At 42.7% G+C, this 288,358-nt stretch overlaps 5 protein-coding genes and 1 long non-coding RNA gene across 15 annotated transcripts; 2 read left to right on the top strand and 4 right to left on the bottom strand.

Moving 5' to 3' along the window:
• Nucleotides 1-25,179: 25,179 nt before the first annotated feature.
• Nucleotides 25,180-46,699, bottom strand: MRPL23 (mitochondrial ribosomal protein L23). Its single transcript, XM_033928921.1, has 5 exons — nucleotides 46,571-46,699; nucleotides 44,731-44,853; nucleotides 40,154-40,236; nucleotides 34,934-35,007; nucleotides 25,180-27,166 (listed from the first exon to the last, which is right to left on the bottom strand). Exons 1-5 carry the CDS (start codon nucleotides 46,585-46,587, stop codon nucleotides 27,002-27,004), a joined length of 462 nt encoding a protein of 153 aa, XP_033784812.1. The 5' UTR covers nucleotides 46,588-46,699; the 3' UTR covers nucleotides 25,180-27,001.
• A 9,825-nt stretch (nucleotides 46,700-56,524) lies between these two features.
• TNNT3 (troponin T3, fast skeletal type) lies at nucleotides 56,525-87,766 on the bottom strand. 4 transcript variants are annotated; one of them, XM_033928722.1, is made up of 14 exons: nucleotides 83,264-83,298; nucleotides 81,150-81,163; nucleotides 78,494-78,514; nucleotides 75,582-75,596; nucleotides 72,766-72,780; nucleotides 68,233-68,251; nucleotides 65,518-65,575; nucleotides 64,151-64,267; nucleotides 63,853-63,930; nucleotides 63,188-63,301; nucleotides 61,794-61,903; nucleotides 60,492-60,582; nucleotides 58,094-58,134; nucleotides 56,525-57,093 (listed from the first exon to the last, which is right to left on the bottom strand). In XM_033928722.1, exons 1-14 carry the CDS (start codon nucleotides 83,281-83,283, stop codon nucleotides 57,039-57,041), a joined length of 768 nt encoding a protein of 255 aa, XP_033784613.1. In that variant the 5' UTR covers nucleotides 83,284-83,298; the 3' UTR covers nucleotides 56,525-57,038. The 4 variants fall into 4 exon arrangements, with proteins under 4 accessions (XP_033784613.1, XP_033784617.1, XP_033784615.1 ...); XM_033928726.1 differs by lacking the exons at nucleotides 72,766-72,780; nucleotides 78,494-78,514 and adding an exon at nucleotides 87,717-87,766; XM_033928724.1 differs by lacking the exon at nucleotides 72,766-72,780.
• LOC117352310 (mucin-2-like) lies at nucleotides 86,278-112,105 on the top strand. Of its 2 annotated transcripts, none has more exons than XM_033928716.1 (2): nucleotides 86,278-86,412; nucleotides 103,967-112,105. In XM_033928716.1, the coding sequence occupies exon 2, from the start codon at nucleotides 103,976-103,978 to the stop codon at nucleotides 105,755-105,757; it is 1,782 nt and encodes a 593-aa protein (XP_033784607.1). In that variant the 5' UTR covers nucleotides 86,278-86,412; nucleotides 103,967-103,975; the 3' UTR covers nucleotides 105,758-112,105. The 2 variants fall into 2 exon arrangements, with proteins under 2 accessions (XP_033784607.1, XP_033784606.1); XM_033928715.1 differs by lacking the exon at nucleotides 86,278-86,412 and adding an exon at nucleotides 91,269-91,427 and having other exon boundaries at nucleotides 103,967-112,104.
• Nucleotides 98,395-218,438, bottom strand: LSP1 (lymphocyte specific protein 1). Of its 5 annotated transcripts, none has more exons than XM_033928717.1 (13): nucleotides 218,289-218,438; nucleotides 156,664-156,819; nucleotides 143,078-143,405; nucleotides 133,151-133,302; nucleotides 132,122-132,341; nucleotides 127,786-127,926; nucleotides 126,897-126,940; nucleotides 123,655-123,736; nucleotides 119,305-119,445; nucleotides 118,063-118,161; nucleotides 117,621-117,698; nucleotides 115,909-116,018; nucleotides 98,395-102,706 (listed from the first exon to the last, which is right to left on the bottom strand). In XM_033928717.1, exons 1-12 carry the CDS (start codon nucleotides 218,357-218,359, stop codon nucleotides 115,932-115,934), a joined length of 1,599 nt encoding a protein of 532 aa, XP_033784608.1. In that variant the 5' UTR covers nucleotides 218,360-218,438; the 3' UTR covers nucleotides 98,395-102,706; nucleotides 115,909-115,931. The 5 variants fall into 5 exon arrangements, with proteins under 5 accessions (XP_033784608.1, XP_033784609.1, XP_033784611.1 ...); XM_033928718.1 differs by lacking the exon at nucleotides 218,289-218,438 and adding an exon at nucleotides 181,034-181,234; XM_033928720.1 differs by lacking the exons at nucleotides 156,664-156,819; nucleotides 218,289-218,438 and adding an exon at nucleotides 191,005-191,241.
• On the top strand, nucleotides 180,210-228,427 carry LOC117352314. The gene is made up of 5 exons (XR_004537647.1): nucleotides 180,210-180,866; nucleotides 185,311-185,458; nucleotides 225,703-225,768; nucleotides 226,179-226,213; nucleotides 228,042-228,427. It is a non-coding gene; the product is annotated as an uncharacterized LOC117352314 (long non-coding RNA).
• A 2,756-nt stretch (nucleotides 228,428-231,183) lies between these two features.
• TNNI2 (troponin I2, fast skeletal type) lies at nucleotides 231,184-264,223 on the bottom strand. 2 transcript variants are annotated; one of them, XM_033928875.1, is made up of 8 exons: nucleotides 264,204-264,223; nucleotides 251,463-251,495; nucleotides 247,316-247,322; nucleotides 243,117-243,155; nucleotides 242,331-242,459; nucleotides 238,730-238,819; nucleotides 236,024-236,200; nucleotides 231,184-231,587 (listed from the first exon to the last, which is right to left on the bottom strand). In XM_033928875.1, exons 2-8 carry the CDS (start codon nucleotides 251,471-251,473, stop codon nucleotides 231,492-231,494), a joined length of 549 nt encoding a protein of 182 aa, XP_033784766.1. In that variant the 5' UTR covers nucleotides 251,474-251,495; nucleotides 264,204-264,223; the 3' UTR covers nucleotides 231,184-231,491. The 2 variants fall into 2 exon arrangements, with proteins under 2 accessions (XP_033784766.1, XP_033784765.1); XM_033928874.1 differs by lacking the exon at nucleotides 264,204-264,223 and adding an exon at nucleotides 262,938-263,030.
• Nucleotides 264,224-288,358: the final 24,135 nt, after the last annotated feature.

The following is a 288,358-nucleotide window of genomic DNA, read 5'->3' as shown; positions in this document are numbered from 1 at the left end:
GTGGAAGTTGCAACCCAGTTCTGAGACGGTATGAAGAAGATCCGAGTATTCTGGAGAAAACTGTCACCAGCGTTGAGACATGGGTGCATCGCTGCGACCCGGAGAGCAAAAAAGACAAAGCATGATGACGTAAAGGAAGCAGTGCTCACCTGGCTTTGGGAGCAGCTGAGAAACGTCTTCTCTCCGGGAATGCAGAAGCTAGTTGAATGATACAGCAAATGTGTCATCTTGCATGGGGATTATGCAGATAAGTGATATGTTCAGTTGCTCACAGTTACTTCTATTAAAGCCGTTAAATGTATTTTGCCTTTACGTTTTTGATTTACCATCGTATGTATGTGATTTAGCACTGGCATGTGCTCGAAGTCATCTATGATGCATAACAGCTGTTGTAGACCATTTACTTAGAAATCTGTCATCAGGTGGATTGTAAAGCATTGTTTGCTAATAGTATATCCAGCACTGCTCAGGCCTAGTGTTCACCCATGTTAACTTTGGGCTTCATCCAAAAAATCAGATCTTGTTATGCCACTGTGATGAGAAGTCTGTTCTCTTCCCGGACACACATACAACATAGTACCCAGTGGGCTTTTAACAAGGTACAGGCATCCCCACAAGTCTTAAATAAATGCATATTGAGCACTGCAAATTAAAAAGAAATAAAAATGCAGTCACTCACAAGAAGTGTCTGTGATTCAAGAATAACCCCCAGGCCTCAGGTTCTTCATTGAATACTCAAGCTTAAACATAAGAACATAAGCAGTGCCTCTTCTGGGTCAGACCAGAGGTCCATCATGCCCAGCAGTCCGCTCACACGGCGGCCCATCAGGTCCAGGACCTGCATATTAATCCTCTATCTATACCCTTCAATCCCCTTTTCCTTCAGGAAAACATCTAATCCTTTCTTGAAACCCAATACCGTACTCTGTCCTACCACGCCCTCTGGAAGCACATTCCAGGTGTCCACCACCTTCTGGGTGAAGAAGAACTTCCTAGCATTGGTTCTGAATCTGTCCCCTTTTAATTTATCCGAATGCCTTCTCGTTCTTGTAGTCTTCGAAGGTTTGAAGAATCGCTTTACATAGCAATGTACAATTAAAATGAGGGGAAAACAAATAATTCTCTAAATTATAAAAAGGGACAAAGACTGAAATCTACAAACTGGTACATTAGGAAAAAAGATGAACTGAGAGAAGGCCACCCCTATCAAAACATCTGCACACTACTATCTTGGGATGGGACAAGCAAGCAGGCCAACTTGACTGATTTTCTGAAAGGGGATCAATCAGACAGAAAACCAGTCAGTGTAAGAACTCCAAGGCTATTTCTGCAGCAGCAAAAAAATGTGCACTTCAGCACATCTCCTTCTGTCAGCCTAGTAGAACAGGATACATGACAAAGTGGTTGCATGGGTCAATTTGGTCTTCCTGCCAACTCTGAAGAGGACTTTCGTGAACACTTGAAAGCAGAATTAAAGACTTTCCTCTTCAAGGACGTATATACATAACTTCTGTCTCTTATTCTCTCCCCTAGCTGCAGTTTACGAAACCACAGAACAATCCTTAAGTGGCTTACCTTCCCTCTTTCTTTTCAGGAATATTGCAATTCTACCCCCTACCCTCACTGTTCATGTCTGTCTCTCACACTAAAGCCCCTGACCCTTTCCTTTTTTAAAATTAAAAATCACCTAGAAGATTATTACCCATAGTGCGGTATAGTAAATTTATAATAAACTTGGAAGATGTCCTCAGATTCAATTCCCTCTCTCCTGGGATGGTGCATTGAAAGACAGAATAGGTGGGGAACAAGTGAGATTTGAGGAGGTAATAGAATAGAATAAGTGAGATTGAATAGAATGCCAAAATTTGTCTATATTATCTTGTTTTGTCCTCCCCAATTTGTTAATTGTTATTTTAAAAACAATTGAAATATACGATATTGCGTAGATAACAAATCCCAATAAAACTTGAAACTTAGATTGATGTGGGATGAATGAGTGAGATTCTAGATTACTAGCAAATCTCCCTCAACAAACATCTCAGAAAACAACAGGTCCAAAACGAGAATTTTTGTATGATTTATTACAGATATAAATGCCAATATTCAAATTTAGGGAGCCTTAAGTGCAGGGCTCTTTTAAAATACATGTAGCATATGCACACCCTTAAAACACCTCTCCTGAAGATGGCTAAGAAATGTATTTCCTCAGCACTTCTATGTGCAAATATTGTCAATTCTACACTTGGTACGTATGTATGATGTTTGGCCCAGATGCACTAAAGTCAGTGACTGCTTGAGCGACGATCACATTTGCAGAGGAGGACATTTCCGGGGACACCTGGTTACCCCATCCCTGTAAGCTTTGTCCTCATCTGCACAATCCTCAACCACTTTAAAATCAAAAGTGTTCGAGGCTTATGCCGAAGAGGACAGAGTTTCCAGGGTTGGAAAAGGGACAGAACTTGCAGGGACGGGACGGAGATGGCGATAGGTCCCATGGTGATGGAGACAAATTTATACCTGTGTCATTTTCTAGGAAAATGACCATCCCTCTTTTTCATGTTCGCATCGTTTTATATATTCTGGTCTTAATTATTTGTGAACCGAGTTGAGCACTGTTGGGAGATGACCCAGTATATAAACTGAAGACAAGACTATACAATCCCCTAGGTCTGTACTCTTAACTCTTTTCCACTGGTTAGGCCAAGCCAGCTGGGGAAACTTCTTCTTTGTATGATGTCTAGCTACCCATGATACGAGACAACTCTTAGCCCCTTGGAACCCCAAAAGGCTGTTGGTGAGCTACAAAGCAGGTAAAGATGGCAATTAACGAAAAGTGAATTCAAGTCATTGGTAGTAGAAGTGTAAAGAGTCCAAAGGAGAGCAACGAAACTGGTAAGAGGGCTGGAACACTGCCCATACGCCGAGAGGTTGGATAGGCTGGGGCTCTTCTCTCTGGAAAAAAGGAGGCTCAGGGGTGATATGATAGAGACCTTCAAGATCATGAGGGGCATAGAGAGGGTGGATAGGGACAGATTCTTCAGGCTGAAGGGGACAACAGGTACGAGGGGGCATTCGGAGAAACTGAAGGTAGATAGGTTCAAAACAAATGCAAGGAAGTTTTTTTTCACCCAAAGGGTCGTGGACACTTGGAATGCGCTACCGGAGGAAGTGATCAGGCAGAGTACGGTACAAGGATTCAAACAGAGACTGGATGGATTCCTGAGGGATAAAGGGATCGTGGGATACTGAGAAAGCTAACCAGAAAATAAGTATAGAAACCCAACCAGGTCGTGCATGTGCAAGACCGGAGGGCTAGGACTTCGATGGGAAGATAGGACTCAATAGGAAACCAAGGGGCATGGGGGCCCCTTCTGGTGATTTAGACAGGTCATGACCTGTTTGGGCCGCCGCGGGAGCGGACTGCTGGGCAGTCCCGGCGGAGGCACTGCTTATGTTCTTAATAGCAAAATAATAATCCATTTCATTTTTAATGAGTTCTGTAACATAAAAGTTAACAAACAAATTGTAGGTGTAACTTTTTATCATAGCAACCATTTATTTTTATTGAGTCAGATGGATTATTATTTCCTGAAAAGCCTCAGACTTCAAGATGTATTACTATCCTGTGTACATACAAAGAGGCTGGAGGCCTTAAAATGGATTATTAATCTCTAAACTAGTGAAGGGACCCCTGAGATCAACTATTTTCCCAATTTAATAAATTGTTCGGGCAATGGATAAGAAATAGAAGACTTTAGTCCAGCTGCTGCTAGTCCCAGTTTCCAAAGCACACATCTTCAGTCATATAAAAAAAATCCAAATTTCATTAAGAACAATAAAGCATGAATCACTTACGGATGAAACCTGGAAAGGGTCCTTCAGTGGAGAGTTGAGGATGCTGATTCCTGGCTCGCTGCCATACCAATATTGCATTGCAACATATGGCCTCCTGGGGTCTTCTCCATCTTTCTCATTCCTCGACCCAATAAACAGACCTCCCATGCAGAGAAAAACAGAAGATGCCGAATAAATGGGAAAGAGGAAGAAGAAGAAACTAGGGATTGGGGGAGGGGCAAGACCTAGGATCATGTTTGTAATATTTCCTTTTAATCACGAAGCTGTGTCCTAGGGTTGACCTCTGCTGAATTCCTTGGCAGATGCAGTAATTTCAGCTCTCCTTTCTCCCATATTTATACCTTTATTTCCTTTTCCACGCATATTTATCCTTACATACTGTACTTACTCATTCACAAATTCTCGGGACTGATTTGACTGCCATGACATGTGTTCAAAATAGTTGGTGATTATATATCATTCTATCTCTGTCAATGGATACAGTGAATATTTTTCTAAGTCTCTGCTTTTCAATCAAGTGCTCCTTACCAACCAACAAACAGTCAGACTTAACAGTACCTATCTGACTAGCAGCACCTTCTGTTCCACAAACTGTTACTGACTAGAGCTGGCACGACCCAGTAAGCGTGGCAGGGAAGCACTGACCTTTAGAGGGCATCAAAAGCTGCCACATAGTAACAGATTAAATGATATCAGATGGTCCATCCAGTCTACTGAACAAAGGCAAAGCTATATCCACCACTCTGTGCAGGTTATAGTTATTCATGCACTGGTTGGTAATTTTCCATCGTGCCAACCACATAAACTATAGGTAGTTAAATATTATGCAGCCTTCAGACAATATTCTATAACCAAAAGTATTGCTAATCGTATTTAACCTGCAAATCTCAACATTGATATGTTTTCCCCTCCCCTCACGTGTAGCATATGGTAATATAGTGATATATAATACACACATTTGACCTTCATCTGGCTTTGGCTATTTGCAGGGCCCAGGGGCCCAGGTTCTATAAACAGACCTGAAATATTTTTTTCATGGAGAGGATAGTGGATGCCTGGAATAGACTCCCAAAGGAGCCAGTAGAAACAAAGATGGTGACGTAATTCAAAAATGTGTGGGATGAACACAGAGGATCCCTATCTAGAAAAAAGATGAAATGAAATCAAACTTAAATGATCTCTTGGCTGTTCATGGGTTATGATGGACAGAAGTAGGGCTTAGATAGCTACTCTAACAGTTGGGAAGTAAGGCCAGTGCTGGGCAGACTTCAATGGTAGGTACCCTGAAAATGATAAAGAAAGGTCAGAATCAAGTGCGAGTGTTCTTCAAGTGTATCAGTGTTCTTCAATCGGTGGTCCGCAGACTGGTGCCAGTCCGCAAAAATTTCCTGATGGTCCATGAAGAATTTTAATCAAATCATATAAATTAGTAAGGTGCATGGTAGATATGGGTGCCACCTCCACTACAACAAAATCATGTGTGCATGTCTGGCTTCCTACTTTATTCCTACCTAACATTGTGTTCTTTTGTTTCGTAAAATTTGACACCCTACAAAATGGAAATAAAGAAAGGCAAACAGTAAAACCTTTTAACCTTTTTTTATAGAGGCAAAGACAATAATCAAGAGAAAAGTAGTGATACTGCTGAAAATGTGCCAAGTACTAGTACTTCAAATTTAGAACAAACGAAGAAAAAGAAATATGTTGATACTTCGGAATGTGCAATACCAATCGAAAAATCAAAAGGAAACTTTGTTAGGCATTATGATAAGGAGTATTTAAAGCTTGGTTTCATATTAACACCTGGCAGTGAACTATCACCATGGCCTTTGTGTGTAGTGTGTTCTGAAATTCTGTCAAATGACACCATGAAACCTTCCAAACTTGCTCATCATTTGCATTCGAAGCAAAGAGATTTTATTGATAAGCCACTGGACGTTTTTGAAAGATTACGTCATCAAATGAAAATGGTCACTGATTCAAGCATCTTATTTAGTTGCTCTCCAAATAGCTAAAATGAAAAAGTCATTTACGATTGGTGAGGAGTTAGTAAAGCCTTGTCTCTTAGATGTCGTACAAGAGATTTTCAGACCTCAAGCCACTAAAAAGCTAGAGGCTAGACCCATGTTGGTCACCATAATTCAGAGGAGAATTGTTGATATGGCCACGGATATCGAAATGCAAATTGTAGAGGGGATAAAGAAATTGAGATATTTGATGAGTCTACTGACGTGAGTAACCATGCTATCCTACTGTGCTTTGTGAGGTATAGTGAAGAGGAAGAATTTTGGGAAGAACTTCTTTATTGCCTTGACTTACCTGGACGGACCACTAGTTCTGAGATATTTAATGCTCTTGATAAGTATTTTCAAGTGCAAAGCTTTGACTGGATGAAATGCGTTGGAGTGTATACAGACGGTGCTATGAGTATGATTGGACTTCATTCAGGAGTAATTGCGAAAAAAAAGGAAGTCGCGCACCCAGAAATCTTGTCAAACCACTGCATTAATCCACTGGGAGCATCTAGTTACAACATAGTAACATAGTAGAATAAGAACATAAGATTTGCCGCTGCTGGGTCAGATCTGCCCAGCAGTCCGCTCACGTGGTGGCCCTTAGGTCAAAGACCAGTGCCCTATTTGAGTCTAGCCTTACTTGTGTAAAGCAGGAACTTTATTTAACCTTTTCTTGAATCCCTGAAGGGTGTTTCCCCCATATAACAGCCTCTGGAAGAGCGTTCCAGTTTTCTACCACTCTCTGGGTGAAGAAGAACTTCCTTATGTATGTACGGAATCTATCCCCTTTCAATTTTAGAGAGCGCCCTCTCGTTCTCCCTACTTTGGAGAGGGTGAACAACCTGTCCTTATCTATTAAGTCTATTCCCTTCAGTACCTTGAATGTTTCGATCATGTCCCCTCTCAATCTCCTCTGCTCAAGGGAGAAGAGGCCCAGTTTCTCTAATCTTTCGCTATACGGCAACTCCTCCAGCCCCTTAACCATCTTAGTCGCTCTTCTCTGGACCCTTTCGAGTAGTACCGTGTCCTTCTTCATGTACGGCGATCAGTGCTGTACGCAGTACTTCAGGTGAGGGCGCACCATGGCCCGATACAGCGGCATAATAATATTCTTCAATCGGTTCGTGATCCCCTTCTTTATCATTCCTAGCATTCTGTTCACCTTTTTCACCGCCGCTGCACATTGCGTGGGCGGCTTCATCGACTTATCAATCAGAACTCCCAAGTCTCTTTCCTGGGAGGTCTCTCCAAGTACCGCTCTGGACATCCTTGTATTCATGCTTGAGATTTTTGTTACCGACATGCATCACTTTACTTGGTTGGGCTAAGAACTTTTCATCGCCCCTCGTAGCCAACTTTCCCTGATTACCCATCAGAGTGACCTCTACCCTTTTGAATTCAAGGTTAAGACTGCCAACTGGATCCAGGTTTGCAGGACAGAGTTGATCTAGTCCTGGGATTACCACATTGCATGCAAAGACTTGTAGTTCTGATTTCCCCATTGCATTCCCTAAGAAAAAGCAAGACTACAAGTCCGAGCATGTACTAGGGTAAATCCAGGACTGGATCAACCCTGTCCTGTGAATATGGATCCGGTTGTCAGCCTTATTCAAAGTATTATTCAGTCCTTGAGTAATTATTCCATTATTTCCCACATGACCAAGATCTAGCTGTACATATAAAAAAGGGATGACATAAAGCTTGTTTATATATTTATCACATCCAGTTATGCAAACTGTCTTTCCAGTGTGCTCAGATGGACACACATGCTTAAAGCCAATAGCCAGCACAGACCAACTTTCTTACAAACTGTTTAAAAACAAGTCCTAGTATATAAACTTGGTGAAAACAGCTGGATACTTAAACCTTTTTTTTTTTTTTAACAGCATGAAAGCCTAGAGCTACAGCCTCAGCACCCTAAAATTGTGGGTTCAAATCCCATGCTGCTCCTTGTGACCCTGGGCAAGTCATTCAATCTTCTGTTTCCCAACTGGGCTTTCTGTGTCTTGTTCTGAAACCACCTTACCTGAATATCTGGTATCTCTACAGATGCATGACTTGATGCCTTACTTTGGGTTCGCTTTATAGGTCATGTTCCAGAGTGATCTTGAAGTCATCTTGGGAGTTATGGAATCCATTAACCAGGTTTAGAACATAAGATTTGCCGCTGCTGGGTCAGACCAGTGGTCCATTGTGCCCAGCAGTCCGCTCACGCGGCGGCCCTTAGGTCAAAGACCAGTGCCCTATTTGAGTCTATCCTTACTTGCATATGTCCTGTTCTAGTAGGAACTTATCCAACTTTGTCTTGAATCCATGCAGGGTGCTTTCCCCTATAACAGCCTCTGGAAGAGCATTCCAGGTTTCTACCACTCTCTGAGTGAAGCAGAACTTCCCTACGCTTGTACGGAATCTTTTCCCTTCTAACTTTAGAGAGTGCCCTCTTGTTCTCTTCAACTTGGAGAGAGTGAATAATCTCTCTCTACTAAGTCAATTCCCTTCAATATGTTGAATGTTTCGATCATGTCCCCTCTTAGTTTTCTCTTTGCAAGGGAGAAGAGGCCCAGTTTCTCTTATCTCTCACTGTACGACAACTCCTCCAGTCCCTTAACCATTTTTGTCGCTCTTCTCTGGACCCTTTTGAGTAGTACTATGTCCTTTCTCATGTATGGCGAACAGTATTGGATGCAGTATTCCAGGTGGGGGCATACCATGGCCCGGTATAACGGCATGATAACCTTTTCAGATCTGTTTGTGATCCCCTTCTTAATCATTCCTAGCATTCTGTTTGCCCTTTTCGCTGCCGCCACATATTGCATGGACGGTTTCAGTGACTTGTCTACAAGTACTCCCAAGTCTCTTTACTGGGGGGCTCTCTCCGAGTACAGCATATGATTTTTGTTACCGACATGCATCACCTTGCACTTATCCACGTTGAACCTCATTTGCCATTTCGTGGCACATTCCTCGAGCGTATTTATGTCTCTTTGTTGGTCTTCGCAATCCTTCTGTGTCCTCCATACTCTGAATAACTTTGTATCGTCCGCAAATTTAATCACCTCACTTTCTAGGTCGTTTATAAATATGTTGAATAGCACGGGCCCTAGCACCGAACCCTGCAGCACTCCACTTGTGACGCTTTTCCAGTACAAGTATTGTCCATTACTTACTCCAAATAAATAGAATTTTGACCTTTTTATCCAAATATGATCGTAACAAGCTTTTCAGTACCATAGCTCAGCCTTATTCCAGGTCCTCATGAAACAATAGTCCTACACTGGCTTTTTGGAACTTCTTTCTCTGAAGTGTATAATGAGAGCACAACCTGTAGTTTTCTGAGTCACCATTCTTAGCTATATATGAGATGGTGAAATAGTCAATTTAATTACAGTATAATTAGATAATGAGAGTTCATTGTTCTCAGTGTTTAAGTTCTTGTTGCCAACTATTCACTCACCTCTTATCAGTACAACTCAGTCCCTAAGTCTAACTCATAAACACAGGATTTAGAATATTATTTAGGATATTAAGGCAGTGAAAGAGTCACTAGTTACACTTTCAAAAGAAGGCCTTTTATTCCAGATGTAAATACCAAATACTGTTGTATTCTAAATTATAAGGACACTAGTGGGTATTATTCTAAGTGTGAAAGTAATTTTAGGGTGATTACGCGGCTAATGTGAAATTTACTGTTGAATACACCCACCCTATTGTCTCGTGCATTAAAAAGGCAGCCGCATCCATAAAATCCCACGTTAGCTGCCTAATGCAGAAATGAGCGGGATCTGGGCATGACATAAGTGGGTGGAGGTGGAGGTGTGGCTGGCTGGCTGTGACAGCTAGAGCACAGGTCACTACCACTTCATAGCTGTCCTGACTGCCCATGGTGCCGCCACGGTCACTGCCACCTCAAGAGTCAACTATGAGTGAAACCGTGCTATCAGCAGTCCATTTGCACTACTGCTGATAAGTGAAGGACCATAGTGACTCAGCTCCCAACATTTCTGATCTCCTCCCTGACTGCAGATTCCCTACCCAAACCCTTCTCTGACATCCACTAGAATGCTTTCCTGACATGAAAACTTCTACCTCATGGCCTCCCTGACATTAAATGCCCACCTGATTTAACTTCTCTAACATAAAGATTCCTGGTCGAATCCAGTCCTGAGCTCTTCTCCAACATCCAGACTCCTACCCAAACCTAATCCTGATATTGAAACCCTATTTGAACTTGTCTCTGACATCCAGACTACCACTTGAATCCTTCCCTGATCTCAAACTCCAGTCCCTGATAACACAATCTTGCCCCTCTATAACCCTACCCTCTGCAACCCCCCTGACTCCCATCTAATGCTCTCCCTGACATTTCCTTATAAGGAACAATGCCCCCTAGTGGTAGTACTGCATGACTGCTACTAGGGATTATTGGCATCATTTTGCTTGACGGTACTGACCTGGGTGGCAGTGGAGGGTGACCGTTGCTGCCCAGGACTCCCAAACTGCAAGTGAGGCCTACTGTATACATCAAAGAGGGTGGAACAGGGGTAGGGCTATGGAGGGGCATGATTGATGTTGGGGGTCTTATAGTCCAGGAAAGCTTCAGGTGATGGTCCTGATGTCAAGAAGAGGGATTGGGTGTTTTGATTTGATTTTAATACTTAATATACCACTAAAAACAGCTCATTATAGCAAGTTACAAACTTAACATCTCATTGTGCAGCAACAACAATTATTATTATATTAATTATACCATAACATCCATAGGGCCCACCTCAAATATAATAATCATCTAATTGCAACCCTCATGATCAAATCCATTCTTTAACTATGTGAAGACCTCATAGAAACATAGAAACATAAAAATAGACAGCAGATAAGGGCCACGGCCCATCTAGTCTGCCCACCCCAATGACCCTCCCCTACCTTTCTCTGTGAATAGATCCCACTTGTCTATCCCATTTGGCCTTAAAATCAGGCACTCTGTTATCCATGTTATACTGTTCATTCCACAATACAAATAACTTTCTATCGATTTGAATTCAATCGGGAGCTTATTCCACAAGTTAGGTCCAGCTTAACAAAATGCTCTTTTCTGTGTTCTAGTCAATCTCATTTTATCCATTGATGGTAATTGAAGCAAGTTCTTCTGAGATGAACACAGAACACACATGTTGGAGCATACTTACTCAATTTATCTGACAAATATTCTGGGACATTCCACTTCAAAGCTTTAAACATCAAACATCAAATTTTAAAAGTAATTCATCCTGTAATCACAGCTGCTCATGTAAACCGCTTTGAATTGACTTCATAGTCATTTGTTAGCGGTATAGAAGCTTTAAATAAACAATAGGCAACCAAAACCAATGCAAATTAACTAATATAGGTGTAACATGATCTGATTTCTTTTTTTTTTTAACCAGTGGTATTTTGCACTACGAGTGGTCACTGAAAGGTTCTCAGCCCAACCAAGAAGAAAATGATGTGAAGCCATGAAATTTACACCTTTTTTTTGACACTTTTCGTTTCATTTCATATCATTGAAACAAAAAATGATATTACATTAGGGATTTCTATTCCGCCATTACCTTGTGGTTCAAGGCGGATTACAAAAGAGTTAAAGAGGGTGTTTTACAAAAAGATTTCTGGTCCTTTTTGGGGGGGAAAAAGAGTAGAGCAGGTTGATTTGGGGATTCGGGGGGTTAGAGGGATGAAAGGAGGAAGCTTGAGAGGTTAGGACTTTTTCAGGGAATGTCAAGAAAAGTGTGGAATAACTTGTAAGTTTCATGGCTTCACATCATTCTCTTCTTGGTTGGGCTGAGAGCTTTTCAGCGACTACTCGTAGTGCAATCTTGTTAAACAATTCTTACTTAATCCATTGTACAAGGAATTGCAATAATTCAATTGACTAGTTATTAAAGCATGCACAACCTTTACCAAATTAGATTAATTCAAAAATGGTCTTTAATAAACTGCAAATGAAAAAAACAAACACACCTTGACCACCATACCTATTTGAGATTTAAAAACCAAAGAACTCACAATGAATCCCCAAGCCTTAATTTTTTTTCTATCGGTATCAAATTCATGTCATTAATCTTAGGCATAGACTGTAATGGTCTATTCTGATTTTTTGACATTCAACGCTAAATCATGCTCTCCAAACCACTCATACAATTTCTCTCATTTTTCATTAACCTCTTTCAACACCATATCTTGATTTTCTTTCACAAAAAACAACAACTGGATATCATCTGTAAATAAATGGAGCTCGATATTCCAACTTACCAAAAGTATAGCTACTGGAGCCAACTACAAATTGAACAGTAGGGAGATAATAATGAACCTTGAGGGACCCATCTCTCTAAACTTCTCTCACTGGACAATTGTCCAGCCCATTTCCAAGTTTATTTAATCTTTGATATACCGTTTATCAAAAACATACCTAAACGGTTTACAATTATCAAATATTATTAAAATAAAAGTTAAAAATAAAAGTAGAGGGGGCGACAAGACATGTTGACTTACTGGTACTAACGGGAAAAAATTGGAAATGGTGAGAAATTAAATACAATGAGAAAATAAAATCATAAGAGAGAGGGAAGAGAATCAAACCAGGCTAAAACAGTGGACCTCAATCCCACTGTTAAATCTAATTGAACCCATAATACATCATAACCTTGGTCAGCTTTTACTAGGATACTATCTACATTATCAAACAATGATTCTGTACTATGGTGCTGTCGGTATCCAGATTGTCTACCATGCAACAACCCATTTCTGTCTACATATTCAGATAACTGATTCAGTACCACTGTTTCCATAATTTTTGCCAACACAGATAAATTTGAGACCGGTCTTGGAGTTTGAATGTCGGTGAAGGGTTCAGGCGGGGATTCCAATGTCAGGAAAGGGTTTGGGTAAGAATCTTCATGTCAGGAAGGGAATCGGGTAAGAATCTTCATGTTGGGAAAAGGTTCCGGTGAAGTCTTCATTTCAAGGAGAGGATCAGGAAGGGGCCCTGGATGTAGGAGAGTAGAGTGGAAGGGAGCGCAATGTCAAGGGGTGCAAGATTGCGATCAGGGAGTATGACTGTGGAGATCCAATCGGGGGAGTAATGCATATGGAAAGGAGGGCATGCCACTATGTCACTTCTTTATTTATTAACTTTCATTACATTACAGATTTCTATTCCGCTTGTTCTAAGCGGATTACATTGGAAGATAACTGGGCATTTCCAGGAAGTTACATTACATTGGGAGATAGCTGGACATTTCAGTGGCCCACACCATGTTGCATGCAGTGCCTGTGCTGTAACTCTCTGCCTTGTGTGGTTAATGCAGGACAGATACTGGGCACACATTCATTTTTGCATTAAACATGCAGTAATAGCAAAACAATGCAGCTTAGTAAAAGGCTCAAAAAAAAAGAAGAATGCCTGAAAACGGGAAGAAACATATCTACATAAAGGAAAAGTCATAAATTGTCAACCCTCAATGCGTTTCTAAAACTTGACTAACTGTTTACATTATTAGATTAATTGTAGTTAAAAATATATTTCCAATGAATCACAACAAAGTTGTGGCTTGGCACGACAAAGTCTTGTGTTACTTGGTCTGCACGCAAAGCATCTGAAGTGAATCAGAGTATTATGTATTGCAGAGCACTAGTGGCAGAAAACTGGCTTTTATGTAGACTGTGATACCTTTCATTGGCCAAACAGATGACTTGTCCAGAGAAGTGGATCGTGTCTAGGGAGAAATTGAGTCAATTCCAGTTTTATGCGTTCAAATTCCTTAACAGGAACCATGAGCTCAATGGCTCAGCCTCTCCTACAGCAGGATTGCCACTCCTCAGGCGCCTCTCACCCTCGCTACGCCACTGCTTATATAATATTGATGGGTTCAAAGCCAGCACATAACCAGTTATGTGCCAAGTCATATCAGTTATGCTATACAATGGCAATATACAGTACTCCCTCGAAATTCGGGGGGGTTCCGTTCTAGGAACCCCTGTGAATTTTGAAAAACCGCAAATGCAGTTTTTCGCCTGTCAAAAGGCAGGGGAGGCAAAAGAGGGCAGCTGGAGAGGCAGGAGGGGGCAGCCGGAGCACCGGTGGGTGAAGAAAATCACTCGTGGTCTGCTCCGACCGCCTCTTCCTGTAATAAAGTCGGGCTACACCAATCAGGAGCCTCTTACTACTGGAAGAGGCGGTCGGAGCAGACCGTGAATGAGTGAGTTTGCAAACCGCAAATTCATGGGGGAACACTGTAACTGGTTATGTGCCGGTAAATAACCAGTTATCTTTGTGACCTTAGAAACAAATGACTGCATATTATTCTACTGCTGTCATAGTGACTGGTTTCCTTTGCCAGTTTTGCATTTGGGAAAGACAAAAAACACTGGTGGATTAAGGGGGCATCATCTTTCCTCCAATCCTTCCAGTAGTACTCTGCTCAATAGCAGCTGCTTACCAAATCTTAAACTTACTTGGAGCCCGCAGGTTAAAACCACGGGCTTGCACTGCGGGGAAAGGTGGGAGAGTTGAGGCAGGCATGCGATCGGAACAGAGGGAGAGTCAGGGCTGCAAGAGTTCGGGGCAGGCAAGAAATCAGGGCAGCGGGAGAGTCGGAGCTGCAGGAGGTCGGGGCAGGCTGAAGATCAGGACAGCGGGAGATTGGGGCAGGTTGGAGAGTCTGAAAGCAGGAAGCAGGACTGAAAGCAGGTGTTCGGGGCAGAGAGCAGAAAAACAGGGCAGAGAGTAGGCGGCAGAAGGCAGGGCAGTCGGAAAGGGCTTGAGCGACTGGTCCAGTTGCTTGTTTGTGACCAGCCAGCCCAGTCGGTGTTGCAGGGTTTTGGTTAGTGAATCGCGTCCCTGCCTACTTTGCATGCCGTTCCCCTCATTTGCATGCGCGGATTGGAGGATGGTTGGCAGAGGATAAGTGAATCGGGCCGGAATAAAATTGGATCACAAAGGGGTCGCAAACTGAGCGGTACACGATCGGTTTGCTTAGTGAATCTAGCCCAAAGACATTTGCTCCCCTTATGAGACTTGCCACGCTCTCGTCCCACCCAAAACATGCCCAGACTAGACCATCTTGACATTTACATGCACTTGGGTTTGATACGTGTTTATCTCAGCTTTGTAAAATGGGGACTTACATGTACACGTTCATGCAATATAAATGTTTAATGTCAGCTTATACACATATTAAATATGAAATAATTGTGCCGTCAATATAGTCACCAACTCGTGTATCCTAATTACATTTGACTTACCCATCTTATCTGTCTATGGTGTTATTTTAGCAGCTCTATTCATGTTTTGGATGTCTGAATTAGAGAGTTGCGCGGGGACAGAAATCCCACCCATCCCCGCCCATCCCCATCAGGATCCTCTCCATCCCCGCCAGGATCCTCTCCGTCCCCACCTGCCCCGTCAGGATCCTCTTCGTCCCCACCCATCCCCGCAAGGAATTACCTCCATCGCAGCCCATTCCCATAAAAAGCAGCAATTACTTGTGACAGGATCATCAATTCCACAGTTTCTTTTGTGTTTCTGCTGCTGTTTTCCTTGTGGAATCTCTTTAGTGGAACCCTTTTTTTGTTTTCTGTTCAGGTAATTAACTTATAAACCCCCTCTTTTACTAAGGCTGATGTGTCCATTATATTATATGGACGAACCTGCTTCCAAAGCCTTCCATCCCCGTGGGAGTCTTGTTGGCTAGAGGGGGGTCCCCGTGGGAGTCCCGTGGGTTAGGGGGCATTCCCGTGGGACCCACGGGATTCCCGCGATCCCCGTTCCCGTGCAGACCTCTAGTCTGAATACCGACATTTAGATATCCTTATTGCATGGATATCGAAATACTGATTTTATAAAGCCATAATATAGATGTCTAACATTGTAATACATCTATATGGCGAGGGGGCATGTTTTAGGTAGGACTACAGAAGGACCAAAAGATGGTCAATCCGCTCTGATTGCAGAAGGGGAAAGGATGTCCATGTTGAAAAACATGGATGCCTGTATTTAGACCTGGGATTTGGTGCATGCAGGTTACAGAAAGGTGCTCTGACTGAGCAGTTCTCCAATGAATGGAAATAAAGGAAATTCACAGAAAGTATTTTTCTGTCTCTGGAGTGCTCACAATTAAAGAAAGAAACAAAAATGACAAACTGCCGTGGGACTTGAACCAGCAACCTCTCGTTCTCTACTCTGGCTTCTTTAACCATTAGGCTATACTTCCACATATCTGCTCATTTTATAATATGGATGGTCCTCTACTGCCACAAAGCCATCTATATCCCTTGTTTTGTTCCATTCATAATTTGGATGTTTCAGTTTGAAAAATGGATGTTCATGCTGAACGTTTCCAGAACAGACCAAGCCACAGAAGTTGATCCAACACCTTTAATAAACAACAGTTGCAGAAGGAGAAAAAAACATAAAGCCCGACTTAGCTAAATTTTGACCTGATGGCCTGCTTCAGGGGCTTTAAAACTAAATTGGTGTCAGGAAAGACAAACACCAAATATGGTCCAAATCCTTTAGTCTGTAAAACTAATCACAAGCAGCATACACTTCCTTGTGATTAGTTTTACAGACTAAAGAATTGGACAGACTGTTGGGTAAGGTTTGCCTCTTTGCGAACGATATCTAAATCTACAATAGCGCAGACACACTGTAAAGTGTGGAGAACATGATGAGCGATCTAGTGAAGTTCAAAAAACGAATAGTGACAACTAAGACTTAGGACTCCTTTAACTAAGCTGTGCTGGCTGTTTTACCGCACGCTACACGCTAAGAGCTGGCGTTAGAATTTTTGGTGTAGCGCAGCTTAGTAAAAAGAGCCCGTAATGCTAAAAAATGCAAAGTCATACATTTGGAATCCAAAAAGCTAAGGGACCACTACAGCAATGTTTCTCAACTTCTTCAAGCCTCCTAAGCCTAACAAATATCAACTGAGTACCCCCGCCCAAACTCCACCCCAGACCCGCCCAAGCTCCACCCCAGACCTGCCCAAGCTCCACCCCAGACCCGCCCCAGCTCCACCCCAGACCTGCCCAAGTTCCACCCCAGATCTGCCCCTGACCCCCATCCATAATAATATTACTAATTGTAATGCAATCTTCCGTTCATTTTTCATATACACACAATACATAATGGTAACCACAAAATTTTTAAAAAACACACTGTACGCAGAGAAAATGTTAATTATCATTTATATTTATAACCATTATATCTCTCTAATCTAGTGTTATTTTACACACCTAGTCGCTCGTTGAGATCTTTAAATGACAATAGAGTAGCTGTTCCCCATATCTCAAAAGCTCACCTTGCCTCAACCAGAAATGGTGCATTTTTCTACTTGGTTCCAATATTTACCAGTAGAGTTAAGGAAGGAAGAATTGTTTCAAAATTTTAAGAGACATCTAAAAGCACGTTTTTTTCAAATGGCTCTCCCGCATTGAATAATGGAATGGGGACCGCAATCTGCATTAATTTGTACTGGTTCGTGTTGATTTGGGTTTATTTATTTCATATAACAGTTTTAGTGGCCATGTTTTAGAAATGTTCATTTCTTTGATGCTCTGCCAGTGGCGGATCGGTGAAGTGGGCTGTGCCGGGAGCGGACTTCTGGGCATGATGGACCACTGGTCTGACCCAGCAGTGGCAATTCTTATGTTCTTATGTAAAAATAATTTTATGATTACAATATATCAGATTTGAAATGTGTATCTTGCCAGAGCTGGTGTTAGACAGTGAGCGTGAGCTAGGAGCTAACAGAGAAAGGAAAATTCTTTATTTATTTTGTTTACATTACAGCACCGGCGTGGGGTTGGAGAGGGCAAAGGGGGGGTGGTGGAATGGGTGAAAAGGCTACAAAATAAACCGGCAAGGACATTTGGAAAAAAATGCCCGATTGGGTGGGAAAAGCGAATTGAATGGAAAAATCAATTCTCTAGGCCAAATCGAATCAAAGCGAAAAAAGTTTTCCATGAATCAGGCAGCACTAGTACTTAGAACTCTTGACTACTATAATTTAATATATTTGGGATGTCCTCAGTATTTACTTAAACAATCACAAACTGCACAAACAGATTTTAAGCATGTTTTAAACTTCTTTTTTAATTAGAGAATTGTACATTCCCAATGTTATATTGGTTTGTTCTTATTGTAAACCACTTTGAACTTGTTGGCTGTAGCGGTCTATAAATAAAGAATTATTATTATTATTATCAAACCATATCTAACCTGCCATTTATTTCTAAAATCATGGAGAAATTCATTGCAAATCAGCTTGGAAAAGATTAATGTGCAGCAGCCCAGGCAAACTGGATTCCATTCCCATTACTGTACGGAATACACATTGGGTGCTGCAGCAGCAGTTCTCTCCTCTTCCCTGTGCAGCATTTCTACCCTCCCTTCCCTGTGCAGCAGCATTTCTCTCCTCCCTTGCCTGTGCAGCAGCAGCAGCATTTTTCTCCCCCTTGCCTGTGCATTTCTCCCCCTTCCCTGTGCAGCAGCAGCATGTCTCCCCCCTTGCCTTTGCAGAATTTCTCCCCCCTAGCCTATGCATTATTTCTACCCTCCCCTCTTCCCTGTGCAGCAGCAACACTTCTACACCCCCCCCTTCCCTGTGCAGCAGCATTTCTCTTCCCTGCCAGCATGTCTGGCCAGTTCCCCTGTTCAAAGCTGCGGCTGCATTGGAAGCCTTCTTTCTGACGTTGTAACTTCAGAGGGAACGCTTCTGAAGCAACCGCGGATCGCGCGAGGAGCTGACGCCCGCGGCTTTGAGCAGGGGAGCCGGCCAGCTGTACAATGCCGAAGTGACCACTCGCGGACTCTCCTGTTTACTGCCGCTGCTGCTGGTTAAGGAAAGCAGCAGCAGCAGAATAGGGAGGGTGGCCGGCTATGCACCCCCTTGGGGCATGCACCCGGGGCGGACCACTCCCCCCGCCCCCCCTTGGTACGCCACTGGGGACCGGATATTTCTTATGAATGAAACTAAACAGATTAGGGCTGTCAGCTTGGAGAAGCGATGACTAAAGGAGGATATAACACAGAGTATGGGGACAGACTTAAAAGTTCTCAGTAATATTTTCATTTTTTAACTCTTAACTTTTAGCTTTACAGTGATATGTAGATCTGGTCTTCCTTTTTAAAAAATTTTTGAAATATTTGTCTTCTGTTACCAATTTATGATGTTCCTGTGCCTCCATCTACTATTTTAGGCTTAATTGTCTCATCAATCAAGATCCACATACCTCTTCCCATAGCTCTTTCAGATTATTGATTAACGTCCTTTAGAGCATAACATTTATGTATTTTTCCCTCATGCTTCTTTATCAGTATATTTTTAACTTACCTTTACAGCTTGTTTGCGGTTTTAACTGATTCTTTCTTCATTTGGGTAGGTTCCATAATACCATTATTATACATATATATCTCACACATTTTTTTCATTTACATTTTTGTCTAATTTCCCTTTTTCTATTGGTTTCACTCATTGGTGGTATTCCTTTATGACAGATCATTCCATATTCACCTTCTTTCTAGCAGTCCTTTTTTCTGGTTTGCTCTAATACTATCATTTGTTTAATTACTGTTTATACACACTTGCATGATACACTGGTCACTTTCACTTCTTTTTGTTTTGGATGTCCTTTATTATTATTTTTACTTTTAATTTTGTTCTCTACTTTATTTTTGGCCTTCCACTCGTATAAAATGTTGTCCTTTATGGTTTTAAGGTTTCTACTTCATGATTTTAATTTTGATTTGTACACTTCTTTTTATATATGCTTATGTATTCACAAGTATTGATATAATCTTATTTTGTATGCTTTACTTTATCAGAACCCCTGATGAAGGCGTGTTTTCCAAAACACAGACTGTGTCGAGTCCATTGGTTTGTTTGCCTTTAGGTGATATTTTTAACCACATTTTATCCATTGTCATAATAAACTTTGCCTGAATCATTGTACACCCGTCTGCAGTTTTCCTTGTTTTGGTTTCTGCTTTCATCTTCTCATTCAATTCCTTCCATACATTGTCTGCCTTCTCTCTACATCTACCATTTGCTCTGTTACTGTGCCTCTCACCCCCCCCCCCCCCAATTGGTCTGGCACTCATCTTCTTCCCTCTGCTCCCCCCATAGTCTGGCATCTCTGACTTCTTCCCTTCCAGCGTCTTCTCCCCACTCTCTGTTCCCATTTTCTTTCAGTGTCTGTTCCTTTCCTTTCCACCACCACCCTTCCCTCTCACCACTCCCCTTCAGCGTCTCTTCCTTTCCACCATCCTTCAGCACCCCTCGCGCAGTCTGAGCATCTCCCTCCCTCCCCCTTACCTTCGTGGCACATTAGTGTAATTTGTGCAGGCCGCCAGAGCTTGCCTGAAGTCGCGTGCATCTGCAGGCAGAAGCTTATCCTCCGACGCAACTTCAGGTAGGCTCCAGCGGCTTGCACAAATTACACTAACGCGCCACGAAGGTAAGGGGGAGGAAGATAGATGCGGCCGGTAGGTAGGAAGGAAGGAGGTGACTGCGCACATTCCCTCCCTTAACTGTGGAGACAAGGCCATTTACCACTCCACGGGACGGTGGATGGCCTTGTCCCCGTACCCGCAGTGAGCACTTTTTTGCCCCCACTGTTTCAGCAGGTTACCCGTGGCTAGCCGCAGGTAACAGCCATCATGTCATTCTCTAGTGGTAAATTAAATGGAAGTGATAGATACAAAAACTGTATCTTCATTCAAGAAAGCATAGGACTAATACAAGTTTCAAGTTTATTAAATTTTTGATTAAACACAAATCATAATTTCTAAGCGTTTTACAAAATTGTTTTTAAAAAATGGGGAGACAAAAGTAACATATCCACTTAACAACACATGACTGACAGGAACAACTGGGAAAAGTTGGAAGAACTACAATTTAAAAGTAAAGAATACAAAAAAGAGAACACAACAGGAGGAGAAGGCAGTTAAAAGTATCGAGCTAATCTGACTATGTTTTAAATCAAGTTAGGAGTCATATGCATCTTGGAAGAGGTACATCTTTAAATTTTCCTTAAATTTGGTTAAGTTTTTTTCCACCATGGAGTTCCATAACGTAGGAGCAGTACCGGTAACTGCGAAAGAGGTAGCCCGATGTAAGCCAATAATTTTCAATACATAGGATCTCTAGGGGAGAGGAAGAGTAGACGGCATGGATGGGCAGACTGGACAGTCCATATGGTCTTCATCTGCTTTCATTTTTCTATTTCTATAAATTTATAATATCATATAGGGGGTGAATAGATAAAAAGGGAATGATTCTTTACTCCTTCAAACTGTACTGGGACTAGGAAACCCAGCATGAAATTTAACAAGTAGCAGATTTAACACAAACTGGAGCAAGTATTTATTCACTAAACAAACAATCAAACTGTGGAAATTGTTGTCATAGGATGTGGTCAAGGCAACTAGCGTAGTTGGGTTTAAAAGGGGTTTGGAGAATTTCCTAGAGGAAAAGTCCATAAACAATCATTAGTCAACTAGACTTGGGAAAGCTACCGCTCATCCTTGGGAGTCAGCTACAAGGAATGGATCTACTCTTAGGAATTTGTTAAATACAAGCTCCTAGTGACCTGGATTTGTGGGTTTGGTGGACCTTTGTTCTGACCCAGCATGGCATACCTTATTTATTTGTTACATTTTCTGCACTGTTCTCCCAAGGGAGCACAGAACGGTTTACATGAATTTATTCAGGTACAGTACTCCCCCGAAATTTGCGGGGGTTCCGCTCCAGGAGCACCCACGAATTTCAAAAAAACTGCGAATACTGGACACAATTTAGGAGCAGATCGGAGGCGGGAGAGGGCTGCAGGGGCGGCAGCGGGTGCCTATGTAAGTCATTCGTGGTATTTTCTGACCGCACTTTTGACTCTCCCCACATCTCTCCCCGCACGCCACTCACAAGTAAACGACTCCCCGATTGGTCACTGTCTCTCCCAGGCTCTTCTGTGCTAGATCTGGAAGTGCTGTTTTCCTTTCCATCTAGTCAGCCGCGGGCTCCTGACGCCTCACGTGTCCCACATAGGTTAGCAAAGAACCGCATTTAGACTTTAATGGAAACAGAACTTAGGAGGGGCCTGATCCCATGCAACGTCAGGTTTAATATTCTCTATGGAGCTTGCGAATTAGGGGCGGCAGCGGGTGCCTATGTAAGTCATTCCCGGTATTTTCTGACTGCCGGTGAATCCGTGACTCATGGACCGCGAATTCACGGGGGGAGTACTGTACTCATTTTTCCCTGTCTGTCCCAGTGGGCTCACAATCTATCTAATGTACCTGGGGCAATGGAGGGATTAAGTGACTTGCCCAGGGTCACAAGGAGCAGCATGGGTTTGAACCCACCACCTCTGGGTGCTGGGGCTGTAGCTTTAGCCACTGCGCCACTCTAGAAATCAAAATGTAGTAAAAGTGAGTCAACTAAAGGACAATGAAGCCATTGTGGCATCACTGATGAGATTGGCTCTTTGGCATTGGTGGAATGAGGAATTATGACATCACAATACCAGCTATGGTTATCAGAGGCTGAAACTTTTCACACTATTTATTTAATTTTCTATTCCATTTTTGAAAGGGCTCTACATTCACATCCATCTAAAGATCTCCTTTCTTTAAGGAAAGGAGCACTTTAGCCCCATTCTTTTTTTGTTGCGAGTGTCTCTGATGGCATGAGGTTGTTGGCAACCAGTGTTTCTGCTCACAAATTTCAACCTTATGCTAATTCATCCACCTCTGAGTGTTTCCATGTGTTTATTGTGTGCTATGTACTTTCCTGTGGAATTTGAATAAGAAAACCCGAGTGTAATGTGTAACCTTGAAATAGCTTTCCCGGCACATGGTTTGCATAAAGTGATTCTTCACAGGAAAGAAAATCAGTAACAGTGGGTCAATTTAAAATGAGGCCCCACACAGTAACCTGGTAAAGGTGAGGCCTTGGTTATGGCCCTGTGCCGACTCCCTCTCCCCCCTTCGTAGTTCCTGCAAAATGCAAGAGAGACACGAAGCTCAGAAGGGGTCCAATCAGGAGCAGCCCTCTGGCCACATGCCTTACATATTGTCTTTAAGTCACACTGTGCTTCTATTGAACACAATACTTTTAGGTATTTTTAAAAAAATCAAGGCTTTGAACCAGCAAGCTCAGCACATCCGACCAAATAGCTGGGGAACAGCTGCACACAAGCAATGACTTTGGGGATCTCAGTTTTACATATCAACTTTAACACTGCAGACGTGTTCTTTCAGTCTTGTTTTCCTCCAGTTACACTGAGCAGATATGCTGGCAAATGCATTCTTGGGGTGGTTAAGAGAGTCCCTAGAGCTGTGTGGGGTAGGAGCAGGAGAGCAGTGGCATGTTCGAAATGAGTTACAGAGATGTAATTTCGCTTCCTCCAGAACAATTCATCATTTTCAGCCAAAGGCTCACAGAAGCCAGTGCCAATCCTCACTGTCTGGCAGCCCTAGCAGCTTCATGGGCTCCCTCATTAGCACTAGCTGCAAACACTCTCCGTCCGAAGCCCTTGCTCCCTGCTCTAAACCACAGAAACATAGAAATAGACGGCAGATAAGGGCCACGGCCCATCTAGTCTGCCCACCACAATGACCCTCCCCTACCTATCTCTGTGAATAGATCCCACGTGTCTATCCCATTTGGCCTTAAAATCAGGCACGCTGCTGGCCTCGATGACCTGAAGTGGAAGACTATTCCAGTGATCAACCACCCTTTCAGTGAAGGGGTGGTTGATCGCTGGAATAGTCTTCCACCAAATTCAAAGAAAACAGATTTGCTCCGTGGGATTCTGCACCACAGCTAAGTCTGCACAATAAGTTGTCATTCTAGTCTCTGCTTCTCATAGGTCCCCTTACGCATGCACACTGCGCATCACGCACGCTGTCATGGGTTACCATCAAGATCTATGATCTAGTGCCCAGAACTAGTCAGCCACTCTCAGTGTTGGGCATTATGCAGAAAAGTTGATCTCCTATTAGCTGTTTATCCAGCTGTAATTCAATAGTACTAATAGATATAACACTTATGTCCCTTATTCCCTCTCCCTTTGGAAGCTGTCATACAAGTGCCAAAACTAGTAGCCAGACGTTTCTACTCAATTGTGACGGTCTGCATGATGCATAAGTGCTAGTACTGTGAAACACATTGGAGTCACTTTCAATTGAAAGAAACTAAGCTCGCTGCAATTTATCGCACTAGGTTTGCATCGATTGTCAATGCAATCACAAGCGAAAAGCAGGCGTGGGAGACGTGAGACTGTTAAAAGTGCAGAATCCAAGATGTGGTGGAAGCCTGCTGCTTCCAAGGCACAGATGGCACCAGCAGTGGTGCACTACAAGAACATAAGATTTGCCGCTGCTGGGTCAGACCAGTGGTCTATCATGCCCAGCAGTCCACGCGCACGGCGGCCCTTAGGTCAAAGACCAGCACCCTATTTGAGTCTGGCCTTACCTGCGTATGTTCTGTTCCAGCACAAACTTATCCAACCTTTTCCTGCATCCCTGGAAGGTGTTTTCCCCTATAACAGCCTCTGGAAGAGCGTTCCAGATTTCTACCACACTCTGGGTGAAGAACTTTCTTACATTTGTATGGAATCTATCCCCTTTTAACTTTAGAGAGTGTCCTCTCATTCTCTCCACCTTAGAGAGGGTGAACAACCTGTCTTTATCTACTAAGTCTATTCCCTTCATTATCTTGAATGTTTCGATCATGTCCCCTCTCAGTCTCCTCTTTTCAAGGGAGAAGAGGCCCAGTTTCTCTAGCCTCTCACTGTACGGCAACTCCTCCAGCCCCTTAATCATTTTTGTCGCTCTTCTCTGGACCCTTTTGAGTAGTACTACGTCCTTTTTCATGTACGGCGACCAGTGTTGGACGCAGTATTCCAGATGGGGGCGCACCATGGCCCGGTACAGTGGCATGATAATCTTCTCTGATCTGTTTGTGATCCCCTTCCTAATCATTCCTAGCATTCTGTTCGCCCTTTTCGCCGCCGCACATTGCGCGGACGGCTTCATTGACTTGTCTACAAGTACTCCCAAGTCTCTTTCCTGGAGGGTCTTTCCAAGTACCGCATCGGACATCCTGTATTCATGTATTCATGAGCAACTTGCTTTCAGAAGAAAAACTGAGGGGGGCAGGCGCAAGCCTACTGGGAAGGTGGTAGAGTTCAAAGAGGAGTGATATCACTCTGCAAGCAACTTGCAGGTACAGATGTATTGCCCTAGTGTTCAAGACTACTTCACACATTGCAATAGAATATAAATTTTGAATTTAATGGCTCCAAGAAAACAAACAAAAAACAATTCCACCTTCAGTAACCTCTCCAGACCAGAAAGCATTTTACTTCCAGGGCACCAGGATCAAATCCAGCTTAGATAAATCTAAAACAGGGCTGAAGTATAATGACTGGAAACTGGGAGCGCCTGATCTATGGTGGGGAATTGTGTGTGAGGGTAGATTGCACAGGTGGTTTCTGTGCTCTACTTTTTTTGTAGCTCAGCACCTAGCAGAATGACTATACGAAAGAAATTTGCACACAATAGGTCTCCACTATGTGACCATCTCTGGGAAAAGGTGACTAAAGCAGCAGATCCAAAAATGTTAGGAATGGCTGATTTTGCAGGTCATGGATCCATAAGCAGTCTGAAAAAGTTACATGTTTCAACTTCTGTAACTTTCTTTTTCACATAAAAGGATGGGGGTTTGGACCATTGCATTACCAATTGTTTCTTCTAATAGAATTTTTTAAAACCTCATTTTTTGTTTCTGGACACTTTCATCGCCTTTTCCCAGAGATGGTTATAGACATGTACATTTAAACGATGCTTATTCAATGTGGTAAATCCTGAAAACCCCAAAATTTAGGTGTGCCTCTAGGAAAGGGCTGAGATATATCAATTTGGGGTTTTATTACTGTCAATCTAGCATCTTTTTCAATTTCCAGATTTACTAGGGTGGGATGAGGGGGAAGGGAATGCATTTCCCAGCACACTCAGAGGTAATATTTCAAAGCAATCAGGACCCCTGAAAGAATGACCTTCAAAGAAGCACTAATTACACACAGGCACAAACTCTCTGTTCTCCAAAACAGGACCCTGGCAACTCCTGGAGATGCTGCAGAGAAAGGAGTGATCTTCCTTTATATAGTTACAGCTAGAAAATTTGAAAGTCGGCATTCAGATTATTTGAAATATAAAAACCAGATGCACTAGCATGTTCTAACTTTTCACTAATATGTGTGATTGTGAAGTAAGGACAAACATCCAGTCCTGGTTTACCCCACTCCATGCAATGATGCAAAGGTCCAGTTGACCCAAGGAAAGCAGGGCAGGATAAGCCTGACACGGAATCAAGATGTTTCTTCATGTTTTACTAATCCCAGTTCCTTTGCTATCCAGATGCTGGGCAGTGGCTCAATCAGTACATTAAGCATACACAAAAAGGGGCCCTGTAACAGGGACAAACACAGTCCACCACCGCTCTCACACTAGCAGCCCACTACGAAACTAAAAGCCCTGAAGCAAATCCCAACTGCTACATTTTCCACCTCGCTGTGCTGTACGTCTGCAAAAGACCTCCCGAGTTTGTGCCTCATGCTCTCTTGCTGGCCCCTTCAAATTCAGCTTGCTTTTAAATCTTAACCCCTGGCTCTCCTGATCACAGCCTGGTTGCTTTTAACCATCTCTATAATAACACAATTCCCAAAGCCTGTATGCTGTCTTAGCTAGGAGAGTCAGCCATGTGTCTAGCAGTGCTATAGAAATAATTTCAACAGTAGCAGAACAACACAGATACATGGTCCCGTCCTCATATGCTACACCAAACATCACCTTATGAAGCATCCAATGCAATCCCTAAAGCATATGGCACATTGAGGCTTTGGAGCAGTGATGCAGATGTTTTAAACTTTCAGACCATCACAGAGGAAGTTAAAAAAAAAAAAAAGAGGATTGGGATGAAGTGATTGACTCAGTCATTCTGTCCATTAGTGATCTCACATTTAATTATGTGGATTAACAGCTTTGAAGCACTGCCTGGCCCATCATAGGAAGCCATAGTAAGATCCATAGTGCATCACAGCCCAAACCAGTTCGAGACCCCTGCTCGCCAGGGGTCCTCCTTCTGCCTCTGTCTCTCATCTTCCATGAACTTGTTCTGGATATCCTCAAATGAGCCGGGTTCCAAGGTCTTTCCTTTCTCCAGGAACAAATCCGGGAACTGGAAGGTTTGCCCATGAGCCTAGGCAGAGAAGAACAATGCAAAATTAATATGCTAATCTTTGGATAGGTTTTGGGGGTGGAAGTGCCTACGCTACAAGGAGCGCAGTTTGAAGGCGCTCATAGCTCCTGTAGTACCTGCCTCTCACAGTAGGGCTATTGCTGGACCTGGGAATGAAATACTAATGTTATAGTTCGAATGCCATCTTCCAACAACATATCTCCCATGGAAAGGAGAGACTTTGATGTAGAAAGCCTCATGTTTGAAATTTTGTCTTGTACTGAAGAACTACTGTACAACATGTTGAAATTGATGGGCTGGGATGGTTCTCGCTTTAGTTTCTATGCTGATACCTTATGTTGGCTGTACTGTGTTTGAAAAATTATAAATAAATAAAAAAAGAAAGGAGAGACTTTGTAAAGGAAGAATAGCCCATTAAATCAGTGCAGATCTACTTGATATGACTGCCGTCACTGGCAATTTGCAATGATATTGCCAATCCTTCTGCTCCATTCTGGTCGCTCTTATATGAAATAGATTTCAAGCAGAAAGAGAAATTCAAAACAGCCTTAAAAATCTACCCCTTCAATCATGCATTCTATTGTTACTCAATCAGAACATGCTGCTGGCCTGATAGGAAAGGTTTCTGCTATTCCAGGGGTGGAAACCACTGTCCTTGTGGGCCACAACCCAGTCAGGATTTCAAGATTTGCATAACAAATATGCATGAGATCTAACTGAATACAATGGAAGCCTTACATGCAAATCATCATCATGCATATTCATGACTTTTCCATTCATATGTACTTTCTAATATTTTGCAGGTTATCTCATTTAGTTGACTCTAACAGTATAACAACCATAAGATCGGTCTTATCTTCACTTTTCCCCCTTTTCTCACCAAAGTACTGGCCCCTGCTTAATCTGTGGCTTAACCATCATGTGATCCCAACTCAGGATCTCCTGCACTTATCCCCAGCTTCTTTTTAGTTCTCTTGCCTTTCACACAAGGAACCTCTTAAGCTATAAGGGTAATAGAAGTGCACCTGATTGATAGAACTCGGTTACAGTTCTCTTCTCAGACCTCCATGGTAGCACTCTCTTGCATGTACATGGAGTGCAAAAAGCAAAGAGACTGCAAACATCTGAGCAGAACAATAATAACAGCCGTTAATGGCCTTATGGCCAACCCAGTCTGGCCCAACTGGCCTCTGCCCAAAACCTCTCTCAATTTTGTACCATCCATAAGCCCTGCCCTCTACATATGGTCTCTAGGTCCTCCACAGGTTTTGTTCTAACTCCACTGCCCTTTTGGTATTGTACAGTTTCTTCACTAACATACCAGGCTACACAGGCAAGTTCTGAACAGGGCATTTCATTAAAAAGAGGAACACAACATTTATCATCACCTACTGAAATCGGAATATTTTCAGAATGGCGACGCTGTTGACTAAGCCGGATCTGCTCTCCTAAAAAGTCAGATTTATCTCTTGAAGGAGAGATGAGTTAAGGGCCGTGGCAACATGTTCAAATCAGGGGCCTCTAGAAAAGGAGGAGGAGGGATCCATCCCAGATAATACAGCAGCAGCTGTAAGTTGGCCCCTTCCTTCCTGCTTGGTTGGTTGGAACTGATGCCATTGGTTAGGGGATTCTACTGTCTTGTGTCCAGCATTATTAATGCTCCACTTGCCCTTCCCCTTTACCTCTTTAAGAGAAAGTTCCATGGGCACCAACAGCCAACATTCTCGGGACAGCAGGAGAAACAGCTCTGGCAACAGAAGAGCTGCTTCGGAATGCAGCAATCCCATTGGCTCCTGCGCCAGGATGAATTTATAATCAGATCCGCATGAGCTGGAACCCAAGCCTATTTTCTCCCCGGTGGCAAACATTTGTAAATATTTTCTTGAATAACTTCTATTTTCTATAAGCAATAACAGATTTGAGTTTGCAAGAGGGCACTGTGAGAGAGACACGTCTCGGTGACTGGGAGCACCTGACCCCTGACCGTAGGCATTGCATCACAGCAGCTAGCCTCCAAGGCACAGTTGCTTACATAGGTGCATGCAGAGCAGTAAACAAGGCAGGGTTAGACTTAGTTCTGTATCCTCAGCAGGGTCACTGGATTCCTCGCTTCTTAGAGGAAAGCTACACCGAGGAATGCATTTCATCAATTCAGGCAGAGATGGAAGCTCATTTTGCCAAAGGAAAGGCTGCCCCCTAGTGGCTATTATATATTGTTAGACAACAGTGAAAGCCTGATCAAGTCAACACGTATACAGATACAAGTCTCACAAACACACAGATGCAGGCACACCCGAATGTTCTAGAATATTGTTCCACAGAAACTTTTTGTTTTGGCCAGATCACATTTATGTGGAGTGACAGAGAGTACAATACTCTCATTTTTGTTTAAATGATAAACAAACATAAAATTTTATTTATACACCACTATACACCTGGTAGTTCTATGCGGTTAATTATGTAAAGGCTGAACATAACCAGCATATAGTACAGGAACAGTGACCTAAAGGCTAAGCAGAGACGGCGAGATAGATGGCGACATGAATCAATGCTCCTTCAAAAACTTATTGAACAGATGGGTTTTCAAGTTACGCCTGAAGTGCAAGTACGATGAGGAGGACAATATAATGAGAAGCAGCTCCTGGTTTAAATGGGCTGCCTGAAAGGCTAACAGTTTTGTAACATATGTTTTTTGAGATTTTCCTCGCAGGGGTGAAAATGAAAAGGTGACGTTGTTGCACAAAGAGCGGATGGGAGTTGCAAATTCAAACACTTCCATCATGTCGAAGGCCGTGGAGGACCTTGTACATGAAGCAGGCAAATTTGAATAGTAGGTGGGCCTTGATGGGGAGCCAGTGAAATTGTTTATAATAGGGCTTAACGTGGTCTAATTTCTCCAGTCCAAAGATGATCCATATAGCTGAGTGTCGAATCATTCAAGTCTTTTGTAATGCTTGTGAGGGCACGAGAGGTAAACAATGTTACAGTAGTCTAGGATGCTAAGGATCAGTGATTGAGAGGATCCAGAAGGGGAGAACATCAAAATAAGCCCAAATAGAACTTAGTCTCCAGAATGTGGCAAAGCTTTTATGTACGTGTAACAGAATCTACTTGGGCTTTCATGGTAAGCTTCTGATCTATGGACATCCAGTGCACAAAAAGGCCCAGAGGTCAAGTGTCAAATTTTATTGAATATATAAAAAGCAGTATATGAAGTTCAACTAGACATGGAGCAATATTTTGGCAAAACAATGCCTGTTCAGGAGTCTGTATATTTGACAGATGTTTGTCTCAAACTTATACAGCCTCTAAACCTTTTAAGTCCTATGTGAAAAAAGAAACACCCCCTGCCCCCCAAATGGGAACACCCCAAAATCCTGAAAAGAAAATTAAATCTACTCAGGTCAAAATAAAAAATACGTATTCTAATACTGGGCAAATTAATTTCACATAACTTTTATCAATAATAAACCAACCTATATAACTACTAAAAAATAGGTAGGAAGTTAAAATCCAGAACCTCCAGGGTAGCTTTTCAAGAAGTGCTCCCTGCTCCACACGTAAGTCCCAAAAGACAGGCAGAGCTCCGAAATCTCAATGCGTGGATGAGGTGCTGGTGAAAGAAGGAGGGTTTTAGATTTGTTAGGAACTGGGCGACATACTGGGGAAGGGGGAGGCTATATCGCAAAAATTGGCTCCACCTTAACCAGGGTAGAACCAGGCTGCTGACATCAACATTTAAAATGAAGATAGAGCAGCTTTTCAACTAGAAACTAGGGAGAAGACAAACAGTCACTCAAATGAGCATGGTTTGGGACAAGGTATCTTTAAAAGATATCATCATAAAAGAGAAGACAAAAGCACCCCGATAGTGATATTGCAATACAGGTCACAGTAGACCAGGTTTTCTTAAATAAAGAGCAGGCTGATTTTAAAGATTGCAAATTACTTATGCCAACTGCTGAGCAAATAGTAAATAGATATGACAAACACTGTTTGAAATGTCTGTATGCAAATGCAAGAAGCCTAATAAACAAGATGGGAAAGTTAGAATATATTGCACTAAATGAAAAGCTAGATATAGGCATCTCTGAAACCTGGTGGAAGGAAGATAACCAATGGGACCGTGTCATACCAGGGTACAAATTATATTGTAGTGATAGGGTGGATCAAATCAGTGGGGGCATAGCATTATTTATATAAAAATTATTTTAGCCCGGTTCACAAAAAAAAAAAAAAATAAACATATATAACTGTCAGATAACAATGGAACATAAAACATAATTCACATTCATGAAAGTTTTTCCATTAAATCATATTAAGAAAAAGCCTCTACAAATAAAGTTGTCTTCAAAACCTTCTTGAATTTCAGTAAGTCAGATAGCAATCACTCCTGCCACTGAGATAATATAAGTTCTGATTTTCTCATAACATACAGTCACCAGCACTTCACTAACTAACCGTAACATCCCTTCTGACCTCAAAGATCTTGATGGCTAGTACACTTTTAACACCTGTGTCAAGTACCCTGGGAATCTCAAAATGAACTACCTCCGCGTAAACAAAAACTTTAGGACAATCTATCGGTTTCACAACGTTCGCTTACGCAGACGATGTTCAATTGGTTCATCCGATTGATTGAAATAATGCAAACAAATAATTTGCATTAATCAAAAACTAGAAAAACTTACGGCCTCTTTTACAAAGCCGCGCGGCAACAGCCCCGAAGTCCCTTAAATCTCTATGGGCTTCGGGGCCGTTAGCGCAGCTCAGCCGCTAGCATGCCTTTGTAAAAGAGGCCGTTAATGTTTGGCTTGACTCACAAATGCTCTCTTTGAATGTCGATAAGTCCAAACTAGTAGGAAAGAGAATTAGGATAAGTTATTTTCAAAATAGCATTAGGCTAAAAATAGGTTTTAAAATGAATTTATAAATTAATTGTATTAAATTATCATTGAGAAATCGGATTAGTATTAGATATGAATTATATTATTTACATTGTTAGACCTATTTATCTATTTATTAATTTATAATGAAGGTTGGTTTGAGTAGTATAATTTATCTTTCTCACTAGATTTGTAGTTCCGTTGTGTTAAGTACACTGTTCTCTAGAGAGATCGAATACATATGAACGATCTTGAGGTTTAAAATAGGTTCAAAGCGGTAGATAAAAAATGAAAAAAAAAAATGATAGAATGGTTCCATAATAGATAATGATAGTATTCCGTTTGAACAAATAGATAAATAAATAAATAGAGAATAGATACGAGATCTCACTCCTATCAGTATTCCAGTTCCGGTTTATCAAATGTAGATAAAACCAGGCCTGACGTCAGACGCCATCTAAATACAACATATTGTGGAGAGGAGCGGAGTCTTGAACACATGACAGTAAGTTGATTATGGGGAAATCTTTTTAAGTAAGACTGTTAGTTAACGACTTGGTTAGGAAAACTAGTACTATGAGCTAATTGTCTAGTAGTAGATATCCTCATAAACTAAGACTATGCGTTTGTATTTTCTAGATTTAAATGTGGGGAGCCTCAACCCTTAGGAAAGTGACTTGAACCATGAGCTCCCTTAATACTGGCTGCTACGTTAAAACTAAGTATTATTTAGTTTACTATAATAAATAGAAACCACAATTAAAAGTAAAGAAGTAAAAATACATTAACTAATAAAATTAAGTGAGTTAATGATGATCCTATGACGATCAGGTTGTGCGATTTGCTTCACCGGAACCAGTGGGGTGGTTTAGCCCTATGAGGATCAAAATAAATTCAAATGATGACTTGTTTAGATCTTTACTGGTCAATAAGAGTTTAAGACACTGGAAGTTTTGAAGCAGAATTGAGTACATATATGATTCCAGTTATCGGATAGCTGTCTATATAATAACTAAGTTTCAACTATGACAGCATTTAAAGGCAACTAACTCATTGAGTAATGCCCTAACTGGGACTTTTCAACAGAATATATATATATTTTCAACAGAATATATATATATATTCTAAGTTTGGACAGTTACTAACAACGACTAACAGTTATATCTGCTAATGGCAATCGTACAACAGCTAATTTTGACTAATGTCTGCTAACGTCAGCTGTGTCACAGGATTGAGGAGGTTTTTATGTCAATGAGGTCACCTACACCTCTCTAATTTTGAGAAGGACTGTTCCCGAAAGAGGGTCTGAGGCTTTTCCTCCTATTACACACTGTGCATCAGTTGCTGGTTTGATTCAATTACATTTATCACGGCTTTCTAGATTTTTAAATAGTGGGGTTCCCCAGGGGGGGGGGTCTGTCCTGGGACCGCTACTTTTTAACATATTTATCAATGATCTAGAGATGGGAATAACTAGCGAGATAATTAAATTTGCCAATGACACAAAGTTATTAAATCTAAGAGGATTGTGAAAAATTGCAAAAAGGCCTTGTGAGACCGGAAGACTGGGCATCAAAATGGCAGATGATGTTTAATGTGAGCAAGTGCAAAGTGATGCATGTGGGAAAGAGGAACCCGAACTATAGCTACGTGATGCTGGGTTCTATGTTAGGAAAAGGATCCAGGAAAAGGATTGTTGAGAATATGTTGAAACCCTCAGCTCAATGTGCGGAGGCAGCTAAGAAAGCAAATAGAATGTTAGGAATTATCAGGAAAGGAACGGAAAACAAAGATGAAACTGTTATAATGCTCTTGTATCGCTCTATGGTATGGCCACTTGAATACTCTGTGCAGTTCTGGTCGCCGTATCTCAAAAAAGATATAGCGGAATTAGAAAAGGTACAGAGAAGGGCAACGAAAATGATAAAAGGCTTGGGATGACTTCTCTATGAGGAGAGGCTAAAGCAGCTAGGGCTCTTCAGCTTAGAAAAGAGATGGCTCAGGAGTGATATGATAAAGAGGTCTATAAAATACTGAGTGGAGTGGAAAGGGTAGATGTGAATCGCTTTTTCACGCTTTCCAAAAATACTAGGACTAGGTGGCATGCGATGAAGCTATTAAGTAGCAGATTTAAAACAAACCGGAGAAAATATTTCTTCACACAATATGTAATTAAACTCTGGAATTCATTGTCGGCGAATGTAGTGAAATCAGTTAGCTTAGCGGGGTTTAAAGAAAGGCTTGGCTAATTTTCTAAAAGGGAAATCCATAGGCCATTATTGAGATGGCTTGTGGAAATCCACTGCTTATTTCTAGGATAAGCAGCATAAAATCTGTTTTACTAGTTGGGACCTAGCTAGATACATGGGACCTGGGCTGGCCACTATTGGAAACAGGACACTGGGCTTGACAGACCTTTGGTCTGTCCCGGTATGGCTATTCTTATGTTCAAACTGTATCAGTCAGCTAAGCTTCCAGTTAGGGTGGTTGAAAGAAATCATCATTACTCCTGGAAAACTTTCTTTCAAAAACATAACACATATATAAAGAAATAATTTTTAAAAAATCTTTTAAAATCAAGAATGAAGAGCAAACACTCATCTGGGAAAAAAAAAAGTTATTGTTGATTTAAGGATGGAGAAACGCCCCCCCCCCCCCCCCCCCCAATATTAGCACTTGCCTGTTATCTACCCTCTTAACCTCAAACAAATGTTTCTCCTCCAACCCAGCACTGTGTTTCACCCTAAAGGCTTCATCAGGGGGTGGGAGGGTGAGGATCACAGAAGTCCATTAGTCATTGTTTTGCTCTGTTCACCTCGTCACTTGCATTTATTCAAAGCACACTCTCAGTTTATAGCCACAGCTGTGGTATGTAACTCACCAGTTGCACATAAGCCACTTTGTAATCAGGAACTTTTATCCGCTGATTCTTGTAGTCCCTCTTGTTGTTCTTACCTGTGCAGAGAAACATAAGATTAAACCTTCCTTTCTAGCTCTTTATTTGGACGACACACAATAAGACACGCTCCTAAACTTCTCATTAACTTGTAGTGAATTAAACTTGTGCTACACCAACGCCAGATAGAAATAAACAGCAGAATGAGGCCATAGAAGAAAAGGAAAGGCCTGCTCATCATTCTTGATCCAAGCATGACACCCACGCTGTGCTCTCTTGTAAGTTTTGATTCTCCTTTCAAAGTACATGGGAGCTGTTCTAATGAAGCTATTTCTGGCATACTATTCTTCCAAAAATAAAGTGGCAATGAGGTTTTCCAGAAAAGGGAAATAGTTAATCGCCTAGAAGGAATCAAATGAAGCTTCAGCTGCCTGTTGTCTCCGACAACCTGGATTTAGCAAAGGGAAGTCCTGTTTTACCATCTTTTAGAAATTTTTGAAGGTGTAAATAAGGGTGAATCAGTTTATAATAGTGGTTCCCAACTGTCCTGGAGGACCACCAGCCAGTCAGGTTTTCAGGACAGCCCAAATGAATATGCATGGAGCAGATTTCCATGCCTGTCTCCTCCATTATATGCAAATCTCTCTCGTGCATATTCATTAGGGCTATCCCAAAAACCTAACTGGCTGGTGGTCCTCCAGGACAGGGTTGGGAACCACTGGTTTATACAATGTATCAGGATTTTCAGAAGGCATTAGACAAGACCCTCATGAAAAATTCCTGGGGACAGAAGGCAAAAAAAGTGGAATGCCTTCTGAAAATCTGTACTGGGACTGATACGAGTTAACATTTATATAAATAAAATCTGAAAAAAGAAGCACTGGAGAGAGGTAATCAAATTTTCAGATGATGCAGAATTATGAAAAGTTGTTAAAACATGAGCAGATTATGAGAAGTTGCCAGGAGTCCTTGTGAGACTTAGAAATGGCAATCTAAATGGCAGATGAAACATGATGTGGATCGGTGTAACGTAATGCACATGGGGAAAGAATTCCAACTATAGCTGCACAATTTGGGGTTCCGTATTAGGAGTTACGGAACAGAAAAAGGATCTTTGGGTCCTTGTGGAAACCACTTTGAAATCGTTAGCTCAATGTATAGCAGTGAACAAAAACCAAAAAGTATTATTAGGAATTAATCAGAAAGAAACTGAAGATAAATTGATGCACCTTCTTTTCCAGTTTGCCTGTCCTGACTAGATGGTAAGCTCTTTTGAGCAGGGACTGTTTCTTGTGTGCATACATATGTCTAGTAGTGCTATAGAAATAGTAAAATCAATGTCACCAAGTCTATGTATAAGGCCAGGGTGCATCCATACCTTCAATACTATGGTCATCAGATGGGTATAACAGAACTAAAAAGAGATACAACATGAACGAAATGGCTCCCTATTAGGAAAAGCTAAACAGGTTAGATCTCATCAGCTTTAAGAAGAGACAGTTAAGAAACAATATGATGGAGGTCTAGAAAAACTTGAGTGTGGTGAAACAAGTCCATATAGAAATAATATGATGACTCAGATGTAGCAGATTTAAAACACCGTAGATAGGCTCTACAAGTTTTCGCTGGAGAACGTAATCAAAGCTAATAGCTGAATTTAGATCTAGACAAGTTGCCACAAAATATTATTACTCAGATTGACATGGATTGTATTTCATAGCCTCCAACCTTGCGTTTCCCGTTAGTCAAATATCCACGTTTAGTTTTGTTATCTGCATTGTAATTTTTTAACCCCCAAATCTTTTTATTGTAACTCGCTTAGAAATCCTGATAAGAAATTTTATCAAATTTTAATAAAACTTGATGTCTCTGCTTCATATTTCTGCGAGTAAAAGATAAGGAAAAGATTTTCCTATTAGGATTAACTGTTTACCTAAATACACAGTCAGCCAGTACAAATATTTTCAACGTATGCATGCGCATTCCCTTGGGAAACTGTCAATAGTACACCAGTGCCCAGAGGTGTTTGCAGCTGTTTATTTTAATCATTTATTTCTAGAGCATAAATGTTAACAACATAAAGGCAGCGATGAATCACTAAAATATATGCTAGCTACTGTTAATGATGAGCGTTCCTGCCACCCATTAGGTATTCTGTTATTTTATCGTCCCCCGATTCCTTGGAATAAATCTTCTGAACTAGTATTCGAGACCATAACAAGAGCTTTCCTAAAATTCCAGAGACTATTGATTACTGGTGACCTTAATCTTCATTTAGATGATAACGCTAATGAGAATGTTATCGAACTCAGCAGATTTCTCATCTTTCTGGGTTTTCCTCCTCTTAAGTCCGCTCCAACTCATGAAAAAGGACACTCTCTCGATATGATTCGCTTTCTTGATCTTACCGATCATAAAACTTTAGTTGAGGATGTTCGTTGGGAACAAGTTCCATGGTCTGGTCATTTTCTGGGTGCCTCATGCCTACCTGTTTTTATGTCCCATCTAGGGGCTCAATCTTGTACTCCAAAACTTATTACCTTCCAGAAGAAAATCATGAGTGAATAATTTTGGACTCAATTTCTCTTCCTCAGGCCCGATGCCTCAGAAGTCAACTCAGAAGTCCCCTGTCTTGGAATTCTGTAAGATCTGACATTACCAGATCTACTCAAAAATTTAAATTGTCCTTTCCTACATTGAACACTCTATGATAGCTCTTACAACCAATATCCAATACTACCTAGATCACCATAAATCTGTCCTCCTGATCTCACTTGATCTATCTGCAGCATTTGATACTATTGACCATCATTTAATCATCAAGAGACTGTCCTCCATTGGCATTTCTGACCAACTGCTAACTAAACATGTTTAAATCATATTTTCAAGATAGGTCAGCCAAAGTTATTTTCAACAATTCATCATCAAACAACTATACAAATTCTTATGGTATACCTCAAGGCTCAATCTTGTCCCCTCTTTTATTTAATATTTTTTGTCGCCACTACTCACTCTAAGTCAATCCATTGGATTTTCCTCTTTTGCCTATGCAGATGACATCCAGCTTTTGTATCCATTAAATATAGCCGATTCAAATGAGATAATAAATATAAATAATAAGTTAAAACAAATAAGTCAATGGCTTAAAGATAACATGTTGGCCCTGAATGCAACCAAATCTTCAATAATGTTTTTCCATGGAAAAAGGATCTTACATTTTCATCACAAATACTCTTAGATAATTTCCCACTACAAAAAGTAACAACAACGAAAATATTAGAAGTATTATTAGACCAATAACTTTCTTTTCATGACCAGATTAGTTCAGTAGTTCAAAACTGTTTCTGTAAGTTACGTCTTATTAGATCTTTGTCCAGAGTTTTAAAACCAGAAGCTCTTAACATTCTCATTCATTCTTTGGTCATTTCTAGGCTAGATTACTGCAACACATTGTATCATGGCATAACCCAGAAAGAAATAAGAAGGCTACAAATCATACAAAATACAGCAATAAAAATTATTACTAACTCCCAAAAATATGATCATGTCACACCTCTTCTACAAAAAGCACACTGGTTACCAATTTCATACAGAATGATCTATAAAATGCACTGATAACCTTCAAAATCCAACAAACCAACACACCAATAGTTCTAGATTGTTTTTTGATACCATATTCTCCAGCCAGGACACTTAGATCAACGGAACAGCATTTGCTGACTATCCCTTCTCTAAAAATAATAGGTACCAGAAAAACTACAAATTTTTCAGTCATAGCACCCCAGCTTTGGAACAATTTACAAATCATTAGAAAAATGTAAAAGCACATTAAAATGGCACCTGTACAAAGACGCATTTGAGTCATAGATAGGATAATTCATCTATCAGTAATCCCTAATTTTAACCAGACCTTATGTATAGGTCACAATCTCCCCTATCCTTTTTTTTAGGCTTAGCCATATTTTTTAAACATTCTTCATCACCCTCCTGATGTTGTGTTTTCCCTAAATGTACTCTTACTTTCTTCAAAGATTGTAGTTCACCCCTCTTCCCTTTTGTATCGCTAATTACTTGTGTACATACATTGTATGTTTATTTGTAGAAATAGTTTTATTTTCGTCTCCTAATTTTAAATTGTCATACGCATTGAAGTATTTGATACTGTGTGTACGACAAACATTTAATAGACTTGAAACTTGAAACCTACATTGGCAAACTAGGGAAGTCTCTACTTTTCAAAATGACTGAGCTGTGGAATAATTTTCCTATTCAACTGTGCGATCTGGGCTCTTTCCAACCCTGGGCAAGTCCCTTAATCCCCCCATTGCCCCAGGTACATTAGATAGATTGTGAGCCCATCAGAACAGACCGGGAAAATGCTTGAGTACCTAAATAAATTCATGTAAAGTGTTCTGACCTCCCTTGGGAGAACGGTATAGAAAATTGAATATATAAAAGTATGTCTGTTTCTTCCATTTCGAAAACATCTGAAAACGTGGCTATTTTCAAAGCTGTAAATCCCGCTCCTCTCTATACTATTCAAAATCCATATTGCATCTAATTTCTTGTAAACCGTGCCGAGCTCTACTGTTATAGAGAAGATGCGGTATAGAAGCCTAAGGTTTAGTTTAGTTTATTCATCACAACCACTTCTACTAAGAGGCTGTTGGATGCATCTACCACTCTTTCCATAAAGAAACATTTCCTTAGACTATTCATGAGTCTAACCCTATTGGCCCTCATTCTGTGAACCCCTCATTTCAGAGAATCTTTTCCACTGAAAGAGGTCCACCTTGGAGGGATTTAAATGTCTCTATCATCTCTCCCCTATTTAATTTTGGTTTCTAGAATGAACACTCAAACACCTGTGCTTAGTAGCAGAAGAATTCTGGGAGTGAGTTAAAGTGAAGACCGAAGTGTGTTATTAGAGCTTTTGGGAAGGGTGGGGGGGTACAGAAAGAGCAGCTGCAAATCTGGACTCAGGAGAATCAAGAGACATGTGTGGGGGAAGCTCAGCAGTGAAATAACTTGATACTGCAGGTTATGACTGAGATGCTTCAGCAGAGTGGGGAGAACCTACTCAACACCTAAGCTCCATGTATTGCTAGCTACTCCTCTTAAAAACAGATCATTGAATCCAGCTACAGAAAAAGTAGCAGACACCTCAGAGGATCAGAAAAAGCCCATGCAGGAGCTGGGACTCACCGTACTGTATCCGCGTTCTCACTGCTGCCACAGGGACATTGTAGATCTTCTGCAGGTAATTCTGCACGTCAAACTTTGTCATTCTGGTGAGAAAAATTATAGCATTTTTAAAAAAAAATCAGCTTATGAGCAGTTCAGAGACCTACTAAAGTGTACAGGAATTCATTCTCTCCCTCCCCCCGTCAAGGTAAAGGTTTCCACAGTTGGGCAATGAGGGTTCTCACAGGGTGATATCTCCAACGGGTTAATTTTGCACATTCCAACGACAATGTGGAATGATTAGACCACAATGCTGTTAGCCTGCAAACAGTTTCTCTATCCACTACCACCAAATCATGTTTAAAGTATTACTAGGCATACACACAGCACTATACAGGTACACGCAAGACTGAAAGCTCCACAGAGCGGGAAATCTAGCTTCACAAAAAAATTTACATACGAGGACTGACAATTAATTTCATGAACTCATCCTAGAAAAAGTGCTGCATACCTCATTGTTGAATATCACTATGACCAATTTCAAAGTACTCCCCCCTTGGGAAGCTATGCATTTATGCCAGCGCCTAGTCCACCCTTCAAAGCTATTTTGGAACTCTTTTCCTGGATTGTCCATCAGAGCTGTCATTGTCCTGAATGTCATCAAAATGTCTTCCTTTCCATATTTCCTTCATCTTTGGGTAAAGAAAATAAAGTCAGCTGAGTAGGGAGCGTGTTCTAGCACAGTTATTTGTTTACTGGCTAAAAACTCCATCACAGAGTTAGCTGGTGCACTGTCGTGATGCAAAAGCCACGAAGGACCATTTTTTGCACACCTTTCTCATGTCAAGATTATCAGTTAAGATTTTCTTAACTGTTTCTCTATCGATGTTTACTTGACCCGCTATGCTTCTCACAGTCAGCCGTCGATTTTGACGCAAAATGCAATGAATTTTCAATGTTTTCGTCAGTTCTGCAGGTTACTTGCTGTCCTGACCTTTATCAGTAAGCTTTCTCTCCCCTCAGAAAAACTTATTTAATCCATTAGTCGACTGCCATTTTCTTCATGGCATTATCCCCATAAACTTAAACTAACACATCCCTGATCTCACTTCCACTTTTGACAAGTTTAATAAGAAATTTAGCATTTGTTCTTTGCTCTAATTCAGGGGTGTCAAAGTCCCTCCTCGAGGGCCGCAATCCAGTCAGGTTTTCAGGATTTCCCCAATGAATATGCACGAGATCTATTTGCATGCACTGCTTTTCGTTGTATGCTAATAGATCTCATGCATATTCATTGGGGGAAATCCTGAAAACCCGACTGGACTGCGGCCCTCGAGGAGGGACTTTGGCACCCCTGCTCTAATTCAAGCCCTGACATTCTCGCACGACATCGTCACACATCAACACGAACACAGCTGTGAGACACTGATATACCAAGGTTATGAAACCTTACCGAGCTGTTTGGGCAGTGCTGCCGACGCAAGCGCTCAGTGGCAAGTTCATGAACTTAATTGTCCGACCTCATCCAACTAAAAAGGTTACATCTCAAAAATTACAAAAGTATAAGCAGAGAGGAAATTGCATACAGATTCAACTAGTCAGAAAAATTAGCAAGACCAAGCTTTGCATCAAGATCTATAAAACTGTTTGTAATAAATCTGATTAAAAGACATGACTGTGTTTGGTAGAATAAACTACACCAGGGGTTGTGGCAGAGCCAAGAAAATGGATGTATAACTGGAGGGAGTAGTACACATTCGGATATTGTAGAAACGATTCCCTCAGGGAGTTCTAACTTCAATGCTAGAGGGGCAACTGGCCCAGCAAGCCAGCAGTTGACTGGGGAAGGGGCAATGAGTTTCCATGAGAGTACAATTAAATGAGAACCCAGCAGACGAGAGAGGAGAGTTTTTTTCATTCTCTAGCTGGCTGTACCTGATAGATCCTGAAGGCAGCTGCTGGTGGTCTGATTCATGGAGAGAGGAGAGTTTCTAACAGTGTGCTGAATGTCGCAGCAGGTAAATTCCTACAAATCTTATATGAAAACATGATCTTTAGTAGAAGTAGCTAGAGAATAACATTAGGGGGGCCCCATTTTGAGGGACGATGCCAGAAGAGAAGGAGTGATTGGGCACTTTGGTCTGAGGGGTAGCGAGCTTTTGCAGATCTTGTTTGAGGGGGGCTCTACTTTGGATGGGTTCTTGTTTAGGGGACTGTTCTTAGGGAGGGACTAGGTTCTTGAAAGTCATGGCCACTCCATGTTCCTGGCCGCTAGAACAGCACAGCTTCAAGGTGCCTTGTAAGCAGCTTTATTCTTTTACTGTCATACCACAAGCTGGTGATTCCCATGGTAAATCAAGGTTTGGCAAAAACTCAACTTTTACTACATCTTCCCTCAAATTTTTGGAAACATTTTGGATAGCTACACACACACTTTTACAAAACTATAAAGCAGTTTTTAGCGTTAGCCGTGGCGGAAACGGCTCTGATGGTCATAGAATTCTTATGAGTGTTGGAGCTGTTACCGCTGTGGCTGGCACTGAATAAAGCAGGGGATAATTAATTAATTTTAGGGACAAACTCATTTTTTGTCAGTAAATTTTTCTATATTGCTTAGGTTGACTTTGTACTTAAAGAGATGCTGCATTTATTTGATATGTATTTAAAAAAATCTTTATTTATAATCCACCTTATAACATGTACAGTATATGTTCAAAGCCGCACTAGTGTTTTTAGCACTGGCTGTGGAGGTAACAGCTAGGATGCTAATAGGAAAGCGGCTGGTGCGGCTTTGTAAAGGAATACCTAAGTCCAGTACTGGGCAGACTTGCATGGTCTGTGTCGCGTATATGGACGTTCAGTTGAGGATGGGCTGGGATGGTTTAGATGAGCTGGAATGAGCTTTGACGGTTTCTGGCCCTGAAATATCTAAGGAAAAGAACAATTTAAATTAAATCATTAAATTATAGAGAGTGTAAGTTTGGGCAGACTAGATGGACCATTCAGGTCTTTATCTGCCATCATTTACTATGTTACTATTTTTTTTTTTTCCAATTACATTATGAAGAGGGTTCACTGAGAAGTCAGTAGTTAAAATAGTATTTCTGGGTAAATATTTGCTATTTCAATGTCTAAGCACTTTACAGCTGTTTCCTAAACTCAAACATCATGATCAGGATTCCTAAAGCTGGTATTGATCAGAAATGATGAAGTGTTGTGTTGTCTCCAAGGCCAAAAGCATCCCGTTCTGTCAAGTCATGAATTCCTCAAGCATCTCCTTCCAGCTCGTAATCCTGTCCATGCACTCCACAAATGATCTAATAATTCACACTGAAACTTGTACTTATTGAGGAAAATAAAACCAAATTGTGCATGACCAGTACTAAATCCCCAAATCATTGAGAAAGCAGGGCTAAGCAGATCTCAGCTGTCTGTATGATCAATGATTTGGGTAGAAGGTACGGCTGCCAGTGCAATAGAAATGATAAGTCATTATAGTAGTCCAGCATTCTGCGTTTTGGGGAATCCGATGGTAGATGGAGGCAAAAGTGATCCTCTGGTTGTAGGTTTTTCTGTTTGCGTTCTTTTCCAGCTTTAGGGAATGTGCTGAACTTGTCTGTGAAATTTGTTTGCTTTGGTTTTTTAAATATATACAATAATGGAAATATTTTCAAGAGTTTAGAGTAATTAGAATACTGGGTATTAAATGGGCAGTCACTGGTTCCGGTATGCTTCACCCACGTGACCACCACCTTTCATATACACCCTTCCAGAATAGTACCTGCAAGCACTTAGACACATAAAGCAAATGCATGCACCCTGGTACAAACCCCCTTGTCTAGATCCCAGCTTTCTAAAATTAATTCAATATAGTACTTCTTCACCGAAAGGGTGGTCGATCATTGGAACGAGCTGCCTCAGCAGGTGATTGAGGCCAGCAGCGTGTCAGATTTTAAGAGAAAATGGGATATTCACGTGGGATCTATAGGGGAGTAGAAGTCAGGGAGTGGGTCATTGGTATGGGCAGACTCGATGGGCTGTGGCCTTTTTCTGCCGTCAATTTCTATGTTTCTATGTTTCTATGTTTCTATTCATCCAAGCAAGCTTTCCTTCAGTTGTCTAGTCATGAAAACCATATACAAGGAGTTTGCAAGAATGCATTCATTATATCCAACATTTATTGTGCTAGCTTCAGCAAGTCACTGAACCTTTTAGTGCTCTGAATAGAATATAAGGATGCCCATAGCTATGAACCACCTCATACAGAGAATTTGTATAGTTTATGATTTAAACTTTAGTGTGATTATCCCTGCAGTTAGGGCTGTTTCTTTCTACAGCATAACAACTGAGTGGATGGAACTTAGAGCTCTCTGCTACAGAGTGCAGCTGCTGCCATACAAGCACAACAGGGCTCTGGACCCATCTACTTCAAATCAGGGGCCTTTGTTATTTGATAAAAGGGAAACAAACTATTCACAGAATTGACCAGTGTTACCATCAGGCCAGTAGCTCAATAGGCACAAAAATATGGGAGGCTACACCACGCCCCTAGACTTTCTGAAGAAGAATACAAACCAGCATATTGCACTAGCACTTACTTCATTGGGATACGGAATTGAACTATATCCTCAGGCTGTGGCACTCCTGGTCTCACCAGTGTCAAGAAGAAGTCTGTTCTGAAGATACGAAGTTGGGGGTTTCCCAGCTGATACAGTGGATACCTGCCAAAGAGAGACAGTGCTAAAGGCAAGAAGCAAGCTAAAACAGAAAATCATTTGTTTCAGAATATATTCTGAATGAGGTTATTTGAAAAGCTAATCTCTTCTTCACCCAGATTGGTAGACCAATTTAAACAGAAATGACAAATTCACATGAAGGTCTCAGAATCTTATCAGCAGCAGTGAATATTTTTAGCCTACGGCACTCATTTTGAAAGCAGAAGGACATCTCAAATTGGCCCAAAAAATCCATCTTAACAAAAATGTCCAAATAGTGATTTTTGAAAGGCAGAATTTGGACATCCTACACTGCAGTTTGTCCAAATAGAAAGGGTGCGTGTTGTGGGCGGAACTAGGGAGAGCTCAAATTTTGGATGTCCAACATCGAACAGGAAGAAACGTCCAATTCAAATAAGAAGGGCGCCCTACATTAGACCTCTGTCAATTACGTCCAGAGTTCCCTGATTGGGTAGCTGACCAATGGAGGGATTAAAAATGACCTCCTTAACTCCTAAGTGGTTACTGCCTTCTCCCCCATCCCTGAAAATGGCACCAGAAAGGAAAACTAGGATCCCTGACAGCATCAGATATTATGGGCATTAAGAACACAGCAGCAAATAGTTCTGAACTGTAGCCTAATGGTCAGTGCAGTGGACTGTAAATCAGGGGACCTAGGTTCAAATTGCACTTCAACTCTTTTTCTTACTTTAAATTTTAAGCTCTCCAGAAACAGAGATATACCCACTGTACCTAAATATTAAAACATCAGCAAGCCTGAGGGCTATTGAGGTAGTGCACATTCAGGAACAGTAGGTATTTCCTTGTCTATGGAGAGTTCACCGTTTAAAATAACAATTGCAGTGGAAAATGAACTAGGGTGTAGAGAATGGCATGGGGACAAATTTTTCCTCATTCCCGTGGGAGCTCATTGTCTCGTCCAGTTCTTTTCCTGTCTCTGCCCCATTCCTGCAAGCTTTGTCCTCATCTGCACAAGCCGCAAACCCTTCAAAATCATAACTGTTCGAGGCTTATGCAGTTAGGGCCGAACTTACAGGGACAAAACTCGTGGGGACGGGAGGGGGAAAAATTTGTCCCTGTGTCATTCTCTACTAGAATATATGGATTAAAGTTCACTGCACTGACCACTGGGCTGGCCCTCTGTAGGGATGTCTGTGTAGCCATTTTTGTACAAAAGTTGCCAGAGAGACATCCTTGATCCTGGTTTTTTTTGACATTCATAATCTGGACATTTTATTTTGAAATATGGTTGCTCATTTTAGATTAATGTAGTTAACCTAGCGGGGTTAGTGCGTCAGACATTTCATCACACGCCAACGCCTGCTCAATGCAGGCGTTAGCGGCCAGCGCGGCAGGCGGTATTACGCGCGTTAAACCCCTACCGCAGCTTGATAAAAGGACCCCTTAATGTCTTATTTTTTACAAAATGACTCTTTCTAGTTTATAAATCTTTCCTTTTGGCTAAGCCTTTTTTTTTTTTTTTTTCCCTTGAAAATTTATTGAAAGTTTTACAAAATACAAATGCAAAAGGGAAAATGGTACACAAGAAAAGTACAATAGTCAACAATGCTAAGCCTTAATAAGAATATTGTTATTTAGAGACTGTTTAATTTCACTTGGGTGATTATTGTTCGAGATCCTAATTGATTTCTCTTTTTGCGACTTTTTCCCCCCTCCCCCCCCCATTGGCAGGATGACTTACATCATATTTTTCGCCATGTCTCCGCTCCCTCCTTCCCCTTTCTCGCCTCCGAATCCAAAAGCGCCCTCCCGTTTGCTCCAACCCCCCTGTCCAGGCTCCCTTCCCCTCCCCGCTCTCTGCCTTCCGCCTTCCGCCTCTCCCGCGAGCACTTCCGGGAGCCGAGCGGGGCGCTGGGCGCTGGGAAACCTCCACTGGGATGGCGCGGGCTCCCCCTGCAGCCGGGGCGGACTCATTGACGCCGCGGCCAGCTGAATTGAGAGGGCTCGCAGACCCTGTAAGGGTGGCTTGGCTTTGTCGTTGGTTGAACAAGAAAGAGAGCCAGAACTTCACCTCTTGGACTGACGTTTCTAGACAAATGACCCCTCTGAGCTGGCCAGGAAGGTCAATCTAACCATTAAGCAACATGACAGAGCCCCCTAGGGAAGAGAAGGGTGGGAAGAAGCAGCTACAGTCAACACAACAGAATAGATGCTAAATACTTGGTATATATCATATCATATCCCATCATACATTATTACAGGATTGTTCCCAGTAGGGTAGTGTTGGCATGACCATGATTTATCAAAATAGAGTTACAGCTTATTATTTCTATTCCTATTCTGCCTTATGCCAAGGCCAATTACAATAAACATACACAATTAAAAATGAACACTTACACACAGAAACTTACAAAAGAGCAACATATCTGCTCTGAAAGTAAATAACTCAAAAGTTGCTTTCTTCAAGCAAAACAAAGGCGGAGGAGCTGTACTAGATTTCTTCACAACTCTAAAAAATAATCAACTATTTACAGGTTTCAGTCAGTGGTTTCGCACAACCTTGTCATGTCCATAACACCACAGAATCCCTTTCAACTTATTCCACATTCAGTTATTCCAATCCAGGTTTAGATTTGCACTTTCCTCCCAAGAGTCTCCCTCTGTCTAAGGGTTCTCACAGCAGAAAGGAACTACCAAGAAGTCAAGAACTTCCTCTTGTCTAATCCAAGTCCTGAGTGTGACAAGAGTCTCCTTCAACTTACAGGACTTTGGCAAGAGTAAAAGGGAGCACCAAAGACCCCAAACTTCCTCTTACATGTCTTTTATAACCTTCCCCCCTCCCCTCAGGAGAAAGGGCCTCCTGCTCCTCCCCTTCTGTTTGTGGTATCCACAGACTGCAAACTCAGTAACCTATTGAAAAATCCCAACTCTCAACTCTAGTCAGGGCATTTTTCAGGGGGGTCATACTAGAGTTACTATATTTAATGCATGGCCCCACCCTATTCTGTCCCAGCCCCGTACCATTCCACCTCCAACATGCCCCATTCCCACCCCCAAAAAACCTTGTCTCTTTTTTCCTGACCTCCAGGCCACGTACTGGAAAGCCTCCAGCATGCGCAGATGAATGGGATGTCTTTTGCGCATGCTTGTTGAAAGCCCTCCAGATGTGGAGCTTAGGGCTTCCCAAAACCTGGACAAACTGCTGGGTTTTGGAAAGTCCATTTGGGAACCTAGACAGTCCTCTAAAAAGACATGTCCAGGTTTTCCCAAATGTCTGGTAAACCTGGGTCACACTCTCCCCCTAAAAACCATTTTTCCTCTGTCCTCAGAAGGCACTGTGATACACCTTCCACCCCACATCCCTTGTAGGTGACTTACCTTGTACACACCCATTGGTTCTGCTTCACCCCAACACATTTTTAACATCAGACCATTTTATCCACATCAATTTATCCCAATATATCATCAAATGTATACCCTGGTCACAATTTTCATGTTTCTCAAAGACTAGGATTACCATATTTTGGGCTGCATAACCCTGGATGCATGACCCCACCCTGTTCTGCATCCAGCCCCGCCCCTCTCCACCCTAGCCCCGCCCATATCTACCTCAGCCCCGCCCACACCGGCCCTTATTAGATAGTGCTGCAGCCGTAGGTGCCAGCTCTGTGGGCGCTGTAGGTGCTTAACTGCCCCCAATATTGAGCAAACTTCTTCGCTAGGTCCAGTGAGGAACAATTTGTTTTGAATTTAGCACTCCCAATCATTTTCAAAAGTTGGTTCCTATGGCTATGGCAATCTAATGTTCAGTGGCACTAGCCTTGTTAGGTGCCACTGAATATTGGCTGTTGGACCAGCCAGCTCAATTCAACTGCCTCTTCTGCCAGTTACAATGTTTTGAATATTGGGCTCAGAGTTTTAATACTTCCCTCCCAGGGCCGAAGCCAGCCCTTCAATTTTGGGGGAAGCCCAGGGGTGCGGTGCGGGGACAATGCATTCCTCTTCTCTGCACCCCTAACCCCCGTAGAATCATGCATTTTTTTTTTTTTTTTTTTTGCCTCTCTCACCTCCTATGATCCGGTATATTTTTCCCTTACCTCCTACCTACAGTCTGGCATCTCTTTCACTTTCCCCCACCCCACATGCAGTGAAGTTGTGCAGAGACATTAGTTAAGAGACGGTGATGTCCTGTATGACCAAGTTCAAATGCAGTGAAAACACAGGAATATTCAAAGTCTCCATCCCTCTCTGGATTAGTTAACGAATGGATCCAGTCAGGGCAGGATTAACCAACAGGCCAAGTAGGCACGTGCCTAGGGCCCGAAATGGTCAGGGAGCCCGATGAAGGAAGGCATCAACATTGTTTTTTCCAAACTGCAATGGGCCCCTCCAGCATCGATCGACAATGCGGCCCACCCCATCGATGGAAAGTAAGACAAGCAAACACCGCGGGTAAGAAAGGCAATGGGAACTGTAATTGTGCAAGCGGTGCTACTTACCCAAAGCTTCCCTCTGCCTGGGCGTATGGTTGGGTGGGGGGGGGGGGCAGGGGGCCCAGTGTACTTGTGTGCATAGGGGCCCTTGACGAATTAATCCTGCCCTGGATCCAGCCACCTTTTATCCCCACTGAATGCCATGCTGATTGCCTCAAGACAAAGCAGTGGACAATTAGAACAAGTGTCTGCACGCAGTGGGATAAAATTCAGGACTGAATCAGTTTGGTCGACCTGGGATGGAGCAGCAAATCCATGGTCATTTCAGACTCGCTAGACCAGCCCTCAGGATGGCTACTGAAACAGCTTGTGCGGTGCAGAAGCTGTGGAGTCTTCCCTAAAGACTGGTAAGCAACCCCCAGGGCTACCATGTTTCCCAGTTCCAGGCTGGAGCCTTTTTGGCCAGTCCTGGTTTGGAACTTCCATCCTAAAGCACTATGGCACTAGGATGGATAAGGATAAGGCTGTCAGAATCCCAGAACTGACCTATGATCTCCCTTCTGGATCTGGGCAATTAGTCAGTTGTGGCACATTGCCTCCAAAATGCAAGTCTCTAAGATCTTAGAAGCAAGGAGTTACCGGTAATATACTGAATATTTGTCATCCTTCTACTCTCCTTTGTTTGTTTTAATAAATAAGCAAGAGGTAAAAATAAATTCCAGAATGTTCAAGGTAGAAGACCTCCAGCTAGCTGGCCAGTCTGAGGAGGGACAGAGAAGGTAGGGTGCAGTAAAGGTTGCTGTAAATTTATACCAATGATTAAGTGATTATATCTGTTTTCTGAGGAATGACCACAGGAGGGCAGCACTGAGCTATTAAATATACAGTACTTATTTCTATGGTAATTGGCGCCATCGTGTGGCGATAGCTGGAATAGCAGCTTTAAATCTAAGGTTGAAATTCAGCACAAAATTTCTGTAGATGCATTTTGTTTTTATTTATATATTTATTTGGTTGCTTAGCCCATCCTCTCAAAAGAGCCCAGAATGGGTTACAGATCAGCATACATAGTATAATTAAATAACTGCACAGCACAGACAGATACTCTTACAAAGAGTGATGTTAATTTTCCTGGGAACAGTATTTCAGACGCATTCAGGTAACAATTTAGAAGTCAGAGTCTATAATTGCAGTCCAGTTCATATGAGGAACGGGATGTTACCAGAGCTGTGCCTCGAGGTTCTGTTCCTTGGCCTGTTCGTTTTTTTTCTTGGGGGGTGGATTTAAACAGACAGGCGGTCCCTGCTCAGAAGCACTGACAATCTAATTTAGACTGGAAGAAGAAGTATAATGGGGAGAACGTGTGATCCAATCTCCCATCAGTTCACTGCTGGACTAGACGAAAGCTTTGTTACTTTGTACCAAGGAGTATTGGGTTCAACTCCCCTGAATGGCTGTTTGAATTGTAAATCCAAATCAAGGAAGGAGAAGTATAAGGATGAGAAAAAGTGAATCAGCTTTCATCAGTTCACTGGTGGGCTAGAGAGAAGGCTTGTTACCTTGCACCAAAGAGTCCTGGGTTCAACTCCCATCCCTAAATGTATGTTTTTTAAATCAAGGAAGGAGAAGTATAAAAGGGAGAAAACGTGATCTAACCTTCATCAGTCCAGTGGTGGGCTAGAGGAATGCTTTGTTACCTAGTACCAAAGAGTATTGGGTTCAACTCCCCTTATTGGCCTTTTGAATTTTAATTCCAAATCAAGGAAGAAGTATAAAGGGGAGAAAAGGTGACCCAACCTTCATCAGTCCAATGGTGGACTAGGGGAAAGCTTTGTTACCTTTCACCAAAGAATCCTAGGCTCAATTCCAGCTAGTTGGAGGTCTTTTAAGAACATAAGAAGTTGCCTCTACTGGGTCAGACCAGAGGTCCATCCCGCCCAGCGGTCTGCTCCCACGGCGGCCCATCAGGTCCGCGACCTGTGAAGTGGTTACTGACCATTTCTATAACCTACCTCAAGTTATCTTAAACATTCTGGAATTTATTTTTACCTCTCGCTTATCTATTAAAACATACAAAGATCTTAGAGACTTGCATTTTGGAGGCAATGTGCCACAAGTGCCAAATTGCCCAGATCCAGAAGTGACAGCCTTATCCTTGATGCCTTTGATTTTCAGCACAAAGTTCAGTGGGTAAAACCAGGGACTCCGAATCCCATAGTGCTTTAGGATGGAAGTTCCAAACCAGGACTGGCCAAAAAGGCTCCAGCCTGGAACTGGGAAACTTGGTAGCCCTGGGGTCGCTTACCAACCTTTAGGGAAGACTCCACAGCTTCTGCACAGCACAAGCTATTTCAGTAGCCATCCTGAGGGCTGGTCTAGCGAGTCTCAAATGACCATGGATTTGCTGCTCCATCCCAGGTCGACCAAACTGATTCAGTCCTGAATTTTATCCCACTGTGTGCAGAGACTTGTTCTAAAAGTCTCCATTCCTCTCTGGATTAGTTAACGAATGGATCCAGTCCATCTTTTATCCCCACTGAATGCCAGGCTGATTGCCTCAACACAAAGCAGTGAATAATTAGAACAAGTGTCTGCACGAAATGGGATAAAATTCAGGATTGAATCAGTTTGGTCGACCTGGGATGGAGCAGCAAATCCATGGTCATTTGAGACTCGCTAGACCAGCCCTTGTAGTCCCTGGTTTTACCCACTGAACTTTGTGCTGAAAAATCAAAGGCATTAAGGATAAGGTTGTCAGAAACCCAGAACTGACCTATGATCTCCCTTCTGGATCTGGGCAATTTGGCACTTGTGGCACATTGCCTTCAAAATGCACGTCTCTAAGATCTTAGAAGCAAGGAGTTAATATACTGAATATTTGTCATCCTTCTACTGCCCTTTGTATGTTTTAATAGATAAGCGAGAGGTAAAAATAAATTCCAGAATGTTTAAGGTAGAAGACCTCCAGCTAGCTGGCCAGTCTGAGGAGGGACAGAGAAGGTGGGGTGCAGTAAACGTTGCTGTAAATTATACCAATGATTAAGCGATTAAACCTGTTTTCTGAGGAATGGCCACAGGAGGGCAGCACTGAGCTATTAAATATACTGTAGTTCTTTCTATGGTAATTGGCGCCCTCGTGTGGCACTAGCCGGAATAGCACCTAAGATTGAAATTCAGTACAAAATTTCTGTAGATGCATTTTGATTTTATTTATATATTTATTTGGTTGCTTAGCCCATCCTCCCAAAAGAGCCCAGAATGGGTTACAAATCAGCATACATAGTATAATTAAATAACTGCATAGCACAGACTGATACTCTTACAAAGAATGATTTTAATTTTCTTGGGAACAGTATTTCAGATGCATTCAGGTAACAATTTAGAAGTCAGAGTCTATAATTGCAGTCCAGTTCATGTGACAATAAAAGTGTTTACTGCTTTTCTGAAGTCTGATAATTTTTAAAGAGTTACCCGGCGTATGCAGTGCCAAGACAAGAAATACAGAAATCAAGGAGAGCCTGGGGAAGCCCAATACAGCGATATGCAACCACCAACTCCTATGATGGGAGGTTGTTGTGTGCTTTTTTTAAAAAAAAGCAGCTCAGAGAAGCATTTATCTGGGAGATTTTACATATAGAGATCCTTGCATGGAGGCAAGGGAGTGCAGTAGGTGAATCCCAGAGGTCTCTCCGAGCCACATCTTTCTCCAATACTAGAATAAATCTAGATTTTAGCAAAGTTTTTGACAGTGTTCAACACAGACGTCTAATAAATAAACTGAGTGTCCTTGGGATGGGTCCCAAAGTGACGGGCTGGGTTAGGAACTGGTTGACTGGAAGGCGACAGAGGGTAGTGATCAATGGAGATCGCTCTGAGGAACGGGATGTTACCAGAGCTGTGCCTCGAGGTTCTGTTCCCGGGCCTGTTCTTTTTAACATTTTTATAAATGATATTGCTGAAAGATTGTCAGGTAATATTTGCCTCTTTGCGGATGATACCAAATTGTGCAACAGACCTGGCGAAGCTTGAAGAATGGTCTGAAATTTGGCAGCTAAAATTTAACGCTAAGAAATGCAAGATCATGCATTTGGGCTGCAAAAACCAGAGGGAACGGTACAGTTTAGGGCAGGGGTAGGGAACTCCGGTCCTCGAGAGCCGTATTCCAGTCAGATTTTCAGGATTTCCCCAATGAATATGCATTGAAAGCAGTGCATGCAAATAGATCTCATGCATATTCATTGGGGAAATCCTGAAAACCCGACTGGAATACGGCTCTCAAGGACCGGAGTTCCCTACCCCTGGTTTAGGGGGTGAAGAATTTATGTGCACGACGGAAGAGGGGGACTTGGTTGTGATTGTATGTGATGATCTTAAGGTGGCCAGGTTGAAAAGGTGACAGCATAAACCCAAGGGAACGGTACAGTTTAGGGCAGGGGTATCAAAGTCCCTCCTTGAGGGCTGCAATCCAGTCGGGTTTTCAGGATTTCCCCATTGAATATGCATGAGACCTATTTGCAGGCACTGCTTTCATTGTATGCTAATAGATCTCCTGCATATTCATTGGGGAAATCCTGAAAACCCGACTGGACTGCGGCCCTCGAGGAGGGACTTTGACACCCCTGGTTTAGGGGGTAAAGAACTTATGTGCACGACAGAAGAGCGGGACTTGGGTATGATTGTACTGACCATACCTTCCATCAAAGAATTTTACTACACTAGAAAAACTAATTTTTTCCATTGTAACTCCAACTTTATAAAACGCCATGCCACCTCAACTCTGCCTCGAAAATTCACTTGACAAATTTAAGACTAAACTAAAAACGTTCTTATTCCAAGACGCATGCCATAGCGTCTAAATATTTCCTTTCCAACAGCCCGCAAAATAAACACGAACTGCTTTTAAGAAGCGATCCCCATTCCTGGTGTTTTATCCCCCCCCCCTTCCCTTTAATTAATTTGTTTTGAATGATGTAATTATTAACTTTCCCCTCCCCTTTTACCCTGAAGCTCATGTTGGTCTATTTAATGTTCAAATTTCCCCCTCCTACTCCTCTATAAAATTTTATTTTAACCTTTGGGCTTTTTTTGCATTGTAAACCGGCCAGGTGCACATTGATAGTCAGTATATTAAAATTAATTAAACTTGATTGTATGTGATGATCTTAAGATGGTTGAAAAGGTGACAGCAAAAGCAAGAAGGATGCTAGGTTGCTTAGGGAGAGGTACGGCCAGTAGGGAAAAGGAGGTATTGATGCCCCTGTGTATTACTTTGGTGAGACCTCATTTAGAATATTGTGTAAAATTCTGGAGGCCGCACCTTCCAAAAGATATAAAAAGGATGGAGTCAGTCTAGAGGGCGCTGCACCCCTCCTCCACTCCCTCACTTCCCTCTGCTCCCCCCTGCCGCGCGCATGCCCCTTCCCTTGCCCTGTACCTTTTTAATTTCGACACGAGCAGCCACCAACTTGCTGCAGGTTTCGGCTTCAGCGCTCTCTCTGATGTCACTTCCAGGAGCCGTGCCTAGGATGCAACGTCAGAGACAGCACTGAAGCCGAAACTGGCAGCAAGTCGGTGGCTGCTCATGTCGAAATTAAAAAGGTACAGGGCAAGGGAAGGGGTGCATATACGTCAGGGGTGATGTGAGAAGGGGGACGGAGAGGAGAAGAGGTGCCAGTGCCCTGAGGAAGATGGCACCTGGGGCGGACTGCCCCCCCTCCTTGCCATGCCACTGCAATGGCGTGCTATAAGTTCAGATATTTGTCAGCAAATGATAAAGCACTACCAGCAATATTTGGGTTAGTTTCAAATGATTTCATTGTACAGGGTTCTTAATGCATTATCTCTTGAATTACTCCACCTTGATTCTCATTCTTCAATACCAGAACAAATGCGAGGCAGAAGATCTTCAAGTTCAAGGAGAGACTGGCATAGGTTGGCATCTTCCATACAGTGGAGTAGCAAGGGTGAGCGGCGCACAGGGTGAAAGCACCACGCACCCCCCCCCCCTTCTGCGTGCGCGCCCCTTCCCCGTGCCTTCTTAACTTCGGCATGAACAGCCACCTGAGCTTACTGCTCGCATCGGCTTCGGCGCTCTCTCTGATGTCACTCCCTAGGCATGGGTCCCGGAAGTGACAGCGGAGAGAGCGCCGAAGCCGACGCGGGCAGCAAGTTGGTGGGTGCTCGCGCCAAAATTAAAAAGGTATGGGAGAAGGGAAGGGGCATGCGCACGGCAGGGGAAGGAGTAGGAAGGGGGCGGAGATTTGAAGGATTGCCAGCGCCCCAAGGAGGATGGCACCTGGGGCAGACCACCCTGTCACACCCCTTTACTATGCTACTGCTTCCATAGCCTGGGTGTATCTTTTAAACTAAACTAAAACTTAAGTTTATAGACCGTATCTTCTCTATACTGATAGAGCTCGACTCAGTTTACAGTAATAATTTTTTAAAAAAGGAAAGGGCTTTACAATTTAGAAATAACCCAGTTTTCAGATGTTTGCAAAATTTTTGAAGAGAGCCCAGATCTCGCAACTGTAAAGGAATATTATTCCATAAATCAGTTATTTTGAAAAACAAAGATTTCCCCAGTTTACCAATAGAGGTGATGCCTTTCAGTGAAGGGAAGGAAAGCTTAAGTTTTTGTATGGTTCTGGTTATACCAGGTCTATTTGAATTCCGAGGCAAAGGGATCAGTAGAGGATAGATGCCAAACAAGATCTTCAATGTTATACAGGCACATTTAAAGTATGCCCTAGAGATTATTGGAAGCCAGTGAAATTTGGTCAAGAGCGGAGATACATGCTCAAATTTGCTTTTACCAAAAATCAACCTAGCAACAGTATTTTGGATCAACTGGAGTCTTTGGAGACTTTGTGGTCACACTTAGATAGAGGGAATTGTAGTAATCTAATTGCGAAAGAATAATTGACTGTGTAAGACCAGCAAAACTTTTCTCAGCATGTGAAGATGCCACTATTTCCTGGAGACACTGTGCAACTCGTACCCCTAGCACTAGTTCTGGGCTCATAGAGGACTCTGCATTTTTGGTCGCAAGTTTTCTGCGATTGAAGAGGAAATAATGAAAAACAAACATTGATGAGAGCTTAATAACCAGGACTTGATATTTATAATAATGTTGTATTTTTGCTGTATTAAGTGTTTTGTTTTGGGCTTTTTCTTTTTGCAGTTATTAATATTTGTTTATATTCACAGATTTGAATACAATGTATCGAAAACAACCAAAATGTAGTCATGAGGCAAAGGTATAAGATGCACTAGGTAGTGTAATACACTTTATTTACAAAAAAATCAAGGAATCATACGCTGCAATCCACAGGGAAGCAGATTACTTTGCTCTTTATTAAGACATTCAAGGCTCAGCAGGCAGGCAGATGCAGTGTAGATGCACCGGTAAGGATTGCTTTGGTTCTGTAGGTGTGTCCTTGATTTGAATGGTGATACTGGTGCCTGCTGGTGCCCAGAGAAATGCTCTAATCCAGGGGTGTCCAACCTTGGCCCTTGACAGGTCAGGTTTTCAGGATTTTCTAAATGAATGTGCATGAGATCGATTTGAAAGCAGTGCATGCAGATTCATTCGGGAAATCCTGACAACCCGACTGGGTTGCGGCCCTCGAGGACCGACGTTGGACAACCCTGCATCATCTGAGCTGATTTGAGCTTGGAGAGGAATACACGACTGCAGAGATGCGGAGAATGGGGAAGGATTTCCTGGACATGCCATCAGGGATCCTGCCCGCCACTGTGCTTGGGTGTTTGGCTTTACTTCCAGCGCCCACCAACCTTGCCCTTGCCACCTGAAGCTCCTTTCTTGCTGCTACAATAGGGGAAAAAAAAATACAGGGTCAGTGTCCCATATAGTAATGAACCTTAGGGCAGGTTATGTTTGAGACAATGTCCTGAGAAAAACATCAAGAGGGTGTGGTCATCTATGTAAGAGGACAGGGGATTCTCACATTTTATTTTCTCTTGTTTTCTTTCCCTTGAGGATTTATACCATTTGTCTGTCTTGTCTCTTTAGATTGTATGCTCTTTCGAGCGGGGACTGTCTCCTTTGTGACTTTGTACAGTGCTGTGTACGTCTTGTAGCGCTATAGAAATAATTACTAGTCGTAGTAGTGGTAGGTAACTAAGATCCCTTCTTGATGGATGACATCTTCAGACAAAACTTAACCCTTTTAATATCTTTTGATCCATAGAGATTGTACGCACATGACTTCTAGATGCTTGAATGCAGAGTGTATATTTAGTATTATGATACCCATAGGAAGGATGGGGAGCAGGATTCTCCTCCTCCCTCACTCCAGAAATCAGAGAGGGATGGAGGGTTTGGGGCCTTCATAAATTTGATGGCCTCAGCGGGTGCCTATGTGGTTTAAGCCTGTCTGGTTCTTGCTTCGGCAGCCAGCATTGTGGGCAAATCATGGGCTACCTTCCTTCAGTTCTTTAAACCAGTGTTTCTCAACTTGCCAGTCAGGTTTTCTGGATATCCTCAATGAATATGCATAAACTAGATTTACATGCGCTGCCTCCATTATATGCAAATTTCTTTCATGCATATTCAGACAAGGGCTGAAATAAGCCTTTAAAGCTGACTTAGCTGATGAAAATGATTTTGCCTCTCTTGCGGACCACTCTTTCCCTCTCAAGCACTGATCAGAAACACAAGCCCTGCTTCAAATTACAGGAGTGGGTGGGAGTGAAGGTGGTTTAATTTTTGTAGGAGGAGAAGGAGAATAAAGCAAAGCGTCACACTACTTGCAGCTGGCAGTGAAAGATAAAAGGGAAAACAGTGAATTGGGCTGGAGGATACTTACTGCTTCTGAAGCTGATCAATTCGGCCTCGGAGTGTGGTGATCTGTAAATGACACACATAACCATTTTGAATGAGTTGTCCTTCAGGACCAGGGTTACCATAAGGCTCCAGGAAAAGCAGGATGGAAGTAAAACCTGGATGTCTCAAGCCGACCTCCTTTTTCTGGAGTCATATGGTAACCCTATTCAGGGAGCTAGGTTTCTGGGCCCTCTCTTCCCACCCAAGACATGAAAGAACATTACCTGCAAGTGATCTAATTATAATAAGTACTTGATATCAACTTTCTTGTACATAAGAGGAATTTTGTTTCAAGGACCGGGGGGGGGGGGGTGTGGGGAATCAAGGGTGTAGCCTGGACCCCAGGCTACACCCTTGATCCCATCTCTCCCTCTCCCACCAGGCCAGGTGATCCAATCCAATCTGCTACCTCATAGATCCCCACCAGCTATCTCACAGATGTGCTGTTACTGGGTGGGCCTGGGCCCACCTGTGGCTATACCACTGGGGGAAATTAAGACATTTTATTTTACTGTTAACCATAGTTATTAGTAACTAGGAGGTATGTTTACTCAAACGGTAGTACAGGTTTTAGCACGCTCTACCATGCACTGGCAGCTAATGTATGTTAAGACAGCCAGTGCACCAGAAGTCTGGCATTAACTGTTTAGTGCAGGATGGGTGAAAACTGGGCCTGGTCTACACATTGCAGTCAGTGAGCATTGGGTACCACGTGCTAACCGGCAAGTGACCAGTTAATGCTGCTTTGCTTAAGATGGCTTCAGTAGGTGGCATTAGGGGTATCCATGTTCATTACACTTGAATGTCAGGTGCGATAAGAAACAAAGAATGCTGGCCACACTTCCAATAGTTACCTTAGAGCCATTACACATAATATAGATTAATTTATAGCTGTTAACCAGCATTAAGTGCAAAAAATTCATGCTCTTTAGTAAAAGTAGCCATAGGAAATCAATGCCACAATAGCAAATTAATATCTCTTAACCAGTGGCATAGCTAGATCTTGGGTCTTGAGCAGGGTTGCCAGAGGTTTGGGAGAACCTGGACATGTCGTCTTTTTAGAGGACTGTCTGGGGTCCTGACAGACTTTCTAAAACCCAGCAGTTTGCCCCGACGCCTCCGGCCGGATCTGGAGGGCATCTGAGCATGGGCGGATGACATCACCAACATCCGTGCATGTTCCAGGCCCTCCAGACGCGGCTGGAGCTTGTCGGGGAAGAAGCGAGGAGGTTTGTGTGGGTGGGGCTGGAGGCTGAATTAGGAGAGGCTGGGCAGAACAGGGTGTGGCCATGTGTCCAGATTTTTGCGGCCTGAAAAATGGTAACCCTAGCCTTGAGAGGGCTGGAGCACAAAGTGGAGGGGGGACAAAATTTTGTCCTGTCCTCCGGCTTTTTGCTCTATCCCCACCCCTCTACATCCCCCACATACCTGAGCTAGTGAGGGTCCTCAAGCCCCGCCAGCAAAAGCACTCCTCCACCCCCAGCCTACGCTTTCCCTGAGGGGCCACTACCACTGCACTGGGCCTCCCCCCCCCCTCGCTCAGCGAGAGGGGCAGTGGTGTAGTAAGAGTGAGCAGTGCCTGGGGCAGTGGTGTCCCTCCCCTGCCCTCTTCCCTGCCACCCACCACGCGCACGCCCCCTTCCCTTTTTCTGGACCTTTTTGACTTCTCCGGCGTAAGCAGCATGCCTATGCTGGCTCACCCTTTAACGTCATTTCCTAGGTGGGGGTCCCAGATGCTGACGTGGCAGCAACCTTGTGCCGGGGAAGTAAAAAAGGTATAGAGGAAGGCAAGGGGTGCACGTGCGTGGCATGGAGAAGAGCGGAGGAGGGGTGCCGTGCCCTTAGTAAGATGGCACCCGGGGCGGTCCGCCCCCTTTACCTTAACCCCACCACTGGGGAGACACTCAATAAAAATGCAAGCTGAGGGTGGAACTTTGCTGCAAATTTGGAGAGGTCCAAGCCTTCATTGGAGGGCGCCATGCCCCTAAGGCCCCACCCACCCCATAGCTATGCCACTGCTCTTAAAAGTAGCGCATGTTGACAACTATTCATGTACCATGCATGTGCACTAGTTTTAGCGCACTGAGGACACCATCTTCTTGAGTTGTCCGACAATTACACTGGGGAGTTTTGATTCGTACTTAAACATTTTAAGCAACGACCCAGTGTGTTTTCATCAGTTGACCATTTCCAACTGTGTTCTGCCTTTTGGTTTGACTAGCCATCGATTGACCCCTGAAGCAGGCGGATGCGCCAAAACACGGCCCATGTCAGGTCTAATTAAAGCAAGTTTGCCGGCCCAGAACTTGAAGGCCCTTTGTGTGGCTTGTTCTTAGATTCCCTCTCGATCGTTCCACTCTCGAAGCCTCTTGTCAGCCTACCTCATATTTCTGTCTCCTCAGCTTCTCTCCGAATTCATACTTCTCAGCTTCCAGCTCATAAAGCCAGTTCCACAGTTCCTTAGCCTTGTCCCTAGAAAGACAGAGTAAGGGAAAGGAAACATTGCTCACCTTGAGATAGCAATTTTATAAATCAGTTTTGTATGTAAAAAGCTGATTTATGCACATAAAGTGACCTTACGTCCCGTTTTTAATTACCTTGTCCCGTTGTCCCGAAGCATAGCTTCGGGATGCCGAAATGTCCCGTTTTTGGATCTCAGGATTTCTCCCTGTTTGTCCCTGCTTCCCCAACGCAGCACCCACAAGCCTTCCCCCCCACCCCACCCCGAAGTCAATTCTGACGTCGGAGAGGAAGTTCTGGGCCAGCCAATCGCTGCCTGGCTGGCCCAGAACTTCCTCTCCGATGTCAAAATTTAAGACTCAACTAAAAAAACATTTTTATTCCAAGACGCATACCATAGCGTCTAAATATTTTCTTTTCCAGCAGTATATTGCACGAACCACTTTTAAGAAGCGACCCCCCCTTTCCTGGTGTTTTAATTCCACCCCTTTCCCCTTAATTAATTTGTTTTAATGATGTAATTATTAACTTTCCTCCCTCTTTTCCCTCAAACTCATGTTCGTATTCCTAATCTGTCTATTTAATGTTCACATTTTCTTCTCCTACCCCCCTTTTAAAATTTATTTTAACATTTTTTTTTAGCTTTGTAAACCGGCCAGGTGCACGTCGATGGTCGGTATATCAAAATTTAATTAAACTTGAAACTTGGACGGATGGGGCTGGAGTGACCAGGACTTACAAGTTCAATTATAAAAATTTCTGGAGTGGGGGAGGGGAGGGAAACAAAGTTGAAGATTCGTCTAGGGCAGGGGTAGGCAATTCCGGTCCTCGAGAGCCGGAGCCAGGTCAGGTTTTCAGGATATCCACAATAAACATGCATGAGATAAATTTGCATCTCAAGGAGGCAGTGCATGCAAATCCATCTCATACATATTTATTGTGGATATCTTGAAAACCTGACCTGGCTCCAGCTCTCAAGGACCAGAATTGCCAACCCCTGGTCTAGGGGTGTTTAATTCATTGCATTAACCTTGCTTATACTCTTTGAAGGTATCTGTTTTCCTTTTCTGTGTGCATATCCACTGCTTTACTTCTAGAGTATCTGTACTGGTATATAGCCCAGAGCTGAAGGAAAGTATGTCAGTATAGCAGACCTGAACTACTGGGCACAAAAGGCCAGGGTCTCAGGGACCCAGGAAAGCAAAAAGGTTAGTTCACAATACCTTAGTTTATCTTCACTCATATGGTCAATGTTGAGGGGTTTGCGCCTGTCTGCTAGGATCTTCTTCTTCTGTTCTCGGGCAGTCTGCTTCTTGCCTCTCTTCTGGTCAGCCTGAAATAAGGAAGTGTTATGAAAGGATTGAACCTGAAGGAGCAATATGAGAATCCCCACCATACCACTTGATGTATCCTACCACATCGGGAAGAGTCAATAGTTAAGAGTGAAAAGTCTAGATTACAAACGCCAACATTTAAATCCTGCAGATATTCCAAATGACTTGAAATCATTTGCCCCCAATACAAACTTAGTATAGCTATTGTATCTAAAATCTAACTTAACTTGAGATCAGGTTTGGAAAGGCAAGTCATTGATTGCAACCCTAATTGTTCTGCCCAATTACCCTGACTACTTCAATACCACAGCATTTACTTAAGCTTTGGCATTTCCCTCATTCCTCTCTGCTTGACCCCTTCTTTCTTAGATTTTGCTTAGCTGTTTTTGCTTCCAGTATCTCCTTTATGAGGTTGCTCCAAAAATACCAGATCCTCGAAATGTTAAATCTCAAGTAATTCAAATTTTGAACAAAACAGGATCTATCAAAGAGAAAATTTTGGGCACATTCGCCTCATAAGTGGTTTTCCATGTTCATTATTATAAAAAATGGCTTGCTTCATCACTTGTCATGAATAGCGTTGCATTCATATGAGAGTTGATGGAGTTGGGACCATGTCATGCATCTCTCTGAGATGGTTGAACATATAAGGTTTTATAGCAATTGACTGCTGTTGTAAAGTAATGATAGAAGTGTGCTCTGATGGAAAGGCTAAAGCGACTTGGAGATAGTTGAACGACTTTACTGCATCCTGACTTTCGCTTTTGCAAGAAAGCGCAAGGGATTGCTAAGTTCAAAACTGCACATGACAAACTGAAATATTACCTTTACGCTGTTGTTTCTGACATTTCAAACTGTGCTGAGAATTTTCGTGGACATTATTTTAAAACTATGCAACATATAACTTCACACACATTGGATTGGATTGGTCTATAAACTATGACATCATTAATGACATCACACAATATAAATCAACCAGTTAGCATTCTGGCCAGTGTAATATATGTACGCCATTCTGAATGCGACTTCTTCCAGGACTCAAGAGACGCAGCAGAAGAGCCAGTTAAAAAATTCCAGCTGTAATAGCTCAGAGATAAAATTACTTGTCACAATGCTTTCTACACATCCTTATGAAGCTATTTTTTAAAAAACAGACTGATTTGGTTAAGTCTCCTGATTTCATGCATGGTATTAAGGGATTTTGCAGTATTACAACAGGCATTACAAATCATATTACAAGGTGTGTTGAATCAGGTTTGTTCTTGTCATAAATATGTTGTCACCTTGGCTAGATAGCTGCTGTATGAGGCTCCCATGGAAGACAAGGCCTTCTTCTTCTTCAAGTCATCCTCAGCCCTTCTCTGGGCATCTAGCTCCTCTCGCCTTACTTTCTCCTCCTATGGATAAACAGATCAGAAAATCTAGGTGAGGTTTTTTTTTTATATTATGGAGAATACCGTGAATTAGAAAATGATGAGAGATAAAGATCAAAATAGTCCATCTAGTCTACCAAACTGAGATTCGCCCACTTTAGCTAACTGCACATGTGAGCGCAATCTTATAACTTTTTTTTCCATGTCTAAAGACTGTAGTTATGTGTAGGGTTGCCAGACGTCCAGATGGCTTTTCAAACCCTGGCACTTTGTCCGGGTTTCGAAAAGCTTCCAGCTCAGGACCGCATCAGATTCAAGCACGAGAACAAGTTGAGTGGGGCGGGGCTGGGTAGAACTGGGCGGGCCTGGGGGAGGGGCCATGGCTCCAGATTTTACAGGAATAAAATTTGGTAACCCTAGTTATGTGATGGACCTTTGGTCCGATCCAGTAAGGCGATTCTTATGTCATGTTCTTTTGTTAATGACACGGGATGGTTTCCTGCGGCTATCTGCGGGAATGGGAATGGTGATTAATTTTGTCAACATGTCATTCTCTACAAGTCAGATGGACTTACAGCCAATCTTGTCTGACGTTCCTTCTCCTTCTCAGCTCGGATTCTCTGCTGGTCAGCTCTTTCAGCTCTGCGCTTCTCCTGTAAAAAGCAGAGAGAAAAACAGATGCGTCAAGAATCATCTGACCACCTGGTGCTTTTCCAAGAGCCTCCACCACAAATAAGGTCTTAACCTGACAAGAGACCCGCATTATTAAAACAGTCGGCATCGTCAAGGCATTAGGTTACACCATCTAGCAATTTTGCAAATTAACCAGTAAAATACTATAATTAATGACTTAACGACATCCACAAAACTTACTATCCTGTCCTTGAGACCAACCAGTTCTTCTTCCTCCTTCTTCCTAGCTTCAAAATGAGCATCTATGAGGGACTGAAGTTCAAACAGATCCTTGTTCTGCCTTTTCTTCTGGATGTCCTGCAGTGAAAAGAAGTGGAAAGTAAGCCATCGCTTGTAGGGGAAAGTCAAAGTAAACACAATTGTACCACTCTCAAAAGGAGATGAAACTGAATTACTACATGTTTAGGAAGCTATGTTAATGGAGTGACAGTAAGGTATTAAATTATACCAACACTGGTGTGAGCTCTACATTGTGGACCAAGTTACATAGAAACATGATGGCAGATAAAGGCCAAATGGCCCATCCCCAGCATCTACTATGTTCTCCTCTCCCTAATAGATCTTCTGCCTTTCTTCCAAAGGATAAAAACAAAAGACGGTGGATGATGATGTTCTATAAAGATGAAAAAAAAAAATCACAAATAAATACAGATATAATAGTCCACAAGTGTAGGGTCTGGATTACACATGTGGACTATTATATTTGTATTTATTTGTGGGTTTTTGGAAGAAGAAATCAATCAATCATCTTTTTAGACATCATCATCCACCGTCTTTTGTTTTTATCGTTTGGATTGTTTTCACTGTTCAACATTGGGTTTCCCATTTTTTGTTTCTTGCTATTTTCCTCCAAAGTATACATAATGAGATCTTTAAGTCTGTCCCAGTACACCTTATTACAAGGTCCACTGACCATTTTAGTAAGGGAAAGGGACTTCGCGACCTTAGTATTACAGGGTTCTAAGCGACAATTTTCAGTATTTTTAACTCCGATGACTTCCGGGTTCTATCTGACATGTAGATGTTACAACACTCACGAGGATTTATTGCAACTTAACTGTTCCTTCATTTCATAAGAAATTACATGGTTCTAGGTACAGAAATTAGTCTATGCATGGGATGACAAGGTTCTAATTGCGAGAATGACTTTCGGTACAGTTAGAACCATGTAATTCTAAGGTCACGACTTGTATACTGCCTTTTTGCAAACATACAACCACACTCATAGTGGTACAGTATATGCAATGGAGGATTGAGTGACTTGCCCAGGGTCACAAGGAGCAGCCCTGGGATTTGATCTAACAACCCCTGGCGGCAGGGGTAGCAGCTCTACCACTAGGCCACTCCTCTTTTGGAAGATATGGTCTCCAGAATTGTACACAATATTCTAAATGAGGTCTCAACAGAGTCTTATATGGGGGCATCAACGCCTTCTTTTTCCTATTGACCATTCCTCTCCCTATGCATCCTTCTAGCTTTCACATTCGTCTTTTTGACCTGTTTAACCATCTTGAGATCATCATATACTATCACATCCAGTTACTTACATCAAAGTCTACTTTCTCAGAACTCTCTGGGAGTTTGGGACCAGGGGGAAGAGCAGGTCTAAGAAAACAAAGAGAACCAATCTGTTAACAGTTACTACTAATAATTGGTTATATAGCATTACTAGATATACACAACACTGTACACGTTATATGCAGGTATTTTCTCTGTATCCAGTAGGCTTACAATGTAACCTCCCCTTTTCCAAAGGCATGGTAGTGGCTGCCGTGCAGCAAATGCTCCAATGCCCAATGAATCCCTATGGGCATCAGAGCGATATGGTAGCCCGCCACAATCATCATCTTTGTAAATGGGGCCTAAGTTTTTTGTACCTGGGACAATGGAGGGTTAAGTGACCTGCCCAGGGGTCACAAGGAGCAGTGGGATTTCAACCCAGATCCCTGGGATCTCAGTCCGCTGAACTAACCATTAGGCTGCTCCTCCACAAAGCAGAAAATTCCTAAATTGTTTCAAAAGCAGCCTTAGTCTTGTTTGCTTAAACCTTGGTGGTCTTGCCAAAAATGCCACTGGGCCATCCATATTGTGTCCTTTCTATAAGGATAAGGCATCACCATTCTGACTACATTATTGAGCTCCATAGATTTCATTGGCATCACCTTCTCAGATGTCAGAAATTTCTATGACTACTGGAAGTCATTAAAAAAAAAAAAAAAAAAGATTCATTTGTGAATTGGCAAACTTGCTAGCGAGAGCCATACATATTATCATGACTTCACTATTTTTTTACACAACCCCTGTTATGGTAAAGGTTTGTGATGCAACAGCCAGTAATAGAAATGCTCCTTTAGGAATCGAACTGCCTATATTTGTGCAAAGCTCCAGGGACATAGCGATTGACAAAGCTATAGACATTTTGAACCATATTCAGCCTTGAGGATCAGTGTACAGGCAGTCCCCAGGTTAAGAACAAGTTACGTTTTTAAAGCTGTTCTCAAGTCGGATTTGCGTGCTACTCAGAACTTGTAGATTTTAAGATTCTTGCTGCTTCCCTCTGCTCCCAGCTGACAAAAGAGCCAACTGTCCCTACCACTGTTCCCTCTAAGGTACAGCATGCACAACCACATACTGTTCTCAATGTGGCCATGCATCGTTCCTGAATCTGCTGCAGAAGAAGTGTAGGAGGAGTCTATGCCACTGGCAATACTGCTCAGAGAAATCAAATGAAGCCACGAACCACGTTCTTAAGTACGAGTTGTACTTAAGTTGGGCGTCTGTAACTCGGGGACTGCCTGTATTTTTTATAAACACTAGTAACCCTGCCTATCTAAAAATGCAAATTCCAATGCCGGTATTTGGATAGTGGCTAGAGCTGAGAAACTGGATTCAGTGGTAACAAGTATTACTGAATGTCAGTGGATAGGTTCAGCTAAATCATATGTCTGGATCACTTTGACTGTTATCTCGCTCTCCTAAATCCATCTCAGGAAAGGCTCTTAAAACAGCGGGGCAAAAAAAAAAAAAAAAAACTTACTGGAGATACCCATGTAAGTTTTTACCCATGTACCGGCCACATGTGGCCCTGGGGTACTATTTTGAGGCCCTTGGTATGTTTAGCATAATCATAAAATTAAAATAAAACAGTTTCTTGATCATATGTCTCTTTAGTTATAAATGACAATATTATTATTAAGACTTAGCCAAAAGGAAAGATTTATAAACTATAAAGAGTTTTACCTCATGCAAAATTGGCATTTCTTTAAGAAGACATTAACTGCGAGTCAGAGACCACTGCCCTAAGCTGAGCGGAAGTCCCCCACTTACAGTCCTATTATTTCACCATCACATTTTCAATAGTGAGACAGGCAAGCTCTGCAGGACTTCAGGAACTTAGTTTAGATAGTTTTTCACTTTCCGCATGTTGCACTGCTTTCAGCTGTGTATAGCTGAAATGATCAGAAGCAATTAAGGAAAGATTTATAAACTATAAAGTTTTACCTCATGCAAAATTGTGATTTAGATTCTAAAGTATCAAGTGCAAGAGACAAGATTTTGGTGTAGTTCTCTAGGGGAGAATCAATATCTGACTTGTGCCTGGAAAACTTGTGCATTCGCAACTGCCTTCAGCTCTCACCTCCTCCAGCACTGGGACACAACCGCCATCTTACATCAAGCAGTCACCGCCAGGAGAGGTGCCGAATTTCACAAGAGTTCACGAGATTATGTGCCCACGCACAAGCCGCACTGCCTCCAATGGTTACCTTACATTCTGGAACGTTGCCCGCCTCACGGCTGTAACCTCATGCAAGCGCTTTCCTGCGTCTGTACTCAATTGTTCTCTCCACTCTACCTCACAATCGCGTGGAGATGCAGGAAAGCGCTTGCTTGAGGTTACAGCCGTGAGGCAGGCAATGTTCCAGAACAATGGCAACATACCGAGGGCCTCAAAATAGTAACTTTCGGGCCGCGAGTTTGAGACCACTGGCTTAGAGAGAACAGTGCCCCTAGTAGAAGTAATTTCAGGCTTTCCTGATAGGAATTCCCTTTCCCTTTTATACCTATAGAGGAGCTCATTAATTTTCTATGTCTGGTAGTAATAAGGCTCATTGCTGCAAACAAAGTAGAAAATATTCCTTTCATGCAACTCACAGCTTCTCTAGCCTATGCCCCTTTTAAGTTGAGATACTAAGGAAAGCAACTATAATCCTTTAACAGGATATAAAGTATTAATTTAAAAATTGAATGCTCTCAATACTTACTTTGGTCTTGGCTTTTCTTCTGTTGTTGGACAGCAGAAACACAGAAAACAAGAGGACAGCAACAGGAAGAAATTAATAAAGCAAGACGTGATTTATATAAACAAGAATCTAAAAAGGAAGGAAATCAAGTTCAACGATCTGGAATAACAGATTAAGAACATGGCGGAATAATTAATAAAAAAAAGTGATATATTGTGGCTTAATACTGTAAAGAGAAAGAAACATATCAATGTAGAAGCAAGAGTTTTCGTCTAGTAATTGATTATATCGTTATGTCTTGAGTTTTTGCTTCAGATTGAAGAGTCATAAAACAGAACTGCTAGAGAAAAGAAATATGTCTTAAATTTCTGTTCATAACAGCAGCTTAACCAGAACCTCTAGAGAGCACCTTGTGTTGGAAGTTCTCTTGACCATCCCATCCTCGTCATCCCCACATCCATGCTCCTGCCCTGAAAGAACGCTACCCTTCAGCTGTAGATGGGAATTCAGCCTCTATGATCAATCACTGTTTCCCTTCTCTGTAACCTTTTCTTCCTCCTATAGGCCCTATACTTGTGAATCAGGGTCCAGGATGAAGAGGATAATTTTATAACAGGGTGCCTACATAAACCATTGTTTAAGGTACCTATATGCAGTTTAAGCCATTTCTCGCCTATTTTTCCAGCAACCAGTAAAAGCTTAAGTAAAGTTACCACGTCCTCATGTGGCCATATAATCACAGCAAATTATCCCCCTCCCCCCTTTAGAAAGACCCGCTAGTGGCTGCCACAAGGCAAAAGCCTCGAAGCCCTTTAAATCTCTATGGGCTTCGGCGCAGTGACTGCAGCAGTAGCGGCAAGTGTAGCTTTGTGAAAAGGATGGCATGTTTGATTTCATGGCAAAATCAGTAAATTGGTGATGATTAATCCCCACAAATCTAGCTCTTTACCCGCCAAAAAATGTTAATTACTCAGGTATTTCTTTCCTGTAAAGAAAGAAAATTGGTCCACAAAAACAGAATTCACATGACAATGTTTGGCCATAAGGTTTGTCCTCTGTCTTGAAATCCATGAAACACTGTACATTCCAAATGATCCATTATGTTTACAGGTTAGGGATGCTGTTAACAGAACAACCACCACACCACATCAGAATAACCTGGGAGGAAACATTTGCAAAGAAGGACATAGTCAATTTCCATGCAGTTTTTCAGGAGCAAAACCAGGGAAAATAGAAGGTTTTTGGCTTCCTTGAGTTGTCTTGAAGAGGTAGCTAAATATAGGTAGCTAAACAAACAGAATAGGGGTTAAGGGAAAGAAATTTAGTTAGTTGTTTGTGTGATAAACATGAAAGACATTGTTTGCTAGACTTTACGGAGGTGTTTGTTGAAGAAATGCTGGTCTTAGAACTGGAATTATGAGCTGACTTGCCTATGGAAGGTTATAGTCTTCTTTCACTATTTGGTCCATGACTTCCCTTAGTCCTTCAAAAAGGCAAATCTATTTTAATATATTTCATTAAGGCATGCGGCCCGCCAGGTACTATTTTGAGGCCCTCCGGATGTTACCATTGTTCTGGAACGTTGCCTGCCTCACGGCTGTAACCTCACGCAAGCGCTTTCCTGCATCTGTACGTGATTGTGAGGTGGAGTGGAGAGGACAATCGCGTACAGACGCAGGAAAGCGCTTGCGTGAGGTAACAGCCGAGAGGCAAGCAACGTTCCAGAACAATGGTAACATCCGGAGGGCCTCAAAATAGTATCTGGCGGTCCGCATGTGGCCCTTGGGCCGTGAGTTTGAGACCACTGGCTTAGAGAGAACAGTGCTCCTAGTAGAACTAATCTCAGGCTATTTTAATATATTTAATTAAGGGGAAAGGGTTTGGGGGACCTGAGACCCCAATAAAACCAGGCCATCACTTTTAGTAACAAACCCCAGAATATTCAGGTTCAACCTTTTAAGAGGATGATGGGATTGCAAGGAGCACGTTGAAGTTCTTGTTGCTCGTGGTGGTGAACAACTAGAGATACGGGGGGAGGGAAGGGAAGGGGGTGCGTGTGTGGCAGAGGGGATCGGGGAAGGAGCGGAGAAGGGGCGCCACTGCCGCAGGTGCCTCTTACCCTCATTATGCCACTGTTGGTACCTTTGTATTTTTCCCAAAAGCTACTACTGCCTAGTCCATGTATCACTCCATATCTCCACCTGTTCCTCTCTTCCTTCCCTGCTGTTACACCTTCCCCCACCCCCCTGAGAAACCTCCTTCTCACATCAAACCTGCTAGAGCTGATACTGGCCCTGGAAGCCAAGGCAACAGCAAACAGTGAGAGCGAGATGGTAGGCAGCATTTGCTTCTAGTCCTTCCCTCTTCCTGGCTTCTGACATGAACAGTTTTCGTTTCAGCTTTTATTTATTTGTCACTGCCACTGGAATCAAGATAAGCCCCAATCTAGTTTTCAGTAAGTCCATGACTGAGGAGACCAGGTTTCCAGGAGGAGGAAGGAGAGGCAGTAGCATAGGGAGTGGCAGTGGCGTAGTAAGGGTAGGAGGCAACCGAGGCACTGCGCCCCCTCCGCATCCTGCTCTCCATGCCCCTTCTCCTTCCGTGCCCCCACGCCACACTCACGTTCTGTACCTCTAAATCTTTGCCAGTAAGAGTGGTTTCTCTAGCATGCTCCTTGCACCAGCATTGAATTTCCGTCTGATGTCACTTCCTGGCCCGTGACCTGGAAGTGATTCAAGGGGGAACCGGGCTGGAGTGAGCAATAGGAGAAGTTGCTTGTGCTAGTGGAGATTTACAGAGTTATGGGGTGAGAGAAGGGATGGTGGAAGTGTGGTGTGGTGTGGCAGGGGGGAGGTGCTGGTGCCCCTAATGATATGGCACCTGGAGTGGTCTGCCCCCCTCCCCAATTAAATTCTTTTATTAAAATGTACTGGTCCACTGAGATCTCCTGACCTCCTTGACTGTGTTATCTGTGCTCATGAATTCTAGACTTTAGGACCCACCTCACTCATTCCCCCTTTTACGATACTGCGATAGTGGTTACAAGCACGGGGAGCCAAGTTGAATGCTCCACACTGCTCCCGATGCTCATAGGAACTCTATTACAGTTTAGGAAAAGGGGAGAGTCAGTTCTTGTCCCTCAAATCAGCAGAACAGAAAGCCACAATCAGCACATATACAAGCAACCAACAAGACTTCATTCCTTCAAAGAACCTTGAAATGAAGAGAGCAAGAACAAAGCAGCCTCTTACCTTCCTCCTCATGCTCTGCAACAACTTCTTCTTCCTCCTCTGTGGGCATGGGCAAAACACAAAACACATGCCAAAGTGAAAGCAAAGCAGGAAAGCAGATGAGCTTGGGCACAAGAGAAATAGCAGAAGACAATGCAAGCATATCCGACCCGAAGAATTAGATAGAGTTGGCAGCTTCTTCCTTTCTCCCTGTCTTTTTTTTTTAGAATAGAAAATACAGTATGTTGACCTAGGCCACAAGAGCCTCTGATTAATCAGTCTTCATCAGTGACCACCAAAATATTACCAATGTTTCAGCTGTCATTTTTCAGACACAGAAAATCGATGCACACTAGGTCTAGTGGTCCCCTTGCTAGTAATGTGTATTTGAGGTGTAGCTCAAGTAGACAATGTCTTTCTCATAATATACTTCCCACACGTCTTAACATACTGTTCAACATCAGCAGACAATCTGGGCCAGAAGAACCTGGCCTTGATCAGCTCAATGGTGGATCACACCCATATGGCCAGTCTCATCATTTAAACTTTTCAATACAGAACCACATTTTTTTTTGTGGCAGCTGGTGGCATCTTGCGTGGTTTAATCTAATCTAATCTAATCCTTAGGTTTGTATACCGCATCATCTCCAAGTTCGTAGAGCTCGACGCGGTTTACAGTAGGAGAAATAGGAAGGAACTACAACAGAGGGTTAGAGGTAGAAGTGTGAAGAAAATTTAGAGGACTTGGGATGCCAAGATATAAGAGTTTCCTTGATTCCTAAGTTTAATATAACAAATCATCTGACATAACTGGATGGTCCCATTCACAAAGTAGAAGAGGTACTCCTGGGTGATTTGGACATTATAGACTAAATAGGATTATGGTACTTCTTTGCTTTCCACACTGATTCTAGACCTGGATCATTTCTCTGGGCATTCTGCAGGTCAGATATTTAAAGAAGGTAAACCATCTTCACACTATCCCCTCCCCCCTCCCCCCCCCACACACACACACACTTTTATGAAGCTGCTTTAGGAGTTTTTAATCGCAGGCCATGACAATAAAAGCTCCAACACTCATAGAATTCCTATGAGTGTCGGAGCTTTTACCGCAGCAGCTGGCGAAATAAAACACTAATGCAGCTTGATAAAAGAGAGCCTGTGTTTTAGTTTGAGGTCGCTGGATTGAGCTGGATCCATTTGGGCGGCGGCTATTAGGATCATGCCTCTCTTGCTCATGCAGGAAGAGTATAGTGGGGTTTCTGCGCAATGTAGAAGGAAGATGGAAAGAGAATGAATTGAGTTAGCAAATCATGGCACATACCTTCCTCGTGGACTTCTTCAGGTAGTCATGGTACAGATAAGAAGATAAGGAAAAGAAAAAGAATAACAAAATCTTTAAAGCTTTTTGAAACCTGAGAAGCAATTCAAGAAGTCTTTCGATGGAAAAGAACCATAAGAGTTAACTTTTAGATTGTTTAGCCAAACCTCTATTTGATGATTCCTAAAACAAAGTTTCAAGCACAGAAATGATAAGTTATAGGAGAAACAAGAGTACTGGAGGATTTATCACTGGCGGAATAAAAAATGTCATACAGATTAAAGACAAAGATATTGTATAAACAGACATATCAACCGCAATGGCTCATCAAGCATAGTTGTGGATTCTCAACGCTAAAGTATGGTGGGTATGTGATGGAACCCACTCTGGAGGAAGGCTTGATCATTCTGCTTCCAATGCATCATGGTACCTCAAGAGCTGATTGTAAATGGAAAAAGCATGACTACAAATCCCAGAATGCATTGTGATAGAAGTTCAAAATCTAGGTGTGGCCTAAAGTTGATCCCTAGCAAGAGCATATAATGTCCTTTTAAGGGAATGGTTAGCTCATATTTCAGAGTTTTGCATTTTGTTCATGCTTTCAATTTCCTTCTGGATTTGTGGAATTGAGTTTGATAGATCTCTTCAGAATTAAAACAGGTCTTGAAACTGTATTGGGATAAGCAAGCAGAGGAGCTATAAATGTTTTTGACTGCAATAATCATGGAACTGTTCCTTTAAGATGAAGAATCTGTGCCTCCTGTGGCCAGAGTTCTTCTCCAGTAGTGATCAGTCTCCCTCCGGCCGGTAAAACCTTTACAAAATATTCCTCTGCTACAGTATCACAACTCGGTACTATGGATATGTCAGAAAGTTCATTAGGAGAGAGGGGATGGGACTTGATATACCACCTTTCTGTGGTTTTCTGTACAGTCAAAATGATGTACATATTATATGCAGGCACTTATTTTGTATCTGAAGTAACAGAGTGCTAAGCAACTTGCCCAGAGTCACAAGGAACTGTGATGGGACTCAAACCCAGTCCCCCCCCCCCCCCCCAGATCTCAAGGCACTGCACTAGCATAAGAGTTGTCATACTGGATCAGACCGAAGGTCCATCAAGCCCAGTATCCTGTTTCCAACAGTGGCCAAACCAGGTCCCAAGTACCTGACAGAAACCCAAAGAGCAACAACATTCCAGAGTTCATATTGTGATGTCATAATACCTAAGAGCCAAACTCATCAATGATGTCACAATGGCTTGATTGTCCTATGTTTGGCTCAAGTAAGAACATAAGAATTGCCCTACTGGGACAGGCTGAGGGTCCATCAAGCCCAGTATCCTGTTTCCAACAGTGGCCAACCCAGGTCCCAAGGAACCACCGGGCTACTTCTCCACTCGATCGAAGGTGCTGCTTTTGCCGAGATTAGTTCTAAGGAGGTCAATGTAGTGCTGACTGTTTCCATTCAAAGTGGTTTCCATTTTTACCCGGGGCAATAGAGGACTAAGTGACTTGCCCAGGGTCACAAGGAGCAGTGTTGGGATTTGATCCCACACCCTCAGGGTGCTGAGGCAGCAGCTCTACCACTGGGCCACTCTTCCAATCTAATCTTTAATTTCTGGGTCACTCTATTTATTTCAATTTAGAGGGCCAAGAAACATGTATGTTCTGGCCAGATTTTATGCATCTTCATCCCAGTGAGCTCTCTGTAGAATTTATCTCCCCAGATATTCATCTCACCGCAGTCAGCAGTTTCAAGGTCCTGGACTGCCACAGAGTGAATCTGATCTACCTCTCCTGCCTGTTGAAAGGCCAGATGTGTCTATCTAATTTTAATTCTGGAGCTCCTTTCCAATTTTTATGTAGTAGTTATTGTGAACTGTCCTGACCTGCCTTTTCAGATAAAGTGGTATATCAAATTTGAATAAACATGAACATAAACATCTACTCTACAATCCTCTTTTACTAAACCACAGTAGAGATGTCCCGGAGCACTAAAGAGTCCAACATTCTATGAGCATCGGAGCATCATAGGAGCATTTAGCGCTCCGGACCTCAGTCGAAACCTCTACTGTAGCTTAGTAAAAAGAGAGGGGGTGGGGGGAGAATAAATGTCCATGTGGCATGTGTGTGAAGTTGTTAGCTCTTTTATGTCTATTTGTTATGTCTCATGGCAAACATGTAATGATTAACTTGAACAAATAAATACAAAATAAGAATTAAAGATTTTAGAATACATTGATTTCAACTCAGAACAATTCAGCTGTCTTAGTAGCTCATCCACCATGATTGTTCTATATGCTTATATGCGGCGAAGCTAGACCCCTCCATCTCTATTCTGTTGACAACCATATATGACTTTAAATCTTTGCGAAAAGAAATCAAAACTCTGTTATTCAAAGAAACCATCCTGTCCGCTTATCCCCCCCTCCTCCGTAACATCCCCCTCCCTGCGCACTCCACCATATAACCATCCCTAATCTCTGCCCTGTCTACAAGTTTCCTCAAATGTCCCCCTTCCTTAAATTTACGCTCTTAGCCTCCACTATGTATCTAACCCTATCTCTTATCTTAGCTTCTCTATGTATCTTTCCCTAAAATTTGTAACTTCCTGGAAATGTCCAGCCATCTTCAATTGTAATCCGCTTAGAACTACAAGGTACAGGCGGAATAGAAGTCTCCAATGTAATGTAATATTTGTTCATGTTTACATCTTTTCTGTTCAACTCTATGATGAACAGCAAACACAGCAATTTCCAAATCCAAACGAATAATTATGTATAGCAAATGACAGACTCTGAAAGTCATGACACCTACCTTCTTCTTGAACTTCTGTTGATTGAAAGCATCATGGAAGAAGGCGATGGGGAAGAGAAGATACAAATGAGACGAAAGGAAATTCAGATCATGTTTTGAATCATGCATGGAGATGAGGGGAAGGCAAAGGAAAGAGGGTAAACTTTGGGCCCCTTTTATCAAGCTGGGCTAGAAGTTTTTAGCTCGTAGAATTCCTAGGAGCGTAGGAATCCATACCTCACTGACCCATGCTATAATCCTCTAGTGCAGCTTGATAATAAGGGGGGGGGGTATTAATGAATCAAATATAAAACCCCATATGATCCAAGCAATTTCTGACTTCAGGAGTCAGTAGGGAGGGACATAACATGCAGATTAAGAAAGACCAACAGAGGGAAGAAATCTTATTTTCAAATCCACGCATGAGAAGACACATGGGAGAAGAAGGGACAACCTACTGTTGTTATTACACAGGATAAAAGAGGGAATGTCTGTTATTACTGCTGTTATTCAGGGGAGAAAGAGGTTATCTTTCCTTAAAAATCATTATTAATAACATTATTATTACACAGGAAGAAATAAGGGATCATTTGTTATTATCACCCCAAAGGAGAGAAGAATAATTATCTGTTATACTTTATTATGTAGGGAGACAAAAGGAAACATTTCATGTTATGACCACACAGGAAAAAGAACCTTCTGTTATTCTTATCTTAAAATGAGAAAAGGGATGCTGTCTTCTTGTTATTATCACACAGATACACAGAACACACAAGGAAAGAGAAGGATTTTCTGTCATTACAGAGGAAAAAGGGAAGAATTCCTCTGTTATCCCACAGAGAGAAGTCCGAGTGAAAGGGAAGAACTCCTCTTTCATTATATATATGACACGGGGAAAAGAGGCTTATTCAAGGGGAACCATAAAGCATGGGACAGGGACGGAACTGGAAGGACACAGTGTCATCACCCTTAACATCCTCTTTGTGCGTTTGAGAAGTAGCACATCACAGGACTTGGAAAAAGAAGCATTTTGTTTCATTTCCTGTCATATCTCAGACCAGGGATTCTAACAGGAAGTCCACCTGTTTGACCTTTTACATTTTAAACAAGCAAATTATTCAAATGCTGTTAGGAATTTTACACTACGATAGTATTTATCTATGGTGATAAGAACTTTTTCAGTTCTTATTTTTCTCATTTTTGTCCATTTGGGGCAAAATCATTTTTGGAAAGGTGGAATACTAATATTTAACTGCCTCCTGAGGTGGTTGCCAACTCAATGCCACCTAATTCCCAGTTGCAGATAAATAATGCTACCAGTTCACCCAGGTCAGCCTTGACTAGGGTTATCAGACGTCTGGGAAAACCCAGACATGTCTTTTTAGAGACCTGTCTGGATGCCCGGAAGGACTTTCCAAAACCCAGTAGTTTCTCCGGGTTTTGGAAAGCCCCGACCTCTGGAGGATCCTCCGAGCATGTGGGGATGATGTCACATGCCCTCCAGATGCAGCCTGGATGGAGAAGAAAGATGAGGCTTTGGGAAGGCGAGGCCAGGGGCATAACGGGGCATGGCTGGAGGCATAACATGGTGGGGCTTGGGGGCTGAGCCATGTGTCCGGGTTTCTACCACAGAAAATGTGGCAACCCTAGCCTTGATAAGCTTTTTCCTTCCTGTTTCCTTAAGCCACACCTAATAGAATTAGTATGTGCTAAATTCTAAGAAGCCCATAGGTATATAATGGGCTTTTGTAGCACTTAGCGCATGCTAATGTCCATTAGTGCATGTTAAACTTTAGCAAAAGGGCCCCCTAGTGACATACGGTAAATTTTACAACCAATCCATGAGGGCCAAGAGTCTGCAGAGAAGGAGATGACCCACTTCTAGCTCCTCTTGCAACTTCTACAATGGGTCCTTTTGCTCGAGGGCTCTGTCTAATGTTCATTTTGCTTGGAGGCCCTTCAACTGAACTTCATTCACTGATGAGATTTTTCCTTACTATCACTATGGGTCCTTTCTACTAAAATGTATTGTTTTGGGCTTAACGGCCTATAACCAGGGCCGGTGTTAGACATGCTGGAGCCCAGGGCAGAAATTAAGGAGGGGGCCCCCCAATTCCTCTCCTTCCTGCCCCCTTCCTCAATTTTTCCACTCACCAAATGCCCTCCCATCTAGCATCTCCCAGGGACCAGGAAAGTCCTGTGTTAGGATGCGCTAAGCCCATTTTTTAAAAATCACAGCTTAGTAAAAGCCCATAAGTGCATTTACAATCCGTAGTAGAAGGGTCCCTAAAAGTATGCATCCAAAATGGATGAATGAAATCAGGTGAGCAAGTCCTGGCTTTTCAATGTTAAGCCCACTGTTTCCTGTACCGCAGGCTTGCACAACTCCGGTCCTCGAGGGCCGAATCCAGTCGGGTTTTCCCCAATGAATATACATCGAAAGCAGTGCATGCAAATAGATCTCATGCATATTCATTGGGGAAATCCAGAAAACCTGGCCTGGCGAGGGCCGAAGTTGTGCAGGATGCCAACAACCTCCATTCCTTCAGCAGAGCAATATAACAGGATCTTCTAGCTGGAACCTCTTTGTGGCAGGGCCTCTATGACCTAGCCTTCCATTTCATTGGCCAGTTATGGATGAATGACAGAAGGGCAGAACAATAGGAGGGAGCGAGGGATAGCAGGGAGTGGTAAGGATACACACAGGAAAAAAAAATGGTTCATTTTTGAGTCTTTCTCAGACCTTTTCCCCAATTTTAGGACATTTTGGAGGTTTGTTTCACACATATGTTTTAATGAATGTTAGAATTTATTAATGTACAATAGTCAATTTTATGTACATTAACGTATAGGTTAATGTGCGTTCAATTGACTTCGTGTGCACTGGGGTTCTGAAGGCATGCTAACGAACGCACAGCCCTAAGGTTCTTTACCTTCTTCTTCTTCGTATTCTTCTACAGTTCAAGATGAGCAGAAAGGAATATAAAAATAAGAGGCAGGCAAAATAAGCAACAGCGCAAAGACAGCAAGACAGGGAACAAGACTGTTTCACCTTAGCAAGACCCTCCAGGACCACTGTATCCATTAAGCAATGCAGAGAAAGCATTCAGAGCCAGCAACCTTGAAGTTCATAGAACCGCAACCCTAATTTTCTCTTCACATAGAAAACTACATCAAAGAACATCTTTGTAACCAAAAAAACATACAATCAGTTTAAATAATCACATCCAGAAACTATACTTAGGGCTCCTTTCACTAAGCTGCGATAGCGGTTTTAGCTAGACGCTAACGCCAGCATTGAGCTGGCATTAGTTTTCCTGCGTAGCGTGGGGGTTTGCGCTAAAAACGCTAGCGCACCTTGGTAAAAGGAGCCCTTAGTAAGTACAAACCAAATAACTTGGCTTCTCTGGGTTGTAACTGGTTGCACTAACCACTTACACAATATTTATTCTGCCAAACCACAACTGCAGGTCATTATAGTAGTGGCGTAAATAGAAAAAAAAATACTGCAGAGGCGAAGAACTTGATGACAAGTCTTTATTGGAATAAATCACTGTTGTATAGAAGTGGTGCAGAGCGGCTACTCGATGAGACACAGCTTGGTTAGATATTCCAGGACTTCTACCTGTTTCGGATTTTACACGTTATTGTGGTTTGCCCATATGAGTATTGGTCCCCTGAGGAAGATGTGTTTGTCGAAACACGGACCGTGTTGGGTCCCGGTCATTTCATCATATAGTTGGCACCACATCTATACAACGGTGATTTATTCCAATAAAGAGTTGTCATCAAGTATATCGCCTCTGCAGTATTTTTGTTTTTCTGGAGTTGGTGCTCTAGTGGTGGCATAAATGTCACCCAATAGCACCTGCAGTGTGGAGGAACCCAGAGAAGGCTGGAGACCAATTATAGCCACTTTCATCTTTTCTGAAATGGGCATCTCTGATCTAGGAGTCCTTTCTGACATCTTGCCAGGCGACCCTTAATTTGACCTTCTTCCACTGCATCACAGCTAATGTGACCCAGTCAGATCTGAAAGGTAGCTGAGCGTTTGTGCTGAACAGGGCAATGTTTGCATTTTCATTGGAATTTGCAAAGTCTCAACCTGAATTTCATGGAAGAAGGCGATGGGAAAGAGAAGAAACAAATGAGAAACAAGAGGAAATTCAAATCTTTTTTTGAATCATGCATGGAGATGAGGGGAAGGCAAAGGAAAACTTTGGGCCCCTTTTATCAAGCTGGGCTAGAAGTTTTGAACGCAAGCCGACGTGTTAAATGCTCCAAAGCTCATAGTATGCCTAAGAAAGTAGGAACACATACCTCGAACCACGTACACGTACCACGTTGCTAAAAACCTCTAGCGCAGCTTGATAAAAAGCAGCGGGGGGGGGGGGTTAATGAGTAACACTACAGAATCAAATATAAAACCCCCTATAATCCAAGCAACTTCTGACTTCAGGAGTCAGAAAAGTAGGGAGGGTCATAACATGGGTAAGACACACAGGGTATCTGAGATCATGTTCTGAACAGGGCAATTTCTGAGTTTTCACTGGAATTTGCAAGGAATTTCAGAAATAACAACATCAGGGGGCCAGTTTTAACAGACACTAGGGTATGCGTTTCTATTTGCCATGTGAACTTAAGGAAAATCACACCGTACAGAGCAGGTTCTATTGCTTTATTGTCTCTGTTTTCCAGGGACTGTTTCCTGCTCTGTTCCTGTGAACGGATCTCCCTCCTTTACAAAAATGTATTTTAACATCAGTGTAGTGAACTATGCAGCCCTGTGGCTTCCTAGCTTGTGTATGCTTTTCAGAACTATTGCATTTTAGAATAGATCAAAATGTTTGTCTCAGTCTACTTCAGGAAAATAAAATAGCATATCAGACAAGCTAATGTCATTCTCTTCTGCTGGATCTGGCCATATGGCAGAAGAAAGCAGCCATCAGATCAGAAGAGAAACAAACTTTTATTTTCCTTGCAGTCTAAGAATGTGCACATGGCAGAATTTGTACTTGAGTGGCGTAGCGAGGGGGGAGGTGTCCGAGGGAGGGGGGGGGGGCGCTCCTCCCCTGTCTTCTTCTCCATCTCCCCCCAATCCTATCCACTCCTTCCTTTCCCCCTCCTGCCATACTCACGCCCCTTTCCTTCCCCGATACCTCTTTAATGTTCCCGGCACGCCAGCGAGGGCTCTTCCTCTGACATGGGTCCAGGAAGTGATGTCAGAGAAAGAGCCCAGTATGGCAATTCTTATGTCTGGAGGGCCTCTGTGAACACCAATGTGATGACAGCACACATGCGCATGATGTCATCATGTTGACATCCACGCAGAGCTCAGGCTCTTGGCTGAATGACACAATTCTGAGTGTATGTGAATTTCACTAGAATTTTCAGTGCATTTAATGTTGGATTCAAATTCTCCTTGGAGATCTTTTTTCACTTATATATAAGGCAATTTACATGCACATGTGTAGGGTTACCAAACGTCCGAATTTCCCTTTTGAGGACATGTCCGGGGGTCTGGACGGCTTTTCAAAAGGTGATTCTTTGACAGAACACAGTAAGAATGCAGAAATTTTCTAGACTTACCCTCTATTTGCTCACTGTAAAACATACAAGAGAGAAAATTTAGTTGATTGCTTCATAATTTTAACATGAGAGAAAATTTGAAAAGCATTGGGAATGGATGGGAAAATCTTTTCTTTCATTTTTCATTCCTTTTTCTAATAAGTTTTAGGCGTGAACCAGGCTGACGTTTTGTGTGTATGACGGTATAGTAAGTTACAATAAAATATACTACCATTTCATTTTATTTATGTATTTATTACATTTCTAACCCACTTATCACCTAAGCCAGGGGTAGGCAATTCCAGTCCTCGAGAGCCGGAGCCAGGTCAGGTTTTCAGGATATCCACAATGAATAAGTATGAGATGGATTTGCATGCACTGCCTCCTTGAGATGCAAATCTATCTCATGCATATTTATTGTGGATATCCTGAAAACCTGACCTGGCTCCGGCTCTCGAGGACCGGAATTGCCTACCACTGATCTAAGCAAACATACGAGGGGCCGCCGAAAAGTTCTCAGCCCAGCCGACAAAGTTTGGGCAGGCTCCATCGAGGGCTATACGCACAGAGGGACATAATAAAAAAACAAACGTCTAAGTCCGTTTTGGGCCTAGGGCGCTAGTCGCCCAAAGTTGGCAGCGTCCAAAGTCCATTCTCAAAAACTACGTTCAAAATCTTTTCTTTTTTTTCTTCAAAAATCGTCTACTTCTAGGTCCAGCTGTTTGATCGTCCACACCGCTAGTACGTCTATCTTTATACTACATTCTCGTCCAAAAAATTGTCCAAGTGCCAAACGTCTAGAACCAGACTTTTTGGATGTGATGGCAACAGAGCAGTGGGGCACCTTACAGGGCACTGCTGTGCACTTCACAAAAAGGGTGACACATAAACATCTCACCACAACTCCCTCCAAATACCCCCAAAACCTACTATGCCTACCTGTCTACAACTCCACTAGCTCTTTTGGCTGCAGGTGCCACCTATATGGTAGTAGAGTAGGGTTTTGGGGGGGTTTATGGACTTATATTTTCCATCATGAATGCAGTGGTTAGAGTGGCTTATGGGCCTGGGTCTTCCTCTCTATGGTTCACTAACCCACCCCCTAGACTACTTAAGCCACCTCTGTGCAGGTCTACTAGGTTTTACTATGCCAGGTGCTGATGTTCTGGAGGCAGGTATATATGTTTTTATTCTGATTTTTATGGCGGTGTTGGGGGTGGGGGCGGGGGTCAGTGATCACTGGGAGTTGTGTCTGCAGTGGTTACCTGCTCACTTTGGATACCTTCTGGGCACTTAGACCTGGTTTTAGATCGCCTAAGTCACAACGTATAAGTTCCATCCAGGTAGCCTCGTAAAACTTTCGAATATCAAGTTTCAAGTTTATTAGCTTTTATATACCGCCTATCAAGGTTATCTAAGCGGTTCTACAATCAGGTACTCAAGCATTTTCCATATTCTCAAGAATATCCCTGCAGTATGACTAAATCTAGGTCGGCCCACATTCCAAAAACACCCCTTTCAGCTCTGTGCACACAGCAGGATTCAGAGGCCTAAAAAGTCTCTGGATACATCTAAAAACCTGTTTCGATTACCTGTCTTTTAGGTCGTCCAAGTTCCGGTTTGGGTGGGTTTTTAGATGTATTTCTGTTTCCATTATGAGCCCCTTAGCTGAGTGGTTTTCCACTTTTTTCGTTCTATCGGAAAATACGGCATGAAAAAAGTGGAAAGTCACTGGACTAAGTGTACAGCCCTCAATGGAGACTGCCCCAACTTTGTTGGTTGGGCTGAGAACTATTCAGCGGCAACTCATGCATAGAATAGTCCACTTCTGTCATTTTAGCGATACTAATGCCTAACTAAAACAGTACAGAAAATTGAATAAATAAATATTAAGGACGCCTATTACAAAGCTGCAGCAGCGATTCTCCCCCCCCCCCCCCCTTCCCGGCAAATGCACCAAAGCCCATTCAATTCCTATGGGATTCAGTACATTTGATGCCGGAGAATCGATACCACAGCTTTGTAGAAGGAGGTCCTAAAAAGCACATAGCTGACATTAACAGGTGCTGACCCATAAACACGCATTACAATCCCAGCTTCCTTTTTTAAACGGGAAAGGACTGAACTGTACTTACACCTCCTCTGTGTCAGACATTTTGGTTGTGGGTGGCTGAAGGATGGAAGAGAGAGAAAAGAGAAAATGTGATCTAGTTAAAAGCGCACGTAATAAACCATTATTTAGCAGAAAAGAATGAGAGGCATTACAATGACTTAGACAATCAAAACAAAGTCTGGTTTTCTTAGTACTCTCAAAGAATCTACCACATCAAATCTAAGCAGGAAAAGGAAACAGTAGCTCTGGCTCAGATTCTATAAACCACTGTTTCCTAGTCCTGTCCTGGAGGACCACCAGCCAGTTGGGTTTTTGGGATAACCCTAATGAATATGCATGATTTGCTTTTTGACCGCCGCCGCACATTGGGCGGAAGGTTTCATTATGTTAAGATGCCTAAATTGGCTAGGCCTGCCGATCTAGGTGCCTTACTTCAGGTGCCGTACTTCATGAGCCGTTTATAGAATCTGGACCAAAATGCTCATTGAGGGCCGGATTCTCTAACTGGTGCTTTTGCCAGCGGCTGCCTTAAGGGCAGCCACCAATCACTTGTCAATCACGCGATGGCTAAGATTACGGAATTGCACCTCTGGCAAAGGTAGGCGCCAGAAATGCAGGCTAGGGCTTTCCAGGCCGCCATTTCCAGTGCCTGCCTTTAATAGGAATCGTGTGGAAAGTTCTGTTGGTCATGTAAAGACAGGATTGGAACATTACAACATATGTTGCTTGAATGTCCTTATGTTGGAATAAGGTCAACAATTTCAGATTTGCTTCCAATATCAGAGCCATTAACTTATTCAATAATTATTCTGTGGGGTTTGGGTTTACAGTCTTCATTAAGCTCCTCTGAGTCAAAATGGTCGAATAACTTAATGATTACCATTAAAACAATTTTAATTAATTGGACGGATCTAATACATGGTGGAATACTTTATGTTCATATAGTAAATATGAAAAAATTGATGCGATTAAGCGTGGTAGTTTGGGACAATAGGTGCCTTGAAAACAGTGAAAACCATCATTTAAACATGTCTGTGCATCTGGACGGCTTTTCAAAACCCAGCGCTTTGTCCGGGATTTGAAAAGCTTCCAGGTTGGGACCACATCGGGAGGGCATCTGCACATGTGGTGATGCATGTGACATCATTACATCACACCTGCACATGTGCAGATGCCTCCCCGATGTGGCTCCAAGAAAAAGAACAGGTTGATGGGGCGGGACTGCGGCCAAGGCTGGGGTGTGACTTAGGCAGGGCTGGGTGGAACTGGGAGCGTAGCCATGTGTCTGGATTTTCCTGAAGGAAAATATGGTAAGCCTACACATGTAAAGAGAAAATTAAAATAAAACAAGTGTGAGCGAATCTTTAAAATATACTATACTAGAATCACAACCACTGGTATTGAGCGGCTAAAAATGCTGTTGCATTCTCTGTTCTTTCTTCTTCCCTGCCTCAATAAACAGCAGGTTGTACTTTTATGCATGAGATGATAAATGATAGCACAGGTAGATTGTTTCAGTACTGTAACCTAGATTGAGGCCTAGAAAGTAGCAAAAGCCAAGGGACCAGAAGAGGGGTTGCATCACACCTGCCGCCGCCCCCCCCCCCCCCCCCCGATGTGGCTCCGAATACGAGAACAGGTTGAGGGGGCGGGGCTGCGGGCAAGGCTGGGGTGTGACTTAGATGGAACTGAGTGGGCCTAGGGGTGGGGCCATGCGTCCGGATTTTACAATAGTAAAATCTGGTAACCCTACATAAATAGGACATGATAAAACGCAGCCCTATTTTTAGGTTGTTCATCAAAGTCAGTTGAGTGCTGAATATCACATGGTCCTGGCTGTGTTATAGCCAGTTGCAATTTTCCCAGATATTCTATGCCAGTGCCTGGACATGGTCTGGCACAGGGGTGGGAAATGAAGGCCGCGAACCAGTCGGGTTTTCAGGATTTCCCCAATGAATATGCGTAACATCTATTTGCATACAATGAAGGCAGTTCATGCAAATTGATCGCATGCATATTCATTGGGGAAATTCTGAAAATCCGACTGGACTGCAGCCCTTTGTGGGAGTGTGTGGTGCAGTGGTTAGAGCTACAGCCTTGGCACCCTGAGGTTGGGGGTTCACATCCCGCACTGTTCCTTGCGACTCTGGGCAAGACACTTAATCCCCAGATATATTAGATAGAGTGGGAACCTACCAAGACAGTTAGGGGAAAACGCTTGAGTATCTGAATAATTTGCAATCCACAAAGAATTGTAGGATATGTGGAATATAAATTATTTAAAGAAATGGCCTATTTAATGTAATAAAAATACAAAGTCATTTTAAAGTGTTTAAATTAATTACACACACATATGCATTGGATATCTTGGATTATTTAAATACAAACTCATTTCACTTTGTTTAAACCATGAGTCTTAAATCCAATACTATTCACTCGCTACCCCTCCCTCCTTAGGAAAAAGGTCATTTTGGTCAAAATGTCATCTCTTTCCCCTTGCTTCCCTCCTAAAAAATGTCCTTTCCTTCAATGCACTCCAATAAGAGAGCTTTTAAATGTAAGAGTAATACCACCCCCCCCCCCCGTGACCCACCCCACCACTACCACCAGTAAGCTAGCAAACAGTTCTGCACAAAGAATCCAAACCATAATTACAATATGTCATAGGTATGATTGCAAAGTCTGAGGCACCTTTACGAGCTTATAGTTCCATGTGACAAACACTTCAGACAACTTTCAGTATCTAAGGAAAACCGCCCAGCTTCTTTTTGTTTTAGGTCACCGTCTAAGGAAAACCATCTTACTTCTTTTTCTCTGACTCATGTGTGCCCTAACAGCTGGGAATGTGCCCCTTCAGGCAGCCAGAAGATTGGGTTCCTCCCCGTCCCCTTCACCCTATGAAACTCAGGAGCTCGGTGAAAATAACCCTCATAGCTCTCATTCCCTTTCCTTATCTGGACACCGTCTATCATACTGGGGAGGGGTAAGGAAGGAGAGGGGAGAGGGAAGGATGTGGAGCAGGAGGAGTGGAAGATGGCAGAGTTAGAGGAAGGGATTGATCCTGACAGATGGGGCCTGACACAGACAGCGACAGAAAGCTCTTCTTTGAAGACCGTAAAATCTGGTCAGAGCAGTCAATCCGAATATCTAATTGCAACTTAACCTTCTCAGGTGACAAGACTTTAAAGCAGAGTTATCAAAATGGGTTATCGTTAAGATATGTCATTTTACTGTTAACTCCAGTTATTAGCAACTAGGTCTCTTGACTTTGGGACCTGTGCTAAAACTATACAACTTACTAGTAAAATACCACAACTTAATGACAGCCTATGTGGATAGTTACACCCTTTTGTGGGTTAGCTGCATGTGATTTTATTCCAGAAAATCCAAATCATTTACAGCATATGGATTAATCATGATTGTAGGCACCTATGTACAGTCCTCTCATATTAATAGCAGTGGCAGATTTACTCCGTCTTGGACATTCTTGTATAAATTCTCTTTTCTGATTATAGTATAGAAAAACTCTATTGGATGCATTTTATCGACGGTTTTCCCCACAATTAAAAAAAAAACCAACCAATTTTTAATATATATTAGAACTTTTTAATGTGCATAAATGGATGGTATAGACATTCATTTGTAGAATAACGCATATTAAATCTAATTTGTATATTCTTAACTTGAAAACCAATTTAACGAACAACATGCATATTAAGGAATGCACAATCCCAGTAGATGACAACAATCTCAGGGACCAGTCTACACACAGCTCCCGCACCCACAGAAACCTTCAGAAATTGTTCTTAGCGCTCAAGAAGACCTTTGTCCAGTCCTTAGCCAATGTTCCTCAGAGTTGAAAAAGATGTCCCATCTTGGATGCTAATTACTCTTTTTCAAATCATCGTTTACAAGTCCAAACCTGACTCCTCTCCATTGAACCTAGCTGAACTAGTCAACCTGCGTCTTCATATATGTACTCCAATTGTTCTTATAGTGATAAACACTACAAGAAGTGTGTATTACAAATGTAGATCGGATTGCTAAGATGTATTACACCCCCCCCCCTTTCTATTAACCCATGGTAGATGTTTCTACTGCGGTCCAGAGCGCTAAATGCGCTGACGCTGTTCCGACGCTCATAGAATCCTCCAGCGCTCCAGGCCAGCGTAGAAACCTCTACAGCATCTTATTACATTCTCTCTGGTACTGGTTTTTCTGCCCAGTTCTTGTCCAATGAAACTTCCATAAAAATACAGAGGTTTATTTTTTCAGGGAAATTAAACAGAAGACTGGACAATCAAAACTAAGCGGTTCTCTACTATTTTCGTGTCTCTTCATAAGGGAAAGATAAAGAGAGGGAGAGATAAGAGCTTTCTCAGTACTTGCCCCTTCCGTGCCAGAGTTTCAAGAGTAGGCCCAGTTTCTCCCCTGTAGACCCAGGATCTTAATTCCCTTTTCCACCTCTTTCTTACCTGAGAATCAAAGGCAGAGAGAAGTAGTGAGCTCCCTGGATGACTGGGACAGGCTGTAGGGTCTGCAAAGTTCTCAAGGTGATTAAGAGCTCATGTTATAGTGACATTTGATCTTCCAAAGAAACCCATTGGCCAACAGGTCTACAGTTTGGACAGGGAGAATAAGGAGAAAGGGAGGGGAGGAGAGTGGGTGAAAAGAACATGCCAAGAATAGGAGCAGCTGAAGGAGATGCACACAGATTATTTGGAAATGAGGACGCATATGGTCGGAGAAAGACCAGCAGACTCAAGTTAATCTATTTATAGCCCAACCAAGCAAGCAACAGTTTAAAGAATGGAAATAGAAGAATTTCAGGTTTTGGTGAATATATATTCACAATTTATATGGGAGCAAAAACATTTTCTCTATACTGTTCTCCCAGGGGAGCTCAGAATGGCCTACATGAATTTATTCAGGTACTCAATCATTTTTCCTTGTCTATCCCAGTGGGCTCACAATCTATCAAATGTACCTACCTCAGGGGGGGGGATTATGTGATTGGCCCATGATCACAAGGAGCAGCATGGGTTTGAACCCACATCCTCAGGGTACTGAGGCTACAGCTCTAACCACTGCACCACACTCTCAGACATTATTTATCTGCTGACATTCAGGGTTGCTCACATACCTGGAGAATTGTTTCCAAAGTTTAAACAGACTTCTTTCTTGATTCCACCTAGTAATAGCAAAGAATTCTGAGCAAAGTGTTCTCTTTTCTCTATTCCAATAAACTAACCAGTGTGCCATCCCCTTACATTCCTCTCCTTAATGCTTACTGTTCTCCCAAGAAGCTATTGCCCGGGCACTACATACAACACACCATCATTTCCACTGAGTACGGCTGCGTCTGGAAATCTACAGCTCTGCCAGAGCCTGCTTGATAGTCCAAAAGACCTCAACAGATACTGCCGAGAACGTTTCAAGAGTCCCCACTTGAGAGAGAAGTGGAACAAGGCCGAAAGAGATTGTCAAAGCCCCTCCAGGGAAAGGCGTTTCTTGAGCACAAGGCTATCACTATAACCTTACACGGCAGCTCTCAAAAGTGTGTATGATTTTGCAAATAGAGTAGTCTTTTTTTTTTTTTTTAAGTTCAATATTCTTTATTAAGTTTTATAACTGACAACCATCCTATTGACCAAGTACAAGTATAGGACGTAATGCAGATACGTATGGTCAATATAGAACAAGTAATGCATGAAAGTTAGAAGAAATCCTGTAACAATGAACCTAGTCAGACATGAGTAGTAAAATATAACATTATTACAAGCGCCACGATGACCTAAGCCACATTTACATGGAAGGTATGATGGGATACAAATAAAGCTATTATTATTATATTACTGCAAGACACATGGGGCTCCTTTTACTAAGATGCGCTAGCGTTTTTAGCGTGAAAAATACTAGCGCAAGCTCTATGGAGGAATTTTTACGTTCAGCTGCTATTCTTTCATAGCATGCAATCAGACCACCTGCGTTCCGCCATTCATTATAAGTAGAGAAATAATTCCAGTTTGCCAGTATTATACGAATTGCAATTGACACGAGTAATTGTACCAATTTTAGCATATCTAGTGGTAAACATAGATGAGATTCGGTTATGCTAGTTATGAGTAGCAGACAAGATAGTGGTGTGGAGATACCCATTAGGGACATTATATGGGACCATATTTGAGTCTGATGTCTGCATTCATTTTGCTGGGCTGTGATTTCAATGCATTGAGTAATTATTGCCCCCCCCCCCCTTTTTTTATCAAGCTGCGTTAGGGTTTTTTTTTAATCACCGGCTGCTGTGGTAAAAGATCCGATGCTCATAGGAATTCTACGAGTGTCGGAGTTTTTACCGCAGCTAGAATAAATTGAATATTGGCAGTAGACATATTTAAGTAACGAGACACATTATGGTACAGCACGCAATTTAAAGTGTCAACACAATACAACACACGTTATCAATAAGATGTGTATAATAACATTGCATTATATCATATGCAAACCCGAACTTTGCTTCCCCACCGGTCAGAGTCTGTAAATTTAAAAGTCATCACCAACATCTTTTCTCACATCAAGCAGCTGTGTGGGGTAAAGACCTAGAACAATTACTCGCGCCTACTACCTATATGGAATTCAGAAAACGTTAAAAACGCATCTGTTCCTGAAATACTTAGGAAACCAACCTATACAATCCTAGCCCTTAACAAATGATCTCCAGAACTGTCAATCACCAAGTCTATACTCTGTTGATTCCACTCTATCTGTAACATCTTTAATCATTGTAAACCGCATAGAACTTCACGGTCCTGTGGTATATAAAAAAAAATTATTATTATTATTATTATTATACCTATTGATATTGTCACTTTATACTGTTACTCATACAAATATTTGAACAAAAAATGTAACAGACAGTATTCCCTGAGGTTGTGGGTTCAAATCCCATGCTGCTCCTGGTGACCCTGTGCAAGTCACTTAATCCCCCCAAGTACATTAGAGCCTACCTGGACAGACAGGGAAAAATGAGCTTCCCTGGGAGAACAGTATACAAAATTTAATATATAAATACATAAACACGTGAGACAGGTAAGACAGAGTTAACTGTGCAAAATATTTTATGCAGATACACAAGAGCACACCTGTGTAAAAATACATTTTGAAAATTGATTAAGCCTCCCCTCCTTGATGTCAGTAAATTGCTCTGCTTTTCAGCACACATATTTGACAGCACAAAAAGGAAGATTTAACTGTCAGATCTCTCAACATACTTTCACACACATACTGAGCACTTGGTTACACGCAAGTGCCATTTGCGAGGGTTTTCTGCCTACAGCCCACCATTCAAATAGAAACTCTGTGAAGAGGATCCCATGGATCGCAAGCTTCCTGGGGATTAGGAAAACGTCCTCCAAATGTACAAACTCTTCTTCTTACAAAAGCAGTCTTCATCTGTAGACAATGTACATTTTTCCTTCTGAAATATGTTTGCACTCCAATGTCTTAATAGGAAATTGAAACATTTCAGCCTTCTTTTTTACCCTACCCGACCCCCTCATTCCTCAACCCCTTTCCAGTATTGACAGCTGAAAAATCTTGAATAAATGCATTTCCTCCCTTTGGAGTCATGTGTATGAAAGAGGGAGATATACGAGTGGAACCCATCTTGTAAAGAAGAAAGCAATTTGGTCAGCACCCCAGTACCGCTGGATCCATGGCAAGCTGGGATACCTTGTACTGGACCAGTATAAAGACTGGCTACAGATGATATGGTACCTGAAGCCTTTCTTTGGAATCCACACCAAAAATGCAATTTTCAGAGAAAATATAAGACTTAGTGAAAGTGATGATGTTGCCTGAATTTGCCAGTAGGGGGCACACAATGTCTAAGAGAAGCCCTTTCTGTGGTGCTTTTTCTGCTTCCCCTTGGGTGCAGGCTGACAGCCCCAGAAGCCCCCCTTCCCCCTCCCCAGTAAACCTGCCAAAGTGCAGAGAGAGAGAGAAAGATTAGGAGGTCAGAAACGGCAGGGCTGGGATTTCTTTTTGGCGCGCCTCTCGCATCAATCTCCTTCCATCTGCTGGACAGCTAGAGCACTCCGGGTCAAGGATGTCCGGGCAGAGTTTTAAGCACACAGACCTAGGAGCGACAGGGTGCAGCCACTGAACAAGCATCAGCTCTCACGCAGGTACCGTACAAGCACACAAAATGCTTTTTTTCTCTCGCTCTCTTGCTGGTCTTGCAGGGGGGGGGGGGATGCAACATTGCAGGAGGGAAATGCAACATTGACAGTAACATGAAAGAAGGCTTCTTTCCATCTCTGCTTTCTCAGCAGGGGGGGTAGGGGGGGATCTGAGTCACACCCCCACACAGAGAGAAATGCCTGTGCAGACCAAATGTCTGTTTTGCATTACTGTATTCTGTGTGTTCCATTACTGCCTGGGTACTTGTCCCAGACACCATGCATTGGATTCTAACAAGTCAGAAATGCACCCAAATGATCTGACTATCTGAAAAGTGCCTTTGCTGGGCTCCTTTTTCATAGCTGCTGTTTATAGCGTCCTGTAGAGCTGACACGGTATATTTTGGGGGCATGGTAAGATACTGGAATAGGGACTGGGGGATGGTTGGAGAAGGAAAAGGTTCTTTGCAGACTCGAAGCAGAAGGTTAATGCTCTTCTGTCATCTGAGCAGTGGATTTAAAAACAGGCTCAGATCTAGTATCAGGTTATTTAATTGGCTCCGCCTGTGTCAATAAGGAAATATTGAGCCACCAGGTTTCAGGCAGCCCAGGGGGGAAAAGCCCTATTTAAATACCTAAACGCAAAGGAATGCACTAAGTTTGAATTGGTTACCCACAACACGACCACTCAGACTAATTTATTTGAGTGGATTGACTGGTGTTGGTTAACAGTATACCATCTCCTTTGTATATTGAACTGATATTATCCTCTCAAAAATATTTATTTATTATCCTTCCATCATCATATTTCAAGGTACCTATATGGCAGCATAATAGGGTTTGAGTGAGCTCATTTGTTCTACCATAAATTTAGTGGTTAGAGTAGCTTATAGGCCTGGGTCCTCCACTCTGTAGTTCTCTAACCCAGTGGTTCCCAACCCTGTCCTGGAGGACCACTAGGCCAATCGGGTTTTCAGGCTAGCCCTAATGAATATGCATGGAGCAGATTTGCAAGCCTGTCACTTCCATTATATGCAAATCTCTCTCATACATATTCATTAGGGCTAGCCTGAAAACCCGATTGGCCTGGTGGTCCTCCAGGACAGGGTTGGGAACCACTGCTCTAACCCACCCACCAGGCTACTTAAGACACCTGTGTGCTGCTCTTCTAGGCTTCCCCATGCCAGATGCTGTTTTAGAGACAGGTTGGTTCCACGGGTTCCTAAGAAATAGATCATACAGGGTATTCAAGAACGACTCTTTCTCATATAGCTGGGACAACTCCTGCGGTGTTCCGGGCTCCCCCCTCTCCCCCACCCTGTTTAACATCTACCTCGCCTCCCTGGGAAACCTCCTGCAAAGCCTCAAGCTCAAATTCTTCATCTACGCAGATGACATTACAATAGTCATCCCACTAACCAGTTTCACACCAGAATTGCTCACCTCTCTTTCAAGCTCACTTACTCAGATAGAACTCTGGATGCTATCCTACAGACTAAAATTAAACCCTGACAAAACCAAATTCTTCCTAGCTACCCCCAACGACAAAATCAAAGACACCACAATTCAAGTGAAAGGAACGTTTTTTCCCCTCGAACAAACCTTAAAAATATTGGGAGTCACCCTAGACAAACATCTATCCCTAGAAAAACATACTGACATTACAGTCAGGAAAAGCATCTCGGTGCTCTGGAAACTCCGCACCATAAAAAAATACTTCGACGACACCTCATTCCGCCTGTTAGTACAATCCTCCATTCTCAGCATCCTAGACTACTGCAATATTATTTACTTGGGCTCCACGAAGAAAACCATCAGGAGACTGAAACTGATCCAGAATACCGCCGTCCGCCTTATATTTGGCTTGAACAAACGGGAACACATCACCCCTTTCTACCACAAACTACATTGGCTACCATTTAAATCTATAATCCTATTCAAGTTTGCGTGCTTCTGCTACAAAACTGTATTTGGTTTATCTCCGAGCTACCTCAACCCACACTTCAACCTGAATTGCAACAATAAGAACTCCGGCAGAATCCATCTATTCGCCTTCCTCTCCCTTAAACTATGTCACCTCAAAAGGTTCTTTGACAAAACCTTCGCCTTCCAGGTGGCCAAACAGAACCCTTGGCTAGCCCAAATTGTGCTCAAGGCCCCCACCTACCTCGACTTCAGAAAACTACTCAAAACTCATTTATTCCATGGGGTTCTGATAAAACAGATATATTTAAAGCAAGAATGTAGCACAGACAAGTGAACTGAAAGATTGTCTTTTTTGGATCTCCTGGAACAATAGAGCTATTGAAGACAGAGCAGATTAGCTAGTATCAGGACCTCTAACAAGGACTTTCACCAAACAAAAAAAATTTTAATGTTCTAAGGATGATTCTTCTCATACATCTGCAGGCGTGGTGTTCCAAAGCGTGGGGGCTGTGACGGAAAAAATTGTTGATTGATTCATGATGAACTGACTTATTGATGGAATGTGTAAGAGGTGTTGGGCATTAGATCTCAGGGTTCTAGCAGGGGTATAAGGGATCCAAAGACTCTTTAAGAATTCAGGGAGATTGGTATCGCATGGTTTAAATGTGAAAAGCAGAATTTTATGTGTAATTCTGTGTGTTGAATTCTAAAGTGAATCATCATACTTCTGCTGTGAATCCATTGTTCAGAATGTTTTCCTGGTTAGTCTTTTTGGCCTACACTACGTAGGAGCCCTTGCGTCTGCTCAACTGTTTACTGCCGATTCCAGTTGTTATCCATCAGGTTATTTTGTATTAACTCACACTAGGACCCCTGAGGAAGGAATGTTTCTTCGAAACACGGACCGTGTCGGGTCCGGGTTCATCAATCCTTTTGGATACAAAGCGCTCCTTTTACTAAGGTGTGCTTGCGTTTTTAGCGTACGCAGGATTTTAGCGTGCGCTATGTAGCTAGAACTAATGCCAGCTCAATGCTGGCGTTAAGGTCTAGTGTGTGACAATTCAGCGTGCGCTATTCCTCGCGTTAAAGCCCTAACGCAGCTGTTTAAAAGGATCCCAAACTGTTTTATGATTATATTTTTATACATATTGTTTATGACTTTTCATTAAAGACTTGGTATCTTGTAGACCATCACTGCAGTTTTGTTGGATTCTTTGTTTGTTGTAGTCTTGGAATGTTCCATATGAATGAATAGTTAGTTAGTTAGTTATACTCTTTTTAACTGGGTGCTTCTTTGCTACCTGGGCAGACCCTGTTCTATAATGGCATTGGGTGCCCAAATTCTGTTATAGAATACTGGTGTAACCCAGTATCGATGTGCCTAATTACAGCAGCCATAGACCAGCGTAATTCCATTCATGTAAATGTGACAGGGACGAGTGTAGCTTGCAATATTCTGTAATTATTGGATAAGGGACAGCCCTGCACATTGCCTACCCTTGCTCCGCCCCGGTCGACACCCTCTTGCATTTCCGTGCTATGCCACTTATGCATACCCTTTCAGCACTTCCACACATAGGTGCTAGGATTCTGTAATTTTGTGTGCAGAAATGTGAGCACCCAGGTGTAGAATTGCTCTTCACGTGATCTGTATTTCAAATGTACGATAGAATGACACGAGGTTAAATTGCAATGATGTTGTAGTGGAGTTGGAGTAAAATCAGAAGTGGCTAATCAAACGAGAGAGCTCAATGACCAATCAGAACTGGGTGTGTATTTCCACTTTAAGGGCTGACTAATGCCTTGGATGTACAGTAAAACCTTGGATTGCAAGTAACTTGGTTTGCAAGTGTTTTGCAAGACAAGCAAAACATTTCATTAAATTTTAACTTGATATACAAGCAAGGTCTGGCAATACAAATACATACAGTATACACACATCACATCATCACAACTGAGCCGATGGTTTTTCTTTCTCTGATGCTGTGAGAGTGTAGCGACTGTTCTAAATGAACAGTCTTGCAATACGAGTACATACAGTATACATGCGTCACATCATCACAACTGAGCCGATGGTTCTTCTCTCTCTCACACTGCGGGAGCGTAGTGACTGTTCTAAACAAGCAAAGTCTTGTAATACAAGTACATATAATATTTTGTTTGAAAGTTTTTGGGTTGTGAAACGAATCGTCTGAGTTTCCATTATTTCCTACGGGGAAATTTGCTTTGATATACAAGTGCTTTGATATAAGCATGCTTCTGGAATGAATTCCGCACGCAAACCAAGGTTTTACTGTACTTGCTTTTCTTATTAGCTGTGGCTGATGCTAGTCAGGAACTGCTGCTGGACTCACTGGAGGCTTAGGTACCATCTCTGTGGGTTCTTGAGCACCTTGAGCAAACTAAGGAGGGGTAACTTCAGATGAGTTTAGCACCCTCAATCATTCTGAAGTTGGTTCCTATGACTGGAGGAATAAGGGAAGTGAGGAGAGGCAGAAAATGGCACCAATGCTGGAAGCGGAGGAAGTGGTTTATATATAAGGAGAGGAACTCTAGAATCAAAATATGTGGAATAATGTGGAATAATTTAAGTCCATTTAAGGTACAATACCATCCTCCTTCTGATATATAGCCATTCTTGTGGTATGAGTTCCGATATCTGCCCTGCTCATACTGCTTCCAACTTGGGAATGCTAAAGCAGTGGCATAGCCCCAGGTGGGCCCAGGCCCACCCTACATTCTCACTCCCTTGTTATGGCTGGTGGGGATCTTCAAAGCCCAAAAGCTGCAAGAGTCCTCCAGAAGCAAGAACTCTTCCCTCTTTCACTTGCTCCAGCCTGCAGCACTGTCCAAATGCTGGGAAAATTGATGGGGGTGTATCTTTAAAATTTAAAAATTCTATGTATTTTTAGAGTCCAATTTACTCTCTATACCGTCAATACGGGAATTGTTTTACGATACTACTCGCAAATCCATCTTTTCAGTTACCGAATTCCCTTCCACTAGACATTCGATTAGAGAATTCACTCGGAAAATTTAAAATCAAACTTAAAACTTTCCTCTTTAAAGTTGCTTTTACTCTTTAGCATCAGCCTCCGCCTCTTAATTCCCTGATTCCCTGGTAGCTTTGAACCATCTAATACTTCTTTTGAAGTGATTTTTTACCATTCCCCACTTACCGTCCTTTTTTATTCATTTTACTTCGATGTATTTTAAACAACCTCTCCCTCCCTACTTTCCTTCCATTTCATGTATGTGAATCTGAATTTGTCCAGTATTTTTAACATTTGATAAATTATTGTTTTTATTTCCCTATTTTAATTGTTTCCTATAATCTTTTATAATATACACCGTCTAGACATGTGTTTTGATAGACGGTATATCAAAAATAAAGAAACTTGAAACTTGTTTTGATTCAAGAGCTCAAATCACAGTTGGTAGCACCATCAATTTTTTCCTCCAGTTTAAAAAAAATCATGGTATTTGTCATTTTTTCTTTACTGTGACTGTGATATCGGGAGTGGTGCCCTCCACCTGCCTATCAGTTTGTATTTTAAAGTCTCACAAGATCTTGACCTGCTCATTTTCTTTAACCTTTTCAATAAGAGTTGTCTTATAAAGTAAATCCATACTTTTTGCAGAGAATCCAGAGAATTAATTTAGCCACTTATATAGTCAGGTCAGGATATTATGTTACAGGCACTGATTAGATGGTCTGCAGCAAGGCTGCTCAATTTTGGACCTCGAGGACCACACAGGCAGGCCAGGTTTTCAGGATAGCCACAATAAAAATACATAAGAAAGTTTTGTATATCAAGGAGGCCGGTGCATACAAATATCTGTTCTATACACAGTCTATCCTGAAAACCTGGCCTGTCTGTGGACCTGAGTAGCCCTGGTCTACAGTTTCATCTCTGGCTTTGCATAATCAGCATTTGCTGTCATTTGCAATGCTTTCAATCTTAGCTTTCGTAACATTTTGTTTTAATGTGTGTTCGTGCTCCAGTTTTCAGCCATTGTCATGAAAGGTTTTTGTCACATTTTCTGATTTATATCTCGGCCATGCAGTGGCTTACCTTTCCAGTTGTTAAATCTGCATTATGGGCCTCTATTAAAAAGCCATGGTAGCAAGTCCCAGTGCAGCAAGTGCGATGCAGCCCGTAGGAATTGAATGAGCTGCTTCGCCTTCGCCCTGTGGGAATCGCTACCACAGCTTTGTAAAAGGAGCCTTATAGTCCTTGCTTTTTATATATTTGAATTTTTATAGCAGTGTCTCGCAAACTTTGTGAGCCGGCAGCACACTAGATTGGGGGCTGTGGCTTGAGGGCATCTGGAAGGGCGTAGATGTCGATGCAATGGCGTCATGCACATGCGTGCCATCATCAGGTCGGTATGCGCAGAGGCCCTCCAGACAGGGCCCTGAGACGCCAGTGAGAGATGCCAGGGAAGGCATGTCCTGTAGGCAGTCAGCCAGTGCTGGCACCTCTCCTCCTCTGTGGCTTCTGGTGGCACACCTGGAATCTCGCAAGGTACAGTAGTGTGCCACAGCACACAGTTTGTAATACAGTGCTTCCCCCGGTCATTCGCGGTCAGCGATTCACGGTCCCAGTCATTTGCGGTATTTTCCGACCATGCTTTATTGTGTGGCTGTAAGATCCATCTGTCCAAGGAGAACTACCGTTACACAGATAGGGGCAGCTGGCATCGTTCCTTTCTCCATGCCTGCTACACCCTTCAGCTGCTTTCTCTCTTTCCATACTCCCCTGGAGCTGCAAAAGGTTGCAACTGTTCCTGCTTCATACAGCTTCCAATGCAGAGCATGGAGGAGGAGGAGGAGGAGGGTGGCTGCATCCTTCGCCTTTGTTGCACTGGGTCTGCTGTTGCCCTTCAATCCCTCACAATTGGTTAGCCACTCCTATCTAGGCACCTAACTATAGATGTCTTTTATAGAATCTGGAAAACAGTACTATACTATGTTACTATACTATACTACATACAGTACTATGGGCATACGAAACATGCACATCAAAGAAACCCTCAGAACAGCTGGCAATGAAACATCTTTATATTCTTTATTATAAACGCATACAAAAAAATACAAAACAGTGTGGCAGCTGTGAAAGGGAGAAACCAAAAAGCTTCCTGAAGGGATCAGAAAAGCTTAAATCTGCAAAAGAATCTAATCTGTGCTATGGCGAGAGTGCTTCAGAGAAAGAATTCTCTATGAAGGGAAATGATGTCGTCAACAGGAAATTGCATAGCTTCATCACACTGCCTTTGCAAACTGGGCCCTGGTGCAGAGGAGAGCCTAATGTGATTCATTTCAGAGTATGAGCAAGCAAATTGTGGTTTTCTGATGTCATAAAGTACATAGCTAATTGCTTACATCATACATACATCTATTGGATGCCATATTGATCTTTTCTGTTCAGCAAAAATAGTTTCTGTCTACCTGAACATATTCTGCAAGGGCAAACAGCTTTTACAAATGAGGTGCCTTATGAACGCTCATGGTCTGTTAATGTTGGCAAAAAGGTCAGAGATCCAAAATGACCTTGGGTTTAAATTATTTTTTATGTTTTAGTTTCAACAGCAAAGTGTCTTAATTAACATTCAGCCCAGTATTTCAATAAAACTAATTTGGCATTAACTTGAAATTTGGCTTTTTCAGCACCAGTAAAGACAACTCTTTCTTAATCCATTTAAGGAAAAAGTAAGAAATATGACAGGAATCTTCAAATCACAATGGTTTCCATTGAAGCCCAGCAAGCATTCCTTTACCAACATGGTCCCATCCAATGGTATTTACTTAGATCAATGGTCTAAAAGCTGCAGAGCAATTCTGGTCTACATAAACTGAAATCAACAGAAGGAAGGAATGGCTAGTCTGACATCCTGCTCTGGTTTATATGGGCTTGATTTATTTGCTCCAATTATCAGTATATCTTATTCTGGGTTTAGTAGTACTTTTGTTCCTACTTAGACACATGACTACACACTTTAAAACACATTTGAAATTCAAAACTTGAGTGTGACGATCACCCAAAAGAAAAGTACCACATTACTACTTACAAGCAGATGGAAACCAGGGAAAGAAACATTGAGGAAAGGGACTGAAATTCCAATGGATTCCATTAGCAGGGCTCTCAATTGCACAAGTGAATGGCAAGGAAATACCCAGTATTCAGCAAGGCCTCCGCCTAGTAAACCTAAAGACATAGCAACTAGTCACAGCAGTCAAAGATCTCCACAATTCCCAAATGTAAACCAATAATGAATGAATAAATTTAGCACCTGAACCCCAGCCTACTCATTAATTTGAAATAATCACCTGCTGTACTGATTGTGGGGCGAGTAGAAGATAAACTGAAAGTAGACGCTAGTTCTCGGAAGCTCATGCCTCAATAAATCGGTCAATCAGGTGGCACCTGCCTCTGTTAATTTTGAATTTCTACTGATAGCAGCTTTAGCAAGCTCCAACAGCCCTATCTTCCTCATTTCTCAAGCCTCTTATTTGTAGATGTATGCCTAAGTGTTCATTCTTTAATTTATTTCCTATGTTGTGGAAAACAACAACAACAAAAAAAAACCAACTACAACAGAATTCCGTTCCCCTCAAGACTGAGTGTTCAGCCTATTGTCCAGGGAAATCTTAAATCTGCTTGCTGGTCCACCTGGACAATGGAAATGGGAAGGCCACCAGAGCTTGACCAACTTTTGACCTACATGATAAGAGCAACTGGGGAGCTTATATGGGCCAGGGTCAATTCCTCTAAGAGTCCTATGGTCTGTGGAGGCAAGAGAACCTAAACGGGCCATCTTTATTCATTTCAAATGGGTTCTAGTTACAGCCTTGAAAGAACAGGATCTTGAAGGGTATTTCTGTGCTCACATGGCAGAATGCCAGTATTCCAAATCTAGTACATGAGACTCCACAGAAACCCTAAGGCAGGGGTGTCAAAGTCCCTCCTCGAGGGCCGCAATCCAGTCGGGTTTTCAGGATTTCCCCAATAAATATGCATGAGATCTATTAGCATACAATGAAAGCAATGCATGCAAATAGATCTCATGCATATTCATTGGGGAAATCCTGAAAACCCAACTGGATTGCGGCCCTCCAGGAGGGACTTTGACACCCCTGCCCTAAGGAGCTAAATTATAATTTGGGAGTGTACTCTAAGTGGTATTTTAATCATTAAGCCACATGTGCAAGTTAATGGCCTCTGTATCAACTAGCATGTGTCACTGGGTGAGCACAGGGTAGGTCTCCACAAAGCATGGGTCAGGGGCAAAAGTACATACATAGATTATGAAATCCTATAATTTACTTGCAAAATGGAGGTGCAGACATTTTCACCAGCTCTAGGAGTTGATGTATATTTCTGGGCCTGCAACGTAGGCATGTGTTAAGCAAATTATGCAAGTATTTTATAAAAAAAAAAGAACAGGTGCCTAGTAACCTCTTATAAAATTAAAAGCTCAATTTAAGGCACCTAATTTAAGCTTATTCTATAATAAAAAGGAGGTGCCTACTTATCTTTACAAAGTACTAGCGCAAATGGCCGATAACGTCCCTTAATTTAAGGTGCAATGACTTACGTCAACCCTAGAACTGGTGTATATGCCCACACCTACATTTTGCAAATGCATGCATATATTATCATTTTTCCTAATTAATATGTGCACTTGCTCACACTGCCCATGCTCTGTTCAAAGTTCACTTGAGGCCAACCAAATTTTGGTTTCCGCGACAAAATTGGCCCAAATGATTTCTCCCGTTTTTCCGTTCAGCAAAGATTCTGATCCCTTTCTTTTCCCAATTGGGTCTCCCTTTTCTTGTCCTATCTTTCCTATCAATAATGTAGTTCCACCTTAATTCCTTTTGTTCCTGTTTTGTTCTGTAATTTGGGGGGTGGGGGGTTGTTACTGATTTGCAGGTTTTATTTTATGTTTTCAGCCTTGTTACTCACATTATGTTAGACCCTTTTTAATGTTTTGTAAACCACTAAGAAATTTTGATTTGGTGGTTTAACAAATTTTTAATACACTTGAACTTGAAACTTTGGCCATGGTTTGGGGTCATTGTTAGATATGACCCCTAACAATGAAAAGAGGATCCCAGTGTCAGTGGCTCAGCCTGAAACAAGTCACTGAGTTACCAACAAAGTGCTTATCCTCAGTGGTCAGTATTAATGGTAACACAGCTGCAACCCATAATCTTTGTTCCCCCACCCCCCCTCCCCAGTCCATTCAGTCCTGCCTCTGAAATTCCCAGAGCAACTACTCCAAAATCAAAGTCAGATGCTGCTAGGGGGTCCAGACCTTTAATCCCAAATGCTCCAGTCAACAGACCAGTTCCAATCTCAAAATGGCTACTGCCAACCTCCCATGGAAGTCTCATGAGGATGCCGCAGGAAACTGCTGCACTCATTTTGAATGTGAAGCTGGCATGGACAGGAGCGACCTGGGATCATTCCTACCCCAAAGAGGCCGCTAGACCACCAGAGAGGGCCTTTGGATGGTGCTAGGGTAGAGTTTGTGGTCAGGAGACGGGCGACCCAGAGGGTTGGCCGTAGGGGCGTTCGGTGAAAACGAACAGCAAATTTCAGCCGCAAATTTGCTTTTCGCCAAAACCTCGGATTTTGTGCGCTCTAAGCTCTACCCATATGCAACCGCACTGTAAAATGATGTATTTTATGAGGTTATTGATGCGCTTGGGACTATTTATGCGCATTCTTGAAGCTGATTATAAAATTATCTCTCTCCCACGCCAATGTTCGCTCCCATTAACTTTCTAGGCCTGGTTATCTTTCCATGCTTTTAATATAGTTGTTCTTATTTTTTTCCTGTAATTTGAAAACAAATAAAAGGAGAACTGGGAGGTAGGAGTACAGAAATATTTCTTAATCCTTAGAGAAACCGATGGGATTTTAAAACATTGCAAAGATTAACAGGAAATAATATGGAAATAAGACAGACGATCTCCATTAATAGGGCTCCTAGGCCATGACCAGCGAATAAGAATTACATTATCTCTGATTTATACCTATTATAAGAACAGCTAATGGAAAAGAAAATGTTCTTCTGTTTGCAAAGTCATAATAATTCAAATGAAGCAAAACTCCCATTCAGGAAGGCTGAAAGTCGTCTTATTTTGCTGATCACACTTTTTTTTTTTTCCAAGAGATGAAAGCCTTGCGATGGCACAAAACTGCTTTATCTATAGGAGATAAGACTGCAGGCAGCTTTGTAAAAGTCTCAGACAGCTTGCTATGAAGGATCCTTCTAGGGTAATGGTGTGCAAAGCTCCAGAGGGGAGGAGGCTCTTCCTGGTTTCCTCCAGCTGGGGCCACAACCAGCTGCAAAACACACAATCAAGATATTGTAAATGCTGATGACAAGGACATGAAAAGCATTAAAAGAGCACTTGATTCAGCATCACCTTGCAGTTCCATGAGGGCAGCTAATTTACCCCCCACCCCCCCTTCCTTTTACAAAACCACGATAGCGGTTTTGCTGCTCCCGACGCTCATAGGAATTCTGTGAATGTTGGGAGAAGCGCAGGGCATTCAGCGCACCAGCCTACGTTAAAAATTGTTATTGCAGTTTGGTAAAAGGGGGGCGGGGAGTGAGGTTAATGATTACAGATACGTCACTTACTTTATTTTTTGAATTTTACATACTGCTACAGTGGCCATAGTCATTCAGAGTGATTTACAAATTCAAGAGTATTAAAAAAAATAATAAAATGAACATACCATAATAAAACCAAACTAAAAATAATCAATACAATAAAGAGATTTCAGACAAAAAAAGTGTCCATTTTATTACCACGTTAGGTCCATAAATCAATCTATACCCCAGCGTTCATGGAAAAGGTTATATTTCCACTAATATACTGAATCTGTTCCCCCTCTGAATCGAAAGACTACCCCACTAAATGGAAACCATGACCTAGAACAGGGGTGTCAAAGTCCCTCCTCGAGGGCCGCAATCCAGTCAGGTTTTCAGGATTTCCCCTCTAAATATGCATAAGATCTATTTGCATGCACTGCTTTCATTGTATGCTAATAGATCTCATGCATATTCAGTGGGGAAATCCTGAAAACCCGACTGGATTGCAGCCCTCGAGGAGGGACTTTGACAGCCCTGACCTAGAAGAACCTTTCACTGAATAAGCAGATTTTTCAAACTTCTTTCACCAAAGACACTTTCAAACCCACACTGCTCCTTGTGACCCTGGGCAAATCACTTAATCCCCCTATTACTCCAGGTACATTAGAGAGATTATGAGCCCACTGGGACTCAGGCAAGGAAAAGTGCTTGAGTACCTGAATAAACTCATCTAAACTGTTTAGAGCTTTCCTGGGAGAACGGTATAGAAAACTGAATAAATAAATAAAGGGTTTATGCAGGTGCCACATACTAAACCATTCAATTCCATCACTACTGTTTTTGCTCAGAGTAACTGGACATGGAATTTTCTTTCTGCAAAAGAAACACATAATAACTGAGAGAAGGACTGCCAAGATATGATTTTATAGCCTAGCGTTTTAAAGTCTATCGAAACCTGGTTCTTCAGGACTGTTATAATCTCTCTCTCTGTTTGTATTTTCCAGGACGTTAAAATGCTGATAACAGTAACACCTCTACAGTCAGGATTGCTTCACCCACAGGCTCCGCCCCCTCTGCTCCCAAAACCTGGGAAAGAAAATCTTCGACTTCAGAGACTTCAGAAAAAATCTGCCAAGAAACCAGTGCTAGCAGCCCCTCAGCCAAATACATACCGCTCAACTCTCTCTCCAGTCAATGAAGCAAGTCCTGACCTAGAATACAATGGATATACCCCTCCACCCAAGACTCCAGAAACACCAAAGTACCTCACCATCTCACTTCCACCTCGATACACTAAGCCTGTGATCCACCATGTCGCCTCACCATATTCCAAGCAAAAATCGTTCACCTTTACTATAAGTGAGCAAAGGAGCCTCTCTGAATATATCAAGCTGACACCATCATCACCCATTTCAGTTGTCTCAAAGCAGCGCATTCCACACGTTCAACTCCAGCAGCCTCCACAGGGGCCAAGGGCAGAGTCAGTTGTACCAAACCAGGCTCCGAAGCCCACTACAGGGCACTCGTCATCAGCTATCCATCATATCTCAGCACCTAAAACTCCATCCAGTACTACAGCTGATCTAAGTACCTCTGACTTTGAGGCTCCAGTACAGGTAACCCATGTAACTGAAGTGCACACACAGGTCTCTAGTGTACAGACTTTAAGGGCAAGGACCCCCACCTTGGAGCGAGATGAGAAAAATATGACCCCTAACGATGAAAAGAGGATCCCAGTGTCAATGGCCCAGCCTGAAACAAGTCACTCAGAGTTACCAACAAAGTGCTTATCTTCAGTGGTCAATACTAATGATAACACAGCTGCAACTCATGAGCAGGTAAACACCACTACAATCTTTGTTTTTCCCCCCAGTCCATCCAGTCCTGCTTCTGAAATTCCCAGAGCAGCTACTCCAAAATCAAAGTCAGATGATGCTAGGGGGTCCAGACCGTTAACCCCAAGCACACCAGTTCCCAGACTTTTAACCCCAAATGCTTCAGTCCACAGACCTGTAAGTCCTGGTACCACTTTCAGCAGGCCTGCAATCACAAATGACAAAATTTCAGAATCACTCACTGAAATTACAAGGTCACCGACCCCAAAGCAGGATATCTCTGCTGTGGTTTGTATGGATGAGATGTGTGGAACACCAACCAAAACTGATAAATCTGTCAATTCAAAAATTATACATGTTCCAGTTCATGACACTTCACCACAGTCAACAGCTAATGATGATAAATCCAACATTAGCATTTTACCCAAGGCTGAACCCTTGATGAAGTCCACTGAGATCAAACCTTCAAGGACCAACTTAAGTGGTTGGTCTCGCCTCAAAAAACACTTGGTAGTAGATCCAGAGGAGCCTGAGTTTCCAGCTCCAGAATCTGACACACCCAAGCCCAAAGAAGAAGAGAAAAAAATTGAAATGGTTCATGAAGATTCTACCATAGATGACAAAACAGCAAAACCCAAGGAATCTCGGGCAACCAAAATGTGGAATGCTGTCCTATTCCAGATGATGAAGGAAAGCCTCAAGCAAGCAAAAGAGAGAGAAGAAACCACGAAAAGTGGAGAGATGCAAATAATAAAAGACGAAAGGATCTTTCCATTTCGATGCCGTCTTCCCCTCCTTCTCTTTGCACCTCGCTTTGATGCCCGCAAACTAAAAGAGGCTGCTTCTAGACCTCTGAAGAAGATCACAGCCTTGTTTGACTTAGGTCGGCTTCACCACAAGGCCACACATGAGGAGCTAAAGGATTTCAACAGGTCTGCCTCGGGTTGGCAGAATAAGTGATGAGGGGCATATGGAGACCCTGAGTCTTTCATCCTAATCTGTGCTTTCCTGTGGGATGCTCCAGTCAAGAAAATGACTCATAAGTGTATTAAAGGGTGGTTTTCATGCACAGGTTGCTTGGTGAAAGCTACTTACATCAGAGTAACAAAAATCAATAAAACGAGAAATGTAGAGTTTTAGAGCAGGAAATCTTTTCTTGAGCTTGTGGGGGCTTTAGTGTATATCTGTATATCCTTGTACACTGTCCACATACACACTGTATATGTATGTACTATAAGCAAATATATGCATTATATAGATATATTATACATACATGCTCAACAAATATACCTGTCTACAGTTATAGATAACAACTGAAGAATAATAGTTATTCTTAACTCTTTTAGGGTTGGTCTCAAGACTAGGGCTGACCCCATGGCTCAGTGGTACTGCAGAGAGATCTAGGCTTCATTCTCAGCTTAGGATTTCTGCTCTCTTGGTCAGCTGCAGAAGCGACACTCACATCCTTTGGCGGACAGAGGAATTCATTGTCACTATACAATGGTGACACCTACTGGCTGAATTTAGGGCTTATGTTCTTATGTCAATCTGTCTTAACATTTCAAAAGCAGGAAATGGGAAGGAGCCCTGGATGAGAGATATAGAACAGGGAGGAAAATCCTGAGGTAATTGTAAATGAAGGCTTACATTGCTAGATCCCAGCCCCAGTTCTACTGGACCTGGAACTCTCAAAGAAGGAACAGAAAATTGCTGGGCCAAACACGCCTATTCTTGAGCCAGCAGGGGTTTCTGACTATGACCATTTGGGCACGAAGAGAGTCTGAAATTCATCACTAAGGGGTTATGGACACCAATATTTATTGCCACAGCTGCCCCTGGAAGAGATGGGACAGTGAAAGAAAGAAACTCATCTGTCACAGGCCATTTTGATCCAAGGTCAGGTGTAAGCCAATCAAGATTCCTTTATTATCTTTGCTGGCTCTGTTCCAGTAATTTCATAAAGCATATTGAATTCCGAAAGTTTTTATCGGATCCCAAAGAAGCTAGAAAAAAAACTAAAAAAAAAAAAAACCCCCGAGAAATCCTTTTTACTGTGGAATTCAGACCCAGATTCTAAAAATGGTGCCATTAGGAATGTGCCAGTACATGCTCTACTGGCTCCCAAGTTGTTTTAATTGGCTATTAACTAAGTAGTAATTGATGGCGCTCTTAAAAACTAATTAAAAAAATAAAAATAAAAAGTAGGCGCCACAAGGTGTCTACAAAACATGGCGTCGGAATTGCATCTATGCAGACACCTAGAAGTGCCGAATGTCAATGTGGCTGTGGGCGGGGTTGATGTTTAGGGCCACTGAGCTTGAGTCTACATCGAAGGTAAGCACTAGAAATGTAGGCCTTTAAAACCCGGGCCTACATTTCTGGCGCTTACCTTCGAAGCAGGCCACAATTCTATACGCTGTGCCGTAATCTGAGTGATACACAACCGGCGCCGTTTCTTCAGACGCCTGTCAATTACAGCTCCACTTTTAGAATCTGGGCTTCAGTGGCCTCCAGGAAGAGAAGCAATAATCGCTGAGGTCCAAGGTCCTGAATAACTGCAGCCTGAGCCATGTGATGCTCTTATTTGATGTGCTTCTTCTTTTAATAATTAGATTTAGCATTTAATTCTAATCTTTACAAGAACAGAGCCCGCCTGGACTTTCATTAGATGCCTGAGGAGTTTCAAAAGCTAGAATAAAAAATGAGATTGAGGGCGAGATGGCAAGGGATCATTTTTGGCCTTTATAAATATGCTTTCCAGAGTCCTTGTTGGTGAGGTAGGAAGATACTTTCCAGGTATCAGAGTGAGGATAATGTCTTCCCTCCCAGGCAGAGCAGAACATTCACCATTTTGAAGATGATTTATTTGTAAATTGTATATTTGAAGAACTAAGGCTGGTACTGGGCAGACGTGCACGGTCTGGGTCTTGTACATGGCAATAATTCAGTTTAAGAAGGGCTGGGGAGGGCTTCAACAGGAACTCCAGAAATTTGGAGCATAAGGACAGTGCTGGGCAGACTTACGGTCTGTATCCCGCAAATGACGAGATGGTTTGGATAGGTTGGAGTAAGCTTCAAAGGCAACTCCAGTAGATGGAATTAAGAATAGTACTGGGCAGACTTCTATAGTCTATGGCCCAGAAATATAAAAGAAAAAGACAATTTTAAACATAAATTTATAACACGTGCTTTTGAAATGTTAAGACAGATTGACATAAGAACATAAGCACTGCCATACTGGGACAGACCGAAGGTCCATCAAGCCCAGTATTCTTTTCCCAACAGTGGCCAATCCAGGTGAAGTACCTGGAAAAATCCCAAAGAGTAAAACACATTTTATGTTACTCATCCTAGAAATAAGCAGTGGAATTTCCCAAGTCCATCATAATAATGGGTTATGAACTTTTAGGAAATAAGCAAACCTTTTTTAAACCCTGCTAACTGCTTTACCAGTCGGAACTTATACGTTTTGACTTTTGTATTTTTCTAGATAATTACCTTTTCTTGCTGCTAATGATAGTAGTTCAGCTTGTCGGCGTTTTGGTTTCCTGAAGCAGTAAACGAAATGTGTCCACATCGGAACCAAAGAACCATGTTATGGCTAAGTGCTGTTTAATATATCAAGCTTTATTGAAATGATTTGACGTTCACCAGTTTTTCATAATTTAAATTGAGAAAGCTAAAAAGTGTGGAGGAGATCAGCAATGATTGGATGGTGAGGTGGTTGGGTTTTTTTTACCCCGTTGATTGCCCCTCCATGTCTCTGAGCTTATCCTACCATATGTAAAACTTTATCACAAACAAGTTATTTTAGAGGGATGCGTTATTTTTTTTTTTTTTTTTTTGCATCTGCGCCATATTTATGGAATTCTATTCCTACTGAATTACCCATTGAACCTTCTTACACTGAATTTAGAAGTCTTTTGAAAACCTATCTCTTCAGTTTAGCATATCCTTAGAATGACTGTTATTATTCATCATCGTAAGACCGTTTGGATTGGATCCAAGGGAGGGATTTCAGAGTGCAGCTTTTAGATTTTAATTTTTAGGAGGTCACACTTCTTTTCGTCTCTCGCTTTTTTGCTTGTTTCACCTTTTCTTTTGATAATGGAGTTCCTTTCTTTTGTGTTTAAATTTGTAAACCGCTCTGCTGTTATTGCAGAGGGCAGTCTTTAAGTACTAAAAAACATTTAGGCACCAATTTGGAAATTACACAGGTGCCATTATGCTCATCCAAGCACAGCTCCCAAATATTATGTTATCTTTAAGAATTTGTTCAACTCACTTATTCTCTGTTGACAGCATTCTAAAACTGCAGGATGTGTTCAGCCAATCATGAACCGCTGACTGACACACCTCTGTTGGGGTAATTCTATATATGAATTCCACATAAATGGCGCCAGAAGTACATGTCACCATAACCCCCTTCTAATGTATGGTGAGCCCTCCCAAACTCCCCCCAAAACCTCTGTGCATGGGATCAGGCATAATCTTTAACAGTGCGCATGACTTTTAGGAATGTCCACGCTCCTCTCCTGGTCATGATGACCCCTTTTGAGATTTGCACACTAGAACCAAATTGTGCATGTAACTTTTAATTAGCGCCAATTAGCATTATGAGGTGTAAATTGCCAATTACTGGCACCCGATTGGTCTCGGTAAACAAGTTGTACACGCACATCGGTTGTGCGCACAACATATGGCGCTATATATAGAATTTGGGCCTCATTGGGAATATAATTGTGGCCCCCCTAAATTAAAGTTATAGAACTTCCCTTCACCTGCCTAAATATAGACACACTGATGTGCCTGTAATTCTCCAAGCACGGAAACAGCATTTTGAATGCTCTTCTGTGAAAATCTTTTTTCCTGCATCATTCATTTAAATGAAAACTATAAAATGCTCCAATAATATGAACTCTGCAGTTATTTTGTAATAAGATGAACTGGGTCAATATATCTTCCCACAAGAAATGGTCCAAGGTGTATTTCTACCGTGACAGTCTCATTTGCAGTCCTCTCTGCAAAGCTGACGCTGTTATTTTGCCCCGTCTTAATTACAATGAATGCTCTCGTACAAAAGAATTATAAAAGCATGTAACTCTGAGAAATAAATAGGCAGCCTAGTCCCAGAATTCAAGGTCATTTGGCTTTCAGGCCTCCTAGGATGGCAATGGGAACCGAGGACCATAACGGGATTCTTTTCTCTTAACTGGAATACAGCCCTTCCTTTCAGTACTACCCAAATCTCCTTGGTGAACTAACAACCAAGTCTCCTTGTGCCCACTGCTCAAAAGGTGAGGAGCCCATATCTTCACCCAACTTTAGGGATTAAAAAAAAAAGTATTGAACGGATGCTATTTGCTTTCCTGCCATTGAAAAGTTATCACCTTTAGCCCACGTAGGTCCATGAAAACTAGAAAAAAATTGAGACATATGAATAACATATCAACAGTTTTTCAACACCTCCTCACATAAGACTATTTGTATGTATCGAGCATTCCTTAACCTCATAAAGTCATCAATAGCCTTCAAGCTATACTAGAAGCAGAGTAGTTACATGACAAATCAAAAGAAGTAATCCTATCTATTCAAACCTTGTCTAAACAACATACTGTATATGAGGTTGAAGATAATTATTTGGATTAAGCAAGCTGGAACTAAAATACAGAATATGACTTCAAGATGTTTCCATATAGCTGACAATGAGGGGCATTTTCTATAGGATGTCTACGTCTGACTTTAGATGTTTCCCACAAGATATCCAAAGGGGGAGGTGGAGAAACAGCCATTTCCTTTTTTGTTTAAAAATCACCTACTTAGATATCTTGGCCTCCAGGACATCCAATCTTAGGACGGCCAACTTTGTTCACCATTTTCGACCACAAAACCATCCAAATCCAGACCGTTTGGACATGGGAGGGGCCAGCAATGGCATGCCATGTAACCAGTCCAATAGAGCTGTGAATTTCACATAAAGGGTGCCAGAAGTACATGTCACCATAGCCCCCTTCTAATGTATGGTGAGCCCTCCAAAACTCCCCCAAAACCTATTATTCCCACTTGACTACTACCCCAATAGCCTTTGTATCTGTAGATACCACCTATATGGCTATATAGTAGGGTTTTGGTGAGTTTTGGTGGCCTCACACTTTCCATCATAAATATAGTGGTTAGAATGGCTTATGGGCCTGGGTCCTTCTCTAGCCCACTCACCAAGCTACTTAAGACACCTGTGTGCTGCTCCACTAGGCTTTCCCATTCCAGATGCTGCTATTCTGGAGACAGGTGTGTGCTGTTTCATTCAGCATTTTGGGTGGGTGGAAGGAGGTCAGTGACCACTGGGGGTCATTATTTAATCCCTCCAGTGGTCACCTGGTCAGTTTGAGTACCTTTTTGGCATTTAAATGCCAAAACAGGTCTAGTTCATAATATCTCGGTTTCATCCAGGATGTCTTGTGAAAAGTTAAATTATACCGCAAGATGGCCAAGTCTAAGCCCACCCATAACACACCTCCAACACGTCCCCTTTAGTTTGGGATGAACAGCAGCTATAACGCCTTGCAAGACGTCCAGAAAAATGGTTTTGAAAATTGGCACTTGGACATTTTGATGAAAAAAAACATCCACGTGCCGATTTATGCCTTTTTTGGAAATCTTAAGTGTTCAAAATGGTGAATGAAAATGTCAGCCTAGTTAGTTAATTGCTTCTGATTTAATAGCCATGCTCTTGATCTGACGAATAGGCATATCTGCTTTGTGCACCCTCTCTGCCTGTCTCTGGGAGAAAAGTGTGCTTTTGTAGTGTACTTAACCCTGAACTTGAAATGCTTTTCAAACAGATTAGAAATGGAATGTGTGTGCGACTGTTTTATCAAAGGCATAGGAATCAAGAAGGATCACTCAGGAGCGATGATGTAAAGAAGCCCAGTCTCAGTTCAAAGGGAAAGCCTGGTACCAACATGTGACCAGGAGGAAGGGTGAAGGAAAGTGTGTAGATGTCAAAGATTAAGAGAAATGTTGGAAGAAGGATATTGATGTAGTGGCGAGAATAGATGGTGGGAACAAAACTGTAGCATAATATGAACATGAGCAGTATCATGTGATTCCTTGCACAGCCAGCACTTCAGAATAGAGAATGGCATTCTCCAAGTATGGTGTATGGCCTGCGTAAGATGGAAGACAGAATGAGAAGAGGGGAGAAAGACCTATGGGGTTTTCTGTAAATTAAGGTTTATAAATCTAGAAGAAAAATAACAAAATAAACGTTTTTATGAAAAATGAGTTCACATCTCTCTTGGCTCCTCTTTCTCCTTTTACCCCCCCCCCCCTCTCAAAAAATGAAAACACAAGGCATCGTCATTCATTTCCTTTAGTGCTTGAATCATCCAAGCTCTTTTTTGGTCAAGGGAGGTTGAATCGTGAAAATATTCCAAGCAGGAAGTGCCATAGAAATAGACAGACATTCAAGACAGAGATGGAGCGATAATAGTTGTCTCAAACTGAAAATATTGAAAGTGCACAGCACATAGCAGCACCACTGAGAGTTCAATAAGAGACTGTAATTTAGCCCCAAAACACAAGTGCCTTTCAGTCATGTCCGGCAGCCCTGAGATCCAAATAAATGTACATCGGCTTAGGGTTAATGCAACCCTGGCGACAATTCAGCTACACCCATGTAACTCCTGTTAAAATCTCAAATGATTTAACCCTTATATATCTCCATTTTCTTCATTAAACTGTGAAGCAATCAGGCCTAATTTGGGGGGGGGGGGGGGGAATGGCCTGGAACACATCTTTTCAGACTCCAGAGAAGCAGAGGTAGCCTGCAGGGAAGAGGGTGAGCATGGACCAGAGAAGGCCTGGTTAGCCTTAGACCTGCTATTTGACTAGAATGAACTGGATAATTTTAGCCAACCAAAGCTGCATATCAGCACTGGCTGACCAGGGGTTAACCTTACACCTGGAAATACTTCTGTAACTGCCTCTTTTTTTGGACAGCTAAGTTTCAATCAGGCTACAATTAACTCAGATGAAACATAGCCAGTCAGTAGGGAAGGGAACTGATACGACAAGTTTTGTCTGGTTAATTCTTGAAGTTATTCAGATAAGATCCTTGAATATCAACTGTGTATAGAAATGAAATACAGTAACAGAAGAAGTGAGCTCAAAGATGAGATGTCTTCCTTTACAGGGAACTTTGACACTGGAATGATGCCTTTTGGTTGACTGGGACAGAATTTGCTTGTCTTCTAACTCCCCAAAAATGATCTGCTTCTTCCATGCAGCCAGTTCTGTTAGAGCTTTATTCTGGATGCGGGAAGGGATTTCTAAGACAAGTATTTGGAAAAGAAAAATTGGGGGAATGGCTCCCACAGAGAGACTCACCTGGATTTAGTTCACACATTTTAGGCAAAGAACATTCAGGCGTCCTTTTATTACGCTGATGTAAAAAGTGGATTTAGCATGCCCTTAAGAACATAAGAAGTTGCCTCCACTGAGGTAGACCAGAGGTCCATCTCGCCCAGCGGTCAGCTCCCGCGGCGGCCCATCAGGCCCATTGTCTGAGCAGTGGTCCTTGACTATTTCTATAACCTATCTCTACTCCTATCCCTATAACCTACCTCTACTCCTATCTGTACCCCTCAATCCCTTTGTCCTCTAGGAACCTATCCAAACCTTCTTTGAAGCCCTGTAACGTGCTCCTGCCTTCCACAGCCTCCGGAAGCGCGTTCCATGTATCCACCACCCTTTGGGTGAAAAAGTACTTCCTAGCATTTGTTTTAAACCTATCCTCTTTCAATTTCTCCGAGTGCCCCCTTGTACTTGTGGTTCCCCATAATTTGAAAAATCTGTCCCTGTCTACTTTTTCTATGTCCTTCAGGATCTTGAAGGTTTCTATCATGTCTCCTCTAAGTCTCCGCTTCTCCAGGGAGAACAGCCCCAGCTTTTTCAGTCTGTCAGTATATGAGAGGTTTTCCATACCCTTAATTAGCTTAGTTGCTCTTCTCTGGACTCCCTCAAGTACCGCCATGTCCTTCTTGAGGTACGGCGACCAGTACTGGACACAGTATTCCAGATGCGGGCGCACCATTGCATTCCTTCGTCCTGGTCGTGATACCCTTCTTAATGATACCCAACATTTTGTTTGCTTTCCTTGAGGCTGAGGTCATTTTTACTGCAGCAGGAAAATGGCCAATTTTCCATTATTTGAGTTAATGACCGTTCAGAAACTTATTATATGGCTCCAGAAGAAAGAGGTCTGATTGAGACATCCAGGTTTTACTTTCATTGAAAGCAATGGATGTAAAACCTGGATGTCTCAATCCATCCTTTTTTTTCCTTTTTCTGGAGCCTTATGGTAACCCATTCACTAAAAATCTTTCCAGTCTTCTTATCCCCCCCTCCGCTGCTTCCTCCCCCTCCATGCAAATTTCCAGCTGACCTCCTACCCCTCTTCTAATTTTCTCTCAATGACTATCATGTAACCAGCCACTGAACTGCAACTTCCCTACATATAATCCTCAAATCTCCACCCTTCCTTCAACTTCTCCTCAAAGCCTCTACTATGTATCCAACTCCTAAATTGTAACTTGCTGGAAATGTCCAGCTATCTTCTAATGTCATCCGCTTAGAACTGCGAGGTACAGGCGGAATAGAAGTCACTAATGTAATGTAACATATGGAGAGGCAATGACCTGAAAGCACTCATATAAGTAGAAAACATGGAGCAGACCAATAGTACCGAAAAGGTTGCACTTTATTAATCAAAACCTGACATGGCCACGTTTCGCCTTCAGACTGTATCAGGGGCAGATACTAGTAGGGAATTAGTACATATTCCTCCCTACAAGCAGAGACTATGTCTGAATTCAAGAAAGCCTGGAATAGGTATGGGAGATGACTTAGAGAGAGGAAGAGATAATGGTTACTGCGGATGGACAGACTGGATGGGCCATTTGGCCTATATCTGCCACCAAGTCTTTCATATACACAAGTCAGGCTGCATTCAGATAGTCAGACAGCCTGACCCGTGTGTCTAAAAGACTTTGCTTGTAAGGGGAAACGTGTACTAATCCCCCTGCTAGCATCTGCGTGAAGGCGAAACGTGGTCACGTCGGGTTTTGTTTGTTTAATAAAGCGTAGCCTCCTTGGTACTACTGATCTGCTGTGTTTTCAACCATTCATTAGCATTGACATTAGCGCCTAGAACTATTGGCAGGGTGGTATACAAGAAATAAAATTTTTATTATTATTATTATTATTATTAAAAGAGAGCGGCCGAGTGCTTATTTTGTAGGCAGTAAGGGCTCGCAGGCTAAACCGGTAGCATGCAGTTATGTGTCTGCGCTAACTGATCAGGGCAGAAACCCCTACTCTCTGCCTTCCAAGGCATACCCCCTCCAGGAAAAGTATTTTGTCGATCTTACCATAGGATGCCTGAGTGAGTCCCACAGTAGGCCCTTTTAAACTACGGTAAGCATGTGCTAGCACTTACTGCAGCTTAGTATATGGGCCCCCTAAGTAATTAAAAGGGAAATTATCCACCTACAGCAGAGATGGAGGGAAGGAATGGTATTACAGTCGTCCCTCCATATCCACAGGGGATTGATTCCAGGATGGACACCAAAATCCGCGAATGCTCAAATTCTATTAATTACCTCCCTCTCCCCCATCCCCCCATGGTCTGGTATCTCGCAGCTCACTCTCTCTCAGGCCCTCCAAACCAGGTGTACCTTTGCAGCCAGACTTCGGCCCTGCAGCAATAGTAGCAGCCTTACTCAAAGGTTGCCTGCAATCTCACCGGGCCTTTCCCTCTGATACGGCCTGCCCCTTCTGATGTAACTTTCTGGGCGGGCCGTGTCATGGCAAGTTACAATTCAGGTACAGTAGGTATTTCCCTGACCCCATAGAGTTTACAATCAAAGTTATACCTAGGCAAAGAAAGGTTAAGTGATTTGCCCATTCCCACAAGAACCATCATGAGAAATGCTAGATTGGAATCAAAGCTTCTCCAGTTCTCAGCCCAGAACATGATCAAACTCAATACAAAGCAAAGGAGAGTAATTCAATTGGAGATAGGGACAACACCAAGCCTCTTCCATACTTACCTTAGTGCCTAAGCAGGCTCCAGTTAGTGAGCGGTATCTTCCACAAACACCTTCTCATATTTGCCATGTCCAGTCAACACAAACTTGAACTTCTTCCCAGAAGCAGCATTCTGATAGGTGAGGGGGGGGATAGGAAAGAAGACAAGACGGGAGCAAAGGATTAGTTGGTCTCTATCAGCTCTATGTGGACCTTCCAGAACAGAGTTTTCAGTACACGCCAAAGTCTATTAACTCTAAACACTATTCCTTGCTGTGGGAGCAGAGTCAATATGGTGGACATGGCCATAGGAGCTGACGAGAAAATTAACATCTATAGTTCACTTCAGAAGTTACTCAGAATCCTGCTAAGGGGCTGTTACTCTCTACTTAAAGCTGTTGTGTTCTATCAACAAATAACTACAGCTTTACTTGAAAGAAAGTGCAGTACACAGTAGCTTTCACCCTTCTTCAGGTAAACATTGTCCTTTTAAGTTATGATTTCTTAATATTTCAGAAACTGGTTTCCTGTAGTTCCTTGGCTTATCTGGAAGTAGGTAAGATGGAGGACAACCACAAATAACAAAATACAGATGTTGCCACAGGATTCTTGACCTGCGACAGCTTTTTGGGGACCAATAAGAGACTTAGATGAGGAAGGTGACCTAAATAGGTTACATCACCACAGAGCTCCCATTCATCAAATGACTAGGGTGTGGTGCATCCTCAAAAACTCCTATTATTTTTAAATTGTAAATGTAGGGGTTTTTTTTGGAGGGTACAAAACAATTAGAACCAGATATTCGAGGGATTAATGCTTCCAATTTTGAGAGTTAAGCTCATTAATGGATCATTTTGAGAACCGACTAGGGTTATGTATTATTTATTTCAAAAAGTTCTATTTCATTTAAAACCTAAGCTCTTAAAGTTAGGAAAGATTTCAGGCAGAGAACAAAATTTAGAGTTGCAATTCTATAAACTGGCACTTCATTTTAGGTACTAATTGTATAATGGCTTAAGCTGTTAAATACTAGTGCTGCCATTTTTACTGTGGAGAAAGAATGGGTAGGAATGAATGGAAATTGTTCCTGTCCCAACGCGTCACTAGACCACCAGGAAATCATGGTAAGTCTGGGGGGGTTTCACTCTCACTCGGGAGAGAATGCTAGCTCCGGTCCAGTGGGGATGGGGATGTGGGCATACATTGACTGCAACAGGAGAGGGCAGCCGGAGCGCCGGCGAGTGAAGGAAATCACTCGCTGTATGCTCCGACCGCCTCTTCCTGTACTAAAGTCGGGCCTCACCAATCAGGAGCTGGCGGTCGGAGCATACAGCAAGTGATTTCCTTCACTCGCTGGCGCTCCGGCTGCCCTCTCCTGCCCAGTCATTCGCAGTCTGAAAATACCACGAATGACCGGGACCGCCGACCACGAATATGCGGGGGGAGCACTGTATTCACATTCCCAATTTCGTATCGGCAATTTCGACGTGCCTTAAAGACGTATCTTTGTAGGAAATCTTTTGGAAGTTAGAAATTAGACGTTTCTTCACTTGTATTAGTATTAAATCTTTGTGAACTGCATAGAACTTAATGGTATTTACGGTATACAAGTGAGTTTTATGTTATGTTATGCCACACTTCCAGGCACGGACACCTCATCTTCCTTCCAGCTCACTAAGCAATAGATAGAAAACCTCAGCATAAAGGAAAGAAAGTCAGATGGCAAATTTGATACCTTGCCAGAGGCAGAGTGCGGACTGCCCTTCTGTTCCCACAAAGTTCTTTTACTCAGGATGTCTCCAGGTGTAACATCCTGGACACAGATAAAAAGAAAGATGTATTCAGAATCTCTAACAGCCCGGCTCACATTTGCAACGCGCCTCAGTTCATTTTTAGATTGCAAAGCGATTTAGCCTATTAGAGCAGGCGATCTCAGCAAGGACACAGAGGAAATATCAACGTCTTACTCTTGCAAATTTACACAGACACAGAAGGGCATACTGTATATCTGATAAAGAGGAAACTGAAGACAGGTAAAAAGATGACAGTTCTGGCAGACTCAGAGTTTAAAACAGTGATCTTTGAAGTGACTGTGTGTGAAAGGAAGATGACAAAACAATAAAAGTAGAAAGACGCTTAAAAAAAAATTGGATAGTAGTGGAGGACTGGGTACTCACTGTTGGCTTTGAAGGGGTCTGCTTTGCAATTTCCTCAGGTGTACCTTTGGCCCACTGGTTAATAAGGTCTGAAACACCAATGTTCAAACCCTCGGTATCCTATAATATAAAAACAAGGAACTATCACTTCGTAAAAAACAATCTCAGCTGTAAAGAGATCATATAGTGTGAAGTCTTTGTGTGTGAGAATCTTAGGGTTACTAGATGTGCGGATTTCTCCAGACATGCCGTCCTTTTGAGAACATGTTCGGGAGTCCAGATGGCTTTTCAAAACCTGACACTTTGTCTGTGTTTTGAAAAGCCTCCTCAAATCGTGGACAGGGAAGAAGTGCGCGCATGCGTGGATGTCACGAGATGCCGTCCCGCGCACACACAGGCAGCGGGGGTTGGACTGGGGCGGAATTAGGGTGGGGGTGGGTAGAACTGGACGGGCCTGTGGGCGTGTCTAGGGATCCGGATTTTCCGGTTGGAAAATCTGGCAACCCTAGAGAATCTATCACAACATAATCAGGGCAAGCCCCATTATTAGGGGGGACTAGGTGTATGGCTGGTGCAGCAGAATTGGGAGGGGGGGGCGGGGGAGTGGCAACAGTAGAGTATCTCTAGTGAGGCTTAGCTGAGAGCAGCAGCATTTTAAAGCAGCCTTCACAGAGCATCCACCTGCACTCAAGCCGTGCCACGTCCTTCCTCCTGGGACCCAGCAGGCCTGCGCTGGAAGGCTCCCTGACCACACACCTTACTTTGCAGTACTGCATCCTGCAGGGCATCCTGGGCAGAGCAGAAGTAGGATGGCATCAACAGCCACAAACGTGAAGGAGGTGATAGACATGAGGAGGGGCAGAGAAAGAAAAGAATGATGCCGGATATGCAAAAGCGTTCACATTATATTGTACCTTACAACAGAGTACTTTACTGTTTGTATGAATTCTTTTTGTATGTGAACCGCCTAGAACTATATGGTGTGGCGGTAAATAAAAATAAAATGATTATTTACTTTGTTGTATACTGTGATTTTCAAATGCTGTTCCAAAATAAAATTCAAATAAAGGAGTAAAGCTGGGGCACGGAAGGAAGGAGAGATGCTGGACAAGGGGTGGTGGTGGTAGGAAAGGGAGATACTGGACTATGGGAGGAAGGTTCTTCAGCCACCCCTACCTAGGGTGTCAGATACCCTTCAGCTGGTCCTGGATGTAATCTTGGTGTATGAGGGTGTGCGTAAGAGGAAATAAACAGTAGCTTTACCTTGCAGGGTGTAGCTTTAGTACCGGAAAGAGCAGTGGCATCGCCCGTCTCAAACAGGGTCTTCTTATTGGCCACAGCGTCGGCAGCACTGGGGAGTTCAATAGAAGGCTGTCTCTGAAGTTTGCTTGTTTTACTAGCGCTCTGCAATAGGGCAACGTGCAAAGAGGCTGTTAGTAATCCGAAAGGCACATCTCCACTACCCAAAGAATCTACAGGAAATGCCCGAGCAGCTCAATGAGTCCACTGGAAGAGTAGCCCAGGAGGACAGAAGTCACAATGCAAGCACATCCTATTCTCCCACTAATCTTCCTTGTGACCCAGGCACGACACTTTAACTTTAATTTCCTGTGGTACAAACTTAGGTCCCTATTCATTAAACTATGTGGCAATAATGCATGTGATTTACCAATAGAAATTATGAAAGGTTGGTCGATATTGAGACCTCCTTGTAATCTTCCCAACTATTCTTATTTGTATATAGTGTCTTTTAGGTGGTCCATTCTAAGGGATCCCTTAGAATGGACCACCTAAGCTAAGCTAAGTATTAGCTTTATATTTATAAAAAGTTTTATCTATGCACTGATGCACTTTTTGAAAATCATCAATATAAAAAAAAATTTAAAAAAAACTAGTTGGATTGACCCGGTGAGGAATTAATGTATAAATCCAACCACTATGATATGTATTTGAGTGGCTGGTGGCATTTCTGAGGGTCTGTTAAAAGACACTATATACAAATAAGAATAGTTGGGAAGATTACAAGGAGGTCTCAATATCGACCAACCTTTCATATTTTCTGTTGCTACGCATTCCCCATCTAAATAGACTTTCTTGACTAAATAACGCACATCAATTCATTATACAATATGTGATTTACCAATAACATAACCTAATGCAAGGCTTTCGACCACAGTGCAAGTTAAAACAACAATCAGCAGCAAAGAAGATCACTATTCTGTGAAATCATTACATTACATTACATTACATTAGTGATTTCTATTCCGCTTGTGCCTTGCGGTTCTAAGCGGATTACAAGTTAGAAGACTGGACATCAATAGCGAAGTTTGTGCTAAATTTGCAAAGCTGTGCTATTTATTGAAAGTTAACTTCCCTCCCCCCAGAACTTTCCAATCCCTTCTACTACCCCAAAACAAAGACAAAAACCCCCACAAAAAAAGTCAAAAAATGACAAACTGCAAAAATGTGGGGTAGAATTCTTATTTTTGATTAATAACAATTAAAGAACATAAGAATAGCCTTACTGGGTCAAGCCCAGTAGCACGTTCTCACGGTGGCCAATCCAGGTCCCTAGTACCTGGCCAGAACCCAAGGAGTAGCAACATTCCAGAATCCCAAAGAGTAACAAAAGATTCCAGAACCCCAGAATCACAACCTCTTGTTCATTATTATAAAAGAAGGAGGTAAAACTGAACCTTCTCATGGTTTTTAGATGCACATTTGTCAGTTTAACAGCGGTGAGACCTCAGATATTCCTAACCCAGCTCATTCTAGAGCAGTAAAATCTGGTCTACTCAGTGGGTTTCTTTATAACCACTGGTCAGTCACCACCTCCAATCCAATATAAACTTCTTTCATATTAAAATAATAAATATCATAAATATTTCATAAATACTGTAAAGGTGGAACTTAACTTCAGATAACAACGAGGCTTCCGCTCAATCACGATCCCAACGGGACCCGTTTCTCCCTTGGCTTCTTGTTTTTCAGGTGATTGTATGTTAAATGTGGTTGGAACACGGCTACATATAATTGGTTCACGTGTTCTCCTGAGGAAGCCAAGGGCGAAACGGGTGATTTTTGATTAAAAACAATTCTACCCCCCATTTTTGCAGTTTGTCTTCGACTACCCTGCCACCCCAAACCCACCACTTGCCCTCGGATCCTTTTAAAATCTGCACGTTCATCCTCCAAATTCACACCCTTCCCTACAGTTCCTCTGGCATATATCTCCGTAGTGGGGAGCAGGAGTGATCCCCTTATTTAGCACCTGACCGTATCAGTAGAACTGTTATACTGCTGCCAGGGGCTGGAAGGGTGCCATTTTGAAAATGGCAGCTGCCACAGTAGGAGCGACCAGGGATCGCTAATGCCTCCTGTGCTAAAAAGGTACACATCGTGGTCAGTATCCTGTATTAGCTGCATAGGTATTACATTACATTGTTGTCTTCTATCCCGCCAATACCTTTCCGTTCTAGGCGGTTTCCAACAAGAGTTGGCCTAGGCATTTCCAGGGAGAATACGTGCGTAATAGATGTAGTATGCGTCGGGATCTGTGGAGGGTCGAACAGGTTTAGTTTGATCATTTAACAAATTTCTTGAATAGAAAATTTTTAAGTTCTTTCCTGAATGTTTTGTAGTCATAGTCAGCAAATTGGAGAGGTGGCGGTCTAGGTGGGACAAAGTACCGGGTTTTGAAAAACTGTCTAGACCCCCCAGACACGTCCTCAAAAAGGAAATTCATACGTCTGGTAACACTAAAACAAATCCACTTTCGGACTTTGTGCGTCACTATACACCGCTAGCCGCCAGGGACCTAGGCACCATCCTGGAGGCCACTTAGCAGTGGCTATTTATTTTTTGTAAGTTATTAAGTTAGGCAGCGATAGGGTGGCTACTTCTGCCTAACATCTGGTAGCTTTTGTAGAATCTGGCCCTTAGTACTGAATATTTGCGCTTAGCGCTATTTAACCAGCCAGGAGCTATCCTGGCTTGATAAATAGTGCTGAAAATCAGGTGAAATGTCCTCTGTATTCATCAAACAAGTTTTGGAAATGAATAACAGCTCTAAATGTTCATCCAACAATCAATCATGAATAAAAATTGGCTTAATCATCATAGAATGAGCATTTATTAAAAAACCCTTTACTTCTAAGTTTGGAACAATACGAGTCCCACAAGCAAACTTCCTGTAAGGTCTGAGGACAAGTTGAGAGTCCATAAGTCCCTCTCTGGTGTAAAGGCACATATTTACCTTGCAGAAACAAAAAACAATATGGAGAAATAATGTTTCTGAGATGGACTTTATTAATATTAAAACTTGGCAAACCACATAAAAACCTCTAAGACGCAGTCCGCTGAAAAGCTTTGGACCCTGGACCCAACACAGTCCGTGTTTCGACAGAATGTCTTCTTCAGGGGTTCCTATGAAGTCCTATGGTAAAGATCGGTGGATAGAAATGCCAGTCGGAAATAAACTTGGATTTTTGAGCCCCTGTCCTGCACACAGCTTTTACGGATCAGTTTATTTCCGACTGGCATTTCTATCCACGGATTTTTACCACAGGACTTCATAGGGACCCCTGAAGAAGACATTCTGTCGAAACACGGACTGTGTTGAGTCCAAAGCTTTTCAGCGGACTGCGTCCCAGAGGTTTTTATGTGGTTTGCCAAGTTTTAATGTTAATAAAATCCATCTCAGGAACATCATTTCTCCACATTGTTTTTTGTTTCTTCTTGGATTTGTCTGTGGAGATCACTGGATCAATTCTCTTGTTTTCGTCTGGACATATTTATCTTGACCCAGAATACATGGAATCATCTGATCCCCTTAATTTCCTTGTTGAACCACAAATGAAATTCCTTTACCAAGAAAAAGCTCCTCAAAAGCTTCCTAGTAGTTTCCTGAGGGGCTCACTAAAGAGTGCTGGCCTTCAGCTCGCACCGTCCATGAACTGCCAGCCTTAAGCCATGGTCGGCATCTGCACTCAGTTAAATAATACTGAGGGTGATGTCATTAAAAGGGGCCTTGCTGCAGGGAATTCTGGGAGAAGGAATTCACTAAAGCACCTGTATCAACCACTGTGAGGAAGATGAAATAAGTCCCTCTTATGCCCTCAATGGAAGCAAAGGGACATGTGTGGCTGTGTGTAATAGAATGCCTTTTACTTCTGCTTGTTTGCTTACCCCCCCTTCCCCCCTTTACAAAACTGGAGCGTGGTTTTTTTGCACTGTCTGCGGCGATAACAGCTCCGACGCTCATAGGAATTGTATGAGCATTGTAGCTGTTACCACCATGGCCAGCGCTAAAAACCGCACTACGGATTGGAGAACGGTTTTGTAATGAGGAAAATAGTTAATAAAGGCTCGTGGCTGAGCAGCTCCAGTAGAGGCCACTTTCGTTAAGCTGTATGCCCACAAAAAGGCAAAGAAAAGTTCCAGATTAAAAAAAAAAAGGATGTCTGAAATTAGTTAACACAATAGCCAAGAAACCTCTATGCAGTGGAATTGGACAGGAAGGATGATTTCACAAGAGTCTGAATAATTTTTTTTTTAAAAAAGACACTGCAACTATGAAAATGAGAAAAAGACAGAAAGAGAGAGACACCTCACCTCTACTGCATGTGTGTACTGCTCCAGTCTATCGTCAATCTTAGAAATGGGCAGGGCAGGTTCACTCTTCTTAATACTATTACTGGAAAACAAAATGAAGATAGGAGAAGTAAGAAAGAAAGAGTCAAGCGGCAAGATGAAGAGAGAGGAAGAGAATAGAGAAAGACAAGGAGAGACATGGGAGAAAGGAAACCCAAGTAATGGCAGGTGAGGGGACAAATGGGAAGGCTGGAAGTAACACAGAAAAACTGATGAGACTATGAGGGCAAGACAAAAAAGGGAAAGAAGCATATGAAGAAAATTAGAACAGCGAAGCCGGGTTCAAATCCCACTTCTGATATTGAGCAGGTCACTTAACTCTCCACGGCTTGAATAACTTACATTCATAAGGCAGAGCGTAAGTGCATTAACATGTAGCTACAAGGGGGGTCGACATAGCTGGAACATGGAGTGGCATGGGGGGGATCTACAATTTATTTATTAAATAATTTCAAACATTGCTATTACACCAAGTAAAGAATATGGAACAATCAAGAAAAGAAAAGATTTGTACATCAAATCTTAAGCACGTCAATCAAGCCCACATTATATGAGAGAAAAGTGTTCTAATTTTAAAAAGGAAAAAAACATTAGAAGAAAAATGGAATAAAATCCTAAAATTCAGTAGACACTATAATAAATTTATGACCTTAAGTCAAAATCTAAACTTTTTAAAAATTATTTCTCATTCGTATAGTTGTACCTCGGGTTTCTGTTTCCCCCAAAGTATTACATGTGGGAAACAGAAACCCAAGGTTCAACTATACGATGGGAGGGATGTTATTAAATGAGAGTACCCAAGAAAGGGACTTGGGGGTAATGATGGACATGACAATGAAGCCGACGGCACAGTGCGCAGCGGCCGCTAAGAAGGCAAACAGAATGCTAGGCATAATCAAGAAGGGTATTACAACCAGAACGAAATAAGTTATCCTGCCATTGTATCGGGCGATGGTGCATCCACATTTGGAGTTCTGCGTCCAATATTGGTCGCCGTACCTTAAGAAGGACATGGTGTTACTTGAGAGCGATGCGTCTGATAAAGGGGATGGAAAACCTTTCATTCGCTGAGAGATTGGAGAAACTGGGTCTCTTTTCCCTGGAGAAGAGGAGACTTAGAGAGGATATGATAGAGACTTACAAGATCATGAAGGGCATAGAGAGAGTAGAGAGGGACAGATTCTTCAAACTTTCGAATAATAAAAGAACAAGAGGGCAATCAGAAAAATTGAAAGGGGACAGATTCAAAACGAATGCTAGGAAGTTCTTCTTTACCCAACGTGTGGTGGACACCTGGAATGTGCTTCCAGAGAGCGTAATAGGGCAGAGTACGGTACTGGGGTTCAAGAAAGGATTGGATAATTTCTTGCTGGAAAAGGGATAGAGGGGTATAGATAGAGGATTACTGCACAGGTCCTGGACCTGTTGGGCCGCCGCATGAGCAGACTGCTGGGCCCGATGGATCTCAGGTCTGACCCAGCAGAGGCATTGCTTATGTTCTTATGTTCGCTTGAAGAAATGATTCCAGTTGTGTTGGGTTCCAAAAAACACATAATTCTATTCTGTAGATGCAGCAGGCACTTAAACAAGGATATTTTACGTCTGCCATTGATCTTGCCTTACGTTAGTCACACCAATGCTGGCTAATGCTAGTATTCTATAATGGCATTTTGGCACATAGATGTTCTGACAGAATTGGCGCTCAGGCCCCGATTCTATAAATGGTGCCTATAACGTAGGCACCGAGTATTGTGTAGCTTAAGTGCGATTCTATAAAAGTTAGGTGGGTTTCGATATCAATAAAACGCCCCCATTGCAAATGCAAACATTGTCTCACTTCTGGCTCACCACACAATTGTTTCCCACGTACTCACCTTTATAGGACCCCCAGGGACCCCTGAAGAAGACTTTTTGTCGAAACGCGGACTGTGTTGGGTCCTATATCCCTAGCGGACTAGGTCCTTTAAGGCTCTTATGTGGATGATTTCAGTGTACCTTTGGAACTTTGACACTTTCAAATAAAGTCCATTTAGGAACATTGTCACTCCACAGAGTTTTTTTGGGGTTTTTTTTTTGTTTTCTTTTGCTATCAATAGGCATCCTAACCTTAAGCGCGCCCTATTTATGCCAGGGTTTTCTTGACCTAAATGAGTGCATCTAAGTCCATAACAGGCACCTACATGAAAAACACACTCACAATCTGCTCCCTAATCATGCCTACTTTCTGGTAGGCGCCATGGACTAGGCACTTAACAAGTTAGGCACCTACGGGGAAATTCTAAAGCCGGCGCCTAAACTTAGGCAACCTACTGGCACCTAAGCCAACTGAAGAATGCTGTTAGAAACAGCAAAAAATGGTCAATGTAGAACGCCTACCGGCACCAGAATCATGCCTACATAAGCGCTATAGGCTGCCAAATGTCAAAGTAGGCATGGCTACTGCCAGAAGTGGGGTTAGGTGGTTTAAAGCGTCTACGTTGGTACGATTCATATGAAGATAGGCACCAGAAATGTAGTCCTGGAACACCCAGGCCTACACTACCAGCACCTATCTTTCACTTAGGCATGATTCTGAAACCAGCGGTAATACGTAATCGACACACAATCAGTGGTTGCTTTTAAGGTGGCCGCCCATATCGGCGCAGGTTACAGAATCTGGCCCCTACTGTACAATCCAATTATGTGCAATTTATGTCAATTATAAGATGCTAATTAATTATTGGTGGCGATTAAGCCTGTTAATGAATTAAGGTAGGCGCCTAGACTGGCTAGGTGTATCAATCTAAGTTAGGCGCCTAGACTGGCTAGGTGTATCAATCTAAGTGCCTATCTTCAGGCATCATTTATAGAATCAGGGTTTCAGTGCGTGATACTGGCACATCTAACAGGGGGCCCCCTGGTATACAATTGGCCCATTAGATTGTAAGCTACCAACTGCACCTACAGTAAATGTATCTCACCTTGAGCTACTACTGGAAAAAGCCTGAGCTAAATCCAAGTCAGGAAGTGAGAAAAAAGGCAAGTAAAAAAGATAGAGAAGGATAATATATTAACATGTGATGTGACAGATAAATTAAACCCCCAAACTTATTTCAGCAGCGAACCTTAAACTTGAACATCAGCGGTAAACTATTCAAGGAATAAGGCAACTTCTTGCCCACTGCCACCCTTAACTAACAATGTCATATTTCAATGGTATTTACCTTTTCTTAATAGAGCGGTTCAAGGATTCCGTCCTATCTGTGATCTATGAGAAGAAAGAGCCAGAAAGTCAATCATATCCAACTCAATGACAAGAACCTCCTCAGAGGTTCCCGATTTGAAACTTTACCATCGACCCAAGCAAGAATCAGTGCTTCTAGTAGTCAGACAAAATTGTTCTCTTTTTCTGCGGACTGATGCTAATGAGCTCTCTCCCAAACCTGCCATCTCACCTAGTCCTGGTCTAAATTTCTAGCACCTGGCTTTACCAGAGTTGCGATTCTCTAACTGGCACCATCGCATGATTGACACGCGATTGGTGGCCTCCAACAATGCTGCTGGTTAGAGAATCTGAGCCTGGTGTCTAGTTCAATTAGACTTGTTCAGATATTAGTATGAGCTAAAGTCTAACCTTCCCTCCTGTCAGGAATTTACTGCATGCAGAGCACACAAAGATACCTTGTTTGTTAAAGGTTTGAGCATGGACTAGACTTAGTACACCTTATTAATAAATATGCTTCATTGCATAAAATGGGACCTGTGAGAAATAAAGGTGCATTAAGGAATTTGAATACACAGACGCACCCTTCTTCTTTTAAAATGGGAAAAAAGGAAGCCTAGAGATACAACCCAAAGCAGAAACATGAACAGCCAATTATGAGGGATCTAACTATCCTTCAGGTTAGACTTGAGGGCCGCAATCCAGTCGGGTTTTCAGGATTTCCCCAATGAATATGCATGAGATCTATGTGCATGCACTGCTTTCAATGCATATTCATTGGGGAAATCCAGAAATCCCAACTGGATTGCAGCCCTCAAGGAGGGACTTTGAGATCCCTGGGTTAGACAGTGACCCTCCCTCTCCCACTTGAACCTGGCATGAACACTAACCTTAATGGTTGGACTCACTGGAGACAGTCCACAATATGGCTCTTCTCCATCTGAGCCGGAGGAGCTCAAAGATTTCTGCCGTTTCTCTGCCGTATCCAGTCTTCTTCTCTCAATGTCCTCTTTCATTCTTCTCTTCTCTTCCTGCACGCAGAAATTACATAAGAAGCATTTATTAGTCTAATGTTCTGGTGTAAAGTTCAGAGATCCAGACATGGATCTAGATTTTGCAACATCTTTTCATAGAGCAAAACGGAGAACTCGTGATAGATCTAAATATTTCAAAGTCCTCATAAAGCAAGGCAAAGCAACGTTTCTTAACCTCTTATTATTAGATGATCTGCCTTGAACTGAAAGGTAAAGTGGACTAAAAATGCATACGGTAATGTTAATGTTCTTCAGGAGACATAACTAGCCAGCTGGATTTTCTGGATTATCAGTTACAGTATATTAGAGACCAGTTGTATGCAAATCTAGCTCATGTAGCTTCATTATGGCAATCCTGAAAACCAAATGTTGAGGATTGCCTTCAGGAGAAGGTTAAGAAACACTGAGGTACAGGGCTTTCTGTCTGTCTTTCTCAGAGAAGCCAAAGATGGACGATCCAAAAGAGTGAGACTGAAGGCTTCATTTAGAATATTGTGTTCAATTCTGGAGATCACACCTTCAAAAAGATATGAACAGGATGGAGTCGGTCCAGAGGAAGACTACTAAAATGGGCAGTGCTCTTCGTCATAAGGCGTTTAGGGACAGACTTAAAGATCTCAATATGTATACTTTGAAAGAAAGGTGGGAAAGAGGATATATGATATAAACGTTTAAATATCTATGTGGCACAAATACGCATGAGGCAAATCTCTTTCATCTGAAAGGAAACTCCAGAAGGAGAGGGCATAGGATGAAGCTAAGAGATGATAAGCTCAGGAGTAATCTAAGGAAATACTTTTTTACAGAAAGTGTGGTAGTTATGTGGAATGGTCTCCCGGTAGAGGTTGTGGAGAAAAATACTGCGCCTGACTTCAAGAAAGAGTGGGACACACATGTGGGATCTCTTAGGGAGAGGAAGAAATAGTGGATGTTACGGATGGGCAAACCGGATGAGCCATTTGACCTTTATTTGCCCTCATGTTTCTATGAGAGATTTTTTAGATGAGGACTGATATTCAGCTGCCAGTAGGCAGCCCAGGCAACTTCTGTGGTTGACGCTGGTTTCAGTTGGTGTAACTCCTCGCGCCCAAAGTTGAGCGCAGATCCTGGTACTATGCACTTTTCTATAATGAACACTAATCCCAAGACACCATTATAGAATACTGTTCAGTGCCAACTTTTTGGGGGCGCTAAATTTTGAGCATCTTTTAGGCTGCAAAAGCCCGAGGGAACGATACAGTTTGGGGTGAAGAACTTTCGTGCAAAAAAGAGGGGTGAAGAACTTTGGGGGGTGATCGTACGTGATGATCTTAAGGTGGTCAAACAGGTAGATAATTCAACGGCAAAAGCAAGACAGATGCTTGGATGTACAAGTTTCAAGTTTAATAACAATTTGTATACTGCCTATCAGTCTTCTAAGCAATTTGTACATAATAAACTAGAGTAACATACATTAAAACATACAGGACCTAATGGAGCAATAGGATTAAGGTAAAAAAATTACATTATATAATAAGAAAGAGAGCCATATAGGGGAAATACAAAAGGAAGGGAGATCCCATCTGATAACCAAAGCAAAAATGAAGATGCTTCATAAGGTAAGTGCATTAGAGGTTGAATGCATCTATATAAAGAAGCGTTTTTAGTTTTCCTTTGAAACGATCTAGCATGGGTTCATCCCGTAGTTCCAGGGGTAATGAGTTGACGAAGAAGTCTGTTGTTCGTGTAGTGCTAATAATATGGAGAGATGGAACCATTCAAAGATTCTGCGATTGTGGTCTCGGTGTTCTAGTTGGGGTGTAGGGAATTAGAAAATTATTTAAGAATTCTGGCTGGTTGTTACGGAGTGTTTTGAATGTTAAAAGTATGATTTTATAGGTTATTCTGTGTGGAATAGGGAGCCAATGATCTTTTATCCAATAGAACTGATGCACTTAAGCTCCGCGTTAACCGATGATTTAGCTTTTCCACATATCTTCCATTCCAGGACTAGTAGGACCCATGAGGAACACTTTCTTGTCGAAACACGGACCGTGTTGGGTCCAATGTTCCCAGTGGACTAGGTCCTAAAGGTTTTGTATGGGGATTGCTATATTGATTTTCTAATAAAGTCCATATCAGGAACATTGTCTCTCCACAGTGTTTCTTTGGTTTCTGTTGGACTTTTTTTTCTCCGTGGAGTCTCCAGGGTCTCCTTCTTTTCCTGTCGCATCCGAGTTACAGTAAAAGGAGAATGGTTAGTACGGTGATCTAAAAGCTAAGGAAATCAAATTCAATTCCCACTGCAACGCCTTGTGACCCTGGATAAATGGAATCCTTTTACTCAGCTGAGGCAAAAAGTGGCCTTAATGCATCCTTACCCGAGCCTTTCCTGCACGCTAAGGCCATTCCTGCAAACGCCAGTGTTAAACTTTTTGTACTAATGGCCATGAGGTAATGTTCAGAATAAAAGGGATTCAACAGATTAAAATTCAAAATGTAACATTAAACTGTTGTAAAAAAAAGAAGAAAGCTAACAGTGTGAGAATCCGAAAAAAGGGAAAAAAAACCAACAAAAAACCACTGCAAAACTCATAAAAGAGATAGAGAAAAAAAAGCTTCAGACCAATTCGTCAGCAACTAACATAAGTTTTATAAATACTGCTATATAAAATTACTGGCATAAAAAACTCCAACCTCAGCATGCACAACACAGACCATCTTGCAGTGAATAAAGTCAATGCACACACTGTAGCAAACATGCATGTATCTGGAACAACACAGCTCTTAAGATCTCCATTGCTGCTTCATAGAGAATGACACGGGGACAAATTTTTTCCCATCCCTACAGGAACTCAATTTCACCGTCCCGTCCCCGTGAGTTTTGTTGCAGTTCCCGTCTCTGTTCCATTCCTGTAAGTTCTTCCTTAACCGCACGAGTCTCAAATACTTATATTTTTAAAGGGTTTGAGGCTTGTGCAGATGAGGGCAGAGCTTGCAGAAACAGGGTAGGGACAGGCAAAGAACTAGACGGGACAGGAAAATGAGTTCCCACGGAAATGGTGAAAAATTTGTCCCGGTGTCATTCTGTACTGCTTCAAACCACTGAAGTCCATCTTCAGATGACAAACGCTGTTCAGTCCACTACAAAGACCCAACAAGAATTCTTGTTTCGCCTATCATGGTGGCTGCCTCAGGGGACTATTTACATAACCCGTGCAGTAATGTTGCCATTAATGTCCAAAGGGCCACAAGGTGTCCAGAGAAGCAACAGACCCACGAAAGCAAAACCAAAAAGATAAAAGTGGGATGGGACAATGGACCTTCCAATCCAATAACAAGGGTCAGACCACAGACCAACTGTACTGAGCTCCTCCTTCTTCTGCGCTGTGATTTGAAAGTGTGAATTGGTGCAAAGAGCTGATCAGAGCTCCAGTAGCAGGAACGCAGTGCAGGAGAAGGAGGAGCCCAGTGCCCCTGATAATAAGCAGAATATCAATTTTTTAATAAAACTTGATGCCTGAGCACATCCCACGGTACGTCATTTTAAGTTAAGGTAGGTGTACATTAGTGCCTAGCACAGCTTACTAAAAGGGTCCTTAGATTGTAAGCCCACTAAGAACAGAGAAAATACCTGTACATAATATGCAAACTGCAATGGTGGTACCAGGGCAGGATTAATTCGTCGAGGGCCCCTAGGCACACAAGTACATTGGGCCCCCTGCCCCGCCCCACCCCACCATGCACCCAGACAGAAACAGGAAGCTGCGTCAGAGGGAAGCTTTGGGCAAGTAGCACCGCTTGCACAATTACAGTTCCCGTTACCTTTCTTACCCACGTTGCTTGCTTGTCTTACTTTCCGTCGATGGAGGGGGCTGCGTTGCCGATCGGGGTGGGGCCTGCGTTGCCGATCGATGCTAGAGGGGTCCATCGCCGTTTGGAAAAAACAGTGTTGATGCTCTCCTTCATCGGGCCCCCCTGACCATTTCAGGCCCTAGGCATGTGCCTACTTGGCCTATTGGTTAATCCTGCCCTGGGTGGTACCACAGAAACCAGTATTTGGTTGGAATTGTACCTTCTAGCCTGGACTAACTTATTGGGTGAAAGCTTGCTGATTCTGACCCTGACCCCAGAGTCCTCTAAAAATACTTTAAATAAGCTGCCCTGAAGCTCACCAGACAAATAAGGGTTACATAAAAAAGTAACCTCTGACCTCCAGTTCATTTTGCTCTCGGTGCCACTCCTCTTCCGCACACAATCGCCGCTGCTCCTCCAGTTCAGCTTCAGCCTCCAATTGCTTTTGCCTCATCCTCTCAGACTCTTTGCTGTCCTTCAGCTCTTGGTTCAAGTGGCTCTTCTCCAGCTTGGCTTCAGCCTCCCTCATGCCATCATCCTGGTCCTGGTCCTCTTCCTCATAGAAGCGCTTAGGAGATCTAAGAAAAGGAATTGGCAAGGGAATCAAACTGGTACGCTACGCACTGACTGGTTTTATGGATTTACAAAATATACACATGAACCAAGGATTCTATATAGGCTGGCCAAAATTGAGCTTGCAGCTTTGGGTACACAAGGCAGATGTGCGCAAATTATTGAGTTAAGGAGTTATTTGACATCGATTTGCATTTGCACATGGATCTGCCATAGTCGCTATTCTACAACACCCGCACCTAAATTTTACAGCATGCAACACAAAAGAGGGCATGGTCATGGAAAAGATATGGGCGGGGCAAGAGCATTCCCAGAAACTAAGCATGATGTTACGGAATGCTTGAATTTGCATGGCCAACTGCTATCAGTTCAGCGCAAGGATTTACACCGGGTTTTTGCAGGCGCAAGTCCTCATGCCCAAAGTTGGACTTGGGAATCCGTCCTAAGCACTGTTCTATACCGATCATTTAGTACTAAAGCCTATATTCTATAAATGGCGCCGGTTTCTTAGACGCCAGTAGGCCTAAGCTAAGTAAAAAGATGCAGTTTAAATGATGTTTTAAACTGATTTTCAAGGCGCCTCCAAATCATTCTTAAAGTATCTTCTTTAAAATAGACCATCTTGAACAAATCTATCCCTGTCAGAATAAAGCAAACCCATATTTTTATAATTTGGATAAACATTGACCAACCAGACTCAATTAATTATTACCCAAGGCAGATTTGAACTCAGAACATTAGAAGTACTCAGAAAATACCAATCCTGTATGTCACCTGTGGACCTCACACCAATAATTTAGACAGTGGACATTACCTTAGTATACCTTTGCTCTGAACCTGGTACTCTGATGCCACTTCCTTTTGGAAAGCATCTCTATAGCTCTCCTCATTCACCATTCCCTTTTGAGCCCAGCTGCTAGAAGTGCAGGAATCCTCTGTTTCATTCTCCAGATCCCTTGGTTTGAACTGAATAAAGTGAAGAAACAGAAACAAGCAAACATGTTAAAAAGAAAGGCACAGTAAGAAATTGTTTTGAGAATCCACATGTAGAGGGGTGCCATGCCCTTGACCCAAATACACACTGCACAGAACAGGTGTCACTCAAACATGGGGAAATTATAGAGTAACAAGTTTCATTAAAAATTTGAGAAGATCGCTTATCAAGATTTCTAAGCGAGTTTGAAAAAAAACCAAAAACAACAACATACAATTTTAAAATACAGATGACAAAACTAAACGGAGACTTTTGACGGAAGGTATAAGGGAAGGAAATGCAATTGTAAAAGTAAAGGAGAACAATTAAGGTACGGACGAGAGGACCAGGGAAAAAGATGTTTCTTTCATAGATAATGGGCAGAGTCTAGAGATGAAAGTCGTCACAGTGTGAATGCTTCTTAAAACAGGAAATGATGGCAGATGAAGACTTGAACAGTCCATCCAGTCTGGCCAAGTTACACACATTAGTAATTCATGATTAAATTGTCTTTCTTTGGCATTTCTGAGACATAGATTGTAGAAAACTGCCCAGCACTGTCCTTAGATTCCAGCTACTGGAAGCCCATTCCAGCCAGTGGCTTAAAGCCCGCCCGTCCGCCCCTCCCCCCCAAAAAAAAAAACTTGTGTGCCATTTCCCTTCCCCCTTCCCCTTTTAACTTCCCCGGCATGAGCAGCACCTCCAATTTGCTGTTCATGCAGGCCTCAGCTCTCCCTCTGAAATCACTTCCTGATCACAGAAGGAAGTGACATCACAGGGAGAGCCGTGGCTGATGCTAGCAGAAGGTTGGAGCTGCTGCTCGAACCAGCAAAGAGCTAGATGTATGTGGGAGAGTGAAGGCATGAAAATGGAGGGAGAGGGGTGGAAAGGAGTGTGGGGTGGAGAAATGGAGAGGTGTCAGCACCCCTACCAAGACAGTGCCCAGGGTGGTCTGCCCCCACCTTTGCGGGACTCAGATTGTACAAGTTTGTCTGGCCCCGTCTTCATGTTCCAGCTACAAATTAACTACATACAGATTTCGAGAGGACATGGATAGGGAATAAAGAGGGAGTAGCATGGGCAGATTAATAATACAGACATGGATTCTCCATGTTACATAGAGAATCCACATCTGTACTGAAAAATATGTTGGAATTTTCAGTTTGCCCTGAGGCTTCACTAATCATAAGGACATAAGAATTGCCACTGCTGGGTCAGACCAGTGGTCCATCCTGCCTAGCAATCCACTCACATGGCGGCCCTTAGGTCAAAGACCTAAATGAGTCCAGCCTCACCTATGTACATTCCAGTTTAGCAGGAACCTGTCCAACTTTGTCTTGAATCCCTGGAGGGTGTTTTCCCCTATAACAGACTGCGGAAGAGCGTTCCAGTTTTCTACCACTCTTTGGGTGAAGAAGAACTTCCTTAAGTTTTTTACGGAATCTATCCCCTTTCAACTTTAGAGTGCGCCCTTTCGTTCTCCCTACCTTGGAGAGGGTGAACAATCTGTATCTCTAGAGATAATCTTGTGCTCTGATGATAAATCCCACCAATGGACCAGAAGATTACAGAATCAGAATTCAGGGAATAAAGAATGAAATCCCTATTTCTGTTATACACTTCCCCCTCCTTATTCACCGTTTCAACGTTCGCGGTTTCGATTATTCGCAATTTTTTTTCACCAGCCCCCCCCCTGAGAATTGCTCATTAGCAGCCCGCATTAAAAAAAAAAAAAATGGCCCTGGGACTTGGATCAGGGTGAGGAGGGAGGCGATCGGAGGAGGAGGAGGCAATCGGAGGCGGAGAGGGGCAATCAGAGGCAGAGGAGGCGAGCAGCCGCCCCAGGAGCATGGACCTTACCTTGTGGTCTAGTGGTGAAATGGGGCAGGAGCAATCTTCCTACACTCCTGCCCCGTGCTGCGAGTTCCTGTGGTCTCACGAGACTACAACAGGGAGTTCCTGCAATGTACATGTTTTTGTTTGATATACTGTCATTTTATATACTTTCAATAAATAAATAAAGACAAAAAAACCCAAAAAACAACAACCCTTCTCTCAGTATAAAATTATTTGAGTCTAATACACAGGGGCCCAAGAATCCATGCCAGGCTTTCCTCGAGACTGTTTCAAGTCAAAGATGTTAGCTATCAAAACGCAGTGCCAGAGAAGGGAGAAGAGGAAACATGACTGTAACCAAACCACAGGGGAAAAATATTTACCCTTTGTATGCAATCAAAAGCAATCGTCTGACACATTATTTACAACCAAGCTTAGCAAAAAGCCATCTCTGTGCTTTGTGGAATGAAAAGAGAAACCTCAGAGAAATTGGACTTGGCATGCCGTCAGGCCCAGTTATAACGCTTTCCACAGTGGAATCTGGCATTTTCACATTTCATTTTCATCCGATGCATACAAATACATAGAACTCGTAAACAGAAGGGACACGAAATGGATAACATATAAAGAGGCCGACGCAATCAAAACTGGTTTATAATTTAACTAGCAAAAGGGAGTTATGCTACTTTAACACATGAGAAGAGCGTGCAAAGAATAGTAAACCAGAGGGACTGCTGAGTAGGAGGACCAGGGCCATTAAGCCCAGGAACCAGGAAGAAAGCGAGAACTAAAGACTAATTGAAGGGAAGGCCGGCTTAAAATAATAGGTGGGGTTTTTTTTTTAGAGCAGTTTTACATTTCTCAAAAGAAGTCTCACTCCAGAAGTAAAAAGTCACGGGCTTGATATACTGTCTTTCTGTGGTGCAACCAGAGTGGTTCACTTTCTCTGTCCCTGGTGAGCTCTCATTCCGTTTTGTACCTGTTTCCCGCTCATTTCGCTAACTGTTAAGCAGGTACATTAGATAGTTTGTGAGGACACTCAAAGAAATTGAAAGGGGAAAGGTTTAGAACAAACGCCAGGAAGTTCTTTTTCACTCAGAGGGTGGTGGATACATGGAACGCGCTACCGGAGGATGTGATAAGCAGAAGCACGCTACAGGGCTTCAAAGAGGGTCTGGACAGGTACCTGGAGGACAAAGGGATTGAGGGGTACAGATAGGAGTAGAGGTAGGTTATAGGGAGAGGATTAGAGGCAGTTACAAAATTAGTCATGGACACTGTTCAGGCAATTAGGCCTGCCGTATATACAGTAAATAAATAGATTTCCATGCCAGAGGAAGAGTCCAACTCTGGAAAGATCACTTAGTGGAATTCAAATGGATATGCAAATAGGAGGAAACTCACAGGTTTTGTATGCAATAATCTTAGGGAATAGACGGAGACAAAAAGAATAAGTAAATTACAGAGAAAAGCAGGGCCTGGTGAGCTCGATGAAAATTTTTTTTTAAACAATGCAAGAGATAGAAGGAAGGAGCCAATGTTCTTCTACAAGAACAGGGTAACACAATCAAATTTCTTTGCGCCTTGAAGCATTTTACAGAACTATTCTGCAATTAGTTACACTCTTCTAACCTGATACTGAAGCAGAAGAGACTTTCAGTAATCCAGTCATGATATTACTATGGTGTGAATAAGTAAGTGATATGACTGAATATCAAGGAGCGACGAGCAGCCCAGAAGTGCTACGACGTAAAAGGCATCTTCCTAACGAGACCTGAGATGCGAAAGGCAAAGGACAATCAAAGCCAGGTGGGTTTATTACACGCACTTCCTGTGAACAGATTCATCCAGTGGGTAGCATCAGCATGCAGGGGTCCTTCATCAGTCCCTATCACAGGAATGTATCGCACTCGTATGAAGGCTCGCTCATATTCTTTGAGCCCCTTCTCTCAGCGCCACTGCACCAACCTGCGAGGCTGCAAGGGATCGAACAGGCAGAAGAAGGTCCCTAATTATAGATCCCCAGCTCAAGACAGGGCATGTTACCCCATGAAAAAAATGACAAAGCTAGGGCGGTTTTAATTGGTTTTTGATTGACACAGTCAATTACTGTAGCGATTAAACCAATTAAAACGATTAAGTAGGGTGCCCACAGCGCCATTTATAGAATTTGCTCCAGAGTGCTCATTTCAGTACTAATGAGCTCCATGTAATGCATTTGCATAGGGTTCTCGGTGGCTGCTCCCGGCATCAGTAACGGCCACAGAGAACCTTTTTGAACACTGGTGGCCGAGCTTCCTGGCAAATTAAGACTGGCTTTAACCAGCCCTACGTGCACGGAAAGCTTTGAGCATCGGGGGCCTTAGTCTCTTCATTTAGAATGAAAGAATTAATTCAAATTCACGGGGACAGGGGTCTCTAAACCGGATGAAATACATACCATAGTTACCCTGGACCTGACATTTGAACACTGGAACACCACTTCCTACATCGTTAACAGAAGAGCTGAATTAATGAAAACGGTTGCTCTGCCTAGGTCTCCCCATGGCCTATTCAGCTCTCCATATGAAATTTCACAGAACAATTTACAAGAAGAGATGCAGTATTAAGGCAATTTATTTTGGTAGACAGGAGCCAAGAATTAAATGGAAAATATTACAAAGAATGTGCACGCAGGGTTGGCTCTCCATTGCAGACCTGAAGTTGTATTACATCGCTACACAATTATCGACAGTGACTTTTTGGCGGAATTCTGATCTATGAGATAATTGTTTTCTGCTGGGAGACAGACTCGCTGCTCCGAAGGAGCTCGCCTAGTTATGTTTTAAATCTCCACATGAAGAAGAGTTATTGCTGAGCATTTGTCCGACTATCAGTATCCAGCAGGAAGGTCAGAGGAGAGCAGGCTTCAATTCTAGCCTCAGTTTACAGACTGCAGTTTGAAGACTATGACTTTCCCAGTGCTGAAAAACATAAGGGCTGCGGGGAATGAAAAGGCAAACAGGAAAGAGATTGGGACTTGTATACTGCCTTTTTGCAGTTATACAACCACACTTAAAGCGGTTTACATTCAGGTATATCAAACATTTTCCCTATCTGTCCGGTGGGCTCACAATCTAATGTACCTGGGGCAGTAGAAGATTAGGTGACTTGCCCAGGGTCACAGGGAGCAGTGCGGGATTTGAATCTACAACTTCAGGGTGCTGAGGGTGTAGCTCTAACCACTATGCAAATGTGAGGAACTGAGCAATTGTTCCGCATGGACCAATGTAAAAGCTTTGAGCAGTTTAAAAAAGGAAACCTAGCTCTCAGAGCTATGGAGGTTTTCAGTATTTGCAGGCTTTTGGGTTACAGAGAGAATTGTATGGCGAGAGACAAAGAAGAGTGGCCAAATCCAGCATGGGGAAACAGAGGCCAGCGCTGGATGGACTTGGACGGTCTGTGCCCTCAACTTGGCGAGAGACAGGTGAAGGTTAGACAACTCCAGTGTGCTGATCACTTTGTCACATGCTACAAAAGGAGGAGGACTGAGCTGCCTAGGCGGGAGGGGAAGGCATCTTGACTGATACGTGGTGTACTGCCGACAGCATTCAACTAATCATCCCCCGCATTTAAACATGGGTAGGGTTACCCGACGTCCGGATTTCCCCAGCCATGTCCTCAACCCGGCACTTTGAGTTTTGAAAAGCTTTGAAGAAATCAGTGTCGGGCAGGAGGGCATCTGCGCATGGGCGGATGCCACGTGATGACATCACGCCCACGCACGTGTGATATCATCGTGTAACATCTGTGTATGCATGGATTTCCTCCTGCCCAATAAGAGCAGGCAGTGGGGGGGAGGGGGAGGGGCAGGGACATTACAGGTTGGGGATGGATGGAACTGGGGGACGGGTCTAGGTGTCTGGATTTTCCAATTGGAAAATCTGGCAACCTTAAACATGGGTGACCTGGACCTATAAGGAGTGGTGGGCGGGGCTCTGATCACCTTGTTAGGTAGACTAGATGGACCACGGTCTTTTTCTGTCGGCATTTACTACTGTGTTACTGTGACTAGGGTTGGCTTGTGTTGTCCCCGTCACTGATGGAACTCTGACTACCTAGATGGTAGAGATGTGATTTTCAGACTATGCCCAATACATTGAACACCAGTCAATTGGGCTTATTGCCAATCTGAAAACAAAATCGTGACAGAAATTGGACATATACAGTAAGTGAAAATGACTTGATCACTGGTTTATCGTTTGCTGAAGGAACTACAATAAGCCAAAAAGCTCAGACTGATTTGGTAGAAATATATTCACCATATCTATTACCATAGTGATGGGCTATGGCAGGCTTTCCATGTGAGTTCTCAGACTTGGACTCTCCGCCTTCAACTTTGTATCTATTTTTGTCCTCCATAATGACCTCTACCATGACGTATATACTCTTGTGCCAATCTACTCCATTCCCATTAACAAATCACAAGCCCTACTCAAAGGGAAAGAATAATCAGAAACATCCCCTAAACTTCTTCACTTCAATTTAGTTTCTCTTGTCACTTGAAAAATGCTTCCTAGCCATCTTCCATCTTCAAAGATTCCAAGGGTGGTCTTTTCCAAACAGCTAGTTTTACGGTCCTAGACATTCAACCAGCTGGCTTCTCCCTCTAGCCAGGAGCTGTCTCTCACCAAAACTGACCAGGATTCCTACCAATCATACTCCTCTGTCTTGCCATACCGTGAAAGAGTAGAGAAACTGGGCCTTTTCTCCCTCGAACAGAGGAGATTGAGAGGGTACGTGATTGAAACATTCAAGGTAGAGAGAACGAGAGGGCACTCTCTAAAATTGAAAGGGGATAGATTCCGTACGAACGTATGGAAGTTCTTCTTCACCCAGAGAGTGGTAAAAGACTGGAACGATCTTCCGGAGTCTGTCATAGGGGAAAACACGCTCCAGGGATTCAAGACAAAGTTAGACAAGTTCCTGCTGAACCGGAACATACGCAGGTAGGGCTAGTCTCAGTTAGAGTGCTAGTCTTTAACCAGAAGGCCGCCGCGTGAGTGGACTGCTGGGCATGCTGGACCACTGGTCTGACCCAGCAGCGGCAATCCTTATGATCTGGGAGTCCCTCTCTAATCAAATGAAATCGCTCGAGACCTGCAATATATGACTTGGTATGTCTGCATCTTTTAAGGAGAACTTCATGCTTTCTCTCAAATATGTCTGAAGATTCATTCCTTATCTATACTTCTACAGTCAGGTTAGGTTAGGGTTATTATAGGGTTTTGGCAAATAAGTTGCCTTCATCAGGGGGTCACTCTATCAAATAACAGATGGACTTTACTTGAATGTATTCTTCCTTCTTTTGATTAGTATTTCAAGTATTTCATTAAACAACCATTCATGTATATCATTTGATACTGCATGTCCGTTATAAGCTAGAAAAATCGATAAACGAGACAATACGGACCATTGATCATACAAGCTAACAGATACAACTCTCCTGAAGAAGCTCTGTACAGAGTGAAACGGGGACACTCCGATGAGCACTTGAGCACTTTAAAGCTTTCTTCCAATCCAACTAGGAGATCATATCATCAGCCGCCCATAAAATTGGTCGGGAAAACAAAGCTAAGTACAAGAGTTAAATTGAAAGTGTGTTTTTCTCTAATAATGTCTGTTAAGAAAATATATTGATTTCTTTGATTGCAAACAAATCTGAATGAAATTAAACATTAATTAAAAACATCTGGCATTTATGAACAGATAAATATATAAAATAATATAAAACAATAATAAGAAAAAAGGAATTTAAAGGGACCAATGATAGCTTGCATCAAAGCTACAGTTGACAAGATTAGTTCTGATATACCAGAATGGTTGTTTAATGAAATACTAATGTAATGTAATGTAATGTAATTTATTTCTTATAATCATAAGAAGGAGGAATACATTCAAGTAAAGTCCATCTATTATTTGATAGTCGGTGACTTTTGTTGCGAAGGGTATTTCATCAGGGGGATGACAAATCACTGAGGTGAAGAATGTGGAACATAAAGAATAAATTTATAAAACAAGCATAATGCTGATAACATTTTAAGACGCTGCCAATGCGGTAAGCTTATACTCTTTTTGTCCCCTTCTTTCATTTTTTTTTACTTTTAATATTATTCTTTAATTTTTTTTGCTTGTTTTAGCTAAACGGTTTTATAGGGCTCCTTTTACAAAGCCGCACCAGGGCCTTAGCGCGCGGAATATCGCACACTAAATTTCCACGCGCGCTAGCCGCTACTGCCTCCTTTTGAGCAGGCGGTAGATTTTCGGCTATAGCGCGTTCAAATCCAGTACGTGCGCTAAAACTGATAATGCACCTTCGGAAAAGGAGCCCATAGTCCGGTATTTGACTTCTTTTAGCGAAAGCACGCATATCACTTTCTGCTGGCGCGAGTGCGCAGGTCGGTGTTTCAAAATGGATGTTTTTTTAAATGTTATCAATGCTAGATGTCACGCTACCCGGTGTTGATGGTGCTCGGCTCACTTATTTACCCCCCCCCCCTCTTTTAAGAACCTGCACTAGCAGTTTCTAGCGTGGGGAGGCACGCTGAATGGCCCACACTGCTCCCAACGCTCATAGAGTCCCTTTGAGCATCGGGAGCAGCGCGGCTCCCAGCGGCTTCTACGTGGTTTTGTAGAAGAGGGGGCTTCACTGCCCGCATCCTTTCAGTACTGTACACATTTCTTCGGCTCCCCCTGCCATATCTAGGGCCTCTTCTGTCCATGATTAACACAATTACATGCCATAATTGATGTTTTTTATTATTCATATATGTATTTATATTATATCAGGCAGCACTATGGGGTAAAGATCTAGAACAATTACTTTCGCCCACTACTTATGAGGAATTCAGAAAGCGCCTAAAAACATTCCTGATCCTGAAATATCTAGACAGCTGACCCGTACTTCTCTTTCTCCTCAATACGGCTCTCTTGACCTATTAACCACTTTCTTGCACCTCTTTAAGTTCAATCAACTTGTAACATCTTTTAATCTTTTGTAAACCGCATAGAACTTCACGGTACTGCAGTATATAAACTGTTATTATTATTATTATTATAAGTTATCTGTTTGATTTTAAGTTCAGTATTATGCTTGTTTTATAAATTTATTCTTTATCTTCCACATTCTTCACCTCAGTGATTTGTCATCCCCCCTGACGAAGGTGACTTTTTGCTGAAACGTGGATCCTAGTCGGGATTGCTATGCACTAACATTGGGACTGTATGTACTTGCTTTTTATACCGTTTATAACATTTCCTTAGACTTTTGTGGAATTGTGATTTTTATGCAATAAATGTTAAGTGTAGGCTGGAATTTACACATCTCGCTTGCCTCTTTTGTTGCTCCAAATCAACCGTATAGCCATATTTTGTACTGTAGCTTTCTTAGTAATTGTTTGGAACAACCTAAATCAGGGGTGTCAAAGTCTCTCCTCGAGGGCCGCAATGTTACCTAGTTACTAATAACTGGGGTTAACAATGAAATAACCCATCTTAATAGTAGCCAATATTGAAAACCACCACCCACCCCTTCCAATCCAGGTAGGAGTCATTCCTATCCAGTAAAGTAGGGTTACCAGATTTATCCAGACCCCCTAGATCGCTCCCGCCTCGCCCCCCCCCCCCCACTTCCTGCTCTTGTCGGGCTGGACATCCTGAAGGAAGGCTTTTCAAAACCAAGACAAAGTGCCGGGTTTTGAAAGCCGTTCAGACCTCCAAACATGTCCTCAAAAGGAGAACATGTCCGGAGAAATCCAGACTGGTAACCGTACAGATAAGTACCACTTAATACTGAGGCTTTCTAGATATGTCCTCATTTGTCCCCTGGATCTCTTCCAAGACAAGTATGGACGGTCATCAGAGTAAATCATTACCTTCTCTTCCAAGACTTACATTTTCTTCTCTATCGTTCCACTCTTCATAACTCTTGGTGTCCTTGATTTCCAGTGTCTCTTCTCTCAGGTTCCCGTCTTCACCTCGTCTTTTCCTTTCCATTTCATCATCATCTTCGGTCACGTGATAATCTTCCTCCAGAGTCTCACCTTCACCCTCTCTGGCTCCAGAGGGGGGCACTGCTTCCTGGCCCCTACGCCATGCACGCTCTTGCTCAGATGAGCCCTCTGCTGCCCCTCTCAGCTTCCGCTGCTCCAGTTTAAGGGACCAGTCACTAAAGCCTTCGTCCTCCTCCATTTCCAAGGGGCCTGATGGTTTAAAGTCAAGCCTGAAAAAGAGCATATAGATTATCCTTGTTAGAAAATTAGGCATGATAACAAACACGAAACAATGGAAAGAACTCGTCAAATCCCTAAAGTAAGCCACAAAGTTGCATCCATTTCTTACTAATCTAATCTAATCTAAACCTTAAGTTTATATACCGCATCATCTCCACGAATATGGAGCTCGACACGGTTTACAAGAACTTAAATAATAGGTAGAGAAGGGTAAAGGTTTACATGAAACTTATGTGTAGAAGGGAGGAGGAAAAGGGGAGAGGACAGAGTTACAATTTGGTAAAAAGCCAAGTTTTCAGTTGTTTGCGGAATAATTGGAGGGAGCCCAGGTTCCGCAACGGGATGGTGAGGTCGTTCCAAAGTCCTGTGATTTTGAAAAGAAGGGATTTTCCCAGTTTGCCTGCATAGTGAATGCCGTGTAGAGAGGGGAAGGCTAGTTTATACCTTTGGGCGGTTCTGGAAGAGTCGGTACTGGAGAAGTTAAAAGATAGTGGGATAAGGGGAGGAAGGATGCCGTGAATGATCTTATATCGTAGGTTGTGAACTCAGAAGCTGCCAAGTGGGGCAAGGTCAGTTTTGGAAAGCAGCCCAAAATGCTGAGGACCCGTCTTTCCCACAGGCACTGCCAATCTGATGACACACCTCAAATAAATTTGACTATATGAATTACTATTCATAACCCCCCACTGCTTTGCCATCCTAATGGGAAGACAATATATAAAAGGCAAGCATAATGATACAAGTTTCTACCAATTAAAAAATTGCATCAGTAAAGCAGTTAATCAGGAAATATAGAACTCATACTGCACACCTGGACAGACAGACAGACAATGACATATACAAATTCAACAGAGGAAGCACTTTAACTGACCTGCTGACCCCAGAGAGTAGGTTGGTTTAGGCAGAACGCCTCAGGAGGTAAAGATTTGGTTGAACAAAAATCAGGTCATCAGCTCTGCTTGAACAGAACTAAGGTCTAGATTTTTAAAATTAATTTAATTGACAGATTTATATCCCATCTTTTCCATCCAGAGTGTACCGTGCAAGGTGACTTACATATTTTTTAAGTATCAAAATATATAAACATCATAAAAACAAGACAACAAACATTACAATATACTTTGGTCTTGTCACAGGAAGTGACAACAGAAGGAGAGCCCCATGCTGGCACGGGCAGCAAGTTAGAGATGCTTCTGGCGCCGGGGAGCTTAACAGGTGGAAGGGAAGGGGAGTGTGTGAGGCAGGAGGGGGCAGGGAAGGAGCGGGGAGCCACTGGTCAGCATAACTGAGTTTAAGAAAGGTTAGACAAGTCTGTTATTGAGATAGACTTGGGGGAAACCACTGCTTGCCCTGGGATCGGTAGCATGGAATGTTGCTAGTCTGTGGGTTTCTGCCAGGTTCTTGTGACCTGGATTGGCCACTGTTGGAAATAGGATGCTGGGCCGGATGGACCATTGGTCTGACCCAGTATGGCTATTATGTTCTTATGGAGCCAAGTATAGGACAATCGAGCCATTGTGACATCACTGATGAGGATGGCTCTTAGGCATTGGTGGAATGAGGCATTATGATGTCACAATCTCAGCTCTGGAATGTTGATACTCTTTGGGTTTCTGCCTGGATTGGCCACTGTTGGAAGCAGGATTCTGAGCTAGTAGGACGACTGGTCTCGCCCAGTATGGCTATTATGTTCTTATGGAGCCAAGTATAGGACAATCGAGCCATTGTGACATCACTGCTGAGGTTGGCTCTTAGGCATTGGTGGAATGAGGCATTATGATGTCACAATCTCAGCTCTGGAATGTTGCTACTCTTTGGGTTTCTGCCTGGATTGGCCACTGTTGGAAGCAGGATTCCGAGCTAGTAGGACGACTGGTCTCGCCCAGTATGGCTATTCTTATACTCTTGTGAAACCAGTATGGGTGGGTCAGATATAAATATGCAATTTAGATTAGCTACTTATGATTATAAAATTTACAAAATGCTGCTTCTCAATCTTACTCAACCTTCTCTCCTGCACAAAGATTTTCCAAAACATTCATAGATTTTCAGGTTTTTAAAAATTTTTTAAATAAAGGACAGAAAAATCTAGGACCCTACCCCCTCGCCTGTGGTTACAAATTACAAACCAAGCCCTAATATTAGTTCCAGTCTGGAATCAAGAGCATCAGCATTAACTTTGGTTTGCACTCTCATATCAAAATGATCCATTTTGAGTGTGCTCTGAAAATGTCAATTTTCATTCCCATCCCTCAGCCACTAGAGATTCAGGCCCGGATTCTGTAAATGGCGCTGTCGGCAGCGGCCGCCTTAAAAATAGCCGCCGATCGCAAGTCAATCACACGACAGCACCACTTATAGAATCACGCCTTCGGGAAAGGTAGACGCTGGAAATGTAGAGGGTTTTCAAGGCCTATATGTCCAGCGCCTACCTTTCAGCACCTGTACGGGGGATTTACAATGCCTAACGCCACTTTCAGGCATCAGCCATGCCCACAGTGGCATTATGCATTGTAAAACACCTCCACAGGCGCAATGAAGGCACCAGTTTTTTTTACACACCAGTAGGCCCCTTTTAAATGGCATTTTGCACTTAACCTAGGCACCAGTAGGATACCATTTATAGAATATGGGCCTCAATGTCTGCTTATCACAGTGCAAACCCCCAAATCAGTGGTGTAGTAAGGGAGGGTGAGGGAGAAGTCCACCCCAGGCACCGGCATCCCTCCTCTCTGTGTGCTACACTCCTCCCCCTGCCGCGTGTGCACGCCCCTTGCCTTCCCCATACCTTTTTTTACTTCTCCAGCACAAGCAACATTGCTGCCCGCGTCAGCATTGGTGTTCTCTCCGATGTCACTTCCGGGTACCGCGCCTAGGAAGGGATGTCAAAGGGCGAGCCGACACCGACACAGGCATGCTGCTCGCGTCAGAGAAGTTAAAAAGCTATGGGGAATGAGAAGGGGTGCACGACAGCGGGGGGCAGGGAAGAGGGCGGGGGAGGGGGCGCCCGTGCCCCAGGCGCCTCTCACCCTTGATACGCCACTGCCCGAAACATTTCCTAGTTCTATGGATGATATTAGCCTTTTTTTCCTCTTTGAAAGAGTTATTATATTTCAGTTTGGCTAGATTAGCAAAAACAAAGGGAAAAGTTGAGGATCTTTGGACATCTGCACTAAGAAGGATTCAGCTCATGACCCGAATTGTGCGTTTAGAGTCATGCGCCTTCAACTGGCTCATCAAACTTTTAATGAATCATCTCTACTAGCTCCTGGCAGAGCAATCAGGAAACATTAGCTGTGCAGAAAGAGCAGATCTGGAAGGAGAGGGATTAGAAGTCACTCAGCCTTCTGCTTGGGAACTTGGCTGAGGATTTGGAGACGTGGCTGGTCATGCTGACCCTGTCAGGCATCCGATGCTAATAACATGAAGAAGGATGAGACAATCTCATGGCTCCTCAGGGACCTAATAGAATGCATTATTCCACACCTATTGGAAACGTTTTCTTTACAACTGTTTGATTTGTATGGGGGTTTTTCTCATTTTTAAATTACTATTCATATTACAAACTTATTGAATTGTTGTCACTGAAAAACGAATGCTTCCACTCATAACAGGGGTTCTCAACCAAGCATTTGATACATACCCAAAAAGTCAGATTTTCAGAATATTAACACTGAATACGCATGAAAAATATTGGCACAGACTAACTCTTTACTATGCAAATTTACAGTATCTCATGCATATTCATTGGGGAAATCCTGAAAACCCGACTGGATTGCAACCCTCGTTGCCCACCCCTTACCCTAGCTCCAGACCTGAAGGATCGGCCAAGCTGCCCTAACTTTTCGCCTCTTTTTCAAAACTTTTAGTTGCTAAAGAATGAAATGTAGCTCATCTGTTTACTATGAACTTGTCAACCTAACCTTTCCTGCAACGCCCATCATGGACTGTGGCAGTGCTAGCCCAATAAACCTTATTTTAGAATACAACGGACCCAGGCCATTTGACTCACATCAACCCTAAGAGGTTGATCCAACATTGATGGGCTTTCAGTCCTACCTTGTCAAGAGAAAATGACATTACAAGTCTGTAAGTCAGGGGACAGCTGAAGAAGCACCGCTGCTGATGAAAGAGGACTTCAGTGAGATGGTGCAAGCCCCCCGGCTACTATTCTCAATTAAGGATATTGATTTCTACTTTCTTGATCCAGTCCTGATTTTCATAAATGCCTTTCCATTGCATTTTAAACATAGAAATATAAGAACATAAGAATTGCCGCTGCTGGGTCAAACCAGTGGTCCATCGTGCCCAGCAGTCCACTCACGCAGTGGCACTTAGGTTAAAGACCAGTGCCCTAACTGAGACTAGCCTTACCTGCGTACGTTCTGGTTCAGCAGGAACTTGTCTTTGTCTTGAATCCCTAGAGGGTGTTTTTCCCTATAACAGCCTCCGGAAGAACGTTCCAATTTTCTACCACTCTCTGGGTGAAGAAGAACTTCCCTTACGTTTGTACGGAATCTTTCCCCTTTAACTTTAGTGAATGCCCTCTCATTCTCTGTACCTTGGAGAAGGTGAACAACCAGTCTTTATCTACTAAGTCTATTCCCTTCATTATCTAGAATGTTTCGATCATGTCCCCTCTCAGTCTCCTCTTTTCAAGGGAGAAGAGGCCCAGTTTCTCCAATCTCTCACTGTACGGCAACTCCTCCATCCCCTTAACCATTTTAGTCGCTCTTCTCTGGACCCTTTCAAGTAGTACAATGTCCTTCTTCATGTACATTATGGCAGATAAAGGCCAAATGGTCCATCTAGTCTGCTCATCCACAGTAACCATTCTCTCTTTCTCTCTCCGAGAGATCCCACGATAGAAATAGAGAGGAAAGAGTCCCATTATTACAAAGCATTGGAACGGGATTTTGTGACAGATAAACTCCTAACTTTTAAAGCCGTCATCTGATGCAGGTGAACCTGATTAGATGAGCCAGTTCTGGCTTCGTCCTACTGAATTTATGAACTTTCAATTCAAATTTCTTTAGTAAAGGTGGAACTAAAAATCCATAAATACAGTGGAGCAAAATCAGAACAGAATTAGCTGCCAAACTGACATGAAGTAGGTGGTAAATCTGATCTGTAATTGTGGTAGACCTGAGGGAAACCCACTGCTTACGCCTGGGGAAAGTAGCAAATTGAATCTAATTTTTGGAATCCTTCCAGGTACTTGTGATCTGGATCGTCTACTAGTGGAAAATAGGATACTGGACTTGATAGATCTTTGGGCTCACCCCATAGGCAATTCATATGTTCTTAAGTTACAAGAAGACCTTACGAATTTTCTACTGTAACCATCCAAAATATTTGCCTTGGGTAATGCAACTCAGTGAAGAAACAGAAAAAAAGGGAAAAATGGCCCTCATTAGAGCATTATTCTTTATTGAATCACAGCTCTTTTTTTTATTTAAATTTTTATCAGGTTTACATATAAAAAGCAGACGCTTATGTGTTTTTCCATCTAAACACGTGACTTGTTGCAGCGTTATTAGAAACTGAATCTATTTTTGATAGTGGATAAGCATCTGCTTTTTATATGTAAACCTGATAAAAATTTAAATAAAAAAGAGCTGTGATTCAATAAAGAATAATATTATTTTTCATCACAGAATACTAGTGATTTTCTCCCTATCAGTAGAGCATTAAAATATCAAGAAATCTGGAACCAAAATCTCATGCTTATCACATAGTCATAAGATAGGAAGGAGGGAAGAGAGATAGAGCTATAGGACTAAAACACCTGTAAATAATAAAAACAGCATAACTCATGTATAGCTACTCACGTATAAGCTGTGTTATTCACAGGTTATCAAACACCACGGCAACAATGACTCTGACCTTACACCTACCCTAATCGTAATTCACATAGATTTTTTTAAATCCCATCGGATCCCTCCACTAAAGTGGGTCGCGGCCAAATGGGTCTCCACGCACTTCCAGGTGCCTTCCGGCCGGGACACTGGATTTAGTGTGCCGCCGGCCAGAAAGTTTGCGAGACACTGGTCTATTGGCTTGGGTCGTACGTAAGAAGGTTAACTCTGCAGAAAGGCTGGACTCGAAGAGCTGGAAACTCAACAGGTGAATTTGTGTAGTCTGTAAATTGGTAATCTTATGGATGGCCCATATTAACTGTTTATGTACTCTGCTGTTTTCAAGACAGTTATGCTGTGTAAATAATAAAAGCTGCCAGCTAAGAAGGCATTATTTCATTGCTGCTAAAGAGAACTGTATGTTTTATGCATTACAGTACGTATTATGAAAGGATGCAAGATTTTTACTTTTCAAGCCAACACTGTGTAAATCAAAACAATTTTCTGGCTCAGTCTTCTCTACCAATTAAAAAAAATTCTTAAACAGAAGAGCTGGCAGCTCCCTCGCTGCTAAATAGCTGAGTCCCATGGTGGTACAGGGGTTTACTGTAGCATGACTATGTGCACATAGCCCAGATCTGTCAACAAGTCCGTGCATACAAGCAGAAGTGTCCCGATGTCACAGAGCACCAGGAGGAAGTAAATACGGCCCCTCAAAATACATTTCATTCATTCAGGAGTCGTGAGAGCAAAAGCATAGGTAGGACTTTGTCACCCTCTCTCCTACCTTCTTTGTGAACTCATAAGAACATAAGAGTTGCTATATTGGAACAGACCAAAGATTCATCACGCCCAGTATTCTGACGTTATACCCAGAAATTCAATGATGAGCCCTCTCTGGAATTCAACATAGAATTTCCAGTTTTACAGAGCTGGCTTGATGGACCTTTGGTCTGGTCCAGTATGACAACTCATATGATCTTATGTTAGATGTGATCCTTCTGTCTGAATGGAGTAGAACGGGTACAAGTGGATCAATTTTTTTCACTCTGTCAAAAACTACAAAGACTAGGGGGACGCTCAATGAAGTTACAGGGAAATATTTTTAAAACCACTAGGAGGAAATTTTTTTTCACTCAGAGAAAAGTTAAGCCGGAGGTTGTGGTAAGAGCAGATAGCATAGCTGGTTTTAAGAAATGTTTGGACAAGTTCCTGGGAGGAAAAGCCCATAGTCTATAATTGAGAAAAACATGGGGCAAGCCACTGCTTGCCCTGGATTGGTAGCATGGAGCATTGCTACTCCTTGGGTTTTGGCCAGGTAGGGATCTGGATTGGCAACCTTGAGAATGGGCATACGGAGCTTGAAACGGAATACCGTACTAGAGAGAAATAGAAAAGAAGAAAGAAATTGCAATCAAAAAATTATGGAGAAAATCTAGGATAGTAAATCATTGTTAATGAAAGAACAGTACAACTGAAATTTAAAATTGAACATAAGTTAGCACTTATCTACTACTTTATAAATGTTGGTACATGGTAAACATAAAGATAAGGGCAGAGACTTGTGGTTATACAGAGAAAAGGACAAGAGCAAAAAGCTGCAATAGAGGATGGGGATTTGGATTTAGGTACAGTAGGAATTTCCCTGTCCCTGAAGGTTTACCATCTAAATCTTCATTGAGATTTGAACCCTGACTTCCTTGGTTGTTAGCCTGCTGTCCACCCAATCGTATTGGGATGAGGGAAGAGATTACTTTTAACACTGTTCCTCAAAGTATAATACATATATTTCCTTCAGAAATGATAAGGGATTAAGTTCCAAATTCAAACTCCAAATCAAAGGCAGAAAGGTGGATGGAGGGGAATCTAGATTAAAAATTGAATTTGATTAGGAAAAAGAGGGAGGTGGACAAAAACTTACAGCCCCTTTTATCAAGCTGAGCTAGAGGTTTTATTTTTTACCGCAGGCCAATACAGTAAATGCTCCTATGAGTACGGTTACCAGACATCTGAAAAAACCCAGCCACCCCAACCCCGCTCCATTCTAGACCTCCAGACACGACTGGAGCTCATCCGGAAGAAGAGAGGAGGCTTTGTGAGGGCGGGGATGGAGGCAGAACTTGGCAGGGCTGGGACAGAACAGGGCGGGGTCATATGTCTGGGGTTTCCCGGAGAAAAATATGGTAACCCTACCTCTGAGTGTCTTGAGCATTTACCTCGCCATCCCATGCTAAAAACCTCTAGCACAGCTATATAAAAGGAGGTGAGGGGGTGGGAATGAAGTGGAGGAGTGAAGAAATAGAGAAAAATGCTTAGGGAAAGAACCAAAAACGACATGAGAGGATGATGATGATCCTCTGGGCACATAAGAAAAAGAACCTTGGGATGGAAAAGAGAATATGCCAAGAAACACAGTAGGAGATGGAGATGATTTAAAGGGTCACGGGAGATAGGGAGGTACTGTTTGTGAGAAACAGAAGGGCAAGGGCTAAGCAGAGAGGAAACTGAGGGGGAGACAGAGAAAAGGCTAGATGGGTTAGGTGGAAGTGGCAGAGAGAAGGGGAGAAGATCCAGAACGAAGGATGCAGCGTCATGATTAGTTAGACCACCATCTGCACCTCTCTTTAAACATCCCAGAGTTGTCCAACTATGTCATATATGATATTCAGTCAAATTTATTTTTTAGGTATACAGCCACATTGCAAACGACTGTTTATCCAGGTCTTGCATAAACAGATCTGGACTGGCTGCACTCCATAGAGCAGGACACCGGGATACCCAAAGTCTATTGCTGAAAACATTTCTGCAAATGTCCGTTACCTGCCAAATGCTCAGTATGCAAGCTGCACGCACGCATTTCTGCAGCAGCTCAGCCTCTGCTCAACTGACCACAAGTCGAAGACGGCTTTTAGCAAACAGATGCTGTGTTTAGATTTAAATATTAATGAGTCAATGTTCGGAAAGGAAGGAAGAGGCAGAAGTCTTAGGACACATAAACTATGAATTAACTCCACAACAGAGAAAAAGTTCAGGTAAATATCAATGGCTGCTTTATGTCAAGTGGGAAATGTCAGAGAGGATTGAACTTAAAAAAAAAAAAAGATCTATAAATTAAACAACTCCATGCAATTCAAATAAGAACATAAGAACAGCCTTACTGGGTCAGCCCAATGGTCCATCAAGCCCAGTAGCCCGTTCTCACGGTGGCCAATCCAGGTCACTAGTGCCTGGCCAAAACCCAAGGAGTAGCAATATTCCATGCTACCGATCCAGGGCAAGCAGTGGCTTCCCCCATGTCTTTCTCAATAACAGATTATGGACTTTTCCTCCCAGGAATTTGTCCAAACCTTTCTTAAAACCAGCTACGCTATCCGCTCTTATTATAACCTCTGGCAATGTGTTCCAGAGCTTAACTATTCCTCCTATTGGTTTTAAAAGTATTTCCCTGTAACTTCATTGAGTGTCCCCCTAGTCTTTGTAATTTTTGACAGAGTGAAAAATCGATCCACTTGTACCCGTTCTATTCCACTCAGGATTTTGTAGACTTCAATTCTATCTCTCCTCAGCCGTCTCTTTTCCAAGCTGAAGAGCCCTAACCATCATATGAGAGGAGTTCCAGGCATCCACCACCCTCTCCATAAAGAAGAATTTCCTAACATTATTCTTGAGTCTACCACCCCTCAACCTCAAATTATGTCCTTTGGTTTTACCATTTTCCTTTCTCTGGAAAAGATTTTGTTCTACGTTAATACCTTTCAAGTATTTGAATGTCTGAATCATATCTCCCCTGTCCCTCCTTTCCTCTAGGGTATACATAGTCAGGACTTCCAGTCTCTCCTCATACGTCTTTTGCCGCAAACCTCCTACCATTTTCGTCGCCTTTCTCTGGACCGCTTCAAGTCTTCTTATGTCCTTTGCCAGATACGGTCTCCAAAACTGAATGCAATACTCCAAGTGGGGCCTCACCAATGACCTGTACAGGGGCATCGACACCTTTTCTCTTCTACTGGTTACACCTCTCTCTATACAGTCTAGCATCCTTCTGGCAACAGCCACACCTTGTCACACTGTTTCTTTGCCTTTAGTTCTTCAGACACTATCACCCCAAGATCCCTCTCCCCATCTGTGCGTATCAACCTCTCACCTCCCAACACAAACGGCTCCTTCCGATTTCTAATCTCCAAATGCATTACTCTGCACTTCTTTGCATTGAATTTTAGTTGCCAGATATTAGACCGTTCCTCTAACTTCTATAAAGACAAGATGTGATGGTAGTAAAGATAGCAACGTAAATAATATTAGCAACTCACTTCTTGGCAATGTAACAGGAAGTGAAACTAAACATAAACCTATACAAAAAATGAGTTTACCACTGAAAGATAGCTGGAAAGCAATGACCACAAACGCTCACAGTCCAAGCAACAAAGTTCATGATCTGCAAGCCCTGATGTTAGAGGCAGACCTGGATATTGTTGCTATCACAGAGATTGCCGACCTCTGTGGTAAAGTAAGGTGCAGTAAAAGCTTACCTTTTGTGCACCTTGGTAACTTCCCCCTCAACCACAGTCAAACCTTGGATAGCGAGTAACGTGGTTTACGAGTCTTTTGCAAGACGAGCAAAACATTTTCTCAAATTTTAACTCGATAAACAAGCGTTGTCTTGCAGTACGAGCACTTATACGTGCATCACATCAAATACGCACAATATATGCGCGTCGGGTCACGGATGAACATAATACATGCACCCGCAGTTCAAGCATGCACAACATATGCATATCTCACGCTGAGCGCAGGTGAACATAATAAAAGCATCACGCCCAATTCATCCATAGTGATGTGACTGTTCGAAACGAGTGAGATCTTGCAATACAAGTACGTGCAGTACTGTATTCTCCAGTAAAGTTTTTGGGATGTGAAACGAATCGTCCGAGTTTCCATTATTTCCTATGGAGAAATTTGCTTTGATATACAAGCGCTTTGGATTACGAGCATGCTTCTGGAACAAATTATGCTCGCCCTCCCTTCAGGTAAAACAAGGTGTGCATTGATGAGCAAATCAGATAATGTGGCTGTCAGGATCTATTGCTTTGAATTGACTGCTGAGGTCCTTTGCCACCCACCGGAAGCTGCAGCCCTAAGCATCTTCCTAGTCTGCCTCATGGTTAGGCCAGCCCTATCAAACCCAATGGCAGAGAAATCACTGCAGCACAACTTTGAAGCCAGAACAGAGAAGACAGTAGGGAGAGAACTGCAGGGAAAGAAAAGGATCTCTTCCTCCACCCATTATAGGCCTTTCCAGGTTCACTGCTGTCTGTAGTGTTTCTCCCCCTTTCTTGCAATAACCCGCTATACTGATATAAATAGGTGAACGTGGAAAGCTACAGGAGCCTTAGGGTACCAGACAAGGAAACCTAGAAAAGAGAGAAGAGTTGAAAAAGTGCTGATGAGGCAAAGACAGAAAGAAAAGATGCTGGGAGGGGCGATGGATTGCTATTATAGAGAGGGAGAAATGAATAGAAGAGACACCAAGAGAATGGATAGGAAGCCCAAGCAGGTTAGGAGAAGATAGACAAAGTGAAAGAGGAAAGAACTGAAAACAATATGGTTAGAAAAAGATAGATAAGGACAGCAAACAAAGGCTGGAGCAGAACAAAATATTTAACTATTCAACTTAAGCCATTCAAAACTAAGATAGGACAAAAAGACTAAACTAAAACTAAACTAAAGTTTTAACTTTGTATAAGGTTTACAGCAATTAATTAAACAGGGAATGATTTACAAATGATAAATAGAAGATAATAGCAAGACCTGAAACTTTCCAAAGACACTATTAAACTTCAATCAAGGCACTGCCCAGCCAAAAGGCAAACCAGATGACCTCATGCATCCAGAAAGAGAAAAAGGTTGAACTGAAATCCTGATTTGGGATTGGACATTTCTCATGGGTTTCTGCCTACCAGACTTCAAGTCCCCATAGTCCATAAACAGTGAAATTCACCTATGCTTTCTCTCTTGGGATCATTGCTGGACATTCAACATACCGTGTGCTCTGCCATGTGCTCTTGAAGAACTGTTCTACCAGCAAGGCCCGCATCATACTGAGTTAGGTTTAATCCAGCTTAATCATTCCGTTTCTATAACAATATTTTATCTTGTGGCACATTTCCCTTGTTCAAAGATCCCTAAATTGTAACTAAAATTTATTGCATTGCCTACCTAACCTTATAAATAAATTCTGCTCTGGAAAAATACAATTTGTCTGTCTTTAAATGCTTTCAGAATCTGTTCTTAAATATGTTTGTTTATTATTTGATATACCGCTTAAGCATATTATAGATCTAAGCGGTTAAAATAAAATACAGGTACTTAAAACTTCCCTATCTGTCCCAAAGGTTCACAATCTAGCAAAGTACCCGAACAAACAATTAAGATAAAGAAAAAATATATTACACAAAGCTAAGGACCCTTTCACAAAGGTGCGCTAGCGGTTTTAGCACGCGCTAAGCGTACCGCCTCCTTTTAAGCAGGTGGTAATTTTTCGGCTAGATCGCACTAAAAACGCTAGCACACCTCTGTAAAAGGAGCCCTAAGTTTTAAACACATAGTGCATTCCCCAAATTAACATTTATATTTAATATGAAATATATTAGCCTTCTCTTTAAGTACAATATATTTTATTGGTGGAGAATTCTTGCAACACCATGGGGGCGAGACATTAGCATTGTCCAGTTAAGTGCCATTGGATATCATGTGAGGAGTAATTCAGCAGGAGTTAACCGGGCAGGAGCTTTTCCCACCCAGTTAACCCCCGTCTTTTCAGCGAAAGGTTCCACTCACTGATCCTCCCTAATCACCATCCCTCCCAAACTTGGCAGCCACCCTGAAGTCTGTATTTCAACTCCTACAAATTAAAGTTCACTATTTGCTCGATAAAGTCGCGTGGGCTGCTGTGTTAGTCCAGTTGAACATGCAGAAATATAGTTGAAGAAGCAAAACAGAATTTTAAGACGCCGCCCTATTGAGCTAAGAATACATTTTGTGGAGTCAACATCCCGCTTCTCAGGTCAAGAAATGTATAAAGTTGGTTCAATTAAAGGGTATCACCTATCATTTATTTCATGTTGATTGGCCTTTATTTCCACACTGTTTTCTAAATAAAACTGAACCAGTACCTTGGGGATGGAGCGGTGATAGTGATGGGAGGAAGCATTGCTTCCCCAGGAATTTGGTTAATTGCAACACTGGTCCCAACTTCCCAATACTCTACCACTCTAATTGTACTGGTCAGGAATGTGTTGGAGGTGCTGCCTTTTTGACAATGGAGTGGGGAACGAGAATTATACAAAGTGGCCGTGGCTGCTTATGAGATATATATTGGAGCACTCCTTACTGCTTGTCCTCTCCTGAAGGGATGTCAGCCTCTTCGGACAGATTGGTACCAGACACTTCACCTTCACCCTGGGACTGAAGCTGTTTCTCACGTTCCCTACGACGGCGCTCACGTGCTGCTTCTTCCTCATCCTCAATGCTCCATTGGGTTGTCAATCTGCCAGTCAACATGGAAACTGTGTTAATAACGGAAATCTGTTGCCATAGCAATATCCTCCATTAACTGGAGTTCAAAACCCCATTAAGAGAGAGTGCTCCATTGATAACATCTTAATCAGTCAAGTTGCAAGATCCAAGTTACCATTTCTATAGCGCTAATAGACATATGCAGCACTATACACTGAACCCGTGTGGGACAGTCCCGAGTTTACAATCTGACCAAGACGGACAAACAGGATAAACAAGGGATTCAAACAGACACAGGCACTGAAGAGTGAATAGGAGTTAGGAGTTAAGAGTAGGGTTACCATATGGCTCCAGAAAAAGGAAAACGGATTGAGACATCTGGGTTTTACTTCTACTGAAAGCAATGGAACGAAGGAGGACAGATAAGAGACATCTGGGCTCTACTTTAAAACCTGGATGTCTCAATCCGTCCTCCTTTTTCGGAAGCCATTTGGTAACCCTCAAAAAATAGGCTCTCGGCCTAGATTTAAATATGGTCATAATGTGGAGTTCTGTGTTTGACGTTTAAAACCCAGCAGGGCAGAGAAAGCTCCCTATGCAGAAAACTTTAGTCCAGGAGTTCTCAAGCCAGTCTTTAGGACACACCCAGCCAGCCAGTCAGGTTTTCAGGCTACCTACAATGAATATGCATGAGATCGATTTGCATACAATGGAGGTAATGCATTAAAATTTATCACATGCATATTCATTGTAGGTAACCTGAAAACCTGACCGACTAGTTTGAGACCCCCTTTTTGGAGGAGAGTGTGGGGTAGTGGTTAGAGCTACAGTCTTACCACCCTGAGGTTATGGGTTCAAACCCCACACTGCTCCTTGCGACCCTGGGCAAGTCACTTAATCCTCCACTTCCCCAGATAGATTATGAGCCCACCAAGACAGATAAGGAAAATGCTTGAAGTACCTGTATGTAAACCACTTTGAGAGTAGCAGTATGCAATCCCTTTCCCTTAAATGTATTCCAGTAATTTGGTTGCCACTTACATCTACAGAATTCAGATTTCCCATTTTATGTTTTGTTTGATATTTGTTCGGAAATATTGCAGTTTTTGGAAAGTGGCCACTCCCATTTACACCAGAAAAACGAATCAACCAGTTGAGGGCTGTGACTTCTCCAAACCCCCAGTAGGCCTCCCATTCATACAGCGAAAGCACGAATACTGCAAGAACTCGGCAACGGGGATTTTTAACAGCAGATGGAGGGATAACAGCACAGTACCATGCAAACTACTGTATTATAAAAACAAGGAAAAATACAAGGCTATTAAGTCAAAAAGGCCTCGTAATCTATTTTATTTTTTTATTGATTCAATTTTCTCTGCCGTTCTCCCAGGGGAGCTCAGAACGGTTTACATGAATTTATTCAGATACTCAAGCATTTTTCCCTGTCTGTCCCAGTGGACTCACACTCTATCTAATGTCCCTGGGGCAATGGAGGGGGGATTAAGGGACTTGCCAGGATCGCAAGGAGCAGCGTGGGTTTGAACCCACAACCTCAGGGTGCTGAGGCTGTAGCTTTAACCACTACGCAAGACCAAGATGCAAACTGATATTCTGAATAATCTCACAGTACTGAAACCATCTGCAAATCTGCTTGACTGCCCCATAAACCTAGGGTTAGAAGAGAAAAGTTCCTACAGTTATATTTTCCTCTGTATTTTAAGAAGATTGTGGTGTTATTCTTTAATCAACGTTTTATTAAAGACCTAGTTCAGGAATGTGGAGGAGGTCCCCAGAGTGATCCATCAATTGACTGTCGTGACTTCTAGCTTTACCCTCTTTTTCCTCCCCTACAGCAAAAGCAAGCAGCTTCTCCACTGCCTCCTACATAATTGCTGAAAAGAAGCTCTGCCACCAGAATTTCTTCGGCTCCTTGGGGCTGATAGTGGGGAAGACAAGACTGTTGCATTCCTGAAGGGCTGATAACAGGATGCTCAATTTCTTCCCTCGAGCCTCCTCCCTCCCCTTCCCCTTTCAGATTATGTGTTATCAGGTTAAGAGTGGTTGGAATTGTCTTCATCTAGGAATATTAGGTTCAAAGCTAGTCGATCTCAGTGGTAGGCAAACTCAGTCAAAAGAGCCAAAGATCAGCAGGACAACGATTAAGATTTTTTAAGAGCCAAATTTCTTTTCAAGAAGCATGTTTTTAGGAGTTGGTTTAAACTAGCTACTAACATTAAATAAAACCAGATATCATAATAATAATCTTATTTATTGACAAAAAAAATGTTTCTACCTTATCGTTTCTGCTTTAATCATCTTATCTTCACTCACTTCTTTCTAGCCAGCATCTGTCCTCTCTCTGTCTTCCATGCAGCATCAGCCCCTTCCATGTCTGCCCTCTCTCTCTGCCCCTGCCATCCACTGTCCGCCCTCTCCGCGTTCCATATGGCATCTTCCTTCTTTCTATGCTCCTTCCATAAACTGTCTATCTCGTGCCCCTTCTCTCACTTGTACACGATTCATTTCAGCTCTGCCACCTCTCCATTTTTCTCTGTCACTACCCCCTCCCCTATGCTCTGGCATCTCTCTCTTCTCTTTTTCTTCCCACCCCACGGTCTGGCATCTGTCTCTTTCCCTTCCCTGAGTCCCTGGCATCTCTCTCCTTTCTTTTCATCTCTCCCTCTCCCTCCACATCCATGCTCTGACATCTCCTCCTTCCTTTTCTCTAGGTCTGGCATACCTTCCTCCTTCCCTCCATGTCTTGGCTTATCTCCCTCCCTCTCTTCCCCCATGCCCCGACATCCCTTCCTCCCTCCCTTTCTTCCCTCCATGACCTGGCATCTCTTCCTCCCTCCCTTCCCTCCAAGCCCTGGCATCTCCTTTCATTCCTTCCTTTCCCTCCAGTTGGGAACAGCAATTCTCTCCCCCTCTGCTCCCTTTCCTTCTTCGGTCACCACGTCCTCAGTTGGCAGTTCAGCCCTTAAGCGGATACTCCAAGGCCTGGCATCAAGAACTTCTTCAGGCAGCAGCAGAATTCACAATTTGCTGCTGTTGCCGGCTTCGGGCCTTCTTCTCTGTTGGGTTCTGCCTTCATGGAAACAGGAGAGAGGAAGCCTGAAGAAGTTAAAGATGCCAGGCCTTGGAGCACCTAGGGCAGACCGCTTCTCTCCCTGTAGCCGGGGCCCCTCTGAAAAGAAACATTTAGCTCTCCCTCCCATGCGAACCCCGCTGACCCACTGCAAGACGAACAACAAACCTCCGTCCAGCACTTGTCGGCAAAAGGGAAGTTGTCCAAGTGCCAATAATCGAACCGGGTTTTAGACGTATTTAAAAACGACTTAGGCCTTCATAGTGCTGCTGAACAACCAGAGCTAAAAGGGGCGTGTTAGGAGGAGTGTCGAGGGCGGGGTTTGGGCGGGACATGGGCCGTCCTAGACTTAGTCGTACTGCATGTATAACCGAAAGTTTTACAACACTGCCGAGATGGAACTTGGACGTTGTGACTTAGGCCATCTAAAACCAGGTCTAAGTTCACAAAAGGTATCCAAAGTGACCAGATAACCACTGCAGACACAAAGTACAGACCCCCACACACTGACCCAGTGATCACCGACCCCCCCCCACCATAAAAATCATAACAACAACTTTACATATCTGCCTCCAGAACATCAGCACCTGACAGCCTGGCATAGGAAAGCCTAATAGAGCTGCACAGAGGTGGCTTACATGGTCTTGGGGGTGGGTTAGTGAACCATGTAGAGGAAGACCAAGGCCCATAAGCCATTCTAATCACTGCATTAATGGTGAAAAATGTGCCCCCCCCCCAATAAAAACCCTAACCCTTTTGTACTGCCATATAAGTGGCTACTGAAGCCATAAGGGCTATTGGGGTGGTAGACAGATGGCTCTAATAGATTCTGGGGGTGTTTGGGGGGCTCACCATGAGATGTGTATATGGGACCCTTTTTGTGAAGTTTACAGCAGTGCCATATAAGGTACCCCGCTACTCTGGTGCCACATCTGGGTGGCCAGTCCCTTACTTTTCTGGCCCCTCCCACGCCCAAAAGGTCTTTCTAAGCGTTTTTGAGTTGGATGAATTTTTGGTCAAAAATGGGGTATAAAGATGAATGACTTAACGATCTGGACAATCAGACTGCTGGACATACAGTTAGACGATTTTCAGGGGAAAAAAAATATGCTGGACGTATTTTTCGAAAATGGACCTTTTCCCATGTCCGACTTTGGGCGACTTAGGACCAAACGGACTTAGACGTTTCTTTTGATTATGCCCCTCTAAGTTTACAAAAACAATAGGAAACCAGTAACAAATACCCTGAACAGTCGTGCATGATTACAAGACATTGTTGCAATGAAAGTCAAGATGTCATAAGTTGTGTCACAGTAATCAGTTTTGCAAAACATTCCGGAAATCATACTGCAACAACAAAGGCTTCAATCTCTTCAACAAATTCACTTAAAAAAAGCAGACTGTACTTGTCCACAAAATATCATCAAAATATTGACACCTCTGCACCTAGCACTCCATATTTCGTATGCGAGGTTAATAAAGAGTGACCCCTGTTGAGCTCACTAGCACTGGCGTAGCGAGGGTAGGAGGTGTCCAGGGTGATTGCACCTTCTGTCCTGCTGCTCGTGCTGGTGTTGGTTTTCCCTCTGATGTCACTTCCTGGCCCTGTGACCTGGAAGTGATTTCAAAGGGAGCCAGGCTACCGTGAGCAGTAGAGAGTAATTGCTCATGCTGGCAAAGATTATAAAGAGGCACGGGGGCGGGGAAGACAGGGCGCTAGCGTGGCTTTGGAGGTGGAGAGATGCCGGTGCCCCTACCAAGACGGCTCCCTCACCCCACCCCTTACTACAACATTGCTCACTAGCTGAGTGTAGGATAGTGTTCTTGATTTTCTTTACATCCTCCCTTTGGTGCTATAATGCTGTATGTGACTGCATACATTGAAACCCCAAGAGAACTTCCAAGTTGCACAGCAACAGAGACGTCAAGGGAGGACCATCACAAAAAAGTGAGATTACTTCAATGTGTCTGGGGTTACGGTTACCATATGGCTCCAGAAAAAGGAGGACAGATTGAGACATCTGGGTTTTACAGTATATCTCGTTATAATGGATTTCAAGGGACCTGGAAAAACAGTCCATTATATCCAGAGTTGAATTTTTTTATAAAACTTTATTTAGGTCAACTCGAAACAACGTTCAATGAATGAACAACAGTCTCTGCACAAGCATATCAGCAACACCAATAACAAAACTCAGCAAAACATTGATACAGCACGAAATGATTGCAAAATCGGAACAGTAAAAGATATTCTACAGCATTCTGTGGTACTGTACTGGAAAGAAAAATACTCTGTCATTTTCTTCTGGGCTGCATTTTGATACTATATCACCGGCACGCCACGCGCCTTGTAGGCGGAGCCTGCATGTCCGTTACAGCCGAAGAAAACTACAGCTAAAAGCGGCTCTGGGGACCAAATTGGTTGTCCGTTATATCTGAAAGTCCGTTATATGCGAGTCTGCTATATGCAATGATTTTCGGTATGCTTATAAAGGCGCACGGCCGGGACCAGCAGACCTCGTCCGCTATAGGCGAGGTTCCGTTTTATAAGCGAGTCTGTTATAACAAGATTATACTGTACTTCCATTGAAAATAATAGAAGTAAAACCCAGATGTCTTAATCCGTCCTCCTTTTCCTGGAGCCATATGGTAACCCTATCTGGGATATAAATCTAGAAAAATTTAAATGTCACAATACTTTGCAAGTGCAAAACACAGCATACTATATCAGCATTTTTGTAATCTATCTGTTGTATTTTTGGGAAGTCTTATATAAACTGCATGGCAATAATCAAGATGGCTTTAGCACTTCTGCCTGCTTTACAATCCTAAAAGCCTGTGACTGGAAATGGGGGTGTAACTGGTAAACCAAAGGCAACTTCTAGGTATGGGGAAAAGCGATGAGGCAGGGGGAGAAAAAGTACACAGGAAGGTGGGCTCAGATTTCTTCCTATCAATTAGGCTACTTGTTTTTTTTCTTTTTGTGGGCATCAACGTTTTGAAAGCACTGAGGCTCGAATGAATGAGAGCCTTCAAATGAGTATGACACACTCCTGATGAGTAAGACTTGGCATTTCTGCTACAAGCAGTTCAATGTCTTCATGGAGTACAGCATGTAACAAATAAGCTTGGGAAATAGAGTTGCCAACTGGATCCATAATCACTTGGCAAGGTTGATCCACTCCTGGGTTTACTCCATTGCATGGGGGGATATGACTAAAGTCTAAAAATCCTGAGTGATGTAGAACACTAAGATACCCTCAGTGAAGTTACATGGAAATACTTTTAAAACGAATAGGGGAAAATGTTTTGTCTTTTTACTCATCAAATAGTTAAGCTCTGGATTGGAATTCACTGCCAGAGGATGTAATAATAATAATAATAATAATAATAATAATAATAACTTTATTTTTTTATACCGCAATACCACAAAACAGTTCAGAGCGGTTTACAGGATAAGAGACTGTACATTTACAGCGAAGTTACAGCTTAGTTATAGCAAAGTTACATCGAGGTTACAGCATATCGAAAAACAGTTCAGAGCGATTTAAACAATGTAGGTGCGGAGAATTGGTTAACAATTATATGGCATAAACCAGTGACAATTACAAAAAGATCCAATAATTGTTGCATGGGGAGAGGGGAAGGGTAGGGAGGGAGGCAAGGGATTATTAGTAGTGACAGCAGTTAGCATCGCTGGATTTAAAAAAAGGGTTGGACAAGTTTCTGGAGGAAAAAGCCATATTGAGATACTTGGGGGTGGGGTGGGGTAAGGTACTTATGACCTGGATTGGCCACTCTTGTAGGGTTATCATAAGGCTCCAGAAAAGGAAGACAGATTGAGACATCCGGGTTTTATTTCCATTACCTTCAGTGGAAGTAAAACCCAGATGTCTCAATTTGTCCTCCTTTTTCTGGAGCCATATGGTAACCCTACACGGTTGGAAAAAGGATACTGGGCTAAATGGACCATTGGTCTGACCCAGTATGGACTTGGAATTCTGTTTTTCTATTGAATTCCCTAAGAAAAACAAGACTACCAGTCCCTGCATGCGATGGGGTAAACCCAGGTCTGGATCAACTGTGTTGAGTGAACATAAGAACATAAGCATCGCCTCTGCCATGTCAGACCATAGGTCCATCATGCCCAGCAGTCCGCTCCCACGGCGGCCCCCCAGGTCAATGACCTGTAAGTGATCTATTACTCTAAAGCATTTTGTACTGTATAGTAACCCTCTAATTGTACCCCTGAATCCCCTTTTTTTCAGGAACTCGTCCAATCCCATTTTGAAACCCAAAATCGTACTCTGCTCTACCACCTCCTCTGGAAGCGCATTCCAGGTGTCCACCATCCTCCGAGTGAAGAAGAACTTCTTAGCATTTGTTCTGAACCTATCTCCCTTTAATTTTTTTGAGTGCCCTCTAGTTTTTATGAATCCTTATGCAGCTGGCATCATTCCTGAAACGCAGCAACTGAGGTTCCAGGTGCTGAATTGGGGATATAACCTTCCGTGGTCATCACTGCCCCTATCTACAGTACGTCATTCCCCACCCCTAAGTACCATGGAAATACAAAGCATAAAGCCACAGAGAATCAAAGGCCTAATGTCAGCCATCTCTTCCTGTTGAAGTCACAGTCCTGCATACGCTCTGGTTTCCATGGAAACCCTTGTCTTACTATGACTGGCAGAGTGTCAGGCTACCAAACTGTAGGGGTACTTTATTGTTGATATTAATCATGATGGTATTTCTTGGCGTCAACAATCAATGCCCTGTCGGTAAGGGAGCTTATAATATTTCCAGTCCACAGAACTTAACCTCATCTCTGCCAGATTCCTATGGCTAAAATGTTCCTGCAAGAGCCACCCAAATGTGTCAGCCATTTTGGTTAGGTTTTGAGAGTTTTTGCACCTTAATATCTGCAATCGCCTCATTTTGGGGTTTGAGGAAATATTAGGAAAACTGGGCATCTTTTAGCAACAACAACAAAAAAATCCACCAAAGGATAACTTGCCCTAGATACAAGTTCCCCGATAATCTTACCCCTAGTCCAGCCACACAGGCTTCTTCTAGCAGGGTCACAGCATAAACTGTCTCAGCTCTTTAGGACAGAAGATGGGGGGGGGGGGGAGGCGGGTTATCAGTATTTATCATGAAAATGCTGGAAAACAGATGTGAAGAATAATAAATGCTAATATATACCAGTGTCATGGCCAGGCTAAACAAGTTGTGAATTCCGCCATGTGTTCAGAAACTCCCAAAAACTATTTATCACTCTCTGGAAAAAAACTAAAGGGTCCTGACACACAAGTAAATACAGCTGTGCTCGCTACCTAAAAGCTTATGGGCGAACAGATGACTGATAAATTGTGTACTATTACACAGAACCCTTTTTTTAATCTACTCGTAAAAAAACAAGCCACAGATTATCTTTCACAACTTTAAAACCTGTCAAATTCATTAAACACTTCAATGCAATTAGTTAAACTGTGATGTAACACGACTCTCGTATTTCCTGTATGACGTGCAGGCTTTGTCTACAGGGCATCAGTGACAGATGCGTGTGGTGCATTTTCTCAAGAGCCTGTTTGTATAGAGCAGATTGCTTTTCCAGGGTCACTAAGCGCTGACAGTGTTTCATGGGCTCTTTGTCCTTCAGAAGGAGTCTTCGGTTTCCAGCCCCTTTGCTGCGTTTCTCCTCCACTCTTTGTAACTAAATTCCCTTCCCTATGATCTCACTGTCTCACTATTCCGTTACCGAAGCTCTCAAAAGGCCAAAGAATGTGAGGAGAAGACGATAACTAGACAGTTCAGGAACTGCAGCTACAGCGAGAGGGTGTAGAAGGGAATGTCGTTACGGGAAATGTCCAAACTGATTTTCCTCCAAGACAAAATTTCAGCCCTGGCATTTGTAACACACTGGCCCAAATCCAGGCTGTATTCTGGCCAGGAGCCAATTCAACAGGCCCATTCAGACTAGAACTGGGCCAGTCCTTCTGGCATTTACCAGTTGCCAATTTGGGACTCCAGGCTGCAAGCCACCTGTCTCTCTTGTCCACAATGTTTTGTCTTTCTGTACCACTGCATAAAACCTAGGCTGGGAGAGGTATGATCTGGGAACGGTTAGAAACATGGGCGGAGAAATGGCAGATGAAGTTCAACGTGGAGAAATGCAAGGTAATGCATTTAGGCAATAAGAATAAGGAATACGAGTATACAATGTCAGGTGCAACTCTGGGGAAGAGTGAACAAGAAAAGGACCTGGGTGTACTGATAGATAGGACCCTGAAGCCGTCGGCACAATGCGCGGCAGCGGCAAAGAAGGCAAATAGAATGTTGGGCATGATAAAGAAAGGAATCTCGAGTAGATCGGAGAAAGTTATAATGCCGCTTTATAGGGCAATGGTCAGACCACACTTGGAATACTGCGTCCAACATTGGTCTCCCTACCTAAAGAAGGATATAAAACTGCTGGAGAGGGTGCAGAGACGAGCAACAAAACTGGTGAAGGGTATGGAGAAACTGGTATATGAGGATCGACTTAAAACACTGGGATTGTTCTCCCTTGAGAAAAGGAGACTGCGTGGGGATATGATCGAGACCTTCAAAATACTGAAAGGAATCGACAAAATAGAGCAGAGAAGATTATTTACACTGTCCAATTTGACACGGACTAGAGGACATGGAATGAAGCTGAGGGGAGACAGGTTCAGGACTAATATCAGGAAGTTCTGCTTCACTCAGAGAGTGGTTGACACCTGGAATGCCCTCCCAGAGGAGATTATTGCGGAATCGACCGTCCTAGGCTTCAAGAGCAAACTAGATGCATATCTCCTTAAGAGAGGCATATAAAGATATGGTGGACTATAAATTACGCCAGGTGTACACCTGGCGGGGTCTCCGCGTGTGCGGATCGCCGGACTTGATGGACCGAAGGTCTGATCCGGTGATGGCAGTTCTTATGTTCTTATGTTCTTATGTAACAGATATAAGCAGTATTCCAGTATTAGGCCCACTGTATGAAAAAGACCGTCAAGGACTGACAAAGATATCCTTTGTATACAAAAAACAGTTCCAACCTGGCAGCCCTGGAATCACAGAAACATGGGGGGGGAGGTAAAATTCAGCCCATGATGGTACCATTCCCAGCCATAGGCTTAACTAACCCTAGATATTCAATCCAGGGTACTGCGCAGTTCCCATGGGCATGTGCGCTGACCTGGAAGTTAACCAGGCACCAGCCAATATTCAGGCTGGTGCCCCATTAACTCGGCGCTTAAAAGGGCTCCTTTTACAAAGCCATACTAGCGATTTTGGCATGGCAAATGCGATGAAGCCCAAAGGAATTCAATAGCACATCTTTGTAAAAGGAGCCCAGAATTAGAATACCCTTTTTGCTAAGTGGTGAAGCCTGCCCAATCTCTGGACCCCAGATTGCAGCTAGGTTAGGGAATGGACATTTGGCAGAGGTATTCAGAAGTATCCGGTAAAGTGACACGTAATATTGGCGGCCAGCCAGCTCAGAGGGCATTAATTGTGCAGGTTTCTCATGCCTGGATAAACCCTTTTGAATATCGATTCCACAGAAAAAAATATATATATATGGTCTATCCAGTCTGCCCATCCAAACCATCTACTATCCTCTCTTTCTCTCTCCATGCGATCCTATGAAGAAAGATTTGTCCCCTTTTTTAATGTTTTTTGCCAAAGTTTCTTCCACTCGAAGTCGAAGTTTGGGACACCTATGTGGGATCACTGCGAGAGTCATACCAATGAATAGGGTCGCTAGGATATAGACTTAATAGAGCAGGTCAGTAGAGTTAAGGGGGCCAGTAGACTTAAAAGGGGGTCAATGGTATGGGCAGACTTGATGGGCTGTAGCCCTTATCTGCCGTCATCTTTCTATGTTTCTATGTTTCTATGTATTTGTCCCCTGCTCTCTTCAATTCAGATAGTCATGAAACTTTGTCTCCACCTCCTCCACTAGAAGTTAAAAAAAAAAGCAGTTAAAAGCATCTTTTAAAAGAAAGCATTTCAACTTGCTTTTGAATTTGTCTATAAGACGCTCTGCCCTTATATATATTGGGAGAGAATTCCACAATTGTGGAGCAACGACAGAGAAAATATATTGCCTCCGGATTTTAATAACTTTCAGAGAAGGGATGACCAACAAGTGTTGGTTATTAGATCTAAGTAATCGAGCGAGAGTATACGGTATTTTTATTATTTTGTTTTTGTAATTCTTTATTGATTTTCAAGCTGAAGCAATGCAATACAAATAAAAGAACAATAATTATTACATACATTGCACTATTATGAACAAGTAACATATATATCCTTCAAAATTTTCATTTTTCCTACTATTATTAGTAACGTATCAGAATGTATGGCATAGTATATAATGAAAAAATTAAGTTACCCAAGTGTAACCATCAATATTTATTTCCCTCCCTCCAACCCCCTCCCCCCCCTGGATGTGTAAAGGTAAATGAACAGAATAAAGAAAAGATAAATAAAAATTATTATTATGATTTCACAAATTTAGTCAACGGGCTCCATACTTTTAGATGTATTACTAAATCCCCTACATTCTGCGTTAATTCTTTTGTATCTGTACGTAGCACACACATTTACCCACCAAAAAATGTATACGGTATTAAGACTCCCGAGTCTATCCCCTTTTCCCTTCAGCCCATGCCTCCTCCTTCAATAGCTTTTTTTCAATTTAAAGAGACTCACCTCCTGGACATTTATGCCATGAGGTTATTTAAACATATATCATAGCTTTCCTTCCTTGTCTTTCTTTAAAGTATATATTGAGATCTTTAAGCCTCTCCTCGCACTCTATGATGAAGACCACTGCCCATTTTAGTAGCCATCCCCTGGACTGACTCCATCCTCTTTATATCTTTTTTTTTTTTTTTTTTAATTCTTGACCACCACACCTTCAAAGTACTCTAAAGCCCTCTCGATGCTCATAGGCACTGCGGTTTAGTAAAAGGAGGCCATAGTGCAAAATATAGACAATAGATATAAATTCTGTCCGTCTGTCTTTCTCTCTCCATGCCCCCTTTCTTTCTTTCTTTCTGTCTCCCTGCCTGCCCCCTTTCTTTTTTTGTCTTTCTTTCTCCCTGCCCTCCCCCAAGCTACCACCGCCATCGGGGAACAGACCCTCAAGCCACCACCACTGAGTTCTGAGCTCTCCCTGCTTTCTGACGCCGTAGAGAGCATGCAGAATCGCCAGGCCGACCAGCCTTCCCCACCCGACGTCAGAGAGGAAGTTCTGGGCCAGCCAGGCAGCAATTGGCTGGCCAGGAACTTCCTCTCTGACATCAGAATTGACGTCGGGTGGGAAAGGCTGGTCGGCCCGGAGCTTCTGCGTCCTCTTTACGGTGTGGAAGTAGGTAGAATGCGAAGGCAACAGGATGGGCTCTGCGATCGACTCGCATTGCCTTCGCAATCTACTGGTCGATCGTCCAACCCCCCAAAATCTCCCCCCCCCAATGGCAGCACAAATGCTATTAAGTAAATTGGGGGGTGTCCCCCCACAAACCCTCGGAGCTCTTTAAAATAAACTGTTACGGCGGCACGCTGCAGTCTTATGCTCAATTGTCTGGTTGCCTTTGTCCGGCGCACTGATGACTGTGAACTGGAAAAAGTTACCTCAGTGATGGCTGCATCTAATTTTCCAGCCTGCCTGTCATTTCTTTTCATTACTCCACTTTTCATTCTCAGTTTTAGCATGATCCAAAATCAGAGAAATGAAGGACCGAAAGACTGTAATCATATAGGGCTAGATTCACTAATCTGCCGATTGTGCCCCATCAGCGGCAGGCCGACTGTTCCACAATGGGTCAGTATTTAAATGGGGGCAATCAGAGAAACGCCCCCTCCGACCACACGGAGCGCTAATGAGCAATCCTGAAGCATGTGCAGATCATCTTCTTTGCCTGTTTCAAGTTTCAAGTTTAATAAGAATTTAATTGATCGCTTAATCAGAATTCGAAGCGATGTACGTATCAATAAAATTACAAGATTTAGGGAACAACAAAATAAATGACAAAAATTAAGTCTTGCAAAACATATTATAAACTAACATTACAAACATATTAAAACACAAGGAAAGATAGGGAAAGGAAATGCAAGTTATTTAATAGTAAATAAGACATTCAAAGGAGAAAACAAAAGGAGCCCGTAGTTTTAACCCACTTTAATCCCACGGGTTAAAACCACAGGCTTGCACTGCGGGGAAGGGCAGGAGAGTTGGGGCAGAAGGCCGGGCAGTCGGAAAGGACCTGAGCGACTGGTTCTCAGCAATCGCTTACTCATTTTTTTTAGGGAATCGCTGCCTGCCTACATTAGAATGCCGTTCCCCCTTATTTGCATGTGCGGATCGGAGGATGATCGGGACAGAGGTTAGTGAATCGGGTCGCTAAGTGGTCGGGACTGTGACTGTCCATTGCTTGGGAGGTACTTGCTTAGTGGAGAGTCCTGTCTGATTGCCAGAGCTCCTGAGTGGGAAACCGACAGAGGCTGCCAGCAGTTCTTTTCTGTGCCGATTGTTCTACTGACAAAGAATGATTGAGACCCAGCCTGAGGGGCGGGGCAAGCCCAGAGCTCCTATGAATGCAACTGATTACCCTCCAGAAAGCTGTTATTTTGTGTTAAGTCCATGGTGCCATGTTCTTTGTGCATGAAGTGTTAACAGATTACTTGATAGGCAGCTTCATTAGCTGCCTTTCTGAATACTAACAGTCCCTTTCTTTTGTGCTAGGCGCTGTTTCAACCCTTGGCCAAGTCCCTTCTTGTATTGCTCTCAGGGGGGCCAGAATCGGAGCGCCTGACTGGCCCTTTGCAGGGATGGTAGGCTTGCATCCAAAGGTGGCTGAAAGTTATCGAAAATGGAGGCGCTCATGTGGAGGTATACAATTAGTCTTCAAGGCGTTGGAACATGATGGCAAGCCTAGCATGGAAAATTGCAATGACTGTTTTGTCGATGCTAACAATATAAACAAACTCAGTTTCTTGTGTAATTCCTAAGAATTTATTAAAAGTGCATAGTGACTTTTGGGACTCCCTGTATTTGATTAAGACCGATGAGGAGACTGACTGCAATTATCTCAGAATTAAAAATCAATATTGTTTTGAATGCAGCTACTGAAGTCTTTATGATATCTATGTGAAAAATTATTTTGTTTGAAGAAGATTTTTCAAGTGATAAAACCATTCATGAATTATGATAAGACGTAAAGTGTTTTTTGATTATCCCCTCCCCCCTTTAGAAACCCATAGTGCTGTTTTTGCACCAGCTGCAACGGCAACAGCTCCGACACTCATAAGAATTCTACGAGCATCGGCGCTGTTACCGCCATAGCCAGCGCTAAAAACCACATTACGGTTTTGTTCTGGGTATACTCTAGAATGGTTCATAGTCACCTCTAGATGTTGACATCTTGAAAAACTGTACGCAACACTTCAGTCCTAGGTTTGTCGAGAGCCACTGCTCAAGAACCTACAGTCCAGAACTTACTCCTTATCTACTTAAGAGAGGAATCGCGGATGAAAAAAGGTCGAGAGCCACTGCTCAAGAACCTACAGTCCAGAACTTACTCCCTATCTACTTACGAGAGGAATCGCGGCTGAAGAAAGGTTGAGAGCCACTGCTCAAGAACCTACAGTCCAGAACTTACTCCCTATCTACTTACGAGAGGAATCGCGGCTGAAGAAAGGTCGAGAGCCACTGCTCAAGAACCTACAGTCCAGAACTTACTCCCTATCTACTTACGAGAGGAATCGCGGCTGAAGAAAGGTTGAGAGCCACTGCTCAAGAACCTACAGTCCAGAACTTACTCCCTATCTACTTACGAGAGGAATCGCGGCTGAAGAAAGGTCGAGAGCCACTGCTCAAGAACCTACAGTCCAGAATTTACTCCCTATCTACTTACAAGAGGAATCCTCATTAGAAAGATTTAAAAGTTCACTGAAGAGCTTTCTCTTCAGAGACGCTTTTGGAGACTAATAAGTCAGTTGATCAGCAATTGTAATCAGCCCTCTCTTTTTTATTATTTCTCTCTATTTTTCCTCCTTCCTGACATGTTTTCTATCCTAATAAGAATTGTAGTCCCTCGCTCTCTCCTTTAATTATTGGTTAGTTGGGGGTTTTTTTGTTCCGTTTTGTACATGTGATTTTATTTCTCGATAATATTGTATCCCCTATTTTTTTAACTTGTAAATCGCTTAGAATTATTGATGAGCCGTTCAATCAAATTTGAATTAAACTTGAAACTTGAAAGAGGGTGTCCAAAGAGTGTAAGCAGCCATGTGAAATCCTTATTCTGTTTTGCAGCAAGTCTGCTTTGAATCTGCAACCAAATCTACAAAATGTACTAAATTTGCTTGAAGAAAATTTTCCTAGGACAGGAATCACAAAAAGTGGCTTGTGCTAATTTTATCGTGGGGATTACCCATGCGCTAAGGCCACTTTTTAGCACGCAACTCTAAACTAGCCACGATTTGGCTTTCCCTATTAATGGTCACGCGCTATTTTCAAAATTAGGGTGTGGTCATTACCGCATGAGCCCTTGTTGGCGGTAAGGACTCCCGTACTTATCCTGCACTATAGTCTGTCAGCATGTGCCAATATTCAACCAATTAGAAAGAGGGCGCACCTACTGTCTTTTCTCCAAACGCGCCCCAACTCTAAAAAATAAAATGTATTTATTTTAGCGCATGGGTTTTACGCACCAAGGGCTCCTTTAACTAAGGTGCGCTAGCGTTTTTAGCATGCGCTGCCAATTAGCGTATGCTAACCCCTGCGCTACGCATAAAAACTAACGCCAGCATTAGCGTCTAGTGCACGCTGCAATTTAGTGCGTGATTAGCGCGCGCTAAAACCGCTAGTGCAGTTTAGTAAAAGGAGCCCCGAGTCTGCAGTTAGCACATGGATCCTGAGCACTGCCTGCTAGTGTTGTTTTTCAGCAGTTAATGCTTACTACCACTTATCCGTGTTGCCCTGGAAATAAGACACTGTCTTATATTAATTTGGGGCCCAAAAAACGCAGGTAGGACTTCTTTTTTTCATGTACAATGATCATCATCTCTCCCTTCCTCTCCTCCACCCCAATTCTTCCTCTTTCCTTTCTCTCCCCCACATATGCAGCATCTTTCCTCCCCCTCACCCATCCCCTTGTGCCTTCCCTCTGCAGCATCTTTCTGTCCTTCCCCTGCCTCCCATCCCTTGTGCACCAAAACCCTTGCACAGCTTCTATCCCTCCTTTCCTCCCATCCCCCGTGCAGCATCTTTCTATCCCTCCCTCCCATCCTCCCTGCTACGCAGCCGAACCCCCGCTGACCCTTCCATCTCTCCCTCCCATCCGAACCCCACCAACCGCAAAACCGATATACCTTCTTCCAAATGAAAGCGTCGGCAGCAATCTAAACAGGCTGCTTCGTGGCCTTCTCCCGCCAGGGCATTCCATGTGCCACGTTGCTGATGACATCATCAGTGATGCGGCAGAGGAATGCCCTGGCTGGAAAAGGCCACGAAGCAGCCTGTTTAGATTGCTGCTGATGCTGTCATTTGGAAGAAGGTATGTCGGTCATGCAGTCGGTGGGGTTCGGATGGGAGGGAGAGATGGAAGTGTCAGCAGGAGTTCAGCTGTGCGGCAGTGGGGGGTGGGGTGGGAGGAAGTGCTGCTGCCAGTGAATCCAGTATTTCAACTAGGGCTTATTTTCATGGAAAAACAGTAGTAAAATGGAAAGGGATTTGAATTTGTATACCACCTTTTTGTAATTTTACAACCACACTCAAAGCAGTTTACATACAGGTACTTCAAGCATTCTCCCTAGACTTTACCCCTCTCCCTTTTACTTAGCTGCGATAGAGGTTTCCAACGCAGCCCGGAGCGCTAAATGCTCTGATGCTGCTTCAGCGCTCATAGAATTCCTTTGAGCGTAAGAGCACTTAGTGCCCTGGGCCACGTTTGAAACCTCTGCCGCGGCTTAGTAAAAGAGGGCCTATGGGCTAGATTCACTAAAACCGATTGTTTACCGATCGGTTTGCAACCCGATTTCCCTCCGACCCGATTCACTAACCTGTGTCCCGATCATCCTCCAATCCACGCATCAGATCTCCCGCCTGCCCCGAACTCCTGCAGCCCCGACTCACCTGCATGCCCCGAACTCTCCCGCCCTTCCCCGCAGTGCAAGCCCATGGTTTTAACTCATGGGCTTAAAGCAGGTTAAACCACGGGCTCGCCAAAAAGTTAAACAGTTTAAAAAAAAAAAAACACATTCTCTGCCGGGCTCGGAGGGCCAGCGCATGCGCAGACCATCTACAGATGGTCTGCGCATGTATTGGGATCGCTATAGAGCGATCCGAGCAGGCGGATGGGGACGTGATTCTGATCCCCCCCCCCCCCCCCCCCTATTTGCATGAGGACGATTCGTGAATCAGCTCCCTGGACAAGGATCTGATCGGATCCCTCACGGATCGGATCCGATCTGTGCCCTTAATGAATCTAGTCCTTAGTTTGGAAAACTGAGTCAAAACAGCTGCAATTTTTTCTATCCTAGCACCCCAGCTTTGGAACAAGCTACCAATTTATCTACGTGCTGAAACTTCTTTAGAAAAATGTAAAAACACACTAAAAAGCCACCTATACAAAGATGCATATGAGTCATAGAGTGGATAACTTTTTCTATCAACAATCTTAGGATCAAACAATTAAATTTAACCAGATCTGAATATAGGTCACAATCTCTCCTATTCACTTTTAGACCTAGTTTTATTTAAAATATTTTTTTAATTACCCTCCTGATGTTGTTTCCCCTTAAATGTTTTTCTATTCCTTAAATAATTGTAGTTCACCCCCTCTTTCCTTATGTATCACTATCTAGTATGTATATCAATTGTATGTTTATTGGTATAAATTGTTTTATCTTGTCCCCTAAAATTATTATTGTTATATGCATTGAAAATATTTGATATTGCGTTTACATCAAAATTTTAATAAACTTGAAACTTGAACAGTCTCTTCAGAGGTAACTCTAGACAAGTCATTTAACACTTCATTGGCCCAAACAGGAAAAGTCCTATCCCCTTTTACTCTTTACACACCTTGGGCTCTGAAAGGCCAATCCTTTCCTCACAGGGTTTGCAAGAAATCTGTAGTCATGGTGTGAAAAGTATTCCTGGGAGGGATAACAGTCTCTCCTATAACCTTCCTCAAGCAAAGAATCCATAATCCTAAATAAACACCAACAGTTCACCCTAATCATCTTGAGTCCAAGGACACAAGTCCAGATAACAAGATTGTTAGTTTTTTTGAGTCAACAAATTTTGGCCAACTCAGAACATGAAAGTTCATTAAACAAAATCTAACCTCAACTGTAATATTAAGTTATTCCCGTCACATTGAGGGGGCAATACTTCCAAACTAGAATGCGTGGATACTATCCTCAAAATCTCACAATCCCTCAAAGCATGTGATCTTCTCCTTACAATATTGTACAGAGAATTTATAGTCCCGATAGCTCTGACCCTTCTCTTATGGCCCACAGTCTGAAAGGCCTACAAAACCTTTTAGGCCCCGATTCTATGAATGGCATTTAAATTGTTAGGTGCCTAAGAAAATTGGGCCTACCGCATGTCAATCAAATGTAGGCGCCATTTGGAGAGTCGTATTGGCAGGCGCCAATGTATTAAGCCAGAGTTTTCCTGGCCTAAAATACTGGCACCTATTGCTTTCTAGGACCAAACTCCACCCCTTAACATGTCCACTCTTTACGTAAGCGCAGTAGGTGCCTTGCTGATTTCGGCATAAAACAATCGGTTTTTAGTTGTTTTTTAATTGGCTTTTAATGGCATTTTCAATCATCACATCAATTAAGCCAATGAACAAAATTTTTACGTTCCATGCTGAAATTACTAGACACTGTCGATCTAGGCACCATTTATACAATTAAGTCCTTAAAGGCTAAAAGCAGAGATAACATAACATGTCACTTGTATACCACAAAACCATATGGATCCTTACAGTTTTCTCTTGCTTATTGTAAAGGATCCATACGGTTTTGCGGTATACAAGTGACATGTTATGTTATCTCTGCTTTTAGCCTTTAAGGACTTAATTGTATAAATGGTGCCTAGATCGACAGTGTCTAGTAATTTCAGCATGGAACGTAAAAATTTTGTTCATTGGCTTAATTGATGTGATAATTGAAAATGCCATTAAAAGCCAAGTCTCTAGAGTGTGTCCCTCGTATCTGAAAACTTTCTCTGTGTCCTATTTCTCATTCATCAGAGCTTCAGTACCAGTGCACTAATCTTGATTGAGAGGGAAGACTTAGAGAAGTAAACCAAATGGTCCAATCAGTAGGAAGGAACCAATGTTTTCATTTATTTGTAAAGTTTTTCTTGGTTATAAAATACAGATGTTTCCTGACCTTTCACGGAAGACGCAAAGGTGCTGCCGTGAATTTCTTCTTTTGAAACCTGGGGTTATATCCTTGGGAGCTACTTTTTATTTGAGACATCCTTGTAAGTGTATTGTATGTTAACGTACTGATAACTGTGTGTTCTTTGAATCAGATCAATTGGCAACTTTTGTGGCAATGTCTCATCTGGATGGAGAAAAATCTTGAGCCCTAAAGAATTTGATTTAAATATGGGACTTTGTTTTCAGTGCTATAGCTTTCAGCATTCTTTTAATATACTTTTGTGTTTTTCTTTTACTTAGTTCATCGTTTCTAAAGTCTTGGATCAAAAGGAGGACTTGAGCATTAATAGTTAAAATGTTATTTTCTTTATTATTTGTAAAATCAAATTATGTTTTACTATTGCTTTCTGTGTAATACTTGAAACTTAAGTTGAAAATTAATAAAGATATAATTTTTTAAAAAAGAAGGAAAAAGTCCATCAACTGAACATCATCCTAGAATACGAGTAGTAAGTTTTGAAAAAGCTTTACATTTTTATTTGAGGACTAAGGGCCAGATTCACTAAAGATAGTAATTCAGTCGCTGTTGGCCAATTTTGAAACCGCCATCGATTCACTATCTTTTTGCGTACAAATCATTTGCATGCAAACTCCCCGACTCAATCACTCAGCGATCGAGTCAGGGCAGCCCTGACAGGAATGACAGGAGAAGCAACATCCTTTACGAAGCACACGCAAAATATCTGTGCCACGGGAAAAAAAAAAAACCAACAAAACAGGCAGACCTGTCGGTAACACAATTGTTAATGAATCATTCGCATGGCTATTTTGCATGGGATTTTACTAATTATTTGCATGGGTTAGATCGGATCAGATCGTTAAGTGGGCGGTGGGCCGTTTAGTGAATCGGGTCGGGGTACGATTGCAGTAAAACTAGTTTTACGATTGTCAGTACAGGATCAGAAGGTTTAGTGAATCTACGCCTAAGACCCAGAGTACAGGATCATTCTTCTAAAAGCCTCAGGGTTACCAGCCTACCCCTGATCTGCCTGATAGGGTTGACCCCACCCCAGCCCTGTTTTAGGCCATTGTATGCAGGGATTTGTAGCTCTGATGTCCTAATTGGTTTTCCTACAAAACTCAAGGGTATAAGTCTCTGTTTCCAGTGGGGTAAACTCAGGACTGTTAAGCAAGTCTGGAACTAGTTCACACAACACTAGTCTTCAACAGAGCTGCACTTCTAGAACTCCCAGCACTCCCAGTACCCCCCCCCCCCCCACCCTCCTTTATGGAGAAGTAGCCTATGCAGCTCACTGGTTACCAGTCAAAAAACGATGCATCTTCAAAGCCCTGGTCATGACACATAAGAGAAGCTACCAAAAAAAACCAGCCTACATAGCATGCAAGCTACGCCTATACACCCCTAACCGCCCCCTCCGCTCCAAAGCAGAATAAAGACTCAGCGTTCCCGCAGGGAGATCCCTCTGAATGAGTACGGCACGCAAAAGATCCTACAGCCATTTCCTACCTCTGCTATGGAACCGACTACTCACACAGATCAGGTCATTAGACTCACTAATGAACTTCTGCAGAGCAGTAAAGACCTTCCTCTTCCACCAATCGGGCCATTAAAAACTGCTTCTTCAATATACTTCTCCTAGTATGCTTCGCTATGACCAGTCTGGTCTCTAGAATAAGCTCTGCGATTGTCTACTGTAACCTATTTGTTGTCATGACTAGTCTGTCATGAAACGATTGGGAATGTCTTCTTGTAACCCATTCTGAGCTTCTGGGAGAACGGAAAAGAAATCGAAATAAATAAATATTGGTTAGTGCATTTCCCTGAGAACCTGGGTTCAGTTTCCACTCTAGTTCCTTGAGACCCTAGGCAAGTCACTTAACCTCTCACTGCCCCAGGTACAAAATAAGTATCTGTATATATGAGGGAGTGCTGAAAAGTTCTAGGAAATGACTCGGATATGGTTCAATCAATGATCTGAAACAATGTCAAAAACACAGTATTTTGTTTCTATAACAAAAACTCTACTCTTCAAAAAAATACATAAAACCTATCTAACACGACCAGTTCCTTCCCAAGCGCCACCTACCACACTGTCTACTCCTATCAAATCTAAAATGTTCAAATTACCCAACATGTATTACCTTAATTTCTCGACAAATTCTTATGTAATCCGCCATGAACCGCAAGGTAATGGCAGAATAGAAATCATTAATGTAATGTAATGTAAGATAACACTTTTTTTCCAGATACAGTGGCAAAATAACGTTTGGATTTAGGAAGTTGGTTGGTTGGGCTGAGAACTTTTCAGCAACCCCTTGTACTATTTGGGTTTCTGCCAGGTACTTGTAACCTGGATTGGTCACAGTTGGAGACAGGAGACTGGGCTAGATGGACCATTGTTCTTATGTGAGCCAAGTATAGGACAATCAAGCCATTGTGACATCACTGATGAGTTTGGCTCTTAGGCATTGGTGGAATGAGGCATTATGACATCACAATCTCGGCTCTGGAATGTTGCTATGAGGGGGGTGCTGAAAAGTTCTCAGCCTAACCAAGAAGAGAATGTCATGGATATGGTTCAATTAATGATCTGAAAGAATGTCAACAATGTAGAATTTCGTATCTGCAAACTGGCACTTCATGAAATAAGATAACACTCTTTTCAGCTACAGTGGCAAAATAACCCTCGGAATTTAGGAAGTGGGTTGGGCTGAGAATTTTTCAGCACCCCCTCGTATGTAAACTGCTATGAATGTAGCCACAGAAAGGCAGTGGCCATCTCATCCCCTCCCCCTCTTATGCGCTTCTTGTTTAGAGAGGAAGTTTAAGTTTAAGTTTATTAGGATTTTATATACCGCCTATCAAGGTTATCTAAGCGGTTTTTACAATCAGGTACTCAAGCGTTATCCCTATCTGTCCCGGTGGGCTCACAATCTATCTAACGTACCTGGGGCTATGGAGGATTAAGTGACTTGCCCAGGGTCACAAGGAGCAGCGCGGGGTTTGAACCCACAACCCCAGTGTGCTGAGGCTGTAGCTTCAACCACTGCGCCACACACTCCTCCATACATGTAAAAACATGAAACATACATGTAAAAACAGGAAACATACATGTAAAAAAAATAAGCCATGGAAGGGGGGAGGGGAGGCTGAAACACCGCTATATAGATGCCGAGTGTACAGCGATTTGATGAAGGCAAAAACATGGGCAAAGGTGACTGAGAGACAGGAACCTGGGAAGAGTGGTAAGGAAAATCGAGCACAGAAAACGAGGTGTAAAAAAATAAATAAATAAAAAAAGGTGTGGTGGAGGTAAAGGAGGAAAAAGATCACCATGGGCAGAGATGGTGGGGAAAGAAACTTGGGGATCTCCTAGGGAGAGGAGGAGATAGCGGATGGGTCATTCGGCCTTTATCTGCTGTCATGTTTCTATGTAAGAATAGGGGAAAAACCCATCAGCTAGATGGGATAGAAAGTTGAAATTGAAGGTTCAAGAGGGGGGCAGTAGCAGTGGAGAAGAGAGCTAGAACAGAATAGACTAGATAATACTGGGAAGAGTCTGCCAGAACATCATAAAGCCTGAACAATACATTGACACAGGGGTGGGAGTCTGACTGGGCAACGGAGACAAAGGGAGCAGGACTGCACTTTTTTTTTGCAACTTCTTCCCTTCTTGGAAGAAAAAGTGCAACAGCTTTAAAGGCATGGCAAAAATAGAAGAATATGTCAGAAATGAGTTCCAAGCATTACTCAACCACCACTCAGAGGCTGGAGACATCTGTACTCTCTGTCTCCTGTTTTTGTTCTTTTTTTTATTTTTTTTTTTGGGGGGGGGGTTGCAACAATGGCCGTCCTCAAGGCAGGTGGCACAGAGATAAAAGCTAGGGAATGGGGTGACCCTACTAACATTTTGCCCAACAGCTGAGGAGCGTGGGAGTGGCACTGTAGACTGGATTCTTTTGGCCCCAGAGAAAACAATGTGGCCTCCTCACCCCATGCAATTATGACAGCTGGGGTATTGGGAGTGAAGCCCAAAAGGTGCAAAGCAAGGAACTAGGAAGAACCATGAATAAGACCATCAGGAGGAACGGATCTCATTTTTAAGTACCTGTCCTGCCTAGTTACTAAGAAAAATAGGAAGTGCCTGAAGCACTCGAGCGTGGTTGCAGCTGACTCAACATTAGTTCTCTGGCTGTCTCTTGGGGACTTCTGCCTGCCTGGAGCTGTTGCAGACTCCAGAAGGATGTGAAGCTATTCTGCCAGGGGACTCTCCTGTGACTACCAAGGGCACACAGCAGGCTGCCACACGCACATGCTTCAGCTTTCCTTAAAAAAAAAACAAAAAAAAACTTCTTGCAAAGGCAGCCAGGAAACAAAGAGGGGACCCCCCCCCCCCTCATGCAGCATTCTCAGAGCCTTTCTCTGCTGAGCACATCGATTCAAAGGATAACAAACCAAAGGTAGCTCTGCAGGACTTCTCAATATATGTGGCTGACTATCCTGCTGTCCACGGAGAACCTATGTTACAGGTAAGTAACTACACTTTTATGCAGCGCAAAAGTTCCACCGGTGAGCTAAAATCAGTCCCCCAAAAGACCCCCAAACCCAGCAGCAGTTTGACTAGCAACAGCCTTTGGCTGCCTCCCCTTCGCCCCTGCAGGAGGCAGGTCATTAATGACTCGGCTGGCCAGCTTACCTCAAGAGATTCTGCAAGCCCTGTTTGCTGGAATTCCTTCTCAAGATTGCACTGCTCATTTCCAGGGGAGACGGGCTCCAAAGCCACTTCCTGCCCCCCGCGCTCTCGCTTTCCTAGTTTGGGGGTTTTAATCCTCTCTCTTTCGCCCTCTCGCTGTCTCTCGTCAGGAAGTTCTGCAGCTGATCGCCCCTCTTTGTTTCTCTAAGCCCCCCTCCGCCTCCCTCCCTCCCTCCCCACCCACCACCCCTCCCTTCTCTGGCTTGTGGAAATGTCAGAGGGAAATCTTTCAGAGATGGTGAAACGCAGAGTGGGGTCACTCCCTTCCCCTCAGTCTGAGGAAGCTGATCTCATTCCCCCACTGTAGCTATAAATCTCTCTTCCAAATCTCCTTTCAGATTCTCTTCCCCTTTTTCCTTTTGTGTGCCTTTTCTCTTTTGTTCTCCTCTCTTTTGTTTAACATCTCTTTTTTTTTTTGAAGGGGGGTTGGTTCAACATTTATTTTCCCATATTTACCAAATATTTTACGTCCCTTTCCCATCCTAATTTGTTTTATTTTATTCTTCCTTTTTCATTCTTTTTCTTTGTTCTTTCCTTTTCCCCTCTCTCTTCTTTTCTCTGTCTTTTCTGGTCCCTTTTTTTTCTCTCTCTCTCTCTTCTCAATTTCCTTTCTAGTTTTCCATTGTCTTCTCCCCTTTCCCCCAGATTTCTGTAAGGTCTGGAGTTTTGTCTTTGTCTTTTTTTTTTCTTCATTAATATGCTGCCGATTCAGGGGTTTATAAATTTGGGGAGTTAGAAAGAAAAAATGTGTAGTGTTCCGGAAAAAAACCCACTCCGGCCCATCCCAGTTCTAGGGGTCTTTCCTGTGCTTCCTGTAGTTAGGGAGGGGCTAATACAAACATGATATTAAAAAAACACACACACACACACGAAGAACAATTTGAAAACAAATTAATGGAGACATACTTCCAATTGTATTTCTTGGCTTGTTAAACTCCCTCTAGAGAAGCTTTATAGATTTTCGAGATACAAAATTTGTTGCCTCTTTAATTGCCTGATGTAAGATGTGCTAAGAATTAAGTCTTAATTGGCGTAATGCCTCCAAACTTCGTGCTAAATCAACACTTTATCTGTGCAGATATAAAAAATTGAGTTGACCCTTCTCAGAGGTCAATGGAGAGAACCACGCGGTAGAGCCACACACTTGAAGCTTGAGCACATGGCTTATCTCATGAGATTGGCAAGGAAAAAATCTGGGCCATTCACTAAACTAATGAGATGCAAATGCACTGTATGTCGAACTTGTGAGCTATGTAATCAGGGAAAGTCTTCTGGGCGCATGCATTCTACGGTTCTGTGGTAAGGACGCCTTCACTGTACCTATCTCTGGGGGGGGGGGGGGGGGGGGAGAAGTGCCAGCATATCTGCACATCAGTTTTACCCTTGCCAAAAAATTCTTGCACAGAAAGTAGCTCTCGTTCTGTCTTTTCAAGTTGCAGGTATTTGTTATGTCACCAAAAAAAAAAGAAAAATACTTGCATTAAATCTCAAGAACCGGAACCTTGTAGGCTGCCTTAGACCAAGGAGTATGGTTTATTAATCTTATTTTACTGGGCCAAGCGGTTTACAGACATACAATCAAACAAAAGAACTCCATTGTTAAATAGGATAGACCTAACCCATACAAACAATAAGCACCCAAGATAACATTCACTCCTAAATAAAACAATAATATCATAAACAATAAAAATCCATTTAAAAAACATGCGTTAGTTCAGATTGAATTGAATCTCGTCCAAATGCTGCTTAAAAAAAAAAAAAACACCCCATAAACATTTTAAACATACCCCTCATAGAATTCTATGAGGGTCAGAGCAGTGACCGCCGCTAAAAAACGCGCATTAGTAAGGGAGAGAGTTTTCAAAGATTTGGATTTTTCCTCTAATCTCAATTTGTGCACTTTAAAAGCCCCTGTTTGCTTCTGTGCATTGCAGCAGAATACCTAATGGGTCAGACGGAGTTGGTCCGGAGGGTCAATGGTCTTCAGCTTAATGCATGTAGACAGACTCATAGAGAGACGAGAGAGCGCAGATATTGAGACATTTACTGTCAATATTTCTGTGGCATAAATGCACGGGTAGCAGGTCTCTTTCTAGTGAAAGGAAGCTCTGGAAGGAGAGGGCATACGATGAAGTCAAAGGTGGACAGACTCAAAAGTAATCTAAGGAAATAATAATAATAATAGCTTATATACCGCAATACCGTGAAGTTCTATGCGGTTTACAGAAGATTAAGCAAAGGTAACAAATTGAATTGACTTTAAGAGGGGAGGAAGAAAGAGAATTAATAGGACAGGAAATTCATTGTTGAGGAGAGAGAGATCAAAAGGACAAGTTAATCGCTATAGTTCTTTACAGACCGGGTGGTGGATATGGGGGAATGACCTCCCGGTGGAAGTAGTCGAGACAAGAACTGAAAAGGGAAGACTGAGAGGGGGCATGATCGAAACATTGAAAATATTGAAGGGAATTGACTTAGTAGAGAAAGAGAGATTGTTCGCCCTCTCCAAGGTGAAGGGAACGAGAGGGCATTCGCTAAAGGCAAAAGATTCCATACAATGTAAGGAAGTTCTTCTTTACCCAGAGAGTGGTGGAAGTCTGGAACGCTCTCCTGGAGGCTGTTATAGGGGAAAGTACCCTTCATGGATTCAAGCAAAGGTTGGATAAGTTCCTACTGGAACAGAACATACGCAGATAAGGATAGACTCAAATAGGGCACTGATCTTTGACCTAATGGCCGCCGCATGAGCGGACTGCTGGGCACGATGGACCACTGGTCTGACCCAGCAGTGGCAAATTTTATGTTCTAACAGTGATAAATAACTCAATCCACCACAATATCACAAATGGAAAAAAAAAAAAAAAAAAAGCTTAAATTAATATATAGTGTTCAGACCCACAACCTATTAGCGTTCAATGTGAAATGGTCTGATTGTGCAACTTATGTTTTTGTTTTCCATCTGTGATATTGTGATGGATTGGTACAATTCTGGAGACCACACCTTCCAAAAGATAAAACAGGATAGAGTCAGTCCAGAGCGAGGCTACTAAAATGGTCAGTGGTCTTCATCATAACGTGTAAGGGGCTAGACTTAAAGATCTCAATAAGTATACTTTATTGGAAATGTGGTAGAGGGGAGATAAGACAGAGACATTTCATTGCTTCCGTGACAACTGCACAGAAGACAAGTCCTTCTCAATTGAAAGGAAGTTCTGGAATGAGGGGAGCATAAGATAAAGGTGAAAGGGGATGGACTCAAGAGTAACCTGTGGAAATACGTCTCTATGGAAATGGTGGTAAATGTGTGAAACAGACTCCCGATGAAGGTGGTGGAGATGAAGACTTCAAAAAGCAGAGGAAGGACTAGTAGATAGAATGGATAGACCTTCATCTTCTCTGTTTCTGTATTACTTATTACTGTATTACTTACGAGGGTCGAGATAAGGAACTAGGACATTAGCACCCAGACCTAATGGGGGGGGGGGGGTCAGTAGAGTGGGCAGACTTGATGGGCTATAGCTCTTTTCTGCTGTCATCTTTCTATGTTTCTAAGGGTTACCAGATTTTCGGGAACGACAATCTGGACCCATGGCCCCACCCCAGGCCCATCCTGTTCCGCTCGAGTCACACCCATTCCGACCCCCTCATCCTGGTAGCTTGTCGGGAGGGCATGCGCGTGACATCATCATGTTTCATCTGCGCAGATGCCGTCCCGACATCGCCGCTCACCGGAAAGCTTTTCAAAACCCGGACAAGTGCTGGGTTTTGAAAAGCTATCCGGACCCCTTGAAAAGGAGGACATGTCTTAGGGAAATCTGGACGTCTAGTAACCCTAATATTATCATTTCAGAAGATTTTGATCCACCGATCTGAGAGATCTCGATGGGGTATAAGTAATGCGAAGCTTATCTAAGAAAAATAGTTGTTTCACTTGGAAGATTTTGAAAATTAATAGTGCAAGTTTGAACGTAATTCTATGCATTTTTCCAAGAGGAGGGGAGACATGGTCAAATTTTTTTGAATTTGTGATGATTTTTATTGCTGTATTTTGTATTATTTGTAGGTGCTATAATTCTTTTTGCGGCAGATTTATCTGGAGGGAGTTACAGTAGTCAAGTTTACTGATAACTCCACCGAACTACCAGATGTATAGCAGTATATAAATAAAATACAATTTTATGTTATGCTATGTTTTTTTATATTATCTATATAAAATGCAGCTGGAGGAAGTAGTGGTAATTATCACTGGCCATCAGGGTGCACAAGCGTGCATCAGCTCACAAGCCCATTGTACCATGAAGATTCCGGAAAACAGAGGATGGGGCACAGGAAGGCAGGGAGCCCAGCAGCAGAAGGAACAAATACAGGGTAAGGTCTTTGAACCACTAGCCCACATGAAATACTGTTTACCAAGTTTTATTAAAATTTTCGATCCCGCACCAAAGATCTAATTTTTATTTATTTGGTTTGTTATCTCCAAATCAAACCACCCCTAATTGTACATATATGCATCAGAAAAGAGGAATGTTTTTAAATCTGTTTAAAATTTATCCAAATTCCCTAGCAATCTAGTTAACGGTAGACCATTCCAGAGTTGGGGGCCCTTCACGAAAAAGGTTGCAGCTCTAATGTACTACTTCATGGTATGATGGGACCGTGAGGCGTTTTTGATCTTCTGATCTAAAAGATCTTGAAGGTGCATATCAATTCAAAAGACGTGCCAAGTCAGCTAGGCCATTGGACTGTCCAATTGCTCATTTGTAGGGGCAACGAGAGTAATGATAATCCTCTGGTGCTAGCTAGCTGTGTCATGTTATTCTGTCATGCAGGCACCATTAGTCAGCAGTCCATTCCCAATTCAAAAAAGATCCTGAACTATAGCATGTTTATTCTAGGCCCTAAAGTAGTTACAGCTGTATTAAGGTGTGAAACTCATGACACACACTGCAGCTTCATAATAGTAGTGGACACAATGCAAACCATCATTCCAGTAATCACTGTACATAATCCCTGTGGCAAATTCATAGTTTATCAGGGGTGCAGAAATTTTCCCTGTAGGTTGCCAAAGTGAGCTCTGCCTGGAGGCAGTGAAAAAGACACTTATTGGAGGGGAGAGGAAAGAAGAGATAAGTATGTTGTGGGGAGGCTGTCAAAATGAGAAGCTGGGCGGGGGGCAAAAAAAAAAAAAGTCTCACATTTAAAATTTACAGACAACATTGCAAATTTGAGGAAGGCGGCAGCAACAGCTTTTTATGAATGAAATGTTGTAAGAAACCTCTGAAATGCTTGCCAGTAAGACTTTTGCCAGAATATTTAAAATGTTTTTTAACAAATTGCTTGCAGTGAATGAGAGAAACAGAAATGGAGGTTTGAGGAAGAGAGATTAGTGATGAGGAATGGGCTGACAGAGGAGGAGAGAGAGAGTAAAACGGGAAGATAGAGGAGGAAGAGACAGAAGAAGGAAAGACCAGAGGAGAAGAAATGCAAAAGGGAGCCGAGGATGGGGCAGGTGTGCCCTGTGGGTATATTTGCCTGGGCGCAGAGATGTCAGCACGCCGAGAGACAAAGACAGAAACGAGCCATCAGCTCTGGGATTAAGGCCGCCAGACAGCTGGCCTGCACATCTGGTTTGCATTATTGCTAGCAAATAAAACATACTTTTACAGCAATGGAGCTAAGCCAGGGTGAAGTTTAACTCTGGGTGTCCCAGCACTATCGCGACAAGGGCGCAAAGAGACGTGCTCCAGCGCTGCCAGCAAAAGAGGGTCCACGGCGTAATGACAAGTTGAACTCTGGGTCCCATTGCTATCAGCATTAAAGGTGAACTGTGGCTGTTCAACCCATCAAGCAGCAGTGAGAGGTTTCAGCCCATTTATTCAAGGCACTGATAGGCAAGCGCCACCGAAGAGAGAGGAGCTGGCAGTGAGCTGGCAATGGGAATTATATCCTCATCTACTCAAAGTGGATAAATTACAACAGAGCAGACTGGATGGGCCACTTTAGTCTCTCCCTGCAAAATTTATTCCCTCTCCCTTCGCCCTCTTTTAACTAAGCCACAGTAGAGGTTTGTACCGTGGCTCGGAGCGCTAAATGCGCCAACGTTGCTCCGACATAGGGTTACCAGATTTTGTGATTGTAAAATCCGGAGCCATGGCCCCGCCCTGTTCTACCCAAGCCATGCCCCATTCTGCCCCTGACCCACCCCCCAACTTCTTCTTGTGCTCGGAGCCACATCAGAAGGGCCTGTGCGCACGTGTGCAACGTCACCACATTGCATCCGGGCACGTGTAGATGCCCTCCCCTGCTGGAAACTTTCCAAAACCCGGACAAAGTGCTGGGTTTTGAAAAGCCATCCAGATGCCCGGGCAAATCCGAATGTCTGGTAACCCTATCCGATGCTCATTGAATTCCTATGAGCAATGGAGCATCTAGCTCTTCAGACTGAGGTAGAAACCTCTCCTGCAGATTAATAAAGGAGGGGGTTGCACCAGGGAGGGGCCTGAAGCTCTGATTGGCAGGTAGGATCCAGCAATTGCTTTTTGAGGAGCGGCGTGACTACGGCATGTTTAAAGGCATCAGGTAAAGCTGCAGTGGAGAGTGATAGGTTGAGGATATAGCAGATAGAGGGGATAACAGTAAGTGATGAGTAGATGAGTGGGAATGGGATCAGAGGAACAGGTAGTGAGTTTGGAGGAGGAGAGAAAATGTGCAGTTTCCTCCTCCATGATTTCAGCAAAGGAAGAAAAGGCAGTAGGGGTTGATGGAGGGTTGGTAAGGTGGATGGGAGGAGGGCGAGGCGGAGGAGATTCTGTTGAGAACTCAAGGTTGATCTTGTGAACCTTGTCATGGAAGTATTCTGCCATGGTCTGGGGAGAAAGTGAAGGAGTTGGAGGCGAGGGCACTTTGAGCAGAGAGTTGGATCCACGAGAATCAGTCGAGCGGGCGGAGTAGTCTTGTTTTGCAAGTGAAAGGGCAGATTGGAAAGAGGTGAGCAGGAATTTAAAGTGCATGAAGTCAACTTAAGCATGGGATTTCAGGCAGGGACGTTCCACAGATCGGGCATAGGAATGTAAGAAGCAGATCTTTGAGGTCAGCTAGGGCAGGGGTTTGGCACCTCTTACCGAATGCGACACAGGAGGAGTGAGTGTATCAAGAGCAGAGGAGAGAATAGTGTTATAGGAAGAAACTGCTTCATTGACGTAATATAGTGTTAAGAGAGGAGGGGTGAGACAGTGGCAAGGGTCAATAGCCTGAAGATTCCTGAAAGCATTGGGGGAGGATTGGGGAGGAGGGTGATGAGTCGTGAAGATTATGAGATGATGGTCAGAGAGGGGGAAGAAACGAGGTGGAGAAGTTGGCAATTGAGCAGTCAGAAAAAAAGACAAGATCAATGCAGTGGATGTTCTGGTGCATGAGGGTATTGGAATAGGGTTGCCAAATTTTCCAATCGGAAAATCCAGACCCCCCACCTAGGCCCACCCCCAGGCCTGCTCAGTTCCACCCATCTCTGCCCTGTAATGCCCTAATCCTGTCCTAGCCCCGCCTCCCGCTCTTGTCGGGCAGGGAGAAGTCTGCGCACGCATGCAATTTGAGGAGGCTTTTCAAAACCCAGACAAGTGCCGTCCAGACCCCTAGACATGTCCTCAAAGGACGACATGACCGGGGAAACCTGGACATCTGGTAACCCTGTATTGGAGCACAGCTGAAGATTGAATAGGAATATCAGAGCAATTAACTTTGAGGTATAGGAGGCAGAGGCGTCCTCAGCATAAATGTTAAAATAACCAAGGATGAGCGAAGGAGATGAAGGTTCAAGAAAGACAGAGAGCCAGAAGTCAAGGTCAGTGAGAAAGGAAGATAGAGGTTTTTCAGGGGGGGTCAATAAATGACTGCTACTTGGAGAGAGAGGGGAGCAAATAGACGGACGGAGTGGACTTCAAAGGAGGAGAAGCAGCGAGACTGAGGTAGGAGAAGAGGTTGAAATCTATAGGAGGGTGAGAGTAGCAGGCGAGGCATATGGCAGAAATGGTAACCACCATGACGTAGGGCAGCAATTAAAGCATTCTTCAGGGCAGAGCCAGGTTTCAGTTAGTGCAAGCAGGTAGAAAGAGTGAGCGAGAAAGAGGTTGTGGATGGAAGCGAGCTTGTTGGAGATAGAGTGAGCATTCCGCAAGGCACACGAGAAGGGGGAGAGAAGAACCGAAGTAAGATTGGAGACATTGCTAAAGAGGTTAGGGCTCTTCAGCTTGGAAAAGAAATGGCCGAGGGGGGATATGATAGAAGTATACTAAATCCTGAGTGGCGTAGATCAGGTAAAAGTGAATCAATGTTTGACTCTTTCAAAAACTGCAACGAGAACGTTCAATGAAGTTATATGGAAATACCTTTAAAATAAATAAGAGGAAATATTTTTTTCACTTCCCAAAAAATTAAGCGCTGGAACTCATTGCCAGAGGATGTGGTAACATCAGTTAGCATAATTGGGTTTATAAAAGGTTTGAACAAGTTCCTAGAGCAGGGGTGTCAAAGTCCCTCCTCGAGGGCCACAATCCAGTCGGGTTTTCAGGATTTCCCCAATGAATAGGCATGAGATCTAGAGGGGAAGTCCATAATCTGCAATCGAGATAGAAAAGAAGAAAGCCACTGCCGTCCCCGGGAGTGCTAGCATGGAATCTTGCTGCCGTTTGGGATTCCGCCAGGTACTTGTGACCTGGATTAGACACTGCTGGCTAGATGGACCATCAGCCTGCCCCAATATGGCTATTCTTATGTTCCCAAACATATCCTCTGAACTCTGTTAACTGTATGTATAAATTCACTTTCTCTGGACTGAGGTACATTAGCAGGGCTGCAGTCAAGATTAAGGTGCTCGTGCAGAGCTCTGTGTTTGGGTATTGCAGCACAGAAATAAGTGATCTTTGTAAGTACCTAATACACAGTCAGCGCTTGCTGGCCTGTGCTTCGCTATACCTAACGTCAGCTCTCCATCATCTTCAGCAACAGGGCACTATATTCAAGGTCAATGTCAAACCTTCCTGTGGACCAAGAAAAGGACTGTCACCCTATCTGACTCGCTACTTCTGATAGCAGGCAGGATGCCTATGGCTTATGCGATATACTAATGAGCCCAAAAGGGAACATTCAGAAGAAATCTAGTAGAAGCCCACAAGGGTTGGAGAGGTTGTAACCCTATACTTCTACTAAGACTAAGGGGTGCATTTAGAGCGCACTAATTCGGTTAGCGTACCTTAATAAAAGGAACTCCAAGTATCTTAATAAAAAATTTGGCCAGCAACTTATCCTATGTTTTAGATTGTGGACCCTGATCTAAGGATTTTATAGCTAAGCGAACTACTCTACTGATTACTTTTACATCAGAATTGGAAAATCAAAACTGTTCTCAAATTATATTTTGTTAAGAAACAGGTCTTGTTTTGTGGTCAGCAATTAAAAGTGTTTCCAGATGTAGCCAGACAGATGCAATTTCAGAGGAGACAATTCCTACAGCTTAAGCCTAAGGTTTTAGCTGTGGGAGCTACTTTATTTCTCAAATTTCCTTGTAAGTGTCTAGTATCCTATAGAAATAACAAGTATATATTGTGACCGGGCACAGCCAAGCTGGGCTCAGCAAGTGGCCTTACCCAGAACACATAAACCTCAGCCCAGCGGTTATGTGAGGTTCTAATGGCAGCTTGGTATTGGAATAAAAAGCTTTCTTCAAACACAAAAACTTTCCTTTGTCGTAAGGTAGTACACATTTCACATTTTCTCCCAGCTGCCATAACAGGAAAAGATCAGCTTGTTTCCATACTTTCAATAATGGGTTGCTCGGTTTCCTCTATCTCCATATCAGCTAACTCGATGTCCTGCCCAAACACGGTTTCACCACTCTCTGTGACTTCTGTATCACTCACCTCTGCCTGGTCTGGTAGCCAGGAGGTAGACAGTGGCTTCTTAATTCCTTGGGCTGGCAATCTGTAACTTGCAACTGGCTCTGGCTTTCTGGGTTGGGAGCCAGTGTGTACTCTGAGGCTGGTGCTCCAACTGCTTCTAGAGATGACTCTCCTGCTTTGAGAAAGTTACTCCCTGGAAGCTGATTAATCTTCCCTCTAGGTGTGTTGGAGTAGCCTGCTCAATTTGGGACTGAATGGAAGTGGCTTGTATTCCAGCCCTGCTCTTTCTTGCCGCTGGCTCTAGGCCTGCTGGGAAATGTAGTCTTTCCACTTGTTTCTTTATACCTGGCTTAGGAAAAGCTAAACCAGATCTGCTTGCTTTAGGCAGGTTTTTAGGAGATTTCAGTGTTGGAAGGCTTGGCTTATATTCCTAGGGTCTGCTTTGGGACTCTCCCTAGCCGGTTTAGGAATACTTGCAAGACTATTGGAAACAGTATAATATTCTTAAGTGTATAAAAAATTCTTGGGACTCAGTGACGGAAAAGTGTATGAATGGTAGGTGGAAGAAGTGTATTAAGGGCTATGTGAATACCTTTGCTGGATTTAACAGTGAACAAGAACTTGATGAGATCCGTGAAGAAATAGTGAAACTGTCAAAAGACCTTTCATTGGAATGTGAAATGGAAGATGTTGAGGAGTTGCTAGACCGGAAATCAGGGGAACTTACGAATGAAGAGCTGATAGAATTAGAAGAAGAAAGAGTGGCGGAAGAAAAAATAAGAGAATTAGAGAAAGACCAAGAGGATGAGGCACCACAACGAATGTTCACCACAAAGGGATTGTCAGAAGGTTTATCTCTACTGAATAAACTCTTTGCCCATTTTGAAGACACGGACCCAAACATTGAACGATTTGCGAGGATTGAACGGATGGCACTCGACACATTTCATCCTTATTGCGAAGTTTATGAAGAGAAAAAAAAAAGCAAACAATTCAGATGAAGCTCACTATGTTTATGAAAAAAGCAACTCCACCCATCACTGGGTCCATAGCCTCACTTGATGAAGGAGATATCGTCAATCCGTAGCCAAGCACCAGTGGTGCCATGAATTAAATGTACTTTACTGTACCGTATTTCTTATTTTTATCTGGTTTTCCACAATTGTATTGTTTGACTTAGAAAGAAAGACAATGTTGTTAACAGATTGGTTTAAGATGATTAAAATATCATTACCCAGTCTAATATTCTTGCCTTAATTTAACATAGGCCGACTTACGTCCTGATCAACTTACAGAACCAATTGCGGTCGTAAGTCGACAACTACCTGTAATCTATCTATCTATCTACAGTATATAAAATCGGATTTGTGTGTGTACGTTCCAGCATAACTCTGAAACGCATGGACAGATTTCTACCAAACTTGTTATACATATCACTTATTATCTGGGAACAAACACTGTGGGGGGTGGGAAGGGGGTGACGTAAAAATTATCGAAAACAACAGATTTTAGGGCCTCTTCTATTAACCATCGCTAGCAGTTTCTAGCGCGGGGAGCCGCACTGAATGGCCCGCACTACTTCCAACGCTCATAGAGTTCCTATGAACGTCGGGAGCAGTGCGGGCCATTCAGCATGGCTCTCCGTGCTAGAAACTGCTAGCGCAGTTTAATACAAGAGGGGGTTAGTTTTCAGGCTCGCAGAGATGAATACTCAGCATAACTCTGAAATGCATGGACAGATTTCTATCAAACTTGGTATATATATCACTTACTATGTGGGGAAAAATACTGTGGAGGTGGGAAGGGGGTGACATGTAAAAATTATCAAAAATGACAGATATTAGTCCAAGTTCAGACCCATAGAGAGGGACATTCCTGTGGGACACATGGGGGGAACATGTGGGGAGTGGGACATGTGTGGGTGGGACATGTGGGAGGGTGGGGCATATGGGACAATGGGGGGAAATGGGGGTGTGGGGTGGGACATTTTGGGATAAATAAATATCCAGGCAATGCCAGGTAATCTTCTAGTAATAAATAAATCAATAAAATTGAAAGAGCTTCACCTTTTCAGTTAGAAATGTTGGAGAACGCATCAAGAAGAAATCATTTGAGATGAATTAATTTTCTAAAAGTTATAACAACTTTAGCTCTTGATATGTTTCAAGAGGTACCTTACTGCAAATCTGAAGATGCCTCTAAATGCTTACCCTCCAGTTTCGTGGCATATGTCACCTCAAATGAATCTTCGACCCACAGGCTAACATTTATTATTCTTTCAACATAAAGACCCGAATGGTCCATCCAGTCTGCCTAAACAGACACTCTCTGGGCTCCTTTTACTAAGCCGCGTTAGCGTTTTTTAGCGCACGCTAAACCCACGCCACATGGCTAGGACCAACGCCAGCTCAATGCTGGCGTTAGCATTTAGCGCAGGTGGTGATTTAGCGTGCGTTAATGCCCTAACGAGGCATAGTAAAAGGAGCCCGCTATAATTTAATGATTTCATTTTTTTTTTTTTCGCTTTTACGGGTGAGCTAACAGATCTAGCGTGTATTAAATATTAAGAAGCCCATTTTATACCTATGGGCTTTTTAGCATTTAGCACATGCTACATCCGCTAGCATACCCCTTTAATTCTTTATTATGATTATTCATTACAATAATAACAAATATTCATGAATATCCACAAAAACTCTGTATATAAAATACATTAAGACATATATAAGGTAATAAATCAACCTGATCTAGTCCACATTACACTGGTCGCCAGAATTTAAACTAGGAAATCAACTATATATAATCTACCATCATGGACAGGCTAAATTGTGGCTTATTTTCTATAGCATACATCGTCCTCCCAAATGAAAATAGCGATAACAGAAATTAAACTTTTAACAAAGGTTTTCCTTTAATAAAGGATTTCATTTAAATTGTTCTTTTTCTCAGATATTTCTGGGCCAGAAACCTAGAGCTCTGCCCGGTACTGGCCTTAGTTCTTCAACATACAGTATACCATTACTTTCTGATTAGAGATCCTCTGTGTTCGTTCCACGCTTTTTTAAAACTCTGTCATTGTTTTCCTCCCCACCACCTCCTTCAGGAGCGCATTTCAGGCATCAAGCACCCTCTCCGTAAAGAAGAATTTCCTAACATTACTCTTGAGTCTGATCATTACCCTTGGACTCTGATCACTGCCTTATTGAACTGTTTTCCTACCCTGAAACCATCAGATTAAGGGAGGGAATACATCTCGCAATGTTATGACCTTAACGCCTTTAACATGTGTTAAGGGAATTAGCATACTGCAAATACTAAAAACTCATAGGTAAAGAATGAGCCTAGTCCCTCACTTGCAGGTCTTATCTCTAAAATGAATTTTCCTCTTAAGCATTATGAAAGATGTAGAGATAACAGGGGCTTACGTGCTAAAGATTTTCTCCTATCACATTTCTATGGGGAAAATGTTTAATAATTAAAGTGGTAAAAATGTATTTTATGTTAAAATAATTGCATCCCTGCTCTGGATCCCTCTCTACCTTGGATTTCCATATTTGGGCCTTACACCAAGGGGGGAATTTCTCAAGTGGCATTAAGGTCATAATGCTACCTAATAAATTCCCCCCTAAGTGATTGTGAAGCTGGTAGGGCCCAAGGGGGAGGCAAGGCTGTGAGCGTCTTCCTTGATTTCCATAGCCGCCATCACCACTGGGCCCAGGAACAGACCCAACAGTTTCTGCCACCTCAAAAGCTGCAGCCTGAGAGATGTTGGCTGCAGCTTGAAGGAAGGAAAGCAATGGTGATGTAGGGCAATGTTTCCTAAGCTGGTACTGGAGCACCTCCTTGCCAGCCAGGTTTTCCAGGATATCCACAATGACTATTCATTAAAGAGTTTTGCATATAATGAGGCAGTATCCTGAAAATCTGACTGGCAAGAGGGTACTCCAGTGCCAACTTAGGAAACACTGAGGTAGGGGGTGGAGATAAGCAGATCCCTAAATACAAAACCATAAAGAGCTGTAGCTGCCCTTGTAAAACTCATTCATTGGTGGCCCCTTCCCCGGCCTACACCAATGGCAATGAGAGGAGACAGTGGGCTGGGAGCCAGTTTGTGACTCTTTATAGCTGTGCCCTTGGTACAGTGCTTAGTTAGGCCACTAGAAAAATGAAGTATTGACCCTGTGAAAAGTTGTTGGCACAGACTATAAGAGCAACAGAGAAAAATGGTTTTAAAAAAACCCAACGCCCCACCCCATAGCCTAACAGCATTTAGCTATATCAAAGATATTATTGAAACAACATTTAGGGCTCCTTTTACTAAGCTGCATTGCCCCGCGCGCTAGACCGTAACGCTGGCGTTAGTTCTAGCCATTTAGGGTGGGTTTAGCGCGTGCTAAAATCCTGCGTGCGCTAAAAACGCTATCGCAGCTCAGTAAAAGGAGCCCTAAGATTCCTTAGTGACGTCTTCATTCCTTATAAAGCACAAACTGTAAGTAAGGCATTCAAAAGGCATATTTGCCATAATAAACAGGTGCACAACATTAAGAGATAAAACTTATTTGGGCAGAAAAGATACGACTCAAAACTAAGCAGCAACTGGTTGACAGCCCGCTCAGTCGCTTGTCCCTGCTGTGGCTTTTTGCCATCATAGAACTGAAACGCGTGAGAAAAGAGCACCACCGTGTGGGCTAAAGGTAGAAAGACAGGCATCTGGTAGGAGATCCAGCTGTGAAGCCCGAGTCCATATTATTCTAGGCAAGTCCCCCAGGCTGTAATCGAAGTTAAAAAAAATAAAAAAAAGCCAAGGCTCTGTCCTTTTTAAAAGCAGCAGTGTAATTTACTATGGCAAGCTTAGTCTGAAACAACCTGTCTTTGGGACTGTGTTGTATCTTCTTGTCACTGAAATGTCCCTGAAGCTAGAGCACAGTACTGGCTGTTTTACCATTGCACACTTCTGGATAATTCTTTGCCTATATCTCAAACAATTTTAATTGCAGAACAGTAGAAAAAAAAAATCCTTACAGGAATAAAAGTGATTGTTTTCAGAACCTGCTTCCATGGACATTTTATTCAGCAGTTTTTTGCTTCCCATACAATTTTTAACATATACAGTATAGGGTTACCATATGTCTCCAGAATGAGACATCTGAGTTTTCCTTCCACTGAAAACAATGGAAGTAAAACCCGGATTCTCAATCCATCCTCTTTTTTTCTGGAGCCATACGATAACCCTAGACCAGGGGTGTCCAATGTCGGTCCTCGAGGGCCGCAGTCCAGTCAGATTTTCAGGATTTCCCCAATGAATATACATGAGGTCTATTTGCATGCACTGCTTTCATTGTATGCTAATAGATCTCATGCATATTCATTGGAGAAATCCTGAAAACCCGACTGGATTGCGGCCCTCGAGGACTGACATTGGACACCCCTGCCCTAGACATATTGAGCTCTGATAAATCCCAGTACGTTCTTTTTCTGAATCATACCATAATTATTGGATGCCTTGTAATGCGTTTAAAATGTTTCCTGCCAGGTTATTGTTTTAAATGACTTAGGCAGACCCTCCGCCCCCATGATTCCCTGTTTGCAAGGGAGTCAGAAAGGATCTCATATTAAATAGATCCATGTGATTCATACAGCTGTGATGTCATTATTGGCCCACGCACACTGGGGAAACCCATCAGATCAGCGGTCTTCACTCATTTTCAAGCGAGGGCTGTTTTCACGTCCAAAAGGGGTGAAGGAGAGCTGACAAATATTTTCCTACTTTGGGCTATGACACCAATACATTTCTCAACATTCATTCCTACCAGAACACCTGGCCTTGATCACACATGCAGAATACAGATAAATCCTATGCAAATACAGGACCACAAACTAAAAAGTCCTAATATACCGTACATAAATGAAACCCTAAGATGCCATATTCTGCATGCAGTACAATACCAGTGAAATAGAAACAAATGCATTTCTTCCTGAGCAGTGCAAAATTATAGACAGCAGATATAAATTCTCAAAACTGACACATTTCAATCACTAAATTGAAAATAAAATAATTTTTCCTATCTTTGTTGTCTGGTGATTTTATTTTTCTAATCATTTTTTCTCAGTCTCTGGTTGCACTTCCTTCTCTCTGTGCTCTGAACTGTGTTTCCAGGGCCTTCTTATCCATTTGCTGTTTTTCTCTCCTTCAATTTCTGCCCTACATCCATCTTTCAAAATGGAACAAAACAACAAAAGATATTTAACAGTAGACCACTTATCTGAAAAGGAGCCTGACCTTTTCAGATAAGTGGTCTACTGTTAAATATCTTTTATAGAGCTTTAACATCTGCCACACCAGTGGAAGCAAGACCTCTTACTCCATGCAATGTGTTATGATTAAAATCTAAGCATCTTTACAGCGACATCGTATCGTTGCTGTGGCGTCTTGCTGAAGAACTTTTGAGCACATTTAAAAGCTTTTAAATGTTATCTGATTATATCAATTTGAGAGACTTGCCCAATATTGATGAGGGGGGGTGTCTTTTGTTGTTTTGTTCCATTCTGAACGTATTGCCCCTCTTGAGTGGATTGCAATCTAAAATCCATGGTCTGTTTGGATCAAACCTACATCCATCCTTGGCACTAACTTTTAATATTCAACTTTCTTCAATTTTTCTGCTTCCTTCTCAAATTTATCTACTTTTCCATGTCTTCTCTTTCCATCTATCCACATGCCATCTCTTCCCTCTCTCTATCCTTCCCGTCCCCTCCATCCATGTGTATCATCTCCTCCCTCTTTCTTATCCCCTATTCCTATCTTTTCTTAAACAGCATTTTTTCCATCTCCCTTCTTTTCCCTTCCCAACCCCTCCCATCCCTATGCACCATTTCCTCCCTCTCTCTCCCCTTCCTCTCTATCCCTGTGCAGCATCTCCTCCCTCTCTCTCACTTTGGTGGTCTGACATATTTTTCCTCTCCTTCCCACAGTCCGGCATCTCTCTCCCATCCTTCCCCTCCCTCCTCCCCCTTTGTGGTCTGGCATCTCTCTAACTTTCTCTTCCCCCTCTCCCCTACCTCAGTCTATAATCTCTCTCTCCTCCTTCCCTTCCATGGTCTGGCATCTCTCTCTCCTTCCCTCCTCCTCCAGTAGTCCAACTTTTTTCTCCTTCCCTTTCTCCCTTTTTGTGGTCTGGTATCTCTTCTTCTCTCCTTCCCTTCGCTCCTCCTCCCTACCATGGCTTGGCATCTCTGTCCTCCCCTTTCCTCCCTTCAGAGGTCTGACATCTTTCTTTTTTTTTCCTCCCCATTCCCATGGTCCAACATCTCTCTAGTGTCCATCCTCCCTGTAATAACCCTGTGACTCCCCCCCCACCCCCTGCATTTCCTCGCCACAAGATCCGGTAGCTCCTCACCCTTGCTCCTCTTGTACTCTTCATACCGCTGGCAGTGTGAGTGAAATAAACACATTGCCTTTGGCAACCTGGAAGCTTTCCCTCTGCTACTGCTTCCTGTTCCCACAAAGGCGGGAAGCAGTAGCATAAGAAAAAGCTTCCAGGCTACTGAAGATAGTGTGTTTACTTCATTCATGCTGCTGGCGGTCTGAAGAGTGAAAGAGCAGCTGCTGGGAAGGAGAAGCATTGCATCCCAGATTTTCATTGCATTTTGGACTAGATGATCATTTTCCAGCCTTTAAGCCTTGTCCTTTGAAGAATCTCTTATTGAGCGCCACTCACTGGGCCGACCCCTGAAGAAGGCTTTCTACAGAAGCCGAAACACGGACCGTGTTGGGTCCATTAAATCAACATTGGCTTTACATATATAATATGTTTTTAAGTTATTTTCATTTACAATAAAACTACATTTGTTCCTTAGGTTGATGTGTACTGTCCCTTCCCCACTCTTTCTTTGGTATTCCTTGTTTATCAGTGGGGATTTCTTCTTTCCGTTTGGTTTGTTTGGTTGCTTATTGGTACAGATAAATAAACCAGGATCAGGAGAGATCTTTTTATTTCACCCGTAAAGCAAGAGCTGTACTTCCCTCATCAGGTCAGACCAGGGTGAAGCTGATAAGGGAACCAAAGCTCTTGAAGCTAAGTCTCATTTGAACCTTGGTTTTCAGTCTTTACTTCTATATATCTACATGGACTAAACTAACAAGTATGCTTTATTCAAAATAATAATCTAAGAATAGCACTGCTTTTGATGCCTACACACTGCATGAGATCATTTGAAATTCCACACACAGACCCAGAGAACACAGCGTTTTGCAAAATCATTTCCCCCTCCTATTTTTTTCACAAAACCTAGCGCAGACGCTCATAGGAATTCTGTGAGTATTGGATCTGTTACTGTCTATGTTTTATTTAAAATTTGATATACCGCTTTAAATAAATTGTCAAAGCAGTGTACAATGTTAAGACTATTAAAATCCGGGGCAAGACATCAAATAACAAGACTTTACTGACTTACAAGATACAAATTGGATTAGGGGGGAAATACAATTTATAATAGGAAAAAACGGAAAAGGTCAACATACTGGGAAGGGGATATGCTCTTCCTTCTAGATGCGATCTAGCGTCTACTCGTCATATGCATCTTTAAAAAGCAAGGTCTTTAAGTTATTCTTAAATTTGTCCAGCGAGATCTCTTCTCGAAGGTGAGAAGGAAGAGAATTCCATATTGCTGGTGAGGTAACCAGCGCTAAAACCGTGCTATGGTTTGTCACAATGGATTTTTTTGCAGATTTTGATACTTTTTCAGACCAGCAGACGAATTATCTAAAAATGTCACACAGCATTTATTTAAAAAATGTATATCCTGCTACATCCACAGTTCTGAGCGGGTTACATGAAAACATACATCATAAAATGGCGACAGACAATAAATAAGAAGGAAAATCCTTATACAATTTACATTCACCTATATAGCTCAATTCTTTTAGCAAAAATACAGTCAGTTAAAAGAAACTGCCTGCAACACATAAACTAACTTACTTATATACTCTCTCAAACAGCATAGTTTCTAAATTGCATCACGTTAAAAGACTGCTTAATTTCAACCTACAATGAATTCCACAATACAACTCCCTGAACTGACATCATAGTCGGACGAAGTCTTATTGATCTCGCCAGGTTCAATGGCGGCAGTTCTCTTTGGTCGATAAACGCAAAGCAACAAGTTCAAAACCACTGGACTTTTAGCGATCAAAATTTTAAAGATCCAACACAGAGGACCTGTTTTACAAAGCCGCGGTAACGGCCCCGAAGCCCATAGTGCGGCTTTGTAAAACAGGCCGAGAGTCTTAAACTCAATATGCAGTGCAATAGGTGAAAAAGAACTTCCTAGCGTTTGTTCTAAACCTGTCCCCTTTCAATTTCTCCGAGTGCCCCCTTGCACTTGTGGTTCCCCATAATTTGAAAAATCTGTCTCTGTCTGCTTTTTCTATGCCCTTCAGGATCTTGAAGGTTTCTATCATGTCTCCTCTAAGTCTCCGCTTTTCCAGGGAGAAAAGCCCCAGCTTTTTCAGTCTGTCAGTATATGAGAGGTCCTCCATACCCTTTATTAGCTTAGTTGCTCTTCTCTGGACTCTCTCAAGTACCGCCATGTCCTTCTTGAGGTACGGCGACGAGTACTGGACACAGTACTCCAGGTGCGGGCGCACCATTGCACAGTACAGTGGCAGGATGACTTTCTTCGTCCTGGTCGTGATACCCTTCTTAATGATACCCAACATTTAGTTTGCTTTCCTTGAGGCTGTGGCGCACTGTGCACCTCTGAATTAGCATCAGAAATTTTTTCTAACAAAGGTTTATCCTGAAGAAAATTTTCTAATTGAGTAGGATCCAGGAATACAAACTTACTATTAGCATTTGCATAGGACTTCCAGCAATGTATGTCAAGAGTAACTTTTTATAAAGCAGTTTTTGGTATATAAAGCAGAAAAGGGCTGAGAAAACTGGCGTAGAGAATGACACAGGGACAGATTTCTCCCCGTCCCTGTGGGAACTCATAATAGAGTTCTTTTCCTGTCCCTGCCCCATTCCTGCAAGCTCCGTCCTCATCTGCACAAGCCTCAAACACTTTAAAATCATAAGTGTCCAAGACTTGTGCAGTTCAGGCAGAGCTTACAGGAGTGAGGCAGGGACAGCGACAAAACTCGCGGGGATGGGACGGGGAAATTGAGTTCCTGTAGGAACAGGGACAAATTTGTCCCCGTGTCATTCTCTGTTGTGGAGTTCTAATATGTGCGTGTGTCAGTAAGATGGTACAGACTCTACCAGCTTCATGCAAAGGGCATAGTATGGACAGCGCAGGAGTAGTGTTGCAATATACGTGAGCATTTTGTAACACATGCGAGAACATGCCGAGAAGGTGTGATTTTCTGTATTGGGATGTGTCTACCACCAGGGTTGGCTCTGTGGATCATTTTAGAAAGGCACATGGGCATCTGTGTTGCCTTTATTAATTAGGTTTACAATTGGGTTTTAAAACGGAGACAATAAAGTCACAAAATACCGGAAGTAGGGAAGAAAAATGACAACTACAGTAAACTTCCCCAAATACAGTGAATCACTGGGGAGATAGTTCCTGCTCAGAAATAACCATGATACTTCAATACCAAAACATTTATTTATCTTACATCTATCAATTCTTTTGTGTATAAGAGGGACAAGTGCACGCCTGGAACCAAAGTTAAGACAAATATAAGCCTGAAAAGAGTTTCCTGTCACTCACAATTCACGTCATTTCCTAAATTACTTTTTGACAAAACAGAAAAGGCAAGGGAGGTGTCTTTTCAACCAATGATCAAGTCTTTAGTTGACTGGTGGACGCTAGGTCCCAAAGCACTTAAAAACAAATGTGTTGGCCGCTGCCTGTCTACACAAGTTTGTTTTTAAGTGCTTTCGGACCTAACGTCCACCAGTCAAGTGTCCCCTGAGGAAGGCGTCTTCTATATGCCGAAACCGGGATCCTTGTTGGGACCATTTGATTCAAATAAAGACTCGATCGTTGGTTGAAAAGACACCTCCCTTGCCTTTTCTGTTTTGTCTGCGTATATCGAAAGGCGAGGATTTCTTCTGTTTGCCTGTCTAAATTATTTTTTACCAGGGTAATTTTTGATATGATCTCACATAGAATGATTTCGGAAATTAAATTTGAGGAGCGAATTGTGAGTTACAGTAAAACCTTTTCAGGCTTATATTTGTCTTAACTTTGGCTAGGAGTGCACGTTCAATCACTTTTACCTCCTCTTACAAACACAAAAATTTATAGGTATGAGATATATATATATTTGTTGGCATTGAAGTATCATGGTTATTTTTTAGTAGGAACTGTCTCCATAGCGATTCATTGTATTTGGGGAAATTTACTGTAGTTACACATTTTATAAATTGGACATAGGTGCCCTGTTATAAAGTACCATCGATGGCTCACCAGAGACACCTGGGGCAGCCCCCTCGACCTTTCTGGTGGATTTTCTGCTACTCTGACTTTCTACCCAGGAAAGAAAGGGAAATGTGGATGGGGAGAAGAGCCACATGGTTGAAGGACAAGGCATGTCTCACTAGACAAGAGGATGCATTTGAAGTTTGAAGGTGGGCTGGTGGAATGGGCGTCATTGACACACACTGGTTAGCAGTATCGCAGACCTAAGTGGGAAGATATTTGGCAGCTGTTCTTCAGCTCATCAGAATCCCAAGTGGCCCTAGCTTAAAAATTAATGAAGACCTCTGTATGTGCCGGTCAGGATTACCATTGCAACGTGACCAATCTGACTGACTAAACCATGTCCATGAGTAAGAACATAGGAATTGCCACTACTGGGTCAGACCAGTGGTCCATCGTGCCCAACAGTCTGCTCCCGCAGCGGCCCTTAGGTCAAAGACCAGTGCCCTATTTGAGTCTAGCCTTACCTGCTTACGTTCTGGTTCAGCAGGAACTTGTCTAACTTTATCTTGAATCCCTGGAGGGTGTTTTCCCCTATAATAGCCTCCAGAACAGCGTACCAGTTTTCTACCACTCTCTGGGTGAAGAAGAACTTCCTTATGTTTGTATGGAATCAATCCCCTTTTAACTTTAGAGAGTGCCCTCTCAGAGAGGATGAACAATCTCTCTCTACTAAGTCAATTCCCTTCAATATCTTGAATGTTTCGATCATGTCCCTTCTCAATCTCCTATTTTCAAGGGAGAAGAGGCCCAGTTTCTCTAATCTATCACTGTATGGCAACTCCTCCAGCCCATTAACCATTTGGAAAACTTTTTTAAACATATTAAGCTCTTAAATGTGGAGTAAAAGGAACCGCAGTATATTTTAGTTTAAAAGGAAAAATAAATATATCAAAAATCTTCTTGAAACCACTTATAATTTTCTAGCCCCTCTTTCATTTCCTCTTTTCAAATCATCAGTGTTTTGGCTGATTTGTTGATAATAGCACCTGGATTTGCCTAGTCTCAAACTATCCCTGGCATCAGTTCCAAAGAGGCAGCCATGGATACTTCTGCGGGTATCAGTTTCTGAAGACATTCCCCTCCCTTTCCTTGCAAGCCCTGGTATACTTAGTAACAGCAGCAGCCTCCGTTTGGATGGCCAAAGGGGGCTCTAGTGATGATACTTGGAATGCAGGACAGCTGAGATGGAGAATCTCACATAGTAAGGGGTGGGGAGGGATGCTGGCACAGCAATCAGCCAAGTGACCATACATGGACAGAGCCTGGGGCTTCTGACAGTTGCAGCTGGTCAAGGGGAGAATGGGGGTGGGGGATATGAGAAAGAGAAAGTGTGCCCTCTCTTGAGACGCCTGGCACTGTCTGTAAGATGCTATTTTTTAGCAGGTTGTCTCTCATGTCAAGGAGGCAAGCCCTACATACTATGTACAGTGAAATGTCTTCTCCTGGGCCAAGCATTCACTAGAAAAAAAAAAAGCTTCCAATTAGCACAATATGTACAGCTGGTTCATGTACCAGGCTAGCTTATGCTAGGGTTACCAGACATCCGGATTTCCACGGACGTGTCTTTCTTTTGAGGACACGTCCAGGGGTCGGAAGTTTTTCAAAACCCGGCATGCATGGATTGCCTCCTGCCCGACCAAAGCAGGCAGCGGTGGGGGGGGGGGAGGCAACTTAGGATGGGGCTGGGGGGAGATGGGTGGGATCGGGAGGGTCTAGGGTGTCCGGATTTTACAATCGTAAAATCTGGCAACCCTATCATATGCTCACAAAGGGTTACCATATGGCCCCAGAAAAAAACAGGATTGAGATATCTGGGTTTTACTTCCACTGAAAGCAGTGGAAGTATAACCCGGATGTCTCAATCTATCTTCCTTTTTCTGGAGCCGTATGGTAACCCTATGCTCACATGTCCTGTTCTGCTTTTCAGGCTATGATATGTATTTTCTCTAGCCCTCAGAGCATACATAGCACTGTACAAGATAAACATAGAGAATGCAGGGCAGGGATTGCTCACGCTTTTCCAGTGGCAGCACCAGGTGCCAGTTCTGGGCAGACTTGCACGGTCTGTGTCTATGTATGGCCGTTTGTTGGGGGATGGGCTGACTTCAGTGGCTGGGAGGGTGTAGATGGGCTGGAGTAGGTTTTAACGGAGATTTCGGCAGTAGGAACCCAAGCACAGTACCAGGTAGAGCTTTGGATTCTTGCCCAGAAATAACCACAGGAGAACGTTACCCTGTAGGCCAAAAGCATCCAAAGAAGCCAAGAATTTGGTATGATCTACCAAATCAAAGGCACTACCTAGGTCGAACTGAAGCACCAGCACACTGTTACCCTTGCTCAGTTGGCTATTTAAATGGTCTAATAATGTAGCCAACACTGTCTCAGTACTAAAATAGGTTCTGAAACCTGATTGGGAATCGTGCAGTAGGGAATGTTGCTCAAGATATTTTGTGAGCTGGATTTGAACAAGACCCTCCATGATTTTTACAAAAAAGGGAATGGATGCAATAGGCCTATAGTTAGATGGTAATGAAATGGATTTTTTGTTGTTTTTAATGATTGGTGTAATAATTATATTACCTTCCTCATGTAGAAATATTCCTGCTTCTAAAGAGTCAGATAGCCATTCAAATAATTTCAATTTAAAGCTTAAAGGGGCAGCTGCCATAAGGCTAGGAGTTCAGGGATCGAGCAGACAATAGGATTTCGCATATTTACAAAATAATTTGGAAAAATCATCCCATTCTAGGTAGTCAAATGTAGGCCAATGTAGATCTGCGCAAACTTCTTCTTTCATACTAAGATGATAGCCCAAAATTTCTGAGCAAGGCAAGCAAGAAGATCTTAAACTAGAAACCTTGGAACTGTGTGGAATTCAAACAGCAGGAAGGGCTGATAGAAAGTTCTCAGAAAAGAGAATCCGTTTGGAAAAAAAAAAGAAGTACTAACAGGTGACTAAAAGGATGAGAGTGGCAAGATAGATTGTGAGCCCACCGGGACAGACAGCGGGACAGACAGCGGGAAAGTGAGTGAATGGCTATGATGGGGTTGTTTTTTGGGTTATCTTGTGTACATTCCTGTGATTCTTGGGCTCACTCAGTTGTGGGGAGGAGGTGTCCCAAAATTGAAACTGAAAATAGTCTCACCACTTTATTTATGTATTTATTCAATTTTCTAAATCGTGCACGAGTACCTGAATAAATTCATGCCAACCATTCTGAGCTCCCTTGGGAGAACGATTTAGAAAATTGAATAAATACATAAATAAAGTGGTGAGACTATTTTCAGTTTCAATTTTGGGACACCTCCTCCCCACAACTGAGTGAGCCCAAGAATCACAGGAATGTACACAAGATAACCCAAAAAAACAACCCCATCATAGCCATTCACTCACTTTCCCGCTCGGTCTTTCAGGTAGTGGGGGGTTTTTGGGGGGAAGGGGTTCAAATACAGAACCTATACTTGTACAAGTACTAGGGGTCACTCAGAGAAATTGAAAGGGGACAGGTTTAGAACAAATGCTAGGAAGTTCTTTTTTACCCAGAGGGTGGTGGACACATGGAACGCGCTTCCAGAGGTTGTGATAGGCCAGAGCACAGTACAGGGGTTCAAGGAAGGTTTAGATAGGTTCCTAAAGGATAAGGGGATTGAGGGGTACAGATAGAAGCAGAGGTAGGTTATAGAAATGGTCAGGAACCGCTTCACAGGTCATAGACCTGATGGGCCGCCGCGGGAGCGGACCCGCTGGGCGCGATGGGCCTCTGGTCTGACCCAGTGGAGGCAACTTCTTATGTTCTTATTAAACTCTGGCTGTGGGCTAACAGGATCTTGATAATTCCCTGGTTTCCTTCTGTTCTGTTCCCCAGATGTCGAAGCAAAAAGCACCAAACTTAGCAGAGGTCCACCTGATCTCCCCATCCCTTTTCGCACTGCTCTCTTGCTTGTGACTGGGGGGTTTTTTTGAGTCTCCATGTGGGAGTCCTCTCTTAAATTTTCCTACCAAATAGAGAAAGAACCAAAATAGACCTGAAAAGCAGGAAGCAAAAGACTTAAAGCTGGCAGCGGAGAAGGGCTTGACGTAGTGTAAAAATGCCTTAGTGGAAACCACAAAGAATATTCTCAAATCTAGCATGTTATTTTCTATCCTTTCAATCTTGGACTTGTCAAGTGGGCTACATTGCTGGAAGGGAGTGAAAATGTGGCTTTGACCTGACATTGTACACATCAGCACAAAACCAGTTTCTCCATCAGCAGCTACCTTCCTTCCTGTATATGTTCCAGTACTGTTTTACAGAGTGAGGAAATCAGGGTGTGGAGCAAGAGCAAAGAAGGCCTGGATGTGAAATCAGGAACAGGGTCACATGAGCAAGCTGGACCCTGCAACAACTTCTGCATTTTTTGTTTGCAACAGCACAAAGAAGATTCGGGCGGCCACACTGCCATGTCCCAGCCACACCCATTCCAGCTGTGGCTGCCTGTCTGTGAAAGAGCCAACTCTACTGCTTCCTGGATTCCACATGTTCTATATAAAGTTAAATACAGCACTTCAAACCTGGAACCTTCTCTACAGTCACACTGCACTAAAATATAAGCTAAGCCACATTTAGTAACATAGCAAACCAACCTAGACTATGTGAATTTGTACTTATATATGCTATTTTTCATTCTGAAATTTTTCATATTAGATATCTGGTCCAAATATTTCCATTTTTATATTAGTCTAACTTTATAAGTATTTTGTGTCAAAATCAACACATTAATTTCATTGTTTTTGTTCACTTATATTGTATCTCATTGCACAGGATTTTATGCATATTCATTTGATTTATATGCACATTTTGGTATCGTTTTCCTAGATATACATTGTCCCCTGAGGAAGGCGACCGTGTCGCCGAAACTGGGTCCTAGTTGGGACTTTGCATGTTTTTATGATCGATATTTTTTATGATTTGACTTCAATAAAGATTTTATCCCACACATGGTTTTGACGTCTCCGGTGCCTCATCTTGCTACTGTTGCATTAAGGAAGTGCCATTTACCTTGATAGAAAAACAGTCGTGGGAGAAAAAAAGGAAAACCCCCACCCCTTAGTCTCCAAATATTACCATTTTCCCTTCAAGAAACATTCCCTGACTTGAATTCAATGGAGGTAAAAAACGGATGTCTCAATCCGTCCTCCTTTTTCTGGAGCCATATGATAACCCTATCCCTTGGGACACGGTGCCTTCAGCGAAAGATTAAGACACGACTCCCTCTCCATCACTGTCTCTCAATAAGCATCCTAGAAAAGCTGTGTGACATGTAACCTAGTTATGCAATCTGAAAGAAAACCAGGAATCCAGCATGTCCAAGCTCCTCCATGGAAGTGGAGTTCCTCTGTTCCATATTTGCATCACTCACTTAGAAATAGAAATACTTGTCATTCTCTCTGGAAAATGAAGAGCAGCAAACCCTACAAGGCTGAGCTGGGAAGCATATGTCAAGCGTAATTAGCATATGTAAGTTTAGGGCAGGAATTGAAGGTTGAAATCGGAGAGCTATTGCAAAAACTTGCCAATCTGACAATCAGAACTGGACAGATACCAGAAGACTGGAAGATAGCGAATGTCACGCCAATTTTCAAAAAAAGGATCGAGAGGGGAACCGGGCAACTACAGACCTGTGAGCCTTACGTCTGTCCCTGGAAAGATGGTTGAAGCACTGATCAAGGATAGCATAGTCCGGCACCTAGATACACACAACTTGATGAAACCCAGTCAACATGGGTTCAGGAAAGGGAAATCATGTTTAACGAATTTACTTCAATTTTTTGAGACCGTGAACAAGCAAATTGATAGTGGAATGCCGGTGGACATAATATATTTGGACTTCCAGAAAGCATTCAACAAAGTTCCACATGAAAGACTTCTCAGGAAACTACAAAGCCATGGAATAGAGGGGGATATACAAAGGTGGATAGGCAAATGGCTGGAAAACAGAAAGCAGAGAGTGGGCATAAATGGGAAGTTCTCAGACTGGGAGAAAGTGACTAGTGGTGTGCCCCAGGGCTCAGTGCTTGGGCCGATCCTATTTAATATTTATATCAATGACCTGGAAGACGGAATATCCAGTGAGATCATTAAGTTTGCAGACGACACAAAGCTATGCCGGGCAATCAGATCGCAGGAGGATAGCGAGGAACTCCAGAGCGACTTGTATCAGTTAGAGAAATGGGCAGAGCAATGGCAGATGAAGTTCAACGTGGAGAAATGCAAAGTAATGCATTTAGGTAGTAAGAATAAGGAACACGAGTATAGAATGTCAGGCGCAACTCTGGGTAAGAGCGAACAAGAAAAGGACCTGGGTGTACTGATAGATAGGACCCTGAAGCCGTCGGCACAATGCGCGGCAGCGGCAAAGAAAGCAAACAGAATGTTAGGCATGATAAAGAAAGGAATCACGAGTAGATTGGAGAAAGTCATAATGCCGCTTTATAGAGCGATGGTCAGACCACACTTGGAATACTGTGTCCAACATTGGTCTCCCAACCTAAAGAAGGATATAAAACTGCTGGAGAGGGTGCAGAGACAAGCAACAAAGTTAATAAGAGGTATGGAGAACTTGGAATATGAGGAACGACTCAAGAAACTGGGACTGCTCTCCCTTGAGAAGAGGAGGCTGCGAGGGGACATGATCGAGACGTTCAAAATGCTGAAAGGCATCGATAAAATAGAGCAGGAAAATAAATAATTTACATTGTCCAATGCGACACGGACAAGAGGACATGGTTTGAAGCTAAGGGGGGACAAGTTCAGGACAAATGTCAGGAAGTTCTGCTTTACGCAGCGAGTGGTAGACGCCTGGAATGCTCTCCCAAAGGAGGTTATTAAGGAATCCACTGTGCTGGGATTCAAAGGCAAATTAGATGCATATCTCCTTACGAGAGGCATAGAGGGATATGGGTGACTAAAACTACATCAGGTGTATACCTGACTGGGCCTCCGCGTGTGTGGATCGCCGGACTCGATGGACCATGGGTCTGATCCGGAGATGGCAGTTCTTATGTTCTTATGATTAATTCTTCGAGGGCCCCTAGGCACACAAGTACACTGGGCTCCCCTGGCCCCGCCCCATTTATCTATTTTCTTATTTACTGCTTTATTTCCACTTGTATTTCTTTCATTTTTTAAATTCAAAACAAACAAAAGATTAGCATACCAGTGCACAGTTTTTCTTCTATGCCACCCTCAAACATCTCTGAACAAATCCCCCTTCCTTCCCTTCCCACCTACTTGCTCAGGACTTTAACTCTGAACCCTTTCCATACGTATATAAAAGTGTTCAAATATATTGTAAAGCAGTAATACTATCCGAAATATAAGTCTATATTAATAACCAAGTTTACAACGCCTCTCAACTGCCTCACTCTATGTCGACCAACTGTAACCCATATGTATGTATAAACAACCAAATCTGTAACTCCTCTAGTACGTTCCACTCCATGTATGTTAACTTGCAACAAAACAACAAGGCAAGCAGTCCACCAAAGAATCCAACATGAAACAAAAGATCGGCAGAAAATAAGGAAATTCAAATCAGGTTTATTAAAGGTGCTCCCAAGAACCATGCCCGATGCATTTTGCCAATCAAGGCTAGTCAACGCTAACAGAAAACCATGTCTTTCATACACACAGAACACAGATACACCCTCAGCCAGTATGGAATAAGTAATCACAAACTAAAAATAGAAATATGTAGATAAAGGTTAAATTGAACCGCCAAGAAACCAAACTGCATACTGTGAAACACCACAGAAACAATGACGCATAGCCCTCTGATACTCTGCAAAATATAAATATAGCAGATGTAAATTTGAAGAAACTGACACATTTTGATCACTATTGAAAATAAAAACATTTTTCCTACCTTTGTTGTCTGGTGATTTCATGAGTCTCTGGTTGCACTTCCTTCTGACAGTGCATCCTTTCTTTCTTCCTCCTGCATGCTTCCTCTCCTCCAGACCTCATCCTAACCATCTCTCTCTCTCTGTCCCTGCATGAGTCCAACTTTTTCTTCCTCTCTCCCTGCCTGCCCCCTGCCACCCAACACACTCCATTCCCTCCTCCAACTTTAAACTTTTTCTTCATCTCTCCCTGCCCCTCTTTCTTTCATTCTCTATCCCTGCCCCTTTCTTTCTTTCTTCCTGCCCCTCACCTTTCTTTCTTTCTCTGCCCCCCCCCCTCACAGCCACCACCACCACTGCTGATTTTGCCAAGCCACCGCCGTGATTTCTCCCTGCTTCCCCGACATGATGGGCCCACAAGCCTTCCTGCCCGACGTCAATTCTGACATTGGAGAGGAAGTTCCAAGCCAATAAATCACACTTGAATTACACTAGATTTTCCTATGGTGCAAATGAAATCCTCTTTCCTTCCAAGAAAAAACGAAGCTGACTGGGTTCACAGAAAACATACTTATTTTGCTGATACAAAATAAAACATTTACAAGGAAATCTTAACTGGAAAGATGCACCCAAAGAAATAACCTTATCCCGAAATGTTAGAAATTCTTTCCTTCTAACTTGGGTCCATCTAGAAACATCAGGAAAAATATAAATTATTTCAACTAGATAAGAGGCCTGCTTCAGACCATAATATAGCCTTAAAATCAAGTTCCTAACTCCACTAACTCGGATATCTCTTGTGTGTCTTCATTCATTTCCTTTAGGGCCTTTTTGAGATAGTAAATCTTCTGAAACATAGGTACATTCACTTCTGGAACTTTTAAAGTGGAAATCAAGAACTCTTTGAAAATTTATCTTGCAGTCTTATATTTAAGAATGGGGAAATTTAGAACCCTTAAATTCAAATATCTATTTTGATTTTCAAGATTTTCTATTTTGCAAAGAAAAAAAGCTTTGTCCATTGTTTGTTGTTTAATAGTATTTTTAAATTACACGAAATTTTGTTGAATTTACCCCAATCTTCACCTGATGGTCTTGTACCTCTGTCTTTAATTTTTTAACTTTTTCTGAGACCCCAGTTATCAATGAAATAAAATTTATACATACGGTTTGAAGACTGCCAATTGTTGACCAGAGGGAATCCAATGTAACCACTTGGAGTTTTGTTAATGGCTTGAGGTTGGGTAATTGGCAGAGATCTTGCTCAGGCTGTAACTCTCCAGCCTGGTTCATGCCTTCTCCGAACTCCCCACCATTAGCCCCCAATGCTCCTCTCCTATTCAATTGAGATGACACAGAAGACATCGAAGCGTCCCCTTCCAGGGTCACAAACAGTGGTTGCTCAGTCACACTCAGGAAAGTCTGAGGTTCCTCCACCCAACGGTCCTCCACTGGCATAGCTCTTGGGGATGGGGGAAGGTCAGGTATAGATGGGCTGAGTGAAATCTCGCCCTCCAAGCTGAGCAACTCCTGAGGCTCAGCAGCGGTAACGCCAGACGCCGAAGGAACGGTGAAGGCTTTAATAACCGTCTGGTGCAACTTTGATGTCCCTGGCAGAGGTGGAGGAAAACTCCTCTGCATACCTTTTCTTTTCGGCAGAAAAAAAGAACGTAGGTAAATACTTTACTCAAAAAATGTTATTGCCACTAGCAGAGCTCACGCACACTGTTCAATCGCCATCTCGTCTCTCTCCTTGTTTCAGAAATACTTTTTTTTACAGAAAAGGTGATAGATGTGTGGAAGAGTCTCCCAGTAGAGGTGGTGGAGACAAAGACTGTGTTTGAATACAAGAAAGAATGGGACAGGCACTTGGGATCTCTTAAGAAGAGAAGAAAATAGTGGATGCTGCAGATGGGCAGACTGGATAGGCCATTTGGCCTTTATCTGCCATCATGTTTCTATGTTTTCTGTGACAATGAGCAAAGAGCGCATAGATACACACCATGTTAACAATGAACATATTGACAGTGTACAGAGTGTTGACACTGAATGAAGAGTACACAGATAACACACATAAATGTAACATTGCATGGAAAGAAGACATAACAACGTACATCATGATAGCTTTGAATACATAAGAACATAAGAATTGTCGCTACTGGGTCAGACCAGTGGTCCATTGTGCCCAGCAGTATGCTCATGCGGCGGCCCCCAGGTTAAAGACCAGTGCTAAAAGAGTCCAGCCTCACCAGTTTAGCAGGAACTTGTCCAACTTTGTCTTGAGTCCCTGGAGGGTGTTTCCCCCTATAACAGACTCCAGAAGAGCGTTCCAGTTTTCCACCACTCTCTGGGTGAAGAAGAACTTCCTTACGTTTGTACAGAATCTATGCCCTTTCAACTTTAGAGAGTGCCCTCTCGTTCTCCATACCTTGGAGAGGGTGAACAACCTGTCTTTATCTACTAAGTCTATTCTCTTCAGTATTTTGAATGTTTCGATCATGTCCCCTCTCAGTCTCCTCTTTTCAAGGGAGAAGAGGCCCAGTTTCTCCAATCTCTCACTATACGGCAACTCCTCCAGCCCCTTAACCATTTTAGTCGCTCTTCTTTACAGAGATAATGTACACTATGTTAACATTATAATTTAATAAATGATGGTCCAGCCAGTCTGCTCAACAGTGGCACTCCTTATCAAATCAGGATTAAACCATACGTATATTGATCCTTATCTTTCTTTGTAAATCAGAAGAATGGGAACAGAAACCCCACGTAAATTCAACGAAAAGAAACAAGTAGGGAGTGGGATAGAACACATCAACCTTGAGACAAACAATCTTTATTTCTATGAACTCAAATTAAAATACATGTAAAAGTACATGAATAAAAAGTCCTATAAACATAATATTCTTATTGTGGATGACCCTTATCTTTCTTTGCCATTTGCGGGGCACAGACTGTAGAAGTCCACCCAGTGCTGTCCCTCCCTATGACCCTACCACTGAAGTTGCTGTCAAAGTCCACCCCAGTCAAACTTGAACTGTCTACTGCCCGGCACTGGCCTTAGTTCCTCATAGCTAGAGGGCTACGGCTAGGGGGGGGGATGTAAGGAGAGCAACTGTTCTCCCAAATGAATTTTGAATGAAAATGGCGTCTATGCAGATTATGAACAAGTGGAGAGTGAGATAGAACACGTCAACCTTGAGACAAACAGTCTTTTATTTCTATAAATTCAAAATAAATACAGAAATACATGAATAAAAACACATGTATAAAGAGTCCTATGAATGTAATGTCTTTTATGTTGAAAGGATCCAGCTGATGACCAGATACAGTCCGCGTTTCGGCCTCCAGGTGGAGGCCTGCCTCAGAGATATGTCTATTGATCCACTAGGTGTCATTTCAGTGCTGGGAATACAAACTTTGAAACAATCTTTTAAAAGACTGTAAGCACGTGCGATGCTCGTGGAAAAGCCCAAAGAAGGAACCCAATTAACAGGGTATACCTAGTGGACTAATAGACACACACCTGAGGCTGGCCTCCACCTGTGTCGGGTCATCAGCTGGATCCTTTCAACATAAGGACATCACGTTCATAGGACTTTTTAGACATGGTTGAGTTTGTTTTCATTTGAAATAAAATAGTGTAGATTATACGATGAAATAGTACCAGTAGGAACATTAAGGTAAGAGAACCAACTCCCCCCGCAAATCAGATTACAGAACTCATTGATGACCTTCCGGAAAGCGGTAAAGACCCTCCTCTTCAACTCAAATTACAACTGCAATCTACCCCTTTGCCCCATTAAATTCCCCCTTCCATCTACCCTCTCTTCTCCATTCATAACCTGTACTTAAATTGCTGTATAGTCTTTGTACTGTCCAACTGTACTCCACGTGAATGTTTGCTTGTAGGCTGTTCCGAGCTACTGGGAGGACAGGATAAAAATCAAAATAAATACAATCAAATAAAAATATGAGCTCAAAATAATTTAAAAACTTAAGAACAGCCATATTGGATCAGATCAATGGTCCATCTAGTCCAATATCCTGTTTCCACAATGACCAATCCAGGTCACAAGTACCTGGCAGAAACCCAAATAGTAGCAACATTCCATGATACTGAACAGACTACGGACTTTTCCGCTGTTAAACCTATGTAAAACAAATCACCAGAGTTTCCTTACAAAAAGTTCTGATTTAAGTGATTTATGATGTTATGCAGTATGCTTATGATTGAGATATACTGCATTAGAATTTGTTTGTGATAGAACACACAAGCTGCCTACACAATGTTAAGAAGGAACATACACAGCATACACTACGTTATAATCGAATGAAAATCATACCTACAGTGTATACCGCATTAAGACAAAATGATGAGCAGACAAGCAGCATTGCATCCTGTTAACACTGAATGATGAACACACCAACAGCAGCATATGAGGTGGTGCTGAAAAATTCTCAGCTCAACCAACTTCCTAAATTCTGAGCCTTATTTTGCTACTGTAGCTGAAAAGAGTGTTATTTTATTTTGCAAAGTGCCAGTTTGCAGAATCGTAATGCTATGTTTTGACATAACTGTATTTCAGATCATTGATTGAACCATATCAACAAAAAGTGTGGCATTTTCAAGTGTGGAACTCAAGAGCCATCATGAAGTTCCTTTTCCTGCAGAAGAAAACTCCAGAGGAAATCCATGAATGTATGATGCAAACATTGAGTGACAAATGCCCATCATACTCCATAGTGAAGAAATGCTGTGCAAACTTTCAGCATGGAGATTTCAAGATTGAAGATGCAGCAAGTTCTGGGAGGCCTCAAACAGTGTGTCAACTCCTGAAATTGTTGACCATGTCCATGACCTGATTTTGGCAGATCAGCAAATATTGGCTAAAACAATTGCTGAGACACTACAGATATTCAGGTAACGTGGATATCTGGTAAGCTGTCAAGTAGGTGCCCAAATGTTTGAACGCTGATGAAAAACAACATTGAGTGGACGCTTTCAAGTTGATTTTGCAGCATTTTCAGGGAGCTGGTGCCAGCTTTTTGGAACGACTAGATACTGCTGATGAAACGTGGTTACTCCACTATGATCCTGAACAACACTTATGTCCTCCAAGGCCAAGGAAATTCAAGACCCATACATCAACAGGAAGGGTCATGGCCACAGTGTTTTGTGATCAGGAAGATGTTGTGATGACTATCTTCCAAGAGGCTAAACAGTTAACGCAGAATACTATTGTAACTTGCTGTGCTTTGATTAGAGGAGGCACTGAAAGAAAAAAGGAGAGGGAAGCTGCAGAAAGGAGTTTTCTTTTTGCAAGACAATGCACTTGCTCACAAGGCTGACAAAACGATGGATGTTTTGACACATTTGGGATTTCAGCGCATAGACTATCCACCCTACTCACCAGATCTTGCTCCATCCGACTATTTTCCGTTTCCAAACCTTAACAAACTAAACTTAAACTAAAGCTTAACTTTGTACACCGAGTCATCATTCTGAGAAGGCTTGACTTGGTTTACAGCAATTAAATAACCAGGGAATGATTTACAAATGATAAATAGAAGATAATAGCAAAATTTCAAAAGAATTCATTTTCAAAATGTTTGGCAAATACAGTAGTTTTTAAAGATTTACGGAAAAATTTAAACAAACTGGAACTCCTTAAAAAAAGGGGAGATCATTCCAGAGTTGAGAGAGTTTAAAGACCAAAGATCGACTGAAGATCTTGACTCCTTTAATCCCTTTTTTAGAAAGGAAGAGAGAGTTTAAATTGTTGGATGTCTCTTGCAAAGGAGAATCGGTAAACATTCCAAAATAAAGGAATAAATGGATTAAAGATACCATGTGGAATTTTAAAAGAAATACAAGCATATTTAAATTGAACTCTAAAATAAACCGGGAGCCAATGAAGACTCTGAATCAAAGGGGTCACATGGTCAAATTTACGTTTTCCAAAGATCAGCTTCGCAGCAGTATTCTGAATTAATTGCAATCTATGAAGACAAATTTTGGTAATGCCGAGGTAGATAGCGTTACAGTAACCAAGACGAGATAATAGAAGCGACCAGGAAGTGACATCAGAAGGGAGCCAAGGTCAACACAAGCTGCAGGTGGAAGATGCTGCTTGCACTGGCGAACATTTCAAGGGATATGTGGAAGGAGGCAGAGATGAAGGAAGACACCAGCACAGGCACCCCTGTGAAGACGACGCCCAGGGTGGACCACACCCCTTACTATGCCACTGTCCACAATGAATATGCAGGAGACAGATCTGCTTGGACTTTTTCTTTGTAAGAAAAAGTATCTCCTACATATTCATTGTAGAAATCCTAAAAACCTGACTGGCTGGATGTGCCCTGAGGACTGGGTTAAGAACTCCAGCTCTACATACAATACCAAAAGTGTTCCCTCAGCAAAAATTCACAGAGCTGCCAAGTTACCCATTCCAGGAGGGAGACTTTTTGGCCAGTCCTGGATTTCTGCCAGTCTCATCCTAGTGCATTATGGGACCTGCAGCACTGATTTCAATGGATAGAATCTTGAGTTACAAATAATGCTCTTCTTTGGGATGTAATTTTAAAACCAGATCTAGCCAAAATGTCTTCTTCCTGGAATGGGTAACTTGGCAGCCCACGGAGAATGACACAGGGACAAATTTTCCCCATCCCGTCCCCATGAGCTCTGTCCCTGCCCCCTGCCCCATTTCCGCAAGCTTAGTCCTCATCTGCATATGCCTCGGACATTTTTAAAGCTTGTGTGGTTAAGGCAGAGCTTGAAGGAATGGGACAGGGACAGGAAGGGGATATGAAGATCCTGCAGGGATCACTGCCCTCATTCAGGCTTTATCCTAATACTGGTCTGTGAGTTTTTGAAGTTCATTTACAGTTTTTAATATAGTACTTTTCTTTCATGTGTTGTGCAAAACCCAGGACCTGAATTAGGAAGATATCTTTTATTTCCTCTTTTCTGCCAGTGGGGGAAAGCTTTCCATTACTCTGGTCCATATATTGTGCAGTTCTCCATGGCCAGCCTCACTGAATCATTCAAGAAAGATGCAGCCTGACCCTGCATCTCTCTGATCACAGCACTGCCGCTCACAGTTCAACTGCTTATCCTGATGAAAGGGGGAAGGGGCTCTCTCCTGTAATATATAGCTTATGGCATATCTCCATGGATTATGCAGCTGAGTGCATGGAGCGATCGCGGTGAGTGGGGTTGATTTGACTCAAAGCTCCCGCGCTCTGCATGGCACAGGCCAGTTCTAGCTGACAAAGCCGGGGTGGGGTTTCTAGGCACATTTGACTACTGCAGTCATCAGTCTTACAATCTTGCATTTGTCTACCATCTTGGATGTGATTTTCTACGCTATCACAAACTATTGAATGTTTTACTTAGCTCACCTTGAAGACGCTTAAGCTCCGCATCTTTCAGAACCAGATCGACTTGATTCCATCTCACCTGACAGAACTGAGAAGCCCGATTTTAGAGCTCAGTTCTTCCTCACTGCAAGGGGTCCTACTTAACCGATGTTCTCGCTTCTTTCTCCACCCCCTCACTTGTTGAAGCACAGGGGTATCACAGCCCTCATTTCTCTTCTGAACTGTGTGAGTTCAGACATTAGTTTTAAATTGCAAACTGACTTGCCTCTGAGCACCATGGACTGCATTTAGACACCCCCCTCCCATCCGAGAGCCATTTCACCAGTACATTCATGCAATTGCAGTCTCTTATCCATCCCAGAGATGGCTGCACATCTGTCAATCCAATGTCCTATCTAAGAGGATCTACGTTTGCCTTGCCGGCTGAGATGTGTCAAGGACAAAACAGGGAAAGGAGCTTGGGTCAGCCTTCACCCTGGTCCAGATCTGCCACAGTCAGAAAAAGCAGTCCCCATAGCTACCCTCAGACAACTGCAGGTGGCTCACATAGCCAGGCTAATAAAATGACAGCCAAAGAAAGACTGGAGTCCGTGTACAGTACCTGTTATCCTCTCCTTCGGGCTGCTCTGGGGCTTGTTCCAGGCTGCTGGGGGATTCTTCGCAGTCAGACATCTCTCCTCGTTGCTTCTCACCTTGCAGTGTTGCTGCAGCTTCTGGGGATGGTGTGTTTCTGTGGCAGTATGAGTGTGTGTGTGTAGGCGTGCGAGTGGATGTGCCTTTGTGCTCTCTGAATGCCTGCAAGTTTCATTTCCTTCAACAGAAGGAACGGATATTGTGGTCAGTGCTAGAGACTTCTTTTTTTTTTCATGCTATGATTATTTTAGGGTTTCATTTTCAAGCTGCTATTGCTTGAAGAAGAAAAAAAAAGAGAAAAATCTGGAGAAGGAAACCAAGCTTTTTGTTTTCCGGTGTGCTCTGTATTTCCAGCAAATCTAAGTGAAAATGCAGGAGAGCAGCATGATTGCCAGCAATGGCTGGACCAGTTCCTAGAGGTTTCACTAGATGATGTCATAGCTGTAAGGATGGGGCCTATAGAAACGCTGCTTTAAGGGAGACAGCGACTTGTTCGCCCAATGCTCCAGCAGCAGACTGCATCCATACAGGCAAGCTTGGAAATTCAGTAGCCCACACTGTAAATCATATCTTTTCAAAGGGTGAGGAGGCTTACTCCCCTGTTTAAGGCATGTTTACAAGGTGTGCATGTATTAATTTATAACATTTTATTGAAGGAAATAATTAAATATAATATAATACAAATAGATTTCATTTCAAATGATAATATTTACCTATATATTTCTATCATTCCTTCAAAATATATTTCCATATGACCCAAATCAATCCCCTACTACTCCCCACCTCCCTTCTCCCCTTCCCCCCAATTCCCCCTCCCCTTCACATTGTATTGAAGTAATTAATAAAATTATAATATAAAATAAAATTTATTATTCCTTCAATATACATTTCAATATGACCTATTTCATCCTACCCCCACACCCCCCACTTCCCCCCCCCCCTTTTGAATGGAAGATGACACATATTACCAGGTATTACAAAGTTATAAATGTTTCCAAAGCTTCAATGTAAACTATTAACAATGCTCTAGAGGAAAGATTTTGAATATACGGGTCCCAAATTTTTTTTTTTTAAACGTGTACGTCTTGGAAACTTACAAACATCCCTAACTTCAAATAAAATTAAATGTTACACTATGGGCCTCTTTTACAAAGCCACGCTAGTGGCTGCCGTGCAGCAACAGTCCCGAAGCCCTTTAAATCTCTATGGGCTTTGGGGCCATTACCGCAGCGGCCTGCGCTAAACGGCATCGTAAAAGAGTTCCTAAATGTTAACTTATAGGTTAAACTAATTCCGTGTGGCTTATTTTTATTAAAAAAAAAAACAACCTCAAAAACAGCTAAAAGAAAATTGTAGTTTGAGGTGAAAAAACTGGTCACCACATCTCAAAAATGATACAGCTGGATTAGAAAAGACATAGAGATGGAATTCCCCTCATATGAGGAAAGGGCTCTTCAGTTGGAGATGACACTGCTGAAGGGAAAGGTGGTAGAGGTCTCTAAAATCCTAAATGAAGTGGAACACTTACCCTCCCCACCCCCACCCTTTTTACAAAATTATAGCACGGTTTTTAGCCTAGAAGTCCTCTGAGCGTCGGAGCGGTTACTGCCACGGCCGCCACTAAAAACTACTCTACGGTTTTGTAAAAGAGGAGAAGGGAGTTAAATGCATATCGATCACTTACTTTTTCAAAAAAAATACAAAGACTAAGGGACATGACATGAAGTTACTAAGTCGTACTTTTAAAACTAATAGGAGAAAATATTTTTTTCACTCAACGCATAATTAAGATCTGGAATTTATTGCTGGAAAATGTTATAAAAACAGTGAATCTGGGTTTTAAAAAGGTTTGGACACATTCCTAGAAGAAAAGGCTGTAAACTGTTATTAAGTAGACCTGGAGAAAGCCACTTCCTAACTGGCAATGAAATCTTTTTTAGGATCCTGCCAGGTGCTTGTGACCTGGAGTGGCCACTATTGGCTTGATGGTCCTTTGCTCTGATCCAATGTGGCAATTCTTATATTTTATCACTAGTAAATATAAAGTGCACTCATTAGAATAAAGAGATTACACTTCTCCCTCCGTATTCGTGGGGGTTAGGGGATCGACATGACTGTGAATACTGGAAAACCGCGAATAAAATTTTCATATGTTATTCGCGGTTTTCTTTTAAAAACCCTCCCGCAATTTGGTGAAACCGCGAATAACAATCTCGCGTTCCGGTAGCTCAACCTTATTCCAACCTTACTTCATCCCCACTCCCCTTCTGACGCAACCACTTTCCCTGTGCCACGTCCCGCCTCCCCTCTTGACTCAACTTCCTGTTTCCGGCGGAGCAGGACGCGGTGGGGGGAAAGCTCCAGGGCCACCGCAGGCAACCCCATGTAAACTACTCCACTGCCGGCAACCTCAGAGACAAGTTTGAAGGTAGAACCAGTGGGGTTTGAGAATGAGCGAGAGATGCCAGACCTCAGTCGCAGTAGGAGCGCGGAGGGAAAGATGCCGGACGGTGGGGGGGGGAGGCATGCTGACTGGGGAGAGCGCAAATGCGTGTGATTCTTGAAAAGAGGCGGGTAATCTGTGCACCCTCTGAATTGGTGCTTGGTAAAACGCGGCAAAATGTTTCTCCATGAAATAACCAGTAGCAGATCTAAAATGAATTCTAGAAATTGTGTGTGTGTGGGGGGGGAGGGGTTCAGTTAGTGCATAATTTAAACAATGGAATTTGCTGCCAAAGGATATGATCAAGACTAGTAATTTAGCTGAGTTAAAAAAAAGATTTGGCTGTGTTTCTAGAGCACAGGTCCATTAATCATTATTTAGCCAAGCGGCCTTAGCGAGGCTTTCCTATTTGGGATCTGAAGGGTTTTTCCAAGTGACCCAGACTTACCAGTGTCAAAAACAGGATGCTGCACTCAGTGGGATAGAGAGATTTAATTTATGAGTCAATCTTTTTGTCTTCTTCTTTTTTTTTTTGAGAAAAGGGGTGAATTTACCGAGTTTTCACCAGGATAACTCGCTACAGTACCTGGAGGTTAATCTTTAACTCCTAGAGACTCCAGGGCAACCTCACAGGTTTGCAAATCCCTTTCCTACGTGAAAAGAAAGCGCAGTGCATTGGGAGAAGCACTGAAACAGCATTAAATTAAAGAAAGAAAGTGGAGAACTGGTTGATGGACAGAGGACAGAGAGTGGTAGTTAACGAAGTTTTCTCAGACGATAGAAAGGTTATGTACTGGGGCCGATCCTAATTGTGAGCGACACTGCTGAAGGGTTGGAAGGAAAAGTTTGCTTTTTTGCGGACAACACCAAGATTTGTAACAGAGTGGACTCCCCGGTGGGAGTGGACAATACGAGAAAGGATCTACAAAAATTAGAAGAATGGTATAACGTTTGGCAGTTAAGATTTAATGTGAAGAAGTGCAAAGTGATGCACAGCGGGTACAGAAATCCAAGAGAGCGGTACGTGCTAGGGGGGGTGAGAGACTGACATGCACAGATCAGGAAACAGACCTTGGGGTGATGGTGTCTGAAGATCTCAAGGCGGCAAAGCAATGTGACAAAGTGGTAGCTGGTGCCCGACGAATGCTAGGCCGCATAGAAAGAAACATAACCAGTAACCAGTAGAAGAAAGAAGATGATATCCTTGCACAAGTACTTGGAGTGCTGTATCCAGTTAAGGAGGCCGTATCTCTACAAGGGTGCAAAAAGACTTGAGGCGGTTCAGAGGAAAGCTATTTTTTTCCTCAAGGAAAGCGAACAGAATGTTGGGTATCATTAAGAAAGGTGTCACGACCAGGGCGAAGGAAGTCATCCTGCCACTGTATCGTGCATTGGTGTGCCCGCACCTGGAGTACTGTGTCCAGTACTGGTCGCCGTACCTCAAGAAGGACATGGCGGTACTTGAGAGAGTCCAAAGAAGAGCAACTAAGCTGATAAAGGGTATGGGGAACCTCTCATATACTGACAGACTGAAAAAGCTGGGGCTTTTCTCGCTGGAAAAGCGACGACTCAGAGGAGACATGATAGAAACCTTCAAGATCATGAAGGGCATAGAAAAAGTGGACAGGGACAGATTTTTCAAACTATGGGGAACCACAAGTACAAGGGGGCACTCAGAGAAATTGAGAGGGGAAAGGTTTAGAACAAATGCCAGGAAGTAACCCTACCTCTCTGTCCCAATGGACTTATAGCATTACATTACATTAGGGACTTCTATTCCGCCTATACCTTGCAGTTCAAGGTGGATTACAAAAGAGCTAACTGGACATTTCCAGTGAAGTTACAACAGTTTTGGGTTTGTTTACTTTTTGGTTACAAGAGAGGAGAGGTAGCTCGATTAATTACGGAAGAACTTGCAAATTGGATATTAAATTGACTGTACGTTACTGTGTGATATAACAAATAGATTACAGTTAGGGTACAAATAAGATTACGTTACATTTCAGGGATCTGAATACTTGGTTGGTGTTTTCAGACATAGGGATAAATAAAGGGGAAAATGAGGGAAGAAACAGTACAATAATCCAATAAAAGACACAACGGAAGGAAAAAAAACTCCAACTTAAAGAATTCCATAGAAAGAACCCAAAAATAACAGCAGTGAAAAAAATAAACAATCCCTCCCAACCCCCAACAAAAATACAAATAACCATTAGTATTAGTAGATGTCTGCTCTCATGTCAGAGAAAAAACCCCCCAAAACTCTTGCCACATGGAATACGTTAGCTCACCGATTAGCGAACGCTAAACGCTAATACGTCCGTAGACTAACATGCACGCGTTAGCGCTTAGCGCGCGCTAATCGGTAAAAGAGGGCCTAAGATTCATTAACAATTTAACATCTATACCAGTACAACAATCCAGGTGCCAATCCGTAGGGTTGAAGTCCAAGAGTCAAATTGGCGAGTCTACGATCCTGTGGAAGTATTGGCTGCAGGCAGGAATATGTACCTGCTTAAAAGGAGGCGGTAGTGGCTAGCACAGGTGGCAATTTACACACGCTATTACACGCGTTAAGAACGCACCTTTGTAAAAGGAGCCCTATGTTTTTATTCTAGAATTAGGGTGGGAGGGGGGAAATGTTTTGTAGTATTTCTTTGATTGATCGGGAGTGCTGTCTTCAAGTCAACTGTATGCATATTTTAATGCGCTGTTTTCGAATGGAAAATTAATAAAGATTTAATTTTTAAAAAACCTTTTGGTCTGATACATGGGTAAAACCAAAGGAAGAAAAGAGATAGACTAGGCCTGGATTCTGGTTGCATCACAGATGAGAATGAAAAAAAAAAAAAAAGAGATCTTCACAAGAAAACATTTTGTTTAAATAAGATGTGGGATGATGCAAAAGTGAAGATGGCATCACTAATGTCTGACATTGACACACCCTTTCCTTCCTCTGCCCGCGTTTGTGATAAAACAGAGAGAATTATTCGAAACCTGGCTCATTGCATAAAAGCAGCCCCCCCAAAGCCCAGAGAGCTGCTGGATACACACTGCACACAGCCCCCCCCCCCCTTTTACAAAAGCATTGCACAGATTTTAGCATCAGCCGCGGTAGTAACAGCTCCAATGCGCAGCCGGTGCTAAAAACCACGGTAAGAGGACCAACACATGATCACCTGAGGAAGGGCAATAAATTCAGGTCTCAGGGCAAGTGGAGGAAGTCATGAGCAACTGGGTGAGGACAAGAATTGCATGATCCCCAGGGCAAGAATAACAATGCAGAATCAGCAGGTGAGGACTGGTATCTCCAGGGGACGAAGGAGTGCTCAAATGGTCTCCCGAAGAGACTTGGAAGAAAAGATGAGCACTGCAAATCAAGCTTGATCCTTTTCAGTCTGGTGGGGAGGCGCGAACAGAAAATTTTTATCTCTTATCTCATCCTCACTGCCTCTTTACAACACAGACACATTGACTTCGCACGCAACCAAGCTTCTTCCTGGTTCCCTTTCCCCCTTCCACTGTTAGGACTCCCTTGCTCCCCCTCCTACAGATATTAACCATCTCCAATCTCGCCCCTCTCTCCAAGCCACCGAACTCCTTAACACCTCACCACTCACTCTTTAAACCCATTGTCTGTCCCTTCCTCTTATCCTCTATCCTCTTCTCCACTCTAAAGATCCAACACTTTCTCCCTCTCATTCAATCATCCTCTCTCACCCACATCTCAGCCAGAGGTACCTCCCCTCCCCTCACCCATATCTTCTTCCTCCTTCTCTTGTTCTCTGCTGGGGACATCAACCTGAATCCTGGTCCTCCCAACCTATTCCCACCTTACTCCTATGAGCCAACCCGCAATACCACCAACCCTCTTTCTTTTTTTAAAATATGAAATGCAGCAAAGACAATCAGCAGCAATATACATTGTGTGAATATCAATAACAAAAATATAAACAGGTATTCACATCCAAAGTACAAGGTGACATCGGCAGAGCCTCTAACAATATAGATCTTGAGAACCAATGTCTGGGCTGCATCATTCATTTTTAACAGCTTATCCCTCCCCTCCTTCATGCATATCTCCCCCCCCCCCTCCACCCTATCCTTCTCTTGCGCCCTATGGAACACCTGCTCCGTTCCAAATAAGCTTGCCTACATCCATTACCTCTTCATCTCTTGATCTTTCAACCTGTTCTCACTAACTGAGACCTGGATCTACCCTGATGACTCTACTACAGCCGCTACCCTGTGTCATGGAGGCTACCTTTTCTCCCACACGCCTCGCATGGTTGGTCAAGGAGGAGGTGTTTGGCTGCTACTCTCATCCACTTACAGATGTCAACCTCTTTTCCCACCACAATCTCAGAGCTTTCCCTCCTTTGAAATCCATTCCATCTGTCTGTTCGCTCCCCTACCTCTCAGAGTAGCAGTCATCAACTGACCCCTCCAATACATCACGCTCTTCCTTCCTCACCGAATTTGATTCCTGATTCTTCTTCTTCCTCTTCTTCAATTCCTCATTCCCTTCTCTCATCCTCAGTGACTTCAAAATCCATGTCAATGACCGCTCTGACTCCTTTGCCTCCAGATTCCTTGCCCTAACATCCTCATTCAATTTCCAGCTGTGCTCCACCACCCCTACACATCAGAAAGAACACTTCTTGGACCTAATTCAAGATTGCCATTTTCCTTTTTATGTTCTGCTCATTTCTAATTTCAGGTCTCTTATTCTGTATTTCCACTGGCTTTTACTAACACGACGCTCGTAGGAGTTCAATGAGAATCGGAGCATTTACCTCGCTGGCTCGCGGTAAATGCTCTAGTAAACGGAGCCCTTAGTACAGGTCTGCCTTCATATGTAAGTAAGGTGAGACGTTTTGCTTATATTTCATTTCTGTTTAGGATTCTCTAACAGTTGTTTTCTTCTGTTTCCCGGTAGGTGCATTGGTACTCCAGAGCCCATGAGCAAGCCCTGGGCAAGTCACTCAATCTTCCATTGTCCCAGGTACATTAGATAGATTGTAAGCCCACCAAGACAGATAGGGACAGTAGCTGCTTGTAAACCGCTTAGATAACCTTGCCAGGCATTATATAAATACCTTAAATATGTAAATAAATAAAATAATATTTGCAGAGTTGCATCTTTGAAGAAGGATTGTTGCTGTGTGAGTCCTTCTGGCATTGCAAGTTTGCTAAACAAGTCTGGAGTGTCTTTATGCCATACTGTGCCTGGAAATGGAGCAACTGTTAGGGGAATTTTGGTTATCTTCAATCAAGATTAGATATCATTAGGTGGCTATAGTGGCCCTTTAGTTGTTTCAGCACAAGATTAACTCTATAATGTTATGTTATTTTTAAATGTCTTAATTATTTCTTAATTTTGCTTAACATTATCACTTCATTATGTATTTACAGTTTTAATCCACAAGATCAATTTTAGGACCAGTAGGGTATGTAATCTTCCAAATTTACATTCCTTTCACTGTCCATCCCTATTCACTTTTTTACTGTTTGATAAAACCCAGCCCACGCAAGGGAGGTTCTAAAGGAAATGCAAAAAAGCATTGATACTGAGAGGGCAGTGGGCTCCTGGTACTGACTTCCAGCAGAGGTTGTAAGAACCAAAGAAATGGCAGCACTTGAGCAGGTATGGGAAATCACAGATGACGACTTAGGTGGCGCAAATGGGCAGATATGTCAGCTTCTCTCTTCCAAGCCTACCTCTTATGAGTTTGCAGTCTTTGTCTTGTATTTCAGAAGGGTGCATTGCAAATTGCAGGAAAACAAACCAGAGTGTAAAGCAACTGCAGGGGCTTGGATGAGTTCATAAGGGACAAAACAAAAGCAAGAAGAACAAATATGTCTGCAAAACCCCCCCACAAAAACAAACAGCAGAGATGACTGTCCACCCATGGCAGAACGGATGTTCGAGGAAGACAAATGTTCAATGCAAAAGTCTTTATTGGATGAAATGAAATGACTCAACATGAGCAGACGTTTCCCAAAAGCCGATGCATTTGAGCGATCTGTGATTATTTTATGGTGCTTTAAGTGCATTGTTCCATTTAGTGGAAAAGTGATCCACTATCAACGATGATGTGACTCTTGAGGCAGGCCTTGTGGCCAAAACACTGCTCGTGTTGGTTTCCTCAAATATCCTTTCTACAATTGGTGGGCAGTCATCTCTGCTGTTTGGTTTGAGTTCATAAGGGAGACATGAGGAAGGGTGACTGGGTATATTAGCTTATATGCCCAGTTCACATTTCAAGTCTATTTCTAACATAATTTTGGATTGAAATTCTTTTTTTTTACGAGTGGACTGGGATGCATTTGGCTGATCTCAACTATATTTTCCTTTGGTTTAGCCCAGAAATTTCCTTGTGCATTTCTGGGTTTCCAGATCAATGGAACCTCCCTGGGACAAGAGCTTACAGAACTATGAGCCTTTATGGGCATTTATCTGGGATTTTTCCCATTCTCATTTCTTCACCCTCTTCCTCTATAATCCAGTCATCGAACTCACAATCTCTGATACAGGGAAACCAATCTCTGCTCCTTTCAGAGCTTGCTATGAATGTACCCTACATCCACCTACAGGTGTCACTGTTGTGCACTGTCTGAGATTCACTCTCCTCCAGAAGCTGTGATTAGAGAATGACACGGGGACAAATTTTTCCCTGTCTCCACAGGAACTCATTTTCCCATCCCATCCCGAGTTCTTTTCCTGTCCCTGCCCCTTCCTTGCAAGCTCCATCCTCATCTGCACAAGCCTCAAACACTTTAAAATGATGTGTTCGAGGCTTGTGCGGTTAAGGCAGAGCTTACAGGAATGGGGACAGGGACAAAACTCACAGGGATGGGGCGGAGAAATTGCGTTCCTGCGGGGATGAGGACAAGTTTGTCCCCATGTCATTCTCTAGCTGTGATCACTATTTCTGTGACACCTCTAGCACCACCTGGCCCAGTAAGCACAAATTGGATTCAGAGGTCAAGTCTAGGTCTCCCCCATATCTGAACAATGTCTTTACTAGGGCACCAGACAAGCCATTGACTCATGTTTTTAAACAAGGCACGGGTAGACAGAAAAGATTCCTATTTTCTAAGCAACAACATTTTAACTGAGGGCATTTGAGAGCACTGTGGCATCAGGCATATCACCAGCACATGAATCATCTCACCCTGCTGTCTCAAGACTGTTGTATAGAGCCTGGTTATAGAGTAGCTTAAAATGAACAAACTGAATGCGAATGAGTTTCCTTGCTCTCTCTTTCCCAACAGGTTCTGACACCACGAAGTACAGATTTTGCAAAGTTTTGCTCCAGTGCAATACTCCTCCCAACTCATCACTGAAAATCTTCCAATATGTTAAATGGGGGGAAGCCAGGAGTAAGTGGAGTCATTTCTCCAATGAAGGAAGGATGGGACATCCTAATAAATATGCCTCAGGAGGGGAAGGTCTTGTTTGGGTGCCTCTGAACATGAAAAATAATGCCCTTCTGAGGTCATTTATGGAGAGCAGAAGGCATATAACTGGCTTATTGGCGTTATCCATCTTGAGCTATGTTTCAATGGCTAAGCTATAATTGGCTATAATTTTAGCTATGACTATAATTGTGAAATTAAATTAACATGCATGTTCTGAATTCTCTTGTGCCTGTGATGGATGAAGGACTTGATTCTTGAACTAAATAACATGAATCTTTGGAAATGTGTTGAGTTTTTAAAAAAATTAGGGTTAATGATAGCCATGTTGATGTGTTTTTTTTTTCAGGCTGATTCATTCTGATATTATCAAGACTCCATTTACTTTTCCCTCCATGGACTTAGAATAATAATGGGGTAATTATTGAAGTATATTAAAAGCTGGACATTTGCTGCCCCTTAATTTCCCATTACAACAGTCAAGAGCGTCAGGCCTCTACGCCCATTGTTTCTAGGCTGCTTCTTAAAGGGGCAAGCCAAACTGCTGATGCCCTCCTCAATCACAACCCCTCCTCCCGATGCCCGCAATCCTGTGCGCTGAAAACCCCCATCACATCTCCGTGCCCTGAAGATGCCTCAATCCACACCAATTGCCCTGAAAATCCTCTCCTCCTAATTCCCCATCCTGATGCCCCTCTTCTCTTGATGCCACTATAGCCCTCAAATACGAGCTAACCCTGTCAAAAGGTCTTCCTGCCCGAAAGATTCTCTTCTCCTGATGCTAAGTCCCAGCTACAAGCTCCCTCATAATGGTCCCCTTGCCCTGAAGACCCTCTTCTTTTGCTGGCTCTACTCGCTGCATATGCATCCACCCACCCTGAAGACCTTCTTCTCTTGATGCTGTCACCCAATAAATATGGGCTCCCCTCCTGATGACTTTCTTTCCTGATGAATCCAACAATCTTTCAAAGCACCCCCACCCTCTCAAAGACCCTCTCTCCAAGGCCTATCTTAAGTAACCTCTAGTCTTTATTAGGGTTGAGGCATGAGTGACCCCAGTCACTCTTGTCCCTTGCCAGCATTTTATATAGCAGCTTGATCCCTAGCTCTAGAACAACAAGGCTACTGCTAGGGACTGCTGGTGCCATTTGGAACCTGGTGTCAGCAAAGGGCAGGAGCAACTTAAGATTGCTCCTGTCCTGACTCCTCTAGAGACCAGCGATTGCTTGGCAGGCCTGGTGGGAGAATGAAGAGGGGTGCTTATGGAGACTGGGAAGTTCTTTAGGGCAGGAAGGGCCACCAAGGGGAGGGGGATGGCTGAATGCAGGGATTGTTGGCAATTAGATAAGAAGATCCTTGGGGTGGAGGAGCCATTGGGGTGGTGAGGCCTTTGGGAGAAGAGTTTCTTCAGGGCAAGGAAGATGTGATTATCTTTGGGGAGAGAGGGAGAGGGAGGGCAACAATGTTTATGTAGAGCACCAGCCCCTTTAAGAGTGCACTGGTCCACAACTTTGCATCCTATGCACAGCTTTGCATCCTGATGCTGCCAGGATGGAAAAATATCACCAGCTTTTTGCTGGTTGTATTTTTCCAAGAGTAACATAATCATCACAAGCCATGTTATTTGATTTACATAGCAATGAGGTATTTTGTATTTCCATACTTTGCATCTCATTACTGTGCAACCCACGGTAACTTATTTTAACATGAGTCATGGTAACATAACACATGTATTAAGGCCCTAATGTGGGTAAATTACTCCCCCCCCACACACACACACACACATACATACACACAAATGTCTCTAGACAATTGATGCTCATTATTTCTTCTCATGGATGGGTCTCCACAAAGAGAAACAAAGCTACCCATGCTTTAAATCTGAAAACCCTGTATTTAAAATGTATCCTAATCCTATTCTTCAGTAGAGCTTTCAAAAGTTGGCAGCAGTATGGCAGAAGGCAGCCCATAGAAACCTCTCTCCAGGAGTAAAATCCTTCAAAGGTACAACAAGCACAGAGAAAGAGAATACAGTCCAGACTCTGGCAATCCAGATCTGATTATCCATCTGTTCAAGTGTTTATGGGCCTAAAGCTGGGACTCTGAGTGAGCTGTGTGAATGACACATAACATAAGAACATAAGAACTGCCTTCTCCGGATCAGACCTTCGGTCCATCAAGTCCTGCGATCCGCACACGCGGAGGCCCTGCCAGGTGTACACCTGGCGTAATTTATAGTCCACCATATCCTTATATGCCTCTCTTAAGGAGATATGCATCTAGTTTGCTCTTGAAGCCTAGGACGGTCGATTCCGCCATAATCTCCTCTGGGAGGGCATTCCAGGTGTCAACCACTCTCTGAGTGAAGCAGAACTTCCTGACATTAGTCCTGAACCTGTCCCCCCTTAGCTTCATTACATGTCCTCTAGTCCGTGTCAAATTGGACAATGTAAATAATCTTCTCTGCTCTATTTTGTCGATTCCTTTCAGTATTTTGAAGGTCTCGATCATATCCCCACGCAGTCTCCTTTTCTCAAGGGAGAACAATCCTAGTGTTATAAGTCTGTCCTCGTATTCCAGTTTCTCCATACCCTTCACAGTACATATGCAGGCATTCAGCCTATCACTATGTATGGTTTAAACTGAGCTAGTTGGAAGCGATAAGTATCAGATTCAGAATTGTAGTGCAAAGGATTATGTATGCACAACAAAGTAAAACTGTTAAAGATGTCGAGCGCTGGAAAGGTTTCATGGCGCAGCCTCAGTGGTTGATGCAGCAACTGAACTCAAATATCTTGGCACATCACAGAGATGCGCCTAGAACTGAAACCAAGCCCTGATAATACCTTCTATGGTAAAGGTTTTTCTTTGTCTTTGAGGGTATGTGGTGTCCTAGCTCAGAGAGGACCTGTGGCTTTTATGAGCAGACTCTTTAAATTAATAAACGAAAGACAGAGGAAAAAGTCACACAACAGGAATTAAGTGTAGGTCTCGGTCATCAAGCTTTAAAAATTCAACTGTGCTTTCAAAGCTTTATTTACATGTTAAGTTAACTCAGAAACAACAGATCCTACAAAATGATATTACCATTGCTTCTTCTTCCAGTCATGCAGCTACCAAAGGATAGGTAAGACATTTTGGTTGTTTCCATAGCAATGGTGGTTGGCGAGTGCAGTTGCTGTAGGAAGCTTAGGGATTGGTTCTTGGACGGCTGCAATATCAGCGCCAAGAAGTGGACCATTAAATGACACTGATAAAGAGATGATGAAACATGGTTGGGGAGAAAGACAACCAAGAACGAGAAACTTAGGCCTCAGTTTCAAACATCTTCTTTCTGCCTTCCATGCCAGACTTCTCCTCAATATTTTTACGCCAGTCACCCACATCACGCAAGTCTTTCTCCTGCATGGACAAGAAAAGGTGAAATCAGATATTGATCTAGCTAATACTGTATATCATTGGATATGCATTAGAGCAAAGCATATGACCTCACAGATATCAAGGGCAAATGAAGCAAAGAGTACCTCTGATGGAGTGAGATGCTCGAAGAGTGAGATGTTGAGACCTGAGCTACCTGAGAAGGGGTAAAACTACTCACATTTCCCTTTTATGATTTTACCATTTTTGAAAGACAAAAATAGAGTTCTCTGGTTCGGATTTAAAAGCTAGGGTTAAAATAAGATATTGTATTATGTAATGCTAGCTTAAATTAAAAGCTAGGGTTTAGCTACTTTGCTAGGGTTGATACAAATTCAACAATACATATCAACTGGGTATTATGTGTGACTTAATAGTTAGAAATTGCATCTCACCCTAGGTCAGATACTTCAAAGGAGCTTGAGTTTCATTAAAAAATAGGTGGAGCTCAGGCCTGCGAGAGCCTTCTACCTGTGCAGAAAAAGCCTCTGAAAGAATGAGATACTAATATTGTGAGCTGCTAAGAACTGAACTACCACGAGGGGCAGGCTACAGGGAACGAGGCTAAGAGAATTAGGGACCAGACCAGTGGTCTCAAAATCAAACCCTTTGCAGGGCCACATTTTGGATTTGGAGGTACAAATTAATAAATTCCTAAATCTAACTTCTAAGATCATACAGTTTAGCATTTCGAAAACTAAACTTTGCAAAGCATTTCCTGCCCATAGCTCCTAAGTATGCGGCCAATAGAAGGAGCTCCTAGCTCTTAGATAAACAAGTCCAGTAGGGCTTACTTAGGATTTATGCTGTTACTGGGGATTTAATTATTGAGAATGTAGATAAGTGAATGCTTGGATCACTTGTTTACTTGGGTGACTCATGAGATAGTAACAGATCTTATGTGACACCTGGATAAGATTTTAGAGAGTGCTAGGAACAGTCCCGCTCTCATAGTACATGTAAATACTAATAACATACATTTTAGAAGAGGTCATAGAGGCTTACCCCGTTTTACTAAAGTACGCTAACCAATTAGGGCCTCAATGTAAGCTGTAGATAGGATATTGAGATCCGGAACCTCCAAGATAGTGTTCTCAGAAATGCCTCCAATTTTGCACGCAGTACCCCAGAGGCATGCTATGTTCTGAAGATTCAATGTATTGATGAGACAATAGTGCAGGTAGATGGACTATACAGTCATTAGGGAAGGAAGCGGTTCCTTTCTAAATAACAACAAAATGTCCAAGAAAACCTGAATAACATGAAATTTCCAGAAATGAAATGAAAAACGACACATAATGAAAAATTTCCAGCTGCTTATCCCTTGCATTCACAAGTTCCATTAACAAAAGAGCCGTTTCCAGAGCACCGTGCAGCAAAGTTACTGAATGAGGATCCAGTATACAACCAGACAGCTTCAGCTCTCTCACCACCTCTGAGAATTCTGGCACTGAAATCTGAACAGGTGAAGAAATGTCAATTGCACCAACATCCAAACAAACTGTTATGTGATATGAAATATGTACCACCTTAGCTGTACAGTAATCAGGGAAGGACTATCAATCACTCTCCTCAACTCAGGCTTCACAACCAACTTCCTGATGACCCAAAATAGCAAGCCAGAACAATTAAGTGTAGAATGAATCTCTGCTGACAAACTGTCTCTTGGTAGTCCGTCCAGAACTGTGATACCCATTCGGAAGTCTTAAATAGGCTTGTCTGTCATTTGAAGATTGTCTGCATCAATGATGATTCTCAGCACTCCTAAATATCTGCTTCAATCCACACAGCCATGCGGTATACCAGGGTGGTTGCCTCCTTTCACTGTTATGGAAAACTACATTTCTCATAGATGCCACCACATCCGAAATCTCCAAAATGAAGGAGTTCCAGCTATCCACCATCTAAGCAGGATCCTGACAGTTAAGATGGGAAGAAGACCAACACTCAACATACCTCTCAACATCAGTCTATCCCCTATCCTTATGGGTGCTAGAAAAGGACAATGGTCCTCTGTCCCTTAGGTATACAGGTGACCTACAACCACATTAATGCTCAGAGAAAGATAGGATGACAGCTAATCAGAGCAGACCTCATATCTCCCCAAATCATAGAAACAAACCACAAATCCAGGGTATGCATGCCATGCTGAATGTGTAGGCCTGGAAATAATTTGCTTAAACCAAAGAGCCATCATGTTCCAGTAAAGTACTCAGCTCAAGGATTTGGGATTAAAATCTAAAACAACCATTACCTTTACGTTAAACCTGGTCAAAGCACGCAGGGATCCAAAGTGTGAGTAACATGTAATTGATAGAACAAGCGTGGAGCTAGAAGGATGCTAGGGTGCATAGGGAGAGGTATGGCCAGTAGGATAAAGGAGGTATTGATGCCCCTGTATAAGACTCTGGTGAGATCTCATTTAGAATATTGTGTATGGAGGCTGCACCTTCAAAAAAGATATAAAAAGGATAGAGTTGTCCAGAGGAAGGCTAATAAACTGGTGCGTGGTCTTTGTCATAAGGCGTATGGGGACAGACTTAAAGATCTCAATCTGTATACTTTGGAGAAAAGACAGGAGAGGGGAGATATGATAGAGATGTTTAAATACTTATGTGGCATAAATGAGCATGAGCCGAGTCTCTTTCATTTGAAAGGAAGCTCTGGAATGAGAGGGCATAGGATGAAGTTAAGAGGTGATAGGCTCTGGAGTAATCTAAGGAAATATTTTTTTACAGAAAAGGTGGTGGATGCGTGGAACAGTCTCCCGGAAGAGGTGGTGGAGATAGAGACTGTGTCTGAAATCCCATAAAGCCTGGGATCTCTTAGAGAGTGGAAGAGATAATGGTTACTGTGAATGGGCAGACTGGATGGGCCATTTGGCCCTTTTCTGCCATCATGTTTCTATGTTTCTATGAGTGACTGCACAATGATCGTTCCATGAAATTCAGATTTACTCATCTTAGAAAAGATATAACAAAATGTGGAAAGGGAAAGGGATTTTGGATTTGCTCCTGCTTTTTCAAGAGTAGCTCAAGATAAGTTATATTTATTTTATATACCATTCTCCCAGGAGAGTTTACATGAGTTTATTCAGGTACTCAAGCATTTTTTCCCTGTTTGTCCCGGCAGACTCACAATCTCTCTAATATACCTGGGGCAATTGGGGGATTAAGTGACTTGCCCAAGATCACAAGGAGCAGGGAGGGTTTGAGCCCACACCCGCAGGGTGCTGAGGCTGTAGCTTTAACCACTTCGCCACACTCTCCCCCGCATTTATGTAAAGTAGGTATTTTTCTGTCACTAGAAAGGTAATGGAGGATTAAGTGGCTTGCCCAAGATCACAACTATTCAGTTACTCATCCAAAGAGAAGCCTATTTGCAACAATGTGCTAGGTAGAAACACCACTTCCGGGAATGAGCAACGAGAAATTAATCTCCTAATTAGGATCTGCATTCTGGGCTCAATTCTTTCTATATTCTTAATAAACAGTAGGAAATGTTAAGATGATGAGACATTTAGGTTACAATGCAAAACTAGAAGATGGATAAATTTCATAGATTTTATCCAGTCTGCATGCTGTATGTGTATGGGCCAGATCTAATGAACTTTTTTTCACATAGGCACAAACTGGAAAAAACCCATTTGTACATCTGGCTCATTATGTGAAGTCGAGAGCTGAGACACACCCATCTCTCAGGTGACATCTCGGCCATCATACTGGACAAAGTGCTATGGTGCTCATTTATTGCGAGATGAAGTTGAATACTACTAGGGTTACCATATGGCTCCAGAAAAAGGAGGATGGATTGAGAGACATCTGAGTTTTATTCCCATTGTAAGTAAATCTCGGATGTCTCAATTTGTCCTTTATCTGGAGCCATATGGTGACCCTAATACTAGAGTTGTTCCCACACCTGTCTTGGGTAGCTCCCCTGCCAGTCAGGTTTTCAGGATATCCATAATGAATATTCATGAGAGAGATTGGCATGGGCTGGCTTACTTCTCAGGAATAGGACAGGATTGGGAACCACTGCAATACTAATTACCCTTCTGCTAAAATATAATGCAGATAGAATATTGGAATTATCTAGATATAGCATCACAGATTTTTGCTCAGTCCTGCTTGATCTGGTCTCTGTTTCAGTGTTAGTAAATGTATGGTTTGATATGATGGCTGTTTTTTGATGGCTACTGGAGGTGATCATCTATTGTGTGGCACTCTTTGACCCTATATGAAACAAGAGTTTGCCAAAACAGCCAATCTTCTGAATTTAGTTTTATGTCTCCTAGAAAGAAGACAAAACCTCTCAATAAACTTAGATATAGGCACTGGGGGTAAGAGTATTCATTGACCTCAAGTTCTTTGCCAACTGGTTAAATATATCCAGCAGGGAAAGAGGAGCCATTGGAACAGTACCTTATCAGTGTCTTCCTTCTTGACCTGCTTCAGGTTGGCCCTGAGCTCCATGTTGACTTTGTGTTTGGAGCCCAAAAGAGCACGTAACATAGCATCAGCAGACATGCGCACTCTCCTCAGAGGAGGCCTCTTGAACTTGCCTCTCAGGTCAAAGATCTTCTGATTTAAGTCTTCAACCTACAAAGAGAATGGAAAGAGTCCAGGAAGCAATCAATTCAAAGCCAAGGAGGCAAAAAGTTTTAAGCCTTTCTTTCGATATATTAAGGGGAAACGACCCGCGAAGGAAGCAATGGGGCTGTTAGATGATCATGGAATAAAGGGAGTACTAAAGGAGGACAAAGCCATCACCGACAAACTGAACACATTATGTTCTCGCGGTGAGAGGCATGTCCTGTAGGAAATCAGTAGGCGTGGACGACTCTCCTCCTGGCCGGCATCTCTCCTCTTCTCCCTGCACCCTGTAACAGCGTGGTCGCGGCAAGACGGGCCTCTGCACATGTGCAGATGTTGATGCGATGACATCACGCATGTGTGTGACATCATCGCATCGACTTCCGGGTGTCTTCCGGCCGGGGCACTGCATTTAGTGTGCCGCCGGCCGGAAAAGTTTGCAGGCCACTGCCCTAGTCAAACAATTAAAAACACAGCTTTAAGTAATTATGACAAAAAATAATGAACAGATATGCAAATATAAACAACATATCACATGCTAGACCCGCCATTAACCAGCTACAACCAGAGAAGCTGTAAACTGAAACAATTTATCTACCCAACCTCAGTTTTACTCATTTTAGACAACACAACCAATCCAACAAATTGCATTTGTAAACCTTAAATGCTTAACTTGTATATGAGCTAATCCCTGTGGGATTGTATGCAGATCTGTAATAACAGCCTGTTCTTCCTAATTGCCTGCAAATTCCTACAAAACCCTAGACTGTCCCGTGGGCCTGTGTTCCCCAAGATGGTCCTAGAGTACCCCTTGGCCAGTCAGGTTTTCAGGCTGTCCACAATGAATATGCATTAAATTGATTTGAATATGTTGCCTCCAATATATGCAGATCTTTTTCATGCATATTGGTTGTGGATATCCTGAAAACCTGACTGGCAAGGGGGGTACTCCAGGACTGACTTGGAAACACTGCTCAAGGATATGTAACACTAGGCATTTCTATTCCCCCCCCCCTCCCAACACACACACTAATATTTGGATTTTCAAGCATTCAGCCATCACTCAAGCTTTTTTCACATCACAACTCATTCGTGTATAGAACAAAATGGGAATCAACACAAAACAAGGCATTTTTTCTTAGCTTCCACAAGCCATTCACATTGAGTCCGTTTGTTCATAGTATTGTCTACATTTTTCTTAATTTTTTTTTTTTTAATGGAAAAATTGTTGGTTTTTTTGGTATGTCTGTCCTCTCCCCTTATTTTAATTGTAATTCGCTTAGTAGTTTTGATAAGCGATAGCATCAAATTTTTATTAAAAACTTGAAACCTACCAGTTAATTATTTTATTTTATTTTTGGGGAATGGATGGGTTTTGAATGTATCCTAGATATGAATGATGAGACTAGGTCCTTTCCTGATATCATGGAGTTCTTTTCAGTTTTTAACTTTGTATTTTGTATGTAATCCGCTTAGAATTTTTGTAAGATTTGGCGTAATATCAAATTTGAATAAACATAAACAAACTCAAGACTATGCGGACAAGGTTTTAAAACACATTTATCTTTTTAGCTTCTATCTACCTTTGGACTGAAAAGCCTCACTATAGACACTGTAATTCCTCCAAAGATGGCAGCTCCTGGAAAGCCATCCCATGTCTAAAAGACAATGAGGTCTCATAAAGAGGGAATACAGTCAGAGGTAGTCCAGAGCAGTGGTTCCCAACCCTGTCCTGGAGGACCACTAGCCAGTCAGGTTTTCAGGATAGCCCTAATGAGAAGATTTGAATGCCTGTCACCTCCATTATATGCAAAACTCTCTCGTGCATATTTATTAGGGCTATCCCAGAAAACCAACTGGCTGGTGGTCCTCCAGAACAGTCTGATTCCCATGAGCACCTGAGGTCTTTTCTTCCCCTTAAGAAAGAAAGTTTACAGAGGAGTATACTGTATAGTGTATTTCTGCAGATTAGTGAGCCTTATAATTTGTAGGTTGAATGCTCCCTAGGATGGTATTACATGAGTCATTCATTGGCTGATGTGCTCCCAGCACTGATGACAAAGCCTGGCAAGACAACCTATGCACAAAAATCCAGACGTCAAAGCGTTATGGACCAGAGCCGGATAAAACTACAGCAGCCAACATTTAAAGCTTCCACCATGGTCATGTAGAAAGGGTCTCAGAGAATGACATGGGTTCAAATTTGTCCCCATCGCCATAGGAACTAAATTTCCCCATCCTGACCCCGCAAATTTTGTCGCTATTCCTGTCCCATTCCTGAAAGCTGTGCCTTAACTGCACAAGCCTCAAACACTGATGATTTTAAAGTGTTTGAGGCTTGGGCAGATGAGAACAGAGCTTACAGGAATGGGGCAGGGACAGGAAAAGGACTCAACGGGAATGGGGCAGGAAAATGAGTTCCTGCGGGTTTGGGGGAAAATTTGCCCCCGTGTCATTCTCTAGTCTCAGAGGGCTGCAAGCAAAATGGAGTGAAAAGAATGCCAACTACATGGACACTCCCAGAAAGGGAAATACCTCGTTGGTGCTCTTCTGCACCTTTATTTCCATGTCATATCTTTCTTCATCCACCTCTTCGATCTTAGTGTGCAATTTTTTGCAGAGTTCCTGGGGAGAAGACATGAAATAGAAGTGAAATTCCTTATGATTGAATAGCTTTCCATTTGTACAGAAGGTGGTTGATGTTTTTGGTTTTGCTTAGGTTTCCTGACAGAAATTTTGCTGTGCTTTGGCGATGCAATACATACAAGGACTCCCATCTACCCAAGCACCACCTAAGAAGAAACTAGGGAGTCCGAAGGGAGAACAGAACACCTCAAACCTGCAGCATCATATCACAGAGGCCATAGACTGGAAAGAGATAGGTAGGTAGAGGCTAGAAGGGTTGCCGCTAATCTAACGTGATGAACAGGTCCCTCCACTCCCAGGATGAAATACACCTCAAAACGCCCCCTGGGCATGCCATTCAACTGCAAACTGCCAAACGACGTCCCTACTCCCGTTTCATACCAACCCTCTGTAATTGACTGGCCCCCACAGATAAGATCCCTTGAAGGACTCCTCAATTTTAGGAAACCAATAAAAACATACCTGTTCACCTAACATCTCCCACCCCCACCCAACCGATAGAGTACAAAAAAAAAAAATGCATATTGATACAAGATCCTCGGTATGTCTCACGTTAAGATAAAAACTTGTATTGTTAAATCTTGAACTTTGACCATTTTAACCTGTAAACTGTATATTTCAGCTATGGGTATCATATCCTTAGTATGTGTCATGTTAAGACAAAATCTTGTACCAGGAAAAAAAAACCCCAACCTAAAGCCTTGTACTATAACTATTTTTATTTATTCAATAATGTATATTCTGCATATCCTATTCTACGCAGATTACAAATTATACAGGTACTCAAGCATTTTTCTCTAACTGTCCTGGTGGGCTCCCACTCTGTCTAATGTACCTGGGGCTCACAAGGAGCAGTGTGGGATTTGAACCCACAACCTCAGGGGTGCCAAGGCTGTAGCTCTAACCACTGCATCACATATCTGTTTATTATGTATAGTAACTTGTAACCAGTCCTGAACTCTTTGGGAACGATGGGATAATTAATTAAATTACATAAATAAATAAAGTTTGCTTCTTATGGGTGGGGGGGGGATGGGGAAGTAGCAGCCTTTTAGACCTGAGCGAAAGCTTCTGAGTGGACTGCTGAAGACACTACTCCTGTCGGTTTGCCATGGTGTACTAATGCCAAACTAGCAATTTGTGTGCTTTGAGGAACGTGCTTGGCCGAGTTCAGATCTGCCTTCAAGTTTTTTTTGGCGAGAGGTTTCCTGATCGAGGATGGAATATTAAAACTGGAGGCAGCTTTTTCTTGTGTTTTCTGTTTCAAGCGCCCCCACATGACCTAATGGCCTTACATAACAGTTGTCTATGCTCTAAAGATCATTTGGCGATTAGTCTTAGTATTTCTGTAACATTTAACTACCACAGCTCCAACATTTAGTCTTCCCCCTCGCTTTTAAAACTTTTCCAGATCTTCAATACCAACCAGTACTAGAACCAGAACCACCCTACTCCACCACCTATAGGAACACTATATTGTTATTACAACCTCCCCACTACTTTTATCAGCAACCTATAACTACCTAATCATCTCACCATCTGTCCCAAAGGCCCACGACTACCATAAGCATTCCACTACCTGTAGTAGGAACCAGCTCGTATCATGAGAACTACTCCATTATGTGCACCAGAAGCTCATTCCCACCACAAACACACACCAAGACCTACACAAAAACATATTAGAAATACAACCACATCTCCACAATCATCTGACTTCTATACCAGTAACTACTACCATTACTGTAATTTCCTAGTTATAAGTTGCTCTTTATATACTAAGTCGCAGGGACCAAAAACAATAAAAAATCTCAGCAAAGTTGGCCTATAAGTCACTCCTTTGCATAAAACGTGGCTAAACACAAGGTGCCGGCAGTTCAAACCCCACCGAATAGCATCAGAATAGCAATTACTACTCAAGATATAACGTAAATACCAGAAGTTGTAAGTATACAGGTGAAAAAAAACAAACTTGAATATGCATCGATACTACTATTAATCATTTCTATAGTGCTACTGGAAGTACACAGCACTGTATACATTATATACAGGGTACTTTCTATGTCCCCCTAGTGGGCTCAAAGTCTAAGCTTTGGTACTTGGGGCACTGAAGGGTGAAGTGACTTGCCCAGGGTCACAAGGAGCTGCAGTTCTCCAGGATTGCAGTCTACTGCCCTAACCATTAGGCTACCAGGATTCATTGTATTTTATGCAACATCAACAATTCTGTTGTAGAAATTAACTATATTATATTTTAGAGTAAGCTTACTGGTAAGTGAAGTAAAAGAAAACTGGAATAACAGTTCTGTCATAGAAATTTACTATACAAGTACTGTATCTATTTTATTTTATTCATCAACATCATTTTCTAAAAATCCTTCAATGTTTCTTATCCTCGATATCACTATGAAAGAGGTCAGGCATTTTCTGCAGATACTGGTATTTCATTTCTACTAACATCTTCGCTATCCTCATCGTCATTGTCTTCATTGTTATCCTCAATTATTTTTGCCTTTTTAAAGACAGGTTTTATTCTCTTCTTATGCTATTCCATGCTGTTGCCACCCACTGAGCCCGTTCCGCAAAATTGGTGCATGTGGCCTGCAGCTATGAAGCTGTGTTTGCCATTGGACATCCATTCTAGACCAAACAACACATTCTCGAAGCTTCTATTTACTGCGATATCTAATGGCTGCAGCTTTTTGGTCATACCACCAAGTATGATAATTGATACCGCAAGAAACAACAACAAAGGTGACCAATTGGTGCTCAGTCTCCTTTATTTTGCAATAAAACTCGACACGATTGTGTTTCGACGCAAATGGGCCTGCCTCAGGAGTCTTGTTATCTAATTGAGAAAGAAATGAGGTGCAGATTCACATTCCCACATTGCTCACTGAGTTAAGAGATTTCATAAAACTGAGAAAAAAACTAAACTAAACTAAACCTTAGGTTTGTATACCGCACCATCTCCGCGTGCGCAGAGCTCGGCACGGTTTACAGAGTTTGAAAGGAAAGGAACTACAAAGAAAGGATATAGGAGAGGGACTGAGGAGATAGAGGGGGACAGGATACTAGAGCACGGGAGGTGATTAGATTTTTGAAAAGAGCCAAGTTTTCAAGTGTTTGCGGAAGGATTGGAAGGAGCTAGAATTTCTAAGCGGGGATGAAAGATTGTTCCAGAGTTCTATGGTTCTAAAGGGGAGGGATGTTCCAAGTTTTTCTGCGCGGGATATACCTTTTATAGAAGGGAAAGATAGTTTCAGTTTTTGGGAGGATCTAGTCGAGAGCGGGTTTGAGGAATTCCAGAAGAGTGGGATAATGGGAGGGAGGACGCCATGTAGAATCTTGAAGGCTATGCAGGCACATTTATAGAGGACTCTGGAGTATACTGGGAGCCAATGAAGTAAAAAAAACCCAAACTTAGATCATAAGTTGTATGTGCAAGAGTTAGGACTGTGAGTGAATCGCAGAGATGACGAGGATTACCTACCTGCAAGTCCTGCATTGAATTTGGTAAACTGAGAGGTGGGCAGTGCTCGGAAAGGTAACTTTGCTTCTCTGCTGCTCTGTCAGCTGCTTCTTTCTCTATTGTTGCTTTAGCGACCTGGAGCATCAAGCTCTGTACAACAGAAAAGAAAAAAAAAAAAAAACATTGCAGCAGAGAGACCGCCATCCATGTAACACTCACAGGCCTGCAGTCTCCCTCCCAGCAGTACATATTCCCCCAAATTTTGGATATGGCGCCTTAAGTTGCGAGCACAAATCGGCGCACACAACTTAATTGGTCAACAAACTTAATTGGCAATTAATGCCTCATAATTGACGCTAATTGGCACTAATTAGAAGTCACGCACACAACTTGGTAGGCGCATTCTATGAAGCGCTGCACGGCAGATCTAGTTGTGCGAATCTGAAAAGGGGATGCGGCCGGGGAGGAACATAGGTGGATCATGGGCGTTCCTCACATTTCTGCGTACCGTTGTAGAGTACGCTCAATCGGCGCACAAGTTAGGCACAGGTCTTTAGGCCTGATTTTCCTTGGCCTAAATGGGCTCGTCTAAAAGTTATGACACGCACTGGAGCTTAGTGCAACTCGATCAGGTACACCGATTTTTCTGGGCATCATTTATAGACTATGGGCTCCTTTTACTAAGCATTAAACCTGCGCTACGCAGCTAGAGCCAACGCCAGCTCATATGGATAACGCTTGGAGGGGAGGGAATTCACATCCCACCAGTAATATTATACAGTAAAATGCATGGAGAAGGAAACTTACCTTCAGGTGCTGTTTGCGGGAATGGGAGATCTTTGATTTCTGCAAGTGTGAAAGAACAAAAAAAAAAAAAGCAGACATTATAACATAGACTCCGCCTCTTCCGTTTAGCCCTCACACCCCTCAGTGCCTATATGTTGACCATTAATGCTGGCTGAGTTCATAGCTCAATCTGGACACTTCTTAAGAGGGTTAATTCATAAATCATGGCAAGTATATTTTTTTTCTTTCGAAAATGCACCAACGCTGGCCTTTACGTTTTCCCTCCCTATCGTTCTTCTCTTTTCTTCTTTGCTGTCCAAATTTCTCCTTTCCAGTCCTGTTCCAGTCTGTGTGATCTGCGGTGCATTTGTTTGTTTATTTTAATCCCCCTTTGTCCATCGCCTTGAGCATGATTAGGCGGGATATGACATTTTTAATAAACTTGTTCTTTTGAAAATGCGCCAACACTGAAAATCTAATATTTGCATTTGAAAGTGTCTGGCATGTGCTTCTTAATGTTGCCGCCAGATGAGAGATGAGTGTGGCGGTCTCTGGTAGGGGAGAAGCAAAAAACATGACTTTTGAAATCATTGTTATTAAGAAACCAGTAATAAACGTTAGCTGTTTCTCTAAACCAGTGTCTCTCAAATTTTTTTAGCTCTGCCACACTATTAAACTGCGCTAGCAGTTTATAGCACAGAGAGCCACGCTGAATGGCCGGCGCTGCTCCCGATGCTCGTAGGAACTCTATGAGCATCGGGAGCAGCGCGGGCCATTCAGCGCGGCTCTCTGCACTACACACTGCTATCGCAGTTTCGTAGAAGAGGGTGGTAAATTATAATTGAAATAATAAAACTGCAAACCCACAAAAAATTAAATTTGAGAGTTATTTATTTAAAGTTCTTTAAGCTATGTATGGGTAATTATAACAGTAGTGACACTTACCCCCTTTTTTACATTACCGTGATAGCAGTTTTTAGAGCAGGCTGGCACGCTGAATGCTCCACGCTGCTCCGGATGTTCATGGGAACTCCACGAGTGTCGGGAGCAGCACGGAGCATTCAGCGTGCTGGCCTGCGCTAAAAACCGCTATCGTGGTTTTGGAAAAGGGGGGAGGGTAAAGTAGATAGAATAGAATTGCTAATCAATGAAATGAATGTGCTTGTTTTTTAATACAAATTAACTCAAAACACAGCTCAATAGTCGACAAGAAAACATGCATTTCATCCTCCACCATCTGGAATTGGTTGGGTTTTTTTCGATTTCTGTCAAAGCTGAAAATACAGGTTCGCAAAGATAAGAAGATCCAAACGGTAACAAAGCTTTGTTGCTCTACCCCTCCCCCCCCCTTTTACAAAACCATGCAATAGTGGTTTTTAGCGCAGGCCGGCACGCTGAATGCTCTGCGCTGCTCCCGACGCTCATAGGAACTCTATGAATGACAGGAGCACTATCGCGGGGGAAGTTAAGATAACTACTACATAAAAACGAAAATTACTTGCCATTAGTTTTCAAGGACCAATCACATCAAAGAATGATGCTTGTCTGGGCGGTTGTATCCGTACGCACACAGACATCGACAGACTCTTGCGCACGTAATATACATGTACATGCCGTGAGTGTAAACGTATGAAGGGAATTTTAAAATATAAAGTAAGATTCGGGAATCTCTTCGAGGCACACCGTTCGAGAGACACCGCACTAAACCAAGCACACGATCTGCTTGAAACTGTTAGCACCCTTCAAAGCGTTGTCATGGAGGATTAAGGCGTTGTGCGACAGCTCTGGACATTTCTCCTGTACTGTACGACGCAGGATGTTAACGGTTTGTATTTGTACTTTTTTGTCCATGTTGTACACCGTATGCCATAATGCAATGATGTTTTCAAAAGTCATGTTTTTTCCTTCTCCCCTTCCATAGACCGCTGCTCTCATCTCTCATCTGGTGGCAACATTAAGAAGTACACGTCACACACTTTCAAACGTAAATATTAGATTTCCAGTGTTGGCATTTTCAAAAGAAAAAAATAGTTGCCACGATTTATGAATCAACCGTCGTATATCAAAGACTGTGACCTTATTGCTAGTACAGATGGGCAGCTGGAAAATGCTTATTTGATGTTGTTTCTAGAGCTGAATTTTGATTAAAAATTTTAATTGTGATTAATCACACAAATCAAGGGACGTATTTATCTATTTATTTCTCACTGCAATTCCTTGTGACTCTGGGCGCAAAATAAGTACCTGTTTATAATATGTACGTAAACTGCTTTGACTGTAGCCACAGAAAGGCAGTAGATCAAATCCCATCCCTCTTCCCTTCCATAAAGGACTGATAATCTCCCTCCCTCTTGGCCACAGATTCTACTGGTGGCATTTCCAATTCTGATTGCAGGTCTACAGTTCACTCCCCTCTCTCTCTAACCATGGTTTGGCTACTTCAGAGCTTTCCCTCCGTCTCACTCTGCCTTCTCTGACATCACTTCCTGTTTTTGCATTGGCAAGAATTGATTATTATGTATTTATTTTTAAAACAGTTTACAAAAGGTTACATACATAAAATATTAAAAATCTGAACAAAACAGGCAGATTCAATCTTTACATTAGGTGATTTGCCCAAAGAAATGCATCTACGAATAGTTGTATTTTTTTAACATTTTCCTAAACGACTTCTTATCTCTACACTTTCAAATTTGGCCAACAAGGCGATTCCAGAACCTAACTCCTGCACATGTAAAAGTCATGGCATTCGTTTCCGCATATTTAGGATTAGCTTTCGTCTTCAGTAAATGCCGAACTCTCAGAACGTAATGATCTTTTTTCTGATAGCTAAAGCCCCGGGATGGGGGGGGGGGGTGTCTTTTTTGCATAGCCAAGCGATATTAGTGCATCAATCGCTTGGCTACTTTGTCTGCGGTTTTAGCTAATTCGCATGGATGGATCGGAAAATGGACGATCGAGGGGAAAAACACACGGTGAGCTGTTTTGTGCATCGGGTCGGTAAGGCTGTGAAAACAGGTTTAGCGATAATCGCTGACTTTAGTGCATCTAGCCCTAAGTCTGTAAAAGAAGTCATTTGACATGATTTGGGAATGATGCACTCTGGCACTTTTGGCCAACCTTTAAATTTAGTTCCTCATTACAGACTTCTGGATAAAGCCCGAGTGCATTGTTTTCAGCTTGTAATAAATAGGCTAAACGAATCGAGAGGGGATCCCTGCAGACTGCCCATGAAGGCTCGTGGCACTGGATCCCAGCTTGATGGTGGCTGAGGTAGAAGCCCAAAAGGAAACTGCCATGTTCAAGTTCCCCAAAATGACTTCTCAAAAATATATTTTTTTAAACTCCGCCCCAAAAATCATGTGATTGGAGTGCACAAACTGGCAAGTTACTGCAAAATGTTTTATTGCGTTTTGCAGTAAGCCTTTTTCATTGGCTAAATACGCGTTAGGACTTAATGTCGTTTTGAGCCCTCAGGAGAAGCAGAGCTGAGAGCCTTGAGTAAAACTGACAGTTCATCACTGCTCATAGTCAAAGCGATTTCTCAGCTACCCTTCAAAGCACTTTGACCAGGCAGGTAGCCAATTTTAATCAAACCCTCTGCGTTTAGCGTCAGTCTCTGGAATTCCTCATACCACAGACTTCCAATGCCATCTCCCTCAAAACTACTGGCATTATTCCACTGAAAGACTGAAAAGAAAACAGTCAGAAGACTGGAATTTTCTATATTCTTTAGGCCAGTGGTTCCCAACCCTGTCCTGGAGGAACACCAGGCCAATTGGGTTTTCAGGCTAGCCCTAATGAATATGCATGAAGCAAATTTGCATGCCTATCACTTCCATCATATGCAAATCTCTCTCATGCATATTCATTAGGGCTAGCCTGAAAACCCGATTGGCCTGGTGTTCCTCCAGGACAGGGTTGGGAATCACTGCTTTAGGCGATTCCATGATAACACGTTAATTTCGGAATCCTCAGCCAAATGAAGTTATTGGGTATTGAGAAGGCAAAACTCTTCCTCCGTCTGTTTAATTGATGGCTGTGAGTAAGCCCCGAAAAGATTACTGTGCTGTACACTACTAGAGGAAAAGACCTGAGTAATCCCCAAAGTGTACATTTTAAAGAGAAGCTAGCCTAGGCCCGGCAGCCTATCAGCCTGGTTCTCATGTAAGCTGGCAGTCTGAAGATACAGGTGACAAAAAATAGTGAGACAGACTTACTTCTTCCCTGTAAGAGAGAGAAAGAAACAAAGACACCTTTATAAGTATCACTTTACAAAACAGATTCAACAGCATTTATATAAATAATTTTATATGCTCTTTATTCGATTTAACTAAATATAGGCTGACCCAGCAGCACCACAAGAAGATACTTCTCCCTAGAGCAGAGCCAGCATTAGGGGAGGGCAAACAGGGCAGGTGCCCTGGCCCCCACAGCTTCAGGGGGTACCGTGGTCAGGGAATCTGTTCCCCTTGTTGGCGCGTCTCCCTCCTCCCTCCCCCTTCGCGGTCGTCTTTCCAAATCACAGTTTTCTTTTTTTCTGCGGAGCCCCGACGCAGCAGCCGTTGTTCTAAGTTGCAGGTGGCTGGCCGGGCCCGAAGCTTCCCCTCTGACGCGATTTGCCCAGGCAGAAACAGCAAGTTAAGGGGCCAAAGTTAAGGGGCTTGCGTGGCAAGGGGTGGGGGATTGGCGCTCACCCTTGCTATGCCACTGATATGCTATCAATATGTGTGACTGAGACACATGGGACCTGTTTACTAAGCCACACTAAGGTTTACAACCACCATGAGTTAACAGGCAAAGTTAAGGTGTGTTGGGCACAAAATCTCAAGGACAAAGAACAGGACTGCAGATAGGTGGACAAGATGCAGGCAAAATGTATTATAAACAAATTGTTGCTTACAAATAAACCACTTATAGCAATATGGGACCCGACACGGTCCATGTTTCGATCAACACTGTCTTCCTCGGGGGTCCCATATAAAGGTGGTAACAAATAAATGCAACACATACATTTCCCCCTCCCTATTTGCAGTGATGAGGGGCAGGAGCAATCTTCCTACACTCCTGCCCCATGCAGAGCTGTGCTAGGAGTTCCCGTGGTCTCACAAGACTACAACTGGGAGTTCCTGTTGTAGTCTCATGAGACCACGGAAACTCAGCAGCATGGGGTGGGTAAGAGCCATCCAAAAGTTATTTGTGATTTTTTCCCTTGTCGTAGACCGGCTCTGCCCCTAGCCCTGCAAATAGGGAGGGAGAAGTGTATACACAAACAGAATGTGCTGCTGAAGAGAGCTAAGGCTCCATCTTGTCCACCTGTCTACAGTTCTTTCCTTTGTCCTTGGTTTATTCTTTTGTTGACACAGATCTGTTGGATCTTCTTTTTTGTCTAGGCACATTCTATAAGAAGTGCCCAAAAGGTAGGCGCCTACTTAGGCACCGTTCAGCGCGATTCAAGTATAATTGGGAGCTGTTTAGTGAATCACGCCGAGCGGCCCCCATTTTGGAGGCGCCCATTAAATAGGCCGGCTCTAGGCACAACTAAAAGTTAGGCGCCAAGTTGACCATTTAAGCATGCTTAAGAGCAGAGATTCTGCAAGAAGGCGTCTAACGCGTAGCCACGCCCACCCCTAACATGCAGAGTGCCTATTTTTTGAAGGCCGCCTAAATTTTTAGAGGCGCCTTGTTACAGAATTGCGCTTTTTTGATAGGCGCCTATGTTTCAATCAGTGCTGATTAAAAAGCTCAATTCAATTTAGATAGGCGCCTATCTAGTTGAAATAGGTGCCTAATTGTAGGCGCTGGTTACAGAATTTGGGCCAACATCTCTGCATTTAACGTTGAGGACTTTCCTAGCATTCTAAGGAAGGTGACCATTTAATCTATGGTGAAGTAAGGGGGGGCGGGGGTGACAGACTGCCCCAGGCACTGTCTTGGTGGAGAAGTAGGCATCTCTCTGCCCCCCATGCCATGCTTGTGCCCTCCCTTCCCCCCTGTGTGGCATGGTGGTTACAGCTACAGCCTCAGCACCCTGACATTGTGGGTTCAAACCCACACTGCTCCTTGTGTCCCTGGGCAAGTCACTTAATCCCCCCCCCCCCTTTGCCCCAGGTACATTAGATAGAGTGTGAACAGACAAGGGGAAAATGCTTGAGTATCTGAATAAATTCATGTAAACCATTCTGAGCTCCCCTGGGAGAAAATTAAATAAATTATGCAGTTATATTTTAGAAATGCCCAAGTTCTCTTTTGTGGAAAAACCATCTGGATCTACCCAGATGTGACACGACCGACACAAAATACTAGAAGAATCTTTTTGGAAATGAGACAGCAAGTTCTGTCATTGGGAGCAAACTTTTTGCTGGCCTACCCCTATAAATGTCACATAAAATATTTGGGTATGACTTATATTTATTATCAGCCGGAGCATCTAATTTAAAGAGGTTGTCCGCCTGAAGTTCAACTTATTTTGACCTTATATATTTGGGTTTGGCGCAGTGGTTGGAGCTACAGCCTCAGCACCCTGGGGTTGTGGGTTCAAACCCCGTGCTGCTCCTTGTGACCCTGGGCAAGTCACTTAATTTTCCATAGCCCCAGGTACGCGAGATAGATTGTGAGCCCGCCGGGACAGATAGGGAAAAATACTTGAGTACCTGATTGTAAAACCGCTTAGATAATCTTGATAGGCGGTATATAAAAACCTAAGAAACTTGAAACTTATTATCTAGAATGCTCCCCTTCTATTTTGGGGTCTAAGGAAGAACTTTAGATTGTTTTCTAATTGTTTACTTCCATTATAATGGATTATGTATTTAGTTCTTTATTGCTTGAACAAGAGCATACTTTTGTGATTATTTGAAAAGGATAATTTTTAAAAAAAAATCCAGAAACTGGACCCAAAAAGGCTTGTGTTTTGGCGGTTCATAGATGAAAGCACGCGGGACAATCGTGAGCGGACATATGAGCTGAGACAAATGCACACAGGATGTCAGCGCGCCAGATTAAAAGTTAAATTTAAAGCACTCCAAGGGGGGTTTAGGGGAGAAAAGCCCCCCCCCATTTACTTGGAAGTGCTGGCGCTGCTGTTTGGGGGTTCAGGGGGTAACCCCCCCATTACATAGTGACCTTTCAATAGGAAAGTGTAATTTTTCCCTGTTTTAGGGAAAAATTACAGTTTCCTCTGTAAGTGGGAGGGGGGTTCCCCTACCCCCAATGGCAGCACCAACACTTCTAAGTAACGCCCCCTAGGAGCATTTTAAATGTAACTTTTAATCTGGTGCGCTGACGTCCTGCGTGCATTTGGCTCTGCTCGTTTGTCCACGCGTGATTGTCTAGCGCGCTTTAGTCCCGTCACCGTTTTGGCATTCTATGCCTTCCTCAGGAGTCCAATCTTCAAAAAAATCAAGTAAAACATATCACAATTGACCTTTATTGCGGAGAGCTAATGTTCCCCACTTCATTTTTTTGGAAGCAGTTCAAGCCAGAGGAAGGCATCGACTGCCAAAATGGTGACCCGTCAAATGCGTGCAGGACAAATGCACCCCGACATTTGCGTGAACGGACAAATGTGCACGCTGAGCGGGAGGTGCCCTGACAGGATGTTGGGGTTAGGTTTACATCATGATTATGGGAAGCCTTTTAGCGGATATCAGGAAGGCCCTGATTTGCTCAGATTCCTCAGGCCCCTTCTTTAATAAAGCTTTAACAATATTCATTTCATTCTTTGCCTTTTTTTTCTTCTTGATTTTGCGAGTCGGTTGTTTGTATTTCATATTTGTGCCCTGTGGCATCATGGAATGTGGTCGACGTCTGTCCCTTTAGTGTCTTTTTTTTTTTTTTTTTTTTAACTTCTCATGTCTACCCTTTGTTGCTGGATTTCTCTTATATTGTCCATCTGACCTATTGCTTCTTTTGTTAATATTCTCATTTTTAAACCAGTTATATTATTATTTATATACCAGTTATAGCCATTCAGGTACTCAAGCATATTTCCCTATCTGTCCCGTTGGGCTCACACTCTATCTAATATACGTGGGACAATGGGGGGATTAAGTGACTTGCCCAAAGTCACAACGCAGGGTTTGAACCCACAACCTCAGGGCTGAAGCTGTAGCTTGAACTAGAAGCACAAAACTGACTTTGAATGGGCAGCACTGTGCAGTCAGCGCTGAGATATATGACTGGGCAGACTGAATAAGCAGGTTGGTTCTTCTTTGTCTGCTCTCATCTACCGTGTCACACTGTGCCGGGGATACAAAGGCACCGAGTTAAACTGCAGGTCAAACGAATGTCCAGGGAATCTGAGGCCATGCTGCTATGTTCACAAAACTAGCACGCTTAGAGGCATTAAGGAAAACAGATACTCACTCTCCACCCATTGTGACGTGAGTGTTTTAGAACCTGTAAAAAGACAAAAAAAGGATTTAAAAAAAAAAATGATTTCTTTAACATTTCCAGTCTTTTTATAGTTTTAGGAAAAGTCAATAGAGTGTATTGAAGAGCCCTTCTGACACTGCCATTGGTGCATCGGAAAATCCTCTTGGCTGATAGCGGGTTCTGAACTCTGCATAAAACAATTTCTGACTGGATTTTCAGAGCAGAGGGATCTGGCGCTTTCTGCTATTCCTTTAATGAAGACTCAACAGTGATTGTGTGAGTCACATTAATGCTACAAGCTTGAAGGGTAGATTTTAACTGAATACATCTGTTAGCACTCAAGAAATAATTATTGGTAGTAAAATACTGTAGTTGCAAAGCCAGAGGGATAACTTTTCTATATAAGATATCTCTACAACATCGGTATAAATACCTAACACATTCAACCCCCCCCCCCCCCCAACAGAATTGACTCAGCCTGTCATTTTTTTTCAGGCTGAATAAAAGAACCTTCTATTGTAACCAGACAATGACAAATATTTCATTTGTCAGTGAAGTGCTCTGCATTATAAAAACAATTGAAAAAGAACACAATTACTGTATTTTAAAAAAAAGGAACACAATATATTCCCTCAGCTCTGGCCCTATATAGTCCAAGTGATGTTTACAATCAGCCCACCCATTCTTGTTAAATTTAGCAGAACAATCACAATTGTGCGGATGCTACGAAGATAAGAACATAAGAGTTGCCATACTGGGACAGACTGATGGTCCATCGAGCACAATATCCTGTTTCCAAACAGTAAAACAGATTTCATGGTGTTCATCCTAGGAATAAGCAGTGGATTTCCCCCAAGTCCATCTTAATAATGGCTTATGGACTTTCTTTTAGGACATTAGCCAACTCTTTTTTTAAACCCTGCTAAACTAATTGCTTTCAACACATTCTCCGGCAATGAATTCCAGAGTTTAATTACATGTTGAGTGATGAAATATTTTCTCCGGTTTGTTTTAAATCTATTACTTAGTAGCCTCTTTGCATGCTCCCTGATCCTAGTATTTTTGGAAAGAGTAAACAAGTGATTCACATCTATCCATTCTACTCAACACAGTATTTTATAGACATTGTATGGTAGCACTATAGAAATAATAGTAGTAGTATCATTTCCCCCCTGAGCCAGCTCTTCTCCTGGCTGAAGAGCCCTAGCTGTTTTACTCTTTCTTCATAGGGAAGTCATCCTATCCCTTTTATCATTTTCATCTATGAGAATGGCAAAGTGGTGAGACCAAATCTGGATGTGAGGATTTCTTTATACAAACTGTTTAAGCACTTTCTCATCCATCATAAATGCACAGGAGGTGAGTCTCTTTTAATTGTTTACCCTCCAGAAGAGAAGGCTGCGAGGGGATATGATAGAGACTTTTAAAATACTAAAAGGTTTCGACAAAATGGAGCAAGAATCTTCGTTATTCACATTGTCAACAGTGACTCAAACAAGAGGTCATGGACTAAAACTTAGGGGAGGCAGACTCAGGACTAATATCCGGAAGTTCTGCTTCACACAGCGAGTGGTGGACGCCTGGAATGCTCTCCCGGAGGAGGTTGTGACAGAGACCACCATTCTGGGATTCAAGGGCAAGTTGGATGTATATCTTCATGCAAATCACATTGAGGGACACGGGTGAACAAGGTGTCCATTAGAGAACACCTAGCTTGGCCTCCGCGTGTGCGGGTCGCCGGACTAGATGGACCTAGGGTCTGATCCGGTGAAGGCATTTCTTATGTTCTTATGTTAATTGAAAGGAAGCTCTGGAATGAGGGTGGATAGGATGAAGGTGAAAAGGAACAGACTCAGGAGTAACCTTCATGGGAAAAGTAGTGAATTCACGGTCCAAAATCCAAAAAGGTGGTGGAGATGAACACTGTATTTGAATTTAAGAAAGCTTGGGACAAGTACATAGGATCTCTATATAGGACCTCGACCACAGACTACAAAACCTTCAAAAAAGAAATAAAAACCCTTCTATTCAAAAAACACATAAAACCGAACTAACTCAATCAGAAATGTCCCAAGCATCACCTGCAACTATTCCATATGTACTTCTAATACCATGACAATTCAAAAGTAATCCTTAGCAACTCAAAGAAATGTACAAACTACTCCCTAAATACTTCTAATGTTCTGACAACCATTTGTAATCCGCCTTGAACCGCAAGGTAATGGCGGAATAGAAATCCCTAATGTAATGTAATGTATATGAGAGGAAAGGACAGTCAGAATTCATTAACAGATTACTCATCCCTTACACACCATCAAGAACACTACGATCGCAAAACCAACATCTCTTAGTAATAATACCTTCACCACAGCAAATAATTTATGACACCACACATTTCTCAATATTGTCAGTCACAGCCCCGCAATTATGGAACTCTATGCCTTCAAAGCACCTTATCTTCTTTTCTCCGACACAGACATAAAATTCCCTTCCCCACTGTATTAACCTTAATTGTCTTCCTTTCCTATTCAGAATTGTAGTTCTCCCCCTCAACCCCATGTAATCAATTCTATTTGACACTGTCTGGCGTTCGTCCTGTAAGTCCTACTCTTCGTCTTCCCTTTTTTATATTTTTAACACTGTAAACCGCCTAGAAATCTCTTATAGGCGGTATAAAAATGCCATCTACTGTCACTTGAGACGTGACAGTAGATGGCATGGATGGGCAGACTTGGATAGACTTTATGGTCTCTATCTGCCTTCATTTTTCTGTTTCTATCCCATGAGTCTCTCTCTTCTCACTGTACCCATTGCTTTTCACTTTCTGATCAACCACAAGGACTGCCCCATGCACAGCGGCAGTGGTGCCCCCCCCTGACCCTCTTCACCCCCACCCCATCCCCATCCGCTCCTTCTCCGCTCGCTCCTGCCTCTTCCCTTCCCCTGTAACTCTAACGTTCCCGGCACGAACAGCAACCCAGGAAGTGATGTCAGAGGAAGAGCCGACACTGGCACAAGCAGCAGCTTGGGGTTGCTGCTTGCGCCGGGAACATTAAAGAGGTATGGGGGAAGGGAAGGGGTGCGTGGTAGGGGGGGCATAAAGGAGAATGAGTGCTGGCGCCCCCACCAAGATGACGTCTGGGGCAGACTGCTCTCCCACCCCCCACGCATGGCCTGTTCTACCCTTCACACTCTTCATGTGTGCTAGTGACAACCACTTTCCCACCTCCCCCTACAGATTATCCGTGAGCTGCTTCCATTTAGGCTTTGATGTCCTGCTGGTGACATTATCTCCAAGATTAACCCCTTCCTCTGCAGGGAGCAGTGATTTCATGTCAAACAAAGACTGGGACCGTCCACGTTTTCAACCACAACAACTGCACACCTCACTGGTTCGGGTTCAATTACAGGATGGCAAAAAGGATAATTACACACAATATTTGTGAATGTCCAGCTTCATTTCAAATGCACCCTCCTACCAAACCTTCAGGAAATCAATTAAAACCTATCTCTTTGATAAATTTCTCCGACTCCTTTCCTGTCTTGTATCTTTGAAATGCTTCCGGATAAATCTTGACTACTCTTGGCATGCTAATGTAAACTGAAAGTCTTTTTTTTGTAACATCGCTGTCTGTAAAGCGCTCTGAACTGCTTGTGGTATTGCGGTATACAAAAATAAAGTTATTATTATTAATTGCCTCCTTATGAAATGTAGCTTCTTTGCTTACTGCTGTATTCCTTTCTATCATTATTCAAAAATAAAGACTAAACAACAGTACGTTTCTTTTTTACTTATCCTTTTAATGCAGTATCTCTAGCGTGCCCCGACGGGACCCGTTTCGCCCAAAGGGGCTTTATCAAGGGTTCGTGAAGGAGCTCTTTCTCAGCATCCTTTCTCATTTGGGGCTAGAGTTGATCTGCCTCAAGCCCACCAAGCAGCTGAATGTACTTTTCTGTGGCTGACGGGAATCCCAAGCCCAGCTGTAGAAATCAGTCATTCGCCTTGATCCCTTAAAGCATGGTTACAGCGGCTGATAGAGAAGCTACTGACACTGGCATCGTGTGCTTGCTCAGTTTCGGTGCAGAAAACAATGTGCAGGGGTTTCAGCGGTAGCACTCATCCACTGTCAGCCCCCAAATTCCTCCATTGTGGCCCTCAAACAGTTGGCTGAAATGGGTTCCTTTCAATCTTGCCCACTTGATATAGTAACTGCCAACAATCTCTTAAATTAGATTGCGAGCCCGCTGGGACAGAGAGGGATAACCTCTTTGATTGAAAGATGTATCCCTCATTTCTGTTGTATCAGTATTGTAAACTACTTAATACTTATGTAAAGTCACTTCCATTTCCAAATACAGCTCTCTTACTGACCTTCAAATGCACTCACTCAGCTGCCCTTCACTATCTCTCTTCACTTATCTCCCCCTATGATCCCCCCACCCCGTGAGATTGGCTCAGCTGTGCCCTTCCTCTGCCTCCCTTCCCTTCTGCCTTGCTGTGTCATATGCTTGCAACAAGCTGCCCAAATCCCTACGGAAGGCTCCATCTCTGGCAGGGTTCAAGGCCTAGTTAAAAGTTCACCGCTGAGAGTGCTAATTCCTCTCACCTTGGGTTCTGCATCCCCAACCCTATAAGTCATGTCTGTCTGTCCAAGTTAGATTGTAAGCTCTTCCAAGCAGGGACCGTCTATAAATGTCAAAATGTACAACGCTACTTACGCCTTTCAGCGCTATATAAGGGATAAGTCGTAGTAGTAGTATGTACCAGCGGTATATCGAATGTAATAAATAAAATGTGTTACTTGGGTGTCTATTGTTGACAATCCAAAATAAAGTGAGCTATTAAAGTGTTTAGAATCAATATTAGTATTAATTTTTAATGTTTAATATCCAGTCTGAGCAAACAGGTCAAGGAAGTTAACAAAATGAGTAGTTTGTGTGAGCTCTTTCCATCAGCAGTCACTTACAATTTTCTGGTGTCCAGCGACACTAACCCAAACCCAGTAGACAGATCCTGGAGAGTTTTCGAGCATGTATCCGAAGCCCAGGTTTCAAAATTGTGCCACAAATTAAGATCTTGCAAATGTGTCCTGGACCCGTTTCCTTCTTACCTATACAAGACAATTCCCACGCAGGCTATTTCATCTCTCACCAGACTTACAAACTCTGTCCTTACTATCAGGCCTACTTTCTGTAGAAATGGGACACAATGCCCTGACCCCATTACTGAAAAAAGCCGATCTAGACCCATCTTCACCATCTAGCTATCGTCCTATAGCGAATATTCCTCTCCTATCATATTTACTCAGCTCTCATCTTATTTAGAGAGATTCTCCATTCTTTTACCTTGCCAGTATGACTTCAGACCCAATTTCAGCACCAAATCCCTACTGACCTCATTAATTTCAAAGGTTCAACAACTACACTCTTGTAATAAGTTTACTATCCTATTAAAATTCGATCTGCGGCCTTTGATGTTGTCCACCACGATATTCTAATTTACCAACTCTCTGAGATAGGCATTGATTCCACAGTCTTAGACTAGTTCTCCAAATTCTTACGATCTCGCTCATACACTGTTAATATGAATGGCACCATGACTTCTCTTGGAAGCCGTTATGCGGAGTCCCGCAGGGATCACCTCTGTCTCCTAATCTTTTCAACATCTATATGTCTACTTTGAAACTTTTCCAACTATCTCCCTTTGAAACATTATACACATATGCAGATGACATCCTTGTCCTTCTTGAGATAGATTTGAATCTTACTAACCTCACTAAGAATATAACAGCATGCATAACAAAACTCCAATGCGCTTCCAGAGGGAGTAATAGGGCAGAGTACAGTACAGGGGTTTAAGAAAGGATTGGACAATTTCCTGCTGGAAAAGGGGATAGAGGGGTATAAATAGAGGATTACTGCACAGGTCCTGGACCTGTTGGGCCGCCGCGTGAGCGGACTGCTGGGCATGATGGACCTCAGGTCTGACCCAGCAGAGGCATTGCTTATGTTCTTATGTTCTTATGTTCAATCCTGGGTCCTCACTGTACAAATGAAGCTGAATGAGTCCAAAAGAAAATTGCTTTGGCTTGGCCCAAAATTAGATCAGCTACTCACACTCATTTCATTACCATCTGGTCTCACACTGCAGATTGAATTCTCAAGCAAAGTTTTGGGCGTCATAATTGACTCTACACTTTCATTTAACGACCATCTCAACTCTCTGGTAAAAAAAAAAATAGTTTTTTTAGTCTCCACATGTTGAAAAAGTGAGATCCTGCTTCCACCAACAACATTTTGCTGTCCTTGTACAATCAATCATTCTTTCCAGGCTAGACTACGACAACTCCATCTATCTAAGTCTAACCAAGAAAAGTCTTCAAAGACTTCAGCAAATCCAGAATACTGCGGCTAGGTTGATCTTCGCAAAAAGTAAATTTGATCATGTTTCCCTGCTTCAGTCAAAACTTCACTGGCTTCCAGTAATTTCTAGGGTTCACTTTAAGCATGCCTACCTAACATTCAAGATCTTGCATGGCATCCTTCCTCCTCTAATTCCAATATCTTGGAATTCTACGAGACCTGACACTAACAGATCCATCCAAAAACTTAAACCATCTTTCCCCTCGCTAAAAGGCGTTATCTATGCTGGAAAATTAGGGAAATCTCTTTTCTTCAAAATCACTGAGCTTCAGAATAACCTTCCTGCCCTACTGCGGAATCTGAGCTTCTTCCAATTATTCCGAAAGCATCTGAAAACTTGGCTATTCTCAAAAATGTAAATCTCGCTACCCTCTTTATAATCACTAACTCTTATTATGTTTTTCCTTCCCTATATTGAAGTTCCTGTAAACCGTGCCGAGCTCCATCTCTATGGAGAGGATGCGGTATATAAACTTAAAGTTTAGTTTAGCTTGGTGGCCCTCAAAGCTTTCTTGTATTTTTACACTGCAGCCCTTTCCACTGCCGTAGGGGATCAGGACTGGCTACAAATTTCTACAGCTGGCAGAACTTGGGGGATTCTCATCAGTTCTTTTTTTTTTTTTTTTTGGGGGGGGAGGCAGGAGAGAAAATGAAAGGGGAGGCAGAGGATTAGGGCCTAGGGCCTAGTCATAGCCACTGTATCCCTCTCCCCCACCCTGCAACCACCAAAAAAGGGGTGTTCAAGCTATACTACTGGAATAAAATATCAATAAATGAAAAACAAAAACAGAAGATAAGGTATATTTGACTAGCTTTGGAAGGCCAAAACCTCCAGGTCAGGACAGTATGAGCAAAAGATGACAATATCAGAATATATAAGTGAAACATAGCAATACAATACAGAGAGGGGGGGAGAGAAGGAGACCAAAGGAAGAGATGAATGAGTGATTAGAGAAGGTAACAAAGCAGCATGTTCCTTCTTGGTTGTTAAGAATGCTATCATTTTAATTTCAAAGGTCTTAGTTCCTGTATTGTTTTAAAAGTTCCTCTTAATATTCTGTCTATAATATCATTGTCATTGATGCTGTGTGCTATCGCACTCAGATGTTAACTTTGGTTTGCTTTGTGGATTTGATTTTATATCTGCGTGAATTATTTCTTGTTTTTAACATCTGGCCTGTCTTTCCAACATTGCAACTTCTTCACATTTTCTGCATTGAATGATGCTACATTTAAGGAAAAGCATACGTAGGATTTCCTTATGCTGAGTGATTTTCTCATGTGGGGAACCATGGGGACCTGTGATATGTGCTTGCACAAGCTGAAGTCAGGTATATTGCTGGGACTTTCTCTTCTTCATGAACTTCTCTTGGGAGCCTACTTTTCCACGAATAAACATTTTGCTTCAGATTGGGTGGATCTGGGTTTCCTATCAAATTATAAACCTCAAAATTCTACTGCTTTGTCATCTTCTGATCACCCATCCATCTCTTTTTGTGTTCTCCTTCACCCCCTTCACCCTTATCATTCCCTATGAGAGGGTCAGTGGAATGCTTTTATGGTTCATTTATTCATTCAATGTACTCGGATTTATTAACCTCCTTTCTGAAGAGATTCACCCACTGATGTCTTCATCTTTGGCTGTCTTTAGGAAGGAAGCTTTGGCCTCCCAAGCTAGTCAAATATGTACTAAGACGGTCCAATTTTTAAAAGTATCGTTTTCTTTTCCAGTTTTGTTTTATTTTTTTTATATAAACCACTAAGCTGATCAGAACGGATACATACATTACACATGGAAACAGTTCACCATACCCATAGAAGATGATGCCACACAGCTCCATGGGAGAAGCCCTTACTTAATCTACCACATAGACCTGCTCAAAGTTACCTTCTGAGGCTGTGGTGATTTGCTGCCATGTATAAATTATGGTATCTGTTCTGATCAGCTTAAAGGGATCCTACATCTTCTGTTCCTCAAATATAGCATACGAAGGGGTTTCGTCAGTCGTAAGGCGGAAGTCATTATGCCATTGTATAGATCCATGGTGAGGCCCCACCTGGAATACTGTGTGCAATTCTGGAGGCCGCATTATCACAAGGATGTGCTGAGACTGGAGTCGGTGCAAAGAATGGCCACCCGGATGGTCTCGGGACTCAAGGATCTACCATACGAAAAACGGCTTGACAAATTACAGCTATACTCGCTCGAGGAGCGCAGAGAGAGGGGGGACATGATCGAGACGTCGCATCGAGGCGGAGGAAGATATCTTCTTTTTCAAGGGTCCCACGACAACAAGAGGGCATCCGTTGAAAATCAGGGGCGGGAAACTACGAGGTGACACCAGGAAATTCTTTTTCACTGAAAGAGTGGTTGATCGCTGGAATAGTCTTCCACTACAGGTGATTGAGGCCAGCAGCGTGCCTGATTTTAAGGCCAAATGGGATCGGCACATGGGATCTATTCACAGGGGAGGGACATTAAGGTGGGCAGACTAGATGGGCCGTGGGCCCTTATCTGCCGTCTATTTCTAGGTTTCTATGTTTATGTTTCTATTGGCATGTGGGATCTCTTCATGGAGGTAGTTAGGGGGGTGGGCCTTTAGGGTGGGCAGACTAGATGGGCCGTGGGCCCTTATCTGCCGTCTATTTCTAGGTTTCTATGTTTATGTTTCTATTGGCATGTGGGATCTCTTCATGGAGGTAGTTAGGGGGGTGGGCCTTTAGGGTGGGCAGACTAGATGGGCCGTGGGCCCTTATCTGCCGTCTATTTCTATGTTTCTATGTTTATGTTTCTATTGGCATGTGGGATCTCTTCATGGAGGTAGTTAGGGGGGTGGGCCTTTAGGGTGGGCAGACTGGATGGGCCGTGGGCCCTTATCTGCCGTCTGTTTCTATGTTTCTATGTTTCTATATTAGAGAATGACACGAGGACAAATTTGTCCCCGCAAGAACTCAATTTCCCCATCCCATCCCCGCGAGTTTTGTCGTTGTCCCTGCCTCCTTCCTGTAACCTCTACCTTAACCACACAAGCCCTGAACACTTATGATTTTAAAGTGTTTGAGACTTGTGCAGATGAGGACAGAGCTTGCAGGAATAGAGCAGGAGTAGGGACAGGGAATAATTTGACCCCGTGTCATTCTCTAGCTTATATCATTCGATGCGTTTGATAGCCTCCATTAATTTCATAAGAACATAAGAATTGCCATACTTGGACAGACCAAAGGTCCATCAAGTCCAGTATCCTGTTTCCAACCGTGGCCAACCCAGGTCCCAAGTACCTAGAGGTAAATATTCAAAATGAGGTAACCAGGAAGAAGCGACTTCTGCCTAGTTGAATCATGAGTGAGATATCCCTGAATTTTCAGGGCTGCTGAAAATCCAATGGCACTGCCATGATACCCATCAAAAAGTGCCAGAGTGGTCCAGGAATGATTGAGGAGAAGCTGGAAGTTATGCAGATTTCAGCAACATTCAGTTCCAGAGTCCAAATAACTAACAGTCCAAACTTTGACCAGTTAGCTGTGTGGACACAACACTAGATATATTGGCCTTACCTGCTTAACTTCCAGGTTCAGCTGAACATCCAAGTCTATATTAGCCAACAGAGGTCAGCATTTACAGAAACACTGACCACAGTTGGCTGAATATTGACTGATTAGTATACATTGAACACTATCCTAGAAATTAACGAGCATTAGGTAGATTAGTGCGTGTTGAAATACGATAGCACACATTAAAAAAACTGCTATGAAAATGAATATATGAAATAAACAACCTAGCCTTCTTTTTTCTGCCTACACCCATTCCAATATTGTCTCCGGTTACACACAGATATAATAATGGCATTTTTTTTACTTTTTCCACATAGATGGGAAAGATCATTTTCAACTTCTGTTTGTGTGTAGCAGACTAATATGAATTTTCATAGATTCTGTTTGCTGGATTCTCCTCTGCATTAAGGACTGATGATGACCTGCCCATGTGGTGGTCTTTTACCCTGACCATAAAAAACACCTAAGGATTTTACCCCGGAGCCTTCCAGCAGCCATTCACCTATGTCTCTGCTGTCTATCTGACATCAGATTTCTATGCCTGACACTGAGATTCCTGGAGCCCTAGGAATCAGTCACACTATTTAACAGTATGTAGAGAGGACTAAGGCTCTACAGAGATGTACTTCCCGGGCACAAGTCTCCTGGAGGAAACACGATCCCCTCAGAATGTGCAAGGAGCAGCAAATGCCTAGAAGAAAACATGGCTAAATATGGCCAAGGGAGCTCCCAAGAAGTGTCAGCTGTTCTCCATCTCTCAATCCATCCATGGCAGTCACACAGCTCCTGGGAGGTCAGTGCATTGCAAGAGACACTTTGGTTTGCTAAACCCTTTCACTCACGCCCTCTGAACTCAAGTCTTTACTTAGAACGCTTCACCGGGATTCCTCCCTTTCTTCTTGGGTGCAAGATTCTCATGCCATTAGTCATGGGTTTCCTTTCTAGCCAACATCGAATGGTTTCTTTTGACTCATCTCACCGAAGACTTCTGTACTAATGATCTTCTTGCAAAAGGCAGAGAGCAGAAGAAAACTCCTTCCCCACATGCGAAACTCAGCAGTCCTACGAAAATATCCACAACAGGCAAAAAAAAAAAACCCCCAAACAAACCCAAATCCCTCCACTGACAGCCCAACAGGCTATTCCAGAAAGGGTCAACGTAAACTTATGCCATCATTGTAAGAAAAGTTATACATAAAAGAAAGAGAAATGCTAATCTTGCTAGATATTAAATATTGTAAATAAGCACAAAGATCACATTTATAGGCTGACAGATATGATACAACAGATATAATATGGCTAGATGCAACAGCTGTATTCATACAAAATTATAAAGACAGGTATAAAAGAAAGGAAAATAGTTGCACTGTAGTCACTGCTGCTAAAATCACCCCAGGCAAGTACAGTGATCCCCAGAGCTTCTGCTAAATCCTTCTCTCTAACCCTAACCCTCTGCTCCCAGCAGTGAGGAAGAGACATGCAGTGGCTCACCTAACCCCAAGGAAAGCCCAAGACTGCGCTGGTGGAAGGATGGGACGGACTGGCAAGCCACAGGCAGTTGTTTTGCTGAGGAGGTATAAATGGGTTTCTATGATGGCTCAGCAGAAACCTCCCCATCTCTTTAAGGGCATAGAGACCTCCTTGGACCAATAGTGAGTCACAGTCCTGAAATACAGACACCCCCTCACACTGCGATGAATCTGTTCCAAGATGCCTTCAAGGAGAGAAGAGTTGCACTGAATTGAGGTAACACTGAGGGGAGACAGTCCAAGGACCCTGCTTTCAAAATAGGATCCGCAGTAGAGAATGACATCTGGATACATTTGTCCCTGTCCCTGCAAGAACTCAATTTCCCTGTCCCATCCGAGTGAGTTTTGTCACTGTCTCTGTCCCTGCCCCATTCCTGTAAGTTCTGCCTTAACCGCACAAGCCTCGAACACTTATGATTTTAAAGTGTTTGAGGCTTGTGCAGATGAGGATGGAGCTTGCAGGGATGGGGCAGGGACAGGAAAAGAATTTGCCGGGATGGGACAGGAAAATGAGTTCCTGCGGTGTCATTCTCAAGTCTGCAGTTCTCTGCAAATCTCTAGCATACCCCATTTTGGAGATAATTTTATATCAAGGTCCCTATTAAAGTTCCACAAAGATACCCTAGTTTATAAAGCCACACCCAGAAACACATATAGACAAATACCACAACCAGAGAAGTACAGCTGCCCTTATTCGAGTTATAAAAAAACGTGGAGAGAAAGAGACCTCAGAAAATAGCAACTCTTGAATTCAGTCCAGAAAAGATATAGCAGGGTCTAATCACAGTCATCGGACTCAGAAAAAACTCCACGCATCTCCAAACATCCAAAATAACAAGTAGTTGCAGACTGAACATAAGAAGTGCCTCTGCTGAGTCAGACCAGAGGTCCATCGTGCCCAGCAGTCCGCTCGCGCGGCGGTCCAACAGGTCCAGGACCTGTGTAGTAGTCCTCTATCTATATCCCTCTATACCCTTCTCCTTCAGAAAACTGTCCAATCCCATCTTGAACCCTAATACCGTACTCTGTCCTATCACGCCCTCTGGAAGCTATTCCAGGTGTCCACCACCCGCTGGGTGAAGAAAAACTTCCTAGCATTGGTTTTGAATCTGTCCCCTCTCAACTTTTCTGAATGCTCTCGGATCACAAAAGGAATTCAACTGGAATTAAAGAATTAAACCCTAACCCTCTGCTCCCAGCAGTGAGGAAGAGACGTGCAGTGGCTCACCTAACCCCAAGAAAAGCCCAGGATTTTGCTGGTGTAAGGATGGGATGGACTGGCAAGCCTCAGGCAGTTGTTTGGTTGAGGAGGTCAAAATGGGTTTCTATGATGGCTCAGCAGAAACCTCCCCAGTTCAACTCACACCATTCCCCAAATTAGCTAATTTCTACAACAATGGACCATCCTATGAAAAGAACAGCACCAAATACACGCTAAAGTCCTCATAGGTCCAAAATGTTTATTCACTGGTTACGTATGACTTTTTTGTGGTTTAAACTTTCATTTTAAATGTAGTGAATGTAGTTTTAATTTAATAAATGTAGTTCCAGTAGTTGGAACCTACAGACAGTACCAGGTGGACTTGTACAGTCCCAGAATTGTCAGAGAGAATTAAATCATGAATTGATAATGCGTGTGACAATAAGGACTGTTCAGGTCTTTATCTGCCATCATTTACTAATGACACGGGGAAAACTTTTTCTCCGTCCCTGCACGTGCTCAATTTCCACGTCCCGTCTCCGTGAGTTTTGTCGCTGTCGCTGTCCCTGCCCCATTCCTGTCAGCTCTGCCCTAACCGCACAAGCCTCGAACACTTATGATTTGAAAGTGTTTGAGGCTTGTGCAGATGAGGACGGAGCTTGTAGGAATGGGGCAGGGACAGGAAAAGAACTTGCCAGAACGGGATGGGAAAATGAGTTCCCATGGGGACAGGGAAAAATTTGTCCCCATGTCATTCTCTACTGTGTTACTATGGGGCTCAGTTTCAAAAAAGAAATACGGCCAAAAAATGGCATAAAGGGGCAGATGGATGTTTTTATTGTCAAACCATTCCAATTTGCTATTTTCAAAACCTATGTTCTAGATCAGTGGTCTCAAACTCGCGGCCCGCCAGGTCCTATTTTGAGGCCCTGGGTATGTTTATCATAATCACAAAAGTAAAATAAAACAGTTTCTTCATCGTATGTCTCTTTAGCTATAAATGACAATATTATTATTAAGACTTAGCCAAAAGGAAAGATTTATAAACTATAAAGAGTTTTACCTCATGCAAAATTGTCATTTCTTTAATAAGACAACATAACCATAAACAAGACAAAACCAAGGGAAAGATAATAGGGAATTCAGCGGGTCAACAATGAATACTGAGGGTCTTTTACTAACGATTAGCGCACTTTATTGCTATGGGCCCTGCCGCAGATAACATGTGCTGATGTTTACTAAAAGCCCCCCAGTACTATTAATAATTAGTATTAAACATTGAGGGACCCCATTGCAAAGCTGTGGCAAAACAAAAAAAGACTTTAGCACGCTCTTATGCAGGTTTTTCTCATGCACTAAGGCCATGTCCACCGCAGCCAGAAAGAGACATTTTTTTCATTCTCCGATTTAATGGCCACAAGCTAATGGCAACATTAGTGTGTGACCAATAAGAAAAACTAGCACGTGGACCCCTGCTGCCACCTGTTTTGTAGGTGGTAACGGCTCGTGCGTTAATCCTGAGCTAATCAGTGAGTATACGGCAATGGCAACATGCTGATTAGAACAGAAATGCCCACTCTCCGCCTCCAGATATGCCCCCTCGCTGCAAACATTTGCAACTTACCTTAGACCACCTCCACAGTATGCCATTTGAAATTGCACATGTTACTGCAGCTGGTAGGATGACCCCCAAATAAAATGATTTTTGCACATCTGCAGGTATGGAGCATCTCTTAGAACAGGTGGAGAGTTACATCATGCCAAGTTTTACCCACACTGAGAGCATTTCAAAGAATACATATGTATACATTGATATTTATGAGCCTGAATTGCTATATATAGCAGTAGATTATTTATTACCTGTCATGTGCTTGACTGCATACAAGGGAGTACAGAAAGATTCTCAACCCAACCAAGTAGAGAATGACATGAAAATCTCAGCTCTGGTTAACACAGACCGAAATTCTTCACACTACAAGGAGGTGCTGAAAAGTTTTCAGCCCAACCAAGAAGAGAATGATCGGAAACAATGTCAAAACATAGAGTTTTGTTTCTGCAAGTTGACCTTTAATGAAATAAGATAACACTCTTTTCAGCTCAGAATTTAGAAACTTGGTTCGTTTGGCTGAGACCTTTCCAGCACCCCCCTCTTGGACAGTAAGGGGCTCATAATAATAAAAAAAAACACGTACAAAAAGTGGTCTAAATTGGTACTTGGACGATCAAAAAGACCGATAATCAAACCCGGTTTTAGATGTATCTAAAACCAGCTTAGGCCTTTCCGCTGCCTCTGTATGTCCAGAGTGAAAAGTGGCATTTTTGGAGAAATGCATAGGACAGAAGGTGGGCCAACCTCACAAACCTTTTTTTCTGAGCACTCAAAAAAACATGCTACAAGGTATTTGAATTAAGTAACATTGAGGACTTTTTGGGGTTGTTACATCGGGATGTATTTGCATACATTGGAAACCTCCCATTTATTAATCTATTTCATGCATACTAATTATACTTCTCCCTCCGTATTCGCGGTGGATGCGGGCGGCCAATAGGCGCGAATATGTAAAAACCACAAATAACTTTTTTATATGTTATTCGCGGTTTTGGGAAAGTGCCTTCATTTTTACTATTGAAACCGCAAATACCTTTTCAACTGTTATTCGCGGTTTCTGGGCATCCAACCAGCGATTTCAGGGCAGCAAACCAGCGATTTCATGCATGCTGGGAAGAAGCCTTTCTCTCTAGGGATGCTGGGAAGCAGCGTTTTTCAGAGTTACAGAACAGTAATTGTAAGTGCTAAACTTTTTTACTGTACAGTAAAAGGAAAAAAACTTTAGTGATGATGTTTTTTGGGGGGCGGAGTCAGCAGCCGAAAAATCGTGAATAAGCAAAACCGCAGATACGGAACCGTGAATACGGAGTTAGAAGTGTAAAGGTATTCTGAAAACCAAACTGGTTAGGTAAGACTCCAGGTCTGGACTGAGAAATCCAACCTAAAGGCTTAGGCGAGGCAGAGTGATGCTGCAACTGACAGACTCTTCATGTGTTAACTGGCTCTCTTTTCAAAATGAGAGCCAGGACAGTGGGTTTTACCTGCACAACACTGAGAATGAGTGGCAAAGGATGAATGTTGCAGGGAACTTTGCAATGCCAGGCTTTTCTGCAGCTGATGCCCTCTTAATGCCTGAAAGACAAAGGAAGAACAATACTAGTGATATATGAGCAGAAGGTGTGACATTCTGAATAGCTGCCATTTTATCTGTATGCATTATTAACAAAGGACGTAAACTATCCATTGTAACCGATTTTGAAATGTATTCTAGAACACAAAACAGCACAGATGATCATTCACAGAAACAATATATCCCTTCCTATCTCTATTCATTTACAGGCACAAATTGCTGTGCATGGTCACCACTGATTAGTCTAAGGCCAGAAAAACAAGGCCAGGTACGAAGAGCAATTTCTTACGGAAGCCACAAGCGACAGCTCTGAGAGTGCAGTGAATGCTTCAACCCGCCCTATGTTGAGGTCTCCAGAGAGCGGAAATCTGTGATGGGATGAACACCTCCAATTATTTTGAAAACGTTGGCTCTTGGGGACAATGGCCCAGATTCACTAAGGGCACAGATCGGATCTGCGAGGGATCCGATCCACGTCCGAGGGGCTGATTCACGAATCGCCCTCATGCAAATGAGGGCGATCGGAATCACGCCCCCAACCGAGTGCATGGATTACTCTATAGCAATCCCGACGCATGTGCAGACCATCTGTAGATGGTCTGCGCATGCTTAAAGACCAGCGACTTTTTTTTTTTTAACTTTAACTTTTAACTTTTCAGTGAGCCCAGCGAGCCTGTGGTTTTAACCCACTCTAAACCCATGGGTTAAAACCACGGGCTCGCACTGTGGGGGAAGGCCAGGGCAGAAGCAGGGCTGCGCTCAGGGCAGAGAGAGCAGGAGAAGAGAGCTGGAAAGTCGGGGCAGACAGCAGGAAAGTCGGAGCAGAGAGCAGGAGATGCAGTCGGAAAGCAGTGGACGACTGGTCCCCAGCAGTCGCTTGTTTGCTGATCGGCCAGCCTAGTCGGTGTTGCAGTTTTTGGTTAGTGAATCGCTGCCTGCCTACATTTAAATGCCATTCCCCCTCATTTGATGTGCAGATCGGAGGATGATCGGGACAGAGGTTAGTGAATCGGTTTGGACGGAAATCGGGTCGCTAAATTTTCTTGTTTTTGCTTTAAACTAATATTTGGCCCCTTTTTTTTGGAATTGCTCTAACAGGCCTACATGTGGAATCCATATGTTTACTTATCCAACAATAAAGGCTTGTCGTTATAAAAGATTTAAAAATGTTTCCTTTACACTTCAGAAGCCCAGCGAGGTAACTCTTGAAGCTATCTGGGATCTTGTGGCAGACCTGGCAAAATCAATTACGCCCCTGCTGGTTCAGCTGGAGCATAAACTTAAAGCCCAAGAAACTGGCATTAAAAATTTTTAAGTTGAATTACAAGATTTAAAAAAATTCCACCGTGAACTTTTCTCAGGAAAGAAAAGTTTCCAACCAAATCCCAGAAACATTAGTGAGAGCTAACACCAATTTAAGAAGAAAACTAGAGTCTTTAGAATATTTCTCTCGCACCAACAACCTATGATTGATCAATTTTCCTAGAGTTGCGGCAGTAACTCCTGGAGGCGTGTTCAAACGTTATATGATGGAAACTTTAGAAATTCCAGAGGATATGTTACCACCACTAACCCAAGTGTGTTGTTTGCCTATCAAAAGTAGAGAGCAATTAAAATCACAAGAAGATAACCAACAACCACTTAATAGCTCAACAACCTTGGAACTCTCGGATAGGGATGTGGCAACGCTTCTTCTTATGGTTGCATTAGCACCAGACAAGAATTGGTTACTTAGACTTTTCTTTAAAAACAAACAAAAAGAATTTCTTGGACACAAAATATTAATGTTTCCAGATCTGGCGCGGGACACGCAGAGACATCAATGTGAATTCTTGCTCTTACAGCCAGGAGTTATTGCCCTCGGAGCGACTTTTTTTTCTTCATTGGGGAAATCCTGAAAACTCGACTGGATGGTGGCCCTTGAGGACCGACTTTGACACCCCTGCTCTAAAGGAAGGAAGGAGACTGGAAGTCATTATTAGATGTTTGCATGGTCTAGTGATGTTTTTTGTTGATGGCTTGATGGCATCATGTTTAAAGGCTGTGGGCATGATTGTAGTACACAGTTATAGACTGGGATGTGACAGATGGTGCAGAATAGATGACCACAAAGGAGATATAAGTAGTAGGTAAGAAAATAGAACTTTTTTGGAAATTTTGTAAAAAGAGGGAGTTAAAGGATGAGGAAAGGGAATGAAGGAAGGATGATTTAATGGGAAAACTTAAGATGGATATGGGGAATATTGTTGTAAAGGAAATCGGCCAAATTTGGGGTAGAGTAAGAGGAGTGTTGAAGGGGAAGGAGGTTTGAGGAATGAGTTGAGTGTGACAGGGATGGTGTTAGCGGCAAGGTTATTCATCACATGGAAATAGTAGCATTAGTAGTCCTCCGTTGGACTGGAGGACGGCTAACGTCATTCCACTCCACAAGAAAGGCTCAAAGATGGAGACAGCAAACTACAGACCAGTGAGTCTAACATCGATAGTGAGCAAACTAATGGAAACTCTAATCAAACACCAATTAGATAAGATCCTGGATGAGGAGAATCTACGGGATCCCCGACAACATGGATTTACTAAGGGGAGATCCTGCCAATCCAACCTGATCAGCTTCTTTGACTGGGTGACAGGGAAGCTGGATATTGGGGAGTCCCTGGACATCGTGTACCTGGACTTTAGCAAAGCATTCGATAGCGTACCACACCGCAGGTTACTGAGCAAGATGAGTTCTATAGGATTAGGTAACACATTGACGAAATGTCGTCAGTGAGGACATGAAGTCTGCCAATCAAGTGGAGCTGGCTTCGTCCAAGGCAAGACAAATCATGGGCTGCATACGAAGGGGTTTCGTCAGTCGTAAGGCGGAAGTCATTATGCCATTGTATAGATCCATGGTGAGGCCCCACCTGGAATACTGTGTGCAATTCTGGAGGCCGCATTATCGCAAGGATGTGCTGAGACTGGAGTCGGTGCAAAGAATGGCCACCCGGATGGTCTCGGGACTCAAGGATCTACCATACGAAAAACGGCTTGACAAATTACAGCTATACTCGCTCGAGGAGCGCAGAGAGAGGGGAGACATGATCGAGACGTTCAAGTATCTTACGGGCCGCATCGAGGCGGAGGAATATATCTTCTTTTTCAAGGGTCCCACGACAACAAGAGGGCATCCGTTGAAAATCAGGGGCGGGAAACTACGAGGTGACACCAGGAAATTCTTTTTCACTGAAAGAGTGGTTGATCGCTGGAATAGTCTTCCACTACAGGTGATTGAGGCCAGCAGCGTGCCTGATTTTAAGGCCAAATGGGATCGGCACATGGGATCTATTCACAGGGAAAAGGTAGGGGAGGGACATTAGGGTGGGCAGACTAGATGGGCCATGGGCCCTTATCTGCCGTCTATTTCTATGTTTCTATGTTTATTCATAAGTGTAATCGGAGAGGACAAGAAAGTGATAATGGATTTGAATTCTATATAGTCATAGAAAGTTAGTGGAATGGATTATGCTTAGCCACAATGGTTCCTGATCCTTCTATCTTCAGCCAACTGGTGCAAAGAAGTACCAGTATGCTGTACTTCAAAGACCATTCCAGCTAGTGCTCTAGTCATCAGAGATATACAAAGTCAGCCCTTTTAACCCTTTCCTCATAATTCAGGGACTTTTACATTTTCTTGAGTGGTCAGCAGTGTTCCCTCTAAGCGGGCGGGTGTTGTGAGCAAACTTTTTTCACCGTGAGCCAAAAATATCGGGCGCCAGCAAGTTATGAGCCAACTCGCCCGATTCTCCTCTCGCCGCCCTGCCATCTGCCGTACGCCTCTTCCGATCGTGCGCTGTGACGAGAAACGTGTGCGCTGCGATGTAATATTTTGTGCGCCAGCGCACGCCAGCGCAGCTTAGCGGGAACACTGGTTCAAATGGTTTTATTTATTTCCCCAAATTTATTTTTGTTATACGCATTGAAAATATTTGATATTGCGTTTAAATCAAAATCTCAATAAACTTGAAACGAGTGCCCGTGAGATTGTGGGAGGGTTAAATACTCAAAACTTAGAAGTTTTTGCTACGCCAGCTTTCTGGTATCTTTACATACAGTGGCGTACCTAGCATATGTAACATCCGGGGCCCATCATTTTTTGGCACCCCCCCCCATCTGTAAGAAAAACATGATTTTTAGTAACAAACCACACGTCACACATGAGTACCTAGGAAAAGGCAGCATCTTACATATTGCAGTGAGCAGTACATCAATACACCCATTGTAAAACTAAACAAGCCAGACCAGCACAGATCAATCCTACACCGTCAATCCTAACAGAAAACCATGTCTTTCGAACACACAGAACACAGAAAACACCTTCGCCTAGTAAGGAATATGTAATCACAAACTAACCCCTCCCTCTTTTACAAAACTGTAGTGTGGATTTTAGCTACGGAGGTAACAGCTCTGATGCTCATAAAATTCTGAGCATCAGAGCTGCTACCACCAAGGCTGGTGCTAAAAACGCTTCACAGTTTTGTAAAAGGGGGGATAAAATAAAAATACATAGACAAAGGTTAAATTGAACCAGCAAGAAGCTGGACTCTGCATACAATGCTTCACAGAAACAGTGACACATGTCTCCTAAAGCAATAAATAAATAGAAATTTTTTTCTACCTTTGTCTTCTGTGGTTTCTCCTTTCCTCATCTTCTTGTAACTCTCTTCCTTCCATCCACTGTCTGCCGTCTCTCTTCCCCTATATGGCATCTTCTCTCCTTCTATGCCCCTTCCAGAAACTGTATGCCTCCCCCTTCCATCTCTCCTTTCACCCCATTGGTCTGGCATCTCTCTCCTCGCCTTCCCTCTCCCACACCTCTCCTCATAGTCTGGTATCTCCCCTTCCCTGATTCTCTGGCATCTCTCTCCTTTCCTTTTCTTCCATCTTTCGCTCCCCCTCCATGCTCTCACATCTCCCCCTTCCTTTTCCCTTAGACTGGCATACCTTCCTCCTACGCTCCAAGCCCTGGCATCTCCTTTAATTCCCTCCCTCATCTTCCTTCTCCCTCCAGCTGGGTACCGCAACACTCTTCCCTGCAGCTCTGCACTTCCCCACAATTGCCATGCTTCGGTTCCTCTTCTTCCTTCCTTCCTCCCCCCCCCCCCCCGCGGGACCCTGCGGCACCATCAACTCTTACTCCCTCTAATGTCGGCCCTGCAGCTCCAGACTTCCTCGCACCTTCTCCCCTCCCCCTTTGGATCGCTATTATTTTAAATGTTATAGCCGCGGAGCTGTATCCATCAGTGGAGATGTCTAACCTCGGCCTGCCCCCGGAACTCTTACTGCAGCAGCCGCCCGTCTAGGCAGGAACAGGAAGTCACTGTTGCAGTAAGAGTTCCGGGGCAGGCCGAGGTTAGACATCTCCACTGATGGATACAGCTCCGCGGCTATAACATTTAAAATAATAGCGATCCAAAGGGGGAGGGGAGAAGGTGCGAGGAAGTCTGGAGCTGCAGGGCCGACATTAGAGGGAGTAAGAGTTGATGGTGCCGCAGGGTCCCGCGGGGGGGGGGGGGGGAGGAAGGAAGGAAGAAGAGGAACCGAAGCATGGCAATTGTGGGGAAGTGCAATCTCCCCAATGCGTCCCCTTACCTTACCGACGCGTGTGTGCGCTGTGAAGAGAAACTTTGCGCTGCGATGTAATATTTTGTGCGCCAGCGCACGCCAGCGCAGCTTAGCGGGAACACTGGTTCAAATGGTTTTATTTATTTCCCCAAATTTATTTTTGTTATACGCATTGAAAATATTTGATATTGCGTTTAAATCAAAATCTCAATAAACTTGAAACGAGTGCCCGTGAGATTGTGGGAGGGTTAAATACTCAAAACTTAGAAGTTTTTGCTACGCCAGCTTTCTGGTATCTTTACATACAGTGGCGTACCTAGCATATGTAACATCCGGGGCCCATCATTTTTTGGCACCCCCCCCCATCTGTAAGAAAAACATGATTTTTAGTAACAAACCACACGTCACACATGAGTACCTAGGAAAAGGCAGCATCTTACATATTGCAGTGAGCAGTACATCAATACACCCATTGTAAAACTAAACAAGCCAGACCAGCACAGATCAATCCTACACCGTCAATCCTAACAGAAAACCATGTCTTTCGAACACACAGAACACAGAAAACACCTTCGCCTAGTAAGGAATATGTAATCACAAACTAACCCCTCCCTCTTTTACAAAACTGTAGTGTGGATTTTAGCTACGGAGGTAACAGCTCTGATGCTCATAAAATTCTGAGCATCAGAGCTGCTACCACCAAGGCTGGTGCTAAAAACGCTTCACAGTTTTGTAAAAGGGGGGATAAAATAAAAATACATAGACAAAGGTTAAATTGAACCAGCAAGAAGCTGGACTCTGCATACAATGCTTCACAGAAACAGTGACACATGTCTCCTAAAGCAATAAATAAATAGAAATTTTTTTTCTACCTTTGTCTTCTGTGGTTTCTCCTTTCCTCATCTTCTTGTAACTCTCTTCCTTCCATCCACTGTCTGCCGTCTCTCTTCCCCTATATGGCATCTTCTCTCCTTCTATGCCCCTTCCAGAAACTGTATGCCTCCCCCTTCCATCTCTCCTTTCACCCCATTGGTCTGGCATCTCTCTCCTCGCCTTCCCTCTCCCACCCCTCTCCTCATAGTCTGGTATCTCCCCTTCCCTGCTTCTCTGGCATCTCTCTCCTTTCCTTTTCTTCCATCTTTCGCTCCCCCTCCATGCTCTCACATCTCCCCCTTCCTTTTCCCTTAGACTGGCATACCTTCCTCCTACGCTCCAAGCCCTGGCATCTCCTTTAATTCCCTCCCTCATCTTCCTTCTCCCTCCAGCTGGGTACCGCAACACTCTTCCCTGCAGCTCTGCACTTCCCCACAATTGCCATGCTTCGGTTCCTCTTCTTCCTTCCTTCCTCCCCCCCCCCCCCCCGCGGGACCCTGCGGCACCATCAACTCTTACTCCCTCTAATGTCGGCCCTGCAGCTCCAGACTTCCTCGCACCTTCTCCCCTCCCCCTTTGGATCGCTATTATTTTAAATGTTATAGCCGCGGAGCTGTATCCATCAGTGGAGATGTCTAACCTCGGCCTGCCCCGGAACTCTTACTGCAGCAGACGCCCGTCTAGGCAGGAACAGGAAGTCACTGTTGCAGTAAGAGTTCCGGGGCAGGCCGAGGTTAGACATCTCCACTGATGGATACAGCTCCGCGGCTATAACATTTAAAATAATAGCGATCCAAAGGGGGAGGGGAGAAGGTGCGAGGAAGTCTGGAGCTGCAGGGCCGACATTAGAGGGAGTAAGAGTTGATGGTGCCGCAGGGTCCCGCGGGGGGGGGGGGGGGAGGAAGGAAGGAAGAAGAGGAACCGAAGCATGGCAATTGTGGGGAAGTGCAATCTCCCCAATGCGTCCCCTTACCTTACCGACGCGTGTGTGCGCTGTGAAGAGAAACTTTGCGCTGCGATGTAATATTTTGTGCGCGAGCGCAGGCCAACGCAGCTTAGCGGGAACACTGGTGGTCAGGACAATTAGAAGTATAAATATCAAAATGGAAGGGATTAAAAGCAGTCTTTCCCCAGGCATTTCCACTTGGGCAGGATCTGCACATGGATACTAGCTGAACATTTCCAATCTACTGGAGATTCACCAGTCTTGTAGCTAGTATGTGGTAGCTAATAAATTTCTGTTCTTCCTTTCCCTTGGCTTCCAATTAGCCCTTGTGTTTTCTGCCTGCAGCAGCTTTCTCTGTTTGATTGCTAATTGAATTACCTTTTAGCAGCCTCTTCCAGTCCTCTGTGCAGTTCCCTGAGACTGAGATGCTAAAACTCATTACCAGCATCTGGCAATGGGAGAAAAGGCTGTTCCGGTCCCGAAATGAAACTCATTTAAAATTGTATCTCTAATGAAAGACAGAGACAGAATGATTGGAAATGCGTTTGATTTCTCATTTTTTCTAGTTAATAAATAGAAACAAAACAAAGAGAAGATGATGATACCTTTTTTATTGTAATGGGGGAAAGGGGATGGGACTTGATATACTGCCTTTCTGTGGCTACAATCAAGGCAGTTTACATATACTAGGCAGGTACTTCAGTGCAATAAGGATGGTGAATGGTATGCTGAACCAAGGGTCTTACATCCACTCCCGCGAGTCCGTTGAAGGAGATACTGATCACTGCTTTCAGCACCTCCTCCTTCTCTCTGCTACCCCTCCCCCTCCCAGTCAGTTATTTCTTCTGCAAGTGAGCCTGCAGGAGCAACTTTGATCTGCTTGGGTTTCCTACTTTTTTGTTGTTTTTTTTGTGGGACTTTGTGTTCCAGTATAGCTCTGGTGACTGCCTAACCTGCTGAGAGGAGCAGACTTTGGTCTGCAGTTGACAGGTGGATCCTGCTCAGCCAGTCTGCTTGAACTGTGGAGCTTGGGGTTTTCTTCTACTTGGGGTTTGCTCACTCCTTGACTTGAACAGGAGTGCTAGTGCAGGCTGTATGGACACCAACTGCTTTTCTTTGGAATGCACACTGTGTCAGCTGCATTTTCCTTCCCCCTCCTCACGGCATTTGGATTATGGTACTGGGGGTTGAGGCTCAGTCTGGCAGTGGCCTGACTGGCAGCTGAAGATTCATAAGAGGCAGCTTTCCTGGTGGTAGAGGTCCACTTCAGTTTCCAGCTACCCTTAGAGGAACCGAAGCTGGGCTGCAGAATAGGTCTGTTGCAGCCCACAGGGCGGGGGGAGGGGAGGAATTCTGAATTTGTTGTTTTTGTGGCTGTAATTTGTTGTAGCCTTGTTTCCCCATCCCCAAAATCCTAAAATCACTGGGTTTTGGCTGTCCTCCAATGTAGTTCCAGTTGTTTTTTTCAGTGGGAAATCCTGGCAGTGGCCATTTTGGATTTTTCCTTATTTGAATTCTAAGTTCTCATACTTCTTTGAAAGCCTCATTTTTTATTCTAACCACAAGGGAAGTTTGCTCCAGTTGGGCACCAGAAGAATGCCCTTGCGCCGCATGTTCTACCATGCAGGATGGGACCATCTCATTAAAGTTGCGACCTTTCACTCTCTGACCACATCTTCTAAGTAGTACCTGCCTTGTTCTACTACCTCCGGCAGCTACAAAAAATCAGATGGTACTTCTTGGAACCAGACTTCTCACAGCTACTCTACACTTTTGTGCTCTCCCGTATGGACTACTGCAACGTGCTTCTAAATGGGCTGACAAAAAAAACATCCATCGACTTCAATGAGTACAAAATGCCACCATCTGACTCCTGAAGAATCTCTGAATATGAGACCACTGGCTGCCGATCTACGATGTATATTTAAAGGCTTAGTGATTGCCTACAAACTTTTCCATGACATGGTACCAGCCTATATGGCCTCCAAACTTCCACCCTATACCCCAAATCAAACGCTCCACTCACAAGATGAAAAGCGATAATGTGTGAACGCAGGTCAAACCCTCCACCTTGAGAACACCTGAAAAAGATCTTACTCGCTCTACTGGAACAAACTACCTACCCATATAAGATTGTTAGAAGGCCTACTGAACTTCGTTGTCTGTGGAAAGCAGCCTCCTTTCATTCTTCAAGCACATTTGACTAGAGGGGTTGCCTCTTCTTGGTCTGAGTCCAGAACCATTCCACCGGACGAGATTTGTTGAGCAGCGACTTGGTTGTCTCTCACACATTTACCAAATTTTATAGGGCGGATGTGGCGGCACAAGAGGATTCCTCATTTGGAGCCTCAGTTTTGCAGGCAGGCTTATCTTTCCCACCCGGGTTTCAGGGACTGTTTAAGGATATCCCTTGGTTCAGCATACCATCCCTATTGCACTGGAAAAAGATTAGGTTCTTACTTTGATACTATCTTTTCCAGTAGATAGAGATGGTATGCTGAAAAAACCCCACTCCCATCATTGTCGATGTGCCTAGACCATCTGCTGCCTGAAGGCTGCATCTCTGAACTTTCTACCAGCTATTGTAAATTTGAACAAATTGTGTATTGAATGTACATAGTTCCTTAGGGGTTTTCCCCTGGGTTCCACAGTTTATTATGGCTTATTTTTTGTAAAGAATTGTTAAGTTTGTGTTCTATTTTGTGAGCAGATCAGTAGGGATTCTCCCTGTTCTCCTTCTCCTGTTCTCTTCTGTAGGGCTGTCGCCAGCTTTGAAACTGACTGGGGGCAGCAGAGAGCAGGGAGAAGGAGGAAGTGCTGAAAACAGTAATCAGTATCTCCTGCAACGGACTTTCGGAAGTGGATGGAAGGCCCTCAATTCAGCATACCAGCCCTATCTACTGGAAAATATATTATCAAGGTAAAAACCTAATCTCTTTTTAGTTTGTACCTAAAGCAATGGAGGGTTAAGTGCCCAGAGTCTCAAGGAGCTGTATTGGGAATTGAATTCGGTTCCCCATCCACCGCACTATCCACTAGGCTACTTTTCCACTCTAAAACTTAAAGTTTACAAAGGCAGAACCTGCTTCCTCAAGTCAGGAATGAGCAAACTATGACAGAAACATAATATATATAAGTGAATGACACTAATAATAATAACAATTTATATACCGCGGGACCATGAAGTTCTATGTGGTTTACATTGATTAAAGATGTTACAGATTGAATGGTTAACAGTTAGTGATTAACAGTTCTTAGGGTCATTGATGTAGTGTTCTGGTCTTGCAAAGTGCTCTATGTCACCTTGGTTTGTCTTGGGAGCAATTTATCCAAATGGGTTAGTTTGGCGAACCTCATCCCTAAGCCAGGGTATGTGAATTATGATCATAATCACTCGTATTTTATGCTAACGCTATCCCTACTACTTGCATCTTACCAAGAAAGCTTTGTTCTGGAGTTGTTCATAAGGTATAACATATATTGACAAACATACCCAGGTATACTTGATGAGAAATATTTCTGTATCTTTATGGCGCATTTTCATGGGCTCAGACTGCATTTTGTGGTACTTGAAGATTTTTCTCCACAAGTTATTTTGTTTTGATGTATTTGTGGTGCCTATGTGAGTTGATTCTTGTCTTTAGCATTTGGCCTATCTCTCCAACAGAAGGGCATCAGTAGAATCCCTTAATGTTGAATGTTTTTCTAGGGGGGCAATGTTTCCAACTGGGTTATAACCACAGGAAACCATTCCGTGTCATTCTTTAGTGTCTATCTCAACCTCAGTCCTTCTACACCAGAATTCTACACCAGAATTACTCTGTAACACTTCTGGACATGTCCAGAAATCCTCTTCTGTAATCCACCTTGAACCACAAGGTAATGATGGAATAAAAATGACTAATGTAATGTAATTCTTCAATGCAAGGCTTGAGGGTCAGTGGCTGTGCCCATTCATACTCTGATTCTTCCCTCTCTCCTTAAAGAATGACATGGGGATGGTTTCCCATGGTTATCCATGGGGACGGTGACAAATTCTGTCACTGTGTCATTAAACTAAACTTTAGGCTTATATACCGCATCTTCTTTATGACAATAAAGCTCGGCACAGTTTACAAAAATTAGAAAAGAGAACAAGTAAAATATGAATTTGGGATATTATGAATAGGAGCAGAATTCACAACTTTGAAAATAGCCAAGTTTTCAGATGTTTTCGAAATAATTGGAAAGAGTCCAGATCGTGTAGTTGAACTGAAAAATTATTTCACAACTCAGTAATTTTGAAAAGTAGAGATTTCCTAATTTGCCAATGTAGATAATGCCTTTCGACGTTGGAAAGGACAATTTAAATTTTGTAGTAGATCTGGTGATATCAGATGTTACAGAATTCCAAGACGGGGAAATTAAAGAGGGCACATTTAAAGTAAACCCTGGAAATTATTGGAAACCAATGAAGTTTTTGCAGAAGCGGAGAGACATGATCAAATTTACTTTTTGCAAAGATCAGCCTGTCCGTGGTATTCTAAGAAGCTCTTTGGTGCAGTGCTGTTTCCAGTCAGTATTCCTGATACACTAGTAGGCTCTGTGTGAGGAACTGTGAGACTGTGAGGTAAGTACTGAGGAGTTTCATTATTTCTGAATAAAAAAATACTTGGATATACAGATAAAGCTGAGGTTGCTCAGATATTGTGTGAAGTATGTGTGTTGAAACTCTGAGCTGATTTCATATTGGAAACATTTTTTTTATTTGAAGGGAGGGTCACTTAGGGATTAAAGAATTATCTGTTCTTTTGCACATTTTGTCCCTCTTTTACTAAGCTGTGGTAGAGGTTTCCACTGTGGCCCAAGATGCTAGATACTCTGACACTGCTCTGATGCTCATAGAAATTATATGAGCATCGGAGCAACGTTGGAGCATTTAGTGCACAGTAGAAACCTCTACTGTGGCTTAGTAAAAAGTTAGTTAGAAATACATGGCCTTAGCCTAAGAAGACACTAACATTTTATCCTGCAATCATCCAGGAAGGTTAGGGTATTGCTTCTTTTCATTTGTTTACAGATAAGATAGTAGCAACCATCTGGATCTTCAGAGGAGCTTCTGGTTTGAGACAGATGACAGGACAACAACTCAGTGATACCAGTAAAAACAGGATTTTTTTTTTTTTAACACTTTATTTTTGTGTGCACACATATAACACTTTTTGTATTTTATTGAATTTTGGGACTGAGAAACACTCCCTGGTTTTAAGAGTCACCTAGTCAAATACTTACCTGTGGTTCTAGAAATCCTGGAACAAAGTTGGTATTAAGTTGAAAGGCATGACGTGTTTGTTTGAGGTTTGAATATTATCGCTAACTAAAATAGTGTAATCAATGTAAGTTTGATCACACATGAATGGTAAATTAGCTTTGCTATTCATTTATATTTAAAATTAATTTACCATGTTTAAACAACATCTGATAACAACAATTGCTGGACATATCTATTTAGTTTTTTATTCTTTCACCCTCAATTGTTTTCTTAAGTAGCTACAAATAAATACAAATATTTAAATGTTTAACCTCTGTGTTGGTGTGAATTGAAGGGGAAACCTATTGAAACATCTGACCATGATTATAACATCTCATACATTTAATTATAAAAATTAAATTGTAATATAATTTACATCACATCACCACTAGGGGATTTTACATCTGTAAACGAGATGAGTAACTGTTTCCAGCTCCTTTTTACACAATCTACAGATTTTTCAATGCTTGCTATAAACCATCTCATCCATAATCTTCTGTCCTGGCTGCAATTATCGATCACTCATTCTTTGGTTAAGCAGAGGTGAATTGAAACCTTTCATGTGTCTGATATTTGATCCATGAATGGTTCCGGGAGTAACATTTTTGCATTTCTTGCTGTACTTATGCCTTTGCCACTTGTTGTGTCTTCCCTGCTGATTCAATCCTGTGAAGAGATTTTCTTTTTTTCATAAACTCTGTTCCATTGCAATAGGGATGGTATGCTGAACCATAGGATTATCTATCTATGCTCACAAGCATACTGCATAAGATGTCAATCACAGCTTTTCAAATCCTACTCCTTCGCAGTCTTCCAGAGCTGGAGAATGGCAAATTGTCCTGTCAAAGGGAAAGAAAAACTTCCTGGAGCCCCAGGATAGTGGTACTGTGCACTGTAAGGGCATAGAGGCTTCGTAGCCCAAGAAAAGGCAATTATGCCATACTAAGGGAGAAGGAGAGTTGCCCACTCAGGCCTTTACCCCGGAGTTCATTAATCTCCTCTGGCAGGTTTATGCACAAGGCCGAACTCCACCTGTCAGATCCTCTGGCAAGTGGTCCAGTGTACAGGCCCTCTGGATACTCAGAGTGTGGAGGCTATTCTGGACTCTGAAGGTCCATCAGACAGAGACTTGGGGTCAAATTTATCCCTTTACTGAACCAAAGTTAGGCTTCCCTTGTGGGAGAAGCAGCCTCTCGTATGGAGGACCAGAAGGCGATTTTGGTCATAGACCAGGGAGCGGATCCCTCCATTCGCTGACTCTTTAAGTCCTCTTCATTGCTCAAGATCATAACCAAGTCCCTTCAAGAGTTAAAGTTAGACCCTCTGCAAACCCCATCCTCCCAGTGTTCTCTTCTGAGTGGGGTCCGGGCTCAACCCACATCTTTTCCATGACACCTGGATATGAGGATCTTAGTCACAGAGCCCTGGGAGGCCCCTTCTTTGTGAGCCTCTGTTGGGAGTTTTTCTTTTCACTAATTTTTGATTCAGACTAGATGGTAGTCAAAATGGTAGCATTGGTGAAGCTGGGAATATCTCTTTCAGTATTTCCTCTTCCTGAAGTAGTGGCTGTAGGTCCTTTATTTTTCTCAGTTTTTCCAGCTCTGGATTGTATGTCACTAGAAGAGACACTTTCCTCAGGTCTTCTTTTCTTTGTAGTGCAGTAGGTTTTCCCTGGGAGTTCTTTGTAAAGAGGCGGCCTTCCTAGATATTGCAGTATATTGGGGTTGCAGCCAGTGGCATAGTAAGTGGGGGGCGTACCACCCCAGATGCCGTCTTGGTGAGGGCAACTCGCTGCTCCCCTGCTCATCCCCCACCATGCTAGCGCCTTCAGTCCCCCCTCCCCCCCCCCGGGACCTCCAGCTTTTCAGGGCATGAGCAGCAGCTCTAACCTCCTTGCGCTGGCCTCGGCGTTCCCCTATGACATCACTTCCTGGTCTCTCAACTAGGAAGTGACATCAGAAGTAGAGCTGACATTAGCTTGGGCAGCAAATTAGAGATGCTGCTCGTGCCAGGGACACTAAACAGGTTTGGGGGAAGGGAAGATGAGTGTGTGCAGTGGGGTGGTGGAACGGAGAAGAGAGCAAGGAGGGACGCCAACACCCCCGGGCACCTTCCATCCTTGCTACGCCACTGGTTGCAGCTTTTCTGTTTGAATAAAGGTGCAAATGGCTGTGCCCAAATTTAAATGTGGTTCCCAGGTGTAAAATGCTACTCTCTAAACCACGTGGTTATTCCTTAATAATGGTTTATAGAATAGCACTTTTTCAAGACTGAGTTTTTTATCTTCTGTTTATCTCCTTATTAAGTGTTTAGAAAGACTATTAAGTGCTGTCATGCAATATTAAAAGATCATGCACTCATATTAGTACCATGCATTCATGCCGTTAGCACACAGCCATTTTCAAAAATTACAATGTGAGCATATACCGCTGTTATAGGGGGGAACACCCTCCAGGGATTCAAGACAAGGTTGGACAAGTTCCTGCTGAACCAGAATGTACGCAGGTAAGGCTAGTCTCAGTTAGAGCACCGGTGTTTGACCTAAGGGCCGCTGAGGGAGCAGACTGCTGGACACAGTGGACCACTGGTCTGACCCAGCAGTGGCAATTCATATGTTCTTATGTTCACCCAGTTTGTAGGTAGTAAGGTTTTGCATGGTTTTCCTGCACTAACTAGTTAGAAATGCCTCCTTAAAAAAAATATAGCATGACCTGATTTGGCAGTTACCACAGGAAGCCTAGATATGTCCCATGCAGTGTTCCCTCTAAGCTGCGCTGGCGTGCGCTGGCGCACAAAATATTGCCTCGCAGCGCACAATGTCACGTCACAGCGCACGGCGTACGGAGATGGCAGGCCGCGGCGAGAGGAGAATCGGGCGAGTTGGCGCTGGCGCCCGATATTTTTAGCGCCCGGGGAAAAAATTTTGCTCACACCACCCGCCCGCTTAGAGGGAGCACTGGTCCCATGGTATGTTATTTTAAGCTGAATCAGGCGCACATTAGCAGCTAATGCAGTTTGCTAAAAGGGCCCCTAAAAAATGATGGAAGAGGAGACCGTGTCTTTCTGTGAATCAGCAACTCATTAAAAGCTAGGAAGCAAAGATTAGCACTACAGTAAATGGTGAGTTTTTCTGATGGAAAAAAAGATTAATAAATGGAGTGCCCCTGGGCTGGTGTTTAACACATTCTATAATGATCTGGAAAAGAGGGAAATGAGGGAATTCATCAGATTTGCAGATGACACAAAAATATTCAAAATAATTAAAACACAGACTGCAAGGCACTGCAGAAGGACCTCGACAGACTGGAGAAGTGGGCGTTAAAACTGACAGATGAAATTTAATGTGGTCAAGTGCAAAATGATTCTAACCATAATGCTATGTTTTATATTAAAAGTCATCACCCAGGAAAAGGACCTTGGAATCATTGTGGGCAGCGGAAGTCAAAAAAGCAAATGAAATGTAAGGACTTATCTGGAAAGGAATGGAGAATAAAATGAAGAAACGTAATGCCTCTGTATAAATTCATGGCACAACAGAATACTGTGTTCAATTCTGGTTGTCTTACTGCAAAAAGGATATAGCGGAACTAGAAAAGGTTCAGAGAAGGTCAACAAAGTTGTTACATGAGGTGAAATGGAAGAAAGGCTGAACAAATGAAATGCCTTAGAGGGGATATGGTAAGGTTTATAAAATCTAAGTGGAGTGGAACAGATTAATAGGGAAGAGTTATGCTCTTCATATGCCCCACGAAGCTAACAAATTGATTTAAATCGAACTTGAGAAAGTATTTCTTTTTCACTCAACAATCAAGCTGTGGAATTTGTTGTTAGAGGATGTGGAAAAATCCATGCCAAATGATATATTAGTCAAGTAGCCTTTGGTAGGTTACCATTCATCCCTGCAAGATAGTTGCAGAAACTGGACCTATTCTTTAGGATCAACTGCCTACTTCCTAGTGACCCAGATTGGTCATAGACTCAATATGGCATATGTTATGTTCTAGCTAGTTTACGAGTTTGTTCTTGATGGCAGAACCAGTTCAGTGAAGTTGGCGCTCTGGTGCTCTTCATGTTTATCCTTCCTTGAGCCACCCCTACCCCCACTCACTAAGTCTTTAGGGCAGCAATACCAATATTGTGACACCCAAATTTTCAGGCTCCTATTGTGGTTCAGCATTCTCAGCCTTGTCCTAGAAGCATATCTAGCCCGTTGGGATTTTAGGATTGCTATACTGAATTTGAATGAGAGGTCTATAATAGTAACATAGTAAATGATGACAGATAAAAGACCTGAACAGTCCATCTAGTCTGCCCATAAGTTATACCTATTTTAAAAATACATGATTAGATTAACTTGTCTCTTCTTTAATATTTCTGGGCTGTAGACTATAAAGTCTCATATTGTCCTAGGTTCCAAATGCTGAAGTAGCCCTATATCTTACTCCTGCATATGTTTTTATGTTATTAATAATTTTTTAACTCTCTAGATCAGGGGTAGGGAACTCCGGTCCTCGAGAGCCGTATTCCAGTCGGGTTTTCAGGATTTCCCCAATGAATATGCATTGAAAGCAGTGCATGCACATAGATCTCATGCATATTCATTGGGGAAACCCTGAAAACCTGAGGCTCTCGAGGACCGGAGTTCCCTACCCCTGCTCTAGATGTTAGGTGTTTTAAATTTAATATGAATTGCATATATTTATTGGGTTGTGAAGGTTGTTTATTATAATCGCTTTGCATCTGTTGTAATAGCATACAATATATAGGACACTGATGTATGTATTTGCTTTTGTGTTTAATTTAGATTTGTTTATTTTGGTTCTAATGAATTTACATGTCTATTTTTTAGCATTTGTGATTATTCTTTGCTGTTTGTTTATTTATATCATATTCCATATGTTTTTAACACTATTTATTAATGTTATAGATAATGTGTATGTTTTTAACATATATATCCATGTATGTATTTGTAGACTCCTGAGGCGGGCCAAAACATGTGCATGTCGGGTCGTTGAGTCTTTGGATCTATACACAAGATTTTGAACTAATAAAGGCGTTTGCATTCATCAGATGAGTTGAAGGACACTGTTTTAGTGCTCACCATTCTGATTGGGACAATTCCACTGTGTTTTTGTGCTTTTGTGTTGGTGGTTTTGTTTCCCCTGTTTTATCTGGAGACTGATTCTATAGCACTTCCAGACTATATTTTAAAAACTCACTTTGTTTTAGATTGTCGACAGTAGCAAATCCCCTAAATGAGACTCCTGAGTAACACATTTAAGAGATTACTATATCAAGTGGGCAAGACTGAAATCAACATAGTTACGGGATTTGAAGAGCATTTCAGTCAACTGTTTGAAGGCCGCAAAAGAGGATTTCAGGGCTACAAGCAGCGGAGACCACATTATATAACTGGCTTGTCGTTAATATGGTGAGTCGCAGTAGGACATGACAATGTCTACCCATGATAGAGGGATACAGTTTAATGTGGGACTGTCCAGATAGATTGAGTACAGCATTGTAAGATATTCTACCAGCAGTTATTGAAGAAAGCAACAGCACAATGCCAATATTATCCACAAAACTTAACACTCAGTTAAGAAGTTTTAAGTGATTCAGTCAGAGCCAAAACATTATTACTGCTATCTGTGAAGTAGTCCGTCCTCCTTTATGTGAAGCCATATGGTAACCCTATATCTGTCCAAGTTAGACTGTAAGCTTTTCTGAGAAGGGACAGTCTATTAAATGTCAAAATGTACAGCTCTGTGTACGCTTTTCAGCACTATAGATCGTAGCATTTAGATGTCCCACTCTAGAAACAGTGAACCGAAGGGAAATCTCTGTGTACTGATGGCAAAGATACTCTTAATGTTGAGGTAATTCCTGAGCCTCAGACTCAGAACTTGTATGTTACGTTGTATTTTGTCAGATTTGTTTTATTTCAGTGCAGTTTAAAAAAATCATTTTATGCCAGAGTTCTCACAAATTATCGGGAGGCATTAGAGCGACTGTGACAATTTGTTTCTTTTCCTCAAATACTCAGCTTTAACTGATGCCTTTATCTGTTGGTGAACAAATCTGAGCAGCTCTGATGGAGTGGAACTCCTTTTGGGTTCTGTATTTTCTCTGCTGACTGGCAATGGGTCTGTTCCTTTCTGCCGTTCAGCGACGTGCTGCCAAATTATTAATGCTTCTGCTCCATGTGCTCAGACGGTCTTGATTTTCTTAAAATAATTGAAGCAGAGGCTCTCCAGTGTCCATCCCCCCCCCCCCCATTTAGAACTGCATACATCAAGATGGAGGGAGCCCCTACCTTGGATCTCTGAATGATAAAAATGTCAGGCCTCAAAAAAAATTCAGTATCTCTCTCTGATTAAAAGCAGAGATTGTTTCTGTGCTCAAAAGGAAAGAAAGCACAGATCAGCTGGTATTAACATGCAATTAACCTTAAAATGGATTTTTAAACTCCATTATCACATCATCACCCTTACTTTCTTGATCGCTAATGTCCTCTTTACAGAGTCTGGCTTTCTCCTGTCACAGCTATTCATGCTGTTTTACTACAGAAACATAGAAATCTTACTTCTGTTTCCAAGGGAAATTTTTATCTTATTGAAAAGCAAGAGTTTGGAAGATTAAAAAATCCTTTAGAAAGGTGGGCTGTGAGCAGAGCAGGATTAATTTGTCGAGGGCCCCTAGGCACACAAGTACACTGGGCCCCCTACCCCACCCCACCATGTGCCCAGGCGGAAACAGGAAGCTGCGTCAGAGGGAAGCTTTGGGCAAGCAGCACCGCTTGCACAATTACAGTTCCCGTTACCTTTCTTACCCACGTTGCTTGCTTGTCTTACTTTCCGTCGATGGGGGGGGGGGGCCGCGTTGCTGATCAGGGGGGACCCGCATTGCCGATCGATGCTGGAGGGGCCCATTGCCGTTTGGAAAAAACAATGTTGATGCCCTCCTTCATCAGGCCTCCCCTGACCATTTCAGGCCCTAGGCACGTGCCTACTTGGCCTATTGGTGAATCCTGCCCTGGCTGTGAGACAGAAAAGTTTGGGTGGATACAACAGTGACAGGGAACAAGGTCAAATGACTGAGGGCAGAATGCACAGCACCCTTGACACCACGGTAAAAAAAAAAAAATGGTGGGAGTGATTTTTTTTTTTAATCGGGTGATGCTCAGTACGAATAACATGTAAATTATATACATGCTATTCATGTGGAGCAGCCCTGCTAAAAGGGGGAGGAACTGTGCCTGGCGGTTGCTCAGAAGAAAAAGGATCAGGGAAAACGTACTGTATGTTAGTTTACCAGAAAAACCCACTCACACCCAATCGTCAATCAACAGACAGAAAATCAAAATAATAATAATAAATCGGAGAAAAAACGGGCCTCATCCACGAGTGACCAGGACTCAACAGTACCCTAAGCCACTCGTATCATCACTGGTTCAAAAAAAGCTCCGTACATATTTATTATAGCAATCAATCTCTCATTTCATAAATTGCTTCTCAAAAGTTCTTCTTCTTCCGTCAAATCTCTCAAATGCGTGTGAATAAATAGTTAATTCTGTGTAAAACAAACTGTAATAGCTACAGTTGGAGGCAGAACATTAGTTCAAGATCAAAATGTATAAAACAAGAGAAGGGTTTAGCAAAACCTATTTCAGGGAGCGCTTCTCGTAACGCAGATGTTCTTTTCATCCAGTAACTTAAACTGCTGGAACTCGTTCCCCAATGTTCACGACAGAAAGAACTTCTGTTTCGCCCTAACAGGCGAGAAAAATCCAATACATTCAACTCAGCATTGCTCTTTCCAAAACCGGTTGCAGCGTCAGCCAGTAGCGATAGCCATCGTCAAAATGGCCGCGGGGCTGAGAGACGCGCCCAGCTTGTTCAAAAAAGCGGAGAAGCTGGGCGGCATGACGTCATCACACTCGTGATGTGTGATATGCTAAGCACAGGACTGTCAACAACAAAAAAAGCTTTAATTAAGAATCTGACACGTGTCTTCATTAAAATATGTATGTGTACCAACACAGCATCCAATATATAGAAAAAGCTGTATCTATTAGTTCAGTAGAAACGGTTGCCATTCATATGTAGTGATGAGACCTAAAGGATCTAAAGTTTGTAAGCGATAGATCCACTGTTGTTCTTTTTGCCATAACAATTTCCTAATATCGCCTCTTCTTAATGATGGACTTAGTTTTTCAATCACCCAACACAACTCAAATTAGTGAAAGTGTGTTGATCTACACAGTGAGCTATCATAGGGGCTGATATTCTGC

The sequence above is a fragment of the Geotrypetes seraphini genome, chromosome 19 (assembly GCF_902459505.1).
Source record: "Geotrypetes seraphini chromosome 19, aGeoSer1.1, whole genome shotgun sequence".
NCBI classification, from domain to species: Eukaryota; Metazoa; Chordata; class Amphibia; order Gymnophiona; family Dermophiidae; genus Geotrypetes; species Geotrypetes seraphini.
This window is presented reverse-complemented; position numbering and strand designations above follow the sequence as displayed.

Excerpts from the sequence above, each read along its gene's own strand:
- LOC117352310 (XM_033928716.1), top strand. The coding sequence starts at position 103,976 with ATGCTGATAACAGTAACACCTCTACAGTCAGGATTGCTTCACCCACAG.
- MRPL23 (XM_033928921.1), bottom strand. Across the intron at positions 40,237-44,730 it reads CAATTCCGTATCCCAATGAA|AATGACAAAGTTTGACGTGC; the intron begins GTAAGTGCTAGT and ends TTTTCTCACCAG. Across the intron at positions 27,167-34,933 it reads AAGTGGCTTATGTGCAACTG|GCTCATGGGCAAACCTTCCA; the intron begins GTGAGTTACATA and ends TTCTCTGCCTAG.
- LSP1 (XM_033928717.1), bottom strand. The coding sequence starts at position 218,359 with ATGTCTGACTGCGAAGAATCCCCCAGCAGCCTGGAACAAGCCCCAGAG. Across the intron at positions 156,820-218,288 it reads CCCGAAGGAGAGGATAACAG|ATTGACAACCCAATGGAGCA; the intron begins GTACTGTACACG and ends GTTGACTGGCAG. Across the intron at positions 143,406-156,663 it reads CCTTCAGGAGAGGACAAGCA|GCTTGACTTTAAACCATCAG; the intron begins GTAAGGAGTGCT and ends GCTCTTTTTCAG.
- TNNT3 (XM_033928722.1), bottom strand. The coding sequence starts at position 83,283 with ATGTCTGACACAGAGGAGGT. Across the intron at positions 63,302-63,852 it reads AACGTCAGACAAGATTGGCT|GAGGAGAAAGTAAGGCGAGA; the intron begins GTAAGTCCATCT and ends GTTTATCCATAG. Across the intron at positions 58,135-60,491 it reads TGAGGAGACAGAAATATGAG|ATCACCACACTCCGAGGCCG; the intron begins GTAGGCTGACAA and ends TGTCATTTACAG.
- TNNI2 (XM_033928875.1), bottom strand. Across the intron at positions 242,460-243,116 it reads CCCGCAAACAGCACCTGAAG|AGCTTGATGCTCCAGGTCGC; the intron begins GTAAGTTTCCTT and ends TCTGTTGTACAG. Across the intron at positions 231,588-236,023 it reads AGAAGGAAGACACTGATAAG|GAGAAAGACTTGCGTGATGT; the intron begins GTACTGTTCCAA and ends TTGTCCATGCAG.